This window comes from Oncorhynchus clarkii, chromosome 16 (assembly GCF_045791955.1).
Source record: "Oncorhynchus clarkii lewisi isolate Uvic-CL-2024 chromosome 16, UVic_Ocla_1.0, whole genome shotgun sequence".
Lineage (NCBI taxonomy): Eukaryota > Metazoa > Chordata > Actinopteri > Salmoniformes > Salmonidae > Oncorhynchus > Oncorhynchus clarkii.
Genome location: NC_092162.1, coordinates 69,127,276 through 69,385,145, shown reverse-complemented (window position 1 = coordinate 69,385,145; position 257,870 = coordinate 69,127,276). Strand labels below are relative to the sequence as shown.

General features: G+C 43.5%; 6 protein-coding genes, 6 non-coding genes and 1 pseudogene across 14 annotated transcripts; 9 read left to right on the top strand and 4 right to left on the bottom strand.

The window, feature by feature from the left end:
* Nucleotides 1–14,686: 14,686 nt before the first annotated feature.
* LOC139368982 (matrix metalloproteinase-9-like) lies at nt 14,687–21,841 on the top strand. The gene is made up of 13 exons (XM_071108516.1): nt 14,687–14,980; nt 15,254–15,492; nt 15,760–15,908; nt 16,248–16,376; nt 16,640–16,813; nt 17,141–17,314; nt 17,536–17,709; nt 18,578–18,733; nt 19,010–19,217; nt 19,879–20,018; nt 20,172–20,322; nt 20,782–20,885; nt 21,105–21,841. Exons 1-13 carry the CDS (start codon nt 14,837–14,839, stop codon nt 21,227–21,229), a joined length of 2,067 nt encoding a protein of 688 aa, XP_070964617.1. The 5' UTR covers nt 14,687–14,836; the 3' UTR covers nt 21,230–21,841.
* A 112-nt stretch (nt 21,842–21,953) lies between these two features.
* LOC139368981 (zinc finger protein 335-like) lies at nt 21,954–52,977 on the top strand. Of its 2 annotated transcripts, XM_071108514.1 has the most exons (31): nt 21,954–22,024; nt 22,380–22,496; nt 23,758–23,970; nt 24,452–24,592; nt 24,864–24,978; nt 25,148–25,231; nt 29,704–29,805; nt 29,922–30,061; nt 30,267–31,416; nt 32,033–32,176; nt 32,621–32,782; nt 32,995–33,250; nt 33,493–33,667; nt 33,890–34,002; nt 34,258–34,276; nt 34,581–34,721; nt 34,840–34,916; nt 35,146–35,306; nt 38,048–38,268; nt 38,452–38,551; nt 38,738–38,826; nt 38,981–39,067; nt 39,905–40,083; nt 40,308–40,434; nt 41,206–41,415; nt 41,863–42,005; nt 42,163–42,308; nt 42,501–42,673; nt 44,405–44,548; nt 44,744–44,849; nt 50,717–52,977. In XM_071108514.1, exons 3-31 carry the CDS (start codon nt 23,758–23,760, stop codon nt 50,842–50,844), a joined length of 5,046 nt encoding a protein of 1,681 aa, XP_070964615.1. In that variant the 5' UTR covers nt 21,954–22,024; nt 22,380–22,496; the 3' UTR covers nt 50,845–52,977. The 2 variants fall into 2 exon arrangements, with proteins under 2 accessions (XP_070964615.1, XP_070964616.1); XM_071108515.1 differs by lacking the exons at nt 21,954–22,024; nt 22,380–22,496 and adding an exon at nt 23,206–23,321.
* A 13,377-nt stretch (nt 52,978–66,354) lies between these two features.
* Nucleotides 66,355–89,156, bottom strand: LOC139367772 (pepsin A-like). The gene is made up of 9 exons (XM_071106103.1): nt 89,110–89,156; nt 77,134–77,278; nt 73,564–73,681; nt 73,035–73,153; nt 71,895–72,091; nt 71,556–71,672; nt 70,263–70,407; nt 69,876–69,974; nt 66,355–66,823 (listed from the first exon to the last, which is right to left on the bottom strand). Exons 2-9 carry the CDS (start codon nt 77,236–77,238, stop codon nt 66,686–66,688), a joined length of 1,038 nt encoding a protein of 345 aa, XP_070962204.1. The 5' UTR covers nt 77,239–77,278; nt 89,110–89,156; the 3' UTR covers nt 66,355–66,685.
* A 12,596-nt stretch (nt 89,157–101,752) lies between these two features.
* Nucleotides 101,753–107,007, top strand: LOC139367771 (ragulator complex protein LAMTOR5-like). The gene is made up of 4 exons (XM_071106102.1): nt 101,753–102,040; nt 102,131–102,192; nt 102,998–103,115; nt 105,771–107,007. The coding sequence occupies exons 1-4, from the start codon at nt 101,967–101,969 to the stop codon at nt 105,829–105,831; spliced, it is 315 nt and encodes a 104-aa protein (XP_070962203.1). The 5' UTR covers nt 101,753–101,966; the 3' UTR covers nt 105,832–107,007.
* Nucleotides 107,008–107,743: 736 nt separating this feature from the next.
* LOC139367768 (monocarboxylate transporter 5-like) lies at nt 107,744–167,589 on the top strand. The gene is made up of 10 exons (XM_071106101.1): nt 107,744–108,113; nt 111,631–111,770; nt 118,953–119,103; nt 119,439–119,571; nt 123,535–123,678; nt 125,474–125,635; nt 125,764–126,459; nt 150,438–150,649; nt 159,264–159,357; nt 165,410–167,589. Exons 2-10 carry the CDS (start codon nt 111,748–111,750, stop codon nt 165,634–165,636), a joined length of 1,842 nt encoding a protein of 613 aa, XP_070962202.1. The 5' UTR covers nt 107,744–108,113; nt 111,631–111,747; the 3' UTR covers nt 165,637–167,589.
* Nucleotides 135,278–135,332, bottom strand: LOC139369029 (U7 small nuclear RNA). Its single transcript, XR_011627032.1, has one exon. It is a non-coding gene; the product is annotated as a U7 small nuclear RNA (small nuclear RNA).
* Nucleotides 167,590–184,987: 17,398 nt separating the features above from the next.
* LOC139368979 (RNA-binding protein 15 pseudogene) lies at nt 184,988–188,377 on the bottom strand (annotated as a pseudogene).
* A 9,872-nt stretch (nt 188,378–198,249) lies between these two features.
* LOC139367767 (homeobox protein aristaless-like 3) lies at nt 198,250–214,720 on the bottom strand. Of its 2 annotated transcripts, none has more exons than XM_071106099.1 (4): nt 214,296–214,720; nt 200,467–200,744; nt 199,558–199,665; nt 198,250–199,228 (listed from the first exon to the last, which is right to left on the bottom strand). In XM_071106099.1, exons 1-4 carry the CDS (start codon nt 214,657–214,659, stop codon nt 198,866–198,868), a joined length of 1,113 nt encoding a protein of 370 aa, XP_070962200.1. In that variant the 5' UTR covers nt 214,660–214,720; the 3' UTR covers nt 198,250–198,865. The 2 variants fall into 2 exon arrangements, with proteins under 2 accessions (XP_070962200.1, XP_070962201.1); XM_071106100.1 differs by having other exon boundaries at nt 199,603–199,665; nt 214,296–214,719.
* Nucleotides 214,721–254,615: 39,895 nt separating this feature from the next.
* trnat-agu (transfer RNA threonine (anticodon AGU)) lies at nt 254,616–254,689 on the top strand. The gene has a single exon. It is a non-coding gene; the product is annotated as a tRNA-Thr (tRNA).
* A 1,041-nt stretch (nt 254,690–255,730) lies between these two features.
* Nucleotides 255,731–255,804, top strand: trnat-agu (transfer RNA threonine (anticodon AGU)). Its single transcript has one exon. It is a non-coding gene; the product is annotated as a tRNA-Thr (tRNA).
* A 284-nt stretch (nt 255,805–256,088) lies between these two features.
* Nucleotides 256,089–256,160, top strand: trnah-gug (transfer RNA histidin (anticodon GUG)). Its single transcript has one exon. It is a non-coding gene; the product is annotated as a tRNA-His (tRNA).
* Nucleotides 256,161–257,106: 946 nt separating this feature from the next.
* On the top strand, nt 257,107–257,180 carry trnat-agu (transfer RNA threonine (anticodon AGU)). Its single transcript has one exon. It is a non-coding gene; the product is annotated as a tRNA-Thr (tRNA).
* A 284-nt stretch (nt 257,181–257,464) lies between these two features.
* Nucleotides 257,465–257,536, top strand: trnah-gug (transfer RNA histidin (anticodon GUG)). Its single transcript has one exon. It is a non-coding gene; the product is annotated as a tRNA-His (tRNA).
* The last annotated feature ends 334 nt before the right edge of the window (nt 257,537–257,870 follow it).

The window sequence follows — 257,870 nt, the reverse complement described above, 5'->3', positions numbered from 1 at the left end:
GTTTTATATCTTTATGTTTGAAGCCTGAAATGTGGCAAAAGGTCGCAAAGTTCAAGGGGGCCGAATACTTTCGCAAGGCACTGTACATAGACATGGAATCACTAGCCACTTTAATAATGGAACACTTGTCATTTTAATATTGATTAAATACTGCTTTACTCATCTCATGTGTATATACTGTATTCTATTCTACTGTATATTAGTCAATGCCACTCCGACATTGCTCGTCCTAATACGTATATTTTTCTCAAATCTTTTAGATTTGCAATGTATTGTTGTGAATTGTTAGATATCACTGCACTGTTGGAGCTAGGAACACAAGCATTTCGCTACACCCTCAATAACATCTGCTAAATATATTTATGTGACCAATAAAATGTTATTTGATTTGATATGAATCGTTCTTTCACAAATGTTGTCATTTACCAACACCTGGTCAGAATCAATGACTAAAACTAGAAAATCCTGAATATAGTATTCAAAGTATAAACACTCCCAATGAACACATACTCTGTTCGTGTGAGAGAACCATGTCACATCCTGTATCCTGTGTTGTCATGGAAACATTCTGGTAAGCCTACAGCGCGTGGTGATATGGCCAATTGAGCAACTGCCACAAACTGTGCTTGTGGTTGCCAGACACTGGAGGCTCACCACAGGAATTAACATTCAAAAAGTGGACTATAGCTCACTTCTTAGATCTGCATGTGGCCAACTTGTAAGATTTGTATTTGCCAAGGCAGCAGCTACTCTTCCTGGCAGTTATATACAATTAAAAACATTACCACACGTTTCACAACATATTAAGTGTGTGCCCTCAGGCCACTTCTCTACTACCACATATCTTTAACACAAAATCCATGTCTACCTGTGTATACAGTACGTATGTTATCGTGTGTGTGTGTGTGTGTGTGTGTGTGTGTGTGTGTGTGTGTGTGTGTGTGTGTGTGTGTTTGTGTGTGTGTTTGTGTGTTTGTGTGTTTGTGTGTGTGTGTGTGTCTCTTCAAAGTCCCCACTGTTCCATAAATTGTTTTTTAAATCTGATTTTAGTGCTGGCATGAGTTAGTTGGAATAGAGTTCCATGTAATCATGGCTCTATGTAGTACTGTGCACCTCCTATAGTCTGTTCTGGACTTGGGGACTGTGAAGAGACCTCTGGTGGCATGTCTTGTGGGGCATGCTGGGTGTCTGAACTCTGTGCTAGTAGTTTAAACAGACAGCTTGTGCATTCAACATGTCAATATTTCTCACAAATACAAGTAGTGATGTAGTCAACCATTCCTCTACTTTGAGCCAGGAGAGATTGACATTATTAATGTTAGCTATCCACGTACATTTAAGGGACAGCCGTGCTGCCTTGTTCTGGGCCAATTGTAAAGTCCCTCTTTGTGGCACCGGACCACACGACTGGACAGTAGTCTAGGTACAGCAAAACCAGTGCCCATCTCAGCTACTGTTGTATCAACAGTTTACAATCCAGGGTTACTCTAATCAGTTTAGTCTCCTCAACTTGCTCAAATTCCACAGTATTCATTGCAAGATTTATTTAAGGTTTAGCGATTTGACCCAAATACAATGCATTAAGTTTTCGAAATGTTTAGGAGTAACTTATTTCTTGCCACCCATTCTGAAACGGACTGCAGCTCTTTGTTAAGTGTTGCAGTGATTTCACTAGCTGTGGTAGCTGAAGTGTATAGTGTTGAGTCATCAGCATACATACTGTAGACACACAGGCTTTATTCAGAGCCAGAGACAGCTCATTAGTAAAGATTTTTAAAAGTAAGGGGCCTAGACAGCTTCTCTGGGGAATGCCTGACTCTACCTGGATTCCATTAAAGAACACCCTCTGTGTTCTGTTTGACAGGTAACTCTTGAGCCACAATATAGCAGAGGATGTAAAGCCATAAGACATACACATTTATTGTCAAGTTCTCTCAGCCAATCATTAGTCATTTGTGTAAGTCCTGTACATGTTGAATGTCCTTCTCTCTAAGCGTGTTGAAAATCTGTTGTTCATTTGTTTACTGTGAAATACATTGTATCTGGTCAAACACAATTGTTTCTAAAAGTTTACTATGGGTTGGTAACAGGCTGATTGGTCAGTTGTTTGAGCCAGTAAAGGGTGCTTTGCTATTCTTGGATAGCGGAATTACTTTTGCTTCCCTCCAGGCCTGAGGGCATACACTTTCCTGCATGTTTAGATTAAGATTGCTTAGATGGCAAATAGGAGTGGCAATATCATTTTCCATCCAAGTTGTCAGACCCAAGTGGCTTGTCATTGTTGATAGAAAACATTAATGTTTTCACGCCTTCCACACTCATTTTACGGAATTCTAAATTTCAATGCTTGTCTTTAATAATTTGGTCAGTTATGTATGGATGTGTAGGTTCAGAATTTGTTGTTGGCATGTCATACCTACGATTGCTTATCTTACCAATAAAACATGTATTCAAGTAGTTGTCAATATCAGTGGGTTTTCTGATAAATGAGCCATCTGATTCAATGAATGATGGAGCTGACCTCACCTTTTTTTTCATAGTACAGTTTCTTCTTCTTTTTGTTAAGTTTAGTCACATGATTTCTCAATTTACAGTACGTTTGCCAATCGGTTGTACAGCCAGAATTATTTGCCATTCCATTTGCCTCATCCCTGTCAACCATACAATGTTTCAAATCCTCATTAATCCACAGGGATTTAACCTTTTTTTTTTACAGTCATTTTCTTAGTGGGTGCATGCTTTTTAGTAACTGGAATAAGCAATGTCATAAATGTGTCAAGTCCAGCGTCTGCTTGCTCCTCATTAGAGACCAGCAAATATTATTCAACACAGTAATCACTACAAAATGTATTGTATGACCTCTTATACACTATATTAGTCCCAGCCTTTGGAACTTTGGTTTTTCCTAGATATAGCTACTGTATTATGATCACTACATCCTATGGATCTGGATACTGCTTTAGAGCACATTTCAGCAGCATCAATACATGCGAAGGATTTCATTCCTTTGACTGATGAAAGCCAGTAAATATTTAGGCATCCAGAAAATATACCTCTGTTGATTTCACATACAAGATCAAGCATTTCACACATATTATCCAGATACTGACTGTTAGTACTTGGTGATCTATAGCAGCTTCCCACCAGAATGGGCTTTAGGTGAGACAGATGAACCTGTAGCCATATTACTTAAACAGCTTTTGACATGAGATCCTCTCTAAGCTTTACATGAATAAGACTCTGAACATAAAAAGGCAACACCTCCTCCATTGGCATTCCTGTCTCTTCTGAAGATGTTGAAGATAGTACAGTATACAACTCCTATAGAAACAATAGTGGTTATCGTGGTTTTAGTTTCGCTGCTACAGCATTTCTTTTTACCCATCCTTTTCCTTCAACCTAAATGGGAAACTACTGAGAATGGTAGCAGACTGTATTGCCACCCCTATTTGCCATGTCTTTAACCAAAGCCTAAAGGAGAGTGTGTGTCCACAGGCGTGGAAGGAAGCTAAAGTAATTCCACTACCTATTAATAGTAAAGCACCCTTAGCTGGCCCTAACAGCCACCCACCCTGTTCTTAATAAACTGGTGGTGAACATTTTTTCAAAGAACAAGTGAACTACTGACTTTCGGCATGCATATAGAGAAGTGCACTCAACTTGTATGGCACTGACTCAGATGACTGATGATTGGCTAAAATACATGGATAATAAGATGGTAGTTGGAGCTGTTATTAGATTTCTGCTCAGCCTTTAATGTTATTGATCATCTTTTGTTATTGTTATGGCTTTACATCACCTGCCATCAAATGGTTGGAGAGTAACTTATCCAATATAACCCAGAGAGTATCCTTCAATGGAAGCTTCTCTAACATCAGATATGTACTTTGTGGTATCCCTCAGTTGCCTAGGGCCGTTACTCTTCTCTATATTTACAAAAAAAATTGCCGCTTGTCTTGCAAGAAGCTAAAATGACAGAGTATGCTGATGATTGCACACTCTACACATCAGCACCTACAGCCATTGATCTCACTGAGACTCTTGGCAAGGAGTTACAGTCAGTGTCAGAATGGGTAATTAAAAATAAACAGGTCTTAAATACATATAAAACCAAAAGTATTGTATTTTGCGTCAAAGCGTTCTCTTTAGACCTGAAGCTCAGCTGGAGTTGTGCATTAATAAGGGTGTGACCATTGAGAAAGTTGAAGAATCGTAGTAACGTTGGATGGTCAGTTATCACGGTTTAAAGACAAATTTTGTTGTGACGATGTGGACCGGTCTGTTCTAAGACTTGCCCCTCAACTGCACACACAGAATTAACATCAACCACATGCGTGATAGTATTTCATGGTTGAGGGATGAGGAGAAATGGACTACTTCTCTTCTCATCTTTTTAAGAAACATTTGTGTGTTGAAAATAACTAACCCCTTGTATAATCTATTTGCATACACTTCAAACAGACGTACATACCCCATCAGACAATGGGTTTCTTCACAGTACCCAAACCAAAAACAGATTTAATGCGTCGCTCGGTTATGTATAGAGCCATGTCATCATGGAATGATCTGTTACCAGAGGTTACTCAGTTATGTATAGAGCCATGTCATCGTGGAATGCTCTGCCACCAGAGGTTACTCAGGCAAAAAGCAAGTTTTAGCTCTTTCTGTAGATCTAATTTAACTGTACTGTACTGTATATGAATATGTATACAGTATAAGTTAATTTGTCGTTATACATTTGGTCCCTTAAAATGGGGAGACTATGTTCAAAATTAAAGCTGACAGTCTACACCCTCCTAGTCATTGTGTCCTTTCAAATCCAGATTGCTGGAGTGCAGTGCTTTAGAAAAACAACAGCACATGTGTCACTGTCCCAATACCTTTGGAGCTCAACTTAATAATGTACATAAAGTTTCAATCTTTCGTTGGAAAACCTTCACCCTCCCATCTTCATATACTGTATGCATTTGAGGCTCCTTTAAGAAGTAGGTATAAAATAAACATTTTGTCACACAAAAACACACAATAAAATGGAACTCATCACCCCCCCCCCCCCCCCCCCCTCCCCCCTCCCCCCTCCCCCTCTCCCCCCCGAGCTAAACAGCAGACAGATACACCTCGTTGCTGTACATGCATTGTCCATGGATTCGTTAAATATAAAACAGACCTTTGAAATAGTGCTGTTTTTGGTGCTGTTTCCAAGGATTGGATTGGCGAAGTTTCTCAATGAACAGGTCACATAAACAGCCTGTTATACTGTCCATGTGTATTACCAAACCACACTCAGAGAGACCTTGGATTGCACACACTGGTTTTTGCAGCAAGAGCTCTGTTTTTCTTCAAACGACACAGTCTGTCAACATCAAACCCCTGTCTGGTTTGATGCAGGCTTTACGCTCATTCAGACACAATCATATGGTTATTTCTGTTTATGTGTGGCCCCTCAGACAATCCACAGACCTTCATTTGAAAACACCTGCCACTGATTTCACATGCCTCTGTGGATGTTAGCTAAGAAAGGCCAACGTTTTATTTATTTAGCCGTTTCTCTCTCTCTCTCTATCTTTTTCTGTTCTCTGCTCTCTCTCTCTCTCTCTCTCTTTCTATGCTCTTTCTTTCTTTCTTTCTTTCTCTCTCTCTCTCTTTCTGCTCTCTGCTCTCTCACTCTCTCTGTCTTTCTGCTCTCTCTCTCTCTCTCTCTCTCTCTCTCTCTCTCTCTCTCTCTCTCTCTCTCTCGCTCCCTCTTTCTGCTCTTTCAATTCAATTCAATTTCAATTTAAGGGCTTTATTGCATGAAAACATATGGAAACATATGTCTACATTGCCAAACCCAAGTGAAATAGAAAATAAACAAAAGTGAAAGAAACAATGAAAAATGAAGAGTAAACATTACATCAGTCACCTAGTAGTATCCTGTCACAGGCCATACTGTATGTTGTCATATGAAGCGGTGAAATAGATATAACAACTACGGTCATCAGGGTTGTGGGTTTGATTCCCGCATGGGACAGATATAGAGTAGATGATATCATGGTGCTCGTCCATCAACAAGCCCTTTATTGATGGATGAACACCATGTGGGCCAAATCTTAGCAGAGCGAGAGAGCGAGAGAGCGAGAGAGCGGGCTACTTTCAGAACTACTGGCTAAAAAGTATACAAAAGTACTGGATAATCTCTTTAAAGATAAGCCTCACAAAATGATCTGTGACCAGTCTCTGTTACTGTGAGCCAAGAAAGAGAGAACACAAAATAATGCATGCAGAGCAGAATTAGACTGACACCGGCTAATTATCAAAATCCAGAAAAGAGATGTTAAATTCCACAACCACCTAAAAGGAAGCGATTCCCAAACCTTCCATAACAAAGCAGTCACCTACAGAGAGATGAACCTGGAGAAGAGTCTCCTAAGCAAGCTGGTCCTGGGGCTCTGTTCACAAACACAAACAGACCCCACAGCGCCCCAGGACAGCAGCACAATTAGACCTAACCAAATCATGAGAAAACAAAAAGATAATTACTTGACACATTGGAAACAAATCTACAAAAAAACTGAGCAAACTAGAATGCTATTTGGCCCTAAACAGATAGTACACAATGGCAGAATACCTGACCACTGTGACCGACCCAACATTAAGGAAAGCTTTGACGATGTACAGACTCAGTGAGCATAGCCTTGCTATTGAGAGGCCGCCTTAGGCAGGCCTGGCTCTCAAGAGAAGACAGGCTATGTGCTCACTGCCCACAAAATGAGGTGGGAACTGAGCTACCAAACCTCCTGCCAAATGTATGACCATATTAGAGACACATATTTCCCACAAATTACACAGATCCACAAAAAAATTGAAAACAAATCCAATTTTATTAAACTCCCATATTTATTGGGTGAAATACCACAGTGTGCCATCACAGCAGCAAAATGTGTGACCTGTTGCCACAAGAAAAGGGCAACCAGTGAAGAACAAACACCACTGTAAATACAACTCATGTCTATGTTTATTTATTTTCCCTTTTGTACTTGAACTATTTGCACATCGTTACAACACTGTATATTGACATAATATGACATTTGAAACATCTCTATTCCTTTGGAACTTTTGAGAGTGTAATGTTTACTGTTCATTTTTAATTGTTTATTTCACATTGGTTTATTATCTCACTTGCTTATTTCACTTGCTTTGGCAATGTAGACATATGTTTCCCATGCCAATAAAGACTTTTGAATTGTATTGATTTGAGAGAGAGAGAGAGCGAGAGAGAGAAAGAGAGAGCGAGAGAGAGAGAGACAGAGAGAGCGAGAGAGAGAGAGACAGAGAGAGAGAGAGAGAGAGAGAGAGAGAGAAAGAGAGAGAGAGAGAGAGAGAGAGAGAGAGAGAGAGAGAGAGAGAGAGAGAGAGAGAGACAGAGAACACAAAAGCCTTACAAAATTGTACAATATTGTCTCTTGTATTTTTACATTTTATATTCAACCACAGCTGTGGGCCAAAACAATCTCATGTAGCTTTAATCCACATTGGAGTTGGAGCCCACTGTTCAGCATGTACCCTGCATGCATAGGGCCTGATGTGATTCAGGATAACTCCGTCTGGTGCCTTGGACTAGCCTAGCCTGGGTACTAGTCTGCTTGTGCTGACACTTAACTTCTTGTACTCTGTGTCATATGCAGTTTGGCATGACATGGAGTGGCAAGGAGAGGAATGATAGCACAAAGATCTGGGACCAGGCTATGGCCAAGCTTTCTTCCTTCTCAAATGTTTACAACTCACCACTTTTGTTTAACAACAAGTCATCAGTCTTTGGGCTTAATTATGACATGGCCTGTTTGGTTTCAGACCGGCTTGTTAAATGTAAGCAAACTGTTTGTGTCTTGTACATTGTTTATAGAAGGTGGGAGTGGTGGTTAAATACACCAAACTCACTTCCTGTTTTTTTTGTTCTCTCTCTCTCTCTCTCTCTCTCTCTCTCTCTCTCTCTCTCTCTCTCTCTCTCTCTCTCTCTCTCTCTCTCTCTCTCTCTCTCTCTCTCTCTCTCTCTCTCTCTCTCTCTCTCTCTCTCGCTCTCTCTCTCTCTCTCTCTGTCTCTCTCTCTCTCTCTCTCTCTCTCTCTCTCTAAGAGTGTAGAATGATGCAGTTGCATTGCCGTGGCTCTCCGCTTCAAAAAGCCTTCAGCTGAACTGTACTTTGTTACCATTGATTTGTTGATCTAGTGGTCCGCACAGCAGTTCATCTACTTTTTGATGTGGAGAATGTGTACTTTACCCAGGCCTTGCTGAACAGGCTGTGTTGTGGAGCTTTTCTGGGAAAAGTTGTTGTTTTTACACTAGGTTAGGGTTGGTGTCCTGACATCATTTTTCTCCTCACTGACAAAACATTTCTTGTTTTTCTTTTATGCTTCCTCTTTCGGGATTAAAACTATTTTTTATTGTTCCTATTATTACTACCGTGACAATTATCCAAAATGATTTTTTTTTAGAAACAGTAAAAAAAACAAAAGCAGTGATTTCACATTTGTATTGTTACAAAAAAAAATGATACATCTGGTAACTTTAGTACAGTTGAGGGAAAATAATGAGGGTTCGAGGTCAATTCAAACTCCCACACGCCAAGCAACAGTTGGCTGACTGGCCTCTGAAACAGCCATTGTTCTGTTCTACTCAAAACTAAAAACAAATCTGAAATGATTTACATTGTTTGGAACCCACCTGAAACGGTTCTGTGTGCTTTTCTCCTCTTACCAGGGGTGTGTGGACAGCCCTTCAAATTAGTGTATTCAGCTATTTCAGCCACACCCGTTGCTGACAGGTTATAAAATTGAGCACACAGCCATGGAATCACTACAGACAAACATTGGTAGTAGGCCGCCCAACCTCACATAACAGGATCTCCGAGTGCTGAAACGCGTAGCGAGTAAAAATCGTCTGTCCTCGGTTGCAACACTCACTACCGTGTTCCAACCTGCCTCTGGAAGCAACGTCAGCACAAACAAGAACTGTTTGTCGGGAGCTTCAAGAAATGGGTTTCCATGGCTGAGCAGCTGCACACAAGCCTAAGATCACCATGCACAATGCCAAGCGTCAGCTTGAGTGGTGTAAAACTCGCCACCATTGGAAACACGTTCTCTGGAGGGATGAGTCATGCTTTACAATCTGGCAGTCTGACGGACAAATCTGGGTTTGGCAGATGCCAGGAGAACGCTACCTGCCCCTATCCATAGTGCCAACTGTAATGTTTGGTGGAGGAGGAATAATGGTCTGGGGCTGTTTTTCATAGTTCAGGTTAGGCCCCTTAGTTCCAGTGAAGGGAAATCTTAACGCTACGTGGAAGGTCCTTCCCTGTTTCAGCATGACAATGCCCCCATGCACAAAGCGAGGTCCATACAGGTTTGTCAAGGTTTGTTGAGGTTGGTGTGGAAGAACTTGATTGACCTGCACAGAGCCCTGACCTCAACCCCATCAAACACCTTGGGGATGAATTGGAACGCTGACTGCGAGCCAGGCCTAATCGGGCCAACATCTGTTTCTGACCTCACTAATGCTCTTGTGGCTGAATGGGAGCGAGTCCCCGCAGCAATGTTCCAGCATCTAGTGGAAAGCCTTCCCAGAAGAGTGGAGTCTGTTATAGCAGCAAAGGGGGGGGGACCAACTCTGTATTAATGCCCATTATTTTGGAATGAGATGTTTGACGAGCAGGTGTCCACATACTTTTGGCCATGTAGTGTAACAGTATGTCAAGTACACACACATACAGAAAAACATACCTGCTGAAGGTGAGTCATGTGTATTGTATAAGACCGTCCTGCAGGCAGGTGGAAACACTTCCCTTAACAGAGGAATGGAGCCAGACTGATTTGACTCATCAGTCCCAAGGACCACAGCCAATCAGAAGTAGTTATTTCTGGTCCATTAGACCCGTCTTCATCAAAACAGTCTATTTATCTGATATTTGATCTCTGTCAGTCTCAACTGTGCTGAGTCTGACAAACAACTTTTGAGGAGCAAGTTAGTATGATTGACTGGGTTTGAACAATTTAAAAGACTGTGTAATTACGCTGAGCTAAAGGCTATGGCATTAGCTTCGAGAGCCAACACAAGTCTTCAGGTTTTCTCTAACGCATCAAGCGAACAAGGTTCTGACAAACTATAGCAGAGCAGATCTGTTCTACACATTTTCCCTTAACTCTGCTGGTATAATTAAGAAATAGGTCCCCGGGGAGTGTGGTATGTGACCAATATAACACGGCTAAGGGCTGTTCTTTAAGCACGACGCAACGCGGAGTGCCTGGACACAGCCCTTAGCCGTGGTATATTTTGACCATATATCACAAACCCACGAGGCCTTATTGCTATTATAAACTGGTTACCAACATAATTAGAGCAGTAAAAAAATAAATGATTTGTTGTACCCGAAGTATAGGATTGATATACCATGGCTGTTAGCCAATCAGCATTCAGGGCTCGAACCACCCAGTTTATATATGCAGACAATGACTCCTGTTGTGGTTTTACAGTAAGAGATTTTCAAGAGATGTTTCTATGGTTTTTTAATTTCCTTTGTTTTATGGTACTTGTTACCTTTTCCTGACCTCCATTTTACACAGACATTCTTTTACTCAACCGGCTCTTCTTAACTGGACCTTTATGGCATCAGGCCTACAGTGAGCATTGGCCAATGTATGTTCCTGGACTGGAGCAGTATATTGACTGGAGCAGTATGTTGACTGGAGCAGTATGTTGACTGGAGCAGTATATTGACTGGAGCAGTATGTTGACTGGAGCAGTATATTGACTGGAGCAGTATATTGACTGGAGCAGTATATTGACTGGAGCAGTATGTTGACTGGAGCAGTATATTGACTGGAGCAGTATGTTGACTGGAGCAGTATATTGACTGGAGCAGTATGTTGACTGGAGCAGTATATTGACTGGAGCAGTATGTTGACTGGAGCAGTATGTTGACTGGAGCAGTATATTGACTGGATCAGTATGTTGACTTGAGCAGTATGTTGACTGGAGCAGTATATTGACTGGAGCAGTATGTTGACTGGAGCAGTATGTTGACTGGAGCAGTATATTGACTGGAGCAGTATGTTGACTGGAGCAGTATATTGACTGGAGCAGTATGTTGACTGGAGCAGTATGTTGACTGGATCAGTATATTGACTGGAGCAGTATATTGACTGGAGCAGTATGTTGACTGGAGCAGTATATTGACTGGAGCAGTATGTTGACTGGAGCAGTATGTTGACTGGATCAGTATATTGACTGGAGCAGTATATTGACTGGAGCAGTATATTGACTGGAGCAGTATGTTGACTGGAGCAGTATATTGACTGGAGCAGTATGTTGACTGGAGCAGTATATTGACTGGAGCAGTATGTTGACTGGAGCAGTACTGGAGCAGTATGTTGACTGGAGCAGTATGTTGACTGGAGCAGTATATTGACTGGAGCAGTATATTGACTGGAGCAGTATGTTGACTGGAGCAGTATATTGACTGGAGCAGTATATTGACTGGAGCAGTATGTTGACTGGAGCAGTATGTTGACTGGAGCAGTATGTTGACTGGAGCAGTATGTTGACTGGAGCAGTATATTGACTGGAGCAGTATATTGACTGGAGCAGTATGTTGACTGGAGCAGTATGTTGACTGGAGCAGTATATTGACTGGAGCAGTATAATTTTTTTAGGCTGTTACTGTATGTGTATACCAGATGCATCAAAGCTACTGTATATACTGTAGACTGAAGTGAATTGTGTATGTTGATCAAGTAAATATATTTTTTCATCTTGGACAGCTATCATGATAAGACACAAGATATGCTCATACAATATCCTAACGGATATGGCAAATTTTCTTTGGTGTTGTTTGTCATATCCCTTTACCAATAATTCTGAGAAAAACCAACCAGCCTGAAACCAACCACTGGCAGAAAATAGGACGCTTCCCATCAGTCCCTTGCCTCACGTCCTGCCTACAGAACTAGAACGAATGTGATTCAATGTCTATAGTTGTATCCTCACCTGGATCATTCCCAGCTGTAGACCGCTTCTCATCACATCTGGTCTAGTGTATATGGGGACAGAGGGGGAGGGGAGGGGGGAGGGGGTTGTCAGCCGTGTACTCATAGAAAAAAAAGCCCCTCATGCAGGTTTGAGTCATTCTTCCTGCTTCACTGAAATGCTGCTATATACAGAAGTAATTAACCACATAACCACATCATAATAATAGATTACGTTGTATCTGGTCTTTCGGGGGTCATTGTCTCCATTTTGTTTTGGAAAGCAGAAGACCAAACCAATACTCTACTCTGTATGTGTAAAGCTGTTGCACTGAGACTACATAGGCCTATGTAAGATGCTTGGACTGGAAATAAAAACCACTCTTGAATGATGAAAGATCTCCTTAGTTGGGAAACACACACTACTGATACTCCTATGACCTAATATGGGGCAGTTTGATCACAATGATTTAGGTGATGATCTGTCACCTGTTATGGTGACATTAATGTAGCTCGTTACATAAAAAAAATTGACCACAGACCGTATTGCAACGTCGTTATTACATGTTCAGTAAGCCTTGTTGTGAAATGAATTGTGTTGTTAGAAGCATTTTATTTGTGTATTATATATATATATATATATAAAAATATATGTAAATATATATAAAAACATGACTTTCTGTAACAATTCATTTAGTTTGTATCATTTGTATATAGTTCAATGTCAACTTTCAGTCACATCATGATGACCCTTACCTCATCTACTACATGTATTCAGTCATTGATCTGTGGGGAAAGACAGAGAATGTTATTTCTTACCTTTATTTCACTAGACATGTCAGCTACGAACAAATTCTTATTTTCAATGATGGCCTAGGAACAGTGAGTTAACTGCCTTGTTCAGGGGACCAGTGAGTTAACTGCCTTGCTCAGGGGAACAGTGGGTTAACTGCCTTGCTCAGGGGAACAGTGGGTTAACTGCCTTGTTCAGGGTAACAGTGGGTTAACTGCCTTGTTCAGGGGAACAGTGGGTTAACTGCCTTGTTCAGGGGAACAGTGGGTTAACTGCCTTGTTCAGGGGAACAGTGGGTTAACTGCCTTGTTCAGGGGAACAGTGGGTTAACTGCCTTGTTCAGGGGCAGAACAGCAGATATTTTTAACTTGTCAGCTCAGAGATTCGAACTTGCAACCTTTCGGTTACTAGTCTAACGCTCTAACCACTAGGCTACACCTGTATATCTTAAGACAGTTGTCAGTGCAGTAGTTATAGCTTGACCCAGTCAGTCACAGTTTTCCAAATCTGAAAATAGAAAAGTGGAAGCAATCTTTATTTAAAGCCAATTTTTTTTTTTTTTTTTGAGGCTACAATGTATTATTTTAGATAACAGAAGTGTGTGTATTATTTTACATTTTACATTTATCTTCCACTGTGTCACAGTTACACAACCTCTGGTTAAACCTCATAGATGAATATGACCATTGAATAAACATGTCAGCAGGTGTTTTTCCCATAAACCTCGTACAGGAAATGAAAACAATGGATTTCTGGGACATTACAGCATACCCCGTTCAAATCAAATCAAATCAAATCAAAGTTTACTTGTCACGGGCGCTGAATACAACAGGTGTACAGTCTTACAGTGAAATGCTTACTTACAGGCTCTAACCAATAGTGCAAAAAAATGTGTTAGGTGAACAATAGGTAAGTAAATAAATAAAACAACAGTAAAAAGACAGGCTATATACAGTAGCGAGGCTATAAATGTAGCGAGGCTACATACAGACACAGGTTAGTCAGGCTGATTGAGGTAGTATGTACATGTAGATATGGTTAAAGTGACTATGCGTATATGATGAACAGAGTGTAGCAGCAGCGTAAAGGAGGGGTTGGTGGGTGGTGGGACACAATACAGATAGCCCGGTTAGCCAATGTGAGGGAGCACTGGTTGGTCGGCCCAATTCAGGTAGTATGCACATGAATGTATAGTTAAAGTGACTATGCATATATGATAAACAGAGAGTAGCAGCGTAAACGAGGGGTTGGGGGGGCACACAATGCAAATAGTCCGGGTAGCCATTTGATTACCTGTTCAGGAGTCTTATGGCTTGTGGGGTAAAAACTGTTGAGAAGCCTTTTTGTCCTAGACTTGGCTTTGACAAGAATAAAAGCCAAAACATAATTATTCAACTGTGTATGTTCCCAACTGTGTATGTTATCCTCGTCAGTGGAGGCTGGTGACGGGAGGACAGCTCGTAATAATGGCTGGAACAGAGCGAATGCAACGGCATCGAACTCATGGAAACCATGTGTTTGATGTATTTTGATATAATGTCACTTATTTCCACTCCAGTCATTACCACGAGCCCCCGTCCCTCCCTAATTAAGGTTCCACCTGTGATCCTTGTACATGTCAAAACGGAACAAAAAATATTGGGATACATTTGTAGATTACTACATTTTGGAAACCCCCTGAACAATAACATAATGCTCACTCCCATAGGGAGGGGTAATGACTGGGAGAGAGAGAGAGAGAGAGACAGAGAGAGAGAGACACAGAGAGAGAGAGAGAGAGAGAGAGAGAGAGAGAGAGAGAGAGAGAGAGAGAGAGAGAGAGAGAGAGAAAGGGGGTGGAGGTTAAGAGGGTGACTAAGACTGAGAGCATAAATACTGAACCCAAAGCACAAAGCACCAAAGGAGAACATCCTATCCACTAAACTTCAAGGAACAGTGATCCACTGCAAGCTTTGTTACTGTCACTGAGAGTCTCTTCATTGGCTGTCTGGCACATCACACATCTTCTCTATTACTTTAGGCAACTTTCATCTTACTTTGGTCTCACCATGAGATCTCACCATAGGGTTCTGGTTTTCCTAGTGTTGGCAATGTGCACGGTAGGTGGATGGTGCTTCCCCCTGGAGAAAACCGTGTCTGTCACCTTCCCTGGAGATGTCCTCAAGAACATGACGGATATGGAGCTGGCAGAAGTGAGTAGCAGATGCATAGAGACGCATGAAATATTCTAGCTTTTTAAATCTATAAATAGATTTAATTTGTCCTGTGTGGAGGATTGCTAAAATTACATTTGGCGAATTGTCCATCGTGTCTCAATGTCATGACATAATATAAACCTAAAGTCAATCAATCTAAATGGAGTAATTTCTAATTATATGCAATAATCTCAATAGTTGCGATCTCATTATTTGCAATGATCGAATTATCTATTAAATCTCATTGCATTCATTATTTCCTACCTTCAGAGCTACCTGAAGAGGTTTGGCTACATGAATGTTCAGCACCGCAGTGGTTTCCAGTCTATGGTGTCCACCTCCAAGGCTCTGATGAGAATGCAGAGGCAGATGGGGTTGGAGGAGACAGGGACGCTGGACAAGTCTACGGTAGCAGCAATGAAGGCACCTCGCTGTGGGGTCCCTGATATACGCTCCTACCAGACCTTTGACGGGGACCTGAAATGGGATCATCATGATGTTACATACAGGTACTGTGAAGGGGATTATGTGGGACTGGTTTAGGGTTCTAAGCATTAGGGTTGAGGCTAATCTCATCCACCCAGTCGGTAGCAATTGAGCGTGTGGACGAGGTTAGGTTTACAAGTATAGTGTGTGGAGAAGTTAAAGCCAGGTGTGCACAGTGTAACAATGGCCTGGAAATACTACATGATTTATAGCAAACAGAGCAAGTAGCTAAACATGTGGCCGTTCAAGCCTCAGTGGCCTTCACAGAGGTGATTTGCTTTTCTCTCTAGGATCCTGAACTACTCTCCAGACATGGAGGCCTCTCTGATAGATGACGCCTTCGCCAGAGCCTTCAAGGTGTGGAGTGATGTCACCCCTCTCACCTTCACGCGACTCTTCGACGGCACCGCAGACATCATGGTGTCATTTGGAAAAGCAGGTAAGAAGGGCTGCAGTAACTGTACGCAGCCTGAGATCCGAACGGACGCGCTGTTTTTCACCCATCGTTTCACTTCAGTGAAACGGCGCATGTCAGTTTTGGATTTCAAGGCTATGCAATATGTGTCATACAATCTCTGAAAGCATCAATTAAACCGCCTCGGCCTCCCAGAACGTTTACATTTTTAATACGTATCTCTAAGTTGAAGAATACACATCCAAATGAATCTTTATTGAAGAAACATGAAAGGAAGGAACTGAACTGACCAAATTGAAGTACGATTAACCCTAACCCTGCATGAAATGAATGGCATTAATTCCTTGCCTTGTTATTTTCCAGATCATGGAGACGGCTACCCCTTCGATGGTAAGGACGGCCTTCTGGCCCACGCCTTCCCCCCTGGTGAGGGCATACAGGGAGACGCCCACTTTGACGACGACGAAAACTGGACCCTCGGCAAAGGAGCAGGTCAGCATGGAGGTGTATAGTCAATCCTGGCTGTTTCAGTCAGTCAGTACTTTATGGTGCTAGGTCACCCCGTAGTGCCCATTTTAAGCGTCTTATTGACTGAGATTGAACTGAACTATGTGCCTCTGCCAAAATCTCCACGTCATCTGTAGGATTGAAATCTTGAGCTCCAGTGAACCATCTTATTATATGTATTTAATCATGTTTGACATAGCTATTGTTCACAATTACTCCCAATAAAAACATAACTTTTTTTGTTCCAGCTGTGAAGACTAGCTTTGGCAATGCAGAGGGTGCTCTGTGCCACTTCCCTTTTTCCTTCGAGGGCAAAGAGTACTCCACCTGCACCACAGAGGGGCGCTCTGACAACCTGCCCTGGTGTGCCACCACAGCCGACTACGGCAGAGACAAGAAATTTGGCTTCTGTCCAAGTGAACGTAAGATTGACAGTTAATACTTGAGAGGAATGATTGGTCAGACAGTATTTTAGACCGAGTTTTCTTTGACATGCCTCTAATCATATGCCCCTCTCTCTCTCTACCTCTTTCTCTCCCTCTTTCTCTCTCTCGCTCCATCTCTCTCTCTCTCTCCCTCTCTCTCTCTACCTCTTTCTCTCCCTCTCTCTCTCTCTCTCTCGCTCCATCTCTCTACCTCTTTCTCTCCCTCTTTCTCTCTCTCGCTCCATCTCTCTCTCTCTCTCTCTCTCTCCCTCTTTCTCTCCCTCTTTCTCTCTCTCGCTCCCTCTCTCCTTTTCTCACACACAGTTCTGTACACATTCGACGGAAACAGCAATGGCAAAGAATGTGTGTTCCCCTTCGTGTTCCTGGGGGAGACATATGAAGGTTGCACGACAGAGGGTCGCAGTGATGGATACCGCTGGTGTTCCACCACAGACAACTTTGACAAGGATAAGAAGTATGGCTTCTGTCCCAACAGAGGTGAGGGAGTATCACTGTCACCACTACCAGACCTGGGTTCAAATAGTATTATTTTTCTTTCAAATACTTTGAATGTTTTATTGATCCTGTCTGGAGAGTCAGATGGGCGGGGTTTGCATTTTTGGGACTATTCCAATGTTTCCATTGCTTCAGGAAACCACAATCAAGTACAGCTAGAGTGACACATGTTCCCTAATAGTGTTGTGTCTGTGTTATGACAGATACGGCTGTGATTGGTGGAAACTCTGAGGGAGAGCCGTGCCAGTTCCCCTTTGTCTTCCTGGGGAAGAAGTATGACTCATGCACCAGCGAGGGACGGGGAGACGGCAGGCTGTGGTGCGCTACCACCGGCGACTTTGACGCAGACACGAAATGGGGCTTCTGCCCAGATAGGGGTGAGTAAGTGCACCTACCATGCTGACTCAAACTGCTGGCTGACAGTCAGAGACAACGTCAGGGCACCTACCATGCTGACTCAAACTGCTGGCTGACAGTCAGAGACAACGTCAGGGCACCTACCATGCTGACTCAAACTGCTGGCTGACAGTCAGAGGCAACGTCAGGGCACCTACCATGCTGACTCAAACTGCTGGCTGACAGTCAGAGACAACGTCAGGGCACCTACCATGCTGACTCAAACTGCTGGCTCAGATCATTTACTTTGAAATTGCCCTTTCAAGCACGATTCTAGGTATATACATAACCAGGCTAGTGCAGTGTAGCTCATCTTGGTTCAATAGTGTGGAAAATGTATATTACTGTAGGTGCACTAGCCTGGTCCCAGATCTGTTGTCTCCTTCTATAGCCTGGTCCCAGATCTGTTGTCCCATTCTATAGCCTGGTCTCAGATCTGTTGTCTCGTTCTATAGCCTGGTCTCAGATCTGTTGTCTCGTTCTATAGCCTGGTCCTAGATCTGTTGTCTCCTTTTATAGCCTGTCCCCAGATCTGATGTCTCTGTCTATAGCCTGGTCCCATATCTGTTGTCTCCTTCTATAGCCTGGTCCCAGATCTGTTGTCTCCTTCTATACCCTGGTCCCAGATCTGTTGTCTCCTTCTATAGCCTGGTCCCAGATCTGTTGTCTCCTTCTATAGCCTAATCCCAGATCTGTTTGTGCTCGAGCCAACTCCATTACTGTAATTTTACAGCCAAATGTGACAATGATTGATGGGTAGTTGGCATGATAGCAGACTGACACTCAGGTCATAGGTGCACACCACAACTGACTTAATGATGTGTTTCTACTCACCCTCTCCTCTCTCAGGCTACAGTCTGTTCCTGGTTGCGGCTCACGAGTTCGGTCATGCCCTGGGTCTGGACCACTCCAACATCAGAGACGCCCTCATGTATCCCATGTACAGCTACGTGGAAGACTTCTCCCTGCATGAAGATGATGTTGAGGGCATTCAGTATCTCTATGGTATGATATTATCACAATATGACATGATTACACAATATCCCTAGTCTGGTCCTAGATCTGTTTGCGCTTTCTTGACTGACAACTACCATAGGAGTTGGCGAAACAAACAGACCTTGCACCAGGCTGCAATATCATGTGATCCCACAGAATTCACAACATACATACAACTCAGTATTTCCCCCTATCACAACAGAGATCCGTTGGTAATGGAACAACAATGACAATAGTGTTATTCATTTAATTCATTGCATTCCTTCCCACTATCTTCCCACCCAGGATCCAAGACAGGCCCTGACCCCACACCCCCTGGGCCCACCATCCCTACACCTGGTCCCAGCGACGAGCCTGAGCCCAACACCCCCACTACCACCACTACCAGCCCCACCACTACACACCCTGTGGACCCATCCCAGGACGCCTGCCAGATCAACAAGTTCGACGCCATCACAGAGATCGATGGAGACCTGCACTTCTTCAAGGATGGGTGAGCAACCTTTTAAAAAAGAAGGTTGCTTTGCGGTCCGACAGTAGAACCTTTTTGAGGGCTTTGATGTTAAATGGGTGTTATGCCCCTCACAACAAGAGTTGTGAGATAAGGGAGAGATAACTGTAGAGAGATACAGGACAGAGTTATGGGCTAAGGGAGAGATAACTTGGAGAGAGATACAGGATAGAGTTATGGGCTAAGGGAGAGATAACTTGGAGAGAGATACAGGATAGAGTTATGGGCTAAGGGAGAGAAAACTTGGAGAGAGATACAGGACAGAGTTATGGGCTAAGGGAGAGATAACTTGGAGAGAGACACAGGATAGAGTTATGGGCTAAGGGAGAGACAACTTGGAGAGAGATACAGGATAGAGTTATGGGCTAAGGGAGAGATAACCTGAGAGAAAAACAGGATATACAATGTATGAGTACAGGACAGAATGTAAATAAACAAGCCAAGGATTCACATATTCCTTACACTGGATTACACTACTAAGAACAGCTACACCACAAGGACCATAAGCGCTCATGAACACTTTTTGAATCATTATAGCACAATTTCTTATGAAATTGTAGCCCATTATCTTACAATGTAAAAAAAATAATTATACATTTTTTGCTAAATTCATAATTGTGATGTATTTTTGCTGATTCAACAGGCAATATTGGAGGTTGTCAAGCAAGACTGAGGGTGGACTGAAGGGTCCGTTCTCCATGTCTGAGAGGTGGCCAGCTCTGCCGGCCGTCATTGACACGGCCTTTGAGGACCTTGCGACAAAGAAAATCTACTTCTTCTCAGGTAAACAGAATTCTGATTTTTACACACACACACACACACACACACACACACACACACACACACACACACACACACACACACACACACACACACACACACACACACACACACACAAACACACAGACTCTAAGCTTTGTCTCTGTTATCCCACAGGCACCAGGTTCTGGGTGTATACAGGACAGAGTCTCCTGGGACCCCGCAGCATTGACAAACTGGGTCTGCCCTCTACTGTAGAGAAGGTGGAGGGAGCACTGCAGAGAGGGAAAGGCAAGGTGCTGCTCTTCAGTGGAGAGAACTACTGGAGGTGAGTCAAGTTTCAATGTCCCGTATACAAGTACAGTGAAACACCTTTCTTGCACGCTCTAAAACACAAACAAATGCAGTAATCAATATCAATGTGGTACTAAAAACGAACACAAGGTAGAACAAAAACACATGAGAAATAAAAGCCTGAGTTTAGGAAGTAGGGGGTGTTGAGATAAGGTTGTGGGTTCAAGTTCTGAAGGGATCATCATCGCATCCACATACTAGAAACGCATGCACTCACTGTATTGTAAATTGCTTTGGATAAAAATGACTGCTAAGCAGCAGAATATTGTTATAAGCTATATTATCGTAACCTAGAGAATGCTGACCTAAAAAGTAACTAGAAGATGAAGAGGATCAGAAGAGCTCAAGGATCAAGGTTCAACTTATAACTATTTTCTGTATCTGTAGGTCTATGTTTTGTAATAACCAAACCAAATGTATCTGATCCTTACAGGCTGGATGTGAAGGGCCAGAATATCGACAAGGGATATCCCCGCTTCACAGACATCGTCTTCGGGGGTGTTCCCAATGATGCTCATGATGTCTTCCACTTCAAGGGTAAATATTAAATTATTAATTTACTCTTGTGTGTAGACCTTTAAAAAGGGCCTTATTTTATTCTACACGAAGCAAAAAATATTACAGCAAACTGTCAGTTTAGTATGTACTTTCTTATCAAAGTTAGACAAATTACAATCATGTAGTAACTCACAATCATGTTATAACTCACAATCATGTTTAACTCCTCATAACCTATTGTGATTGTTCCTACTCTAGGCCACATCTACTTCTGTCGGGATCGTTTCTACTGGCGAATGAACTCTAGGAGACAGGTAGACCGTGTGGGATACGTGAAGTACGACATCCTGAAGTGTACCGACTCCTCCAACTTCCGCTACTGAGCTACTTTACCCATAGAAATTGACATACTAGAATGAGTATCCCCATTCAAGTCAGTATTTCGTGACGGTCTAAGGGGCCATCTTGGTTCTAGTATGAATATAAAAACGGGTGCCGTTTGTAAAGTTGAAACGACGCCCCACTTTGTGTGCTTTTTAAGACGGTGAAATATTGCCCCCCCGTCCAGTTGATTCAGGTCAAACCAAATGATACACATGTACGGGCAATTTCCTTCTAACTGTGTGAGTAAATGGATGTATTGTCCTCTAGTGTAGGGTCTAGAGACAGATAACCACTGCCCTGAAATAATAACGATTTCAGCACCAGCAGATCCGATTCACAATCTGTTGGTGCTTAAGCCTATCTGCCTGGCGCAGATATTCTTTGATGAGCCATGAATTTGTATGTATTATTACCCTCTAGTTTTATTTTTGTGTTCAACAATGCAATGTTGGTTTATTTGGTGTTGTTTTATATTTCTGAACTGGCCCAAAAAGCCATGTATTTTTGCACTGGATGTCACGCAATGGTGTCTCCATCACGTTTAAGTTATTTCGTAAGTAAATCAATGTTTTGTATTAGAACTGGAAATTCAATAAACAAATAGCATTTCATTATTAGTTGTTGTCATTTTAACTATATAGCTAACTAATCATATTGTGCAGCGGTCACCAAGCCTCTTCCTCTCTGCTGTCAACACAATGAGGTTCCGCATAATAGTTGGGAGCTATGCCTGTTTTTTTTTTTTTGTTGAATGTCCACACAGTTGACAGAGCCAAACATCCAGCGTTATTAAGGTGCCACTGCCACATTATAAGAAATCTAAGTAAATAGATACATTGTAACATCTAACCATGGTTATACAATCATCAAGATGCTATTTTACATTGTAAGGAGCTCGATATTACACTTGAAAATTAACTGCGCTGCTCGTAGTCAAATTCTGTAATACGTATACCTCTGGAAACAATAATCCTATACTTTACCAAACATCTAAATATACTCTTCATTCTCTTTATTGAATATAATCGTTTAATACGATTAATTGGGGAGGAAAGCTGCCCTTAACATAATAAAAATGCAAGGAGCACCTTCTAAAGCGGCTTCCACTTTAGCAAAACAGAGAAATAAGATCCGTTTTTTGTCGAACAGGAAGCGAGGAGATACTGATGGCGCCCGACTAGAATGGAGTAGCAATTATCGCGTACAACTTCTTATACTGTTTGTCGTGTCTACTAAGTCATACACGAATTCAACTCGCAATACACGGTAAGTGAAAAAATATCCCACAGGATCTCGTGTTTATATAGATCAATTAAATACATTTTCTTCAGGAACGAGCGTTGGACAATCTGTTTTTGCTGAGGCCCTTGAGGCCCCACGCTTTGGTAGGTACTATAATGCCTGAATGCAAAACCAAGGCTGGTCGGGAAAATGTCGGAGCAGGCAAGAGGGAGGGCAGCTAGGCTTGTTTAAATCATAAAGAGTGGGGTCGTTATTAGCTACACGCTCGACTCCAGTTGTGTTTAGCTATAGCCGTCCAAAAATAAAAACGATAATAATGGCTATATTTGACCTGTTATGCCACCCGACCTTGTTGCATGTGTTGTGCAACCTCGTGTCAGCAGTATTATTTTATCAGGATCTGACTGGCTTAACGAATAACTAACGTTAGCTGGCTAACTAACCTTGCTGTCTTCCTAGCAAAGCTACTATTATTAGCTAGTTTAGCTACTTGCTAGTAAACTTGGCTTTCACTTTAGCTATCTAAGCACAAAGAAGAAGAAACCACGTCCAATGTGGTTAAGTTATAGTTAGCCATGTAGCTAGCTAACTAGCTAGATAGCTACTGTATGTTCATCAGTGGTATTGTTTACCTTCACACTCAAAGACCCACAGAAAGGAGTCCGTTCAACAAAGCACCCTCACGAATGCTACTCTAGAGAAACACCTCTAAACTGATATGCAATAAACTGCCATTTCTTTTTTTAAGGCCATTTCACACAATCAATATCCAATTAAAAGTACACTCCCTGTGAAAGAATAGGCTAATGCCAGAAGATGGATGGATATTCGAATGATAGTTGAAAACTGGTATAGATCAATATAGATATCTCTAGTGTAGTGTGTGACCATGACTGTCCTAAGCATGGAAATGGGTCAGATGCCCCGAGAGTTACAGCATTATATTGACAATTTATTTTATTTAACTAGGCAAGTCAGTTAAGAACAAATTCTTATTTTCAATGATGGCCTAGGAACAGTGGGTTAACTGCCTGTTCAGGGGTAGAACGACAGATTTGTACCTTGTCAGCTCAGGGATTTGAACTTTCAACCTTTCGGCTGCTAGTCCAACACGCTAACCACTAGGCTACCCTGCCGCCCCTCAACACCTGCCAAGGTTGTGGGTTTGATTCCCTCACACACTGAACATGTCACCCAGTCTCTTTGGATACTGAAGTTCCCTCTGGGGAAAATGAACATTCTATTCTAAAAGCTCTGTTATGGACCATATTATTTTCTATGCTAGATGGAAGGGGAGATAGAGGTGGAGAGCAGCAGTGATGTGGGTCCGTCGGGGTCCGGAATGGAGGAGCCGTCGGAGAGCGGTATGGGCATGGAGTCCTCAGAGGCCATGTCGGCAGACAGCAGTGATGCAGCATCCCACCATCACAGCCAGCACCACCACCGCATTGCCCCAGAGTCAGACTGCCACGTGGGACAGAGCTCAGAGGGGGTCCCGGTATTAACAAAACAACACTATCTGAACTGTTCAGGATCATCAAACTTTAATGCTATGTAACATACAAGAGATACTTAATGGTACAGTGTAATAAAGTCAAAAGTAATACACTCAAAGCCTGTGTGTTTGTAATGATAAGCATAATACATTTTATAAAGCACTTTTTCAAGGACCCAAAGACGTCTATGTTTGATTGTCCTGGTAGGGGCTCTAGTGTTTTGGTAACACTTTTATTTTTGGACAGTTCCAAATAGATGGTTTATAGATGTTCAATAAATGTCAACAACATTTCAACACTTATCCTAACCCTTATTCTCAACCTAACCCTAACTGTAGCCATAACAAGCAGTTGCTTATCAACAGATAGTTTGTTGACAGTATGACCATCTGTAGAGCATCTATATGGGACTATCCACAGAGTGACCTTAATGTTTTAGTTAGTCTCCATGTCCATGCCTCTCACCCGTGTTACTGTTTCCAGGTGTTCCTACCAGAGACTAGTTCCAGTACGGATGTCACCCACCACAGGGCCACCGTCCACCTCCCAGACTCCTCCTCTGTGGCCCAGTCCACCAGCGTCTCCACTGTAACACAGTCCATCCTGGTGTCTGGGTCAGCCCAGGTGAGCATCTCTAATATTCAAGCACACCTTGGTTCACCCCATAGTACCCCCCCCCCCCCCCACTGACTGTACAACACTCTTTTCTACTAGCATTGATTTAGCTAATAGTTGTGTTTCTTTTAGGTTTGACTTGGATTGATTGATATATGGTTATTTTACCTACTTTAGTTGAATGTCACTGTCACTGTTTTTTTCTTAACTGACTTGCCTAGTTAAATTAAGGTTAAAAAAATACATTTTTAAAAACGTCATATCGTATATTGTATAGCAGGTGACGGTTCACTCCAGCGCGGCGGTATCTGACTCGACAGCCTCCACCTCCTCAGATCTGGGATCAGCCATAGACAAGATCATAGAGTCTACCATCGGACCCGACATCATGAATGGTGAGGGGAATGAAAACATTTTCCCCAAAGGAAATTTGATTCCTGTCAATCGTGAAAATATATAAAACATTAGACACAAACGTAACAATCAATGTCAGTACCAACACACTCCATTTGGGTAATGTAATATGTCCATCACAGTCAATATCTATGTATCCTTGTTCTCCAGGTTGTATAGCAGTGACCAGTGCAGAGGACGGAGCTGCAGAGACCAGTGAGGGTCAGTATTTGATACTACAAGGATCAGATGATGGTGAGCTTTTCTCTCACAGGCTACAGTAACTAATTCCGCTTGTGTACAGTAGTTGCAAAAACTCTCCGCTCATTGCTAGACAATTAAAATGCTATTACTAAAGTATTATGTAACAGCACGCTAAGAAAATGTTGCTTCAAAGGTAAATACGTTTTTTTTACAGACACAATAGTGTTTTAATGTTAAGTGTTAGCGAGAATGCAGCTAATACAGCTGTTAGGGTCTAAATGTCAGAGTAAGAACTGGGCGGACTCTATGAAAGCATAAATCAAGTTTATTCACCCCAAAGGGTCGAACAGCTGAACAGACAAAAAACATATTCACACAAGCACTGATATTTAACCCTTTCTCCTATGCTGAGTCTCCTCCTTACACGTCTGAACAGCCAATGCATCTCTGTTGCTAGACAGAACCTTTCGTGATATCTGTTCTTCCTCACTTCATCTGACCTGACCTCTGCCCCAAAGTGCAACACTCCTCCCCAACTCACGGCTGATATGGTGACTGGTACCAGACTGTGTCTGTTCTCCTCCCAGAGGATCCCTGATGGCTAACAATAACATATCCTGACATAATGTAAACGTTATACATTCCCCATCTTTCCCTCAGCGAAAGGAATAAGTATATTTCATAAGTCAAGAATTCAGAAGCAAACGCAGCCAAGGCAGGTTGAACATCATGTTTGTATTCTGAATAAACTATCCCTTTAATGATGGTATAGTGTGGTTTTGGATCAAGAACACTTACAGTGCCTTGCGAAAGTATTCGGCCCCCTTGAACTTTGCGACCTTTTGCCACATTTCAGGCTTCAAACATAAAGATATAAAACTGTATTTGTTTGTGAAGAATCAACAACAAGTGGGACACAATCATGAAGTGGAACAACATTTATTGGATATTTCAAACTTTTTTAACAAATCAAAAACTGAAAAATTGGGCGTGCAAAATTATTCAGCCCCTTTACTTTCAGTGCAGCAAACTCTCTCCAGAAGTTCAGTGAGGATCTCTGAATGATCCAATGTTGACCTAAATGACTAATGATGATAAATACAATCCACCTGTGTGTAATCAAGTATCCGTATAAATGCACCTGCACTGTGATAGTCTCAGAGGTCCGTTAAAAGCGCAGAGAGCATCATGAAGAACAAGGAACACACCAGGCAGGTCCGAGATACTGTTGTGAAGAAGTTTAAAGCCGGATTTGGATACAAAAAGATTTCCCAAGCTTTTAACATCCCAAGGAGCACTGTGCAAGCGATAATATTGAAATGGAAGGAGTATCAGACCACTGCAAATCTACCAAGACCTGGCCGTCCCTCTAAACTTTCAGCTCATACAAGGAGAAGACTGATCAGAGATGCAGCCAAGAGGCCCATGATCACTCTGGATGAACTGCAGAGATCTACAGCTGAGGTGGGAGACTCTGTCCATAGGACAACAATCAGTCGTATATTGCACAAATCTGGCCTTTATGGAAGAGTGGCAAGAAGAAAGACATTTCTTAAAGATATCCATAAAAAGTGTTGTTTAAAGTTTGCCACAAGCCACCTGGGAGACACACCAAACATGTGGAAGAAGGTGCTCTGGTCAGATGAAACCAAAATTGAACTTTTTGGCAACAATGCAAAACGTTATGTTTGGCGTAAAAGCAACACAGCTCATCACACTGAACACAGCATCATGGTTTGGGCCTGCTTTTCTTCAGCAGGGACAGGGAAGATGGTTAAAATTGATGGGGAGATGGATGGAGCCAAATACAGGACCATTCTGGAAGAAAACCTGATGGAGTCTGCAAAAGACCTGAGACTGGGACGGAGATTTGTCTTCCAACAAGACAATGATCCAAAACATAAAGCAAAATCTATAATGGAATGGTTCAAAAATAAACATATCCAGGTGTTACAATGGCCAAGTCAAAGTCCAGACCTGAATCCAATCGAGAATCTGTGGAAAGAACTGAAAACTGCTGTTCACAAATGCTCTCCATCCAACCTCACTGAGCTCGAGCTGTTTTGCAAGGAGGAATGGGAAAAAATTTCAGTCTCTCGATGTGCAAAACTGATAGAGACATACCCCAAGCGACTTACAGCTGTAATCGCAGCAAAAGGTGGCGCTACAAAGTATTAACTTAAGGGGGCTGAATAATTTTGCACGCCCAATTTTTCAGTTTTTGATTTGTTAAAAAGGTTTGAAATATCCAATAAATGTCGTTCCACTTCATGATTGTGTCCCACTTGTTGTTGATTCTTCACAAAAAAAATACAGTTTTATATCTTTATGTTTGAAGCCTGAAATGTGGCAAAAGGTCGCAAAGTTCAAGGGGGCCGAATACTTTCGCAAGGCACTGTATCTGTACAAAATATCATTGGGTCATTGGTTTGACTTGATTAGGTACACCTGGAGCGATGGACATTTACAGAATGTAAAGATAGAAATGTATTGTGTAGATCAAATTAAGTTTAATTTCAAAAAGCTATATATATTAGGAAATGTTGGTAAATTAGCTTTTGTTGTTTAAAGAACTTATGAAAGATATGTTTTTTCACCATCTTATCGTGGAATGGTGTTGTTCAATGACAGACCTATATTAGTTGGAAATCTGTCGCTTGATGGTTTTATTTCAGAGACAAATAATCATGTTTTGTTGCAAAACGTTATATATCCACCTCATTCGCAGAGAAATGGGTTGATTTTACAGTCAAATGTGACAAATAACTACACTTTTAATAAAGAACTGTACAAATGATACATTTTGTGACATCAATATACACTAAGTATACAAAACATTAAGGACACCTGCTCTTTCCATGACATAGACTGACCAGGCAAATCCAAGTAAAAGCCATGATCCCTTATTGATGTCAATTGTTAAATCCACGTCAATCAGTGTAGATGAAGGGGAGGAGACAGGATAAAGAAGGATTTATAAGCCTTGAGACAATTGAGACATGGATTGTGTCTGTGTGCTATTCAGAGGGTGATTGGGCAAGAACGATTTAAGTGGCTTTGAACGGGGTATGGTAGTAGGGGCCAGGCGCACCGGTTTGTGTCAAGAACTGCAACGCTGCTGGGTTTTTCACGCTCAACGGTGTGTATCAAGAATGGTCCACCACCCAAAGAACATCCAGCCAACTTGACACAACTGTGGGAAGCATTGGAGTCAACATGGGACAGCATCTCTGTGGAACGTTTTCAACACCTTGTAGAGTCCATGCCCTGACGGATTGAGTCTGTTCTGAGTGGAAAAGAGGAGATACAACTCAATATTAGGAAGGCGTCCTTAATGTTTTGTACACTCGGTGTATATATGAGATTTTTTTTAAATAAAACATTTATCAATACAGTAATATGAGATTATTTATGTCAAGGATTTACGTTTGACATGTTAGTCATTTAGTAGATGCTCTTATCTAGAGCGACTTAGTTAGTGCATTTATCTTAAGATAGCTAGGTGAAACAACCACAATTCAAAGGTTCCATATATAAACTTATGAGAATGGTTCTTTATTGAACCTTCAAAAGGGTTCCGCTATAGTTACAAGCCGAAGAACCCCTATCTGATACTATTTAGAACCATTGTTTTGTGTGTGTACAGGACACGAACATTCCGTTTCAGCACACAATTGATATATAGCGTTTTGCAACCAAACCCCATTTTTATATCTAAAATCTATCAAATGAAGAATCTGAGAACAGTAGTATTTTGCACATACACACATGAAGGTACGCATAAGCAATTCTTTCTGATCAAAAAACATAAATGGGAAGAATGTGTGTATGTCGCGCTTTGGACAGAAGCTCTAAAGAAATGACTGTCAGATTGGAATAGTTGAGCGTCACAACTTATTTATACTTCTCTGTACAAAAATATCATTAGTTAATTGGTTTGACTTGATAATGTACACATGGGGCAATGGACATTCAAGAGAATTGACATTTACACAATGTTCAGATATACATTTATTGCGTAGATCAACTATAACTGTCAAGATGGGAGATTGTAGGTGCTCTATTCATTCTATTTCTATATCCAACATGCAGTTCCAGATACATCCCTGCAATTAGTGAAGGCAGCCAATCCAACATGCAGTTCCAGGCACAGCCCTGCCATTGGTTGAAGACAGCCATTCCAACATGCAGTTCCAGATACAGCCCTGCCATTAGGCAGCCAATCCAATAGTTTCAGAAAAGGAGTCACTTCCTGACATCTGTATTCAGATAGTTGTAGTCACCGCCGAAGTTACTATTTGTCCCCTGGAAAGATAATTACTTTCCACAAAGCAGCGTTAAAACTAGGGTTATCCAGGTTTGTACCAGACCCAGACAGAAAGTTACTTTCCACAAAGCAGAGTTAAAACTAGAGTTATCCAGGTTTGTACCAGACCCAGACAGAGAGTTACTTTCCACAAAGCAGAGTTAAAACTAGAGTTATCCAGGTCTGACCAGTGTGGTTTCTCCCTTTCCTATGGTAGCCCACACGTCGTCCTCGGCCCTGTCCAGCCATCACCGCATCACCATCGAGGCTCTGGGAGATGGTCCTACCTCCACCTGCCACGACCAGGGAGACATGCAGGGTATGAAATATACAACCTATGCCAGTGGGTTGCCATGAAAGAACATTGAAACATAGAGATTTCAAGTGAATGCTGTCCCTTTTTTTTTTTTCATCAAATGTTTTATGACATGCTAGACAACCTGGACCCTGACCAGCCAGACCAGCCCTCTGGCAGCCATTACCCAGACCATGAGGACCAGGAGAACCAGCCCCAGCACTCCCACGCATCTCAGTACATGGACTGTAGCGGTGGAGATGCAGACGGACCTGACCAGGTAAGGGGCAGACACAATTTAGGTTTTTTTTTTAGTCACGTTTGAAAACACACCTTTTAAGTCAAGGATTTAATTGTTATTTTAGAAATCGTTCTTGTTTTATCTCCTTTATGGCTTTTCAGTTTCTTTTATTCCATTGTTCTACGGTAAAGTGTGTTTTTAAATGCAGTTTTAAATAAAGTTTGACTATTTTTGATTTGACCAGACTGGAGAGTCGTCCTCCTCGTATGTAGACGACGAGGAATCTGACCAGACTAGGATCTCGTCCCGGTCTCTGTCCCGCTTCCCGGAGTACGGTGTAGTCGACAACTCTGACCAGGACCTGCGGGGGTACGTGGAGGGTAGCGGAGCCGCCGACTCAAACCCCTCGTCCCCCGGCATTCGACGACGCCACACTCACTATGTTGTGGACTGCAGTGCGGGGACGGAGGTGTACCTGGAGTGTGAAGAGGATTTGAGGCCGCAGCACTCTCAGAGCTACATCGACAGCAGCAGCAGAGCTAACCACTCCCAGGGTCACTTAACCCTGCCTAACCACTCCCAGGGTCACCGAACCCTACAGCAGTATGTGGAGTTTGTTGCTGCAGATTCAGAGCAGCCCGGTTGTTCCAACTACCAGGATCAGGAAGGGCAAAGGGAGGACCCAAACAAGAGCCCAGACCAGAACCAGGACCCAGACCAGCCACAGCACTCTGACCAGCAGCAGCCCCAGCACTCCCACTACATGGAGACCACCAGCAGCAGCACTGGCCCAGAGGCCTCCCCGGGGTGGTACACTGGGATAGGGGAGGGAGGCGAGGGCTCCTCCACAGACCACCACCACCCCCAGGCAGACACTGTGGGATCAGTCCACCACCACCCCCAGGCAGACACTGTGGGATCAGGCACAGACCACCACCCCCAGGCAGACACTGTGGGATCAGTCCACCACCACCACCCCCAGGCAGACACTGTGGGATCAGTCCACCACCACCCCCAGGCAGACACAGCGGGCTCAGCAGAGGCTATGGAGTGCACAGAGAGCCAGCCTGGCCCTTACATCAGCAGCAGTGGGACCTACTCCTCCCGCCCGGAGCCTGAGGTTGAGGGGGCCCCTGAGCCTCAGTGGTCCCCCAGTCTGGGGAGGCATTTCAGGGGAGAGGAGGGTGGCGTGGTGGGGGGGTCTAGAACTTCAGCTGTGGAGGCGGGGGCTGGAAGAGGACCAGGGGTCACCGTCCCCCACACCATGGCTGAACTGGAGGAGATGATGGAGGTGGTGATCGTTCAGCAGTTCAAATGCAAGATGTGTCCCTACAAAAGCGTCTCCAAAGACACCCTCATCAACCACATGAGAGACAGGCACTTCAAACCCGCAGGTACAGTAGCCCCATCCCATCTAGAGAGAACTGAGAGACATGCACTTCAAACCCACAGGTACAGTAGCCCCATCCCATCTAGAGAGAACTGAGAGACAGGCACTTCAAACCCGCAGGTACAGTAGCCCCATCCCATCTAGAGAGAACTGAGGGAAGAAAGACACATAAACATACAGTACAGGAGGCAGCCATCTAAATCTAAATGAATCACTAGTATTGATCCTCAGTTTAGACCTAGACACATCTGAGGGCAGAAACTGAATTCAAATGGAATCAAACTTTATTCATCCTCAATTGAAACAATTAGATGAAAACTATTTATCCTCAGCTGAATTAATTAGGTTACAACTTTTATCCCCCTGGGGAAAATAGACTAATACAACCCTTTTATCATTTACCGAACGTGCGCTCTGCCAACGAGGCCTGTATGGAATATGATCAAATAAAACGAGAGTGCTTTATTAACTCCTAAACTGAGGTTCTGTGCTCCAATAGAAACTAAAAGGAATATTCCTAAATCAATCCCCAAAGGTAACAATTGGATTTGATTGAGCTGATTTGATAGTCCTGTATGGAATACAATGATCTGATTGGTGGTGTGCTGTGTGACTTCCAGGTGGCCCCCCTCCTAAGAAGCGTGGTCGGCCCAGGCGTAGTGATACGTTGGCCCGTCAGCAGGCTGAGGTGAAACCAGAGCCACAGCCTGAGGAGCCAGAGGACGAAGACATCGTAGATGCTGGGGCCATCCATGACTCTGAGGGTACGTTGAGATCCATGTCAAGTTTTTAAAAAATATATATAAGCACTTGTCACATGAAGCCGATAGTCGGTCGGTCAGCTGGGCAGTCGGTCGGTCAGCTGGGCGGTCGGTCGGTCAGCTGGGCGGTCGGTCGGTCAGCTGGGCGGTCGGTCGGTCAGCTGGGCGGTCGGTCGGTCAGCTGGGCGGTCGGTCGGTCAGCTGGGCGGTCGGTCGGTCAGCTGGGCGGTCAGTCGGTCAGCTGGGCGGTCGGTCGGTCAGCTGGGCGGTCGGTCGGTCAGCTGGGCGGTTGGACGGTCGGTCAGTTAGCCCATTAGCCAGGCGGTTAGCCGGTCAATCGGCCGGTCAGCTGGGCAGTCGGTCAGTCAGTCGGTTGGTTACTTGGGTGTAGCGGCTAGTGGTCGATTTGGGATTCACACACTCACTCTCTCCCTCTTTTCTCTCCAGAGGACAGTGACTATAACCCAGCAGATGAGGATTGTAGGGGCAGACAGCCTGCCCTGCTGAGACAACCTGCCCCTCCTCCCTGCTCCTCCACAGACCGCCCCCGACGCAGGGTGGGTCGCCCCAGGAAGTTCACCTACACAGAGGGCAGCTACAACTGCAAGGGTGGGTACTACTGTAGGAACAATACACTCACCATGCTCACATTCACTGAACAAATACTCAGCTGTTTCTGCCCGTCTTCTCAATTTTTAAATGAAGGCCTTTTCCAAAGATCACCGCAAGAAGACAATTGTGTGCTGTTTTCATTCACTAAGCTGTTATTGAATAGGTTTCTTATCCCTGCTCTGCATTTTCCTTGTTTCGGCTGAGTGCAGAAGCTGAGGGTGCATTCAAGCAGCGTATCGAGAGTGTGGACCCTCAAGGCTCCGAGGAAGCCAGTTCCTCAGGCCTGGGAAACGGACCAGATTCCTTGGCCAATGGAAAAGCAGTGGAAGCCGGCATCAGCCAGTCAGACTCTGAGAACAAAGACCCGTCACCCAATGGGAGGCCGGAGGAGGCAGAGTTTTTCCCCAGGAAACGAGGTCGACCCTCCAAGAGGTTTCTCCGCAAGAAATGCAAGAAGTACATGAAGTAAGTCTCATTGTTACTGACACCTGAAACGAGCTACTGTATCTCTGAATACCTGTATCGTACTGTCCTGAACTGTACTGGGATAGCCTGGATTTTAACATTTTACATTGTCCCTTCCAGCAACTATGGTGGTTGCGTACGGCACAGATCTGTACTGTTGGAAAGGATATTACATGATGTAGCCGCATACCGAGATCTTCTAACTAAATACCTTCACTCCCCCTGCCGGTGTGTATCGCCAGATATTACACATCTCTGAAGCCCCTCCTGAGGCCTCACAACTGTTGGATTTGTGGCTCTCGCTTCCTGTCCCAGGATGACTTGAGGTTCCATGTAGACTCTCACCAAGGAAACGACCCAGAGTGCTTCAAGTGCCTGCAGTGTAACTACCGTTGCAAACGCTGGTCCTCGCTCAAGGTGAGTGGGGCCCGGGGGCATACAGTCCAATCAGTCAGTCAAATGTATATAGCCTTCATTACAGCATCATCTTTATTGCAAGTGAATTACACTGCTTTTTTTTAAATCATTGAGTCAGTCTTCAGTTTTTCTCTTGTATCTCAGGCCTGGTCTGTTCCATGTACTGTCTGTAATAACCACAGTGGAATGGTAAGTGCCTGTTTTCTCTGCTGTGTTAAACAGGAACACATGTTTAACCACCAGGGGAACAAGCCCTTTAAGTGTGAGGAGTGTGACTACAGCAGTGTGTATAAGAAGGACGTCATTAGACACTCTGCAATACACAACAAGGACAAGTATGTACACACACACACACAGGACGTTATCATACACTCAGCAGTATGTAACCAGGAGCAGTATGTTCTCTCCTGACACCATGTGTGGGACATTCACATGTGAGCGTCATACAACTTACATCACCAGACCAAAATGGCACATTAACCTTTATTGTTTGGGTTTTTTTTAAGCTGGAGACCGATCAAAGCTTAATCGATTTGAATTAATCAATCAAATAATTTGATCCAGTAACTTATTTTTTCCTCCTTTCACAGGAAAACAAAGTCTGAGTCTGTAAGTATTTTCACCTTTATTAAATCTATAAAATGTTGAGTTACTATAGTTGACTACCCTAGATAGACTTTTTCTATCCAGGTCATGCCATGTAAAAACATGTTATAAACCTAGTGCCATATCTTGTTTTTATGCCACAGCAGGTTTATGAAATATGTATTAAAGGTTTTAAACCCAGTAAGATATCTTGTTTTTTTTTTATCCCATAGCAGTCGTATGGTCTGCCTGTACAAGCCAGATGTATTTGCACAGGTCTGTCTGACTCTCAGCAGGTACCTAAAGGTGTTGTCGTTCCCGTGTCCAGTGTGGTCTGTCTGACTCTCAGCAGGTATCTAAGGTGTTGTCGTTCCCGTGTCCAGTGTGCCATAGAGTCTACCCCATGCAGAAGAGACTCACTCAGCACATGAAGACACACAGTGCTGAGAAACCACACATGTGTGACAAGGTAACATCTGACCTTGATTAACAATTCCAATAATCCACTCAAGTCAATCAGGGTTCTAGTTTTTAATCTTCTGATTTTATTTGAAATCTTTATAAATATCTTTGTTTTGACTTCCCAGTGTGGGAAGTCCTTCAAGAAGAGATATACGTTCAAGATGCATCTCCTCACACACATCCAGAGTGTTGACAACAGCCGGTCAGTACAGGAAGTAGCGCAATTTTCATTGGGCCTCTCAGCAGAACAGAGCATCTCAGCAGAACATACACATAGTCAGTCCTGTGACACCAGGGTGGTATTCATTACACACTGTAGCAATTTGCACTGTGAAGTTCAGTTAGTACCTCCCTGTTTTCAAAATGTTTTCTCCTTATCATACGCTGCAGTGTTAATACCCTCTAACTTGTCTAATGTGTCTGTCTACCAGGTTCAAGTGTGAGTTCTGTGACTATGACTGTGACAACAAGAAGCTCCTGCTCAACCACCAGCTGTCCCACGCCAACGACCGGCCCTTTAAATGTGACTACTGTAAATACTCAACCTCTAAAGAGGACTTCCTGGTCTCTCACCTGGCCATCAAACACACAGGTGAGTTCTACACCTAATCCCGACTCTTAAAAACCCTGTCAGTCCCGAGACCCCAAGTCATTTATGACTTCCATTGATCTGCATGTCCAGCCCTTAATATATATCCTCACAATGACGTGTTTTATCAGGACAACCAGAGCTAGCTACAAAACAATTTGACATAAACAGTAGGGCTGACCCCAATTAGTCCACTGGTCGATTGTTTGATCGATACGTTATTTTGTCGACCATCATTTTGTATATATTATTATTATTATTATTATTATTATTTTTTTTTTTACGGCACACAAGATTGTTTTATTCGCGCCCATGTCAGTGAACTAATCCATGGTGGAGGCTTCGGGGACGGCACAATCCAAGAAGAAGAGGATTGTGGATTCACAATGTACTTCACTCTCCAGAATGGGCTCTCTCCCGACCAATTTGTGCACGTTCATTGTTTCATAACTTAATGTGTGAATTGTTTGCTTTTGATTGTTCGTGTCTATCAATTCTCCATTACATATATCACCAGTAGTATATTTACTGTTAATTCCTATAAATTCTAATCTACAATGTTTGTTTGATTACGTTAATGTCTTGTTAATGCATTCAAGGTATTATTATTCCAGTCTTTTATCGTTCTCATTGTCGGAGATGACACGTTTTTCACAGAGCCCACAACTTATGCTACACTTGTTGAGTAAGGACGCACACCTGATTACGCATAGCAGTAGGCCTATAGGCTAACCTAGCCTGCGTGCAAATCTTGGCATATAAATGTGCCCTGATAGTATTTCTGATTGGTCTAACGTATCTCCACTAATGAGCTGTGGAGCTTCTCAAAAGTCATGTTTTCTTCATCTCAAACAGCAAGCAAACAAAGTCTGTTTTTACATCACATTGAGAATGACAATACTTCCTCAATGTATTAGAAAAATCTTTCCATCTCTCTCTCCCCCTGTCGATAACCACTCAGCGTGAAAAGGGGGGTAAATGTTGTGCTCTGAGGCAGTGGAAACGTCATAAAATAGACCTACCTGATTACTTCTTATCTTTTGCTCAAATAGTCTACAGCTGTGTCTGTCCTGAGCTCACTGGCACAGGAAATGCTGAAGGCCCAGAATATTTTATACAATGTTGTACGTTTGCTAGTGAGAGCTTTGAGCCAGACCCAAGTTAAGAGTTGATACAATGTTTTAAGTTCGTTGCAGACAGGCCATACGCAGCCAATGTAATTTATAGGATATTTATTTTCATCAGGATGTTTTCTACCTGTAGGCTGCACTGTTTTACATTATTTCTTTTGGGGGGGGGGCTTTATAAGGCTATTTTTTTACATAGTTGGCAATGCAATAAAAGTTACTTTTCTAGGTTATACATTTTGATTGACCACCCAACAATGATTTTCAGATACGAAGATGTTATTATAAATTAAATGAAACTGTTCCAGGACAATGTGCATATGTAAACCATAAATGGTCATTCCACATGAGAAAGGTTGCAGACTCCTCATGTAGCCTATTACCTGCAACTTCAGGAGAGAGTAACGGCCGAATCTGCCAAAGCCAGTAGGAGCAGGAGGGTGACAACCGGGTCGGGTTAAATTGTTTTTCTTCTGATTATCTTGCTCTCTGGCTCCCTCTTGAGTCATTTGTCTTATTTCATCGAACAGTGCATTTAAACCCTCAGACAAGCTCAATGCATACATGGTTTATTTTCTTAACACATAGACATACCCTATGTATGGAAAAATACACGTTTTAAATTTCTACCAATCGGTTGGATCGAAAGAACAGACGACTTTTGATCGACCAAGTCATTTTTAGTCATGGACAGCCCTAATAAACAGTTGCTTTCAAATGTCAATTTTTTTTATTTTTTTTTTTTACTCTAAAGGGAAAAACCTATTTATATGAATGCTGTAAGTACATAAATTGTTTGCTCAGTAGGAAATTAAATCTTAACTAGTCAGTGACAACAACTGTGTGGAGTTTGTGACAGCAACTATGTGAGTTTATTATAGACACTATGTCCATGAGATTTCTTATGATCTTCTTTGTAGAAGAGCCCCTTTACCGTCTAACAGCTCGGTAGCTTGTGAGCGTCATATAACATGTTACATGTGCGTGTTTGACTCTCAGCCATTTTTGTATAAAAAAAAAAAAGACAGCGCCGGGCCCCTTCGGGTTCCGCCCTTGGCTCTCACAAACACCTCTCTAGCTCATCCTCCGTTTAATCACACAGATTAATGGTACAAACGGATGCGGAAGAATTATACAAATCCTATGGTACAAGCCACACTGTTTAAAAGGGGTTAGAAGTCCAAATTGCACCTGCGTTGCAGTGGGACTCATTTGGGTTTAAACCCTTTTTAAATGTGAGTACTGTAAATACTCCACTTCTAAAGAGAACTTCCATGTCTCTCACCTGGCCATCAAACACATACGTGAGTTACTGTAATGTCACTATGATCTTCTCCATCCCAATCAGTTTAGTTCACTAGCTATTACAAGGGTTTACCACTCAACCTCTGGAGACAAACACACCCTTGAGGGGTTGGTAGCACAAGGCCAGGTTCACTCTCCACCAGTCCACCTACCCCCCCCCCCAAAAAAAACCCAGGGATATGAACCAGTGACCCTTCATTCAATGGCTCTCTAACCTCTCTAGGATATCTGCCGCCCCTATTCAGCTCTTCGAGGTGTTGAGTAACTAGGAGCAGAAGCATTTAGGATCACTGCCTTCCTTTCACCCTCTAGGAGAAAAGCCGTTCTCCTGTGAGATGTGCCACTTCATGACGAAGCACCGTAAGAACCTGGGTCTGCACGTCCAGTGTCGCCACCCGGAGGCGTTTGAGGAGTGGAGCGCTACGCACCCTGAGGAGCCCGTCAGGCGGAGAAGGAGACCCTTCTTCACCCAGAAACAGATAGAGGAACTCAAACAGCAACACGACGACACAGCGAGCCTACAGAACACTATAGTACGCCTGGGGAAGAGATATATTGTACTTTAAATATCTAAATGCCTCTAAATACAGAGATGAACAGGAGTTTGTGGGTCTTCTAAGGGAAGAAGAGTAGAAGCTAGTAACTTGGAATGAATAATATCTAATGGATAGTTTTTGGATAGGGAATGTTTGACTGTTTTTCCCCCCACGTGTTAGGTAGCAGTGGATTCTGACACACTACAAGCCATGCAGACAATGCAGAACGCCTCAGTCTCCCAAGATGCAATGGGAAACACCACCATCACTTACGAACAGGGTCAGTTATTTTTCGTCTTCATTCCTCCAATATTCTTTCTTCCTCCTTCAGTGACCAACTTCCCCACCAAGGACAGATTAACAGACTCTTTCGTATGGCCTAAGATCTCTACCAAGCCCAATAGTAATGTTTTATAATGCATTTGAAAGCATGACACAATATCTTAATCTCTTTCCATCTTGACAGCCGGGAATTCGTACCTGTCAGCCCAGAATGCTCTGGATCTGCTGTTGAATATGAGCAACGCCAGACAGTTGGTGGAAAACTCACTACAGGTACTGGCTGGTTCACACATTGGCTCTTTGAGTAGACCTCTGGCGTTTTACTGACCTACGTAATGATTCCTACAGGACTGCTACACAGCTCTGCGTGATTGGGACAGACTAGGTTGTGTATTGGATGAGCAGTCTGCCTGTGTGTACTCCTCAGGTACAGATGTTGAAATCATCGGACTCAGAGGCTCTAAAAGCGGGCTCCTGGACAGCGGTTACCTCGGCGACCGGGGGAGCCCAAAAGGTTTATTTGATTTAAATTTATTTGAGGCTGGTGTAGTGTAATGTTTCTTTTTAAAGGATAATTTTTTGGCTTATTTACAACCAGATCTCAATCTGTATGTAAATTGCATGTTATAGAAGGGTCCAGACACAATTTCGTACGCACACTTAGGAGGTTAGTACTGTATATATGTGCTTTAGGAAGCGTCATTACCCGGTAGAGCAGAATTTCTTAATCCTGGTCCTGGGTAACCAAAGGGATGCAAGTTTTTAGTCGTTGCCTTAGCACTCACACACCTGATTGGAATCAAAGGCTTGGCGATGAGTTGATTATTTGAATCAAGTGTCTGAGTAGAAGGGCAAAAGCAACAAAGATGGCCGCTTTGGGTCTCCAGGATTAAAGGAGAAATGTGTTTTTTCTTTTTTTTAACCAAATTTCACTTTGCATTTGAAGAGTCCAGACACTTATTTTTTCTTTTTTCGATTTCAATTTTTTTTTTTTAAATCAATTTACCCCAGCCAGCGATTAAATTCCCTCATCCTTGTTGTGCAGTATGGGGTCTCTGAAAAAAACACTATCGAGAGCTTTTCCTTTTCTAAAAGGATGTGTTTCAGAGTCGCCCCCCCCCCCCCCCCCCCCCCCGTACTGCACAACGAGGATAATAACGCACCTAAAGCACATACAGTACCAGCCCCCCTAGTGTGAGCACTAATCCCAATCACACCACTGTCCTGCATTTATTTTTCTCTCCGTCTCCCCGCTTATTTTTAATGATATCCCTGGCTAAATAAAAATTTTAAAGTATTTTTTTTTAAGTAAAAAGTATAGTCCTTTTCATTTCTGCTGTGGTCCTTTTAGGTTGTGACGTTCCACATGTCTGAGAATGGGGAGACCCTGGTGCAAGAGGTCCAGGAGGTCTATGAGGCTGGGACCAATGAGAATGGAGAGATTACTCAGCTAGCCATCCAGGCCTATGAGGGGGCAGAGGGCTTCAGTGTGGTGGAACAGATGGAACAAAGCACTGGACCTGGATACAGGTACTGTAGAACCTGGCCTCACCTGGCCAACACGGCACTGGCCATTAGCTAATGAGCGACATTCTGTCTGATCTGCTATACGATTTGCATTTCTTGACGATATTTTAACATGATTTTCGAAGCCCTGTAATAAGCTTCTTCTCCCATTACAAAAAAGTATCAAACATTTTTGGAGATAAATCAACTTAGTTGACTTCCACTTCAGTGTTCCAATGTGTTTTCAGTAGTGACGTGGGCAGTCCCCAGCCCATGGAGGAAGAGCAGGAGGGAACAAAAACACTCAAAGAGAACAGAGACACCCAGTACTACCTGACCTCTGGTGTGGAGGATGGAGTTCTACAGCAGGTAGAGGTAAGCCAGCCACAGGAATACCACATATCGTAGCAGGGGGTGTTACAGAACAATTTTTACAGGAATACCACATACTGTAGCAGGGGGTGTTACAGAACAGTTTCTACAGGAATACCACATACTGTAGCAGGGGGTGTTACAGAACAGTTCCTACAGGAATACCACATACTGTAGCAGGGGGTGTTACAGAACAGTTTCTACAGGAATACCACATACTGTAGCAGGGGGTGTTACAGAACAGTTTCTACAGGAATACCACATACTGTAGCAGGGGGTGTTGGAGAACAGTTTCTACAGGAATACCACATACTGTAGCAGGGGGTGTTACAGAACAGTTCCTACAGGAATACCACATACTGTAGCAGGGGGTGTTACAGAACAGTTTCTACACGAATACCACATACTGTAGCAGGGGGTGTTGGAGAACAGTTTCTACAGGAATACCACATACTGTAACAGGGGGTGTTACAGAACAGTTTCTACAGGAATACCACATACTGTAGCAGGGGGTGTTACAGAACAGTTTCTACAGGAATACCACATACTGTAGCAGGGGGTGTTACAGAACAGTTTCTACAGGAATACCACATACTGTAGCAGGGGGTGTTACAGAACAGTTTCTACAGGAATACAGTTCCTGTATCTAAGATGATGTTAATGCTCTGAAACTCTCGGGAAACTCATCCCTGTTCTGTTGAACTGTAGATGTCTGAGAAGGTGATCTGCTGTCTCTTCCTCCATCTCTCTCTCTCTCTCTCTCCCTCTCTTCAGCTAAGCAGTGAAGTCCCCGGTTCCCCCTCCATGGTGGCATCCCCCCAGGACCAGAACCAGCTCAACCCAAAGAGGTTCTCCTGTCGTATCTGCTCAGAGTCGTTCCAGGGCCGCAGTGACATGGAGAACCACAAGAGGGCCCATATTGACCCCTCCACCTTCAAGTGTCCTGACTGTGACTTCACTGCCTCCTCCTGGCCAGACGTCAAGGTGGGTCTTTTATCATTTCTCAGCCAGGGTGTAAATCTCAAAACAATATTTCCTTGATTCCTTGTGCCCTCTCTAGAGGAGGGCTTTGGAAGCGTAGAGGACCCTCCCCTCAGATCTCTGGTCTTCTACACCTGCATTGCTTGCTGATTGGGTTTCTGTACAGCCCTTTGCGACATCAGCTGATGTAAGAAGGACTTTATAAATCAATTTGATTGATGTGATTCTCTACCGTCTGACGTTTTCAGAAGGTGGTGAGGAGAGCACACCCAATAAATTGAGGAAAGAGTTTGAGATGAACCCTTTTAATAAATATGAAGGGACTTTTTTCTTTGCCCCCAAAAAATGTTTTTGGTATTGAAAGGCATCATTGACCCCTAGTAGCGAATTAGTTTGTCTCTATCCTAAGCATGCTATCATTTGGTTATCAATGTACCATTCCTTTCCCAGACGCACATGGGCATGCATACCTACCTGCGGCCTCACAAGTGCCCCAGCTGCAGCTTTGCCTCCAAAAACAGGAAGGACCTGAGGAGACACATGATGACGCATACCAACGAGAAGCCCTTCACCTGCAAGATCTGTGGACAGAGGTAATTCAACCAATTAGGGCGTCTTGAGGCTGTGAGAATAAACTTTGTTATGAAGTGTTTGGGATTGGTGACGCCAGCTTAGAATGTTTTTTGTTGTTGTACAGAATATGTTTTGAAAGCACCTTAGGTAACCATTCTGGTCTGTCCCACCGATCAGGTTTAATCGTAACGGCCACCTCAAGTTCCATTTGGAGCGACTCCACAGCCAGGACCCTCCGGCAAAGAAGATCCATTCTGGAGGAGGCTCCCAGCAACAGGCCTTTATAGTCAGCGATGACGAGGAGGCTCTCGCCATGCTACAGTGTAAGGAACACACACACGTTTACACCAACTTGTAGGTAATTTCGCTGGGTGAATAAATCACTGATGTCCTCTATTTCCATCCATACCATTTGGAGGACATTTTTGTTTCAGCTACAGTTTGTTTGAAATGTTAACCACTTGTGTTGTTATTGGCCATTGTCTGAGATGCTGTTGTTTCTCTCTTTGTTACAGCCCTGCAGGCAGGACAGACCATCAGTCCGGAGCAGCTACAGAAGGCCCTGGGTCAGGACCACATTATAGTGTCCCAGGAACAGGGCCTGGAAGACAAGGAGGAGGCCACGTACATCCAGCAGATCACCACAGCGGACGGACAGACGTTACAGTACATAACAGGAGACAACCAGGTGACGTTACAGGAGACAACCAGGTGACGTTACGGTACATGACAGGAGACAACCAGGTGACTTTACAGGAGATAACCAGGTGACGTTACAGGAGATAACCAGGTGACGTTACAGGAGACAACCAGGTGACGTTACAGGAGATAACCAGGTGACGTTGCGGTACATGACAGGAGACAACCAGGTGACGTTACAGGAGATAACCAGGTGACGTTGCGGTACATGACAGGAGACAACCAGGCGACTGAGGTACATGACAGGAGACAACCAGGCGACGTTGCGGTACATGACAGGAGACAACCAGGTGATGTTGCGGTACATGACAGGAGACAACCAGGCGACTGAGGTACATGACAGGAGACAACCAGGCGACGTTGCGGTACATGACAGGAGACAACCAGGTGATGTTGCGGTACATGACAGGAGACAACCAGGCGACTGAGGTACATGACAGGAGACAACCAGGCAACGTTGCGGTACATGACAGGAGATAACCAGGCGACGTTGCGGTACATGACCGGAGATAACCAGGCGACTGAGGTACATGACAGGGGACAACCAGGCGACTGAGGTACATGACAGGGGACAACCAGGCGACTGAGGTACATGACAGGGGACAACCAGGCGACTGAGGTACATGACAGGAGATAACCAGGTGACGTTGCGGTACATGACAGGGGACAACCAGGTGACGTTGCGGTACATGACAGGGGACAACCAGGCGACGTTGCGGTACATGACAGGGGACAACCAGGCGACTGAGGTACATGACAGGGGACAGACAACCAGGCGACTGAGGTACATGACAGGGGACAGACAACCAGGCGACTGAGGTACACGGGGAGCCAGAGATGTACAGCTACTTATAAACTTTTTATATGGATCCATGTAGGTAAACAATGAAGATCTCATCCCCGTCCTCTACCCCGTCAATCCCCCTCACATTTCCAATTAGCAACATAAAGATACTTATAGATAAAATTACTTTCAAGTAGATTTTTTATTTTTATTAAAATTTCAATAAGTTTTACTTTGACTATAAAGAAGTGGGACAGACTGAAGATATTGTGGTAATTCTCCTCCTTCACCCTCCTGGGGGCTAATTCTCCTCCTTCACCCTTCCGGGGTCTAATTCTTCTCCTTCACCCTCCCGGGGTCTAATTCTCCTCCTTCGCCCTCCTGGGGTCTAATTCTCCTCCTTCGCCCTCCTGGGGTCTAATTCTCCTCCTTCGCCCTCCTGGGGTCTAATTCTCCTCCTTCGCCCTCCTGGGGTCTAATTCTCCCCCTTCGCCCTCCTGGGGTCTAATTCTCCCCCTTCGCCCTCCTGGGGTCTAATTCTCCTCCTTCGCCCTCCTGGGGTCTAATTCTCCCCCTTCGCCCTCCTGGGGTCTAATTCTCCTCCTTCGCCCTCCTGGGGTCTAATTCTCCTCCTTCGCCCTCCTGGGGTCTAATTCTCCTCCTTCGCCCTCCTGGGGTCTAGTTCTCCTCCTTTGCCCTCCTGGGGTCTAGTTCTCCTCCTTCGCCCTCCTGGGGTCTAATTCTCCTCCTTCGCCCTCCTGGGGTCTAATTCTCCTCCTTTGCCCTCCTGGGGTCTAATTCTCCTCCTTCGCCCTCCCGGGGTCTAATTCTCCTCCTTCGCCCTTCCGGGGTCTAATTCTCCTCCTTCGCCCTTCCGGGGTCTAATTCTCCTCCTTCACCCTTCCGGGGTCTAATTCTCCTCCTTCACCCTCCCAGGTCCAGTATGTCATCTCTCAGGATGGAGTCCAACACTTCCTACCCCAGGAGTACGTGGTGCTAGCAGACGGGAACCACATCCAGATGTCAGATGGACAGATCATCCAATATGAGAATGATGGGGCCTTCCTACAGGAGCAACAGGTGAGCGAGAGGATCCCAAAAACACTCCCATCACAAAACAATCAAGCTCCAAAAGAATCACTCCTAGAAATATTCAACCCCCAAAACAGTCGAACCAGAATACTGCTGTGTTTTGGGATAAGGAATTGAAATGTTCCCTGTGACATAGAGTAAGATGGGACGTTAAGTGTTTAACTTCCTTGGCTCTCTTTTCAGATTTCCCTGAGTCATGACAGCCAGATCCAGTATCTTCCCGTCAGTTCAGAACAACAGATAGTCAGTCCTGAACACTTGGAGGTTGCTGAACACACTGCTGTCACCGGTATGATAACACACCGTCTGCTTCAGTCCAGGGCCTGGAGGACAGTAGCATAAAGTATTCCCTGGGAGGTTCAGGAGGGTGTAGGTATTAACAGCGGCAGCAGATAGTCAGTCCTGCACATTTGGAAAATTGGAGGTTGCTGAACACTGCTGTGACTGTTATGTTAACCCACTTTCTGCTTCATAATTTACAGCAGTGTTCCCCAAAGCTCTACTCTACTGTCTTCAACCATTCCACTTACACTGTGTGATCTATGACAGCTGTAGGACACGTGATCAGAGGCAGAATGTGATCTATGACAGTGGTAGGACACCTGATCAGAGGCAGTATGTGATCTATGACAGTGGTAGGACACCTGATCAGAGGCAGTATGTGATGTAGGACACCTGATCAGAGGGAGTATGTGATGTAGGACACCTGATCAGAGGCAGTATGTGATGTAGGACACCTGATCAGAGGCAGTATGTGATCTATGACAGTGGTAGGACACCTGATCAGAGGCAGTATGTGATCTATGACAGTGGTAGGACACCTGATCAGAGGCAGTATGTGATCTATGACAGTGGTAGGACACCTGATCAGAGGCAGTATGTGATCTATGACAGTGGTAGGACACCTGATCAGAGGCAGTGTGATCTATGACAGTGGTAGGACACCTGATCAGAGGCAGTATGTGATCTATGACAGTGGTAGGACACCTGATCAGAGGCAGTGTGATCTATGACAGTGGTAGGACACCTGATCAGAGGCAGTATGTGATGTAAGACACCTGATCAGAGGCAGTATGTGATCTATGACAGTGGTAGGACACCTGATCAGAGGCAGTATGTGATCTATGACAGTGGTAGGACACCTGATCAGAGGCAGTGTGATCTATGACAGTGGTAGGACACCTGATCAGAGGGAGTATGTGATCTATGACAGTGGTAGGACACCTGATCAGAGGCAGTGTGTGATATGACAGTGGTAGGACACCTGATCAGAGGCAGTATGTGATCTATGACAGTGGTAGGACACCTGATCAGAGGCAGTATGTGATCTATGACAGTGGTAGGACACCTGATCAGAGGCAGTATGTGATCTATGACAGTGGTAGGACACCATCAGAGGCAGTGTGATCTATGACAGAGGCAGTATGTGATCTATGACAGTGGTAGGACACCTGATCAGAGGCAGTGTGTGATATGACAGTGGTAGGACACCTGATCAGAGGCAGTATGTGATCTATGACAGTGGTAGGACACCTGATCAGAGGCAGTATGTGATCTATGACAGTGGTAGGACACCTGATCAGAGGCAGTATGTGATCTATGACAGTGGTAGGACACCTGATCAGAGGCAGTATGTGATGTAGGACACCTGATCAGAGGCAGTATGTGATCTATGACAGTGGTAGGACACCTGATCGGAGGCAGTATGTGATCTTTGACAGTGGTAGGACACCTGGCTCACCTTATCAGGGGACTGCAGATGGAAATTAGCTGTTACATTAAACCAGATTTAGCTGTCATTTCTCAATTGTACTGAGACTTGTGTTTTTGTTGTACACTGAGTATACAAAACATTATGAACACCTTCTCTTTCCATGACATAGACTGACCAGGTGAATCCAGGTGAAAGCCATGATCCCTTATTGATGTCACTTGTTAGATCCACTTCAATCAGTGTAGATGAAGGGGAGGAGACGGGTTAAAGAAGGATTTTTTTAAGCCTTGAAACAATTGAGACATGGATTGTGTATGTGTGCTATTCAGAGAGTGAATGGGCAAGACAAATGATTTTAAGTGGCTTTGAACGGGGTATGGTAGTAGGTGACCGGCGCACCGGTTTAAGTGCGTCAAGAACTGCAACGCTGCTGGGTTTTTCACGCACAACAGTTTCCCGTGTGTATCAAGAATGGTCCACCACCCAAAGGACATCCAGCTAATTTAACACAACTGTGGGAAGCATTGGGAGTCAACATGGGCCAGCATCCCTGTGGAACGCTTTCAACACCTTTATAAACAATGTTCCCTACAATTTTTTTTAAGTCACTGAGCAAATTTCAAGTCTGCTGAGCGCTAACTTGAATGGTGTGAAAATGCTGTGCCACTTCCAGTATGCGTTTGCTTTGAACACTGAGGCTGTACCCGCTTTACATTAGTAAAGTAGGCTACTGTGGCTATTTGATCATAATGTAGGGCCTACTAGAATGGCCTACCATCAAAAACAATGGAGAAAATGCATCCCATAACATTTTAACATGGAAATAGCTGTTCTATCATTCAGCCTACAGTAGCAGCCCATGTGTGGTGTTCAATGTCGGACTACATTCCATGAGACGTTTGAAAAAAACATGCAGGACTTGACATTAACCTGTCGATCCACTTGTCCTTCAGACAAGGAAGTGACTGAAAGTGTTGTTGTTTGACGTAAGAAACCGCATTGTTATTCCCATACCATAATTACAGAGAATCAGATAAAGGATGCCTCCCTCTGCCTATTGGCTACTTGGCTTATTCAAGCCTGGGAATTAACGGAAATATATGCATATTAAAACCATTTAAATGTAGACGCTTTTTGACATTGGATATATTTACCATATCATATGGAGACCGAAACATAAACCTTATCATAAGTAGACATAATTGATTAAATCCTTCCAATAGAAAAAATTAAATTTGTTACGAATGTAACTTCAATTAAATGATTTGACTCTTCACATGGGATGATTTCACTGAACAACAAAAGAAAGGGAATATTGAATGAACCCCAATGATCCATCGCATCTCCCAAAAACATGCTCAACATACATCTGTAAAATGATAGTCTAGAAACTAAAGCTTTGGTTGACTTCCTCTCAGGCTTCCATGTCTTCTCCCTGGACCTCCTCAATGTCCACCTCTTGAATATCAGACTCTGAGGCCCCATCTTCACTGTCACTTTCCAACCTTGTTGAGGATGGCTCGTTGAGGATGGCTCGTTGTCAGGCTCAAAAAGCCCCAATTCAACTCTCCTATTGCATAGCCTGTTGTGTGTGTTCCCAAACAAGGACCAAGGAGGCGGCTGATGTTGGTGGGATTTGGCAACAGAGGAAAGAGCCTCAGATCCACAAAGTCCCTTCCACCAGGTTGCTGATGAGATATGTTGACACGACTGCCATATTGCATCTCCATCCCAAGGCACTTACTTGGAACTGTACTTCGCCAGACAGCCAATAACCTTGCCCTGATCCAGGCCAATGTGGCGAGACATGGTAGTGATGACACCATAGGCCTTGTTGATATCTGCACCAGACAGGATGCTCTTGCCAGCATACTGGGGGTCCAACATGTACACTGCAGCGTGTATGGGCTTCAGGCAGAAGTCTTCACGCTTTTTGATGTATTTCAGAACTGTAGTTTCCTCAGCATGGCGCAACAGTGAAGTGGGCAGGGCAGTACGGATTTCTTATCTTACATCTGCAAGCAGAGTGAACATCAGACAGGATGGCATTGTCTCCCTCAATCCGTGCAATGGCTACTGCTATAGGTTTCAGGCTGGTTACCACTCTCTCCCAAAATGCATCACCCAGGAACATCCTCTTGATGGGGCTGTCCATATTGGCAGACTGTGTGATATGGCCATTTCTTGGAGAGACTCCTTCCCCTCCAGGAGACTGTCAAACATGATGACAACACCACCCCAATGGGTGTTGCTGGGCAGCTTCAATGTGGTGCTCTTATTCTTCTCACTTTCCTTGGTGAGGTAGATTGCTGCTATAACTTTATAACCCTTCACATACCTAACCATTTCCTTGGCTCTCTTGTAGAGTGTATCCATTGTTTTCAGTGCCATGCTGTCCTTGAGAAGCAGATTCCATGCATTAGCAGCACAGACAATGGGATGTAATGTTAGGGTAGGAGGACTCCGCTTTAGACCAAGCAGCCTTCATGTTCACAGCATTGTCTGTCACTAGTGCAAATACCTTCTGTGGTCTAAGGTCAATGATGACTGCCTTCAGCTCGTCTGCAATGTAGAGACCGGTGTCTCTGTTGTCCCTTGTGTCTGTCCTCTTGTAGAATACTGGTTGAGGGGTGGAGTCTGCAGTCTGCTTTCTCTATGATTTGCTTGACCTTCAATTGAACTCTGTTGAACTCTGCATCCAGCAAATGAGTAGATAAAGCATCTCTTGTTGGCTGTGAGCATCAGCGGTGAACCAGTTGCATACACAGCTCGAGCAAGACATTCATCAGCATTTCTCTGACTACGTTCCTCCATTGAGTCAAAAAAACTTCTGATTCCAGAAGGGCCATGAGCTGTTGGTATCGATAAGGTGTCTGATTCATCTTTTCACCTCGAATAGAAGTAGAGGTACTTTGGTCAGAGGTTGCTTGTTGTAAGCGCTGAGGGAACTTTATGCACTTGCACAGATGATTCTGCATCTTTGTTGCATTGTTCACATATGATTTGGCACAGTATTTTCAAAAGTACACCGCTTTTCCTTCTACATTAGCTGCAGTGAAATGTGTCCATACGTCAGATAGTGCCCGTTTCCTGTAAAGATTTGAGAAAAATTATTTTTAAAAAAACAAATACAATTCCATGTACAGATAAATAGTTAAGCAGTTAAATTAAACAACTTCTTTGTAAGATAATTGTTTTAAAATGAAACGTATGGAAACAGGTGAATTAACATCAAACCCACATTGTAGCAAAAACTAACTAGCAGAAATTGTTAAGTTAGAAATTATTTAAACACATTTTGCTATAGGCTACTATTTACCAACAAAAAATAATGTATGTCACATAAAATATATTCACCCCTCACAGTATTGTAATCAAAACTTCCCAGAAAACCTGTAGTTCTTTGCTCAGACAGTGTAGTAGTGTCGGTTCAATAGCATCTCATTAGTGTGCAAGATCTTGAGAATCAGATGTACATGTGATGGAAGAATGCACTGTGCATGCAGAGGGTTGCAATTCCATTGAATTGGGGATAGTTTAACCAAAATATGCCACAAAACCTAGAATTACCTTATGTGTAATCCCAAAAAAAGGTTCACTGTTAAAAGCTAACTTTTTTTTAAAAATGAATTTAAGCAAAATTCCCACAATTCCCGGGCTTAACGCCCCATGGAATATTTCCAGAAATTTACCGGAATGTTAGCCACCCTAGTTGCAGTTCCAAATGAGAACTTGTTCTCAACTTTAACCTGGTTAAATAAAGGTTAAATAAAAAAGTTCTGCCACAAAAAAATCTCTTGTAAACTAATAAGTCTTGCATAGTTTTTTTTTGCATTAAAAGAGACTAATTGCGTTGAATCGATCACAATTCCCACAGTAAAGGGAAACGTTCATAGTTTTAACGAAGGGAGAAAACTATAGAAAGTTGAGTGTTCAATCTCGTGTTTCTCTGCGCAGGCTGATATTTCTTCTTCGCTGCAGTCCCGGGGGGAGCCTCGCGCGTGCACAGCTTAGAGGGAACTTTGCTTGTAATGTCCATTTCCCCCAAGGAAACGAGGCTGTTCTGTGGGCGATCATCCAAACACACACAACTCAATATTAGGAAGGTGTTCCTAATGTTCTGTACACTCGCTGTACATCGTTCAAATAAACATTTAATAAATAAATTAATCAAGGATTAGATCATGGGTGGGCAACTCCAGTCCTCGGGGCATTATTGGTGTCACACTGCTTATCCACCCCTCTCATCTCATCCATCCAAACACACCTGATTAATCACATTGCATTCTAAAATGAAGATCATGATTAGGTGATAATTGGAGTCGGGTGTGTTTGCTGGGGCAAAACTGTGACACCAATCAGGCCCTCGAGGACAGGAGTTGTCCACTCCTGGACTAGATGATAAGTTGAATCAGTACTTACTCTCTCTATCTGTGTTCTAGTCATAGCAGATGCCGCCACGCAGCAGACACAGACCGTCTACACTGAGGCCACACAAGAACAACTGGAGCTGCTACAACAGCAGGGCATCCAGTATGATGTCGTCACCTTCACCGACGAGCAGAGATGACGTCATCACCTTCAGACACTGATGTTGGATGTGATGCCACTGCTTTAAAGGACAGAGAGACAGCCTGCAGTGCAGGACCCTGTGTGATGGAACCATATGAGCTGACAGAGGGGCCAGTGACATACATAGTTTTTTAAAATTTGATTGATTTAACCTTTAACTAGGCAAGTCAGTTAAGAACAAATTCTTATTTACGATGTTGACCTAGGAACGGTGGGTTAACTACTATTTTTCCCCCGTGTCAGCTCTTGGATTCGATCTAGCAACCTTTTGGTTACTGGCCCAACGCTCTAACAACTAGGCTAACTGCCGCCCACCCTAGTAGCCATCGTTTAGGAAGATCAGCCAAAGCAAGGCTCTGCACCCAAGCTACAAATCATCTTGTATCCCAAACAATTACATTACATGATCAGGATTAGCGATTCTGGGCAGTGCCTTGCTCAAGCTGATCCCCCCCGAACACGGTGCTCTACTCTGATATCTGTGATACACTATATATACAAAAGTATGTGGCCACCCCTTCGAATTAGTGGATTCGGCTATTTCAGCCACACCCGTTGCTGACAGGTGTATAAAATCAAGCACACCGCCATGCAATCTCCATAGACAAACATTGGCAGTCGAATGGCCTTACTAAAGAGCTCAGTGACTTTCAACGTGGCACCATCACAGGATGCCACCTTTCCAACAAGTCAGTTCATCAAATTTCTGCCCTGCTGGAGCTGCCCCAGTCAACTGTAAGTGGTGTTATTGTGAAGTGGAAATGTCTAGGAGCAACAACGGCTAAGCTGCGAAGTGGTAGGCTACTTAAGCTCACAGAACGGGACCGCCGAGTTCTGAAGTGCGTAAAAGTCGTCTGTCCTCAGTTGCAACACTCACTACCGAGTTCCAAACTGCCTCTGGAAGCAACGTCAGCACAAGAACTGTTCGTTGGGAGCTTCCTGAAATGGGTTTTCATGGCTGTGCAGCCGCACACAAGCCTAAGATCCAGCGTCGGCTGGAGTGGTGTAAAACTTGCGCTGCAGCATACAATTACATTCTAGATGATTCTGTTCTTCCAACTTTGTGAAAATTGTTTGGGGGAAGGCCCTTTCCTGTTTCAGCATGACTGTGCTCAGAGCGAGGTCGATACAGAAATGGTTTGGGGAGAGAGAGACCCATGATTTTTGGAATGAGATGTTTGACTAGCAGGTGTCCACATACTTTTTTGTCATGTGGTGTATCTTCAGATATGAGTTGATAGGAACCGTAGTAGGGAGGATTTTTAAGTGGCTGCTAGCTATCTCATCTTTTCAGTGTTCAAATAGATGAACTCTCACTGTTAAATACATACCGGTATACAAAAAAGCTTCTGTAAATTCTAAAATGTTGCAAATTCTAAGTTGATCATAGGGGCTGCTGTACATTTTAAGGAACAAAGTTACATGAGAGGTTGGTTGATCTAGGGTGAGTCCCAAAAGACACCCTATTCCCCACATAGGGCACTACTTTTGACCAGAGCCCTGGTCAAAAGTAGTGCCCTACATCAGTTATTGGTTGCCATTTGGTACGTAACCCCACTCTGTAATTATTTAAAATGATCTTTCTGCGTGTGCCTCAATACCTGCTTTGACTTGCAAGACGAAGAAGAAGAAATGGGAATTAAAGCAATAAGGCCCGAGGAGGTGTGGTATTATGGCCAATATACAAAGGCTAAGGACTGTTCTTAGGCACGACACAACACGCTAATGGTATATTGGCTATATATCACAAACTCCCGAGGTGCATTATTGCTAACATAAATTGGTTACCAATGTAATTAGAGCACAAAAAATACATGTTTTGTCATACGAGTGGTATACGGTCTGATATACCACGGCTGTCAGCCAATCAGAATTCAGGGGGCTCGACCCACCCAGTTTATAATTCAGAATAGAGCACAGCATCCAATCGATGCCTATGGAGGATCGAATGACTGACTGTGTGACTACAGGATTGATTCGTGGATAAAGAGTGGTTAATCATTTGGGTATTTGTACATATATATTTTGCATATAAAGCATTTTGTCCCATGATCAAGGATATGCTTGAAGGAAAATGTCTGAATAACTAAAAGCTGATACCAAATAAATCACTGATATATTGTGTAAGATCTTTCACTTCTCATTTTGTGATTTTAGTTTTTTCATGTTTTTATTTTGGTCCAGGTCATTTGTTTTTCTATGACCAAAACAGAGGTATTGTGATACTACGACCATGATGGCCGAGCTGGTACCGTGACAACCTGTCATCTTCATACTCTAAGCCGATAATGAGCGTGTCCTAAAACCTGTAAAAATCACATTTTATTTGTCACATACACATGGTTAGCAGATGTTAAAGCGAGTGTAGCGAAATGCTTATAATTGCAAGTTAGAGAGATTCCCTCCCCCAAATGAAGGAAGTTAATCACAAGGCTGGTGTCAGAACAGTGCAGTCAAACCGCTATCAACTTGGGGGGGGGGGGGGGGGGGGGGGAGTAAGATGTATGGGGACAGCTGCCCAGCCTCCGTGAGTATCTCACTGAGGATGAAAATGACTATCTTTCTCTTGCTTCTTCTATTAGGTGAGATTTTATACAGGTTTGTCTGAGATAAAAATAAAAAAAAATGTAGCAATAGATTTATTTGTGCCATATTTGGTAATTTCTAAGTGTGTGTGTGTGTGTCCCCGCTTGTTTGTTTGATAGATGACCCTGAGATAGAAGCACAACAGTGGACGGAGGTGAATGGACAAGTATACGGACACGTTCTGCTGAGATTTATCTTTCCTCCCTTCTACAATGGTTATGAGAAGTTATGTTCTAAACTATATCCTGGGCCATTTCCTGTTGTGAATACCAGAGGATATGTCAACAACTACTACAAGGGAAGAATATCGAGAACGGAATACAACGGTGAGATGTACGTTATGATATGGAATTTAAAACCTGTGGACGCTGGCGACTACAGGTGTGTTGTCAGCGGTGTGAATCATATCTACTCTGACTTTCACCTCCAGATTGGTAAGAACCCTCGTAGATAAATCAAACCATCTTTTTAAAATGAAGTAAAGAATATTTTGTTCTATTCTAGGAACTGATATTAGAAACTGGAATGCATACTGTAGGTAAACCAATGTGTTAAGGCCAAGGAAATATGTAAGCATGTACAGTAGGAGGAAGATTACATGTATTTAGTTTATTTAACCTTTATTTAACTAGGCAAGTCAGTTAAGAACAAATTCTTATTTACAATGACGGCCTACACTAAGTCAACTTGTAAAATAACAGATCGCTGTGTTGAAATGAGTGCTTATTAAATTCGGTCTCTGTTTAGATAGTGGTCGACGTAGCGATCCTGTACCACCTCGACCTCGTGTCAGATCAACCATCAGACCCTCCATCTCCTCATCCTCCTCCGACACCTCTGTGCCTTTTTTCCCCAGGTGCAATCTCTCTCTCTCACACACACACACACGGGTTAATTATTCCTTCTAGTTGATAATAGTTGTGGGAGTGGTGTAATGCTTGTGTCAATATTTTGTCATCTTTGTCCTATTCACCTGTTAGTATTTCCCGGAGTGTTGGTGTACCACTGGCTGCAGGTCTCTGCATCTCGATGGGGATCGTTATCTGTTCAATCACAGTTGCTGTGGTTCATCGCAAAGTCAGGGCAAAAAGTAAGAGGTCCCGCTTTTCAGTCACAGCTTTCAGTGTTTCATACATGACTTGCTGTTCGTGTTAAATCGTCTTTCAAATACACAGGCTACGACCTTTTAGCCAGTAGACGTTCGATGATTTCTGACATTGTTGCACAGTGTCTGTTCTTTAAGTGGATGTCATTTTCACGTTCTTCACAGAGAAATGTGGAGCAACTTCCAGTGACTCAGCAGCCCACGTCCTCTCAGTAAGTGCTAAACTTGGACGTTGTCTCCGTGACTCAGTGTCAAATGTCCTGGTTTGTCCCAGAAACAACAACAGAGAGTAATACTAGTGTTTGAGTTTGACGTCCCTGTGATGTCTGATATGTCTTATGCAGTGGGCCCCGTAATAAACAGTTTATAAAAAAACTTATACATATGTATAAATACAAATTATAATAGTTATATACCTTAATATAAAGTGTTACCAAATAATATTTAATATGTATGTCTCCTGCAGCACGTCCCTCAAAAGGAGAGCAGTATTGTCTACGCCACAGTGGACTTCAAACCTCATGAGAACCATACCACAGAGCTGTATGCTAACCTACAGACACTCAGCAGCCCCAGAGGTCATGACCCTGACACACACAGAGAGCCTGTTGGGACGGTGGTGTACTCCACGCTGGCTAGCAACCAACGCTGAACCGGATTGTTACGTATCTGTATCTTTCTTAGCCTGGTGGTCACAGATCTGTTTGTGCTGTCTTGATATGCTGTCATGACCAGGCTATCTGTATAATCCTTAGTTGCTACATATTTTTTTTTAAATTAATGATATATACTTATAAATGCCTCATGAGCTTAGTTCATCTGTCGTACCCCCATCAGAACCCAAAATATAAGCTTGTTTTAATCCAATGTTTTGTAAACAAAGTAAATGTAATCAAACACATTATAGCCTCAACACATGGTTAAAACTATAGTGTTGATATCATGGATGGTCAGTTCTTTTATCCATAGTTCTGTCTAGGATAGAGACACGCCCATCCTTCCGCTTCTTACTAAAACAGCGGCGGGGTGCCACTTTGTTTCAACTTTGGAGTCTAGCTTTAAGATGATTGATTTGTCTTTTATTCTTTTGACTTATGAACTATACAAATAAAATAACTCAACTACACCATGATTTACTCTGACTGTCTTTCAACAAGCTGGCTCTATTGACGGGCTGAGAGACACTATCTGGCATCCAATCACCATGTCCTTATCAGTTTCCTCTGGATAAAACCTTACAGACACAGAGTCCCCTACCCATTCATATATGAGATGGTTGTCTCTGGGCCTACCTGCCTCCACCATGTTTGGGTCTATGTCTCTGGGTTCTACCTGCCTCCACCATGTTTGGGTCTATGTCTCTGGGTTCTACCTGCCTCCACCATGTTTGGGTCTATGTCTCTGGGCCTACCTGCCTCCACTATGTTTGGGTCTATGTCTCTGGGCCTACCTGCCTCCACTATGTTTGGGTCTATGTCTCTGGGTTCTACCTGCCTCCACCATGTTTGGGTCTATGTCTCTGGGCCTACCTGCCTCCACTATGTTTGGGTCTATGTCTCTGGGCCTACCTGCCTCCACTATGTTTGGGTCTATGTCTCTGGCCTACCTGCCTACCTATGTCTCTGGGCCTACTATGTTTGGGTCTATGTCTCTGGTTCTACCTGCCTCCCTACCTGCCTCCACTATGTTTGGGTCTATGTCTCTGGGTTCTACCTGCCTCCACTATGTTTGGGTCTATGTCTCTGGGTTCTACCTGCCTCCACCATGTTTGGGTCTATGTCTCTGGGCCTACCTGCCTCCCATGTTTGGGTCTATGTCTCTGGGTTCTACCTGCCTCCACTATGTTTGGGTCTATGTCTCTGGGTTCTACCTGCCTCCACTATGTTTGGGTCTATGTCTCTGGGTTCTACCTGCCTCCACTATGTTTGGGTCTATGTCTCTGGGCCTACCTGCCTCCACCATGTTTGGGTCTATGTCTCTGGGCCTACCTGCCTCCACTATGTTTGGGTCTATGTCTCTGGGCCTACCTGCCTCCACTATGTTTGGGTCTATGTCTCTGGGTTCTACCTGCCTCCACCATGTTTGGGTCTATGTCTCTGGGCCTACCTGCCTCCACCATGTTTGGGTCTATGTCTCTGGGTTCTACCTGCCTCCACCATGTTTGGGTCTATGTCTCTGGGCCTACATGCCTCCACTATGTTTGGGTCTATGTCTCTGGGCCTACCTGCCTCCACTATGTTTGGGTCTATGTCTCTGGGTTCTACCTGCCTCCACCATGTTTGGGTCTGTCTCTGGGTTCTACCTGCCTCCCATGTTTGGGTCTATGTCTCTGGGTTCTACCTGCCTCCACTATGTTTGGGTCTATGTCTCTGGGCCTACCTGCCTCCACCATGTTTGGGTCTGTCTCTGGGTTCTACCTGCCTCCACTATGTTTGGGCCTGTCTCTGGGCCTACCTGCCTCCACTATGTTTGGGTCTATGTCTCTGGGCCTACCTGCCTCCACTATGTTTGGGTCTATGTCTCTGGGCCTACCTGCCTCCACCATGTTTGGGTCTATGTCTCTGGGCCTACCTGCCTCCACTATGTTTGGGTCTATGTCTCTGGGCCTACCTGCCTCCACCATGTTTGGGTCTATGTCTCTGGGTTCTACCTGCTTCCACTATGTTTGGGTCTATGTCTCTGGGCCTACCTGCCTCCACTATGTTTGGGTCTATGTCTCTGGGTTCTGCCTGCCTCCACCATGTTTGGGTCTATGTCTCTGGGTTCTGCCTGCCTCCACCATGTTTGGGTCTATGTCTCTGGGCCTACCTGCCTCCACTATGTTTGGGTCTATGTCTCTGGGTTCTACCTGCCTCCACTATGTTTGGGTCTATGTCTCTGGGTTCTACCTGCCTCCACTATGTTTGGGTCTATGTCTCTGGGCCTACCTGCCTCCACCATGTTTGGGTCTATGTCTCTGGGCCTACCTGCCTCCACTATGTTTGGGTCTATGTCTCTGGGTTCTACCTGCCTCCACTATGTTTGGGTCTATGTCTCTGGGCCTACCTGCCTCCACTATGTTTGGGTCTATGTCTCTGGGCCTACCTGCCTCCACCATGTTTGGGTCTATGTCTCTGGGCCTACCTGCCTCCACTATGTTTGGGTCTATGTCTCTGGGTTCTACCTGCCTCCACCATGTTTGGGTCTATGTCTCTGGGTTCTGCCTGCCTCCACCATGTTTGGGTCCATGTCTCTGGGCCTACCTGCCTCCACTATGTTTGGGTCTATGTCTCTGGGTTCTACCTGCCTCCACTATGTTTGGGTCTATGTCTCTGGGTTCTGCCTGCCTCCACCATGTTTGGGTCTATGTCTCTGGGTTCTGCCTGCCTCCACCATGTTTGGGTCTATGTCTCTGGGTTCTGCCTGCCTCCACCATGTTTGGGTCTATGTCTCTGGGTTCTACCTGCCTCCACTATGTTTGGGTCTATGTCTCTGGGTTCTACCTGCCTCCACTATGTTTGGGTCTATGTCTCTGGGCCTACCTGCCTCCACTATGTTTGGGTCTATGTCTCTGGGCCTACCTGCCTCCACTATGTTTGGGTCTATGTCTCTGGGCCTACCTGCCTCCACTATGTTTGGGTCTATGTCTCTGGGCCTACCTGCCTCCACTATGTTTGGGTCTATGTCTCTGGGCCTACCTGCCTCCCATGTTTGGGTCTATGTCTCTGGGTTCTACCTGCCTCCACTATGTTTGGGTCTATGTCTCTGGGCCTACCTGCCTCCACCATGTTTGGGTCTATGTCTCTGGGCCTACCTGCCTCCACTATGTTTGGGTCTATGTCTCTGGGTTCTACCTGCCTCCACTATGTTTGGGTCTATGTCTCTGGGCCTACCTGCCTCCACCATGTTTGGGTCTATGTCTCTGGGCCTACCTGCCTCCCATGTTTGGGTCTATGTCTCTGGGCCTACCTGCCTCCACTATGTTTGGGTCTATGTCTCTGGGTTCTACCTGCCTCCACTATGTTTGGGTCTATGTCTCTGGGTTCTACCTGCCTCCACTATGTTTGGGTCTATGTCTCTGGGTTCTACCTGCCTCCACTATGTTTGGGTCTATGTCTCTGGGCCTACCTGCCTCCACCATGTTTGGGTCTGTCTCTGGGTTATACCTGCCTCCACTATGTTTGGGCCTGTCTCTGGGCCTACCTGCCTCCACCATGTTTGGGTCTATGTCTCTGGGCCTACCTGCCTCCCATGTTTGGGTCTATGTCTCTGGGTTCTACCTGCCTCCACCATGTTTGGGTCTATGTCTCTGGGTTCTACCTGCCTCCACCATGTTTGGGTCTATGTCTCTGGGCCTACCTGCCTCCACTATGTTTGGGTCTATGTCTCTGGGCCTACCTGCCTCCACTATGTTTGGGTCTATGTCTCTGGGCCTACCTGCCTCCACCATGTTTGGGTCTATGTCTCTGGGTTCTACCTGCCTCCACTATGTTTGGGTCTGTCTCTGGGCCTACCTGCTTCCACTATGTTTGGGTCTATGTCTCTGGGCCTACCTGCCTCCACTATGTTTGGGTCTATGTCTCTGGGTTCTGCCTGCCTCCACCATGTTTGGGTCTATGTCTCTGGGTTCTGCCTGCCTCCACCATGTTTGGGTCTATGTCTCTGGGCCTACCTGCCTCCACTATGTTTGGGTCTATGTCTCTGGGTTCTACCTGCCTCCACTATGTTTGGGTCTATGTCTCTGGGTTCTACCTGCCTCCACTATGTTTGGGTCTATGTCTCTGGGCCTACCTGCCTCCACCATGTTTGGGTCTATGTCTCTGGGCCTACCTGCCTCCACTATGTTTGGGTCTATGTCTCTGGGTTCTACCTGCCTCCACTATGTTTGGGTCTATGTCTCTGGGCCTACCTGCCTCCACTATGTTTGGGTCTATGTCTCTGGGCCTACCTGCCTCCACCATGTTTGGGTCTATGTCTCTGGGCCTACCTGCCTCCACTATGTTTGGGTCTATGTCTCTGGGTTCTACCTGCCTCCACCATGTTTGGGTCTATGTCTCTGGGTTCTGCCTGCCTCCACCATGTTTGGGTCTATGTCTCTGGGCCTACCTGCCTCCACTATGTTTGGGTCTATGTCTCTGGGTTCTACCTGCCTCCACTATGTTTGGGTCTATGTCTCTGGGTTCTACCTGCCTCCACCATGTTTGGGTCTATGTCTCTGGGTTCTGCCTGCCTCCACCATGTTTGGGTCTATGTCTCTGGGTTCTGCCTGCCTCCACCATGTTTGGGTCTATGTCTCTGGGTTCTACCTGCCTCCACTATGTTTGGGTCTATGTCTCTGGGTTCTACCTGCCTCCACTATGTTTGGGTCTATGTCTCTGGGCCTACCTGCCTCCACTATGTTTGGGTCTATGTCTCTGGGCCTACCTGCCTCCACTATGTTTGGGTCTATGTCTCTGGGCCTACCTGCCTCCACTATGTTTGGGTCTATGTCTCTGGGCCTACCTGCCTCCACTATGTTTGGGTCTATGTCTCTGGGCCTACCTGCCTCCCATGTTTGGGTCTATGTCTCTGGGTTCTACCTGCCTCCACTATGTTTGGGTCTATGTCTCTGGGCCTACCTGCCTCCACCATGTTTGGGTCTATGTCTCTGGGCCTACCTGCCTCCACTATGTTTGGGTCTATGTCTCTGGGTTCTACCTGCCTCCACTATGTTTGGGTCTATGTCTCTGGGCCTACCTGCCTCCACCATGTTTGGGTCTATGTCTCTGGGCCTACCTGCCTCCCATGTTTGGGTCTATGTCTCTGGGCCTACCTGCCTCCACTATGTTTGGGTCTATGTCTCTGGGTTCTACCTGCCTCCACTATGTTTGGGTCTATGTCTCTGGGTTCTACCTGCCTCCACTATGTTTGGGTCTATGTCTCTGGGTTCTACCTGCCTCCACTATGTTTGGGTCTATGTCTCTGGGCCTACCTGCCTCCACCATGTTTGGGTCTCTGTCTCTGGGTTATGTCTCTGGGTTCTACCTGCCTCCACTATGTTTGGGCCTGTCTCTGGGCCTACCTGCCTCCACCATGTTTGGGTCTATGTCTCTGGGCCTACCTGCCTCCCATGTTTGGGGCTATGTCTCTGGGTTCTACCTGCCTCCACCATGTTTGGGTCTATGTCTCTGGGTTCTACCTGCCTCCACCATGTTTGGGTCTATGTCTCTGGGCCTACCTGCCTCCACTATGTTTGGGTCTATGTCTCTGGGCCTACCTGCCTCCACTATGTTTGGGTCTATGTCTCTGGGCCTACCTGCCTCCACCATGTTTGGGTCTATGTCTCTGGGTTCTACCTGCCTCCACTATGTTTGGGTCTATGTCTCTGGGCCTACCTGCCTCCACCATGTTTGGGTCTATGTCTCTGGGTTCTACCTGCCTCCACTATGTTTGGGTCTATGTCTCTGGGTTCTACCTGCCTCCACCATGTTTGGGTCTATGTCTCTGGGTTCTACCTGCCTCCACTATGTCTCTGGGTTCTCTGTCTCTGGGCCTACCTGCCTCCACCATGTTTGGGTCTATGTCTCTGGGTTCTACCTGCCTCCACCATGTTTGGGTCTATGTCTCTGGGTTCTACCTGCCTCCACTATGTTTGGGTCTATGTCTCTGGGTTCTACCTGCCTCCACTATGTTTGGGTCTATGTCTCTGGGCCTACCTGCCTCCACTATGTTTGGGTCTATGTCTCTGGGCCTACCTGCCTCCACTATGTTTGGGTCTATGTCTCTGGGCCTACCTGCCTCCACTATGTTTGGGTCTATGTCTCTGGGCCTACCTGCCTCCACTATGTTTGGGTCTATGTCTCTGGGCCTACCTGCCTCCCATGTTTGGGTCTATGTCTCTGGGTTCTACCTGCCTCCACTATGTTTGGGTCTATGTCTCTGGGCCTACCTGCCTCCACCATGTTTGGGTCTATGTCTCTGGGCCTACCTGCCTCCACTATGTTTGGGTCTATGTCTCTGGGTTCTACCTGCCTCCACTATGTTTGGGTCTATGTCTCTGGGCCTACCTGCCTCCACCATGTTTGGGTCTATGTCTCTGGGCCTACCTGCCTCCCATGTTTGGGTCTATGTCTCTGGGCCTACCTGCCTCCACTATGTTTGGGTCTATGTCTCTGGGTTCTACCTGCCTCCACTATGTTTGGGTCTATGTCTCTGGGTTCTACCTGCCTCCACTATGTTTGGGTCTATGTCTCTGGGTTCTACCTGCCTCCACTATGTTTGGGTCTATGTCTCTGGGCCTACCTGCCTCCACCATGTTTGGGTCTGTCTCTGGGTTCTACCTGCCTCCACTATGTTTGGGCCTGTCTCTGGGCCTACCTGCCTCCACCATGTTTGGGTCTATGTCTCTGGGCCTACCTGCCTCCCATGTTTGGGTCTATGTCTCTGGGTTCTACCTGCCTCCACCATGTTTGGGTCTATGTCTCTGGGTTCTACCTGCCTCCACCATGTTTGGGTCTATGTCTCTGGGCCTACCTGCCTCCACTATGTTTGGGTCTATGTCTCTGGGCCTACCTGCCTCCACTATGTTTGGGTCTATGTCTCTGGGCCTACCTGCCTCCACCATGTTTGGGTCTATGTCTCTGGGTTCTACCTGCCTCCACTATGTTTGGGTCTGTCTCTGGGCCTACCTGCCTCCACCATGTTTGGGTCTATGTCTCTGGGTTCTACCTGCCTCCACTATGTTTGGGTCTATGTCTCTGGGCCTACCTGCCTCCACTATGTTTGGGTCTATGTCTCTGGGCCTCCACCTGCCTCCACTATGTTTGGGTCTATGTCTCTGGGTTCTACCTGCCTCCACTATGTTTGGGTCTATGTCTCTGGGCCTACCTGCCTCCACTATGTTTGGGTCTATGTCTCTGGGCCTACCTGCCTCCACTATGTTTGGGTCTATGTCTCTGGGCCTACCTGCCTCCACTATGTTTGGGTCTATGTCTCTGGGCCTACCTGCCTACCTGCCTCCACCTGCCTATGTTTGGGTCTATGTCTCTGGGTTCTACCTGCCTCCACTATGTTTGGGTCTATGTCTCTGGGCCTACCTGCCTCCACTATGTTTGGGTCTATGTCTCTGGGTTCTACCTGCCTCCACTATGTTTGGGTCTATGTCTCTGGGCCTACCTGCCTCCACCTGTCTCTCCACTATGTTTGGGTCTATGTCTCTGGGCCTACCTGCCTCCACTATGTTTGGGTCTATGTCTCTGGGTCTCCTACCTGCCTCCACCTATGTTTGGGGCCTCCACTATGTTTGGGCCTATGTCTCTGGGCCTACCTGCCTCCACCATGTTTGGGTCTATGTCTCTGGGTTCTACCTGCCTCCACTATGTTTGGGTCTATGTCTCTGGGCCTACCTGCCTCCACTATGTTTGGGTCTATGTCTCTGGGTTCTACCTGCCTCCACTATGTTTGGGTCTATGTCTCTGGGCCTACCTGCCTCCACTATGTTTGGGTCTATGTCTCTGGGCCTACCTGCCTCCACTATGTTTGGGTCTATGTCTCTGGGTTCTACCTGCCTCCACCATGTTTGGGTCTATGTCTCTGGGCCTACCTGCCTCCACTATGTTTGGGTCTATGTCTCTGGGTTCTACCTGCCTCCACCATGTTTGGGTCTATGTCTCTGGGTTCTACCTGCCTCCCATGTTTGGGTCTATGTCTCTGGGCCTACCTGCCTCCACCATGTTTGGGTCTATGTCTCTGGGCCTACCTGCCTCCACCATGTTTGGGTCTATGTCTCTGGGTTCTACCTGCCTCCCATGTTTGGGTCTATGTCTCTGGGCCTACCTGCCTCCACTATGTTTGGGTCTATGTCTCTGGGCCTACCTGCCTCCACTATGTTTGGGTCTATGTCTCTGGGTTCTACCTGCCTCCACTATGTTTGGGTCTATGTCTCTGGGCCTACCTGCCTCCACTATGTTTGGGTCTATGTCTCTGGGTTCTACCTGCCTCCACTATGTTTGGGTCTATGTCTCTGGGCCTACCTGCCTCCACTATGTTTGGGTCTATGTCTCTGGGCCTACCTGCCTCCACTATGTTTGGGTCTATGTCTCTGGGCCTACCTGCCTCCACTATGTTTGGGTCTATGTCTCTGGGTTCTACCTGCCTCCACTATGTTTGGGTCTATGTCTCTGGGTTCTACCTGCCTCCACTATGTTTGGGTCTATGTCTCTGGGTTCTACCTGCCTCCACTATGTTTGGGTCTATGTCTCTGGGTTCTACCTGCCTCCACTATGTTTGGGTCTATGTCTCTGGGCCTACCTGCCTCCACTATGTTTGGGTCTATGTCTCTGGGTTCTACCTGCCTCCACCATGTTTGGGTCTATGTCTCTATGTTTGGGTCTATGTCTCTGGGCCTACCTGCCTCCACCATGTTTGGGTCTACCTGCCTCCACTATGTTTGGGTCTATGTCTCTGGGCCTACCTGCCTCCACTATGTTTGGGTCTATGTCTCTGGGCCTACCTGCTCTCCTACCTGCCTCCCATGTTTGGGTCTATGTCTCTGGGTTCTACCTGCCTCCACCATGTTTGGGTCTATGTCTCTGGGTTCTACCTGCCTCCACCATGTTTGGGTCTATGTCTCTGGGCCTACCTGCCTCCACTATGTTTGGGTCTATGTCTCTGGGTTCTACCTGCCTCCACCATGTTTGGGTCTATGTCTCTGGGTTCTACCTGCCTCCACCATGTTTGGGTCTATGTCTCTGGGCCTACCTGCTTCCACTATGTTTGGGTCTATGTCTCTGGGTTCTACCTGCCTCCACTATGTTTGGGTCTATGTCTCTGGGTTCTACCTGCCTCCACTATGTTTGGGTCTATGTCTCTGGGTTCTACCTGCCTCCACTATGTTTGGGTCTATGTCTCTGGGCCTACCTGCCTCCACTATGTTTGGGTCTATGTCTCTGGGTTCTACCTGCCTCCACCATGTTTGGGTCTATGTCTCTGGGCCTACCTGCTTCCACTATGTTTGGGTCTATGTCTCTGGGCCTACCTGCCTCCACTATGTTTGGGTCTATGTCTCTGGGTTCTACCTGCCTCCACCATGTTTGGGTCTATGTCTCTGGGTTCTACCTGCCTCCACTATGTTTGGGTCTACGTCTCTGGGCCTACCTGCCTCCACTATGTTTGGGTCTATGTCTCTGGGTTCTACCTGCCTCCACCATGTTTGGGTCTATGTCTCTGGGTTCTACCTGCCTCCACTATGTTTGGGTCTATGTCTCTGGGCCTACCTGCCTCCACTATGTTTGGGTCTATGTCTCTGGGTTCTACCTGCCTCCACTATGTTTGGGTCTATGTCTCTGGGTTCTACCTGCCTCCACTATGTTTGGGTCTATGTCTCTGGGTTCTACCTGCCTCCACTATGTTTGGGGTCTCTACCTGCCTCCACTATGTTTGGGTCTGTCTCTGGGTTCTACCTGCCTCCACCATGTTTGGGTCTATGTCTCTGGGCCTACCTGCCTCCACCATGTTTGGGTCTATGTCTCTGGGCCTACCTGCCTCCACTATGTTTGGGTCTGTCTCTGGGTTCTACCTGCCTCCACCATGTTTGGGTGTATGTCTCTGGGTTCTACCTGCCTCCACCATGTTTGGGTCTATGTCTCTGGGTTCTACCTGCCTCCACCATGTTTGGGTCTATGTCTCTGGGTTCTACCTGCCTCCACCATGTTTGGGTCTATGTCTCTGGGTTCTACCTGCCTCCACCATGTTTGGGTCTATGTCTCTGGGTTCTACCTGCCTCCACTATGTTTGGGTGTATGTCTCTGGGCCTACCTGCCTCCACTATGTTTGGGTCTATGTCTCTGGGTTCTACCTGCCTCCACTATGTTTGGGTCTATGTCTCTGGGCCTACCTGCCTCCACTATGTTTGGGTCTATGTCTCTGGGTTCTACCTGCCTCCACTATGTTTGGGTGTATGTCTCTGGGCCTACCTGCCTCCACTATGTTTGGGTCTATGTCTCTGGGTTCTACCTGCCTCCACCATGTTTGGGTCTATGTCTCTGGGTTCTACCTGCCTCCACTATGTTTGGGTCTATGTCTCTGGGCCTACCTGCCTCCACTATGTTTGGGTCTATGTCTCTGGGTTCTACCTGCCTCCCATGTTTGGGTCTATGTCTCTGGGCCTACCTGCCTCCACTATGTTTGGGTCTATGTCTCTGGGCCTACCTGCCTCCACTATGTTTGGGTCTATGTCTCTGGGCCTACCTGCCTCCACTATGTTTGGGTCTATGTCTCTGGGTTCTACCTGCCTCCACTATGTTTGGGTCTATGTCTCTGGGCCTACCTGCCTCCACTATGTTTGGGTCTATGTCTTTGGGTTCTACCTGCCTCCACTATGTTTGGGTCTATGTCTCTGGGTTCTACCTGCCTCCACCATGTTTGGGTGTATGTCTCTGGGTTCTACCTGCCTCCACCATGTTTGGGTGTATGTCTCTGGGTTCTACCTGCCTCCACCATGTTTGGGTGTATGTCTCTGGGTTCTACCTGCCTCCACCATGTTTGGGCCTGTCTCTGGGTTCTACCTGCCTCCACCATGTTTGGGTCTATGTCTCTGGGTTCTACCTGCCTCCACTATGTTTGGGTCTATGTCTCTGGGCCTACCTGCCTCCACTATGTTTGGGTCTATGTCTCTGGGCCTACCTGCCTCCCATGTTTGGGTCTATGTCTCTGGGTTCTACCTGCCTCCACTATGTTTGGGTCTATGTCTCTGGGTTCTACCTGCCTCCACTATGTTTGGGTCAATATTCTATCCCTATTATTTTCTTACATGAAGAGGCTCCACAAGAGGATAGTTTCACTTCAGGGAAGAAAAGCTACTGACAACGAAACAGCGGCTTTATTTGCAATGCTAAAATACATTAGAACTTGGATTACATTTAACAATCTGCAACATTTCCCCAACCAGTTAAGAGCATAAATCACATATACAACATATTAGTCATTACCTGGAAAACTAGGGTCTCAATTCAATCCAGACTGTGGAAAACCACGCTATAAATTTAAAAGGTGATGTTCCCGCATTTGCCAGACTTCATTCATGGTATACGCTGCATATGTCGGCTCAATCGCACTATTGCACTTATGACGCAGATTTTCCCGCTGTCAGGATTTCAAGGATCTTTTAAGATCTCTGGGAGAAGTGGATCTCTTACACAGCATTAGCCAGACCAACCCTGTTGTTGTCCCTGTCGAAGATTGTATAGTACTGCCTGATGAAGACATCTCCAAGAATCCAAAGCTGCTGAAATCCACCGTTACTAAAACCAGTCCTGCAGCCGTAGGAGTCCTAGAGAGAGAGAAGAGGGGGGGGGGCATAAAACACATAACACCACTACATATCTGTTTAGTGAGTTTGCCAGATCAGAGGCAGTAGGGATGTCCAGGAATATTCTCTTGATAAGTGTAAATGGGACCATTTCCCTGTCCTGCTAAGCATTCAAAATGTAGGGAGTACTTTTGGGTGTCAGGGAAGATGTATGGAGTAAAAAGTACAGTGAAGTCAAAGTTGGTGGTTGAAGATATCACTCTAGTTGTGTGGGGGCTTTGGCAAAGTGGATGGGGTTATATCCTGCCTGGTTGGCCCTGTCCGGGGGTATAGTCGGACGGGGCCACAGTGTCTCCCAACCCCTCCTGTCTCAGCCTACAGTATTTATGCTGCAATAGTTTGTCAGGGGGCTAGGGTCAGTCTGTTATATCTGGAGTATTTCTCCTGTCTTATCCGGTGTCCTGTGTGAATTTAAGTATGCTTAATCTAATTCTCTTTCTTTCTCTCATTCTTTCTCTCGGAGGACCTGAGCCATAGGACCATGCCCCAGGACTACCTGGCCTCATGACTCCTTGCTCTCCCCAGTCCACCTGGTCGTGCTGCTGCTCCAGTTTCAACTGTTCTGCCTGTGGCTATGGAACCCTGACCTGTTCACCGGACGTGCTACCTTGTCCCAGACCTGCTGTTTTCAACTCTCTCCTCTCTACCGCACCTGCTGTCTCTAACTCTGAATGATCGGCTATGAAAAGCCAACTGACATTTGCTCCTGAGGTGCTGACCTGTTGCACCCTCTACAAACCACTGTGACTATTATTACAGTGCCTTGCGAAAGTATTCGGCCCCCTTGAACTTTGCGACCTTTTGCCACATTTCAGGCTTCAAACATAAAGATATAAAACTGTATTTTTTGTGAAGAATCAACAACAAGTGGGACACAATCATGAAGTGGAACGACATTTATTGGATATTTCAAACTTTTTTAACAAATCAAAAACTGAAAAATTGGGCGTGCAAAATTATTCAGCCCCCTTAAGTTAATACTTTGTAGCGCCACCTTTTGCTGCGATTACAGCTGTAAGTCGCTTGGGGTATGTCTCTATCAGTTTTGCACATCGAGAGACTGACATTTTTTCCCATTCCTCCTTGCAAAACAGCTCGAGCTCAGTGAGGTTGGATGGAGAGCATTTGTGAACAGCAGTTTTCAGTTCTTTCCACAGATTCTCGATTGGATTCAGGTCTGGACTTTGACTTGGCCATTCTAACACCTGGATATGTTTATTTTTGAACCATTCCATTGTAGATTTTGCTTTATGTTTTGGATCATTGTCTTGTTGGAAGACAAATCTCCGTCCCAGTCTCAGGTCTTTTGCAGACTCCATCAGGTTTTCTTCCAGAATGGTCCTGTATTTGGCTCCATCTATCTTCCCATCAATTTTAACCATCTTCCCTGTCCCTGCTGAAGAAAAGCAGGCCCAAACCATGATGCTGCCACCACCATGTTTGACAGTGGGGATGGTGTGTTCAGCTGTGTTGCTTTTACGCCAAACATAACGTTTTGCATTGTTGCCAAAAAGTTCAATTTTGGTTTCATCTGACCAGAGCACCTTCTTCCACATGTTTGGTGTGTCTCCCAGGTGGCTTGTGGCAAACTTTAAACAACACTTTTTATGGATATCTTTAAGAAATGGCTTTCTTCTTGCCACTCTTCCATAAAGGCCAGATTTGTGCAATATACGACTGACTGTTGTCCTATGGACAGAGTCTCCCACCTCAGCTGTAGATCTCTGCAGTTCATCCAGAGTGATCATGGGCCTCTTGGCTGCATCTCTGATCAGTCTTCTCCTTGTATGAGCTGAAAGTTTAGAGGGACGGCCAGGTCTTGGTAGATTTGCAGTGGTCTGATACTCCTTCCATTTCAATATTATTGCACAGTGCTCCTTGGGATGTTTAAAGCTTGGGAAATCTTTTTGTATCCAAATCCGGCTTTAAACTTCTTCACAACAGTATCTCGGACCTGCCTGGTGTGTTCCTTGTTCTTCATGATGCTCTCTGCGCTTTTAACGGACCTCTGAGACTATCATAGTGCAGGTGCATTTATACGGAGACTTGATTACACACAGGTGGATTGTATTTATCATCATTAGTCATTTAGGTCAACATTGGATCATTCAGAGATCCTCACTGAACTTCTGGAGAGAGTTTGCTGCACTGAAAGTAAAGGGGTTGAATAATTTTGCACGCCCAATTTTTCAGTTTTTGATTTGTTAAAAAAGGTTGAAATATCCAATAAATGTCGTTCCACTTCATGATTGTGTCCCACTTGTTGTTGATTCTTCACAAAAAAATACAGTTTTATATCTTTATGTATGAAGCCTGAAATGTGGCAAAAGGTCGCAAAGTTCAAGGGGGCCGAATACTTTCGCAAGGCACTGTATTTGACCTGCAGGTCATCTATGAACGTTTGAACATCTTGGCCATGTACTGTTATAATCTCCGGCCGGCACAGCCAGAAGAGGACTGGCCACCCCTCAGAGCCTGGTTCCTCTCTAGGTTTCTTTCTAGGTTTCTGCCTTTCTAGGGAGTTTTGCCTAGCCACTGTGCTTCTATATCTGCATTGCTTGCTGTTTGGGGTTTTAGGCTGGGTTTCTGTACAGCACTTTGTGACATCGGCTGATGTAAAAAGGGCTTTATAAATACATTTGATTGAATTTGATTGATGTAGCAACATGTCTTTCAGTAGACTCTACCTGAGAGGTGATAGGTTGTCTGCAACATGTCTTTCAGTAGACTATCTGGGAGGTGATAGGTTGTCTGCAACATGTCTTTCAGTAGACTCTACCTGAGAGGTGATAGGTTGTCTGCAACATGTCTTTCAGTAGACTATCTGGGAGGTGATAGGTTGTCTGCAACATGTCTTTCTGTAGACTCTACCTGAGAGGTGATAGTCTACTGAAAGACATGTTGCAGACAACCTATCTGGGAGGTGATAGGTTGTATGTAACATGTATTTCAGTAGACTCTACCTGGGATGTAATAGATTGTATGTAACAACATGTCTTTCAGTAGACTCTACCTGGATGGTATAGGCAGAGGCAGGGATGGTGAAGGTGTTTCCGTTGAGGGTGAAGGTCACCTCGGGCATGTTGGGGATGTTCTTGCAGTTCACGGTAGTCTAGGAGAGAAATAATAACGTTACCCTTTATACTTTATTCTGTGGTTAATGAAAGGGGAGCCGGTGATTTGAGAAAAACAACAACAAACACTTATACCATGCCGGCTCCAACCTAAATATGCTTGAGCAGATATTTTCTGTTCACACTTGTTCAACACGTTCCAACAACACAATTAGTTCCAACAGTTAACAAGGCCAGGCAGCTTGGCTCGGCTTGGCTCAGTAGTTTGAAAAGCCCTATAATTGGACTCACATCTCTGTACCGGTCGGTGTGTGCGTGTCACTCACATATCCGTACTGGTTGATGGTGGCTCCGGCCCAGTAGTTCATGTTTTTGATGTCATCGGTTGGACCGACGATCATGGAGGTGCCAGTATCTATGATCGCCTGACAACCACCATTGCAAGCCACGGTGTTGCCGTTGATGGTAACACTGGAAGGACAAATATTAGCTGGATTTAACTGTTGTTGTGTGCATTTCTTGCTGTTATTGTGTTTTTTAAATGAGCAAATAAACTTGAACTTGGTAAGTAAGATTCATTTAGTATGATATTTTACGTTTCGTATGGTATGTATTAATTTGTGTCCATCACCCATTTCGTATGATATGTTACGAATTACAATTTGTATTATATGTTACGAATTTGCCGATTGTACTATATGTAAAAAAAATAATTGCTAAACGTACTATATGTTACAAATGTGCAAACGTATTATATGTTATGAATTCTAGCTAGGTGGCTAATCTTAGCTAGCTGGCTAATGTTAGCTAGGTGGCTAATGTTAGCTAGGTGGCTAATGTTAGCTAGGTGGCTAATGTTAGCTAGGTGGCTAATGTTAGCTAGGTGGCTAATGCTAGGGGTTAGGGGTTTAGGTTAAGTTTACGAGTTAGGTCAAATGGTTGAGGTTAGGGAAAGGGTTAGCTAATAAGTTTAAGGTTAGGGGAAGGGTTAGCTAACATGCTAAGTAGTAGCAAAGTAGTAAGTAGTTGAAAAGTTAATAATTAGCTAAAATGATAAAGTTGTCCATGATAAGATTCCAACTCATTATACGCCAACCGATCCACCCCAACCAACCATTCTAATTTGTTGTTTTTTTCGTTAAGTAACCATCTGTCTTATGTACCATATCATACTAATTTTATTGTCCTGGATTTATATCTAGTTTATGAGACCAGGCTGGGATGTAGGAATGTTCATTTTATGTACTGCTACACACAATGTGTATGTGGTTGAGGATTCTATGGCAAGCGTCCAACTCATTCCACGGAGGGCCGAGTGTCGGCGGGTTTTCGATCTTCCCTTGTACTTGATTGATGAATTAAGGTCACTAATTAGTAAAGAACTCCCCTCACTCTGGTTGTCTAGGTCGTAATTGAAAGGGGGAAAAAAAAAAAACACCCGCAGACACTAGGCCCTCCATGGAATGAGTTTGACACCCCTGGTCTATAGGTTATGGGAGGTGGCATGAAGGGATGATCCAAAAGTTGATAACATTGAACAGGGACTTAATGCTCTGTGTAGAGACTAAAGGCGATGTATAGGACATGGATATAGGCTCTGTGTGGACTAGTGTACCTACCTGTCCATGGTAATCTGCCAAAAGGTCATAACGGACAGGGGGATCCAGGTGATCTGTCCAGTGTAGTAGGAAGGCTCGATGACACCGAAGGACACCACGCTACCCTCTGCGGAGTTTCTATTGGTCGAGGAGAAATGGTCAAAAAAGTTTGTTTAATCATCAACACATTTTTTAAACGGAGGTCACCTCTCCTTCAAAGGCATTAAAGTAATTGTTTAATTGTATTTACTATCAATGCACTGGTACTTAGATATTTATATCACAACTAAGACAAAATGCCACTCTCGCCATCCAAATGCCACCTCCCGTCCAGTTGTATTTGTACAGTAACTATGTTACCTGCTCAGGTAGACAGAGAAGAGGGACTGGGACAGGAGACCCTGGGTCATCATGCTGTCAAAGATGGGTGTGGCCCCAGAGGCCGCCAGGTTGGGGAAAGCCAGGCCCAGGATACCGTCGGCAACCATGTAGTACATGAAGGGAGACTCGGTCTCACTGGCACCAAAGATCTGCTGGGTGACAGAGATACCTCCCACCTGGAAACACACAACAGCAGACGTCAGTCACTTGGCACCGTAGAAATAGAATTACACTAGAATGGTTATCCCCATTTAAGTCAAATGTACTGTGATGGGCCAAATTGAATCTGCCATATTGAGTGCACCTGAGGAACATGGATATAGAACGGAAATTCAAATTCAATTGTTTTGTGATGTGTGGTCCTGCGGCCACATTTGTGTGTGTGTGGGGGGGGTGGTCCCCGTCTGTAAATTGGATAATTTAGCTGTAAATTTTTTTAACTGAAACAGCTTTTTTTCCAGCAAACTAGAGCCATAATAATTACATGTAAAAATATATATATATATCTAAGCTGTCTAACTGGTGTAATTTATGCTTCACTGCATCTCTGTTCAAATCTGGGTAAAAGATTGAATGGAATGTGAGTCTTATTCAGTACATTTAGTTATTGCTAGCTTTTCTAAAGTCTGCCAACCTTGCCATTAGGCATGCCAGCTAAGATAGCTAGCTAGCTACTCTAACTTGATTAATTACCTGAAATGGCTTCTTATTAGTTAGTTTTGAGGTTGGGAACCTGTCTGGGCTAACTAAAGCCAACTTCATAACATGTGTGGCTAAAATGTGTGGCTAGTAGTATTACAGAGGAGAAGGAATATGTTATTATTAACAATTTAGTCATTTAGCAGACACTCTTATCCACAGTGACTTGCAGTTTGTGCATTCAGCTTCAGATAGTTAAATGGAACAACCACTTCTCATTCATGGGAAGTAATTTTTTCCTCAATAAAGTACCTATCAGCAAAGTCAGTGCTAGTACGAGGGGGAAAAAGTCTAGTGCGATTATTTAAAAGAACATTTAAAAAATATATTGAAGCAGGACAAATCTGAGAGGGCACGTGCCCCCTATGGGCATGACGTTTCTGACAATAATAGGTAGCTAGCTTCATTCACAATACTTACCGAAATAGTGTCGTATGCCAGCTTTCCAGTCATGCTGCCAGATCCATACTGAATGGAAACAGTCTTGCTACCCAACTTGAAGGTGCTGGACAATCCAGGATTGAATTTGTCATGGTTCTCTATTCAAATTATGAACATGTTTATTACAGATCAAGCACATACCATACCATTGCAAAACTGAACATTCATTAATTGATTCGTTGGTATTTCAAACATTGAGTTATTCTCTGCAATACACACTATAAAAGGGGAAAAAAATGTAAATACCTTTGTCCAATTTCATGTTTTATTGTGTCGAGCCAACCCCCTTATGCAGTAAACCTCAAGGTACTCCCTCCCCTCAGACACAAACCTCAACCCATAACCAAGTCTCCCATTCTCTGGCTAGGTACTTAATATGAAACTGTTTGTGCAACACTGTCACAAGAGACGACTCAGAGAGAGAACTCAGAGACTACACTGTGAGACTACCTAGAGACTATCCAGAGAGACTACCCAGAGACTACTCAAACCCCTGGAGTATACTCACGGCAGGCCTGACTGGAGCAGTAGACAGAGGGAACCCACAGGTTGGAGGAGCCAGTGTCAAAGATGACCTTGAAGGACTGGGGAGGTGTTCCAATGGAAATCACTCCATAGTAGGACAACTGCAGGGAGACGGTGAAACAGAGATGTACTGTAAGTCAAGAGTACTGCAGTATGAACTGAACAGTCGTTTGTCTGGTATGTTGATATACTGAACAGTCTTCTATACAGATGTGAGCCGATGTGAGCGAGACGTTTACAGGTCAACATTCACAAGGCCGCGGGGCGGATTACCAGGATGTGTACTCAGACACGGGGTGACCAACTGGCAAGCGTCTTCACTGACATTTTCAACCTCTCCCTGACCGAGTCTGTAATACCTACATGTTTCAATCAGACCCCCCCCCCCCCCTTCTGTTTTTACACTGCTGCTGCTCGCTGTTTATTATCTATGCACAGTCACTTTACCCCTACCTACATGTGTCAAGGCTCAGGAGAAGACCCAGAGGCAGACAGTTTCAATGTAAAAGTTTATTACAAAAAAATGGAGGGAGGCAAACAACAGGTCAAAGGCAAACAGAGGTCAGTAAGTCCAGAACAGAGTCCGAAAGACACAGAACGAAAGGCTCAGGGTCAAGGCAGGCGGAATAGTCGAAAACCAGGAAAGCTAGAACACAGGAACTAGAGAGAGACAGGAGCACGGGGGGAAAACGCTGGCAGGCTTGATGAAACAAAATGAACTGGCAACAGGGGGGTGGAGACGAGTACAAAGACAGGTGAAACAGATCAGGGTGTGACAACATGTACAAATTACCTCGACGAACCTGTACCCCCTCACATTGACTCGGTACCGGTACCCACTGTATATTGCATCGTTATTGTTATTTCATTGTTACTAAATAAAATAAATATAGAACATTTTAAAAAGTAAATATTTTCTCATCTCTATTTTCTTTAAACTGCATTGTTGGTTAAGGGCTTGTAAGTGAGCACTTCACATAAAGGTCTACACCTGTTGTATTCGGCGCATTCAAATTTGATTTGAAAATATAAACGCAACATGTAAAGTGTTGGTCCCATGTTTCATGAGCTGAAATAACAGATCCCTGAAATGTTCCAAATGCACAAAAAAGCTTATTTCTCTCACATTCTGGGCACAAATTTGTTTACATCCCTGTTAGTGAGCGTTTCTCTTTTGCCAAGATAATCCATCCATCTGACAGGTGAGGCATATCAAGAAGCTGATTAAACAGCATGGTCATTACACAGGTATACCTTGTGCTGGGGACAACAAAAGGCCACTCTAAAATGTGCAGTTTTGTCACACAATACAATGCCACAGATATCCCAAGTTTTGAGGGAGCATCAAATCATATCAATTGTTATTTGTCACATGCACCAAATACAACAGGTAGACCTTACAGTGAAATTCTTACTTACAACCCCTTAACCAACAATACAGTTTTAAGAAAACACCTAAAAAAGTCAGAAATAAGAATAACAAATCATTAAAGAGCAGCAGTAAATAACAATAACGGGGCTATATACAGGGGGTACCGGTACAGAGTTAATGTGGAGGCTATATACAGGGGGTACCGGTACAGAGTCAATGTGGAGGCTATATACAGGGGGTACCGGTACAGAGTCAATGTGTGGGGGGCATCGGTGTTGAGGTAATTATGTACAAGTAGGTAGAGTTATTAAAGTGGCTATGCATAGATAATAACAGAGTAGTAGCAGCAGCGCGCGGGGTGGGCAATGCAACGGTCTGGGTAGCCATTTGATTAGCTGTTCAGGAGTCTTATGGCTTAGGGGTAGAAGCTGTTGAGAAACCTCTTGGACCTAGACTTGGCGTTCCGGTACCGCTTGCCGTGCGGTAGCAGAGAGAACAGTCTATGCCTCGGGTGGCTAGAGTCTTTGACAATTTTTAGGGCCTTCCTCTGACACCACCTGGTATAGAGGTCCTGGATGGCAGGAAGCTTGGCCCCGCGGTGATGTACTGGGCCGTACTAACTACCCTCTGTAGCGCCTTGCGGTCAGAGGCCGAGCAGTTGTCATACCAGGCAGTGGTGCAACCCATCAGGATGCTCTCGATGGTGCAGCTGTAAAACCTTTTGAGGATCTGAGGACCCATGCCGAATCTTTTCAGTCTCCTGAGGGGGAATAGGTTTTGTTGTGCCCTCTTCACAACTGTCTTGATGTGCTTGGACCATGTTAGTTTGTTGGTGAAGTGGACGCCAAGGAACTTGAAGCTCTCAACCTGCTCCACTACAGCCCAGTCGCTGAGAATGGGGGCGTGCTCGGTCCTCCTTTTCCTGTAGTCAACAATCATCTCCTTTGTCTTTATCACGTTGAGGGAGAGGTTGTTGTCCTTGCACCACACTGTCAGGTCTCTGACCTCCTCCCTGTAGGCTCTCATCATTTTCGGTGATCAGGCCTACCACTGTTGTGTCATCAGCAAACTTAATGGTGGTGTTGGAGTTGTACCTGGCCGTGCAGTCATGAGTGAACAGGGAGTACATGAGGGGACTGAGCAGGCACCCCTGAGGGGCCCCTTTGTTGAGGATCAGCATGCAATTGGCATGCTGATTGCATGAATGTCAACCAGAGCTGTTGCAAGAGAATTTAATGTTAATTTCTCTACCATAAGTCTCCTTCAACATCGTTTTAGAGAATTTGGCAGTACATCCAACCGGCCTCACAACTATAGACCACCTGTATTGCGTCATATGAGTGAGCGGTTTGCTGATGCCAACGTTGTGAACAGACTGCCCCATGGTGGCAGTGGAGTTATGGTATGGGCAGGCATAAGCTACGAACACAATTGCATTTTATGGATGGCAATTTGAATGCACAGAGATACCGTGAAGAGATTCTAAGGCCCATTGTTGTGCCATTCATCCGCCGCCATAACCTCATGTTTCAGCATGATAATGCACAGCCCCATGTCACAAGGATCTGCACACAATTCCTGGAAGCTGAAAATGTCCCTGTTCTTCAATGGCCTGCATACTCACCGGACATGTCATCAATTGAGCATGTTTGGGATGCTCTGGATCGATGTGTACGACAGCGCGTTCCAGTTCCCATCAATATCCAGCAACTTCACACAGCCAATGAATAGGAGTGGGACAACAACCTTCCACAGGCCACAATCAACAGCCTGATCAACAGCATTAGGAAAATGGTGGTCACACCAGATACTAACTGGTTTCCTGATACACGCACATACCTTTTTAAAAAAAAGATATATGTGACTAACATACGCTTATTTGTATCCCCAGTCATGTGAAATTCATAGATTAAAGCCTAATTCATTTATTTCAATTGACAGATTTCCTTATATGAACTGTAACTCAGGAAAATCTTTGAAGTTGTTGCATGTTGAGTTTATATTTTTTGTTCAGTATGAATCAGAAGAATCCTACAATTATAGCCTTTGTGATTAGCCTGGTACCACATCTGTTTGTATATAATGGCATATAACTCCCATGGCCATTGGCTATATAGCACAAACACATCAGTCACCTGGCTAATGCAGAATATGACCATACTGCTCCTGACTCTGCCTTACATCAGCATCGTTGGTCATTGCCTCATCTGCACCAGTCTGGATGAACTTCGCCATAGGGTTGTAGGGGTACTTCTGCCTAGTCTCCTCCCATATACCTTTCTCCATCAGGGTCTCTCTGGCAGTCTTCCCCTTGATCAGAGAAATCCTGAAAACACACAATAAAAATCTGAATCACGGTTATTCTACAATTACATGTACTAGGAATTTGACCTGGACTTACCTGGTATGACACTCGGAGAGGAACAGGACTTACTTGGTATGACACTCCGAGAGGAACAGGACTTACCTGGTATGACACTCGGAGAGGAACAGGACTTACTTGGTATGACACTCGGAGAGGAACAGGACTTACTTGGTATGACACTCGGAAAGGAACAGGACTTACTTGGTATGACACTCGGAGAGGAACAGGACTTACCTGGTATGACACTTGGAGAGGAACAGGACTTACTTGGTATGACAGTCGGAGAGGAACAGGACTTACCTGGTATGACACTTGGAGAGGAACAGGACTTACCTGGTATGACACTCGGAGAGGAACAGGACTTACCTGGTATGACACTCGGAGAGGAACAGGACTTACCTGGTATGACACTCGGAGAGGAACAGGACTTACCTGGTATGACACTCGGAGAGGGACACTATGGCACACAGGACGATAGCCCACTTCATCATGGGTGGTTCTAGTTCTTCTTGGATTCAGGGAGCGAAGTTAGAGTAGGAGAACCAAGGCCTTATATACAGTTATCCTGTACACCAGGACCCAATCCACAGCCAGTAAAGACTCAAATCCACAGCCAATTGACCATGCCATTACTTCCCTTAGCAAACAATATCACGCAATGGATACGTCCCAAAATGGCACGCTATCACCAACTTACTCCACTACTTTTGAACAGGACCCATATGCCTCTGGTCAAAAGTTGTGCACTATATAGGGAATAGGGTGCCATAGGACTCTGGTCTAAAGTAGTGCACTATATACTCCTGCATTGCTTGCTGTTTGGGGCTATATAAATACATTTTATTTGATATAGGGAATAGGGTGCCATAGGGCTCTGGTCTAAAGTGGTGCACTATATAGGGAATAGGGTTCTATAGGGCTCTGGTCTAAAGTGGTGCACTATATAGGGAATAGGGTTCCATAGGGCTCTGGTCTAAAGCGGTGCACTATATAGGGAATAGGGTGCCATTTGGAACACAGAAGATAACAGAACTTCAGATAAGAAAAGTGTACAATGGTTACAAACATAAAACGCCTTAGTAGCAAAAAGTAAATATACTTTGGAACACTGTTAATGAACAGTCATTGTCATTATCTAATCTTGGGAAATAGCTGATACAAGTCTGACTCACCATCACCCTTGTTTCGTAATTGAACAAAAAATAACATTTGTATATCATCAAATAGTCTTAGGAACAAATTAACAAAAACATAAACAGTGGAATAATATTCCAAAGTGTGTTCCATGTTTGGGTTTTTTTCACGTCAATATAACTTCATTTTCTATACATACTGTATATGTAGGGGAGAGTAAGGTAAGTTGTGCCAATGGGTTAACAAGTCACAGAATACGTTGCATGGATTCACTCTGTGTGCAATAATAGTGGTTAACATGATTTGTGAATGACTACTCCATCTCTGTACCGCACATATACGGTAAGGTCCGTCAGTCGAGGTCTGTAAGGACCCTCAGTCGAGTGATAAATTTCAAGCACAGTCAAAGACCAGAGAGGTTTCTCAATGCCTCACGAAGAAGGGCACCTATTGGTAGATGGGTAAAAAAAAAAAGAAGCAGATACTGAATATCCCTTTGAGCATGGTGAAGTTATTAATTACACTTTGGATGGTAAATCAATACATCCAGTTACTACAAAGATACAGGCTTCCTTCCTAACTCAGTTGCCGGAGAGGAAGGAAACCACTTAAGAATTTCACCATAGAGCCAATGATGATCTTACAACAGTTACAGAGTTTAATGGCTGTGATAGGAGAAAACTGAGGCCGGATCAACAACATTGTAGTTACTCCACAATACTAACCTGCATGACAGTGTGAAATAAGGAAGCCTGTACAGAATAAACATATTCCAAAACATGTATCCTGTTTGCAATTAGGCACTAAAGTAATGCAGAAAATGTGGCAAAGAAATGCATGTTCTGTCCTGAATACAAAGCGGTACTTTTGGGGCAAATCCAACAGAACACATCACTGAGAACCACTCTTCAAATTGTCAAGCATGGTGGTGGCTGTATCATGTTATGGGTATGCTTGTCATTGGCAAGGACTAGGAAGTTTTTTAGGATAAAAAGGAAAATAGAGCTAAGCACAGGCAAAATCGTAGAGGAAAACCTGGTTCAGCTTTCCAACAGACACTGGGAGAGGAATTCACCTTTCAGCAGGACAATAACCTAAAACACGAGGCCAAATATACACTGGCGTTACTTACCAAGAAGACATTGAATGTTCCTGAGTGGCCTAGTTACCGTTTCGACTTAAATCAGCTTGAAAATAGATGGCAAGACTTGAAAATGGCTGTCTAGCAATGATCAACAATCAACTTGACAGAGCTTGAAGTATTTTAAAAAAGAATAATGGGCAAATATTGTACAATCCAGTTGTGCAAAGCTCTTAGAGACTTACCCAGGAAGACTCACAGCTGTAATCGCTGCCAAAGGTGATTCTAACATGTATTGACTCAGGGGGTTGAATACTTATCTTGTCAAGATATAGTAGTGTTTTAATTTCCATACAAAAACATTAAAATATTCACATTTTTCTTAGACTTTGACATTAGATTATTTTGTGTAGATCTTTGACAACAAAAAAAAGATAATTAAATACATTTTAATCCCACTTTGTAACACAACAAAATGTGGAAAAAGTCAACAGGTGTGAATACTTTATGAAGGCATTGTAGTTTTAAGATGGTTTTATACATCAGTTGGGGTCTCTATAAGATACAATATGAGGTCCTAAACCTAGCATGAAAGTGCATCCTTGTAGCTGTCTGGCAAGTTGAGCCAATGGCTAATCAATATACCGCATACAAATGATGATCACATTTTGACAATTTTATATATAATATGCATACTATTTTGAAGACACCTCCCATTCGTGTGATTAGCCAGGTTCAAATTATGAAAAGCCAAGTGTTTTCTTCCAGGCGTAATGCAAGGCATTTTTCGCTGGGATTTGAGGTAACAACAGGGCCTGAGCCGATGTTGTGTTTTAAAAAAGTACTAAGTGTTAGAAATGTGGCCCTATGCTCAGTGATGCTGAATGTTAAGAATAGCTCAACATACCCCACTCACCCATAGTACTCAACGAATGACATCGCTTGTCAGAGCAACACGTTATTATATGATGTATATGACTAGCTTGCCATCGCCAAAGTTATTTCATAACAGCATTCCACAAGAACATGGCAATCAACACAATAAAAAATAAAATAAGTTAGGGCTCTATTCAAATCAGATCCGCTGTAGCTGACATCCGCATAGTGGTTGTGTCGGTGGTGTCGGAGGTGGAACTGCATTAGAGCCGTCAAATCCACAACCGGCTCCTGACACTATACCTAAAGCGGACATTGCCATTGGCTGCACGGAACATTAAGCTAAACCCCCTTGCAGAATGTGAGATGTAATCTACATCTTGATTAGGCTGACAGAAATCTTCATTATTTTGTTTAATGATTTTCAATCTTAGTGTCAATATTTCTATAGGTCTAAAGCCCTCAAATTCAACTCTGGACATTGAAGTCAGTTCCACTGCTTTTTTCTTTCATTGTTCCCCTCTAATCAGGGAATGATTCAGACCTAGAACAACAGGTGTATGCAAAGCAAGTAGAACAAAAAACCAGCATAGAAAGAGTTGTATACCCCTGGCCTATAGCCCACACTTGCTCATTCTAAACTTATGTGAGTTGGACGGGTGTGGCTTCCTGACAATGATCAAGCACAGCTGCTTAACGATTTGCCAGATCCAAGCAGATACACCTCCAAAACATTAGCTACGTGAACTGAGGTCAAATTTGTTTTATGTTGGATATTTGATGGATATTCAGTTCTCTTGTCAATAGCTATTGAATCCAGCCAGACTTGACTCTGAAAATGCAATATTCTGAATCAGGGGAGGATGGACAAAAATCCTCTTAATTTGTTTAAATGTCTTTTATGAAAATGTTTAAAAGCTTTCATTCTTCAAAAGCTCCTACACAAAGCGTGCTGTCTATGAAAATAATACATTTTATAAAAATAAGTGGATTTTGTCCAGCCTTATCCTTCATTTTCATAGTCATGGCAAGATTATAAGATTGTATGCCGAAAAAATGTTGTTCTTCGATATAAAAGTGGATTTCTGTCATTTTCATTGTCATGGCACGCTTGTCAAAGAGCTATTGAAGAATGAAAGCCCCCCCCCCCCCAAAAAAAAAGCTGTGGATTTTTGTCCATCCTCCCCTGATTCACAGTATATCATTATTATAGTCATGGTGCGCTTTGTGCAAGAGATATTGAAGTTTAAAATCTGAAATCTTATTTCAAAAATTGGGTGGATTTTTCTCCTTCCACACGATTCAGAATATACCATCTTCTTAGTCATGGCAGGCTTGGTTCAATAGCTATTGACGAGAGAAAACCGAATAGCCACCGAATATCCAATATAAAACTAATTTTACCTTGGTGCTATGCCAGTGTCTGCTATTGCCTTAGCGCTAGGCCTAAATGTCCCAGACAATATATAGTATTGTTACGTTCCCCAGTTTCTGTGTTTTGGTTTTGTTATGTGTGTGTTTCAGGATGGATTCCTGAAATTCCCCCAAGCAGCTGATTGCTAATTGGAGCTGACCCCGCACTCTCGTCAAAGGATACAGCTGTCTGTAATTACAGACTCCTTCAGAAGCTAGAAAAGCCAGTGTTCCTTTGTTAGGAGAGAGCTGAGGCATTGGTTGTTTCTCAGATAGAGCTGAGGGTGGTAGCCTGTGTTGGTTGTTTCTCAGAAAGAGATTTGGTATGTACTATGCTAGTTATTGCTGAGGAGAGCTGATGGTTATGTTCTTTGTTAGTTTGCTGCTCAGTCAGATAGAGCTTATTTCATGACCTGTGTTGTTTCTCAGAGTTTTTTTGTTAAATTGTTTGGAAAATTCTGTTTCATTTGTTCCTGTGCGTGAAGGCACCTAGGGAGTGCTTAGGCAAGAGGCCCGCGGGCATACATAACCTGTAGTAGTCACTGTCTATGCACACTAGGTAAGACCTGGGCGAACCACCCCCTGTATTTTGGTTAGCGCACCAGGTGCTAAGTTAGGTTACGTGGTGGGTAGGCAGGTAAAGTAGGAGAGGGGGGGCTTTGATATTTACTTTCTTTGCTTGTTCCGTTCAGCCCCCTTTCCACAAATTTACCATGTGAAGGAATAAATTCCCAGTAAATGGTAATTCTCTGCTTTTGTCATCCTTACTCTCACCTACAATCCCACACCTCTTTCACTCCACGGGGAGTTGAGTTGTAGCAGGGTGTTGCGTTCCCTCTTCCTAGAGGCGTGCGTAACAAGTATATTGACCGATCAAATATAACACAAAGTTATCTACAAGTCATTAATGAACAATTGGTCTGTAATCAGGCATTGGTTATCAGTTCATTAAAACATAATGTCTGGCAGTGTAGAGGTAGTCCCTGACAATATGTTTTAAAGATACCATTTAAAGACACACACATTCTTAAGTATGTTGTGCATTTGGTATCATTTAAAGTGAAGGCTGTTATTATAAATTCATGAACTTCTTTGAGGAAAATATCATGATTATTAGAAAGCAAATTACGGACTCCTCTTTAAATCTGCGTATTCCTGTCCTGAGTCTGCACAACTCTGCCAGGACCTAGGATCAAGAGAGACGCTCAAGTGTTTTAGTACTATATCTCTTGACACAATGATGAAAATAATCATGGCCTCTAAACCTTCAAGCTGCATACTGGACCCTATTCCAACTAAACTACTGAAAGAGCTGCTTCCTATGCTTGGCCCTCCTATGTTGAACATAATAAACGGCTGTCTATTCACCGGATGTGTACCAAACTCACTAAAAGTGGCAGTAATAAAGCCTCTCTTGAAAAAGCCAAACCTTGAGCCAGAAAATATAAAAAACTATCGGCCTATATCGAATCTTCCATTCCTCTCAAAATTTTTAGAAAAGGCTGTTGCGCAGCAACTCACTGCGTTCCTGAAGACAAACAATGTAGACGAAATGCTTCAGTCTGGTTTTACACCCCATCATAGCACTGAGACTGCACTTGTGAAGGTGGTAAATGACCTTTTAATGGCATCAGACCGAGGCTCTGCATCTGTCCTCGTGCTCCTAGACCTTAGTGCTGCTTTTGATACCATCGATCACCACATTCTTCTGGAGAGATTGGAAACCCAAATTGGTCTACACGGACAAGTTCTGGCCTGGTTTAGATCTTATCTGTCGGAAAGATATCAGTTTGTCTCTGTGAATGGTTTGTCCTCTGACAAATCAACTGTACATTTCGGTGTTCCTCAAGGTTCCGTTTTAGGACCACTATTGTTTTCACTATATATTTGACCTTTTAGGGATGTCATTCGAAAACATAATGTTAACTTTCACTGCTATGCGGATGACACACAGCTGTACATTTCAATGAAACATGGTGAAGCCCCAAAATTGACCTCGCTAGAAGCATGTGTTTCAGACATAAGGAAGTGAATGGCTGCAAACTTTCTACTTTTAAACTTGGACAAAACAGAAATGCTTGAACCCAGCCTTTACTATGAATCATTCATACATCAATGGTCTTAATCATTTATTTACTAACTAAATAATCACAGAAATGCATAAACAAACAGTAGATATGGTTACAAGGAAATGATAGGGGAGGTTCCCTAGTGGGCTAAGCCGATCTCTGTTTGAAATCGTCTGTCCTTCTGTTGGAGAGTCAGTTCATCGTCTCTCTCTTTGACTCCCTGAAGATCAAAAGTATTTCCGTGGTTAGAATGGATACTCCAGAGTACCATTCAGAAATGTTCTCATAGAATAACTGTTTTGGCGGTTGTCGGTCTTCGCATCCCAGGTTGACATCATTTCTAGCTGCAGACTTTTAATTAGTAGTATAATTAGTATCTAAGATTTGCTCTTATTCTGTCGGGATTGATAGTTTCAGAGTTTAACAATGTCCATGTGTGTAGCCAATGCTCCACGTGGTATGGTTAGGAATTCAACTACCATTGTACCCTTAGCGGACATAGATTTTTTTGGTGGTCTGAACTCAACCTGCGCCCCATCGGTGTCCATCGAGGTACGCGTGGTCTAAACTCAACCTGCGCCCCATCGGTGTCCATCGAGGTACGCGTGGTCTAAACTCAACCTGTTCCCCCTCGGTGTCCATCGAGGTACGCATGGTCTAAACTCAACCTGTTCCCCCTCGGTGTCCATCGAGGTACGCGTGGTCTGAACTCAACCTGTTCCCCCTCGGTGTCCATCGAGGTACGCGTGGTCTAAACTCAACCTGCGCCCCATCGGTGTCCATCGAGGTACGCGTGGTCTGAACTCAACCTGCGCCCCATCGGTGTCCATCGAGGTATGCGTGGTCTAAACTCAACCTGTTCCCCCTCGGTGTCCATCGAGGTACGCGTGGTCTGAACTCAACCTGTTCCCCCTCGGTGTCCATCGAGGTACGCGTGGTCTGAACTCAACCTGTTCCCCCTCGGTGTCCATCGAGGTACGCGTGGTCTGAACTCAACCTGCGCCCCATCGGTGTCCATCGAGGTACGCGTGGTCTAAACTCAACCTGTTCCCCCTCGGTGTCCATCGAGGTACGCGTGGTCTGAACTCAACCTGCGCCCCATCGGTGTCCATCGAGGTACGCGTGGTCTAAACTCAACCTGTTCCCCCTCGGTGTCCATCGAGGTACGCGTGGTCTGAAGAGGATTTCTTCAGGAGGGTTTTTTATTAGTAACAGTAGAAAAGGGCTGTTCCTTGACACCAGATCATGTCTGTGCTCTCGGGGGCGGGCCAATGACTAGGTTCAACTTTAAAGGGAATACAATTCTCTTTCATCAAAGGTTTAACATCACCTTACATCATTTCACAAATAGTTTAATCATTACTCATTCATTTTATACAAAAATGAGATGCAAACCTCATAACGGAGGCTCCTGTATAAACAGAGTCATGGTAATGTGGCTGTATTGTCTTTCATGAGGTCACAAACATGAAACAAAATGGACCGGGTCGTAGCTGGCTTCTCCACCGACTGTTTACACATTCTCCAAAACATGGATATTGTTCAGTTCTCAAGTTCTGTGATGTAGAAGAAGTTCCTTTGTTCTACTGTGAAACTCTCTCTCTCTATATACTGCATGGCCAGGAGGAGAGAGTTTCCTCCAGGAATGTACGACCTGAGATAACAGAACCTGGGTGTAGGAGAGAGAGAGGGGGATGCCACGATCTATACCCAGAAAGGGCTACGTCATGACAGTTGGTATACTGTATTGTAATCCGTCACAAAATCCTCTTCCCTATTGCAGGAGACTGACAGGTTTTGAGTTTCATTATATTAGTGACGGTCAGTGCCGTTTATGATGAGGGAGGACAACAACAAAAAAATTCACAAGCCTTATTTCTTATTACAGCATATTGGACGACTGTCAATTCATATTCCATTCACCCAGTTCAATGTAACATTGATAGGTTTAGGCTACTACATGATACTCATGTAAATAGTATTTTCCCAATACCAATCATGAGGTTGCTTCAACCTAGCCTATGAATGAAAGTTCATAACGTACACACAAGTCAAGAGAAAAATGTGAGATGACAGACAGTGACACATGGACAGAAAGTGACACATTCAATACCGCCTTGCACACTCTGTAAGTGTATTGTTTACATACTCATCTCATGTATATACTGTACCCGATACCATCTACTGCATCTTGCCTATGCCGTTCTGTACCATCACTCATTCATATATCTTTATGTACATATTCTTTATCCCTTTACACTTGTGTGTATAATTAAGGTAGTAGTTGTGGAATTGTTAGGTTAGATTACTCATTGGTTATTACTGCATTGTCGGAACTAGAAGCATAAGCATTTCGCTACACTCGCATTCACATCTGCTTACCATGTGTTTGTGACAAATAAAATGTGATTTGATTTGAGTGATTGCTTCCCCCATAAGAGCACAAAACGTGTACATTTCTCAACATCTTTGAAAAGCGAGTAAGGCAAAGAGCTTTTTTTTTTGTCTTAAAGGAACACTGTTGTATTTTGAGACAGCTTATTCAAGCCTAAGTAGCCAATAGGCAGAGGGTAGCATCATTTGTCTGATTCTTTGTTATAATGGTATGGGAATCATAATGCACTTTATTTTGTAGTAGTTTTTTGTATCAAACAACACAATATTTAAAACCTTCTCCTTGTCTGAAGGACACATGGATAAACAGATTAATGCCAAGTCTCATGGAATGTAGACCTACATTGAACACCACACATTGGTTGCTACTGTAGGCTGAATGATAGAACAGCTATTTCCATGTTAAAATGTTATGGGATGCATTTTCTCCATTGTTTTTGATGGTAGGCCACTCTGGTAAGCCTACATTATGATCAAATAGCCACAGTAGCCTACTTGGCCACTGTTAAAACTGTAACTTAAAGCAGGTACAGCCTCAGTGTTCCCAGTAAAACTGTAACTTAAACTTTGTGCTCAGCAGACCTGACATTTGATCAGTGCTGAAAAAAAAGGAGGGGGAACTTCGCTTGTAACTGCGTATGCATGTCGCACGTGGCTAGTCGAACGCCAAACTTTTCATTGAGACAATGCTGAAACATCAATCCCTGGGTAAGTCAGTGCCACATTTTCATTGGTAGGAGAAATCAAAATGAAAGAAAAGTTATCTGGCTAGTTCAGCAGGCTTTATTTGACGACTTATCGTTAATTCCGTCTCTGGTATGCTTGTCAAAGCATGAGCACCTTCCTGTGCATGAAGTTTCAAATGCATTCTGTCATTATTAAATAATGTAATAGGTATGTTAACATTTTAGAATTTTTTTAACACACAAAAAAACATTTGATTAATACAAATTGTAAAGTCCCAATGGAGTCAAAAACCAAATTTTCCTGTGTTTTATATACACTGAGTGTACAAAACATTAGGAACACCTGCTCTTTCCATGACATAGACTGACCAGCTGAATCCAGATGAAAGCTATGATCCCTTATTGATGTCACTTGTTAAATCCACTTCAAAACAGTGTTGATGAAGGGGAGGAGACGGGTTAAAGAAGGATTTTTAAGACTTTTGAAACATGCATTGTGTATGTGTGCCATTCAGAGGGTGAATGGGCAAGACAAAATATGTAAGTGCCTTTGAACAGGGGTAATGGTAGTAGGTGCCAGACGCACCGGTTTGAGTGTGTCAGGAACTGCAACACTGCTGGGTTTTTCACACAATGGTTTCCTGTGTGTATCAAGAATGGTCCATAAAGCCAACTTGATACAACTGTGGGAAGCATTGGAGTCAACATGGGCCAGCATCCCTGTGGAATGCTTTCAACTGCTTGTATTTATTTTATATTTATTTAACATTTACCTAACTAGGCAAGTCAGTTATGAACAAATTCTTATTTACAATGACGGCCTACCATGCCCCGACAAATTGAGGCTGTTCTGAGGCCAAAGGGGGGTGTAACTGAATATTAGGACGGTGTTCCTAATGTTTTGTACACTCAATGAATATTTCCACTACGAGGATGGACTAATCCTGTGATATTGTGAAAATAATGACGATGATAACGGCCTTTTAGTGTATGCTGTTCGAGGAGACGGCTGACATTTCAGTATGTTGTGGTGGGATGGAGTTTTGGCCTGCCTGGTGACGTCACCAGGTGGTAAATTGTTTAATAGACAAAAAAGAAACAGTTCCAAACCTCTCTGCCAACAGCTAGTTTTCAGTTTCCCCCTCCCTACTCAGACATTCCTTGTTTGAGAAATTGTTCTTTGCTAAGAAGATATGTTTCTTTTGACAATTTTAATTGAAAACAATCAACAGCAAAGTACTTAACCTGTTATGGCTGCAATCCCGATACCGGGATCGATATGACAACTGCCAGTGAAAATAGAGGGCGCTCAGTGGTTAAGGGCGCTGTACTGCAGCGCCAGCTGTGCCATCAGAGTCCTGGGTTCGCGCCCAGGCTCTGTCGTAACCGGCCGCGACCGGGAGGTCCGTGGGGCGACGCACAATTGGCCTAGCGTCGCCCGGGTTAGGGAGGGCTTGGTCGGTAGGGGTGTCCTTGTCTCATCGCGCACCAGCGACTCCTGTGGCGGGCTGGGCGCAGTGTACGCTAGCCAAGGTGGCCAGGTGCACGGTGTTTCCTCCGGCGCATTGGTGCGGCTGGCTTCCGGGTTGGATGTGCGCTGTGTTAAAGAAGCAGCGGCTTGGTTGGTTGTGTATCGGAGGACGCGTGACTTTCAACCTTCGTCTCTCCCGAGCCCGTACGGGAGTTGTAGCGATGAGACAAGATAGTAGCTACTACAACAATTGGATACTACGAAATTGGGGAGAAAAAGGGGTAAAATTCAAAAAAAAAAAAAAAAAAAAAAAAGAAAATAGAGGGCGCCAAAATTCAAACCACAGAAATCGCATAATTACAATTCCTAAAACATACATGTGTCTTATCATTTTAAAGCTATTCTCGTTGTTAATCCCACCAAAGAGTCCGATTTCAAATGGGCTTTTCAGCGAAAGCACTACAAACGATTATGTTAGGTCTCCACCAAAACCACAATAAGCACAGCCATTTTCAAGCAAAATGTAGCATTCACAAAAACCAGAAAGAAAGATAAAATTAATCACTAACCTTGAACTATCTTCATCAGATGACACTCATAGGACTTCACCACAGCCGCAAAGATGGCGTCAACATAAACAAGAAATTACATGATAAATATTCCCTTACCTTTGATGATCTACATCAGAAAGCACTCCAGAAATCCCAGGTCCACAATAAATGTTTGTTTTGTTCGAAAATGTTTTGTTAGCGCGTTTGGTATACATATCCAAACACTAACTCTGGTCAGCGTTATATCGGACAAAAACGTCAAAAAATGATATTACCGGTAGAAGAAACATTTCAAACTAAGTACAGAATCATTCATTAGGATGTTTTTAACATATAGCTTCAATAAAGTTCCAACCGGAGTATTCCTTCTTGTCTTCGTGAGCCATGAGGAAAAAGTGCAATCACAAAATGGCTGCTTGATGGACATCTGATATATTCTGCTCTCATTCACTCCCACAACAACATAGAAGCCTCATTATAATTTCTATTGATGGTTGACCCCTAGGCAGTTCAACATCATTCATATCTCAAGGGGATTTCATTGGCGACTCTGGTGAATACATACAAGCTCAGATTTCTGACTTCCTGTTTTGATTTAAACTCAGGATTTTGCCTGCCAATATGAGTTCTGTTATATTCACAGACATAATTCAAACAGTTTTAGAAACGTCAGAGTGTTTTCTACCCAATACTAATAATAATATGCATATATTGGCAACTGAGACTGAGGAGCAAGCCGTTTGATATGGGCACCTTTCATCCAAGCTACTCAATACTGCCCCTGCAGCCATAAAAAGTTAATCAAAACTGATTCGTAGGATACCCCTCTGACTTCTAGGTAAAAGGATACTCTCTCTGTCTATCTTTAGGAAAAACGCAGCAATAACAGAAATCATCCAGAGAAGTGAACCCTGTCGTCCTGGTTACTGGGTAAAGGTAAACACATGCAATATGAGCAGAGGTCGAATAACAGGAAGGATAGGGATCACCATAACAAATCATTGCCTAAAGGCTAATGGCTACCTCGATAGCAAAAACACAGTGATATGATTAGACAAAAACAAAATGCTTTACACACTGCGTCATGAGGCATAGACTGCTGTAGGCTATACACCAGTGGCGGTTGGTGCCATTTAAGACGAGGGAGGAAGATGTTACTTACATTTGTTTTTTAAATTATGACCCTGGCTTTATTTCTATTACAACATATTGGATGACTGTAATTCATATTCCATTCACCCAGTTCAATGTAACAACAATAGATTTAGGCTACTACGTGACACTCAAATGTTCCCTAAACCCATAATAATGAGGTTGTTACAACCAAGCCTACGAATGAAAGTCTACAACGTACAGTAGGTGCACAGGTCGAGAGAAAATGGAGTAATCAAGGTGCCTGTGCATGTATTGAATTTGATCTTGGTTGTAATCATTAGTCCAACAGTTGCAAACTACAGTTTCTATTGGACAAATGCAGGTATGTTTATCAAATCTAATTTGATTTGTCACGTGCGCCGAATACAACAGGTTTAGGTGGACCTTACCATGAAATGCTTACTAACAAGCCCTGAACCAACAATGCAGTTTTAAGAAAATAACAATAATGAGGGAGTATACAGGGGGTCAATGTGCAGTGGTTAAGGTTAGTTGAGGTAATATGTATATGTAGGTATGGGTAGAGTGACTATGCATAGATAATAAACAGCGAGGGACAACAGTGTAAATACAAAGGAGGGGGGGGGGGGGGGGGGGGGGGGGGTGTTAGATTAATTTAGTTCTTATGTGTTCATTAACCAATTCAATTAAAACACTCTGTCCGTTTCTAAGAATTTGTAAGGTTCTTATTTGCATAAAATGGACAGAGACCAGCCACCAAAAATTTGCCAATAGCGTTTATTCTTGAGAGCTCTGGTCATAATACCATGTACATTGGTTTATATACCTCACATTTCATCATAAATGTCCCTCCTCCTCTCAGATACAATGGCAATATAGTTCACAAGCCTTCTCACATTGTCTGCCACGTGTTAAACAATCTACTACATGTCCAAGGTCTCTCCCCTCTCTGGGTGGGGACAGAATAAGGAACACAGTGCAGCTGGTTGGGTTGTGTATCGGAGGACGCATGACTTTCAACCTTCGTCTCTACCGAGCCCGTACGGGAGTTGTAGCGATGAGACAAGATAGTACCTACTACAACAATTGGATACCACGAAAAAGGGGTAAAATATTTTAAAAAATAATTAGAATACTGTGTTCCACTGGCAACCTTGGTTAGCACGCACTGCGCCCGGCCCGCCACTGGAGTGCATGATGAGACAAGGACATCCCTACCGGCCAAGCCCTCCCTAACCCGGACGACGCTAGGCCAATTGTGCATCGCCCCACAGACCTCCCGGTCGCGGCCGGTTACAACAGAGCCTGGGCGCGAACCCAGGGACTCTGATGGCACAGCTGGCGCTGCAGTACAGCGCCCTTAACCACTGCACCACCCAGGAGGCCCATGTTCTAATTCTTGACTAAAACTACACACATTATATTCATACATTATATTCAGTGTTTGGCATTTGTTCTTAACTGGCCTGCTTAGTTAAATATTTTTTTTTAAACTTTGCTTTCTTGGCCACATGGACAATGGTGGTCTGCTTGAAACATGTAGGTATTACAGATTTCCTCGGGGAGAGGTTCAAAATGTCAGTGAAGACCCTTGCCAGTTGGTCGGCGCATGCGCTGTCTACATGTCCTGGTAATCTATCTGGCCCCGCGGCCTTGTGAATGTTGACCTGTTTAAAGGTCTTGCTCACATCAGCTAACGGAGAGTGTGATCACACAGTTACACCAGCTCTGTCAGGAGGAATGGGACAAAATTCCCCCAATTTATTGTGGGAAGATTGTGGAAGGCTACCCGAAATGTTTGTCCCAAGTTAAACAATTTAAAGGCAATGCTACCAAATACAAATTGAGTGTATGTAAACTTCTGTCCCACTGGGAATGTGATGAAAGAAATAAAATATGAAATAAATCATTCTCTCTACAATTATTCTGACATTTCACATTCTTAAAATAAAGTGGTGATCCTAACTGACTTAAGACAGGGAATTTTTACTCTGATTAAATGTCAGGAATTGTGAAAAACTGAGTTTAAATGTATTTGGCTAAGGTGTATGTAAACTTCCGACTTCAACTGTATATATACAGTACTACAAAATATAGCTAGTTCTCCCTCTCACCCTCTCTTCTCCTTAATTTTGGAAGAAATTAATTTGTTATAAACTGTTCGACTAATTGTCATTCTCTCTCTTGAGTCAACTACTCACCACATTTTAATTACTACAGTAGGATGTCATTTTAAATAAGAATTTGTTCTTAACTGACTTGCCTAGTTAAATAAAAATCTATATAAAAAATAAATATATTGTACGTGTGACATGTATGCACTGCTAGCTTGCTGTAGCTTATGCTTTCAGTACTAGATTAATTATCTGATCCTTTGATTGGGTGGACAACATGTCAGTTCATGCTGCAAGAGCTCTGATAGGTTGGAGGACTTCCTCCAACCTATCATAACTACTATGTAAGTATATGGAAGGGTGTGAGAACCATGAGCCTCCTGGGTTTTGTACAGAAGTCAATGTACCCAGAGGAGGACAGAAGCTAGCTGTCCTCCAGCTACACAATGGTGCTACCCTACAGACTGCTGTTGAAGCTACTGTAGACCTTCATTGCAAAACAGTGTGTTTTAATAAATTATTTGGTGATGTGTAAATATTAAGCATAGTTTTATCTAAAAAGGATAACTTTAATGTTTCACTATTTTTATTTTTATGAAATTCACGGAGGTGGATGGTCCTCCCCCTCTTCCTCTGAAGAGCCTTCACTGCTATACACTATAGACTGCTGCAGCCTACATAGTATAGACTGCTGTAGGCTATACACTATAGACTGCTGTAGGCTATACACTATAGGCCAAACACAAGCATTTGGGAGATAGGGAATAGTTAGATAAAACTTGTAGATAGGAAAATGTTCATCATTGTTATGAGACTTTATGTGCGGAGTCGGGATATACTCATGTCCTGACTGAACTCCAGTGACTCATCCCATGTTATAAGTGTTTTAGCTTCAAGTCCTACATTTTTTTTCAATCTTGAGTGGATGGACACACCAGCTATCTGACCATCCAACATAACTGATATCTGATGGGGGAGCGTGTGACATATCTGCTGGAGGTCAAAGTGTATTATCATGTGTTGTACTTTTTTTCAATCACCATTCACTCCAGCCGCTAATCATCAGTCTCTGTTTCCCTGCATGTTGACATCTGTCTGCCTGAAAGCATCTGGTTCAACTTGGGTAACGGTGACTTTTCTCAGAATGTGTCTGTCTACGTGACATAATGGGTGATCTCTAACAAACAAGGTGAAGAACCAACCAACCAACCATGCATGAACAAAGACTTGGTGATGAATTTATCATTTTCAAAGATGAGGCTTCTACGGGTTAATGTTTAGTAGTACTCTCACAGGACACAGGAGAAAAAGATATTATCATTGCTTATTGAAGTTATACATCAATCGGAAGGAGATGTGTACACTATACGGGTCAACTGAATGAAGTGACATTAAATCACGTGTGTCACATGAGCCGAATACAACAAGTGTAGACGTTAAAGTAAAATGCTTGATTACGCTCCCTACCCAGAGTTTTAAAAAATTATAATAAAAATAAAAACGGTAAACACAAGAGGAATAAAATAAAATACACATAAATGGAGCTACGTACACAGAGTACCATTTCCAGATCAAGGTATTTTTTACCTTTATTTAACTAAGCAAGTCAGTTAAGAACAAATTCTTATTTTCAATGACGGCCTAGGAACAGTGGGTTCAGGAGCAGAGAGACAGATTTGTACCTTGTCAGCTCGGGGGTTTGAACTTGCAACCTGCCGGTTACTAGTCCAACACTCCAACAGTCTAACCACTAGGCTACCCTGCCGTCCCATATTAGGTCATTGAGGTAGATATGTAAATGAAGACATGTTAAAGTGACTAGGTATCAGGATACGGTGCCTTCAGAAAGTTCACACCCCTTTATTTTTTCCACATTTTGTTGTGTTACCGCCTGAATTTAAAATGGATTAAATGTATATTTTGTGTCACTGACCTACACACAATACCCCATGATGTCAAAGTGGAATTATGTTTTTTTAAATGTTTTGAAATTAATTCTAAATGAAAAGCTGAAATGTCTTGAGTCAATACGCTTTCAACCCCTTTGTTATGGCAAGTCTAAATAAGAATTTTAAACACAGATCCAACTACAAGGACCATGGAGGTTTTCCAATGTCTCGCAAAGAAGGGCACCTATTGGTAGATGTATAATAAAAATAATACAGACATTGAATATCGCTTTGAGCACGGTGAAGTTATTAATTACACTTTGGATGGTGAACTCTATGTCCTCAATACAAAGCTTTATGTTTGGGGCAAATCTAACATAACACATTACTTAGTACCACTCTTCATATTTTCAAGCATGATGTGGCTGCATCATGGTGTGGGTATGCTTGCCAATGATAAGGAGTTTTTTTTATATTTTTTTATCATCTGAATAGAGTTAAGCACATGCAAAATCCTAGAGGAGAACCAGGTTCAGTATGCGTTCAAACAGATACTGGGAGACAAATTCACCTTTCAGCAGGACAATAACCTAAATCACAAGGCCAAATATACACTGGAGATGATTACCAAGATGACATTCAAATGTTCCTGAGGGGCCTAGTTACAGTTTTGACTCAAATCTGCTTGAAAATCAATGGAAAGACATGAAAATGGCTGTGTAGCGATGATCAACATCTAACTTGACAGCGTTCTAAAAATAATAATAGGTCAAATATTTTACAATACAGGTGTGCAAAGAGCTTAGAGACTTACCCAAAAACACAGCCGTAAACGCTGCCAAAGATGATCAATGTATTACATGTATTAACTCAGGAGGTTAAATATGTAATCAATATATATCAGTGTTTATTTTTGTAAAAAAAATGTTAGAATTTTTCTTACACTTTGACAGAGCATTTTGTGTATATTGTTTACAGAAAATGACAATTAAATACATTTTAATCCCACCTTTTTACACATCAAAATGTGGTCAAAGTCAAGTGGTGTGAAAACTTCTGAAGGCACTGTAAATACAGATGATGAGTGTAAAAGTGTGTGTGTGTGTGTGTTTGTTTTGTATGTGTGTTTGTTTTGTGTCGGTATGCATGTGTGTGTGTGCAAATGTAGTGTTTTGTGTGAGAGTGTATTGTGTGTGTGAGTGACTGTGAATATAGTGTTTATATATAGTCTTGTGAGCGTGCATAGAGTCTTTGCAAAGATAGGGTCAGTGCAGATAGTCCGGTTAATCATTTATTTAACTATTTAGCAGTCTTATTGCTATTTAGAAGTCTTATTGCTTGGGGGCAGAAGCTTTCTCGGAGCCTGTTGGTCTGAGAGCCGATGCTCCGGTACTTGCCGGACTGTAGCAGAGTGAACAGTCTATGGTTTGGGTGGCTGGAGTCTTTGTCAATTTTTCGGCATGCGTGATATAAAGGTCCTGGATGGCAGCGAGGTCGGCCCCAGTGATGTACTGGGCTGCCACATCACCCTCTAACTCTTTGTGGTGCCTTTTCCATACCAAGCGGTGATGCAGCCAGTCAAGATGCTCTTGATGGTGCAGCTGTATAATTATTTTTTTTGGGGGGGAGAATCCAAGGACCCATGCCCAATCTTGTCAGCCTTCTGAGGGTGAAGAGGCGCTGTCATGCCCTCTTCACGGGTGTGTGGACCATGTTAAGTCCTTAGTGATGTGGATGCCAAAGAACTTGAAGCTCTCGGCCCGCTACACTAAAGCCCTGTCTATGTGGATGGGGGCGTGCTATCCCCTCTTTCTCCTGTAGTCCACAATCAGCTCCTTGATCTTGCTGACATTGAGGGAGAGGTTGTTGTCCTGGCACCACACTACTAAGTCTATGCTTTCCTCTCTGTAGGTCTCATCATTGTCGGAGATCAAGCCTACCACAGTTGTGGTGTCAGCAAACTAGATGATGTGCGTGGCCACACAGTCGTGGCTGAACAGGTAGTATAGGAGGGGACTGAAAATACATTCGATGGGCCCTCGTGTTAATATTGCAGCTTTTCAATTCTTTCAATTAAATTCTGTCTGATAGATGAGATTTGTTCAAAAGTCTCCTATCTTTCTGGACATTTTCCAATAGAACATTGGGGAGTGCCGGTCGGTTTTCTCTTCCTCTCAATTTCACCAGGATATGCTGTCACTTCTTCCACGTCTACTCTTGCAGCACTTTTGGTAGCCCATGAAAGAAAGGAATGGGGTCCGGGCGTGAACAAGGAACAGAGTCCGAGTCGAAGTCAGATTTGAAGTCGAATTGGACATTAGTAACTGTCGATCTGATGTACCGAAGTGCTTGGCGGTCATATGTGATAATGATATGAACTTTCTGTAAAAAAAAGTAAAGATAAACACGAAGAAAAAAAAGGTAACTAACTAGCCCAAGCCTGGTTGAAATGTTGCTTTTCTCCGTCGACGCAATCTTTACAGGAAGAATGATATGATTTGAAACCTTGCATAGCAGTACTGTCGCGTATTTATAGGCTACTCATGAATATGCATGAATCAATTTGCAAAGCTTATGTGGATATTGACTTCATAAATAGCAATATATTTATATTATTTAATGTAGATCCCCATTATCTGAGGGAGGCTGAATCCTGAATCCTGAGATGAGAGTTCTTCAGTGTGAGCTTATACTGTGAGTGAACACAAAGAGAGACACATTGTTGACGTAGCAGGCTGTGTCACAGCAGTTGGCTAGCTTGGCCAGCCGGCTTTGTCCAGATTGCAGATAAGAATCAACATCCCTTTTCAAATATTTATCAGACACTTCTGTTGAGTTGAATAGAATATGTGTTTTTATAGCACCATGATAAGGACACAGATTGGTGGTGGCTCAGATATGATCCTATCATAGAAGATAACTGCCAAAATAAAGGAAACACCGACATAACGTGTCTTAATTAACTCAGGAACAACACCTGTGTGGAAGCATCTACTTTCAATATACTTTGTATTCCCCATTTACTCAAGTGTTTCCATTATTTTGGCAGTTACCTGTACTTAAAAGCCCTGTCGAGCATCAGTTGAAGATAATTCCTCCCTCACCAAACATAGATGATATTTTTCCTCCCTCGCCTATCATAGGTGATATTTTTCCTCCCTCACCAAACACAGGTGATATTTTTCCTCCCTCACCAAACACAGGTGATATTTCTTCTACCTCACCAAACACAGGTGATATTTTTACTCCCTCGCCAAACACAGGTGATAATTTTACTCCCTCACCAAACACAGGTGATATTTTTACCCCCTCACCAAACACAGGTGATATTTTTACTCCCTCACCAAACACAGGTGATATTTTTACTCCCTCGCCAAACACAGGTGATATTTCTTCTACCTCACCAAACACAGATGATATTTTTACACCCTCACCAAACATAGGCTAAATAATCATGCACATGTCATGTTGAAAGATTATTTTGTTGAGAGAAGACTTTAAAACATTAAATAAGTGTAAATGAAATATGTTATGTAGGGGAGAGTGGGGTAAGTTGAGCCAAAGGGCATATGTTGAGCCACCCTTGTTTGATTTGACCAAATATTCACGAAGAGGCCATCATTTCATGCAGTCTGTGAAGGAAGAAAACACACGGAAAAAGTGGTAAGCAAGTTAAGTCCCCAAAAAGTATTTTTGCCAAATCAAATGTATTTGTGTTCGAGGTTTCATGATTGTATCTAAACCAAAGTAGATATTTTTAAGATTGTTCTATACATCAGTTGGGGTCTCTATAAGCTTCATTATGAGGTCATAAACCTAGCATGAAAGTGCATCCTTGTAGCTGTGTGGGCTAATATAGTAAAAATGTTTGCCTTGGGTTAAGTTGAGCCAATGGTTGAGCAAACGGCAAGTTGAGCAAATTGAAGTGTTTTCTTCCCAGGCGTAATGCAATGCATTATCGCTGGGATATGGGTTAGCAATAGGGCCTATGTTAAACATATTTTTTTTTAAGTACAAAGTGTTTGTTAGGTGTTATACAACGGGTGGGTCTAGTCCTGAATGCTGATTGGTTAAAACCGCATTCCAGCCGTTGTCTATTCCACAAGTTACCACCGACTAAATCTATTTAACGTATTATTATCTATTACGTTAAAATACATATTTGCTCTGTTCCATTTGACTGCGCAATACGCTGTCTCATCAGCCGCAATTTATAAACATGATCTCCACTATAAAAACATTTGGACATTATCTCATATTTATTTTAGACTAACATTTCGTTTTCAACAGCAGAGATTTGTATAAACCTTGCTGTCTGTTGCTCCAACATTTGCAACATTGTTTCAATTTTCAAATTCGATCTCTAGCTGTCCCATAGTAACGAGCGTGTCGGGAGTCTGGACGAGACAGACAGGCAGGCAGCTTTTCTCAGCCGGCTGAAATCATGAATCAGCAGGCATTATTTTTATGGATACATACAAAGAAATGTCTATTGGAATAAAGGTCAAATGAAAAAAGGTCAAATTGAATAAAGGTCAAGTGAAACGAAGTGCAGCTAGTTTGCAGTCTTTCCAGCTTCAGTTTGAAGTGATTGTGTTAGCTGTGTTGTTGGCTAGCTCCTCTGAACAACAGTGTCCTGACGAGAGAGCACATTTTCTATGCCAGGCCAAAATCGCACCTCATTAGCTCATTGTTATGGACGTATCCAAATAAATGTCACTAGAAAACAGCTTAAACAAATGAAGCTACTGTTGTTATTGTCTGCACTGTTTGATGTGACTGTAAGTTAGCCGTAATTGGCTAGCTAGCAAGGGATAAAAATGTTGCCAGGCAATGGAACATTTTGTCCATAGATACAGAACAAAAAGACTGAGCGACTGGGTCACTTCTCTGGCAACCGAACCGATAGAACGAACAACCAGCCGGCTTGGGTAGCAAACCTAGATTTGTATCGGGATTATATCTTGTGTAAATGTAGCCGATGTGAAATGGCTAGCTAGTTAGCGCTAGTGGCGTTTCAATCGGTGACGTCACTTGCTCTGAGACCTTGAGGTAGTGGTTCCCCTTTGCTCTGCAAGGGCCGCGGCTTTTGTGGAGCGATGGGTAACGATGCTTCGAGGGTGACTGAGGGTGACTGTTGACGTGTGCAGAGCGTCCCTGGTTCGCGCCCAGATCGGGGTGAATATATTAATCAAAATAAAATTTTTAATGAAGATATGTCAATCATTATTTGAATATGTTGGTAAACCATTGTATAAAAGTTGTATAAAAGTGATAACGCCCTCGAAGCCGGTGTTTGGAGTATATATTGACACAGTTTGCCGACCCTCGACTTCGTCTCTGGCCCAATAACACCCGTGCCAATATATCCTACAAACACCGGCTTCTCGGGCGTTATCACCTAATTAAACCTGTGTTAAAAGATGCTTACGATGATTAACCGTTTTTAAAAAGCCATTGTTATTGTGTTGAATTGTGTTAGGGAAATAAAGATAAACATGGCTTTGAAAAGGTAGTGGTAATATTCCCTTCCGTGCAGAAAATTGTAGTTGGCATAACTTACCCTGTCCCGTGGCTCAACTTTCCCCATTTCCCCATAAGTTGTGCCAAGAGAGAACTTTTTTTGGACAAGCTATATTTTCGAAACTGTAATGTTTACATGAATTCTGATTATTTCCAGGGATACACAACATCCTGAAATATTTATAAATATATATTTTTTGAGAGAATACTATATTTCCCTTGACGGTGTGATGCTGAAAATTTTGCTCATCTTACCCCACTCTCCCCTAGGCTAAAGTCGATAAATCAGGGTGGTTGATGGCACTGCAGTCCCAGAGTGCTCTTCTCGTTTTGCTTACTGTAGCTAAATGCACAGTGTCAGCGAGGCTGTAACTCAGCGTGGGATATACACAGTATGCTTATCTATTTGAATAAAAAGGGTCAAATTTGAGTTTGGAATCATTTTCACTGGGTGAATCACTCTGGGATGTATGCAAATGTTGTTTATTTATCAATCACTTAAGGCCTAGTTGGTAAAGGATATCAATCTTCACTGGTTCTCAAACCTCTCCTCGAGGAGCCTCAGACTTTTCACAATTTTGTTGTAGCCCTGAACAAGCTCAGTCGATTCACCAATTCAAGGGCTTGATGATTAGGTAACAAGTTGAATCAGGTGTGCTAGCTCTGGAATAGATCAAATACATGGAACGGCTGGGGGATCCTGACTTAGGAGAGTGAGACTGAAAAAGATGACGGAAGCGGATGTTGATGTGGAGCGTGAATATAATGGTGGGGTAATCAAGGAGAATTGGAATATTGTCCAAAAGAATAGAAAACTGAGCAATTAGCATACAGTGATGAGAATGTCCCTTCTTATCCCTTAGGAATCCATTTTCTTAATGAGGAGCAGCTGATTGGATTACCAATTTTGAAGAATCTATTTGATATACCCAAACTGGTGGAGAGTTTTGGGTAAAGTGAAGGCTGTGAGGATCACGAGAGGCAGGCTTATTTAGATTTTTTTTGTTCATCTGAGGAGCAGAAGATGCGTGTGCGTCTCATCAGATTTGAAATGTTTGTGTCCTGTGTGTCTCTTCGGAACAGGGCACGTCTACAGGGGGTAATATCTGGTGTCTTTTGGGAAGTCGACGTTACAGAGATGGAAAATATTCCTGGAGTGATTGATGTTTGTCAGATGAATCGTATGGTCAATGAGGAGAAAGTGAAGAGTATCTGTTCTTCTGTTGTCTCTCCCTACTCAAGAGTCTCTCCCTACTCAAGTGCAGTTTGCCTATATAAACTATAGAGTCAGAGCATGTATCCCAAGACCAATGCAGTGTGATCGCTGTAAAGCTTTTGGACATGTTTTAAGTGTTTGCAGAAGGGAGAAGCCAAGAAGTGGAAAATATAACATCCTGTGTTTTAAAAGTAATGAAAACGTGACATGTTGCCACTGTGGTGGGAACCATGAAGCCACATCTTTGGAACAAGCCACATCTTTGGAATGACAAACAAGGGTGAAAGAGAATGAGATGGCCAAAGACAGGGCTGTCCAGAGCATTTCATATGCAGCTCCTGTTAAAAGGGTTGAGGTTTTGAATGGTGCTCCTGAAGAATCCGTGATGGTGGACAGACCTTCACTGAAGGCTGCAGGCGTTGTCGTTCAGCAGCAGGACCCAGATATGTTCAAGGTTAAGTAGATGGCCTTTTTATAGCTATGGGGATTAATGGCACTGCCATGGTGGAGAGGGAGTTCAGGAAAATGCATATCATTGTGGATGCGACGGAACGGTTCCCAAGGACTGAAAGAACTTCTCAGTGGAGGAGTTGCATGGAGTATTGTCACGAGCCGTACCACCCTGTCAGGTCATAGAGCCTGAAAAGGGAGATTTTGAGGAATACGTGGGGGTTTTGGTTTTGTTAATGTGTTTTTTTATTTTTTTTATTTTGGGTGGATTAAGTTTTCCCTATCACGTGTGGGTTTTATTTTTTGCCTTGGTTTTCTCAACCCTGTCCAGTTGGTGGCGGTAAACGCACCTTTTGGGGTTGTAGTCTGCCATAAAACCTACAGAAGAAGGGTCCTGAGGAGAGGTTTGAGAACCACTAATGTAAAGTGGGGGTAGCTTACCAACAAGAGTATATTGTTGTATGTCTATTGCTTTTGGGAGAGAAGCAACTGTTCTTATTTTGTAAAGTTGTGTTCTCTCTCCACCCTCCTTTCCATTCCAGAAAAAAATCAAAAGGAATCGCGTTTGGTGTAATTTAGCCTTCGATAGTTTCCGTAGGAATGCGCATCAGCTGACTGACTCGAGAAAAGTCAGAAAGCAGACAATCACAAACAAATTATCGGCAAATGTCCCAGTTATTAATTGCAACTAACGCTATCATAACCATGGAGTCGACTCTCGAGCAACATCTGGATGATACGTAAGTGATTATTTGATCGAAAGTTATTTGATTGTACCAAATCGTTAAATTATGTGAAAATATTCCTCAAATGTTGTTTTGATATGATAGCATGAAGAATCCAGCCATTGTCGGAGTTCTCTGCACGGACCAACAAGGACATATTCTAGGCTGTAAGTAAAGTCCTAATTTCTTGTTGCTGTCTTTTTATGTATCTGATTATTCAGCAGACAAAATGTTTAACTGACGACCACACGCAGTCGTCGTCAAATCAATAACATTTATTTCACAATGCCCTGTATCAGCAGTTGTCACTGTGCTTGTACAGAGATACCCAGAGAACCATAGCGACTATGGACAAACCCCCTATTAAGGCAGGAACCTAGGAAGCAACCTAGAGGAACCAGGCCCCGAGGAGTGGCCAATCGTTTTCAGGCTATGGCGATAGAGTATATGGCCATTAAGGACAGATCGTTCTTCAAGATGTTCATAGGTGACCAGCAGGATCAAATAATAATCAGTGGTTATAGAGGGTGCAACACATCAGCACCTCAGGAGTAACTGTCAGTCGGCTTCCAGGACAAGGTACTAAGTAGCACATCCGGTGAACAGGTCAGGGTTCCATAGCTAGTAGTCCATCATTCGTCATTGGGGGAAATGCTGCTAGCTAGCTAAACTGTTTTGCAGCCTGTGTCTGGTAACTGCCTCTAACGTTTAACACTTCAACAAAAGACTAACTGAATGTTTGAAAACTATGAAAATATATCCTTGAAATGGCAACAGTAACAAATATTAGACAATGCAATACATCAAATAATAGTAGCCTAGCTAGAGCTAAATCCTGTTATCTCTGGTGATGCCTAGCAATTGTGTCAGGTCCACTTTTGATACTAGGTAACTTATCACAAGATCAGCCTACATTTTGACATTCCATATGACTGAATCAGAGTCTACTTTGTCTCCTTGTGTTTATTTCAGGTCGTGGCTCTCTGTCTGATGAGCATGGGGGAGTGGTGTCTGTACTGGCCAGACAGGCAGCCACTCTCACCAGAGACCCTACAGACAGTCCCACAGTGTGCCTGGAGTCAGATTCAGGGTGAGGATTCACATCCAGTTAATATTAGGGCGAGTTTGTTTTGCATCACTTGGTGCCCCGGGTGGGTGGGATTTCACTTTAGGATCATCATGGGATTTGTAGTTCAGGATGACAGCCACATTTGCTTCAAATCAAGTTTTTATACAGCACATTTCAGACATGGAATGCAATGTGCTTCACAGAAAGATAGAAACAAAATACACAACAAACATGAGGATTTAAAAACAAAATAATAACAGTACAAACAATGGCTAAAAAGCAAAGCTGAAAAAGGTGTTTTAAAATAGATATTTAAAGATGTCCACAGTTTCGGACCATGTTCTCTAGCAGGCTATTCAAGAGGCTGGGGGCGTAATAATTAAAGGCTGCCTTTCCATACCTCTTGGGCATGGGCTTTGGGATAGTTAATAGGCCAGTGCCAGAGGACCTGAGGGACTTACTGGGTACATAACTTAAAAGCATGTCTTGACATGTATTTGGATGCGCAATCTGGGATTGATTTTAAAAACCAATAGTTTTGAATTTAAGATTCTTCTAACAGGCAGCCAGTCCAGAGACCTTAAAACCGGTGTAATGTGTGCTTTCCCTGTCTGGTCTTTGTCAGTACCCGTGCTGCAGCATTCTGTGTTTTGCGGTTGACCAATGGCTTTCTTGGTAGACCAGACAGGAGAGCATTACAGTAGTTTAATGCTGCACCTTGGCAATGTTCCTCAGGGAGTAAAAAGCTATTTTGGTCACATTCCTAATGTGGTGTTTGAAATTTGAGTTCAGAATATAAAATGACACCTAGGTTGTTTTTTTTTTAGCTGGTGTTTTATCTTTATTGCCCGTGAATGTGCGGCCAGATTCTCTGTGCTTTGGCTCAGACTTTTTTTATTTATATTTTTATCGTTTATTTTTTTGCTGTGGTGGTTACGAGAAACAGACTGTTTGAACCAATTTCTCCAGAATTTTTGCTAAATAGTGGAAGGTTGGAGATTGACCGACCAATTGCTAAGAGCTGAAGAACAATGGCTTGCGCTTCTTCTGATATGCAAATAAAAACTGTTTTGAATATGGTGGTGGGGATCGATAGAGAAGGCAGTTGAAGGCTTAACTTTCCTGAGCATGTCTGTGTCAACCATGGGCGGGAAATCCATAGTGCCTTTGCGTGGTAGGCTAGGACACATCATTAAACTTCTCATCAGGTCTTGTTTGACTGATAAAAAAATCTGTCGTTCTGTCCCTGAACCAGGCAGTTAACCCACTGTTCCCCGGTTGGCTGTCAATGTAATTAAGAATTTTTTTCTTAACGGACTTGCCTAGTTAAATTTAAGTCTACACTTGTTTGCAAAGCATGTGACAAATACAATTTAGATTTGTCCAGTTCATTGACTGTGCTGCCACCTTGTGGATATCATAAGTATGTGCACCGCTTCATATTTATTTAACTAGGCAAGTCAGTTAAGAACAAATTATTATTTACAATGGCGGCTTAGGAAAAGTGGGTTAACTGCCTTGTCGGGGGGGGGGGACCTCGCCCAAATGTATACTCCCACTGGAAAATATAAATGTACTGTTTGAAAATGTGAAGAAAGAAAATACGACATTGCACGTACCCCCAGTTTGGGAATACCTGCTCAACATGTAAAGAATTTATGGAAATATATTCATAGTTTTATCATTGTTAATATTCTTGACTGTTCTACATTCTTCTAATAAGAAAGCTGTTAAAACCAATCAGTGTTTGCATCTTTTAAGGTCTTTTGTTTATAATCAGTCATTTGTACCTCCCCCCTAGCGTTTGTATACTTCTTGTATGTATACTTTGTTTTCTGCAATTAAAAAAAGAGCTAAAAATAAAGGAATCTAGTGGAAACCTGACGCGATGCAAAGGAAAACCAAGTGAAGCAGTTTTTGGTGACAGTCAGGTTTGAAATCAGCGTATTATATAAGTTATGGTTTGCATATTATCACAAAGTATTACTAGGTAGTGAATTCAACTGTAAGCTAGCAAGGAAAGTTAGCCTACAACTTTAAAGCTGGAAACTTAGCTACCGGTATTGTCTTGCATTTATATAAGTGTTCTAGCCTGTATGGACATTTTGTGTTTTCGAACAGTTTCAACATTTCATGTTGCTTTATTCGAGTGTGTTAGATGCTGTGCAGCAGGAGTGGACTGGAGAGCTAATGCAGCGCCGACAACTCTAGCAATAAATTAGTACTTGGAGCAAGCTCTTCACGCTATAAAGAGGCTGTTTCTGACAGACTAACCTCTCAATCACGTGAGAGACATTTTAACAGCAATACCGAACGTAAAACAAATTCTCGTTTTTTTTTAAAGTACCTACGTTTCGGTATTCCGTGCAACGCTAATGGACAGGTGGGAGCTGCTATCCTACTTAGACTCTTCATTAATATGGGCCCTGGTGACCTGCCTATGGTATTGAAAGACATTTCCTCATCTCTAAAACAATGCGAACAGTAGTAATAATATACTGCTTTTAATAGTGATGTTTATTTGCATACTTGAGTATTTTTGTTGTTGGTTAAGTGATTTTGAATATTGCATTATTTTATTTAGTCATGTCTTGATTTGAAATGCAATTGATTGGCCACAGGCTTTTTACTATGGTAAACATTTTCATTGATTGTTTATCTCCCCCCCCCCCACAGGAATATTCTAGTGAGAACACATGGAGCCATCACCGTAGCTGTTCACAAGATGGCGTCATGAGGTCACCTAATGAAGATAGACGAGGCTGTTTTGTAAATCTGTTTGTTCACTAATGCGAAATAATCATACCCAATATAAAGTCTGGATCTGGGAGGTCACATTGAAGTTGCAGAAGATTGTTTTTTTTGGGGGGGGGGGTTCACTGTGTTTGGCCAAGAGTCATATTTAAAAGTCAAGTACATACATACTATGTTGTATATGTTAAATAGGGTCTGATCTGTTTTTGGGGGCGACTTATTTCTTATTCAATAACTGGCTAATCCTGTTTTTTTTGGACATTCATCTGAAATCAGGTCTGATTTGTATTTATTTTTTTCAAATCCATGTTGAAATATTGTATTTGTTCATATTAAAAGCAATGTAACAATTTGTCACAGTTTGTAATGGTGTCTATGATTTCTGCAAAGTCAGGGGGACTTGGTTGTGTTTGTACTGTGTGTGTGTCTGGACTTACACTCTCTTTAGTGTGGTATGTTTTCAAGTATAATGAAAAATGTCACTCTCGTGGGATACTGCAGTAAACTTGACCTAGAGGAGCTGAATGTGGTAGTTGGTACTCTGTACTTCTATATTGTACTGCAGTATTTGGTTATTAAATGTGGCATGTCAAATGGGGGGGACTTGTGCCGTACGGTATGTCTGAACTGAGTCTTCTAGGATTTTAACTGTAGGGATAAGTTGCCCCCCCCCCCAGGCACCTAATGCCTGGGGCAAGTGAGCTGAGTGTGCATACAAGTTGAACCTGCTCTGTGATTGGCCCATTAGGCAGGTGATCTACCAAAATGCAAAGAATTCCAGTAAGTAAATATGACCTACAAACCTACAGGAGTTGAACATTGATTCCGGGCCAAGCATCACAGTCCCCATTACAGCCAGAAGACTTACCCCCCCCCCCCCCCCCCCAATCTAAAGGCCACCCCAGACTCGGAACACACTGACCTTTTTTAATGCAGCTAATGTCAGAGGTCATTGTCAGTGATTCATTGTCTCTGTACCAAATTAGCACTCTAGTCCCCATATAATGGGCCCTGGTCAAAAGTTGTTCACTATATAGTGACTGGGGCGCTATTTGGAACACGTGTTCTTGACTAGCACACTGCTCACTGAATTAATTTAGGTGTGTGTGATGCATCACATTCCCCGTAGTTTTATATATTCATATACTGGAAAAATAAAGACAATATTTATCCAGAGTTAATTAACAGATGGCATTTGGTCACAAGTGCTCCCTCCATAAAATGAGTTGCATGATGCCTCTTGGTGTGTGAGATGTTTATAGATAGTCTGCTTTCTCATTTAGCTCTCTCGCATTAGCCCTTTTTATCTCCCTCGTTTTAATTCGATCTATGTTTTACTACAGTGAGCAGACATGTGAACTGTGTATCTCTTCACTGTCCCAGCAGGTGCACATGCTTTCAGTGAACGCATTTCCAGTTCAATGCATTTCTAGGGCATCTCAGGTCGATAAACTTTAACTGGGATCCGGTCAGTTTAATCTTCTGACCTTCGTGTCATGGGTCCATTATTTTCTCCTTTAGATGGTTCAGCATTTCTCGTGGCATCCTGCTGAGGTAATTCTGTGCAAATAATAGGCCTAAGTGTGGATGGAACGTATTAGTTTCAAAACCTAGTTATATGGTTTTATACCATTTTAATAATCTCATTATTACGCAATTGGAGTTCAGGTCATACAGACCTTGCGCTAAAGTTCCCCTGCAGTGGATGGGATGTCCCGTTACATGCGGCGAGAACACTGCAGTCAGCGATAACGCCTAGGCTGGCTGTCAACCTGTAGAAAGACCCTCTATCTCCGATCATCTCTATAATCTCTAACTCTTAACATTGTTCGTGCTCATCCTCAATTTTTAGCCTTTATTAACATGCTGTTTTGACAGAGCAGTGAGACGTTTTTATATCCTTTTGGGAGGTTTTCAGAGCGATCGTTACGTGCCAGTCACGTGTCAGCCCCTGTGAGAGCGACTTTGGTTCACGCGACCCTTCTCAATAAATCGCAAATGTTCTGTTGAACTCTGAGGGGGGAATACACACAGTTAAATAAAGTTATGGCTCATTCATCCTCAAAGGAACGGGTCCTGCTATGTCGAAGTATATGTCAAGGAAACTTCAAGTAGAAGCAGCCTATTAAGTGCACTATCAAAAGGACAGTGTGCACCTAAAATGTAGGAATCTCCCATCTAGCTCTTCGAGCGCAGAACACCATCGATATTTCTTACTATTGGAGATCAAGAGGAAAATACTTCAAAATCTGATGGAAGATTAAGGTATGTATATAAGTATGTTAAATACTGTAATTTCAGTTTTCATGAATCAATAGCTAAGTGTTCTATACTGAAGTGTTTTTGCATTTCTGTATTTATTTTTATAGGGCTTTGGGGATATGGTTTATTGTTTAAAAAAAAGTCACAAATACATAATCATTTATATTAGCCTATTTTGTTTTATTGTTGGCTGTAGCCTACCACTAATGATTGCTGCTACACACTACGTAATTTCAATCTTGTGCCATTTGGAGTGCACGGGCACTGACTGCACCGATGTAGTTTGACCGAATCTATTAACCCATAAGTACTTTATTAAATTCATTAGCGGTGACAATTAGTCGTGATTATCCATCTTGTGTGAAATACTTTGGGGGGGGGAAATATATGTTCATATGGTCTTACATAGTAAATTAATGAATCAATCTGGAATCTGGCTAAATGTCATTAATTTAAAAGTCCCAAAAGTGATGTGCCAATCCCAGATTGCCCATTTAATGTTCAGTTAATTTCTGTGTTCTTGACCTGGTCACCTGGTTGTTATAAGGTTACTGTAACTGAATTCAAACATATGTTTATGACCTGTGTGTTTCTCTAACTGAATTCAAACAGCTAGTGGGTAGTGATTTATCAATTTCCCCAAACAGAGTTGTGACTGTAGGTAGGGTGAGTGAGGGACTCCAATGCAACAATACAACTCTGATCTAAAAGAGAGCAACTGGTCCAGCAGATTTGTATATGGTAAGAGACCCCTCTATGAGTTTATATTTACAATACTGCGGTGGTGTATGGTCCAGACTTCGGTTCAAATAGTATTTTAACATTTTTTGAAACTCTCCCAGTTCAAGTTTATTACATTATTTTACCAGGGAAGTCAGTTAGGAACAAATTCTTATTTTCAATGACAGACTTTTTAAAAATACTAACTGCCTTGTTCAGGGGCAGAAGGACAGTTTTTTTTTTTTTACCTTGTTAGCTCGGGGATTTGATCTTGCTAGTCCAACGCTCTAACCACTAGGCTACCTGCCGCCAAAAGTGGAACCAATATAAAACCCTGACCACCTGGCACTCCCGGTGAGGACATGCAAACATAACGTATTTTAAAGATTTCAAATAGTACTTGTGAACTCATATGCCAAAGTATTCAAGACTGTGGTGTGTTCCATTCTCCTTTTCAGGGATAATAAACTAAGCCAAAATCTTTTTCACCTAATCACCAAGCAGCTTCTTAGCAACTTAATCTCACCATTCCTCATGACTAATGCGGATTCAAGAATGTGAGAGTTTGCTATTAGCATTGTGTTGTATTACTATAATATGGAGTCATATGGGGAGGCAAAGCTACAGTAGTTGTGGCTACAGATCTGTGGTCACAGAGCTTGTTCGTACAGTAAATCCTTAAAAAGGAAACTGATACATTATCTCAAGCTATTGTATTCAAAACATACAATGATCAAATATCATAATTTGAGTTGTTTGCTCTCAAATATTGGAAAAACCTTGAGATGAGAACAATTACTCTGAAATGAGAGAATCTTTCATTTTCCAACGAAACAATGAGTTCAACCGGTTTTGTTCTTTTAATTTAACTTTTCTGGTCGCCCGACCAATATCCTGTTTCAACCTGATCTACTCCAGGACAAAGCAATCAACATGCCTAGTTTATTGTAATTAATTGCCTGTTAAGCCATTGTTGACGCAACACTCCAAAGGGAGTTGGATGCTGTAACTGAACCCACTGGGCATAGCCAATGTCAATTCGACGTCTATGTGATTACAAATTGAAGGCAATAAAAATGTCAATCATATCATTGATGGGTGATTTAAAAATGGGTGATTTAAAAAAAAATATATGTTTTAACAATTCTTGAAATGAGTTTACTTTGATGACTTTTTGGTATATCCAATTTATTTTTCAGGAAAAAAACATAGAATTTTAGTTGAAACAACAACGTGGAAACAACAGCGATTCATCCAGTTTCTGCCCAGCGAGAAAGCTTCTAACTAACATTTTTGCTGACCTGAAGGTTTCCATCATAGGGTTCTTATATAGATAGACAGATGAGACCAGAGCCCCTTGGTCTTAATATAGGAAATGAATATGCTAACTTAGCTATCCAGACATGCTAGCTCTTCACACAGAAGATGGATATGGTAGCTGTCCAGACATAGCACACAGCTAGCTATGTGGCGTATAATGTGACATACTATAGTATGTGTCAATAACTTGCACGCCTCCACCGCAGGGGCCCTAGCACTGCTCAGAGACAGAGATACTATCAGCCTCAACCTCAAAGCCCTTAGTACTGCTCAGAGACAGAGATACTAGCAGTCTCAACCTCAGGGCCCTTAGCACTGCTCAGGGCCAGAGATACTAGCAGCCTCCACATCAGGGCCCTTAGCACTGCTCAGGGCCAGAGATACTAGCAGCCTCCACATCAGGGCCCTTAGCACTGCTCGGGGCCAGAGATACTAGCAGCCTCCACATCAGGGCCCTTAGCACTGCATATAAACTACAGAGATAATGATAAGGGCTGGAAACCCCTGACACACACCCTACAGTCCCACCCCCACAATAGCTCATCCTCCTGCTTTTGAGCTCCTCCCTGGTATAACCCGACAGACAGCTCCTCCCTGGTATAACCCGACAGACTGAGCACCAGGTCTGTGGTGGTTCAATACATGTCATGCATGCCAGAGGTGACATTTAGCTTACTTCAGCCCTGGCTTGCAGGAAGGAAATCCAATCCGGCATGATCTAGTTTGAACCTGCTCGCACTCTTAAAGCAAAATGTAGAGTAATATTAAGATGCACTTTAATGACATGACAGTTTTTGTAGGACAGCTTCAACTGACTCTCCAATTTGATTTGAATAATATAACAAAACACAATCTATAGATTATCATCATTTAATCTATAGATAATCATAATTTTTCAACCTTTTTGGCTGATGAAAGAGTGCTAAGGTCAGACTATTGCTTTAGATCTGTCTGTCCCCCTCGCCTACCTTATGTCTGTCTCTCTCTCTGATTGTCCAGAGATGTCTCTGCTTTTTCAGAGTTTCTCAAAGAAAGATGGTCATTGTGCTAGTGGTCATCGTTGACATCCAGCCGAGTGTTTTTGAAAACGGGGTTCTTGCCCCGTTCATTATCTCAAGACTAGTTTGTCCTGATCCCCTTCTCCTCCTTCGTGATCTGTTAGATCTATTTGATCCCCCTGAAAGGAATCTGGAAAGGCAAGAAGAAAGTTGCATCATTCTGCAAAGGTGGTCATTGTGAGAACTCAATCAAATGGATCTCATTTAAATACTGTGTCTTCATGCTTACGCTTTGATGGATGGTTATCTGTGTACAACCCTTGCTAACTTCAACTTCAGAAAGTTTTTCTCTCAAGACAAGTCACACGGTTGCCATGAATTTCATTTCATTTAGCTTTTATCGAACCATAAAAGACCTTGAGGTTAAACATTTTCTGGGGTGATTTTCAAGTTATTTCTAACTTGTTTGTATGTTGTTACAGGTGCAAGGCTAACCTTGACACAGCTGTAGATGTATCTCCCTATCCAGACACACCAGAGGATGACGCTACAGTAGACAACGGATCTTTTGAATTCTCTCTGCTGCTGCTGCTTTCACCATGCTACCTAAAGAACACAACAGGTAAATGACACCTCCGCCTGTATCTGTACCTGTAACCACTAATGACTGTAGAGATCCTATGGCTGCTTTTAATTAATCACCAATAATAATAATATGTATAAAACAGTATAAATCAGGTCCGTATTTTTGTTGTTGTTGTTGTATTATTTCTTACATTGTTAGCCCAGAAAATCTCAAATGTTTTTACATACAGCCGGGAAGAACTATTGGATATAAAAGTGATGTCAACTTACCAACCAGGAACTGGTCTTCCCCGAAGCAGATCCTTTTTTTTTTTTTTTTAACCTTTATTTAACTAGGCAGGTCAGTTAAGATCAAATTCTTATTTTCAATTACGGCCTAGGAACAGTGGGTTAACTGGTCTAGGAACAGTGGGTTAACTGGTCTAGGAACAGGGGGTTAACTGGTCTAGGAACAGGGGGTTAACTGGTCTAGGAACAGTGGGTTAACTGGTCTAGGAACAGTGGGTTAACTGGTCTAGGAACAGTGGGTTAACTGGTCTAGGAACAGGGGGTTAACTGGTCTAGGAACAGTGGGTTAACTGGTCTAGGAACAGTGGGTTAACTGGTCTAGGAACAGTGGGTTAACTGGTCTAGGAACAGTGAACTGCCTGTTCAGGGGCAGAACGAAAGATTTTGTCAGCTCGGGGATTTGAACTTGCAACCTTTCAATTGCTAGTCCAACTCTCTAACCACTAGGCTACCCTACCGCTCCATCTGACCTTCACCCTGGACATGGGATCTTATCTCAGAGGCTGACCCAAAACAACGTGGTCGCCGCAGGAGAGGCAGACGGAGCGGGCTACTGGTCAGACTCAGAAGGCGAGCACACCACCCACCGCTTCCGAGCATATTACTCGCCAATGTCCAATCTCTAGATAACAAGGTGGATGAAATTAGAGCACGAGTTGCCTTCCAGAGAGACATCAGAGATTGTAACATTCTCTGTTTCACGGAAACATGGCTCACTCGGGATATGTTGTCAGAGTCGGTACAGCCGTCCGGATTCTTCATGCATCGCGCCGACAGAAACCAACACCTTCCTGGTAAGAAGAAGGGCGGGGGTGTATGCCTTATGATTAACGACTCATGGTGTAATCACAACAACATACAGGAACTCAAGTCCCTTTGTTCACTTGACCTAGAATTCCTTACAATCAAATGCCGACCGCATTATCTTCCAAGAGAATTCTCTTTGATTAGTCACAGCCGTGTATACCCCCCCTAAGCAGATACCCAGTCGGCCCTGAAAGGACTTCACTGGACTCTATGTAAACTGGAAACCATACATCCTGATGCTGCATTTATTGAAGCTGGGGATTTTAACAAAGCTAACCTGAGAACAATACTTCCTAAATTCTATCAGCATATCGAATGCGTGACACAAGCCTCTAGCATTCTGGATCATTGCTACTCTAACTTCTGTGATGCATACAAAGCCCTCCCCCGCACTGCCTTCGGGAAATTTGAACATGACTCCATTTTGTTGCTCCCAGCCTATAGACAGAAACTAAAACAGGAAACGCCCGTGCTCAACCAGCGTCATGTTCTGATCAGCTTGATCGACCTGTTTGCGCTCTCTTTTTCTCTATCTTTCTCCTCTGTTTCTCTCCCTCTCTCTCTCTCTCTCTCTCTCTTTTTTTCTCTGTTTCTCTCTCTCTCTCTCTCTCTCCCTCTCTCTCACTAAAGGGTTCTATTTTCAGCTGGTGCTCAGGCGCTAGTGTCAAACGTACATTAGTTTTCAGTTCCGTCATGTAAAAACTGACACACCCTGGATAGTTTTGTTCATTTACATCAGCTCGCTTGTACTGAGATGGGAGGGGCGGTAATATTTGAGGTTTGTCGTTATTATAAACAAAAAGTGACAATTTTAAGACTCACAAAAAGCAGGTTTTAACGGTAACACAGTTGTGAGCGGAAGTGCAGCCAATCCAGCAGTGACACACAGGGCCCATGGAAGTGGATGTTGTATTTCAAAAACATCAAAAATAGGCAAGTAGCCGATGAATAAAGGGGTTTTAAATGGTCTACTGAAAGTGCTTTGAGTTTTTTTTGCCTTCATGCCTTTTCATGATTCACAATTCACCTGCATACTTCATTTTGCTTGTTCAAGTAGGTTATCCATCCCCATTTTCAAAGAGCACCCCTCGTCCGATTACCAAAAATACGCTCCTTAAAACTATTCAGTCCTCCTATAATGCCACATTAATGGGGGAAAAAAAATAGGCAACGATACAGGAGCCTAGTATTTTGTATACAGTGCATTCGGAAAGTATTCAAACCCCTTGACTTTTTCCACATTTTGTTACGTTACAGCATTATTCTAAAATGTATTCAATTGTTTTTTTCCTCATCAATATACACACAATACCCCATAATGACAAAGCAAAAACAGGTTATTGTACATTTATAAAAATAAGGAAATATGACATTTATTGAAGTACCCTTTACTCAGTAAAGGCACACACTGTGTTGCAGAGATGGTTGTGGAGATGGGAGAACCTTCCAGAAGGACAACCATCTCTGCTGCACTCTATCAGAGGGACCATCGGGTTCTTGGTCACCTCCCTGACCAAGGCCCTTCTCTCCCGATTGCTCAGTTTAGCGGGGCGGCCAGTTCTAGGAACAGTCTTGGTAGTTTCAACCTTCTTTAATTTAAGAAGCGAAAGGGGATATCTAGTCAGTTGTACAGCTGAATGCATTCAACTGAAATGTGTCTTCTGCATTTAACCCAACCCTGCTGAATCAGAGAGGTGTGGAGGGCTGCCTTAATCAACATCCACAGCGACCAGGGAACAGTGGGTTAGCTGCCTTGCTCAGGGGCAGAATGACAGATTTTTACCTCGTCACCTCTGGGATTTGTTCCAGCAACCTTTCGGTTACTGGCCCAACACTCCTACCCGCCAGGCCACTTGTCGCCCCCTTCCCCAGACCTGTGCCTCGACACAATCCTGTCTCGAAGCTCTACGGACAATTCCTTCGACCTCATGACTTAGTTTTTTTGCTGACATGCACTGTCAACTGTGGGACCTTATATGGACAGGTGGGTGCCTTTCCAAATCATGTCCAATCAAGTTGTAGAAACATCTCAAGGATGATCAATGGAAACAGGATGCACCTGAGATCAATTTCGAGTCTCATAGCAAAAGGGTCTGAATACTTGTGTAAGTAAATAAGGCATGTTTATATATATATATATATATATATATATATATATTTAAATGTGTCTTCTGCATTTAACAGAACCCTGCTGAATCAACATCCAAATTATTTTACACCATAATTTGCAAATAAATTCATTAAAAATGAAAATGTCATTTTCTGGATTTTTTTTCTCATTTTGTCTGTCATAGTTGATGAAAATTAGAGGCCTAGCTCATCTTTTTAAGTGCACAATTGGTGGCTGACTTTTTTGCCCTGTGTGCTGATTTGAATAGTTGAATCTCTGTAGCCCAGATACTTTGACCTCTGCCTTACAGTATGTATTTCACTTGACTCAGTATATGGCTGTTGATTGCACATTACATCTGAGTCATTTAGCAGACACTCTTATCAACCTACAGTTAATTATTTTATTTAACTAGTCAGTTAAGAACAAATTTTTATTTTCAATGACGGCCTAGGAACAGTGGGTTAACTGCCTGTTCAGGGGCAGAACGACAGATTGGTAGCGTGTCAGCTCGGGGGTTTGAACTTGCAACCTTCCGGTTACTAGTCCAACGTTATTAGTCCAACGCACTAACCACTAGGCTACCCTGTCACTGGTCATAGTAAGTAAATGTTTTCCTTAATAAAGCAGCAGTCAGTGCTAGTGCTACGCACTGAATTTATTCGATATGTATATACTGTACTCTATACCTTCTACTGCATCTTTGCCTATGCCGCACGGCCATCGCTCATCCATATATTTATATATATATTCTTATTCATCCCTTTACATTTGTGTGTATAAGGTAGTTGTGAATTTATTCGATTATTTGTTAGATATTACTGCATTGTCGGAACTCAAAGCACAAGCATTTTGATACACTTGCATTAACATCTGCTAACCATGTGTATGTGACCAATAACATTTTATTTGATTTAGTGAGAAAATACAAGTGCAAACTGCTAGGTGCTATTGGGGACTTGTTGTCTAACTGGGATATATGTTCCTGAGGAAGGAAGTTGTTAGCAGCTGGGTTGGGCTGGAAGGAATCTTGGAAATGTGGTGTTTCTTGGAATGCTTTTGTGATTAATCTACAGAGCTTCACCAACACAACCAACCATTGGCCAGGCTGTCCTACATTGCAGACTGACATACCAGCTAACCACATCATATGATATACATATGTAGGATCTGAATTTGAGCCAGGTTGCTACAGCAAGAAAATTATCATGCAGCAACAGAAAATGTGGATTATAATTTAATTAAGCAACATTTTTGTAGGGGTTGATATGTTCTTCGTACGGGAAAATCAAGTCTGAAATTTCATAGGTAAAATGTCATAGTTCAGAAGCCTTTTTAAACCTCAGGTAAGCTCCCCTGAAACAGGGTGATCAAATTAAGATCCTACAATCTGTAGCGATCGGATGTCCAACAATGCAGCGTCTGCAAAGTAGTTGGAAGGTACTGGTTTCAGGTCAAGTTTGTTCGCATGTTAAACTGTTTTTGTCTGGTTTATGGAGCGACCAAGTCCCGGCTTGGGCGTTTGTCCCAAATGTCAGCCTATTCTCTTTATAGTACACTGGTCTAAAGGGAATAGGGCTCCATTTGAGACGCACAGCTAGTCATTATCACCACACAGTTGGCTGGCAGTCATTATCACCCCACAGCTGGCTTAGACAGATTTAAAGAGTCATGAACAAGTCAATCTCCTCAACCACTCCTAATTCCAGGGAGAACCTCACGACACAAGGCTACGGATTCATGTTAGCAAAGCTGGGGTTTTACACACACACACACACACACACACACACACACACACACACACACACACACACACACACACACACACACACACACACACACACACACACACACACACACACACACACACACACACACACAGAGACTCATGTTCACAAAGCTGGGACCTTGTCCTTGCTGGTGATCCATGACACACACACAAAATCATGTGTAGCTAGATGGGTGATAAATGATAATTTACAGTCTCTAAGAAGAAGTCCCAACCTCTCAGTATCCTTAACTCTCTATCTATAGAGTCCCTTGAGTAAAGCGCTGTCAGTAGCATTGCACTTGGCCAGTGTCTATAGGAAATGCACAATATCCTGGGACAAGTATAGTGTTGCTGACAGCGCTTTTACTCAAGGGACTCTATAGATGGTGCGTGTTGAAATATTAACGTGTGCTGCGACATACAGGCCGAGTTCCCTGGGTGGGAGGAGTTTACACATTTTAATTTAGACCATTCCAGAGGTCCGAGTGTGAAATCTTCAAATTTACCCACAGACAGTCGGACCAAGGAGATCTACTGTACTTCAGACACGTGTTGTCAACACACCTAAAACACTAAAGTTTTAACCTTGTTAACTAGGGCCGGGACGATACCAGTATCGCGATACTCGTTAGTATCTTAGCAAAGAAATAAAACACGAAGAGGACTTAACTTCTTAAAGAAACATCCCTATTGTTGGCAAACAAACATCATTATGATGTCATCCAGACATTATGACATTATGATGTCATCCAGAGTCACCTGCATTTATTTTCCAGGTTATAGAACACAATATGTTGCATACAGAAGTTTTTTTTTAAAAGGACCAAAGAGTTTGGTCTGCTTCGTGTTTTTCCATTTTTGGCATGGAAAAAAAAATAATATGGTACTGGTATCGTCACAGGCCTTAATGTTAAAAACCCTGAAATAATCTGCCCAGGGACTCTGTCTGCACTAACCAATAGGAGTTAGTAACCTGTCCTTATCCATCACTATTACCAACCGGAGTGGGGGGAAAAAATGAAATAGTAGCCACGGTTGATTACTTTAAACCTATTCTTTAACCTATGACGACACTGCAGTGTCTCTGGTAGCTACTGTACAACTAAAGCTTTGTCAGTAGAGGTCAAATTAGATCAAATGAGCCACTACTTTGAGGTTTTTGTATGGATTACATACAGTACATTTGAAGTATGACTTATTTCATAAAATAAATAAAGTACTTTTCTGACCACAGCTTTTCATGTACAATATACACCAGTACAGTATACAGTAGATTATATAATTCTATACCGAACATTTTTCTTACGTTCTCATCAAGCGTTTAGCTGAGATTTACTGTATGGCTCATGATTAGGATTATTATCAGAATGCGCTGTGGCTGAGTAACTAAGCCCATAGATGTGGTGGTTTACAGTCCTTTGAAAGTGTTCCATTATGGGGTTTTTGTTAAGCATTACATTGTAACAGTTTACTTTGAAAGTGTTCCATAGCTATTGTTTACTTTGAAAGTGTTCCATAGCTATTGTTTACTTTAAAAAGTGTTCCATAGCTATTGTTTACTTTGAAAGTGTTCCATAGCTATTGTTTACTTTGAAAGTGTTCCATAGCTATTGTTTACTTTGAAAAGTGTTCCATAGCTATTGTTTACTTTGAAAAGTGTTCCATAGCTATTGTTTACTTTGAAAAGTGTTCCATAGCTATTGTTTACTTTGAAAGTGTTCCATAGCTATTGTTTACTTTGAAAGTGTTCCATAGCTATTGTTTACTTTGAAAAGTGTTCCATAGCTATTGTTTACTTTGAAAGTGTTCCATAGCTATTGTTTACTTTGAAAAGTGTTCCATAGCTATTGTTTACTTTGAAAAGTGTTCCATAGCTATTGTTTACTTTGAAAAGTGTTCCATAGCTATTGTTTACTTTGAAAAGTGTTCCATAGCTATTGTTTACTTTGAAAGTGTTCCATAGCTATTGTTTACTTTGAAAGTGTTCCATAGCTATTGTTTACTTTGAAAGTGTTCCATAGCTATTGTTTACTTTGAAAGTGTTCCATCGCTATTGTTTACTTTGAAAAGTGTTCCATAGCTATTGTTTACTTTGAAAGTGTTCCATAGCTATTGTTTACTTTGAAAGTGTTCCATAGCTATTGTTTACTTTGAAAGTGTTCCATAGCTATTGTTTACTTTGAAAGTGTTCCATAGCTATTGTTTACTTTGAAAAGTGTTGCATTGTTGTGGTATGTTTGCAGCGAGCCCAAGGCTGCCAAGCTCAGCCTGTTCAACAGAAATAACGCCCTGAATGCCTGTATGAAGAAAGAGGAGAAGAAAGAGAAGGAGATTCATTATGAGGATTCCCCAGATGGTGGCTGGGGCTGGATGGTCGTACTTCACTGCTTCCTGGTACGACTTCTTCTTTCCTCATCTTTGAGTGTTTGGAGGTTCACCAAATGTTTATCTATTGGACATGTTTCTAGATTAAAAAATATATATAATTGTTCATATGTTATTAAATTATGCAGAGTTAGGGTCAATTTAATTTAGATTCCAGTCGATTCGTAAAAGTAAACCGAATTCCAATTTGGAATTTCAGTGTACTTCCTGAATTGACTGCAATAGAAAGGGAATTGACCCGAACCCTGACCCCCCCAACCCTGCATTTTGTAGTGTGGCAGATCATGTGTGTGTGTGTGTACAAGTCTGCCTACCTGCCTCCCTCTTTCTGTCTCTGACTCCAGGTGAATGTGCTGGTGATGGGGACCCTGAAGACGTTTGGGATCTTCTTTGTGACATTCCAGGATGAGTTCGGAGGGTCGGCAGAGAGTATCAGCTGGATCGGCTCGATCATGTCTAGCCTGCGGCTCTCTGGAGGTCAGAGTTCACATGACATGAAAACACTCAGACTACTACTGTATCACAGGAGGTTGGTGGCACCTTAATCTACTTCCGGCGCCGACAGAGATGGCCGCCTCGCTTCGCGTTCCTAGGAAACTATGCAGTTTTTTGTTTTTTTACGTGTTATTTCTTACATTAGTACCCCAGGTCATCTTAGGTTTCATTACATACAGTCGAGAAGAACTACTGAATATAAGATCAGCATCAACTCACCATCAGTACGACCAAGAATATGTTTTTCGCGACGCGGATGTGTTCTGCCTTACAAACAGGACAACGGAGTGGATCCTATGCAGCGACCCAAAAAAACGACTCCGAAAGAGAGGGAAACGAGGCGGTCTTCTGGTCAGACTCCGGAGACGGGCACAGCGCGCACCACTCCCTAGCATTCTTCTTGCCAATGTCCAGTCTCTTGACAACAAGGTTGATGAAATCCGAGCAAGGGTAGCATTCCAGAGGGACATCAGAGACTGTAACGTTCTTTGCTTCACGGAAACGTGGCTTACTGGAGAGACGCAATCCGAAGCGGTGCAGCCAACAGGTTTCTCCACGCATCGCGCAGACAGGAAAAAACATCTTTCTGGTAAAAAGAGGGGCGGGGGCGTATGCCTTATGACTAACGTGACATGGTGCGATGAAAGAAACATACAGGAACTCAAATCCTTCTGTTCACCTGATTTAGAATTCCTCACAATCAAATGTAGACCGCATTATCTACCAAGAGAATTCTCTTCGATTATAATCACAGCCGTATATATCCCCCCCCAAGCAGACACATCGATGGCTCTGAACGAACTTTATTTAACTCTCTGCAAACTGGAAACAATTTATCCGGAGGCTGCATTCATTGTAGCTGGGGATTTTAACAAGGCTAATCTGAAAACAAGACTCCCCAAATTTTATCAGCATATCGATTGCGCAACCAGGGGAGGAAAGACCTTGGACCATTGTTACTCTAACTTCCGCGACGCATATAAGGCCCTGCCCCGCCCCCCTTTCGGAAAAGCTGACCACGACTCCATTTTGTTGATCCCTGCCTACAGACAGAAACTAAAACAAGAGGCTCCCACGCTGAGGTCTGTCCAACGCTGGTCCGACCAAGCTGACTCCACACTCCAAGACTGCTTCCATCACGTGGACTGGGAGATGTTTCGTATTGCGTCAGATAACAACATTGACGAATACGCTGATTCGGTGTGCGAGTTCATTAGAACGTGCGTTGAAGATGTCGTTCCCATAGCAACGATTAAAACATTCCCTAACCAGAAACCGTGGATTGATGGCAGCATTCGTGTGAAACTGAAAGCGCGAACCACTGCTTTTAATCAGGGCAAGGTGTCTGGTAACATGACCGAATACAAACAGTGCAGCTATTCCCTCCGCAAGGCTATCAAACAAGCTAAGCGCCAGTACAGAGACAAAGTAGAATCTCAATTCAACGGCTCAGACACAAGAGGCATGTGGCAGGGTCTACAGTCAATCACGGACTACAGGAAGAAACCCAGCCCAGTCACGGACCAGGATGTCTTGCTCCCAGGCAGACTAAATAACTTTTTTGCCCGCTTTGAGGACAATACAGTGCCACTGACACGGCCTGCAACGAAAACATGCGGTCTCTCCTTCACTGCAGCCGAGGTGAGTAAGACATTTAAACGTGTTAACCCTCGCAAGGCTGCAGGCCCAGATGGCATCCCCAGCCGCGCCCTCAGAGCATGCGCAGACCAGCTGGCCGGTGTGTTTACGGACATATTCAATCAATCCCTATACCAGTCTGCTGTTCCCACATGCTTCAAGAGGGCCACCATTGTTCCTGTTCCCAAGAAAGCTAAGGTAACTGAGCTAAATGACTACCGCCCCGTAGCACTCACATCCGTCATCATGAAGTGCTTTGAGAGACTAGTCAAGGACCATATCACCTCCACCCTACCTGACACCCTAGACCCACTCCAATTTGCTTACCGCCCAAATAGGTCCACAGACGATGCAATCTCAACCACACTGCACACTGCCCTAACCCATCTGGACAAGAGGAATACCTATGTGAGAATGCTGTTCATCGACTACAGCTCGGCATTCAACACCATAGTACCCTCCAAGCTCGTCATCAAGCTCGAGACCCTGGGTCTCGACCCCGCCCTGTGCAACTGGGTACTGGACTTCCTGACGGGCCGCCCCCAGGTGGTGAGGGTAGGCAACAACATCTCCTCCCCGCTGATCCTCAACACTGGGGCCCCACAAGGTTGCGTTCTGAGCCCTCTCCTGTACTCCCTGTTCACCCACGACTGCGTGGCCACGCACGCCTCCAACTCAATCATCAAGTTTGCGGACGACACAACAGTGGTAGGCTTGATTACCAACAACGATGAGACGGCCTACAGGGAGGAGGTGAGGGCCCTCGGAGTGTGGTGTCAGGAAAACAACCTCACACTCAACGTCAACAAAACTAAGGAGATGATTGTGGACTTCAGGAAACAGCAGAGGGAACACCCCCCTATCCACATCGATGGAACAGTAGTGGAGAGGGTAGCAAGTTTTAAGTTCCTCGGCATACACATCACAGACAAACTGAATTGGTCCACTCACACAGACAGCATCGTGAAGAAGGCGCAGCAGCGCCTCTTCAACCTCAGGAGGCTGAAGAAATTCGGCTTGTCACCAAAAGCACTCACAAACTTCTACAGATGCACAATCGAGAGCATCCTGGCGGGCTGTATCACCGCCTGGTATGGCAACTGCACCGCCCTCAACCGTAAGGCTCTCCAGAGGGTAGTGAGGTCTGCACAACGCATCACCGGGGGCAAACTACCTGCCCTCCAGGACACCTACACCACCCGATGTCACAGGAAGGCCATAAAGATCATCAAGGACATCAACCACCCGAGCCACTGCCTGTTCACCCCGCTATCATCCAGAAGGCGAGGTCAGTACAGGTGCATCAAAGCTGGGACCGAGAGACTGAAAAACAGCTTCTATCTCAAGGCCATCAGACTGTTAAACAGCCACCACTAACACTGAGTGGCTGCTGCCAACACACTGACACTGACTCAACTCCAGCCACTTTAATAATGGGAATTGATGGGAAATGATGTAAATATATCACTAGCCACTTTAAACAATGCTACCTTATATAAATGTTACTTACCCTACATTATTCATCTCATACGCATACGTATATACTGTACTCTATATCATCGACGGTATCCTTATGTAATACATGTATCACTAGCCACTTTATACTATACTATGCCACTTTGTTTACATACTCATCTCATTTGTACATACTGTACCCGATACCATCTACTGTATCTTGCCTATGCTGCTCTGTACCATCACTCATTCATATATCCTTATGTACATATTCTTTATCCCCTTACACTGTGTACAAGACAGTAGTTTTGGAATTGTTAGTTAGATTACTTGTTATTACTGCATTGTCGGAACTAGAAGCACAAGCATTTCGCTACACTCGCATTAACATCTGCTAACCATGTGTATGTGACAAATAAAATTTGATTTGATTTGATTTGATTTGAATTGGGGAGGACGGGCTCGTGATAACGGCTGGAGAGGAATGATTGGAACGGTATCAAATACATCAAACGCATGGTGTCCAGGTGTTTGATGCCATTCCATTTACTCCATTCCAGACGTTATTATGAGCCGTCCTCCCCTCAGCAGCCCCCACTGTACTGTATCTGTGTGTGTGCGCGTGTTTAATTCAATTAATGTGTGCAGTGTGTGTGTGAGGTCAGAGTTCACATAAAACCAAAGTCTGACCACATCACTCGTCCCTCTGGGTCTGGGGTCTGGGGTCTGGGGGGTCTGGCTCTTGTGTTGCATCACTGACAACATCTGACACCTGTCTGTCCTACTAAGAGCTTTGTGAATGGATGAATTATGGGATACATTTTCATGTTTTTCTGTTTGTTCCTGTGTTAGGTCCCCTGGCCGCTGTATCGTGTGCGAAGCTGGGGAACAGAGTGACCTCTATAGCTGGGGCTGTGCTGGTCAGTGTTGGCTTCCTCATGAGTGTCTTTGCCACCAGTGTGGTATTCCTATACATCAGCATGGGGCTGATTGTGGGTAAGTTATCAGAGGTTAAAAGAGGTTAAAAGAGCTACAGAGCAGACTAGGCTGGAGTCCAATATATGTGTAAAATACTTGAAAGTACTTGTCTTTAGGTATCTGATATACTTGAACTGTCATACAGTGTATTTTTTTCTGTCTTGCATTTTTATTTTGGTATTTGGTGACAAATCACGTTTTTAATGAAAAAAAATAGGAATCTGTGTCTGAATCTGTGATGATCATAAAATACATTATCATAAATACACTGTATGACCAAAAGTATAAAACATCTAATTCCAAAATCATAAGCATTAATACGGAGTTGGTCTCTCCTTTGCTGCAATGCTGCAATAACAGCCTGCACTCTTCTGGGAAGGCTTTCCACTAGATGTTGGAACATTGCTGCGGGGACTTGATTCCATTCAGCCACAAGAGCATTAGTGAGGTCGGGCACTGATGTTGGGGGTGATTAGGCCTGGCTCATAGTCGGTGTTCCAATTCATCCCAAAGGTGTTTGATGAGGTTGAGGTCAAGGCTCTGTGCAGACCAGTCAAGTTCTTCCACACCGATCTCGACTAATCATTTCTATATGGACCTCACTTTGAGCACAGTGGCATTGTAATGCTGAAACAGGAAAGGGCCTTCCCCAAACTGTTGCCACAAAGTTGGAAGCACAGAATCATCTAGCATGTAATTGTATGCTGTAGCGTTAAGATTTCCCTGCACTGGAACTAAGGGTCCTAGCCCGGACCATGAAAAACAGCCCCAAACCATTATTCCTCCTCCACCAAACTTTACAGTTTGGACTATGCATTCAAGCAGGTAGTGTTCTGCTGGCATCCGCCAAACCCAGATTTGTCCGTCGGACTGCCAGATGGTGAAGTTGAGTGGCTGCTGCCAACATACTGACTCAAATCTTGGATGTAATAAATGTATCACTAGTCACTTTAAACAATGCCACTTTATATCATGTTTACATACCCTACATTACTCATCTCATATGTATATACTGTACTCTATACCATCTACTGCATCTTGCCTTTGCCATTCGGCCATTGCTCATCCATTTATTTATATGTACATATTCATTCCTTTACACTTGTGTGTAAAAGGTGGTTGTGAAATTGTTAGATCACTTGTTAGATATTACTGCATGGTCAGAACTAGAAGCACAAGCATTTCGCTACACTCGCACTAACATCTGCTAACCATGTGTATGTGACCAATAAAATTTGATTTGAAGTGTGAATTGTGACTCCAGAGAATGCGTTTCCACTGCTCCAGAGTCCGATGGCGTTGAGCTTTACACCAATGCAGCCGACGCTTGGCATGGTGATCTTAGGCTTGTGCGCAGCTGCTCGGCCAAGGAAACCCATTTCAGGAAGCTCCCGACGAACAGTTCTTGTGCTGACATTGCTTCCAGAGGCAGTTTGGAACTCTGTAGTGTGTTGCAACTGAGGACCGACGATTTGTACTCGCTACAGGACTTGTCATTCTAGTTCTATGAGCTTGTGTGGCCTACCACTTTGTGGCTGAGCTCCTCGACGTTTCCACTTCACAATAACAGCACTTACAGCACTTACAGTTGACTGGGGCAGCTCTAGCAGGGCAGAAATTTGACAATCTGACTTGTTGGAAACTATGACAGTGCCCAAGTCACTGAGCTCTTCAGTACCGGCCATTCTACTGCCAATATTTGTCTATGGAGATTGCATGGCTGTGTGCTCAGTTTTATACTCCTCCTCCACTCATTTGAAGGGGTGTCAACATACTGCTGTCTATATACTGTATGTCATGTAACCCCTCTCAGGCCTGGGTTTTGCACTCCTGTACCAAGCCACCTCTGTTGTCACGGCAACATATTTCCGTAAGAGGTTAGCGACGGCATACTCCATCGGGCGGTCTGGGATGGGCTTGACCTTCGCCCTCGCCCCTTTCACTCAGCTGCTGCTGGATCAGTATGCCTGGCAAGGTACTGACACACACACAGATATACACACACACATCTGTTATTGGGATGTGGAAATTATTTAATTATTATGGGAATATCATAATGCTCGTCTAGAATGACCCCGTAACACCCCTATGCTCCTCCCATAGGAGCTCTGCTGATCCTAGGAGGCCTGATGTTAAACCTGGTGGCCTCTGGGATGCTGCTAAGACCCATCTACATTAAGCCTGCACCACCCCCTTCCTCATCCTCATCTTCATCTATCCAAAAAAGCCTTCTGATAGATCCAGAGAAGGAGAAGGACCGCCCTCAGAATGGATGCTGCTTTAACAGATCCACAATGTTAACCAATGGCATCACCAAATCAGACTCTTCTCCTTCCACTCCACAACCCCTGCATTGGGACACTGAGACCTCAGAGAAGGTCTCCACACATGGGTTGGGTCAGAGCAACTACATCCCCCCACCTCCACCAAACCCTGAACTGACCAAGCTGGTACAAAACAGCGTGAACAGGCACATTCAGGAGGCATCCCCTCCCACAGCCACCATAGACAGCCCCAGCCTCATGGAACAGAACGGTACCATTAGCCTAAACGGTTCCTCTGTGTTTGGGTTCTTCTCACCTAATGGTTCTACCACTGTGGATGATCACATCCCACCGGCTGTGAAAAATAACAGAGTCCTAGACTTCTCCCTGTTGAAGAACCCCTTCTTCTGCATCTACACTTGGTCCGTGGTATTCAGCCAGCTGGCTTACTTCATCCCCTACTTCCACTTGTCTGCCCGGGCCAGGAACCTGGGTATAGATGCCATGGATGCTTCCTTCATCATCTCTGTGGCAGGTGAGTCTCAGACAGTCGATCAACCTTCCCCTGAGACAAGGCTGTAGACATTTGGTCACCTTACAGGGCAAGTAGGCTGTGGGCATTAGGACACCATACCGGGCAAGTAGGTTGTAGGCATTAGGACACCATGCCGGGCAAGTAGGCTGTAGGGTCTACAGACATGTCTCAGGGCTTTATCAACCCACAGAATCTCTCTTTTTCACGACATTTCCACAGTGCAAACAAGCAAGGATGGTGACCAAAGACAATAATACTCATCCTTGTACCCTTGATGATTAAACAGTTGAATTTGAATATACCTTGTTGAATATAGGGTAGTAATAACACCTTCCCTAGTAAAGGGAAAGACCTAGTCAGATGAAAATTACAGGCCTCTCTCATCTTTTTAAGTGGGAGAACTTGTACAATTGGTGGCTGACTAAATACTTTTTTGTCCCACTGTATATGGAGGTGTATATATGGAGGTGTATATATGGAGGTGTATATGGAGGTGTATATGGAGGTGTATATATGGAGGTGTGTATATGGAGGTGTGTATATGGAGGTGTATATGGAGGGGTGTATGTGGAGGTGTAAATATGGAGGTGTATATGGAGGTGTATACATGGAGGTGTATATATATATATATGGAGGTGTTTACACGGAGGTGTATATATGAAGGTGTATATATGAAGGTGTATATATGGAGGTGTGTATATGGAGGTGTATATGGAGGGGTGTATGTGGAGGTGTATATATGGAGGTGTATATGGAGGTGTATATGGATGTGTATATATGGAGGTGTATATGGAGGTGTATATGGAGGTGTATATATGGAGGTGTGTATATGGAGGTGTGTATATGGAGGTGTATATGGAGGGGTGTATGTGGAGGTGTAAATATGGAGGTGTATATGGAGGTGTATATGGAGGTGTATATGGAGGGGTATATGGAGGGGTATATGGAGGTGTATATGGAGGTGTATATATGGAGGTGTATATATGGAGGTGTATATATGGAGGTGTATATATGGAGGTGTCTATATGGAGGTGTATATGAAGGTGTATATATGGAGGGGTATATGGAAGTGTGTATATGGAGGTGTATATATGGAGGTGTATATATGGAGGTGTATATATGGAGGGGTATATGGAGGTGTGTATATGGAGGTGTATATGGAGGTGTATATGGAGGGGTATATATGGAGGTGTATATATGGAGGGGTATATGGAGGGGTATATATGGAGGTGTATATATGGAGGGGTATACAGTGCTTTATTCAGACTCCTTTTCTTTTTCCACATTGTTTCTATACAGCCTTCCTCTAAAATGGATTTAAAAAACAACAATTTCCTCATCAATCTACACACAATACCTCGTAGTGAAAAAAGCAAAAACATGCTTTTAGAAAATCTTTGGTATTCAGACCCTTCACTATGAAATTTGAAATTGAGCTCACGTGCATCATATTTCCATTGATCATCCTTGAGATGTTTCTCCAACTTGACTGGAGTCCACCTATGGTACATTCATTTGATTGGACATGATTTGGAAAGCCACACCTGTCTATATAAGGTCCCACAGTTGACAGTGCATGTCAGAGCAAACACCAAGCCATGAGGTCAAAGGAATTGTCCGTAGAGCTCCGAGACAGGATTGTGTCGAGGCACAGGTCTGGGGAAGGGTATCAAAAAATGCCTGCAGCATTGATGGTCCCCAAGAACACAGTGGCCTCCATCATTCTTAAATGGAAGAAGTTTGGAACCACCAAGACTCTTCCTAGAGCTGGCCGTGCGGCCAAACTGAGCAATTGGGGGAGAAGGGCCTTGGTCAGGGAGGTAACCAAGAACCTGATGGTCACTGTGACAGAGCTTCAGAGTTCCTCTGTGGAGATGGGAGAACCTTCCAGAAGGACAACCATCTTTGCAGCACTCCACCAATTAGGCCTTTATGGTCAAGTGGTCAGATGGAAACCACTCCTCAGTAAAAGGCACATGACAGACCGCTTGAAGTTTTCCAAAAGGCACCTAAAGTACTTTCAGACCATGAGAAACAAGATTCTCTGGTCTGATGAAACCAAGATTGAACTATTTGGCCTGAATGCCAAGCGTCACTTCCGGAAGAAACTTGGCACCATCCCTACGGTGAAGCATCGTGGTGGCACCATCCCTACGGTGAAGCATGGAGGTGGCAGCATCATGCTGTGGGAATGTTTTTCAGCGGCAGGGACTAGGAGACTAGTCAGGATTGAGGGAAAGATTAACAGAGCAAATTACAGAGAGATCCTTGATGAAAACCTGCTCCAGAGTGCGCAGGACCTCAGACCGGGGCGAAGGTTCACCTTCCACCAGGATAACAACCCTAAGCATACATTCAAGACAATGCAAGAGTGGCATTGGGACAAGTCTCTGAATGGCCCTGTGTGGCCCAGCCAGAGACGGACTTGAACCAAATCAAACATCTCTGGAGACACTTGAGAATAGCTGTGCAGCAACACTCCCCGTCCAATTTGACAGAGCTTGAGAGAAGAATGGTAGAAACTCCCCAAATACAGGTGTGCCAAGCTTGTAGCGTCATGTCCAAGAAGACTCAAGGCTGTAATCACTGTCAAAGGAGCTTCAACAAAGTACTGAGTAAAGGGTCTGAATACTCATGTAAATGTGATATTTCTCAAATAAATATACAGTGCCTTGCGAAAGTATTCGGCCCCCTTGAACTTTGCGACCTTTTGCCACATTTCAGGCTTCAAACATAAAGATATAAAACTGTATTTTTTTGTGAAGAATCAACAACAAGTGGGACACAATCATGAAGTGGAACGACATTTATTGGATATTTCAAACTTTTTTAACAAATCAAAATCTGAAAAATTGGGCGTGCAAAATTATTCAGCCCCTTTACTTTCAGTGCAGCAAACTCTCTCCAGAAGTTCAGTGAGGATCTCTGAATGATCCAATGTTGACCTAAATGACTAATGATGATAAATACAATCCACCTGTGTGTAATCAAGTCTCCGTATAAATGCACCTGCACTGTGATAGTCTCAGAGGTCCGTTAAAAGCGCAGAGAGCATCATGAAGAACAAGGAACACACCAGGCAGGTCCGAGATACTGTTGTGAAGAAGTTTAAAGCTGGATTTGGATACAAAAAGATTTCCCAAGCTTTAAACATCCCAAGGAGCACTGTGCAAGCGATAATATTGAAATGGAAGGAGTATCAGACCACTGCAAATCTACCAAGACCTGGCCGTCCCTCTAAACTTTCAGCTCATACAAGGAGAAGACTGATCAGAGATGCAGCCAAGAGGCCCATGATCACTCTGGATGAACTGCAGAGATCTACAGCTGAGGTGGGAGACTCTGTCCATAGGACAACAATCAGTCGTATATTGCACAAATCTGGCCTTTATGGAAGAGTGGCAAATAGAAAGCCATTTCTTAAAGATATCCATAAAAAGTGTTGTTTAAAGTTTGCCACAAGCCACCTGGGAGACACACCAAACATGTGGAAGAAGGTGCTCTGGTCAGATGAAACCAAAATTGAACTTTTTGGCAACAATGCAAAACGTTATGTTTGGCGTAAAAGCAACACAGCTGAACACACCATCCCCACTGTCAAACATGGTGGTGGCAGCATCATGGTTTGGGCCTGCTTTTCTTCAGCAGGGACAGGGAAGATGGTTAAAATTGATGGGAAGATGGATGGAGCCAAATACAGGACCATTCTGGAAGAAAACCTGATGGAGTCTGCAAAAGACCTGAGACTGGGACGGAGATTTGTCTTCCAACAAGACAATGATCCAAGACATAAAGCAAAATCTACAATGGAATGGTTCAAAAATAAACATATCCAGGTGTTAGAATGGCCAAGTCAAAGTCCAGACCTGAATCCAATCGAGAATCTGTGGAAAGAACTGAAAACTTCTGTTCACAAATGCTCTCAATCCAACCTCACTGAGCTCGAGCTGTTTTGCAAGGAGGAATGGGAAAGAAATTCAGTCTCTCGATGTGCAAAACTGATAGAGACAAACCCCAAGCGACTTACAGCTGTAATCGCAGCAAAAGGTGGCGCTACAAAGTATTAACTTAAGGGGGCTGAATAATTTTGCACGCCCAATTTTTCAGTTTTTGATTTGTTAAAAAAGTTTGAAATATCCAATAAATGTCGTTCCACTTCATGATTGTGTCCCACTTGTTATTGATTCTTCACAAAAAAATACAGTTTTATATCTTTATGTTTGAAGCCTGAAATGTGGCAAAAGGTCGCAAAGTTCAAGGGGGCCGAATACTTTCGCAAGGCACTGTGTATATATATATTTTTCTAAAAACCTGTTTTTGCTTTGTCATTATGGGGTATTTTGTTTAGGTTGATGAGATTATTATTATTTTTTTTAATTTTTTTACATTTTGGAATAAGGCTGTAAAGTATCAAAATGTGGAAAAAGTGAAGGGGTCTGAAAACTTCCCAAATGGATTGTATGGATGGGGTATTTTGAGGCCTACATGAAAGGGTATTTTGTAAACCCAGTGCAAATGGAAGGATAAGTCGCCATCATCATTAATGTATTTGGTATTTGAAGGCAAATATAACAAATTCACAAAATATGAACACTGAGTTGCATAATAATGATGCACACAAACATATTTATTTACATTATGAAGACACAAAAGATGAAGACTGAGTTTTATTATAGTTTTATTATAGGTGGAGTTCTCCTTACCTTATGCCCATTCCATGTTTCTTTTTAAATATAATAATTGACTGTGAACATACCATGGACAAAAACTGACATTTGTGTCGTTGAATGTTGATCCCGACTCCCTAGTCTGTCTCCCGACCGTATTCTGTCAATATCCATTAGGTCATTCAGGAAACTTTTCCTTCTAATGACAGAAGCGCAGAAGACGATGCGGTACTGTTTTGGTTCGTTCGTTTTAGCCTGCCAGAGGTGCCGGGTCAGTGCCAGAAGACGACGCGGTACTGATTTGGTGCGTTCGTTTTAGCCTGCCAGAGGTGCCGGGTCAGCGCCAGAAGACGACATGGTACTGTTTTGGTGCGTTCGTTTTAGCCTGCCAGAGGTGCCGTGTCAGTTTTCATCTCGTACAAAGGGAAAACCAGAACGAGCTTTCCGTCTTTGTCCTCTTCAAGTCTGCCGAGTTTGACTGCGCTCTGACCCAATGAGAATGGGGGGGTGGGGGGGGGGGGGAATCACCAAGGGTGACCAATCATATTTCAGGGGAGGCTGGTGCCACCTCGGGCCCTCCCCCTCGTCTCGCCCCTGACTGAAATGAGTGAGGGAGAAGTGCTAATCAATATAGACCGCATCGCTGTGCAGAGAACATGCAGTGCGTCCGAGCAGGGCCGGATTAACGCATTTGGGTCTCCGGGGGACCTACTCCCCAACCCCCCCAAAAAATAACAACAATATTGTTTTGGGGGAAAGCAGATTGTTTTTGTAAAACAGCTAGATTCCTGCATTTCAACACATTTTGCCATGTCCCCCGTGGCAATTTTGCCTATGTGACCAATAGAGCATGACTGGCAAAGTAATTGATCCAAACGACCTCAAGCTGTTGGCAATCAATCTGGAAAGCCAGTACAGTAATTGAATGAGCTGAGTGTTCCACAAATCTTTCTATGAACATATGCAAGATTCAAAATGTCCAATTTTCCGTATGCCTAGTCATGTAGAACGAGCCCAGCCGACTACCTAGTTTTCTTTGCAGTGGTTATGAGATGAGATTCTATTTTAGAAAAGGATGCAAACATACTATATCTTCAAATGTGTAGTTTTCAGGGCACTGTGTTTAGAGGTAGAACCAGCTTTATGTGAAGTTGTGGTTGGATAGATTATTAGAAATAGTTTTTTAGAAGTGAGGCAAAAAAAAAATAGACCTCAGCTATAGTTATCTTGTTCCTCTTACACTATTTATGAATTATTTGTGAGTACTGTAGCAGCGCAGACTCAGACCCTAGCTGCAGTAGTCTTATGTAAAACGTTCTTATATAAAACCTGAACTTTGGCCCAATAGCCCGAGCCGTCGAGTTCAGCTCAGTAGTATCCCCATTGATGAGGCTGAGGCCACTCTGTATGAAAACCAGGCTAAATGGTTCTCCATTATCTATATAGGACCCTGGTGAAATGCAGTGCAGTATATAGGGGCACACCCCAGTATAAACGTCTTTCTCCTCTGACCAGACCGCTAGCCTAGCTGTACACACCACGTGCATACTGCAGCTAAAGCCAGATAGCTGAATGTGCTTTTTTAACAAGTACACACACACACACACACTTACATTTGCATTAGAATAATTTAGCAGACGCTCTTGGAGTACCATGTTAGTAGTTGGTATGGATCTGTGCAACACCGCTTGGTATGGCAACTGCACCGCCCTCGACCGCATGGCGCTACAGAGGGGTGGGGGGGGTATGGACTCCCCAGTACAATCACTGGCGCCGAGACCCCCATGCCATCCAAGACCACTATATCAGGCAGCGTGAAAGGAAGGCAGGGAAAATTGTTAGACTCCAGCTACCCATGTCATAGACTCTTCTCGCTGCTTCCGCATGGCAAGCGGTACCGGAGCCACATCTCTGACACCAACAGGCTCTTGAACAAGTTCTCTTAATCATAAGACTGATACATAGCTAACAAAATGGCCACACGGACTATCTGACTTGATGCTTACTTACAAACCCTTAACCAACAATGCAGTTTTAAGAAAATAAGTATTAAGAAAATATTTACTAAATAAACTAAAGCACAAAATAAAAAGTAACAGCAAAATAACAATAACGAGGCTACATACAGGTGGTACCGGTACTGAGTGAATGCTGGGGTACAGGTTAGTCGAGGTAATTTGTACATGTAGGTCAGGGGGTAAAGTGACTATGCATAGATAGTTAGACTCAATGTAGAACTGAATATAACATAAGGTCGAACAAAAACACACTCCAACACACACACACACACACACACACACACAAACACACACACACACACACACACACACACACACACATACACACACACACACACACACACACACACACCCTCACATACAATCATCATATAAGCTGCTGCTACTCTGTTTACTCATGTATCCTGATGCCTAGTCACCTTACCCCTATACATACTGCATCTGCCTCTATCACTCCAGTATAAAATATATATATCCATATATACGAACTTGCTGTGAATTCAGATAAAAAATAAAATAAAACCTATTAAAAAAACGTAGTAGGTATTAGTCGTATTGTAATATGGTGTTGGCACTGACCCCGGAACTGTCCCTGTATATAGATTACCAGTATTGCATTGGGGTGAAAGATACTATTAAAAGGGAATATGGTTCCTTTTTGGGTCTAAACCCCATGTGTCTTCAGTTGGCGTGATGAATGTGCTATATTGGTGAGTTATGATTGATGGGTAACTAGTTCAGCCAAACGTTTTCCCAAGAGAACGTCTGTTACAACAGTCCTTTGCTCTGTGTGTTGTAATGACTGGAGATGTATCTTGTGACAGACTGTCATATTGAGTAGATAGCTAGCTAGTGCACACAATTTGGTTCTGGCTTCTGAGAGGGAATGGGAGTGGTATGTGAATGAATGTAGGTCTAACACAGAGGTTCGTCCATGTGGGCCGGGATCCAGTCAGTGAATGCCGACCCCAGACAAAATCAACAGTGGGTATGGATGTCTCTATTTCCGTCTTGAACCCAAAGTACCTCTAAACGAGCAGAGGGTGCCCTGGAGAACGTAAATGGATGGCCTATGCTCCTCACGGACTTTGTGTATTAAAGTAAGTGAGTGAGCCTGTCTGTGAGAGGAGCAGGGATGATAGCATTGAGTTATTCTCAGCACACATGCTTTCTGTCTCACATTCTGCTGCCATGTCATGTTCCATGCTCCCAGAAAGCACACACACAGACAGAGAGAGAGAGACCCACACACGCCACAACAAACCCAATATGTCCCCCAGCCTCCCTCCCCACCTCCATAGAAAGAGGTCCTTTCAGCTAGCTGAGCTCAGACAGAGAGGAGGGTCACCATAGTCCAGACCATAGAAATATAATTAATGGACTGCACATTCCCATACCAGTCCATGTTTATGCGTTCTATTATTTACATTTCTATGCTCCAGACCAGGCCTCATGTCAGGCCACCATCGGCCAATCCACTGGGGTCGCTAGGCAACGGCTTAGTGTGTAAAATCGGTTGCCGTGGCGACAGGAGGGCATTACGATTTATAAATTTTTTTTGTCCAATGTTGAAGTGCCTGGTTGATATTGTTCCCTCATAATCATTGAGGTGGTTATGTTTATAAAAATAGATGGGGAGATGAGCCAACAGAGATTGTTTAGTAATGAGAAAGACTGGGGGGGGGGAAGAGGACTGACTAACGTGGTTTAAAACCCTCCAACATTTAAAAAATACTACAGTATACTATGGTATAAAAACTAGACTATTCACTGTAGTGTTTTTGCGGACTTTACTGTAGTATTCACTGTAGTGTTTTTGTGGACTAAAGACCTCACTGTGTTTAACTCAGAGCATAGGCCATCCACTAAGGTTCTCCATGCCTGGATACAGCCCTTAGCCGTGGTATATTGGCAATATACCACAAACCCCTGAGGTGCCTTGTTGCTATTATAAACTGGCTAGCAACGTAATTAGAGCAGTAAAAATATGTCATCCCAATCAGCATTCGGGGCTTGAACCACCCAGTTTATAATGTAGTATTTGCAGACTTGAGTATACTGTAGTATTTACTGTAGTGTTTTTATGGATATTACTGTAGTATTTACTATATATTTTTTTTTGACATAGAAGTGGAGGGTTTCTCTTTTCAGGAAACCTACTGGAGAAACTCTCAAAGAGCTAATTTTCCAGAATCTGTAGGTATGTATGACTGGGGTCTGAACAGATAGTTCAGTGCTTCTGCTTTTTTTTAAATAACCTGTAGGGAACACAATACTTGGCACGCAGGTTTCTCACCTCTGGGTGCCACAAATTGCGACATGGGGGAAGGAAATGAGCAGGGTACATGCACATTAAATGCTGTAGCGTTTACTATAGTTAAAAAAAAGGGAAATGTTTTTGTGGACATTACTGTAGTATTTACTGTAGTATTTACTGTAGTATTTACTGTAGTATTTACTACAGTGTTTTTTGTTGCAGATAACACTGTAGTATTTACTGTAGTATTCTACAGGATACTACAACATTCTATAGTAAGTACTACACATGATTGAGGGATACAGTTTACTATAGAATTCTATAGTAAGTACTGTAGTATTTTATAGAAAACTGTAGTATTTTTTTCATGTGGGCTGCTTTAACAGGGAAACCTCACCAGCACTTTGTGACACCTGCCGATATAAAACAGGCTTTATAAAATACATTTTATTTGATTAAATGTCTGTTTGAAGTGAGAGGAATTGAAAAGCAATCCTTCTGCCTTGTAGTTGGACCTTTAGCTTGTTAAGGGTTATCGCTGGGAGGCGTGTAGCACTATAACACATGCCTGTCTTTTCTGGCTGGATGACTGACAGAAGTGAGAGCCTCACAAACATCTGTGACTTCCCATTCCCAAGCCGTTTGGCTTCCAGGAAGTGGAGAGAGAGAGAGAGAGAGAGAGAGAGAGAGAGATCCTGGTTCCAAATCTGTTTGTGCTGTCCCACATGAAAACATACTATAGTATACTATGATATACTGTAAATACTATAGTATTCACTGTAGTTTTTTACGGACCAAAGTCATTAACAACACTGCAGTGAATACTGTAGTATTTACAGGTAACTGTAGTATAAATACTGTAGTAATGAAAACTGTAGTATGCAGTGCCTTCAGAAAGTATTCACACCCCTTGATGTTTTTGCAGATGTTGTGTCACTGATCTACACACCCCATAATGTCAAACTTGAATTATGTTTTTAGAATATATTTTTTTAATTAATTAGTAAACAAAAGCTGAAAAGCTGAAAAGTCTTAAGTCAATAAGTATTCAACCCCTTTGTTATGGCATGCCTAAATAACTTCAGGATTAACAATTTGCTGAACAAGTCACATAATAAGTGGCATGAACTCACTCCGTGTGCAATAATGATGTTTTCGAATGAAAACCCAGTCTCTGTACCCCACACATTATATGTAATGTCCCTTAGTCGAGCAGTGAATTTCAAGTACAGATTCAACGACAAAGACCAGGGAGGTTTTCCAATGCCTTGCAAAGAAGGGCAGCTATTAGTAGAGGGGTAAAAATATATATATATATATATAAATATATATATATATATATATATATATATATATATATATATATATATATACATACACTGCTCAAAAAAATAAAGGGAACACTAAAATAACACATCCTAGATCTGAATGAATACAATATTCTTATTAAATACTTTTTTTCTTTACATAGTTGAATGTGCTGACAACAAAATCACACAAAAATTATCAATGAAAATCTAATTTATCAACCCATGGAGGTCTGGATTTGGAGTCACACTCAAAATTAAAGTGGAAAAACACACTACAGGCTGATCCAACTTTGATGTAATGTCCTTAAAACAAGTCAAAATGAGGCTCAGTAGTGTGTGTGGCCTCCACGTGCCTGTAAATCAAATAAAATGTTATTTGTCACATACACATGGTTAGCAGATGTTAATGCGAGTGTAGCGAAATGCTTGTATGACCTCCCTACAACGCCTGGGCATGCTCCTGATGAGGTGGCGGATGGTCTCCTGAGGGATCTCCTCCCAGACCTGGACTAAAGCATCTGCCAACTCCTGGACAGTCTGTGGTGCAACGTGGCGTTGGTGGATGGAGAGAGACATGATGTCCCAGATGTGCTCAATTGGATTCAAGTCTGGGGAATGGGCGGGCCAGTCCATAGCATCAATGCCTTCCTCTTGCAGGAACTGCTGACACACTCCAGCCACATGAGGTCTAGCATTGTCTTGCATTAGGAGGAACCCAGGGCCAACCGCACCAGCATATGGTCTCACAAGGGGTCTAAGGATCTCATCTCTGTACCTAATGGCAGTCAGGCTACCTCTGGCCCCCCAAAGAAATGCCACCCCACACCAGGACTGACCCACCGCCTGACCCACCACCAAACCGGTCATGCTGGAGGATGTTGCAGGCAGCAGAACATTCTCCACGGCGTCTCCAGACTGTCACGTCTGTCACATGTGCTCAGTGTGAACCTGCTTTCATCTATGAAGAGCACAGGGCGCCAGATTGGTGAATTTGCCAACCTTGGTGTTCTCTGGCAAATGCCAAGTCCTGCACGGTGTTGGGCTGTAAGCACAACCCCCACCTGTGGATGTCGGGCCCTCATACCACCCTCATGGAGTCTGTTTCTGACCATTTGAGCAGACACATGCACATTTGTCCAGGTCCTGAGGCAGCAAAGCAACCCCAAACCATCACACTACCACCATGCTGACCCCAAACCATCACACTACCACCATGCTGACCCCAAACCATCACACTACCACCATGCTGACCCCAAACCATCACACTACCACCATGCTGACCCCAAACCATCACACTACCACCAACCCCAAACCATCACACTACCACCATGCTGACCCCAAACCATCACACTACCACCATGCTGACCCCAAACCATCACACTACCACCATGCTGACCCCAAACCATCACACTACCACCATGCTGACCCCAAACCATCACACTACCACCATGCTGACCCCAAACCATCACACTACCACCATGCTGACCCCAAACCATCACACTACCACCATGCTGACCCCAAACCATCACACTACCACCATGCTTGACCCCAAACCATCACACTACCACCATGCTGACCCCAAACCATCACACTACCACCATGCTGACCCCAAACCATCACACTACCACCATGCTGACCCCAAACCATCACACTACCACCATGCTGACCCCAAACCATCACACTACCACCATGCTGACCCCAAACCATCACACTACCACCATGCTGACCCCAAACCATCACACTACCACCATGCTGACCCCAAACCATCACACTACCACCATGCTGACCCCAAACCATCACACTACCACCATGCTGACCCCAAACCATCACACTACCACCATGCTGACCCCAAACCATCACACTACCACCATGCTGACCCCAAACCATCACACTACCACCATGCTGACCCCAAACCATCACACTACCACCATGCTGACCCCAAACCATCACACTACCACCATGCTGACCCCAAACCATCACACTACCACCATGCTGACCCCAAACCATCACACTACCACCATGCTGACCCCAAACCATCACACTACCACCATGCTGACCCCAAACCATCACACTACCACCATGCTGACCCCAAACCATCACACTACCACCATGCTGACCCCAAACCATCACACTACCACCATGCTGACCCCAAACCATCACACTACCACCATGCTGACCCCAAACCATCACACTACCACCATGCTGACCCCAAACCATCACACTACCACCATGCTGACCCCAAACCATCACACTACCACCATGCTGACCCCAAACCATCACACTACCACCATGCTGACCCCAAACCATCACACTACCACCATGCTGACCCCAAACCATCACACTACCACCATGCTGACCCCAAACCATCACACTACCACCATGCTGACCCCAAACCATCACACTACCACCATGCTGACCCCAAACCATCACACTACCACCATGCTGACCCCAAACCATCACACTACCACCATGCTGACCCCAAACCATCACACTACCACCATGCTGACCCCAAACCATCACACTACCACCATGCTGACCCCAAACCATCACACTACCACCATGCTGACCCCAAACCATCACACTACCACCATGCTGACCCCAAACCATCACACTACCACCATGCTGACCCCAAACCATCACACTACCACCATGCTGACCCCAAACCATCACACTACCACCATGCTGACCCCAAACCATCACACTACCACCATGCTGACCCCAAACCATCACACTACCACCATGCTGACCCCAAACCATCACACTACCACCATGCTGACCCCAAACCATCACACTACCACCATGCTGACCCCAAACCATCACACTACCACCATGCTGACCCCAAACCATCACACTACCACCATGCTGACCCCAAACCATCACACTACCACCATGCTGACCCCAAACCATCACACTACCACCATGCTGACCCCAAACCATCACACTACCACCATGCTGACCCCAAACCATCACACTACCACCATGCTGACCCCAAACCATCACACTACCACCATGCTGACCCCAAACCATCACACTACCACCATGCTGACCCCAAACCATCACACTACCACCATGCTGACCCCAAACCATCACACTACCACCATGCTGACCCCAAACCATCACACTACCACCATGCTGACCCCAAACCATCACACTACCACCATGCTGACCCCAAACCATCACACTACCACCATGCTGACCCCAAACCATCACACTACCACCATGCTGACCCCAAACCATCACACTACCACCATGCTGACCCCAAACCATCACACTACCACCATGCTGACCCCAAACCATCACACTACCACCATGCTGACCCCAAACCATCACACTACCACCATGCTGACCCCAAACCATCACACTACCACCATGCTGACCCCAAACCATCACACTACCACCATGCTGACCCCAAACCATCACACTACCACCATGCTGACCCCAAACCATCACACTACCACCATGCTGACCCCAAACCATCACACTACCACCATGCTGACCCCAAACCATCACACTACCACCATGCTGACCCCAAACCATCACACTACCACCATGCTGACCCCAAACCATCACACTACCACCATGCTGACCCCAAACCATCACACTACCACCATGCTGACCCCAAACCATCACACTACCACCATGCTGACCCCAAACCATCACACTACCACCATGCTGACCCCAAACCATCACACTACCACCATGCTGACCCCAAACCATCACACTACCACCATGCTGACCCCAAACCATCACACTACCACCATGCTGACCCCAAACCATCACACTACCACCATGCTGACCCCAAACCATCACACTACCACCATGCTGACCCCAAACCATCACACTACCACCATGACCCCAAACCATCACACTACCACCATGCTGACCCCAAACCATCACACTACCACCATGCTGACCCCAAACCATCACACTACCACCATGCTGACCCCAAACCATCACACTACCACCATGCTGACCCCAAACCATCACACTACCACCATGCTGACCCCAAACCATCACACTACCACCATGCTGACCCCAAACCATCACACTACCACCATGCTGACCCCAAACCATCACACTACCACCATGCTGACCCCAAACCATCACACTACCACCATGCTGACCCCAAACCATCACACTACCACCATGCTGACCCCAAACCATCACACTACCACCATGCTGACCCCAAACCATCACACTACCACCATGCTGACCCCAAACCATCACACTACCACCATGCTGACCCCAAACCATCACACTACCACCATGCTGACCCCAAACCATCACACTACCACCATGCTGACCCCAAACCATCACACTACCACCATGCTGACCCCAAACCATCACACTACCACCATGCTGACCCCAAACCATCACACTACCACCATGCTGACCCCAAACCATCACACTACCACCATGCTGACCCCAAACCATCACACTACCACCATGCTGACCCCAAACCATCACACTACCACCATGCTGACCCCAAACCATCACACTACCACCATGCTGACCCCAAACCATCACACTACCACCATGCTGACCCCAAACCATCACACTACCACCATGCTGACCCCAAACCATCACACTACCACCATGCTGACCCCAAACCATCACACTACCACCATGCTGACCCCAAACCATCACACTACCACCATGCTGACCCCAAACCATCACACTACCACCATGCTGACCCCAAACCATCACACTACCACCATGCTGACCCCAAACCATCACACTACCACCATGCTGACCCCAAACCATCACACTACCACCATGCTGACCCCAAACCATCACACTACCACCATGCTGACCCCAAACCATCACACTACCACCATGCTGACCCCAAACCATCACACTACCACCATGCTGACCCCAAACCATCACACTACCACCATGCCGACCCCAAACCATCACACTACCACCATGCTGACCCCAAACCATCACACTACCACCATGCTGACCCCAAACCATCACACTACCACCATGCTGACCCCAAACCATCACACTACCACCATGCTGACCCCAAACCATCACACTACCACCATGCTGACCCCAAACCATCACACTACCACCATGCTGACCCCAAACCATCACACTACCACCATGCTGACCCCAAACCATCACACTACCACCATGCTGACCCCAAACCATCACACTACCACCATGCTGACCCCAAACCATCACACTACCACCATGCTGACCCCAAACCATCACACTACCACCATGCTGACCCCAAACCATCACACTACCACCATGCTGACCCCAAACCATCACACTACCACCATGCTGACCCCAAACCATCACACTACCACCATGCTGACCCCAAACCATCACACTACCACCATGCTGACCCCAAACCATCACACTACCACCATGCTGACCCCAAACCATCACACTACCACCATGCTGACCCCAAACCATCACACTACCACCATGCTGACCCCAAACCATCACACTACCACCATGCTGACCCCAAACCATCACACTACCACCATGCTGACCCCAAACCATCACACTACCACCATGCTGACCCCAAACCATCACACTACCACCATGCTGACCCCAAACCATCACACTACCACCATGCTGACCCCAAACCATCACACTACCACCATGCTGACCCCAAACCATCACACTACCACCATGCTGACCCCAAACCATCACACTACCACCATGCTGACCCCAAACCATCACACTACCACCATGCTAACCCCAAACCATCACACTACCACCATGCTGACCCCAAACCATCACACTACCACCATGCTGACCCCAAACCATCACGTATGATGCTCTTACTATGGAATGCCGTGTTTGGTTTTTGCCAGACATAACGGGACCCATGTCTTCTAAAAAGTTATACTGTCCATAGAACATTCTTCCAAGAGTTTTGATCATCATCCGGGTGCTTCCAGGTGCTTTTTTTGGCTAAATTCATTGAACTTTTTGGATGACATGTGAGAGACTGATCAACAACTACAGGAAGCGTTTGGTTGCAGTCATTTCAGCTAAAGGTGGCACGACATTGAGTGTAAGTGGGCAATTACTTTTTCCACACAGGGGACATTGGGTGTTTCTTAACTCTGTTTAATTAATTAAATAAATAAACTTTTTTTTTGTTTTGTTGTTATTTGTAAACTCAGGATCCCTGGATTTAATACCAAGTTTTGGTTGAAGATCTAATAACAGTCCGTGTAGTATTTACTATAGTATTCTACAGTATACTACCACATACTATAGTAAGTACTACACGTGATTGAGGGATACTACAGTAATGTAGTATTCTACAGTATAATACAGTTTAGTATAGAATTCTATAGTAAGTAGTGTAGTATTCTATAGTAAACTGTAGCATTTTTTTTCATGTGGGGTCTTGAGTTGTCATAAGTTGGCAAGATGGCACAAACTGATCTGGGACCAGGCTAGAGAGAGAGAGGCAGCTCTATTGAAACCCATTGTCCTGCGTTTCTTCCGAAACAGCTGTAAAAAAAATAAAAATAATCCACCAACCTGCTGTGAGTAAAACAGACAAAAAACACCAGGGCTAGTCTGTTCTCCGGAGGGGGAACAACGTCAGGGTTGGTCTGTTCTCCGGAGGGGGAACAACCTCAGGGCTGGTCTGTTCTCCGGAGGGGGAACAACCTCAAGGCTAGTCTGTTCTCCGGAGGGGGAAGAACCTCGGGGCTAGTCTGTTCTCCGGAGGGGGAAGAACCTCAGGGCTAGTCTGTTCTCCGGAGGGGGAAGAACCTCGGGGCTAGTCTGTTCTCCGGAGGGGGAAGAACCTCAGGGCTAGTCTGTTCTCCGGAGGGGGAAGAACGTCAGGGCTAGTCTGTTCTCCGGAGGGGGAAGAACCTCAGGGCTAGTCTGTTCTCCGGAGGGGGAAGAACCTCAGGGCTAGTCTGTTCTCCGGAGGGGGAAGAACCTCAGGGCTAGTCTGTTCTCCGGAGGGGGAAGAACCTCAGGGCTAGTCTGTTCTCCGGAGGGGGAAGAACGTCAGGGCTAGTCTGTTCTCCGGAGGGGGAAGAACGTCAGGGCTAGTCTGTTCTCCGGAGGGGGAAGAACCTCGGGGCTAGTCTGTTCTCCGGAGGGGGAACAACCTCAAGGCTAGTCTGTTCTCCGGAGGGGGAACAACCTCGGGGCTAGTCTGTTCTCCGGAGGGGGAAGAACCTCAGGGCTAGTCTGTTCTCCGGAGGGGGAACAACCTCGGGGCTAGTCTGTTCTCCGAAGGGGGAACAACCTCAGGGCTGGTCTGTTCTCCGGATGGGGAAGAACCTCAAGGCTAGTCTGTTCTCCGGAGGGGGAAGAACCTCAAGGCTAGTCTGTTCTCCGGAGGGGGAACAACCTCAGGGCTGGTCTGTTCTCCGGAGGGGGAAGAACCTCAAGGCTAGTCTGTTCTCCGGAGGGGGAACAACCTCAGGGCTGGTCTGTTCTCCGAAGGGGGAAGAACCTCAAGGCTAGTCTGTTCTCCGGAGGGGGAACAACCTCAGGGCTGGTCTGTTCTCCGGAGGGGGAACAGCCTCGGGGCTAGTCTGTTCTCCGGAGGGGGAAGAACCTCAAGGCTAGTCTGTTCTCCGGAGGGGGAAGAACCTCAAGGCTAGTCTGTTCTCCGGAGGGGGAACAACCTCAGGGCTGGTCTGTTCTCCGAAGGGGGAAGAACCTCAAGGCTAGTCTGTTCTCCGGAGGGGGAAACACCTCAGGGCTGGTCTGTTCTCCGGAGGGGGAAGAACCTCAAGGCTAGTCTGTTCTCCGGAGGGGGAAGAACCTCAGGGCTGGTCTGTTCTCCGGAGGGGGAACAACGTCAGGGTTGGTCTGTTCTCCGGAGGGGGAACAACGTCAGGGCTAGTCTGTTCTCCGGAGGGGGAAGAACCTCGGGGCTAGTCTGTTCTCCGGAGGGGGAACAACCTCAGGGCTGGTCTGTTCTCCGGAGGGGGAAGAACCTCAAGGCTAGTCTGTTCTCCGGAGGGGGAACAACCTCAGGGCTGGTCTGTTCTCCGGAGGGGGAACAACGTCAGGGTTGGTCTGTTCTCCGGAGGGGGAACAACGTCAGGGCTAGTCTGTTCTCCGGAGGGGGAACAACCTCGGGGCTAGTCTGTTCTCCGGAGGGGGAAGAACCTCAAGGCTAGTCTGTTCTCCGGAGGGGGAACAACACCAGGGCTAGTCTGTTCTCCGGAGGGGGAAGAACCTCAGGGCTAGTCTGTTCTCCGGAGGGGGAAGAACCTCAAGGCTAGTCTGTTCTCCGGAGGGGGAACAACCTCAGGGCTGGTCTGTTCTCCGGAGGGGGAAGAACCTCAAGGCTAGTCTGTTCTCCGGAGGGGGAAGAACCTCAAGGCTAGTCTGTTCTCCGGAGGGGGAACAACCTCAGGGCTGGTCTGTTCTCCGGAGGGGGAAGAACCTCAAGGCTAGTCTGTTCTCCGGAGGGGGAAGAACCTCAGGGCTGGCCTGTTCTCCGGAGGGGGAACAACGTCAGGGTTGGTCTGTTCTCCGGAGGGGGAACAACGTCAGGGCTAGTCTGTTCTCCGGAGGGGGAAGAACCTCGGGGCTAGTCTGTTCTCCGGAGGGGGAACAACCTCAGGGCTGGTCTGTTCTCCGGAGGGGGAAGAACCTCAAGGCTAGTCTGTTCTCCGGAGGGGGAACAACCTCAGGGCTGGTCTGTTCTCCGGAGGGGGAACAACGTCAGGGTTGGTCTGTTCTCCGGAGGGGGAACAACGTCAGGGCTAGTCTGTTCTCCGGAGGGGGAACAACCTCGGGGCTAGTCTGTTCTCCGGAGGGGGAAGAACCTCAGGGCTAGTCTGTTCTCCGGAGGGGGAACAACACCAGGGCTAGTCTGTTCTCCGGAGGGGGAAGAACCTCAGGGCTGGTCTGTTCTCCGGAGGGGGAACAACGTCAGGGTTGGTCTGTTCTCCGGAGGGGGAACAACGTCAGGGCTAGTCTGTTCTCCGGAGGGGGAACAACCTCGGGGCTAGTCTGTTCTCCGGAGGGGGAAGAACCTCAGGGCTAGTCTGTTCTCCGGAGGGGGAAGAACCTCAGGGCTAGTCTGTTCTCCGGAGGGGGAAGAACCTCAGGGCTGGTCTGTTCTCCGGAGGGGGAAGAACCTCAGGGCTAGTCTGTTCTCCGGAGGGGGAAGAACCTCAAGGCTAGTCTGTTCTCCGGAGGGGGAAGAACCTCAAGGCTAGTCTGTTCTCCGGAGGGGGAAGAACCTCAAGGCTAGTCTGTTCTCCGGAGGGGGAAGAACCTCAAGGCTAGTCTGTTCTCCGGAGGGGGAAGAACCTCAAGGCTAGTCTGTTCTCCGGAGGGGGAAGAACCTCAAGGCTAGTCTGTTCTCCGGAGGGGGAAGAACCTCAGGGCTGGTCTGTTCTCCGGAGGGGGAAGAACCTCAAGGCTAGTCTGTTCTCCGGAGGGGGAAGAACCTCAGGGCTGGTCTGTTCTCCGGAGGGGGAAGAACCTCAAGGCTAGTCTGTTCTCCGGAGGGGGAAGAACCTCAGGGCTGGTCTGTTCTCCGGAGGGGGAACAACGTCAGGGTTGGTCTGTTCTCCGGAGGGGGAACAACGTCAGGGCTAGTCTGTTCTCCGGAGGGGGAACAACCTCGGGGCTAGTCTGTTCTCCGGAGGGGGAAGAACCTCAGGGCTGGTCTGTTCTCCGGAGGGGGAAGAACCTCAGGGCTAGTCTGTTCTCCGGAGGGGGAACAACCTCGGGGCTAGTCTGTTCTCTGGAGGGGGAACAACGTCAGGGCTAGTCTGTTCTCCGGAGGGGGAACAACCTCGGGGCTAGTCTGTTCTCCGGAGGGGGAACAACCTCGGGGCTAGTCTGTTCTCCGGAGGGGAGGAAAAATGAAATTAGTTACCCATGGCTCATTGGTCAAAGCCTATGGGGAAATGAATGGGGTCTTAGGAGGGTTGTGGGATAAATGCTGAAAATGAAGTCTGAGGTTAACATAGAAGAAAACATATCAGATCTAGTAAGCCTATGTGATACTATTAGTCAGTTAACATGACCTTTATGAATTATGAAGCCGTCATGTTTTGTTCTATGATATACTAAACTCTCACTGTCAACTGCGTTTATTTTCAGCAAACAAAATGTGTAAATATTTGTAGGAATATAACAAGATTCAACAACTGAAAAATCAAAAGTACAGTCAGTATCTGGTGTGGCCACCAGCTGCATTAAGTATTGCAGTGCACCTCCTCCTCATGGACTGCACCAGATTTGCAGGTTCTTGATGTGAGATGTTACCCCACACTTATCCACCAAGGCACCTGCAAGTTCCTGGACATTTCTGGGGGGGAATGGCTCTAGCCCACACCCTCCGATCCAACAGGTCCCAGATGTGCTCAATGGGATTGAGATCCGGGCTCTTTGCTGGCCATGGCAGAACACTGACATTCCTGCCTTGCAGGAAATCACGCACAGAACGAACAGTATAGCTGGTGGCATTGTCATGCTGGAGGGTCATGTCAGGATGAGCCTGCAGGAAGGGTAGCACACGAGGGAGGAGGATGTCTTCCCTGTAACGCACAGCATTGAGATTGCCTGCAATGACAACAAGCTCAGTCCGATGATGCTGTGACACACTGCCCCAGACCATGATGGACCCTCCACCTCCAAATCGATCCCGCTCCACAGTACTGGCCTCGGTGTAACGCTCATTCCTTCGACGATACACTGGAATCTGACCATCACCCCTGGTGAGACAAAACCGCGACTCGTCAGTGAAGAGCACTTTTTGCCAGTCCTGTCTGGTCCAGCGACGGTGGGTTTGTGCCCATAGGCGACGTTGTTGCCAGTAATGTCTGGTGAGGACCTGCCTTACACCAGGCCTTCAAGCCCTCAGTCCAGACTCTCTCAGCCTATTGAGGACATTCTGAGCACTGATGGAGGGATTGTGCGTTTTTGGTGTAACTCGGGCAGTTGTTGTTGCCATCCTGTACCTGTCCCACAGGTGTGATGTTCGGATGTACCGATCCTGTGAAGATGTTGTGCCACTTCGATGATGATCAGCTGTCTGTCCTGTCTCCCTGTAGCGCTGCCTTAAGGGTCTCACAGTACGGACATTGCAATTTATTGCCATGGCCACATCTGCCGTCCTCATGCCTCCTTGCAGCATGCCTAAGGCACGTTCAGGAACCCTGGGCATCTTTCTTTTGGTGTTTTTTCTGAGTCAGTAGAAATACCTCTTTAGTGTCCTAAGTTTTCATAACTGTGACCTTAATTGCCTACCGTCTGTAAGCTGTTAGTGTCTTAACGACCGTTCCACAAGTGCATGTTCATTAATAGTTTATGGTTATTGAACAAGCATGGGAACCAGTGTTTAAACCTTATGCAATGAAGATCTGTGAAGTTATTTAGATTTTTACGAATTATCTTTGAAAGACAGGGTCTTTTTTTTGCTGAGTTTATTAGTCAGTTAACATGACCTTTATGAATTATGAAGCCGTCATGTGCTTCAAAACTCACAAAAAGTGACTTTAGCTGATGAAGAATATCTCATAGAACAAAATGTTTAAGATCTCCTAAGCCTGTGTTTACCTCAGACATTATTTTTTGTCATTTATCTATAAAACCCTTAATTTCCACATAGGCTTTGACCAACGAGCTATGGCGAAGTGAACCTCTGTTGGCGCCTCTCTATTAAGTCATGTTTTTGATGGCCTTTCTTGAGACCATGAGCCAACTACACTCTCATTCTGATAAAGGCTGTTGACGTTGTCAATCAATAAGACTAGAAAAGATTACCAGCTTAAAAAAAACCTATCGCTCAACTTTTTTTTCCTAGAACCTCACACTGTGATAACCCTATAACGCTGCAGAGTATCTGAGCTGGGTAGCCTAGTGGTTCAAGCGTTGGGCTAGTAACCGGAAGGTTGCAAGTTCAAATCCCAGAGCTGACAAGGTACAAATCTGTCGTTCTGAACAGGCAGTTAACCCACTGTTCCTAAGCCGTCATTGAAAATAAGAACTTGTTCTTAACTGACTTGCCTAGTTAAATAAAAAAAATAAGTCCACTCACTGCAGTACTCCATCAATAGTGGAAATCACTGTGGTTTGTGTCCCAAATGGCATCCCAATCCCTACAACAGTAGTGCACCGAATAGGCAATAGGCTGCCATTTGGGCCGTAGACTAGCACTGATCTGACTGCATGGGATGGGGGACCTGTTTACTTCATTTAATTGATCAATGGGATGATGCTGCCCGCCTGTCCAGAGCTATTTCTGAACCCAGGGACAATACAGCCACTGCAGCAGCTATCACATTCACATTGACGACAGGAGAGAGAGGCCACAATCCCGAATGGCACCCTTTTTCATATATATATAAATATTGCACTATTTTTAACAAAGGCACCATAGATCTGTGTTCACAAAGTTCTGTACTTTATAGGGAATAGGCTGCCATTTGGGATTAACCCATTCTAGATGCACAGTTATTATCAGCCACTAGAACTAATGAATTCAAAACATAATCAATAGCTGCGATGTGACAGATGATCACGAATACAGTAGTTGATGCAGATCTTATCTACTCATTAGATATTTGTTTTGCTGTTATCTATTGATTTGTCTACCACATTCAGCCGTTGGCGTAAGCTGTTGTCAGCTGTTGTTGTCGTAAATTGTTGTTGTTGTCGTCAGCGGTTGCCGTCGGCGGTTGCCGTCAGCGGTTGGAGTAAGTGGTTGTAAGGGCATTATGAAGGAACACTCGGTTGCTTGTGATAAGCCACTGCACTAATTAACCTCTGTATCTTGCTTTACCTTGAGTAGGAAAACTGTGTAGAACCCTGCAGATAAAAACATCACAAATAGAAATTATGTGACTGTCATTCTGTATTCTACATGTAAGAGAAGTTTGTTTACTCCATTGCTGTCATAGTCAAGCCAAACATCACAATGAGTGACAAGGAGTTGTAATAATAGCACAAACAGACTGGCACTCAGGCTAGATATCTCTCTGTCGGAGTGTTCCACTACGTGGTGTCCTGCTAAATGGAACGTGTTCCTGGACATTCTCTCCAACACGAGACGGAACACGGGACTCCAGATGGGAACTCTGTGGGAGACTGAGTGGGAGGAGACTGAGATGGAGGATGTCACAGATGTCACACATCATGTTTGAAGACTGCTGCTGCACTCTCTCGCTCTCTATCTCTCTCTCTGTCACTCTGTCACTCTCCCTCTCTCTAATAGAGGTTGGTCTCTCTCTTTCTTTCTCTCAAAAAGCTGATTGATTTACTGATTGATTGAAACCTGGACAAAGGCACTACTCACTCAACAGCCCACCCACCTTTAAATAGGACAGGTACATGAGTAATGAAAGTATCCGTTGACGAGAAAGAACATAATATAAAATCATCATTAAAGTCATCAATAGTCTTGATACAGACTAATACAGATGTTTCTCCTCTCCCTCTCTTTCTCCTTCCCCCTCTCATTCTCTGTCCCCTCTCCTTCTCCCTCCCTCCCCTTCTTCTCTTTCTCTGTCCCCTCTCCTTCCCCCCCTCCCCCCCCCACTCCTTCCCCCTACCCCCTCTCCCCCACTCCTTCCCCCTACCCCCTCTCCCTCCCCTTCCTCCCCCCCTCCCTCCCCCCACTCCTTCCCCCTCTCCATCCCCAACTCCTTCCCCCTACCCCCTCTCCCCCCCTTCCCCCTACCCCCTCTCCCTCCCCTTCCTCTCCCACCCTCCCCTTCACCCTCACTCTCCTTCCCCCTTCTCCTTCTCCCTCCAGGTATCACAGAGACTATAGCCCAGCTAGGCTCTGGTTGGCTAGCGGATAAGAACCCGTTCCATAAGTACCACTACCACAAGGCCTACCTGATCCTGTGTGGAGTGGTCAACCTGTTTGCCCCGCTGGCTAACACCTACATCCTGCTCATGGTTTACGCTGTCTTCTTTGCCATCTTCTGTGGCGGTTACATGGCACTGCTACTGCCTGTCCTGGTAAGAAAACAACACACACACACACACACAAGCCTAATCATACAATATATCAATATCAGTGTTTGGGTCCATGTTCTGCGGGAGCTACATGGTACTGCCCGTCCTGGTAAGAAAACAACACACACACACACACACACAAGCCTAATCATACAATATATCAATATCAGTGTTTGGGTCCATGTTCTGCGGGAGCTACATGGTACTGCCTGTCCTGGTAAGAAGGGTTGGTGTCGATTTGAAGAACTTAAGTCAATTCACGGAAATTCCAATTTAATAATATTAAAAAAATTGCATATTTTCTATGACTTCTCACTGGATAATTAGATTGTATAATTTAAGAAAATAACTTGCACACTGCTGTGAACTTACTTATGCAGTGTCTCAGCTGAGAGACAATTCAAGGTCAATACTTAATAATCTACTGTTGATACTGGAAAAGCGTGCAAGTTCTTATTTTCTTTCAAGGTGACCTAGATACCATCCACCAATCAATGAAGATAAAGAAAGTAACCATTACAGGGGAGATGAGCGATTTCTTGAGAAATTGCTAGTACCATTTGTTCCATAGCGATAATGTTTTCTGATTCGGATTTAGAATGCATCCCTAGTGATATCTATTGAGAGAGAGAACAGTTTTTTTTTTTAAGTGCTGACCAACCATTCTTAACAGGATCTTTGAAGGATCTGTTCACTGTTTGCTGATCTATGCCTTCCCAGTCTGAGAATGTAATGTCATGAATATAACTATTGTTTCCTGAAGGATGGAAATGAGGTACAAAATACTATGGGAAGACTTGCTGGAAGCCCCGCCTTCCACAGGCGTGAAGCTCGGATTCATTCCCTCAATTTAATACCTCCTCACTGAGCCCAGGAACTGTCGGTGCGGGGCCAAACACAAACATTGTGTTTTACCTTGTTTCAGAGAAACGTAACCTCTTGAACCTCTGGGGGCAGTATTTCATTTTTGGATGAAAAACGTTCCCGTTTTAAGCGCAATATTTTGTCACGAAAAGATGCTCGACTATGCATATAATTGACAGCTTTGGAAAGCAAACACTCTGGCGTTTCCAAATCTGCAAAGATATTGTCTGTGAGTGCCCCAGAACTGATGCTACAGGCGAAACCAAGATGAAACTTCAAACAGGAAGTGGGCAACATTTTTGAGGCGCTGTTTTCCATTGTCTCCTTATATGGCTGTGAATGTGCAAGGAATGAGCCTACACTTTCTGTCGTTTCCCCAAGGTGTTTGCAGCATTGTGACGTATTTGTAGGCATATCATTGGAAGATTGACCATAAGAGACTACATTTACCAGGTGTCCGCCTGGTGTCCTTTGTCGAAATTGGTGCGTAATCTTCAGCTGCAAGCATTCTTCCATGTGATTCAGAGGTGAAACCAGACTTCCACGAACGATATATCATCGAAGAGATATGTGAAAAACACCTTGAGGATTGATTCTAAACAACGTTTGCCATGTTTCAGTCGATATTATGGAATTAATTTGGAAAAAAGTTAGGCGTTTTGATGACTGAATTTTCGGGTTTTTTTGGTAGCCAAATGTGATGAACAAAATGGAGCGATTTCTCCTACACAAAGAATCTTTTTGGAAAAACTGAACATTTGCTATCTAACTGAGAGTCTCCTCATTGAAAACATCCGAAGTTCTTCAAAGGTAAATTATTTTATTTGAATGCGTCTCTTGTTTTTGTGAAAATGTTGCCCGCTGAATGCTACGCTAAATGCTACGCTAAATACTACGCTAGCTATCAATACTGTTACACAAATGCTTGTTTTGCTATGGTTGAAAAGCATATTTTGAAAATCTGAGATGACAGTGTTGTTAACAAAAGGCTAAGCTTGAGAGCTAGCATATTTATTTCATTTCATTTGCGATTTTCATGAATAGTTAACGTTGCGTTATGGTAATGAGCTTGAGGCTGTATTCACGATCCCGGATCCAGGATGGCTAGTATCAAGAGGTTTTAAGAAACAACGTTCTTCCTTCGAGGGAATTTTACATTTTATACTGGACCATGACCTCAGCGTGCATAAATTAGAATAATTTGCTGATGTCAAACTTTATATGAAAACATGATACATATTTTAAAAGCTAAGAAACAGCTCTTTCAAATGATATGACATACAATCACATTGTAATCAGTCAAGAAAAAAAAACTGTGAAAATGTGTAACTTAAACAAAAATCAATGTTTTTCTCCCAAACAACTTGCCATTTACAAAACTTTCTCATGACAATAGAGAAAAACTTGTAACATATTGAGTCTTCTTTATTTTGTAAGAATTGATAATCTGAAATCAGAACATAAATACCTTTTACTGTGAATGAGTTACAGATGTTTCAGTGACCGGTGGTATTTTTCTGGAATCCTATCCTATCCTAATGTTCTGTGAACTTCTGGGTCTTCTGCAAAACATTGTAGGAGTTGATCACCTGGATCAGACTTGTCAACCCCACCCATCTGGGGCGGCAGGGTAGCCTAGTGGTTAGACTTGTCAACCCCACCCATCTGGGGCGGCAGGGTAGCCTAGTGGTTAGACTTGTCAACCCCACCCATCTGGGGCGGCAGGGTAGCCTAGTGATCAGACTTGTCAACCCCACCCATCTGTCGATTGTAATTGTGGATTCCAGCAGACTGGTGGACCATTTCCCTATTCCGGACACCATCTTGTTGGACTAGCCTTGTTACTGGAGTGGAATCATTTGCATTGTGAAAATTGGAATGGCAAGCAACAGTACGTGTGTCTCTCCACTGTATGGCCGATACATTGCCCACTATCCTACACAAACACATATCTCCACCACTCGGTTTGACGCTCCCACTTTTAAAAGTACTTAAATGCATCAAGGCAACTGTTTCCAGTTTACCCTACAAGTCCCAAATGCATTGAACCCATGTTCTCTGACTACTTACGATGCATAAAATTTGTCGAACCAAACTTTTTAACCTTGGTTTTCACATGTCTAATTCCTCAACCACACGACCATCCTGACTGCTGGTGTAAACTTTGACGTCTAAGTGTAGCCTGTGTCAGATGAAGCAAAACATAATTTAAATCCCCACCTAGTTCCGTTTCATATACTGCTTGAATCATGATTGCCCCTTTGGATTTGACCATGTGTTCATCAATGGCTATTTGTTGGTTTGTCTGATACAGCTTTTTACAAGTCTGTTATCAGGTGGTGCAGTAAGTACTGCAGTTTTCAAACCCTATCTGTATTATCCTCAGTGGCAGGATCCACGACGTGTAAAGCAGCCAACAGAGCTTTGAAGTGATTAAGCAACATGAAAGATCTAGCCCAAGAACCCCGAGAAGACTTTGTACCCCAGTATCAATGAAGGTCAGGCAGTTCGGTAAATCCTGTGTAAATGAGTAGTCCAAGAAACAGGTCGAATTCTGTAGGTGTAACCTCTAGCCACGCTCAGAGGGAATCACCATAGGACGGGCACTCCAAAACAATACCCCAACCTGGACTATTTGTGAACCCACAAACCTCTCCCTCCAATGCCTGCGTGACAAACAAGAAGAAGTCTATCTCCCTTAAGTCTTTCCTGAGTGGTCGACAGGATTGCCTGACGTACACTGCCAAGATCTAAACCAACTGGACGTTCAGGCCTGAAAGGGATGGATTCCGGTGCCGGTGTAATCAACATCATACGACTGAAACATGCTATCAGGCAAGACAGAGCGTTTACACTTACAGGGACGTGGAGCACGAACAGAAAGACTTAGATTCAAGGCGAGAGATATCTAAGTACACAGTACCAGTAAAGAGTTTGGACACACCTACTCATTCAAGGGGTTTTCTTAATTTTTACTATTTTCTACATTGTAGAATAATAGTGAAGACATCAAAACTATGAAATAACTCATATGGAATCATGTAGTAACCAAAAAAGTGTTAATCAAATCAAAATAGATTTTAGAGTCTTCAAAGTAGCCACCCTTTGCCTGGATGACAGCACACTCTTGGTATTTTCTCAACCAGCTTCATGAGGAATTCTTTAAAACTTTAAAACTCCAGGTAAAAATATACTTGGCTTATATCTTAATCTGACTTTGGTACAGTTCATGTTGCTCTTCACATTACTGTGTTTGTTTATTTGTCACATGCACAGGATACAGAAGGTGTAAATGGTACTGTGAAATGGTTACTTCCAAAGTAGCAATATCAAAAACAGAAAGTGTCCAGATAAAAATTATTAGATGACGCTTACCTTACACACTTGTCTAAATTGAAGGGTCATGTGAAGGAAATGCTATAACCACCCCATAGCCACATCTAGCTAAGTAGATGGGTCACTATTGTCTAGGCATGTGAAAATACACCTGGCTAACTCACACCTGGCTAATTCAACTCGCAAAGTGAAGTTTTTTGTTTACATATGTAGCTAGCTAGATATCTAAACAACGAACCGGCATAATCCCAACTCATACTACTACCAATACAAACATTGTCATAGCTGTAGTATGAATCTCCAGGTAGCTAAAAAGCTAACCAACTAGGTCTAATGTTAGCTAGCTAACATTAGGCTATAACTAGCAATTCAAATGGATTTCTGATTCTAATAATATTACTTCACAGATTGTACACGTAACGTTTGCTAGCAAGCCAGCAAGCTAAAGTTCGCTAGCTAGTGAACTTTAGCTTGCAATGAAAATTACTTTCTGACAAAAAAATTTAACGTATAATATCTGAAAATGTAACTAGACGGTTACCGGTATACATGGATGAATGCTTCATGGCAGACTGGGACCATTTAACTCATTTGGTTTTGGCCAGCGTTGTGTCAAGTCACGCCGGTTCACACTGACCGTGGAATGGAGCTCACGTTATAGACAGAAGCATGCTACATGACAGACCAATCCAAACTCATCTCCCGGCATGTCCAGCCTATCCATTATCACAGCCAATCATGGCTAGCTGGAAGGTTCCTGGCTTTCTTTCATGGCTAAACCAACTAGGCTCGTAATTTAACAATTTAATAAGTATTTACGGATGGAATACACATTTGTTATTAAAGCACATGAAAGTTCACATGTTCCAGAAGGCATTTCTGCCAAAAAAACACATTTTGATAAAAACATGTATTTTACGTTCAAGTGCCTCTCCTGTGAAGTAGTGACTTGCGACATACACCTAGTTTTCTGAAATGAGTCACATTTGAGAAATGCAATTATATGTTATCTGATAGTCCATAACTGAAATATTATGACCAATTTATGCCTTTAAGTAGCAAACCAGCTAGACCAGGAACATTTAGTTACCAAGCTGACCACCACAATGTCATTATTTATAAGCTATTATCATAAGGTTTAATATATAAAATATAGCCATTCAATTTTCCTTCACAGCAACCCTCTCTCTTTTGGCTGGCTAGCCAGGGACAAAATATAACCATTAGCCAGTCACTTTTTTTTAGCTCTAATATCTAATGACAAATACATTTTATTTTGTACAGTTATCAAAGAAAACATTAACACCCAAAAGACAAGACGAGTTAAATGAAGTAGGCTACCTTGCTCCGTCTTGGGTGATTGACTTGACCAACACAGGCTAACTAGCCATCCTGGTTAGCAAGCAATCTTGCTAGATAGCTAACACTACATTTCCGATTCAAAGCTTTTCATGTACTTTAAAAAATATCGATATCATTGATCAGATAATATTAATTTTTACTTTAGAAATGGTCAACTCACTTTCAAGCTGATTCTACTTTTCAAGTTTACTCAGTGTGATAGCTAGTTAGGTCACCAGGCGTCAAAATTTCATTCCACAGAGTCATCTTGTCTTTCAGAACAAATACTCTAAGATGTAAATATTATCATTACCAACATAAAAATGTATTATACACAGTTTATTTACCTTATTGTTGTCCAAATCTGAATGATGGCCTTGCCACATTTTGTCACAACCTGTCAGATTGAGAAAGGGAGAGGTGCCTCCCTCTGGCAGCAGTATCAAATGAGCCATTTTCGTGTTGAGTTTTTCCTTTTGAGAGAGAGCCTAATTCCTGCCCCTTAACCCATAAACCAATCATATATTATTAATATAGATATCGTAACCTATCAAAAGGAGATTTTGTGAGAAGTTATTTTAGCACAGATATTTTGACGTGACAACCATCAGAAACATATTTCCTATTATTTTATGGACGGCTGGAAAGGGTTAAAGTCAGGTTCACAGAAGATTAAGAAAACTTTCCATTAAAACAACCTCTTGCCTCCCGGGTGGCGCAGTGGTTAAGGACGCTGTACTGCAGCGCCAGCTGTGCCATCAGAGTCCTGGGTTCGCGCCCAGGCTCTGTCGTAACCGGCCGCGACCGGGAGGTCCGTGGGGCGACGCACAATTGGCCTAGCGTCGCCCGGGTTAGGGAGGGCTTGGTCGGTAGGGGTGTCCTTGTCTCATCGCGCACCAGCGACTCCTGTGGCGGGCTGGGCGCAGTGTACGCTAGCCAAGAAGGCCAGGTGCACGGTGTTTCCTCCGGCGCATTGGTGCGGCTGGCTTCCGGGTTGGATGTGCGCTGTGTTAAAGAAGCAACGGCTTGGTTGGTTGTGTATCGGAGGACGCATGACTTTCAACCTTCGTCTCTCCCGAGCCCGTACGGGAGTTGTAGCGATGAGACAAGATAGTAGCTACTACAACAATTGGATACTACGAAATTGGGGAGACAATTGGGGAAACAACCTCTTGATACACCCCATCCCGGATCCGGGAGCGTAATCATTGACTGACACTAATTAGCATAACGCAACGGACATAAATATTACTAGAAAATATTCCTATTCATGAAAATCACAAGTGAAATATATTGAGACACAGCTTAGCCTTTTGTTAATCACCTTATCATCTCAGATGTTCAAAATATGCTTTACAGCCAAAGTAAGACAAGCATTTGTGTAAGTTTATCGATAGCCTAGCATAGCATTATGTCCAGCTAGCAGCAGGTAACTTGGTCATGGAAATCAGAAAAGCAATCAAATTAAATCGTTTACCTTTGATGAGCTTCGGATGTTTTCACTCACGAGACTCCCATGCCAATGTTCCTTTTTTCCCAAAATATTATTTTTGTAGGCGAAATAGCTCCGTTTGTTCTTCACGTTTGGCTGAGAAATCGACCGGAAATTGCAGTCACGAAAATGCCAAAAAATATTCCAAATTAGCTCCATAATATCGACAGAAACATGGCAAACGTTGTTTATAATCAATCCTCAAGGTGTTTTTCAAATATCTATTCAATAATATATCCAGACAATTGGTTTTTCAGTAGGACCGATTGGAAAAATGGCTACCTCTGTATTTTACGCGAGAATCACTCTGAGAGCCATCAGGTGACCACTTACACAATGTAGCCGCTTACGGGTATTCTTCAACATAAATGCGTAAAACTACGTCACAATTAAAAAATAAATAAAGAGGATATTACATGTCCATTTAAACCCACTCCACAGTGGCCTATCAACTTGACACTTGCTGTCACTATCATGGATGTCCCAAATATGACCCACACTGCATTTCGTTAAGATATCTCAAAAAACAAGGAAACTATTAACAACATTCGTGTTGTTATTAACAACATTTGTGTAACGCTAACGCTCAAAATCATCTACAATCATCTCCTCCTCATGAACCATGTGTCAGATTCACTCCAAGTTTAGCATTTAGACTATAATGGGAAAAATGGTTGCTGCATTAAAAAAAATGGCTGTTATTGTACATTTTAGATGCAAGTTAGCACATGTGCTAATGCTAAAAATACTTTCAAAATGTTGTTCTCATGAACTATAAAGCAGATTGATTTCAGATTTGTTATATAGACTCAATGGATTAGCCTCTAATGAATTTGAGAATGATTAGTCGCTGCACTCAAAGTCAGACAAACTACACCACTAGGCATCACCATAACACACCAGGGCAATATGAACTGAACCCATGGACCTGGGGCCATGAAATTTGCTTGTGTGAATTTCGAATTTACAGTCAATACATAGAGTCAATACATGTTAGAATCACCTTTTGGTAGTGATTACAGCTTTCTGGGTAAGTCTCTACGAACTTTGCACACCTGGATTGTACAATATTTGCCCATTGTCCTTTTTAAAATACTTCAAGCTCTGTCAAGTTGATTGTTGATCATTGCTAGACAACCATTTTCAAGTCTTGCCATAGATTTTCAAGCTGATTTAAGTCACAATTGTAACTAGGCCACTCAGTAACACTATTATTGCATACAGAGTGAGTCCATGCCACTTATTATGTGACTTGTTTTTACAATTTTTTAACCTGCTGAACTTATTTAGATCATAACAAAGGGGCTGAATACTTATTGACTCAAGACATTTCAGCTTTTCATTAAAAAAAAAAAAAAAATCTAAAAATGTCTACAACAATAATTCCACTTACACAATTTCAAATGAATCCATTTTAAATTCAGTCTGTAACACAACTAAATGTGGATGATGTCAAGGAGTGTGAATACCTTCTGAAGGCACTGTACTAAACCTGGGTTTGTGTTCCTACCTAGATAGTTTGGTAACAAACGCTAGTTCGTTTTTGACTGGTGTGTAATGTTTCTTTGTTAATTCTTTCCTCAGGTGGATCTGGTAGGGCAAGAGAAACTCAACAACTCCATGGGATTTTCTATGTTCTTCGTAGGCCTCGGCTGTCTGACAGGACCTCCTCTCGCAGGTGAGGGAGTGTTACACACAAGAAAGACGTGTGCACGTGACAATAAAAACGTGTAACTTGAAACACACGCATTGCATGCATGCACACACACACATACCTACGAGTGAGTTAAAAAATAAATCACTCATCTGTCATTGTGTGTGTGTGTGTGTGTGTGTGTGTGTGTGTGTGTGTGTGTGTGTGTGTGTGTGTGTGTGTGTGTGTGTGTGTGTGTGTGTGTGTGTGTGTGTGTGTGTGTGTGTGTGTGTGTGTGTACGTGCGTGCGTGCGTGCGTGTGACCACAGCTGTTCTTAACTAACTGGTGAAGTTTGAGTACATTATCTAACATGTGTGTTCATGTTTCGAAAACAGAAACAGCCAGGTGAAAATCAACCTATAGTTAGCCGTTTGTGGGTTGATTGACAGAAATGCATAGCGATGCATTTCATCAGCCCTTCTAGGCAAGCTAAGCCATAGAAAAACATTGTCGGGCCTCCCGAGTGGCGCAGTGGTCTAAGGCACTGCATCGCAGTTGCTAGCTGTGTCACTAGAAATCCTGGTTCGAGTCCAGGTTCTGTCGCATCCGGCCATGACCGGGAGACCCATGAGGGCGGCGCACAATTGGCCCACCATTGTCCGGGTTAAGGGAGTGTTTGGCCGGCAGGAATGTCTTTGTCCCATCGCGCTCTAGCGACTCCTGTGGCGGACCACACGGTCGCTGGGTGTAGTGTTTACTCCGACACATTGGTCTTGTTGTCCTCTCCCGGGTTAAGCAGGGTTTGTGTCAAGAAGCAGTGCGGCTTGGTTGGGTCGTGTTTCAGAGACTGTAATTACAAATTGGGGAGAATTAGGGGTAAAAAGTTAAAAAACAAAGTTGTGTTCATTTCATTTTTCACACATGACTAAAGTCATATTTACTGTAGCATACTTTTTTATTTTTTATTTGTATTTTACCCCTTTTTCTCCCCAATTTCGTGGTATCCAATTGTTGTAGTAGCTACTATCTTGTCTCATCACTACAACTCCCATACGGGATCAGGAGAGACGAAGGTTGAAAGTCATGCGTCCTCCGATACACAACCCAACCTAGCCGCACTGCTTCTTAACACAGCGCGCATCCAACCCGGAAGCACCTGGCAACCTTAGCGCGCACTGCGCCCGGCCCGCCACAGGAGTCGCTGGTGCGCGATGAGACAAGGACATCCCTACCGAGCCAAGCCCTCCCTAACCCGGACGACGCTAGGCCAATTGTGCGTCGCCCCATGGACCTCCCGGTCGCGGCCGGTTACGACAGAGCCTGGGCGCGAACCCAGAGTCTCTGATGGCACAGCTGACGCAACACAGAGTGCCTGGACCCAGCCCTTAGCCGTGGTATGTTGTGCATATACCACACCCCCTCTTAGAAATTAGAAAGACGGGGGGGGGGGGGGGGAAAGAAGACTGACTAACGTGGTTTAAAACCCTCCCACATTAAAAAAGAAGACCCAGACCCAGAGAAGACCCCTGTAGTATATTTCCATGTGGGTTGTAGGCCAGCTAAGCCTTACTTGATTTCAGTCCAGACTGTTTTAACTGTTGACATTGGCCATTTGTTTGGGTTTACAATCTGTTTTCAATCGCCAGAACGAGTTTGTGCTTCAAACGTTATAAAAAAAAGGTCACGCTTACACCTAAGTATTCGTGAGTAGGAGTGTTGATCTAGGATCAGGTCCCCTCTATCCATGTAATGTTATTGATTATGATCTAAATAAACTCAACTAGATCAGCACTCTTACTCTGAGATGCTTTGTGAATATGAGCCCAGGTTAGTAGGTTGTTCTGGGTTACACAATGCCCACACCAGCCAAGACATTATCTAAGAAGGGCTTTCCTCTCTTTCGCTGCCATTGATAAACTGGTATTTCATAATCTAAACTAGTCTAAATGTACAATAGCAAAAGTCAAAAGTTATTTTATTTTTACTATTTTCTACATTGTAGAATAATAGTGAAGACGTCAGAACGATGAAATAACACATGGAATCATGTAGTAAGCAAATAAGTATTAAACAAATCATTATATTTGAGATTCTTCAAAGTAGCCACCCTTTGCCTTGATGACAGCTTTGCACACTCTTGGCATTCTCTCAACCGGCTTCATGTTTACAATTAATTTAGTCTACTAGATATATATGGCAAACTAAAATAAGTTCAAAACACCTTCACATCTTTGAACTGTGATCTACAAACACTGGTGTTCCTATTTCCAGAAAAAAAAAACACTGCATTCCCCTAACTGCTGACTTTTGACTTCAATCTGTAGGAGAGGGGTATAAGGGGCTTGTAAGCAAGCATTTCACGGTAAGGTCTACACTTGTTATATACACGGCGCATGTGACAAATAATATTTGATTTGATTTGAGGTACTCTTTGAACTTCCAAGTTTCAAAATATATTCGCCACGTACACAGGATACAACTTGTGTAAAACAGTACAGTGAATTTCTTAACTCCAGAGCATTTTCCCCAACAATGCAGTGTTAATAATATAGATAGTAATAGAAAGTATAATAAAACATTAAAGTAATAATAAAAACTACACAGGAAGTTACGACGACATGATTGACACAGAGAGAAGGGTGGGGGGGGGTTGGTTTGGGGCGAGGGGGGTGGGAGGGTCTCCCACTTTGTCAGGCTGTCCTGAGAACTGAGAGGGGATCTGTATTCCAGGGTCTGAGAGGAGATCTGCATTCCAGGGTCATTGGGGTCCGGAAATAGCATGCTGCTGTGTTTGCCATTCATGCTGCTAGTCCTGCAGGATGAACTCAACTCACCATGACCTGGCACCATGACCTGGCACCCCCCCCCCCTCCTTCCCTCCCCACGACCAGCTAGCTATACATGCTGTGTTAGCGTTCCCCCTCGCCCTCCAGCTTTATATGATGTGGCGCAGCGGTCTAAGGCACTGTATCTCAATGCTAGATGTGTCACTACAGACCATGGTTCGATCCTGGGATGTATCACAACCGGCCGTGATCGGAAGTCCCATAGGGCGGCGCACAATTGGCCTAGCGTCGTCCGGATTAGGGGAGGGTTTGGCCAGGGTAGGCTGTCATTGTAAATAATAATTTGTTCTTAACTGACTTGCTTAGTTAAATAAAGGTAAACAAACATCTATATAGACTGTGTGTTAGCTATCCAATTCCTGCTGGAATGGGCTAGCCCTAGCTGTTCTCTTCCCTTCAGGCCGGTAACCTAAAGAGCCATAACGATGAACTAAAGATCTAACATGACCAAAAATAGAGCTTACTTATTCAGGACGTGATGTACCATGTCTCCATCTGTTCCATTCAGATATTACCACCACTTTTAAATTATATCGTGGGTCCTTAAATTTAGAGCAGCCTCGTGTAGAATGTATTTCAGTTCTAAACCAGGAAATGGTTTTAGATACCCACATGTATTGTTCAGTTGGCATTATGATTAAAAGAGTGCCGTTAACTCTGACATATATCGTCATGTGAGACGTATGCTGTTATTGAATGACGTCACTAACGGTCTCCCTTTGCTGTGGTGTCTTCTTTCATTATAACGTGTGGTGTCTGTCGGGGGATGTCAATTTCTCTCTGGTATTGCTGACGTTATTAATGTGTTTGTAAAAATAGAATCTAAAATGAGGAGCAGGCTGTGCGATTTATATTGAGGAGCAGGCCACAGTATGTGTTGTATATTGAGGAGCAGGCCACAGTATGTGTTGTATATTGAGGAGCAGGCCACAGTATGTGTTGTATATTGAGGAGCAGGCAACAGTATGTGTTGTATATTGGGGAGCAGGCCACAGTATGTGTTGTATATTGAGGAGCAGGCCACAGTATGTGTTGTATATTGAGGAGCAGGCCACAGTATGTGTTGTATATTGAGGAGCAGGCAACAGTATGTGTTGTATGTTGAGGAGCAGGCCACAGTATGTGTTGTATATTGAGGAGCAGGCCACACACAGTATGTTGTATATTGGGGAGCAGGCCACAGTATGTGTTGTATATTGAGGAGCAGGCCACAGTATGTGTTGTATGTTGAGGAGCAGGCCACAGTATGTGTTGTATATTGAGGAGCAGGCCACAGTATGTGTTGTATATTGAGGAGCAGGCCACAGTATGTGTTGTATATTGAGGAGCAGGCCACAGTATGTGTTGTATATTGAGGAGCAGGCCACAGTATGTGTTGTATATTGAGGAGCAGGCCACAGTATGTGTTGTATATTGAGGAGCAGGCCACAGTATGTGTTGTATATTGAGGAGCAGGCCACAGTATGTGTTGTATATTGAGGAGCAGGCCACAGTATGTGTTCTATATTGAGGAGCAGGCCATAGTATGTGTTGTATATTGAGGAGCAGGCCACAGTATGTGTTCTATATTGAGGAGCAGGCTGTTGTATGTTGAGGAGCAGGCCACAGTATGTGTTGTATATTGAGGAGCAGGCCACAGTATGTGTTGTATATTGAGGAGCAGGCCACAGTATGTGTTCTATATTGAGGAGCAGGCTGTTGTATGTTGAGGAGCAGGCCACAGTATGTGTTCTATATTGAGGAGCAGGCTGTTGTATGTTGAGGAGCAGGCCACAGTATGTTGTATATTGAGGAGCAGGCCACAGTATGTGTTATATATTGAGGAGCAGGCTGTTGTATATTGAGGAGCAGGCCGCAGTATGTGTTGTTTGTTGAGGAGCAGGCCACAGTATGTGTTGTATATTGAGGAGCAGGCCACAGTATGTGTTGTATATTGAGGAGCAGGCCACAGTATGTGTTGTATATTGAGGAGCAGGCCACAGTATGTGTTGTATGTTGAGGAGCAGGCCACAGTATGTGTTATATATTGAGGAGCAGGCTGTTGTATATTGAGGAGCAGGCCACAGTATGTGTTGTATATTGAGGTGCAGGCCACAGTATGTATTGTATATTGAGGAGCAGGCCACAGTATGTTGTATATTGAGTAGCAGGCCACAGTATGTTGTATATTGAGGAGCAGGCCACAATGTGTGTTGTATATTGAGGAGCAGGCCACAGTATGTGTTGTATATTGAGGTGCAGGCCACAGTATGTATTGTATATTGAGGAGCAGGCCACAGTATGTGTTGTATATTGAGAAGAAGGCCACAGTGTGTGTTTTATATTGAGGAGCAGGCCACAGCATGTGTTGTATATTGAGGAGCAGGCTGTTGTATATTGAGGAGCAGGCCACAGTATGTGTTGTATATTGAGGAACAGGCTGTTGTATATTGAGGAGCAGGCCACAGTATGTGTTGTAAATTGAGGAGCAGGCCAAAGGCTGTTGAATATTGAGGAGCAGGCCACAGTATGTGTTGTATATTGGGAAGCAGGCCACAGGCTGTTGTATATTGAGGAGCAGGCCACAGTATGTGTTGTATATTGAGGAGCAGGCCACAGTATGTTGTATATTGAGGAGCAGGCCACAGTATGTTGTATATTGAGGAGCAGGCCACAGTATGTTGTATATTGAGGAGCAGGCCAAAGGCTGTTGTATATTGAGGAGCAGGCCACAGTATGTGTTGTATATTGGGAAGCAGGCCACAGTATGTTGTATATTGAGGAGCAGGCCACAGTATGTTGTATATTGAGGAGCAGGCCACAGTATGTTGTATATTGAGGAGCAGGCCACAGTATGTTGTATATTGAGGAGCAGGCCACAGTATGTGTTGTATATTGGGAAGCAGGCCACAGTATGTTGTATATTGAGGAGCAGGCCACAGTATGTGTTGTATATTGAGGAGCAGGCCACAGTATGTGTTGTATATTGAGGAGCAGGCCACAGTATGTGTTGTATATTGAGGAGCAGGCCGCAGTATGTGTTGTTTGTTGAGGAGCAGGCCACAGTATGTGTTGTATATTGGGAAGCAGGCCACAGTATGTTGTATATTGAGGAGTAATTATTTTTCTAAGTATCCAATGTTTCTCTCATTGAGGAGTGATGTTATTGGCCTCCTCCCTTCGCGGTGGTGTCTTCTGTCCTTTTAATGTGGATGTCCATTTCTCTCTTTTCATTGAATGACTTGTCTTCCATTTGTCTTCCATCCTCTAGGTTTCCTGTATGACTACACCCAGACCTACGACTGCTCCTTCTACCTAGCGGGGGTGTGTTACCTGCTCTCCTCTGTCTCTCTCTTCCTGGAGCCCGTGGCGAGGAGGTGGCAGAGCAGAAAGACGAGACGCGAGGCCCGCGATGTAGACACCAGCTGGAAGACTAACGGCTGCTTCTGCCCTGAGCTTCCTATCCTAAAGAACAGCAACAACAATGGCGTCGTCTAGAGGGTAGTTTCACCCCAGCTAGCACATTTGGTTCCTTGGAAGTTTGTATGCAAAATAACCATAGGGCAATCACCATGCCTTAACAATCACTACGGGAGCAGTATGCTAGCTGAGGGACATTACCATACTCTCCTTCATTAAGCCTGGAATCATGTAGATGGAGGGAGGACAGGGTTGGCTTCCTGTTCCTAATATATGTCATTTAGCAGACACTTGATAATTATTCAAAGCGACTTACAGTAAAGTGAGTACAGACATTTTGGGGATTTGTGATCCCAGCGGGAATCAAACTTGCGACCTTGGCACTACTAGCACCATTGCTCTTACTGAGACACACGTAACCATGTAGAAGGAGGGAGAGCAGAGTTGGCTGCTTCCCCTTTCTCTCTCCTTCCTTAAAACAAGCATGTGCCAACTGTGCCAGTTACCCAGCTTTTGGGTGGACTGAAATGACCCTGCTGCTTTGGCGAAAGCCAAGGAATACCCAACTGACTGACTGTCTGACTGAGGAGAAAGCCAAGGAATACCCAACTGACTGACTGTCTGACTGAGGAGAAAGCCAAGGAATACCCAACTGACTGACTGTCTGACTGAGGAGAAAGCCAAGGAATACCCAACTGACTGACTGTCTGACTGAGGAGAAAGCCAAGGAATACCCAACTGACTGTCTGACTGAGGAGAAAGCCAAGAAATACCCAACTGACTGTCTGACTGACTGTCTGACTGAGGAGAAAGCCAAGGAATACCCAACTGACTGACTGACTGTCTGACTGAGGAGAAAGCCAAGGAATACCCAACTGACTGACTGACTGTCTAACTGAGGAGAAAGCCAAGGAATACCCAACTGACTGTCTGACTGACTGAGGAGAAAGCCAAGGAATACCCAACTGACTGTCTGACTGAGGAGAAAGCCAAGGAATACCCAACTGACTGTCTGACTGACTGTCTGACTGAGGAGAAAGCCAAGGAATACCCAACTGACTGACTGACTGTCTGACTGAGGAGAAAGCCAAGGAATACCCAACTGACTGACTGACTGTCTGACTGAGGAGAAAGCCAAGGAATACCCAACTGACTGACTGACTGTCTAACTGAGGAGAAAGCCAAGGAATACCCAACTGACTGACTGTCTGAGGAGAAATTATTATGACCACAGCAATGTTACTGTAATAGCTTAAAAATGGTTGTAGATATAACAAAGACTTTTCCTTCAGTCCATAAAGAGAGGCAGCAAACGTAGAATCCTGTTTTGTAACTTTTTGAATACGAGACAAATGTACACTTATTCTGCTAGGCCACATGTTATCCCTCATGTTCTCATGGCATCGCCTGACGCCTGCTACACAAATCTCATTGTAGTGTGGACTAATGTGGCTGGAACACTTGACGTAATTTATTTTGAGGAATTGAACAACACAACAAACTTCTGACACGACACAACCACCATTGTCTACACAATCACATCCTATATTCATCAGAAACGGTACACCTCTGTGTTAAATACAGTAGAACGTACAGTACAACGTACAGTACACCCACGAATGAGTCTTGGGTTCCGTCCCAAATGGAACCCTATTCCCTATATAGTGCACTACTTTAGACCAGAGCCCTATGGCACCCTATTCCCTATATAGTGCACTACTTTTAACCAGGGCCCACAGGGGTCCCATAGGGGCTGGTCAAAAGTAGTGCACTATATAGGGAATATAGGGTGTATTTGTTTTGCCACGCAGGGCCCTGTACACAGAAAAATGTTGAGATCATGTTATATATGATATGGGTTACTGTATGTACCATATAGATGATGCACCATATAGATGCTGCACCAGTATTCACACCCCTTTGACTTTTTACACATTTTGTGGAATTAAAATTAATTTTATTTGTCCCTTTTTTTTTGTCAATGATCAAATGTGAAAGTGGAAGAAAAAATAAATAAATAGATAAATATTCAACCCCCCTTGAGTCAACATGTTAGAATCACCTTTGGCAACTATTACAGCTGTGGGTGATTTCGGGTAAGTCTCTAAGAGCCTTTTTGCAAAACTTCAAGCTCTGGTTGTTGATCATTGCTAGACAGCCATTTTCAAGTCTTGCCATAGATTTTCAAGCTGATTTAAGTCAAAACTGTAACTTGGCCACTCAGATTTAACTCAAAGTATATTTGGCCTGTTATTGCCCTTGAAAGGTAAGTCAAAACTGTACCGCTGCACTTGGCCACTCACCGCTGCACCAAATACACTTCAATGTGAACCGCTGTCTTGGCTGCAAGCAATACACTAACTATGCGATATAAAGTATATTTGGCCTTGTGTTTACTACCGCTGGGTTATTGCCCTGCTGCACCACGAACAGGTGAATTTGTCTCCCACTGTCTGGTGGAAAGCAGACTGACCGCTGCACCAGGTTTGAACCGCTGCACCACGCAATACACTGAACCGCTGCACGATATACCTGCTGCACCAATATACTGAACCGCTGCACCACGCGATATACTGAACCGCTGCACCACGCAATACACTGAACCGCTGCACCACGCAATACACTGAACCGCTGCACCACGCGATATACTGAACCGCTGCACCACGCAATACACTGAACCGCTGCACCATGCGATATACTGAACCGCTGCACCACGCGATACACTGAACCGCTGCACCATGCGATATACTGAACCGCTGCACCACGCAATACACTGAACTGCTGCACCATGCGATATACTGAACCGCTGCACCATGCGATATACTGAACCGCTGCACCATGCGATATACTGAACCGCTGCATTCAGACCTCTTCACTTTTTCCACATTTTGTTAGTTACAGCCTTATTATACAATTTATTAAATTGTTTTCCCCCTCATAAATCTACACACACTACCCCATATTGACATAACAAAAACAGATTGAATTTACCACAGAATGCACCGGAGCTCAATTTTGATATCTCATGGCTAAGGGTCTGAATACTTATGTCAATATACAGTGCCTTGCGAAAGTATTCGGCCCCCTTGAACTTTGCAACCTTTTGCCACATTTCAGGCTTCAAACATAAAGATATAAAACTGTATTTTTTTGTGAAGAATCAACAACAAGTGGGACACAATCATGAAGTGGAACGACATTTATTGGATATTTCAAACTTTTTTAACAAATCAAAAACTGAAAAATTGGGCGTGCAAAATTATTCAGCCCCCTTAAGTTAATACTTTGTAGCGCCACCTTTTGCTGCGATTACAGCTGTAAGTCGCTTGGGGTATGTCTCTATCAGTTTTGCACATCGAGAGACTGACATTTTTTCCCATTCCTCCTTGCAAAACAGCTCGAGCTCAGTGAGGTTGGATGGAGAGCATTTGTGAACAGCAGTTTTCAGTTCTTTCCACAGATTCTCGATTGGATTCAGGTCTGGACTTTGACTTGGCCATTCTAACACCTGGATATGTTTATTTTTGAACCATTCCATTGTAGATTTTGCTTTATGTTTTGGATCATTGTCTTGTTGGAAGACAAATCTCCGTCCCAGTCTCAGGTCTTTTGCAGACTCCATCAGGTTTTCTTCCAGAATGGTCCTGTATTTGGCTCCATCCATCTTCCCATCAATTTTAACCATCTTCCCTGTCCCTGCTGAAGAAAAGCAGGCCCAAACCATGATGCTGCCACCACCATGTTTGACAGTGGGGATGGTGTGTTCAGCTGTGTTGCTTTTACGCCAAACATAACGTTTTGCATTGTTGCCAAAAAGTTCAATTTTGGTTTCATCTGACCAGAGCACCTTCTTCCACATGTTTGGTGTGTCTCTTGTGGCAAACTTTAAACAACACTTTTTATGGATATCTTTAAGAAATGGCTTTCTTCTTGCCACTCTTCCATAAAGGCCAGATTTGTGCAATACACGACTGATTGTTGTCCTATGGACAGAGTCTCCCACCTCAGCTGTAGATCTCTGCAGTTCATCCAGAGTGATCATGGGCCTCTTGGCTGCATCTCTGATCAGTCTTCTCCTTGTATGAGCTGAAAGTTTAGAGGGACGGCCAGGTCTTGGTAGATTTGCAGTGGTCTGATACTCCTTCCATTTCAATATTATCGCTTGCACAGTGCTCCTTGGGATGTTTAAAGCTTGGGAAATATTTTTGTATCTAAATCCGGCTTTAAACTTCTTCACAACAGTATCTCGGACCTGCCTGGTGTGTTCCTTGTTCTTCATGATGCTCTCTGCGCTTTTGACGGACCTCTGAGACTATCACAGTGCAGGTGCATTTATACGGAGACTTGATTACACACAGGTGGATTGTATTTATCATCATTAGTCATTTAGGTCAACATTGGATCATTCAGAGATCCTCACAGAACTTCTGGAGAGAGTTTGCTGCACTGAAAGTAAAGGGGCTGAATAATTTTGCACGCCCAATTTTTCAGTTTTTGATTTGTTAAAAAAGTTTGAAATATCCAATAAATGTCGTTCCACTTCATGATTGTGTCCCACTTGTTGTTGATTCTTCACAAAAAAATACAGTTTTATAATTTTATGTTTGAAGCCTGAAATGTGGCAAAAGGTCGCAAAGTTAAAGGGGGCCGAATACTTTCGCAAGGCACTGTATATATATATATATATATATATATATATATATATATATATATATATATATATTTGCAAAAATGTCTAAACCTGTTTTCGCTTTGTCATTATTGGGTATTGTGTGTAGATTGATGAGGGAAGAAATGTAATTGAATCCATTTTAAAATACGGGTGTTTACGTAACAAAATGTGGAGAAAGTCAAGGGGTCTGAATACGTTCTGAAGACACGGTAGTTACCACAAAGCTGTTTCTAGATCTGGGTTAGCGTTAGCATCTCTGATTCACAGGTGCTCAAACAACAGTAATAATGTACAGTAGTATTTTCCAATACTACACACATTCAACATCGTAAAGGTATCATATTACCATTCAACTGGATCTGGAGTTAGTTCAAAATAGTTCACTATTAGTGTAATCATGAGAGACCTATTTCGGTATGTATGGTATACCATTGAGGGGAGATTACTTTGTACACAGACCCTAATTTAGGTTAGCCTGGTCCCAGATCGGTTACTTTGTGCAGTCTTGCTAATGTTTGGCATGCCACATGACAATCACACATAGATGTTGTCAAGGACCAAGCTGGGTGGAAGAGTATATCACATAGGGTGAAATACCTGGGTTTACTTGGTATGTACACGGTGGACAGCCATGTTGGTTGGTGCTGTTTTACTGTGTAAACTACTGACCAAGTACTTTTAAAAGACAGACAATTTATTTGCTTAGCCTGAGTACCCGTCTGTTTTTGTTGTATTGCCAATGAAGGGATAGGAAAGGGGGGGATACCTAGTCAGTTGTACAAATTAATGCCTTCAACTGAAATGTGTCTTCAACTGAAATGTCTTCCCCATTTAACCCAACCCCTCTGAATCAGAGAGGTGCGGGGGGCTGCCTTAATCGACATCCACATCTTTGGTGCCCAGGGTTAACCCGAGTGACAAGGAGTTGGCAGATTGGCACTCAGGTTTTATTATTTGCTTATTATTGCCCAGATAATATATCTTCTTTAGATGGTACTACCCATATACCTTAGTAAAGGCTGGTACAATGAGGAAATGAAATGCTGTTGAAGGCTACTTCAGGCAGACACAATGCAATTTATCATGATATTATATGGGAGAGCTATGACATGGGAGATCTATGACATGGGAGAGCTATGACATGGGAGAGCTATGACATGGGAGAGCTATGACATGGGAGAGCTATGACATGGGAGAGCTATGACATGGGAGAGCTCTGATATGGGAGAGCTCTGATATGGGAGAGCTATTCTGCCCTACCAAGCAAAAAGGCAGTAACTGCTCATAATGTGGAACTGAGAAACATGTGTTTTATTTACCTTGACTTTACCTGTTTTTATTTACTTTCTGCAGTTACTGCTAACATGACCCCCATTTTCTCCAAAACACAATACGAGGCAGGATACTTGTCCACATGATTAAGCATGTATTTAATGACATTAACTCATTTTCGACCAAATGAGCAGTCACTGTCTTTTTGCTCTTTAGGGCAGTGTTCTATGGGAGTTTAGTCTGTCGTTTAAATTCTGTTATCTACAAGGTTTTATATGTTGTTCTTTTGTTACCATAGTGATTCCCCCATTCTTCACTAAATGTTCCTAAGTATATATTGTGTACTGTATGTACCTAGTTCAGTGTTTTTCCAACGAACAACAATGATACCACGAAACAGAATGTAAGCTCGTGAGATCAGGTGGTTCATATGAGGCTATGTTCCTGAGAAACACTAACCTGGTCCTTTGAAAATTGAGTGATAAACATTTTTTGTTTTCTACTGCCCTCTAGTGGCGCTAAAAAGCTTGAACTCAAAGAACACTTCATCAGTACCAAATCGCTCTTCCCCCTCAACTCACTCTCACAAAGCTCATCAGCCTGCCTGCACAACTCTGTGTGTATTGTCTCAGCACATTCTTCCATTTACCATTATTCACATGCAGCAGCTCTGCTCGCTCCTAAAATGGATGCCAAGAGAGCCATGTGGGTTCTGGTCAAACATAGTTTTCTATATAAGGAATTGGGTTCCATTTGGGATGTGCAATCAGTGTGTTCACTTCCTGTGTGTTCACTTCCTGTGTGATTGAGGGCCACTGAATGTTATGTTAAAATGTATATTTTGATGATTTAAAAGTAGATCTTTTTATTTTGTTATTCTATTCTTTACTGTTTGAACCCAGTGTTTTTTAGGAAGGAACTGTGGTTTAAAGCAATATCCTGAAAAAGCTATTTTGTCCAACAATTGTTTTCAAGAAAACAGGAACAAATCCAACCCTTAAACTCAACAAGTGCTTAAATGTAATTTTGTAACACCTAGAAATATATTTGATATTGTATTCTGATTACAATAATTTCATGTTGGACAAGACATTACATTTTATATATATATATTGGTTTCAGGTGTCATTTGATTAAGGCTTACTACATGCTTAACCAATCATATTCCTAATAGTTACTACGACTATCATCTAAACGTGTTGTTCTTTTAACTGACTGTACAATCGGCTGCAATAAAGAGGCACGTGACATGAATGGTGAGGTTGGTTAAGATTCTTTTCTGCTTCTATTCAGGACACCTGGAGAAAAATAATTCTCACACACAAAGAAATTGCATAAAAATGTACTTTTTATTAAGAATGAATGAATAATACAAAAAACAAATGTATATCGGACCAATATGATAAGTAACATTTACATTCTCTTTCATTCTCGTATGATATCAAATTCAATTGCTTTAAAATACAATAAATACTCTTTGGGAAATTTAAAGAGAGGTAAACAGGATTTGGATTGTTCAAAGTTTGGAAAGATTACATTATATAGGGAGTGGTCTGAATTGCAGTATAAAAATAAAAACGACATGTTTTACTGTCACATACACCGGATCGGCGCAGTGAAATGTGTTGTTTTACAGGGTTAGTCATAGTATCATGGCACCCCTGGAGCAAATTAGTGTTAAGTGCCTCGGTCAAGGGCACATCGACAGATTTTTCACCTCGTCAGCTCAGGTATTCAAACCAGCAATCTTTCGGTCATTGGCCCAACACTCTTAACCACTAGGCTAACTGCCGCCCCACTTTAAAGTATTTCATTAAGCCCAGTACTTACAGTCCGAGGTGTCTTGGATGGTCCAGCGGCAAGATACTCTATAGGGAACAAGCAGAGAATATAATACAACAGAATAGATGCTTTATTGTCCAATCACATCCCTGCCAGACACACATGTAGAGAGGCACAGGGTCAGCCAGAATGCAGCGCCTTGCACATGGGCACAACGGCAGATGGTCTCGGGTCTTTACCTGCAGCCATTTTGTTTCCAGTTCAGCTCCTTTTTTTTTTTTTTTTACAATCCTGCCACAGGATTTGAACCCGCAACCCCTCCATCTGCCTTTATTACACAATATATTTTCATCTGGAACTTACCATCTCAGCCTTGGGGCAATCTGTTGTCACATCTGTTTTGATCTAAAACAGGAAGCACTGTCAGACATTAGTGTCATAAAACATGGTGGTTATCTCTGCAAGTGTAATGTTCAATCTGAGTAGTTTGAATGAGACTGCCTGGAGAGTCAGATGGGTGGGTGACTATTCCATAGGTTCCAATGCACCAGGCTACATAAAGTATTACATAATAGGATGTCCTTTCAGCCACAGAGTACTACAACTACTACTGTTAGCAGGTGCTACTACAACTACTACTGTTAGCAGGTGCTACTACAACTACTACTGTTAGCAGGTGCTACTACAACTACTACTGTTAGCAGGTGCTACTACAACTACTACTGTTAGCAGGTGCTACTACAACTACTACTGTTAGCAGGTGCTACTACAACTACTACTGTTAGCAGGTGCTACTACAACACAGTTACTGTTAACAGGTGCTACTACAGCACAGTTACTGTTAACAGGTGCTACTACAACTACTACTGTTAGCAGGTGCTACTACAACTACTACTGTTAGCAGGTGCTACTACAACTACTACTGTTAGCAGGTGCTACTACAACTACTACTGTTAGCAGGTGCTACTACAACTACTACTGTTAGCAGGTGCTACTACAACTACTACTGTTAGCAGGTGCTACTACAACTACTACTGTTAGCAGGTGCTACTACAACACAGTTACTGTTAACAGGTGCTACTACAGCACAGTTACTGTTAACAGGTGCTACTACAACTACTACTGTTAGCAGGTGCTACTACAACTACTACTGTTAGCAGGTGCTACTACAACTACTACTGTTAGCAGGCGCTACTACAACTACTACTGTTAGCAGGTGCTACTACAACTACTACTGTTAGCAGGTGCTACTACAACTACTACTGTTAGCAGGTGCTACTACAACTACTACTGTTAGCAGGTGCTACTACAACTACTACTGTTAGCAGGTGCTACTACAACTACTACTGTTAGCAGGTGCTACTACAACTACTACTGTTAGCAGGTGCTACTACAACTACTACTGTTAGCAGGTGCTACTACAACACAGTTACTGTTAACAGGTGGTATTAGAACACAGTTACTGTTAACAGGTGGTATTACAACACAGTTACTGTTAACAGGTGGTATTAGAACACAGTTACTGTTAACAGGTGGTATTAGAACACAGTTACTGTTAACAGGTGGTATTACAACACAGTTACTGTTAACAGGTGGTATTACAACACAGTTACTGTTAACAGGTGGTATTACAACACAGTTACTGTTAACAGGTAGTGGATTTACATGGGCCAGGAGAGAGAAGGTCCCAGAACTAGGATGTTTGAAGTGAATTTCTCCAGATTAAGGTTGTATGGTTAATTCAACATTTTCACCACCGCCTCTGTTTACAACGGTAGTGTAGGTGGTATATAGGAGGGGACACCTTCTCTCACAATACCCAGGAGCGTAAGGGTCTACAAAAAGTGTGGAGAATAATAGTGCCGGAGATAGGTCACATGGTGCTGCTTGGATACGGTGGACATGTTTTGTTTTGGGAGTTTAAATTCAATACATACCTTTTTATTTAGTCTTACAGAGACTGTAACCACTTAGTTGCTTCATAAGTGTTTATATTCATGATAGTGTGGAATTGGTGAATAGACCCAGTGCTTCCTGACACTACTGTAGACCCATGGCTGTAATGTAACAAGTAGTAATATAATAAGTTGCTAGTGAATCGATTACAGCCAATGGAGGTGGAAAATCATGTTTGGTTTTATTTTAAGTTGCCTACCAGGCTAGACTGAAGGTAAAAAGAGAGGAACCACCATATATGGTATCCTACTTACTGTAATATAATATTGGCATCACCAGGGTCTCCTATTCCTGTCATTTGTGGGGGGCGAGTTAGAGGAATCTTAGCTGGGGCTGAGGGCTCCGGCTCGAAATGGACAACAGCCATCAACCATTATTTTGGGGACGCTCCATGGTTAGATTTGGCGGAAATCCAAAATACCTGTACACTCTGTTTTCCTGGAGCTAAGGGATTTTTTTTATTTTACTTAACTAGGCAAGTCAGTTAAGAACAAATTCTTATTTTCAATGACGGCCTAGGAACAGTGGGTTAACTGCCTGTTCAGGAGCAGAACGACACATTTGTACCTTGTCAGTTCAGGGGTTTGAACTTGCAACCTTCCCGGTTACTAGTCCAACGCTCTAACCACTAGGCTACCCTGCCGCCCCGAATAGGATTTATCAGAAGTCATCAAGAAACAGATTCCTGCTCTGAAAACAGTTGTGGGGCATATTGGATCTAATGATATTATGCGTGTGAACTCCGTAAAGCTAAGATACTATTTTCTTTACAGCTCAGAAATGAGCAAAACATATCATTGTCTCGGGCTCAATTTCATGTTTTAGTCGTCTTTTGGTCTCGTCGCCAGTGGTTAATGCGTCTGACGTCGGACTTGGGCATGTCCTTCGTCGTCAATTAATGACTCCTTCTGGAATAGGCCTGGCTACTTTGTGGAAGACTGAATTCATCCGGGTGAAAATGGCTCCCGGCTGTTGTCATCAAACATTGGAAAGGTTGTTGGTCAACTAAATTGATGTGAGGACAATATTAGCATTGTATGTCAGTATGTTTTTACCATCTCCTCTTTGGTCATTGTGAGAGTTCCACATGTTGTATCTGAAAGTGGTGACATGTCGAATGGTGCTTAGCGGGGAAATGTCATTGCTATTTTCCTAATAGGTATAATCCAATCTTTGAGTCTCCTGTTGTTCTGAAATCTCAAAGTAAATCTGACTTGTATTGAAACTACGTGTGATTTTAAATACGGAAAAGGTATGACATTTTTACATATTAACATTTGTAGTTTATTACCTAAAAATGGATCATGTCAATTGATCTGGGTCTCTCAGGCAGACCCTGACATTTTTATTTTATATGAAACCTGGTTAACTGATAAAACCCTGGACTCTGAGGTTGCTATGGATGGTTACAATGTGTTTAGGGCTGATAGGAAAGGCAAAGGGAGTGGTGTTGCTATTTACACAAATACTCTTCTTTCTGTGTCTCTGTTAAAGGCGACCTCCAGTCCTAAACAATTTGAATTGTTGGCTTTAAGTCTTCAGTTGGGTTCAAACTCAAAAATAACAGTTATAGGAATCTATCGTCAGCCCTTCGCCAAGAAGTGTGTACTAAACGAACTCACTGATTTAATTGCCATTTTTATTACCACAGAGGTGTTGATTGCTGGAGATTTTAATCTTGCATGGGGGAACGCAAGATGCTGACTGTTTAAAGGATTTTTGTACTAATCAAAATTTGACCCAGCTGATTACAAAGACTATTCGTCCAAATTTAAAAGGACCCTACGAAATCGACTTTGACTGACTTCATATTCACAAATACTCCAGAGAAATATAATGGGAGTGGGGTATTTGCTTTGGATATTAGTGACCGCTGTCCCATTGTATGTGTCAGGGATATACGGATGCATAGATCCAAACCTTGTTTTATCAACAAGAGGAATTTTAAACATTTTAATGAAGGCCTTTTATTGTGACCTTTATTTTGGTGACTTTGATTGTATTGCATCTGTACCTGACCCAGAGTTGGCTCTGAACCACTTCTCAAATGTATTGTAGATAAACATGCTCCCTTTAAAAAACGGATCATTAAAAATAGGTATTGCCCTTGGTTCAGTCCAGAGCTATCTGAAGTCATACAGAACCGAGATGCTGCCTGGGCCAGAGTCAGGCCCAGACCGGCAGTTAACAAATCAGATAAATACCTAATTTCTCTTTCACAGTCTTTCAGGCGATTGAGAAATCTGTGTGTAAAACTAGTTTAAAAAGCTAAATCAGATTATTATGTTAATACAATATCTGATGTACAGGGAACCCAGCTAAATTCCAGAAAGCTGTTAAATCACTGAAGGGTTGTGTGTCCTCTTCTCTCCCCCAATAAACTACCTCAGATTATGTCCCTATTACTGAAAAATTGATATCATTAATGTATTTAATCACCCTTTTATCTCTGCAGGCTTTTTATTTGAATGTATTTCAAAGCCAGCTCTTTAAAAGTGTAGTTTGGATGTTGAGTTTGGTGTAGTGTCGTTTGGAATGATACTGAAAATGCTGGTCAGGAGTTCTATTGGAAATTCACTGTTAAGTCCTGGATAACATTAGACAACAACAACAAAAATCCACAGGTGCTAATCATTTGGAGCCTGGTCTGCTTAATTGTGCAGCACCCATTAATGCTGGCTCAGTAGCCCACATTTTTTACTTCACATTGTTATCAGGAAGTATTCCAAAAGCCTGGAAATCTGCGTATGTGCTGCCACTCCATAAGGGTGAGGATACAAATGATCTTGACAACTATCGCCCCATAAGGGTGAGGATACAAATGATCTTGACAACTATCGCCCCATAAGGGTGAGGATACAAATGATCTTGACAACTATCGCCCCATAAGGGTGAGGATACAAATGATCTTGACAACTATCGCCCCATAAGGGTGAGGATACAAATGATCTTGACAACTATCGCCCCATAAGGGTGAGGATACAAATTATCTTGACAACTATCGCCACATAAGGGTGAGGATACAAATGATCTTGACAACTATCGCCCCATAAGGGTGAGGATACAAATGATCTTGACAACTATCGCCCCATAAGGGTGAGGATACAAATGATCTTGACAACTATCGCCCCATAAGGGTGAGGATACAAATGACCTTGACAACTATCGCCCCATAAGGGTGAGGATACAAATGATCTTGACAACTATCGCCCCATAAGGGTGAGGATACAAATGACCTTGACAACTATCGCCCCATAAGGGTGAGGATACAAATGATCTTGACAACTATCGCCCCATAAGGGTGAGGATACAAATGATCTTGACAAATATCGCCCCATAAGGGTGAGGGTACAAATGATCTTGACAAATATCGCCCCATAAGGGTGAGGATACAAATGATCTTGACAAATATCGCCCCATAAGGGTGAGGATACAAATGATCTTGACAACTATCGCCCCATAAGGGTGAGGATACAAATGACCTTGACAACTATCGCCCCATAAGGGTGAGGATACAAATGATCTTGACAACTATCGCCCCATAAGGGTGAGGATACAAATGATCTTGACAAATATCGCCCCATAAGGGTGAGGGTACAAATGATCTTGACAAATATCGCCCCATAAGGGTGAGGATACAAATGATCTTGACAAATATCGCCCCATAAGGGTGAGGGTACAAATGATCTTGACAACTATCGCCCCATTTCAAGACTAGTATTGTTTAGCTAAGATTCATGAATCCTTGTTTAATGTACAACTTAGTTATTTTTATCTGATAACTGTATTTTCATTATAAACCAATCGGGGTTTAGGCCTGGGCATAGTACTACCACAGAAACTCTGCTAGTTGTTAATGATCTTGTCAATGCCTTGGATGCTAAAAATCGCTGTGCTGCCTTGTTTATTGATCTGTCAAAGGCGTTCGACACTGTTGATCATTCTGTTTTGCTGAGGAAATTATCAAGAGTCGGCCTGAGCTATACAGCCTGTTTATGGTTTCAGAATTATCTTAGCGACAGAACTCAGCCCATCTTGATAGATGGGGTTAAATCTGAATTATCTTAGCGACAGAACTCAGCCCATCTTGATAGATGGGGTTAAATCTGAATTATCTTAGCGACAGAACTCAGCCCATCTTGATAGATGGGGTTAAATCTGAATTATCTTAGCGACAGAACTCAGCCCATCTTGATAGATGGGGTTAAATCTGAATTATCTTGAGATTCAAAAAGGTGTTCCTCAGGGTTTGATTTTGGGTCCATTATTGTTCACTTTTGTATATTAATGACATAGGAAACACTTAACACTTGTAACATTCATCTCTATGCAGATGACACCGTGCTGTATTCCTGTGCCACCTCGGTGCTGCAGGCCATTCGTGAACTTCAACATAACTTTGATTAAATTCAGAATTCACCATACAGATCTTAAATTGGTGTTAAAATAAAAAAAAGTAAAACCAAGCTCATGTTCTCTATGTCACAAAATGTTGACCCTGAGGACCTGCATATGTGCGCTACAAATGGAGCCCAAATTGAGCTTGTTTCTCAATATAAGTATCTGGATGTCTGGATTGATGACAAGTTGTCCTTCGTTACGCATATAGAAAATCTGACTAAGCTAAGATCCATGATAGTTTTTATTTTATATCGAAAAAAAATTATGCCTTAGTATTGAATATAGGAGAAAGATTGCTCAAACAACACTTCTCCCTGTATTGGATTTTGGTGATATTGTTTACATGCACGCGGCACAACCTCTGTTTTAAAAGCCTTGGACACAGTCTACCATTCAGCAATACGTTTTATAACAGAGGACAATTTTAGGACTCATCATTGTAGTCTGTATAAAAAATGTGGGATGGACCTCTCTGTCTGTAAGAAGAGAGCTGCATTCTCTTTTATTTATTTACAAAGCGATCTGACAGAAACGTCCTCTATATGTAACATCATTAATTAAGATAGGAATCAGAAGTTACCAAACCCGTTCTCAGGAATGGATAACACTAGAGATCCCTCCAGTCTCCACAGATTTGTGAAAATCTGCATTTTGTTGCACTTAATTTGTGGAACAATCTGCAGAGTTCACTGCAGTTAGTTGTGCTGTGGCCACTCAGTTTAAATTATTGATGTAGAACCTCTATGTAGTTGAATGTGATTGCTTGTATTAAATATGTTTATTTTGTTATTGTGTACTGAATTAGGTTTTTATATATATATATGTGTATGTTGTGTTATCATTCTGTTATTATTGTAATGTATACAGGGCTCTCTTGTAAAATAGATTTTTAATCTGTGTCTTCCTGTTTAAATAAAGGTGGAAAAAATCAAATATACATACCTCTGCTTCTTCCAGACTTATAATAAAGGCCAGGCAGCAGACTCCCCTCTCCTTATTCCCCAACAGGGAGTGACAGCAACAAGCTGTCTCTCTCCATGCCATCAGTGTAGTGTAGTGGCTACCTATGGCTCTTACAGTAGTTACAGCAGCCTCCTCTGGTCCTGCAGTTCCTCCATGATCCTCTAGAGGTCATTTCTCCAGTGGCAATGTATTTTTTTCTCAGCAACAACGGCAGGTGGGATTTAATGTCTGCTATTATTGCACTTGTACTGAGGGGAGGCCGTGATGCACTCGTACTGGGTAGGAGCTATAGGGGATAAATATGAAATATTTCTTCATTGGATAAGAGGCCTTTTGGTTGAACTGTCACAAAATAAAAACAAATTAAAAATATATATATATGGATCCTTTCACGACGTGGAAATGTTGAGTCAAACTACTCACTTGATTTTTTTTCTGCTTAAATTCCCCTTGTTCACGTGAAATGTGAAGTAGATGATGTCGGATGTTATTCTGCGGTCGTCGTGGGAAACCGTAGCAAAACAAACATACTCCTGATCCTCTTTCAGGAAAAAGATTCAATCAATAAAACCACAGCGACAATAAACAATATTCCTATTCATGACAAGGGGGCGATCTTCCATCCATTCACTGCATACATGGGAGTCAAATCATAAACTGAAGAAATCTAAATTATGATGGTAACAAATAATCATTCTTCTGGGAGATGTTGACAGGTCACTTGGAAAAAGGTCACAGGTCAAGGTGACTCCCTCAGCAGTGCAACAGCTTGCAGTGGTACTGTAGAGCTGCTGTGCGAGTTAAGAAACTGCACCCAAAGAGGTGCATTATGTGTGGCAGCCGGTGGGTGACAGGACCTCTGCTTGTGTAGGGAACCGTGGACAAGGCGGAGCCACAGACACACCCCAGGCTGTGGTCAACTCAAACCAGACCAGCATTGTAGAGGACAACAGTGAAAGACATGGGGGCATGCTGCAAATCCAGCCTGTGAAGACTCAAACCTTGTAGAGGACAATGAAATGAAAAGGAGCTGCTACTGTATTCCAGCTCCATTCTCCCACATACTGCACTAGCGTGTCAGCCTGCCACTGTTCCACACAGCTGAGCAGCAGGACATGGGCTGGTGGATGAAAACCAGCAGGACACGGACACAGTGGGCACAGTGGGAGGCTCCTCCATTGATCCTGTGATTCCTGCCCCACTGTGTACTGGGTTCACCTGCTAGGGCAGTAGGACTAACACGAGGAGCCCGGCACTGGAGGAGTAAAAAAAAAAAAGGTACTGGGTTCAAAAGGTATGCTATTAATTAGCAACAACTTCTGAACAGCTCCTGTTAGCTAAACAGATTACCAACAGCTCCTAAAAAGGTGTGTATAAGAGAACACACACAGGCGATCATCAGTCTCTAACAATCAGCAAAGAGGTGTTTGGTTCCCTTCTCTTGTGCAACAATTCAAAGTGATAAACCATTTCCTGTTTGGAAACGCAATAGACGTGGTAGTCAGAGCAGTTCCCTCTGTTCAATTCATTTCCAGGGCAGAAACAGGTTTCCCTCAAATGAAACAATTTATTGATATTTAGAGGACTAATAAGTGCGTAGATGCACTTTCTCTTTGAGTGTTTAAACAACTTGGCAGTAAGACGAGTGTGGGGAGAGGATTTTCCATTTGTCTTCCCAATGAAATCAGGTAGGCAAGCACAAAGCGAGAGGGTCCTAATTATTCCACTTTAAACAACACAAAATGACACCACAACTTAAAAGCTGCCTTCTCAGTGAAAATGTAACAAATACTAAGTAGTTTCCTTCTCTTCAGAGTTTCCTGTAAAGGTTTTAAAGCCATAAAAAAAAAGTCCACATTTGAGGCAGTGAACTTGGGAGACAAATACATCCTTTTTTTTTCTCAGACAATTTTGTCAACAGATAAAACTAAACCAACCTCATCTTAAAACCTTCTTTTAAGAAACAGTCATATAATGGTACCAACAGTAGGCTATAAATATAGGTCTTAAAAATATAACTGTTGGCTGACAAAGGGGAAATAATAGCACTACAACTTATAAAAACGTACAATCCCCCCCCCCAAAAAAACTAAATGATCAGTTTATATATCGAATACCTTTTTACTGATTGATTATTAGGTTTACTGTATATCATTTGTTAGCAAATAGCATTAAGATATTGTCATATTCAGACAAACTTGGCGACAAAGCATATTGATTGAATGAAACCGGACCAACAAATAAAAGTCTGTTTTTTCTCTAGCGTAATCTTATCACACATTATAGGTCAAAGGTTATAGGTCACAAAGTACTACCAAGAGTCAAGTGGTGCTAAAGACAATGTACACAATAAAATCTACCCTTAGCATCTCTCTTAGTAGGCTATATGTTTGTCGCGTCATTGCATTGATGGACCCATCTATATTAGCTGGGCAAAAAAATCACTTCTAAATTCCTCATTCAGCCTCTCAATATGCCCAAATATTACTGGAGAGTCGCTTAAACATTGAAACACATCTGAAAACCGATTGAACACACTGTATTTAAGCTACACCACAGCCAAGTTAAGAATTTACACTTAGCAACTAAAACCCATGTATAGGTGTTTCAACCTCCGTTACACATTGTCGTCACAATCCACTTTGTAGTGTTCCCGTTAACCATTCCATGAACACACAGGATTTTCAGGAGTAACCGAACCAATTACACAGGGTAAAACACCAGGTGTAACCAAACCAGTGACACAGGGTAAAACACCAGGTGTAACCAAACCAATTACACCAGGTGTAACCAAACCAGTGACACAGGGTAAAACACCAGGTGTAACCAAACCAATTACACCAGGTGTAACCAAACCAGTGACACAGGGTAAAACACCAGGTGTAACCAAACCAATTACACCAGGTGTAACCGAACCAGTTACACAGGGTAAAACACCAGGTGTAACCGAACCAATTACACCAGGTGTAACCGAACCAGTTACACAGGGTAAAACACCAGGTGTAACCAAACCAGTGACACAGGGTAAAACACCAGGTGTAACCGAACCAGTGACACAGGGTAAAACACCAGGTGTAACCAAACCAGTGACACAGGCTAAAACACCAGGTGTAACCGAACCAGTGACACAGGGTAAAACACCAGGTGTAACCGAACCAGTTACACAGGGTAAAACACCAGGTGTAACCGAACCAGTTACACAGGGTAAAACACCAGGTGTAACCGAACCAGTGACACAGGGTAAAACACCAGGTGTAACCGAACCAATTACACAGGGTAAAACATCAGGTGTAACCAAACCAGTTACACAGGGTAAAACACCAGGTGTAACCGAACCAGTGACACAGGGTAAAACACCAGGTGTAACCAAACCAGTTACACAGGGTGAAACACCAGGTGTAACCGAACCAGTTACACAGGGTAAAACACCAGGTGTAACCGAACCAGTTTACACAGGGTAAAACACCAGGTGTAACCGAACCAGTTTACACAGGGTAAAACACCAGGTGTAACCGAACCAGTTTACACAGGGTAAAACTCCAGGTGTAACCAAACCAGTTACACAGGCTAAAACACCAGGTGTAACCGAACCAGTGACACAGGGTAAAACACCAGGTGTAACCGAACCAGTTACACAGGGTAAAACACCAGGTGTATCCGAACCAGTGACACAGGGTAAAACACCAGGTGTAACCAAACCAATTACACAGGGTAAAACATCAGGTGTAACCGAACCAGTGACACAGGGTAAAACACCAGGTGTAACCGAACCAGGTACACAGGGTAAAACACCAGGTGTAACCGAACCAATTACACAGGGTAAAACACCAGGTGTAACCGAACCAGTGACACAGGGTAAAACACCAGGTGTAACCAAACCAGTTTACACAGGGTAAAACACCAGGTGTAACCGAACCAGTTTACACAGGGTAAAACACCAGGTGTAACCGAACCAGTTTACACAGGGTAAAACACCAGGTGTAACCGAACCAGTTTACACAGGGTAAAACACCAGGTGTAACCGAACCAGTTACACAGGGTAAAACACCAGGTGTAATCGAACCAGTGACACAGGGTAAAACACCAGGTGTAACCAAACCAGTTTACACAGGGTGAAACACCAGGTGTAATCGAACCAGTTACACAGGGTGAAACACCAGGTGTAACCGAACCAGTGACACAGGGTAAAACACCAGGTGTAACCGAACCAGGTACATAGGTTAAAACACCAGGTGTAACCGAACCAGTTACACAGGGTAAAACACCAGGTGTAACCGAACACCAGATAGCCTACCGTGCATATAGGTACATTCAGATTTCTAGGTTTAGAACATGTTATTGTATTAGAGAAAGCCAGTAAGGACATATCCCAACATTAATGTCCCCAATCATTTTTTTTATGAGAAATCCAAACAGAATGATTTATAGCCTCACCATACCAGTCAAAACAGGGCCTGATGGTATCTCTCTCAAAATGTGACATTTAGAATAAAGAAATGGTTATTTAACAAAGGGTTTTGAGGTGACTATTTTGCTAAAAATATATAATGAACTTTAAATGACGCCAACTGATTGTAATAAGCATAAAGTAGTATAACGTTTACATAATACAACCAAACACTAACAGCAGAGCAAATCTTAAGAGAGAAGTTTCAACTTTTACAAACAGCGGTTGGTTCAAGTTTTCCTAAATGAAAACAAAAAAAAAGGGGCCATTATACCTCATTTTAAATTACAGTAGATTTTTCATTTTATTCATAGAATGTCCCCCTTTTATAATATTCCTGCAGAATTGTTTCTGCATATACTGGCTAGAAATGATCACACCCTTTATAAAACAGGGTTCCAAAATTACACATTTGTTGACTTTCAGGGGGACATTTTATACTTATTTTGGTGGGAAAAATAGTGACATAGCCTATCCTCCCCATAACCCTACTCTCTAGTAGCACCCCATGAGGCAGAACTCAACACACAGCATGCAATAGTAGTTTTTTTTTCCTTTTTTTACAATATCATTGATGTTTTCCTTCCTCTATCTGATTGTAGTTATGATGGACCTCGCACCACGACCATCACCAGATAGTCCTCGTCGGTTTTGGCCAGAGCTTTAGCCGAGGCATCAATGAACTGCTGTGAGAACTCACAGGGAGGGAACGCATGGAGAACACCCTGGTGGTCCTTATCCCGGCTGCCTCCAACGGGCAGGCTGATGACTCCGGCTGCCTGCTTCTGTTTCAGGTAGGACACCAGATTTCGGAGAGGACGCTGGGTGGAAGCTGCAGGGTCCGTCGACGACACCTCCTCGCCGCCGGAACCGGGAACCGCCAGGAGGACGGCGTAGCCGCCGGGGCCGGCCGCTTTAATGCGTCTGGAGACCTCATCCAGCTTGGGCTGGTCGAGGCGGAGACGCTGGGTGATCTTGAGCTCCCCAACCTGTCTCCCCGTGGGGCCGTCGACGAGGAGGTCCTTGGCCACGCCCTGGTGACCCTCCAGGAGGTGCATGTTGGCGGGGAAGTTGCTGTTCTTCAGGAGGAGCATGCCGTGCCAGGCCAGGCTCAGCTTGGATGACTGACTGCCTTTAGAGCCGCCCTGGTCTGAGGAGCGATCCCTCTTAGCTCCGGGTCCTTTGCTGCTGCTGTCGCCGGCTTTACGTTTCCGTTCCCCTGCTGAGGATGAGAGGCCACTGCTGGAGGCCCCTCTTTCGGCAAGACTCCCCTGGCTCTTTAGTCTCCTGTCTCCCCCGCCAGGATGCTCCAGACTGAGGCGACGGTCTCGTCCAGGGGAGGGTCTGTCGTCGCCGCCACGAGGGGTACGCTCTGAGTCACTGAAGCGGCCCCCGTTGGGGCTACCATCTGGGGTTGGACCCCCTCGGTGTCGGCGTGCCGTGCGGTCAGTGCTGTCAGGAGAGACGTCAAGATGGCGACCGTCATCCATAAGGTGTCGTTTCCGTCTTGGGTCGCAGCCGCGCCCCGCCAGCTCTCGCTCCAGAGACCAGGGCTCCCTCCCTCCCGGCCGCCGGTCCCGCTCCAGCGGCTCAAAGGTCCCGGGACGTACCCGCTCACGCATAGCCGGGATGGGGGGCCACTCGGCCCCGGGGAAACCCAGTTCTCTCTCTCTGAAGTGAAGCAGCGGGGGAGTCCTTTCCCTGTCCCTTGGGGGCTCAGCTATGGCACGGTGGATGAAAGCCTCTGCCACCATGTCGAAGGAGGGTAGAGGAAGAGGCTGAAGGAACTGCTGCTGGTAGTGGTGCTCTGTGTCTGCAAAGTCCACCCTGAGTCTCCTCTCGGGCCCACCCAGAGGGAAGCCACGCATGTGCGTGCACGCAGCCTGAGCAGCGTCAAGGCTCTCGTACTGTATATAAGCCCAGGTGTCCCCCTTTCTGTAGTCAATGGTCCTTATTGTACCAAAGCGGTCAAACTCTCTGGCCAATGCTGCTAGGGGGACCCAGGGTCCGAGCCCACCCACCCATAGGCGTGTGGTAGGGGTGGCCTTACCATAGCCAATCTTTATGGGGTTACGGCCCACTATCTTCCCAGACATGGTGAGTTTGGCGCGGTGGGCCATGTCGAGATTCTCAAACTTGAGGAACCCGTATGTGCTGGTCTGTCCCCGTGTGGGCTTAATATCCACCTCTGTTATCAACCCAAACCTGTCGAAGGCCCGTCTCAGGTCTGTCTCTGTGACAGTGATGTCCAAGTTGCCCAGAAACAGCGTTCTGTTAGCTCTTTGGTCATCCTCTGGGGAGATAAAATCCTCATCGCGGAAAGCAGAAGCTCTCTCTGCAATGAAAGCTGGACCTGGGCGCACCCTGGCTTCAAACAGGGCAAACTCCCTCTCCCGCTCTAGGTCTCTGGGCAAAGGAGGGGGTGGGGGAGGAGGGAGGCGCCCAAGGGCCAGCTGCTGTAGTCTGTAGTCTCTGTATCCAAGCACAGATGGGGAGAGGGGTCTCTGGGTGTGTAAGTGTCTGTGGCCTAGGGCTCCAACATATGGGTCTCTGTCAACTCGCTCAACTGGAGAACGGCTTCTCCTCCTGTTAATGTACACTGCATCGATTTTCAGAGGTCGGTCATAAAGTACTAACCTGCCCCGTGCGTGTTTAGCAGCTCTGGCATCCTCGGGCTTTCTGAAGTTGACAAACGCAATTCTCTCGTCGTTGCTGCGGCTTATTTTGACACTCACGTCCCCGAATTTTTTGAATTCGTGGAAAAGTCCATCTTCTATGTCTTCATCGCTCAACTGGGTGCCCAGTTCACTGATTTTGAGAGTTTTGTACTCACTCTCGTTGTTGTTAGGTGGAAGCGGAACACGCTCGCCGCGAGCATTAGTCCTTGCCGCGGCTAAATCGAGTGTCAAGCCCAGGTTGTGGTTCTTACCGGTAGAGGTTGCAGCAGCAACGGGATAGCTATGGTTACTCCCACCGGTTCGACTCGATACATGTCCATCAAAATCCCGGCCTCTCTTGTCACCCAACAAACTCCTTCTCGTAGATCCTCCGTCACTTTTAGTCGAGCTATTTCCATTATTACTCCCACTGGAAACCGAGATAGCCCTCATTTTCTTGCTGGGCGGGTGGCCTCCTCCCCTGTCTCGGATATCATCCAAAGCCCGAGAACGCTTTTTAATCGGTGACCTTTCTTTGCCTTTCATTGCAGCTCACCATACAACGATTATGACTTGTCTTATATTATTTCTGTATAATGTCTTGCAGTAAATCAGTGAAAAGGTGAACTCCGATTATCACTGACCCTGCCGCAAATCAACAACATCCGCCATTTTGTCTAGAATTCTGTCAGAGCCCGCCCCTTCGAGCTGATTGGACTGAAAACTGTGTGGAAAACAACCACCATGTTTACAGTGGATGTCAGTCAAATCAGAAATAACAGAAACTCGAACAATATTTGTTTTGGTTAAAAGTTGTTTAGCATACGCCATGCGTTCTATATTTAGTTATCTATGTTTTAAAATAACTAGTATTATTGATCATAATAAAGTGTACTACACATTTTTTGTAAAACACTGCACAAATGAGGAATACAACACCATTCTATTTTGCGCTAGGTTTTTAAAAGGCATGCATTGTGAGAGTTTTTTTTAAATTAATTGTATAAAACTATTTCAGTGGGGTTAGAAAATTGACAATATTTTTTAAATTTCCAATTTTCTCTGTCTAAAGCGGTACTTTTTCAATCTCTCCACATGATGGTGCCATCTGAGTAGCATACTAAAACTTACTTGTAACCATGCAGTGGTTAGTGTCTTGTAACCATGCAGTAGCGGCTTAAGCAAATACATTAACTACTGTACGTGTTGTGTTTTTCAGAATATACTTAAAGTGCATTTGGTCAAAATGTTTATAAGACAGCCAATAGTCAGTCTCAGTAGGCCTATATCGGCCTGTATGTGACAGGGTATGAACCTTAGTTTTGGTCAGTGTTTCCCCTGGGGATGGGGTCGATTGTACTAAGTAGGCAGGCCTATGTGTTAACTGGTTATCATTGTTAGTTTTTTCAAGATTGACATACACTACAGGACCAAAAGTATGTGGACACACCTTAAAATTAGTGGATTCAGCTATTTTAGCCACACCCGTTGCTGACCGGTGTATAAAATCGAGCGGACGGTCATGCAATCTCCATAGACAAATAATGGCAGTAGAATTTCCCGTACTTTGCTACCAAGTGGCGCAGCGGTCTAAGGCACTGCATCTCAGTGCTAGAGGTGTCACTACAGAAACTGGTTAGATCCCGAGCTGTATCACAACCGGCCGTGATCAGGAGTCCCATAGGGCGGCGCACAATTGGCCCAGCGTCATCCGGGTTAGGGGAGGGTTTGGCCAGGGTAGGACGTCATTGTAAATAAGAATTTGTTCTTAACTGACTTGCCTAGTTAAATAAAGGTTCAATCAAAATAAGAGCTCAGTGACTTTCAACGTGGCACCATCATAGGATGCCACCTTTTCAATGAGTCAGTTTTTCAATGAGTCAAATTCCTGCCCTGCTAGAGCTGCCCCAGTCAACTGTAAGTGCTGTTATTGTGAAGTGGAAACGTCTAGGAGCAACAACGGCTCAGTGGTAGGCCACACAAGCTCACAGAATGGGGCCGCTGAAGTACATAGCGCGTAAAAATCGTCTTTCCTCGGGTGCAACACTCACTACCAAGCTCCAAACTTCCTCTTGAAGCAATGTCAGCACAATAATAATAATTGTTCATTGCGAGCTGCAGGAAATGGGTTTCCATGGCCGAGCAGCCACACACAAGCCTAAAATCACCATGTGCAATGCCAAGCGTCGGCTGGAGTGGTGTAAAGCTCGCAGCCATTGGACTCTGGAAACATGTTCTCTGTAGTGATGAATCACGCTTCATCATCTGGCAGTTCAACGGATGGATCTGGGTTTAGCTGATGGCAGGAGAACACTACCTGCCCGAATGCATAGTACCAACTGTAAAGTTTGGTGGAGGAGTAATGGTCTAGGGCTGTTTTTAATGGTTTGGGCTAGGCGTCTTAGTTCAATACAATGACATTCTAGACGACTCTGTGCTTCCAACTTTGTGGAAACAGTTTGGGGAAAGCCCTTTCCTGTTTATGCATGACAATGTCCCCGTGCACAGAAATGGTTTGTTGAGATTGGTGTGGAAGAACTTGCCTGACCTGCACAGAACCCTGACCTCAACCCCATCACACACCTTTGGGATGAATTGGAACGCCGACTGCGAGCCAGGCCTAATCGCCTTACTACATTAGTGCCCAACCTCCCTAATGCTTTTGTGGCTGAATGGAAGCAAGTCCACACAGCAATGTTCCAACATCTAGTGGAAAGCCTACCCAGAAGAGTGTGGGGGGGGGTTCGATGTAATGAGATGTTCGATGTTTTGATAGCAGTGTTTTTTGATACCTAGTCAGTCTTAACTAGGTATTAACTTCACCCCCCCCCCCTTCAGATCAGCTGCTAAAATCCACTCTACCCTTTCTTCTCTCTCCTTTGAACTAAAACCCAAAGCAACCTGACACTTATAGCTGAGCTCTCTCTCTCTCTCACCTTAATTCTATTACCTCTCATGTTGACAGTTACAGTAGGGCCCTTTAGGCCTACACCGCATGCTGGCAATTATGAGCTTATAGGCACAAAACTGTTAATGCCGATTAATCACAACAAGCTTCTCAGAGTACGATTGCTGTTATAGGATCAGTTTCCCCCTGCCCTTATATTTTATGATTTTATTCATTTTTTTTTAAAATCTCAAATTATAATAATGCTAAACTGATCCTAGATCTGCACTCCTAATCTGAGATACTTAATGATTACTGGCCTAGATCACAGCAGTTAATTGGGGTTGGGGGAGGACGTGCTTGAATGGAATGGTATTGAACACATTAAACACATGGTTTCTGTATGTTTGATGCTATTCCATTCACTCCATCCCAGCCATTACTATGAGCTTTCCTCCCCTCAGCAGCCTCCTGTGGCTTAGATGCCTGATCATGAGCATGATGTGAGAGTTCAGAATAGCAGCACAGACACGGCATCACTAGTTTATGATTCAGGGCAGTCAAGGTACGTCTGTGGCATAGATCAAAAGCTTGGTGTACTTCTTGAAACTACGGTCGGAACGACAGCTTTGCAGATTTAATGACACGTTCAGAGGTATTTCTTTGGGTAATGAGGTTAATATATGTATGTACAGGCGCCAGTGACAGCCCTCACCCAATGACCCCGAATAAAGAGCCTGTGTGTGTGTGTGTGTGTGTGTGTGTGTGTGTGTGTGTGTGTGTGTCGGACATGGATGAGGAACGTTTGTCGCACACCTAGGACCTAAGCCATTTTCCGCTCTATGGTGTTTTTGATGGATGACTCTGTTGCACTAATGATAAACAGCAACGCAGGGTAGGCCTGCATATTTTAGCCTGGTTTACTGAGTTAAGATACACTAGCTCCTGTACTCCTGTACTCCTGAGTTTACTTGGAATGCAACTTAAGTAGCTAATTCAATGAGCTCTACACACTATTTTCCGGTTAAAATAGTTAATTTTCACTCTGACTGACCAGGCTTTAGAGAAATGTTGAGTCATCTTGTTGTCTCCAGAGTATTTTGCAATGAATAGGGACAGATGATGAACTACTGTCATTTTAATACAAAACGTTTATAGTACTCACTGTACTGACTGGCGTTTTTTACAATCGCCTGAAGTAAAGCAAATGTAATGACACATTTTACATGTCAATTTCACTGCATCATCCTATGTAATGTGTAATGTTGTCTGTTTTTTATAGTTTAACACCTCTATTTTGAGAGTCTGATACCTCACCTTTAAACATAACAGTAAATGTTACTTTGAGAGACCACATGACTCATTCATTGTGAGTCGGAGGCCTATACGCTATTACACTATTTCCTCTGCTTGGTTTCCACAGGCCATTCATCCGTCTCCTTAATTTCTGCTCTGTTCTGAAGGCTCCTCTTATCTCTTCCACTTCATCTGAGGTTTAATCAGTGCTGGGACTGTGCAGCTGGAGAGTGAATGCCGGGGTGTATTCATTGGGACTCACAAGGGAAAACGTTTTAAAACAGTCTGAAACAGAAAATGAAAATGTGCATTTCTTATTGCACAAGTCCAAGTAGTCGTCCCTCCCTGTTTCCGTCTGCTTTCTTCCATTTGGTGCCTAATGAATATGGCGCTGCTGCTGTCTCCTAGGGTCTGGCTGGAATTTGAAAGCTGTATGTGGGTGTGGAAAGTGTCTCTGACGGGTTTGCTTTTCACTCCCTCTACTATGCTCAGCTCCTCTATTGAAACCACATGTCGGCTTACACAAAACAAGGCACGGATCAGGGGAGGCCGGGAGGGGGCTGGCTGGCATCTAATCTGTTCCAGCATTGCTGTCATAGTACTGAAGTAATGAGAGGGAAGGGAGGATGGGAGTAAGAGAGAGAGCACCAAATATTTGCCCATAGCAATCTAACCACTTGGGGAAGCAAAGTAGCTTGGAAGGATCTGTCTTTCACTGTAAATCATTTTAACCCAGAAAAGATGCATTATCAAAAAAAATCTCCCAGATTGTCCGGTATGGCTAGCTGACACGTATTGGGCATCTTGTCATGTTCATCATCTTGTCATGTTCATCATCTTGTCATGTTTACCATCTTGTCATGTTTACCAGATGGGGTGGTGCCACGCAACTCTACAGTTCAGAGCACCACCAGCCATTGATGAGAAGACATTACGCACAGAAAGAGCATGTAGTTATCTTCATCTTCCTCCAATCAATAGTAGCCAGCAACCACACCATCCTGCTGCATCCTACTGCTGGCTTGTTTGCCTCTGAAGCTAAACTGCCCTGCAGGGTTGGGCATGTTCGACCCTTGGATGGGAGACCAGATGCTGCTGGAAGTGTTGTTGGAGGGCCAGTAGGGGCCACTCTTCCCTCTGGTCTAAGGAGACCCCAATAACGGTGGTGTATAAAAAGGACAAGGCCATGCGTTTACCACCAATCCCTTCTTATACATTGCTCTCCGTTACATTTATGTTTGTATGGGTCATTATCACAGTATACATGATCCCAATATTAGTGCCAAGACATCGCTAATTTAAAAAAGAAAATGTCAAGTGGATTGTGAGGATTTATTAAGGCGCATTGAACCATGCCTTAGTTTGAAAACCATTTGGATATGTTTAAAACAATGACGTCATGTCTGAACTCCAACATCTTTGTGCACGTTCGGCCATTGTCTCCATGAGTTACAATAACTCATGAAGGCTTTCCCTGGGTCATTGAAACCCATGTGTAATGTGGAAAATCAATCAAAATTATCATTTAGAAACGACCAGGGAATTATAACCCCAATTTCTTCATAGCTCATCATTCATTTGAGTTTTTGGGTTGACCCTCTCTGTTGCCAGATGTGAACTAGGTAGACCCTGCATTCTCAATACGGAGCGGGGACTCTTGAGGGATGCCTGATAGCCGGCCTACACTTCATCATCAATGACATAGTGCAGTCGCTCAGTTAGTTTTTCATTAATAGGCCTACCACTTTAAACTGATGCATAGGGTGCCATCCGAAGGCCTCTTGATGTGAGGCCAGTTATACTGCTACATACACACCACACACATACACAGTATTGTTTATTCTGTACTTCCTTATTTTCACTCTGTCAATTAGGTTATCATTGTGGAGTAACTACAATGTTGTTGATTAATCTACAGTTTTCTCCTATTAAAGCCATTAAACTCTTAACTGTTTTAAAGTCACCATTGGCCTCATGGTGAAATCCCTGAGCGGTTTTCTTCCTCTCCGGCAACTGAGTTAGGAAGGACGCCTATATCTTTCTAGTGACTGGGTGAATTGATACACCATCCAAAGTGTTATTAACAACTTCACCATGCTCAAAGGGATATTCAATGTCTGCTTTTTATTTCGACCCATCTACCAATAGGTGACCTACTTTGCGAGGAAATGGAAAACCTCCCTGGTCTTTGTGGTTGAATCTGTGTTTGAAGTTCACTGCTCAACTGAGGGACCTTACATATATTTGTATTTGTGGGATACAGAGATGAGGTAGTCATTTAAAAAAAAAAATCATGTTAAACACTATTATTGCACACAGAGTAAACTTATTATGTGACCTGTTAACCAAATATTTCCTCCTGAACTTATTCAGTGTTGAAAGTGTTGAATACTTATTGACCCAAGACATTTCAGCTTTTCATTTTTTTTAAATAAATGTGTAAAATGTTCTACAAACATACCGTACATTAGCAAAAGTACAGTACTGCAGATGTTTTGGTACCATTCCCCAGATCTGTGCCTCGACACAATCCTGTCTCGGAGCTCTACGGACAATTCCTTCGACCTCATGGCTTGGTTTTTGCTCTGGCGTGCCCTGTCAACTGTGGGAGCTTATGTAGACAGTGGTGTGCCTTTCCAAATCATGTCCAATTAATTGAATTTACCACAGGTGGCCTCCAATCAAGTTGTAGAAACTGCTCAAGGATGATCAATGGAAACAGGATGCACATGAGCTTAATTTCGAGTCTCATAGAAAAGGGTCAGAATACTTATGTAAATTAGGTATTTCTGTTTTTTATGTTTAATACATTTGCTAAAATGTCTAACAACCTGTTTTCACATGGTCATTATGGGGTACTGTGTATAGATTTATGAAGAAAACAATGTTTTCGCCTCTTCACTTTTGACGTTGAGACTGGTATTTTGCGGGTACTATTTAATGAAGCTGCCAGTTGAAGACTTGTGAGGCATCTGTTTGTCAAACTAGACACTCTAATGTAATTCTCCTCTTGCTCAGTTGTGCACCGGAGCCTCCCACTCCTCTTTCTATTCTGGTTAGAACCAGTTTGCGCTGTTCTGTGAAGGGAGTAGTACACAGCGTTGTACGAGATCTTCAGTTTCTTGACAATTTCTCACATGGAAAAGCCTTAATTTCTCAAAACAAGAATAGATTAACGAGTTTCGGAAGAAAGTTCTTTGTTTCTGGTAATTTTTTTAGCCTGTAATCGAACCTACAATGCTGATGCTCCAGACACTCAACTAGTCTAAAGAAGGCCAGTTGTATTGCTTCTTTAATCAGCACAATAGTTTTCAGCTGTGCTAACATAATTGCAAAAGGGTGTTCTAATGATCAATTAGCCTTTTAAAATGATAAACTTGGATTAGCTAACACAACGTGCCATTGGAACACAGGAGTGATAGTTGCTGATAATGGGCCTCTGTACGCCTATGTAGATATTCCATTAAAAAATCAGCCGTTTCCAGCTACAATAGTCATTTACAACATTAACAATGTCGACACTGTATTTCTGATCAATTTGATGTCATTTTAATGGACAAAAATGTGCAAAAAACAAGGACATTTCTAAGTGACTCAACTTTTGAACGGTAGTGTATATATACTGTATATTTATTTTCTGGAGTCTGACATTGCTCGTTCGCATATTTCTTAATTTCTTAATTTTTATTTTTGGAATTTGTGTGTATTGTTTGTATTGTTAGGCATTACTGCACCTGCAATAACATGTGTAAATGACCAAAACTATTAACAGTACAGTAGAGTTCACTACAGTAAAGTAGAGTTTAGTTCAGTACAACTCACTGTACTGCACTGTACTCAACTGTACTGCACTGTACTGCACTCCACTGTACTGCACTGTAGTCCACTGTACTGTACTGCACTCCACTGTACTGCACTGTACTCCACTGTACTGTACTGCACTCCACTGTACTGCACTGTACTCCACTGTACTGCACTGTACTCCACTGTACTGCACTGTACTCCACTGTACTGCACTGTATTCCACTGTACTGTACTGCACTGTAGTCCACTGTACTGTACTGCACTCCACTGTACTGCACTGTAGTCCACTGTACTGTACTGCACTCCACTGTACTGCACTGTACTCCACTGAACTGCACTGTAGTCCACTGTACTGTACTGCACTCCACTGTACTGCACTGTACTCCACTGTACTGTACTCCACTGTACTGCACTGTACTCCACTGTACTGTACTGCACTCCACTGTACTCCACTGTACTGTACTCCACTGTACTGCACTGTACTCCACTGTACTCCACTGTACTGCACTGTACTCCACTGTACTCCACTGTACTGCACTGTACTCCACTGTACTCCACTGTACTGCACTGTACTCCACTGTACTGTACTGCACTCCACTGTACTCCACTGTACTGTACTCCACTGTACTGCACTGTACTCCACTGTACTCCACTGTACTCCACTGTACTCTACTCCACTGTACTCCACTGTACTGCACTGTACTCCACTGTACTACATGGACATCCTGTGTTGGTCGGTGCTCAGTGGATTAGAATGCTTGTTACAGTAAATGGAAAGAGAGGAGGCTCATGGGTAGGTGTCAGTAAGAGGTGGGAGAAGTAACATTAACTGGAGAGTGAGAGAGACAGACAGACAGACAGACAGACAGACAGACAGAAAGAGAGGAGGCTCATGGGTAGGTGTCAGTAAGAGGTGGGAGAAGTAACATTAACTGGAGAGTGAGAGAGACAGACAGACAGACAGACAGACAGACAGACAGACAGACAGACAGACAGACAGAAAGAGAGGAGGCTCATGGGTAGGTGTCAGTAAGAGGTGGGAGAAGTAACATTAACTGGAGAGTGAGAGAGACAGACAGACAGACAGACAGACAGACAGAAAGAGAGAGTGAGACAGACAGAGGGAAAGGGAGAGGGAGAGAAAGAGAGAGAGACAGAAAGAGAGAGGGTGGGTGGGGGGGGGGGGGGGGGGGGGGGGTTGTCCGGACAGACTGTTTTAGCACTCTTGCTTTGACCACCAGATGATGAGCTGAACATAACAGCCAGTGGAAGGGAGGACAGTAACAGGAGACACTATGAGCTAAACATAACAGTCAGTGGAAGGGAGGACAGTAACAGGAGACACTATGAGCTAAACATAACAGAATGTCAGTAGAAGGGAGGACAGTAGCAGGAGACACTATGAGCTGAACATAACAGTCAGTGGAAGGGAGGACAGTAACAGGAGACACTATGAGCTAAACATAACAGAATGTCAGTAGAAGGGAGGACAGTAGCAGGAGACACTATGAGCTGAACAAAACAGAATGTCAGTAGAAGGGAGGACAGTAACAGGAGACACTATGAGCTAAACATAACAGAATGTCAGTAGAAGGGAGGACAGTAACAGGAGACACTATGAGCTGAACATAACAGTCAGTGGAAGAGAGGACAGTAACAGGAGACACTATGAGCTGAACATAACAGTCAGTGGAAGGGAGGACAGTAACAGGAGACACTATGAGCTAAACATAACAGAATGTCAGTAGAAGGGAGGACAGTAGCAGGAGACACTATGAGCTGAACAAAACAGAATGTCAGTAGAAGGGAGGACAGTAACAGGAGACACTATGAGCTAAACATAACAGAATGTCAGTAGAAGGGAGGACAGTAACACGAGACACTATGAGCTGAACATAACAGTCAGTGGAAGAGAGGACAGTAACAGGAGACACTATGAGCTGAACATAACAGTCAGTAGAAGGGAGGACAGTAACAGGAGACACTATGAGCTGAACATAACAGTCAGTGGAAGAGAGGACAGTAACAGGAGACACTATGAGCTGAACATAACAGTCAGTGGAAGAGAGGACAGTAACAGGAGACACTATGAGCTGAACATAACAGTCAGTGGAAGAGAGGACAGTAGCAGGAGACACTATGAGCTGAACATAACAGTCAGTGGAAGAGAGGACAGTAGCAGGAGACACTCTGAGCTGAACATAACAGTCAGTGGAAGAGAGGACAGTAGCAGGAGACACTATGAGCTGAACATAACAGCCAGTGGAAGAGAGGACAGTAACAGGAGACACTATGAGCTGAACATAACAGAATGTCAGTGGAAGGGAGGACAGTAACAGGTGATCCAACTGTGGTTTGTGACTACTACGATTTCCTATCGTAGCCAATTCAGTTGCAGTCATTACGTTACAGATTGCTTGGTATTTCGAATTACAAATTTTAATCACTTAATACGTCAAAAACAAAATTTGATATCAGTAAAATCACTATAACTAATTGGTATGTATCATGAAGGAGATATGTGGCTGTTTGGTAACGGAATTACAAATCACAATTACAAAGGAAATATTTATTATACTTACAGATGGTACATTTAACCAAAACTAAAAGTAAGTGTTTATATTAGTTGGCAGGGGTCTTTATACTACAATATTATTGTGTTTTGATGTATTTCTGATACCTTTAAAACTTTTTTCTGGTAGAAGTTTTCTAAGACCCCCTTTGTCCATCTCTTTGACCAGAAATCAAAGCCTTTTACTTTCTGACAAATGTTCAAGATGGAAAATGGTTTCTATGCATTCATTTCCCACAAAATATAGAATCTTAGTTTTCATTTGACACCCAGTTTTACCTGTTCGTTTTAACTTTATATGTTCGTCCTTTTTACATGGAAATGCCCAGGGATAAAATACCTAACAAACTCAAAGGTTGATCATGTCATGTTTTGAAATCTGTGGGTTTACATTTTCGGGAGAAAAATAGCAGAGTGTGTGTATACATATTATAGTGAACCACAGGAGAGAGTTTTGACTTCTGCTGTTATCAACATGCAGCAACACAAACACATGGCCATAACTATCCATGGGGTAGCTAGTATACAAGATTGAGTTTGAATGTGTGTGTGTACATTGGCTCAGTCAGTACATAGTAAGGCCCTGACACTGTGGTGATCATGTAGGCCAGGATAGAAGACTGCCAGGGTCCTTAGCCTTCATCCGCAGGGCCAACAGGCTGGATGGCTTATACTCTGTCTCGGGCCCCGGCTCAAAGGAGTGGCCCCCGAGGGCCCCAGGGAAGCTGTGGAGAGAGTAGAGGCTATTGATGCCAGGGTGGTGTGGGGGGTGATGGTGAGGGTGGTGGGGGTGGCTGGAGGAAGGGGGCATGCCCATGAAGCCCATGGAGGAGAGGTTGCTGTGGGGATGGGGGTAGGGGCTCATACAAGAGGAAGACATGGTGTCAGGGCTCAGGACACAGCCCCCGCCGGACCCCCCGCCCCCTGCTGCACCAGCTCCTGGCCACAGGTTGCTCTGCATCTAGAGAGGAAGAGAGTACGTCAGATTAGATTGAGGGATGAGCGTGCGTAGGAGTGATGCCACCTGTCGGAAGACAGTACCTGGTAGGTGGAGATATCATATGTAGTAGCAAAGTGAACTGTGTGTGTCAGTAAGTGTCAGTGTGTACCTGGTAGGTGGAGATATCATATGTAGTAGCAAAGTGAACTGTGTGTGTCAGTGTGTACCTGGTAGGTGGAGATATCTTTAGTAGCAAAGTGAACTGCGTGTGTCAGTAAGTGTCAGTGTGTACCTGGTAGGTGGAGATATTGTATGTAATAGCAAAGTGAACTATGTGTGTCAGTGTGTACCTGGTAGGTGGAGATATTGTATGTAGCAGCAAAGTGGTTTCGCACCTCCTGGATCTTCCCATAGCGTTCCCTCTTCCTCCACTTGGCCCGGCGGTTTTGGAACCACACCTGAATGGAGAGAGAGAGAAAGGGATCAGAGGACATCTGCCACTTACCGTAATTCACTTTCAAATGCCAAAGTTTGTTGTAAGGCAACAAACAAAAATCTTAATTTGAAAGGACTGAGCAGCAGTTCTACTTTGCATTTCTGCACATAAATATTGTAGCCTATAATCTGGATGTATTAACTGTTTTCAGGATGGTACTGCAAACTATTACAGTTGCAAACTGAGACAGTTACTGTAGCAGCCAGGATAGGGTACTGAGATAGTTACTGTAGCAGCCAGGATAGGGGACTGAGATAGTTACTGTAGCAGCCAGGATAGGGGACTGAGACAGTTACTGTAGCAGCCAGGATAGGGTACTGAGACAGTTACTGTAGCAGCCAGGATAGGGTACTGAGATAGTTACTGTAGCAGCCAGGATAGGGGACTGAGACAGTTACTGTAGCAGCCAGGATAGGGTACTGAGATAGTTACTGTAGCAGCCAGGATAGGGGACTGGGATAGTTACTGTAGCAGCCAGGATAGGGGACTGAGACAGTTACTGTAGCAGCCAGGATAGGGTACTGAGACAGTTACTGTAGCAGCCAGGATAGGGTACTGAGATAGTTACTGTAGCAGCCAGGATAGGGGACTGAGATAGTTACTGTAGCAGCCAGGATAGGGGACTGAGATAGTTACTGTAGCAGCCATTGTAGGGGACTGAGATAGTTACTGTAGCAGCCAGGATAGGGGACTGAGATAGTTACTGTAGAAGCCAGGATAGGGGACTGTAGGATGTGTAGGATGTGATGAAGAGGGGGATTACCTGTACACGGGCCTCTGTCAGTTCGGTCCTAAGAGCCAGCTGTTCCCGGGCATAAACGTCAGGGTAGTGAGTCTTCTGAAACACTTTCTCCAGCTCCTCCAACTGGAAGGTACTGAACGTGGTACGGTTACGACGCTTCTTGTTCTTGCCCGATAGGTCGATGGAGTCTGCGATTGAGTCCCCTGTTTGGAGACCATTGGTTGGCTCCTTCAGCTTGATGCAGAAGTCTGAGCCAATCACTGGGTAGCCCATGGGCTTGGGACCCACCTTCTCTCTGGCTGAGGGCGGGTAGAGAGAGAGAAAGGAGGAAGATAGGGCTTACTATAAGAAAATGTGTGTGTGTGTGTGCGTGAAAAAAGTAAATTGCTGTGTTTAAGCGAGGCTCTGATGTCTACCAGTGGTAACATTGTCACACAGAGATATTCAGATTAAACAGCCAACCTAACATTAATGTCCACTGAGGCAGCAACAAAATATTCTCCATGATAACAAACAGGATTCATTAACGTCCACTGTAAGAGTATCACGATGTTCTTAATAATGATGGTCGGACCAAGGCGCAGCGTGAGTATAGTTCCACATCTTTTAATGAATAAGTGAAACTGAAAACAAAATAACCAAACTTACAAAGACACGTGACTACGTAGTGCTCAAACACACTATACATAAACAACAAAAAAAATGCTACTTATAAGTATGATCCCCAATTAGAGACAACGATAACCAGCTGCCTCTAATTGGGAATCATACAAATCACCAACATAGAAAATCAAACCTAGAACCCCACATAGAAAATATAAACTAGAACAAAAACCCCTAGTCACGCCCTGACCTACTCTACCATAGAAAATACAGGTTTTCTATGGTCAGAACGTGACAAAGAGGCATCAACGTAATTATTCTGCATTAATAATAAAAAGGATTCAGCCACGCAGACTTGTCTTTTCTCAGGAGATTTGACTAAGATCTGAAGGAGGACGTTGGTTTGGCAAGGAGTGAACGTTCCTATGTTGTCTCAGGGGTCCAACTGGTCTCTTACAGACCTCTGATAAGAGGTGAGAAAAACAGGCCAGATGAGCCACGAATAGAAGACAAAAAACACTAAGTGAGCTGCTGACGGAATGGTTTTACAGTTATGCACAAATTTGTATGAGATAGAGTTGGAAATAAACACGTGTTGCTTTTAAAACTTGCTCTTTTTTTTCTCTTAATTTAGTATTTTAGTTTGAAGTCTCCTTGTTATGGTTTTGATCAGATCTGACCAGACACAACATTCCAGACCACTGCAACACTGTTTGTTTTGACCAGCATTATAAATGAAGGTCAAGACCCCCTGAGCAGAACTCAAACTGATGTGTTTTGGGTTTGAGGAGGTTTCACATGGACCTAGTGTTTTGGGATCATGTTATGGACAGAATATACTACAGATTCTTCCAACAAGTTCAAAGTTTATTTTTGAAGACTGAAAATATCGTTATCGTCTCATTTTTGACATTGTGAGTCCCAAATCATTTGAGTTTTTAATTCAATTTAGAAAGTTAGACATTTGACCAAATTTGATACAAAGTATAATTGTGTGTATAAAATAACAAGGCATGATCAAATATATGCATTTCATTACTATGATAGATATGACACACAGACCATCTATTCATTTATGTGATACAAGTCACTTCCTTGTAACTGTACTGGACAGTACCATTATGGACTCCGGGAGTGTTTGGATGACTTGACAGTACCATTATGGACTGGATGTGTTTGGATGACTGGACAGTACCATTATGGACTCCGGGAGTGTTTGGATGACTGGACAGTACCATTATGGACTCCGGGAGTGTTTGGATGACTTGACAGTACCATTATGGACTGGATGTGTTTGGATGACTGGACAGTACCATTATGGACTCCGGGAGTGTTTGGATGACTGGACAGTACCATTATGGACTGGATGTGTTTGGATGACTGGACAGTACCATTATGGACTCCGGGAGTGTTTGGATGACTGGACAGTACCATTATGGTCTCCGGGAGTGTTTGGATGACTTGACAGTACCATTATGGACTGGATGTGTTTGGATGACTGGACAGTACCATTATGGACTCCGGGAGTGTTTGGATGACTGGACAGTACCATTATGGACTCCGGGAGTGTTTGGATGACTGGACAGTACCATTATGGACTGGATGTGTTTGGATGACTGGACAGTACCATTATGGACTGGATGTGTTTGGATGACTGGACAGTACCATTATGGACTCCGGGAGTGTTTGGATGACTGGACAGTACCATTATGAATGTCACTGGACTAAAACATTATGGATGTTTCACTCGGGCTGTGTTTGGATGTTGTTCTTCATGTTAATGATGGGGTCCCAGAAGATAATTATTCTCTCTCGGTCCCCTTTGTCTTATCTAGACTTTCCCCATGTCCTATCATTAGGCTCACTCAGAAGACAGTTGAGAGCAGTCATTCAGCATAGTCCTAATTAACTTCCTGTCCCAAACAGAGAAGTATTTTTCTTTGAAAAACCCTATTCCCTACAGAGTGCACTACTTTTGACGAGGGCCAATAGGTCTTTGCTCAAAAGTAGTGCACTATTTATGGAATAAGGAGTCATTTTGGGACGCACCCCTGATGTTGGTTTAGAATAGATCCAACCTCACACCATAGTTCACCTGTGGTATTGTGTGACAAAACGGCACATTTTGAAAATGGCCTTTTATTGTCCCCCCAGCACAAGGTGCACCTGTGTAATGATCATGAGGTTTAATCAGCTTCTTGATATGCCACACCTCTCAGGTGGATAGATTATCTTGGCAAAGGATAAATGCTCACTAACAGGGATATAAACAAATTTGAGAGAAATAAGCTTTTTGCTGCATTATGCTTTTGCTGCATTGTCAGAGATATTTTGGGTAAAATGTCAAATTTCGGGAGCATTTAATTGGGTTTAACGGTTTCTTAGAATTTAAAATATATATATATTTTAAAATTTTGTATTATTCATTTTTGGACTGTGCAGTTAAAAAAAATGTAAACATGGATGAGATCTGGGGGTTAGGAATATATAGTCAATTCATCATCCCTCTAGCTCACTATACTGAGATCTGGGGGTTAGGAATATCTAGTCAATTCTTTATCCCTCTAACTCACTATACTGAGATCTGGGGGTTAGGAATATCTAGTCAATTCATCATCCATCTAACTCAATATACTTATATACTTCTTTATATAACGTTTTAGGCTATGTGCTATACCATCCCCCCTGCTTTTCAATCTCTAAACCCTAACCCTCTCCCCTTCCAAGCACCAATAGACAAAACAGGAAGACTAGTCTGCCTTTGAAGGTGTGTGAGTCTGACTGTGTCCCAGAATGTTGGACAGCAATCAAGTGTCATGTGGACACAACATATCTCTACTCAAATCTGAGTCAGAAAAACAACACTCAGGTTAAATTCACAGACAGACTGACGCCAAATGGATGATCTTGTCCAAAAAAACCTATTCTAATCGTACCAATATTTGGGGCTTTCTGTATCTCATTCTTATATGGTCCACAACCCCATATTTAAAAAAAAAGTTGAATGAAAACCCTTTCATTAAGGGTTTTAAAAAAAAAAGGGCAAATCCATTGTAACAGAATTGCGATTTGACACCAATTTTTCACTTTAACATGTATGCCATACAAAAAACATTTGATTTTAAAGTTTAACAAACTGTGCACTATGCACAAGGACTACTTTGGACAATTTACATTGAAAAATCTGAACCAATCATAAATGTCTATGTTTCACAAGTTTGGACGTCACAGTACAGCACAGCAGAGTACAGTACAACACAGCACAGTAGAGTTCAGTACAGTACAGTAAATATGTCCAATACTGTACATTGTCCAGTACATGTACATGTCCAGTACTCTACTCAATTGTGCTCTACTCTACTGAACTCTACTCTACTGTACTGAACTCTAATGTACAGTACTGGACTCTACTGTACTGGACTCTACTATACTGTACTGAACTGTACAGTACTATACTCTACTGAACTGTACTGAACTCTACTGTACAGTACTGAACTGTACTGTACTGTACTGTACTGTACTCAACTCTACTGTACAGTACTCTACTTTTTGGTAATTCCGTTACCAATTTGGTAACAGAATTACAAGTTTGAATCACTTAATTATTCATAAACAAACTTGATATCAGTAAAATCACTATAACTAATTGGTAGGTCTACCTTTACTTGTTACTCCTGTGAACTTTCATTATCCTCCCTCCTCATGAGCGAGAGAAACTAGAATATATCTTAAAGATCAGTGGGTGTTTGGTAACAGAATTACAAGGCACAAGGCAATATGTGTTGATATTAGTTGGCAGGGGTCTTTATACTACAATATTATTGTGTTTTGATGTATTTCTGATACTTTTAAAACTTGTTTTCTGGTAGATGTTTTCTAAGAACCCCTTTTTCCATCTGTTTGACCAGAAATCAAAGCCTTTTACTTTATGACAAATGTTCAAGATGGAAAATGGTTTCTATGCATTTCCACAAAAATATGGACTCTTAGTTTTCATTTGACACCCAATTTGACATGCTCCTATGAACTTCACATGTTGGTGCTGATTGATCCATTTGGATGGAAATGGCTGAAAGGGGGACAACAGAAAGGGGGGATACCTAGTCAGTTGTACAACAGAAAGGGAAAGGGGGGATACCTAGTCAGTTGTACAACAGAAAGGGGGATACCTAGTCAGTTGTACAACAGAAAGGGGGGATATCTAGTCAGTTGTACAACAGAAAGGGGGATACCTAGTCAGTTATACAACAGAAAGGGGGATACCTAGTCAGTTGTACAACAGAAAGGGGGATACCTAGTCAGTTATACAACAGAAAGGGGGATACCTAGTCAGTTGTACAACAGAAAGGGGACGGGGGATACCTAGTCAGTTGTACAACAGAAAGGGGGGATACCTAGTCAGTTGTACAACAGAAAGGGGGGATATCTAGTCAGTTGTACAACAGAAAGGGGGATACCTAGTCAGTTATACAACAGAAAGGGGGATACCTAGTCAGTTGTACAACAGAAAGGGGGATACCTAGTCAGTTGGACAACAGAAAGGGGGGATATCTAGTCAGTTGTACAACAGAAAGGGGGGATATCTAGTCAGTTGTACAACAGAAAGGGGGATACCTAGTCAGTTATACAACAGAAAGGGGGATACCTAGTCAGTTGTACAACAGAAAGGGGACGGGGGATACCTAGTCAGTTGTACAACAGAAAGGGGGGATACCTAGTCAGTTGTACAACAGAAAGGGGGATACCTAGTCAGTTGTACAACAGAAAGGGGGGTACCTAGTCAGTTGTACAACAGAAAGGGGGATACCTAGTCAGTTATACAACAGAAAGGGGGATACCTAGTCAGTTATACAACAGAAAGGGGGATACCTAGTCAGTTGTACAACAGAAAGGGGGATACCTAGTCAGTTGTACAACAGAAAGGGGGATACCTAGTCAGTTGTACAACAGAAAGGGGGATACCTAGTCAGTTGTACAACAGAAAGGGAGATACCTAGTCAGTTGTACAACAGAAAGGGAAAGGGGGATACCTAGTCAGTTATACAACAGAAAGGGGGATACCTAGTCAGTTGTACAACAGAAAGGGGGATATCTAGTCAGTTGTACAACAGAAAGGGGGGATACCTAGTCAGTTGTACAACAGAAAGGGGGATATCTAGTCAGTTGTACAACAGAAAGGGGGGATACCTAGTCAGTTGTACAACAGAAAGGGGGATACCTAGTCAGTTGTACAACAGAAAGGGAAGGGGGGATACCTAGTCAGTTGTACAACAGAAAGGGAAAGGGGGATACCTAGTCAGTTGTACAACAGAAAGGGAAAGGGGGATACCTAGTCAGTTGTACAACAGAAAGGGGGATACCTAGTCAGTTGTACAACAGAAAGGGAAAGGGGGGATACCTAGTCAGTTGTACAACAGAAAGGGGGATACCTAGTCAGTTGTACAACAGAAAGGGGGATACCTAGTCAGTTGTACAACAGAAAGGGGGGATATCTAGTCAGTTGTACAACAGAAAGGGGGATACCTAGTCAGTTGTACAACAGAAAGGGGGATACCTAGTCAGTTGTACAACAGAAAGGGAAAGGGGGGATACCTAGTCAGTTGTACAACAGAAAGGGGGATACCTAGTCAGTTGTACAACAGAAAGGGGGGATACCTAGTCAGTTGTACAACAGAAAGGGGGGATACCTAGTCAGTTGTACAACAGAAAGGGGGGATACCTAGTCAGTTATACAACAGAAAGGGGGATACCTAGTCAGTTATACAACAGAAAGGGGGGATACCTAGTCAGTTGTACAACAGAAAGGGGGGATACCTAGTCAGTTGTACAACAGAAAGGGGGGATACCTAGTCAGTTGTACAACAGAAAGGGGGATACCTAGTCAGTTGTACAACAGAAAGGGGGGATACCTAGTCAGTTGGACAACAGAAAGGGGGGATACCTAGTCAGTTGGACAACAGAAAGGGGGATACCTAGTCAGTTGGACAACAGAAAGGGGGATACCTAGTCAGTTGTACAACAGAAAGGGGGATACCTAGTCAGTTATACAACAGAAAGGGGGATACCTAGTCAGTTATACAACAGAAAGGGGGATACCTAGTCAGTTGTACAACAGAAAGGGGGATACCTAGTCAGTTGTACAACAGAAAGGGGGATACCTAGTCAGTTGTACAACAGAAAGGGGGATACCTAGTCAGTTGTACAACAGAAAGGGGGATACCTAGTCAGTTGTACAACAGAAAGGGAAAGGGGGATACCTAGTCAGTTGTACAACAGAAAGGGGGATACCTAGTCAGTTGTACAACAGAAAGGGGGATACCTAGTCAGTTGTACAACAGAAAGGGGGGATACCTAGTCAGTTGTACAACAGAAAGGGGGATACCTAGTCAGTTGTACAACAGAAAGGGGGGTACCTAGTCAGTTGTACAACAGAAAGGGGGATACCTAGTCAGTTGTACAACAGAAAAAGGGGGGATACCTAGTCAGTTGTACAACAGAAAGGGAAAGGGGGATACCTAGTCAGTTGTACAACAGAAAGGGAAAGGGGGATACCTAGTCAGTTGTACAACAGAAAGGGGGATACCTAGTCAGTTGTACAACAGAAAGGGAAAGGGGGATACCTAGTCAGTTGTACAACAGAAAGGGGGATACCTAGTCAGTTGTACAACAGAAAGGGGGGATACCTAGTCAGTTGTACAACAGAAAGGGGGGATACCTAGTCAGTTGTACAACAGAAAGGGGGGATACCTAGTCAGTTATACAACAGAAAGGGGGATACCTAGTCAGTTATACAACAGAAAGTTGTACAACAGAAAGGGGGGATACCTAGTCAGTTGTACAACAGAAAGGGGGGATACCTAGTCAGTTGTACAACAGAAAGGGGGATACCTAGTCAGTTGTACAACAGAAAGGGGGGATACCTAGTCAGTTGGACAACAGAAAGGGGGGATACCTAGTCAGTTGGACAACAGAAAGGGGGATACCTAGTCAGTTGGACAACAGAAAGGGGGGATACCTAGTCAGTTGGACAACAGAAAGGGGGATACCTAGTCAGTTGGACAACAGAAAGGGGGGATACCTAGTCAGTTGTACAACAGAAAGGGGGGTACCTAGTCAGTTGGACAACAGAAAGGGGACGGGGGATACCTAGTCAGTTGTACAACAGAAAGGGGGGTACCTAGTCAGTTGTACAACAGAAAGGGGACGGGGGATACCTAGTCAGTTGTACAACAGAAAGGGGGGTACCTAGTCAGTTGTACAACAGAAAGGGGACGGGGGATACCTAGTCAGTTGTACAACAGAAAGGGGGGTACCTAGTCAGTTGTACAACAGAAAGGGGGGTACCTAGTCAGTTGTACAACAGAAAGGGAGATACCTAGTCAGTTGTACAACAGAAAGGGGGGTACCTAGTCAGTTGTACAACAGAAAGGGAGATACCTAGTCAGTTGTACAACAGAAAGGGAAAGGGGGATACCTAGTCAGTTATACAACAGAAAGGGGGGATACCTAGTCAGTTGTACAACAGAAAGGGAAAGGGGGATACCTAGTCAGTTATACAACAGAAAGGGGGGATACCTAGTCAGTTGTACAACAGAAAGGGAAAGGGGGATACCTAGTCAGTTGTACAACAGAAAGGGGGGATATCTAGTCAGTTGTACAACAGAAAGGGGGATACCTAGTCAGTTGTACAACAGAAAGGGGGATACCTAGTCAGTTGTACAACAGAAAGGGGGATACCTAGTCAGTTGTACAACAGAAAGGGAAAGGGGGATACCTAGTCAGTTATACAACAGAAAGGGGGGATACCTAGTCAGTTGTACAACTTAAATGTGTCTTCTGCATTTAACCCAACCCCTCTGAAACAGAGAGGTGTCGGGGGGCTGCCTTAACCCTTGTGTTGTCGTAAGGGTAAAAAAATGACCTGCCACTATGTTCAACAGCAGAGAAAACCCCCTAATATTATATTTTTTCAGCTTGAAATTTGATGACTTTTCCTAGAGTGAGCCCAACATTAGAAAAAGTGAAACATCGCTCTCATTTCCATGAGAGCTGGACACCACCAGGGTACAAAGATTGTCTTAGGGTCATTTTTGACCCGGCAGTTATTAAATAATTTACACACCACAAAAAAAAACACAAAGACACACACACACACACAATGATAAATGTAGATTGTGTGCTGCTGATTGAACTGAAACTTTCTTGTGCATGTGCAGCATCTCCCCTCCACGACCCCTCCACAACCCCACACATGACTCAAGTTCACTACTACTCAAAACTATTTCAGGCAAAATAAAAAACTATTTCAGACAAAATAAAAACAATTTCAGACAACTAATTGGGAATGCAGTCAGAGGCAATAAAGGTGCTGCAGATGACAGTACCCCCACTGTTCTCTCTTTGCTGAAGCCATGAGTGCACGTTTCAGTGCCCAACAGGTCGTAGATCTGATTTTTTCAGATGTCCGGAGGAACAAGAGAACAATGATTTAGAAGAGGAGGATGTATCTGAAGAAGATCACCATGGTTGGCACAGTTAGAAAGAACAAGCCTGAGCTCCCCCCTGCACTCCTCGCAACAAGGGGGAGAGAGGCCTTCTCATCAAAGTTTGCCATCACCACCACTCTAGTTTCTTACCTCCCAAAGAGGAACCAAGAATGTGGTCCTTCTGAGCACACTGCACAAAACGGCTGAGATCAGTGATCGTGAGGACATGAAGCCAGCCATCATCCTGGACTACTACCACAACAATGGAGGCATGGACAACCTGAACAAGGTGATTGGAACTTACAGCTGCAGGAGAATGACTGCCCGCTGGCCCTTGGTCATCTTCCATAACATCATTGATGTGTCCTCATACAATGCCTTCGTGATATGGAACAAGATCAACCCTACCTGGATACCTGATAAGCAGAACAAGAGCAAGGTGTTCCTGGAGCAGTTGGGACAGGCACTTGTAATTCCTCATTGGACAGTATATAACAATATATCACTATGTTGCCAAAAAAAAGTTCAAGACTGTTATTGTTTCCCTTCAATAAAAATGCATTCAAAACTACTTTCTGCACATTTCTGCTACTTTCTTTGGCTATACAAGTGCTCTCATGCTAAAACAAAACGTCTGTTTACACCTATGCAGTACCTTTAGCAATACTAATAATAATAATAAACCTCTACTTTATTAAAGAAAACAATTATGACAGGTGTGTTGTAATAAAAACAAGGGTCCACTGATTAAGTGCAGTCTTTCTGCATTGTGAAGAGGGAAAACCCCAGATATTCACAAAGTTTCTTCATGCAAAATAGATTTGGGGTTTAACATTCAATTAAGCTGCTTTATTTTAGTGAAGGCGGGTGAATTTTTTTTTACCCTTAGGACAAGGGGAGTATACGTAATGTTAAGACTACACAAGGGTAAATCGACAGCCACGCCGCCTGGGTAACAGTGGGTTAACTGCCTTGCTCAGGGTAACAGTGGGTTAACTGCCTTGCTCAGGGTAACAGTGGGTTAACTGCCTTGCTCAGGGGAACAGTGGGTTAACTGCCTTGCTCAGGGGCAGAATTACATGTTTTTTTTTACCATGTCATCTCAGGGATTCGATTCAGCAAACTTTCGGTTATTGGCCCATTGCTCTAATCACTGTGTGTGTGTGTGTGTGTGTGTGTGTGTGTGTGTGTGTGTGTGTGTGTGTGTGTGTGTGTGTGTGTGTGTGTGTGTGTGTGTGTGTGTGTGTGTGTGTGTGTGTGTGTGTGTGTGTGTGTGTGTGTGTGTGTGTAAGCGTCTAAGTGTGTTTGCATGTGTATAAAAAAAGTATTAATTCAAGACCAAAGAAATAGAAAAGTATTCATTTTAAATCAGACCATGGTATTATCTAAGATGAAGATTAACTGTAGAGATAGAGTATCTCTATCCACGGTTGTCTTTGGCAATAACATGAATCAGACTGCTGTATGTTATTCTGCACACACAGATATATCACTGTCCTTAACAGAACTCACATCCCTTAATAAAGGCAACTTTAGAGGATGGATTACAAACGTCAATAAATAATACTGAAGAACCACGTCATTTCCTAAGACTCGAGTTCACGGGATATTACGTTTACTAAACTGTTTCAAACTTGGAACGCTGTGTTGGTGCATGTCTCAGGCCGAAGAAAATCATCTTTATCTTTAAGTTAATCTAGTTCTTTCAGTTTATTATTATTTAGAGAATGTTCTGAATGTGCTTAAATATAATAGATAATATTGCACCTGAAAAATATTATGATGTAAAAAATTTTAAAAAAAAGGGACAGGGTCTTCCAGAGTCAATATTTTTTGCGCTTCAGAAACAAAACATAACTTTTTGATTAAGAAACCTTCTCAATTTAAAATGAACTCAAGTTGTATTTGTTTTTTGTTTGTTTCGTTTATTACTGTATTTTGTGCAGAATACATATGATTGGTGTGTTTATAAGATGTTTATGGCACGGTGGAAGCTCCCTCCACCGACGCCGTAATCACGCACCTAGACGGCTCAGGCTAAAATAATGACGTTTTTTTGATGTCGTTGCACATTCATTTGAGTCGGCCTAGCCAATTTCGGTGGGCTGGCTATATTATTTTGTAGTCGTCGTCTAGGCCTATAATATTCCATGACTTTAAAATCGTGTTTTAACATCTGATTCACATTTTATTTTCGAATAATTCGAAAGGGCAACATTGGGGATATTAGGTTCACCAAAACAACTAAATTCTGAAAAGGAGCTCGCAAGGAACAAAATAACAGGCCTAATTCAAGATGTTCGGCCTACAAAGGCATAGCAGCATTCAGGGCCTCGTTTCCCAGAGCCTTCGTAGCGTTAAGATGGATCATAATTAGAACCATTTTAAGATGTATCTTTAGTAGCCGAGCTGTTTCCCAGAACCTTCGTTAGTAACGTTGCTGTTAAAAATCTTCACACGTCTACGAGTGATCCAGACCACTCACAGAGCAGCCAAAGTGCACCATTAGATGTTTTTGGCCCTTCCGCGTCACTTTAGTCACAGACATCTCAGCTAGTAACGCGAGCGGAGTGGTCAGTATGTTAGAGTTAAATTTAGGCAATATTCCGAAATCTTAATTTAGGCATTAACTCTGAGTTCAGGTAAATTCAGGTAAGGGCTAAGGTTTGGGATAGGCTTTAAAAAAAACATCCCAAAAACAACTTTCTATCGCCTGATTCAAAAGTGTAACCTTTGGAATCAAAGACAGATGCTTGAAGGTAACAGCGCTCATTGTTGCCTCCCGATGTCCCCAGACATGGATGACCGTTGAATACTGACTTGCATCACGGGTGACCTGTCCTGCCTGTGTTTAGGCTGGGTATCTGTCTGACTTTGACGGCTGATAACTTCAGAGCGAAGTGGACTACAAATACAAAGTTGCCAAAGTATTTGCAATTGTTACAAACAAGTGAAAGATAAAACAAATCTTCAAACGAAAACCGTGATGACAGCATTAAAATGTAAATAGGCTAAGCCTAAATGGGTCGATATATTTCAATCATATTGAGCTTTATTTTGCCTCTAGGCTACTGTCTGTATTATTATTTTTGCCTCAATATGTTTCATGTGTGACAACATGTGCCAATCTGTGATTTAGTGCATTATTATCGGGTAAACATACTTACGCCACCTCAATAGTTGCAGCCATAGATGGTAATATCTCTCTAGGAGCTAATCCGTCGTCAGTATTGTGGAATAATCCGAATGTTAAAGTAAGATTTGAATGGAGAAAGCTGATCCGACAGCAGCGCGGCTTATTCTTTCGATCCAATCAATAGGCCTACTAACCACACGACACATGGTCTAACGATGCACTTAGCGAAGGTACTCTCTACTTGTTTGTTTGGGACACACTTAAAAAGTTGGCTCGTAAATAATGATGCAACTGGTACGATCATCGTCATGCTTAAATTACATCGCAAGGCCCAGATCTACTTATTTTTGAGGGATTTCTTCAGCCGGGGCCTGCTGTGTGGACTAATAAACATCCGTCCTTTGATGGTCCTTTGGAACGTTATCCTAAATGATAGAAAACAAGCTAAATAATTAGGTGAACAATTAAAAACAGACATTTGGTGAAAAGGAATCACGACCATTAGATTGTACATAATGATTCAGAGCCCCCAACCCCCCCCCCCCCCAAAAAAAGTAGGATTTTCACATAAAAACGCAGGTTCCTGGTTTTACTTCAATATTTGAATGTGTTAATTCAATTTAATGTATTGTTTAATTTACCATTTTTGTCTTGACATTTACTCTCAATTTAAGAATTTGAGAGTACTTGCCGTGTAGCTCAATTTTGTGGGCAATACATTTTTGTTGTTGTTACTTTTATTATACTCTTAAACATTATATGCAAATTTACGTTAAAAAATGAGATGACCCATTCCCACTTTAAACAAGGTCATGCGCATAACTGCGCATAATACTTCATGCTGGAGGCACATTAAGCATCTTACTATGCTTGCAGTTCCACCTCGACTTCCGTGTTCAGCAATGCGTGATAAAGTGTGTTAAAATGGCAACAACAACAAATCAACATTAAGATATGATCACTGAAAGTAACTGATCAAAAAGAGGAAGTAGATCTAACGAATAATAACAGTTTGGGAATTAATACACTTCTGTTGGAACTACGCCCTTTTTTTTAGACGCTGGACTTAATTTATTGGTGTTTGTGAAACAGCAAAAGTTAAGTATATTATACATCAGAATACCTCATGTTGGAAATACTAAAAAAAAGCTGATGTAAATAGTTACGTAATTTTAAAAAAAAGGTAGAACTAGCACAATATTGTTTACAGTGTTAACAAAGTTTTTATCCAAGCCCTTGACACATATGCATAGGCTATGTGCAGCGCCAAAGAAACCCTGAAAATATATTTATCCACTGGTCTACAAATTTGAAGTAGTAATTTGAAGTAACAATTTGAAGTAGCTGACAACAAATGTTGGTTGCAATTATCTTATCACGGGTATGTATCTTCTTCAGAATGGATATTGCATAATGTTTGACAAGTCAAACGGTTTCCACACGCAATAGAACATTATTCAGTTAGGCCTATAGCATTTAGGTAAATACATTATTATTATAATTATTGTGAGTATTATTATTGCATTTCCCCCTATTTTCGTAGAGAGGCTATATCTTTTTCACAGTTAGCCTCACACTGATGGCCGTGATTTTTTTATTAAAAAAAAATAAAAATCTCCACTTACCTTCGGAGTTGTTTTCATAAAACGAGCCCTTCCCGCTTATTGATAAACCATTTTGATCCTGATTAATATTTTCCATATATTTGCTATGTTTGTTGGGCGAGGCGCGAGGGTTCGTGTGAGCTGCCCCGTGCGTAAAGTCCGCGGGTGCGCCGTCATTAAATCGTCCCATGGAGCTCGAGCTGTAGAAGTCACCCTGACCCCGGAGACTCAGACCGTGCGCGAGAGGAAGGTGTGCGTTTTTCTGAAGTTCGTCACAGGGAAGAAACGAACCCGAGGAACTATGCTGCTCCAAACCCGGTGAGTTCTCTGGTGGTGTCCGGTTTGGCTGCGAAGAGAAAGACAAACAACTATCCGTCTCCATCATGAGGTTGGTCCGGAACGCACTTTAACGACTACCGGTTACAGTGAAAGCAAGGCGCCTGTGCGAGCCCGAGAGAGTGGGTTTTTTCTTCTTCTCTTCATTTCAAAAGGGTGGGATTTAGGAGATCAGGAACAAAGACCCGTGAAACAGGGAGGACCAGGCGGGACAGCGGGCAGATAGGCCTATGATCCGCCAATAATTCAATCACGTGTGGTTCCTGTCGCTACAATTAACAATCGAACTCCTCTTTCATTTAGTTGTAAAAGCAAACATATTACAAATCGGGGCAGGGATAGAGAGAGCATTTTACGCAAGGCAAATTACGCACAGATCCAGGCCTTTTGTTATGTTCAGTGCCAAATGGCCAAATACGCACAAGGAAAATAATGTTGCCAATGATGCCCTAATTTTTTCCACTGGGTTTACAGGTAACATTCTTGTTACATTACCTGGGTTTATTAATGTCAATGTAACAGTAAATGGTAGTGATTGAGGTCAGGGAATGTAGGGGATATCTATGAATATCTCTTGTATTAGTTTGGATCATAATCTATTGGCTAATGCATGCACAACGCTTGATTTATAAGCAACCTCAAAATTCGATGTTGTTTTTTTGTACGCATTTCTAATCTAAATTGCATTAGATACATAATTTCATGATAACACTGCCCAAACAGATTGAGCGATTTGAAGAACAATAATGGTGTACCATTTGTTAGGCAAAAAAAAGAACATTGAAACGACATGGCTACATTTTCAACAAAATTGAACTAAAGCATTTTGGTTGAAGATAAATATGACCGAAAATCGACTAAAAAATCGACTAAATCGACCAGATAACAGTAAGGCGCTAGCTTTTTGTTTGTTTGTTTTTTGCCCATCATTGAATAAAACGCAGGCCATCGTAGAACCAACCGTTCAAGCATTATCAACAGGATTTGACCATCTACTTCTGGGGAAGTTTAATAATGCATATAGTACAAATAAAACGGACACTCAATGAATTATTTTGACCACTTCTATGTGCCAATCAAAGTCTCTGGACCATCTGAGCGTGTTGACAGCGTCGGTCATGTGCAACCTCTGTTTTCTAAGGCCTACAAGAAACTTGTTTTCATAATGATAAGAACAATAATAGCTATGTAATGAACAAAATATTTTAAGACCAGTGTGAATATTCTTTCCCTAGTCTATATTGTCAAACATATCGATATGATGAGACCAACATTTAATTTTGTCAGTGTGAAATTGTTGATCTTATTACATGTTTTAGTTGGGTAATGGTAATACTATTTGTGGGGATTATTTTTTTTTGTTGCTATTTCTTGTATTCTTGTGGCGTTTGCTTGTATTCATTTATATATATTTTTTATAAAGGAAATAGCACGGAATCAAATCGGGCACTAAATAAAAGGACATTTAACAAATGTTATGCACTAACTCAGTTGCAATTGGAGAATTGCAAATCAGAAAGGTCAAAACAAACAGGCAGTTGATTATTTCAAAGGTCCGAGGTAAATAGAAACGGAAGATATTCAGAATACCTGTTCAAAATATCGAATTAAATTAACCAGATACATTAGAAAGACCCTACACGTGTTAGAAATGTCCGTGGAACACGATCAAACATATAAAATACAAATACTCTGATTCATTAGGCCTACTGAAACAGTATTTACACCAAAACGTCGTAAATCACTAGCCATAATAGGCTAAATTGAAAATAAAAACTTTATTTAAAAAAGGTTCGTTAAATAGTTGTCAGATCACTAGGGCCTAGGCTATATAGGATACTTTATAATAAGCACATCACTCAATTTTTGTTGCCTATTTTCGAGGCTAAATAGTGCAGGTGGGCATCGCCATTACCTGAAACTTTAGTTAATAATTGGAGTGTAAAATCACCGAAGTTTTGATTTCATTGAACATATATTATTAGATTGTAAGGGAATAATTTTTAGGCCTATACAACTGAACGAGAAGAGATTAACCAATTTAGGACACTGTCAAAATTAAATGCTTCCCAGTTAGCTTTCAAATTCAATTAATTCAATCAATTCACTTTTCACTACTCATAAATATATTTCAATGTGAATGGAAGGAACCTTGAATAACGTCAGCTTCTAGTGAAATTGTGCTTGGAACTTGAGGTTTTGACAACAACCATAAAGTTACTGGAAATACTGAAAAAGTTACCTCTTTACTGTGACAAACAAAATGTCACTATACAAATAGACCTATAAACACGCTCTTAAAATTAAAACGTTTTTATGGCAGTCCAGGGTAAACTATTATTTATTGTTTCTAAAATAAATAATAGCTACAGGATTTACAAAAATAAAGTTGACGCATGATGTCATGTACTGTCATGTTGTCTTGTCTCTGTCCTTTCCCTTCACCCTGTCTCCCTCTGCTGGTCGTGTTAGGTTACCTTTTCTCCCCCGCTTTCCCCCAGCTGTCCCTTGTCTCCTCTAACTACCCATTCACCCCGTTCCCCACCTGTTCCCTTTTTTCCCTCTGATTAGGTCCCTATATCTCTCTCTGTTTCTGCTCCTGTCCTTGTCGGATTCTTGTTTGTTTGTGTCATTCATGCCTGAACCAGACTGTCGTCATGTTTGCTGTAACCTTGTCCTGTCCTGTCGGAATCTGCCGGTCCATCTGAGCCTACCTATGTTTGGTAATTAAAGAAGCTCTGTTTTAGTTGATTCGCTTTTGGGTCCTCATTCACGCACCGTAACAGAAGAATCCGACCAAGAATGGACCCAGCGACTTCGGATCCTCTCCACTCAGCCGTCGAGATCCAGGGAGCGATGCTAGGCAGACACAAGCAGGAATTGTCTGCTGCTCGACATGCCGTTGAGACCCTGGCCACCCAAGTCTCCAACCTCACAGAACAGGTTCACCATCTCCGCCTCGATCCACCGGCCACTTCCAGGGCTTTCGAATCTCCGGAGCCCAGAATCAATAACCCGCCGTGTTACTCTGGGGAGCCCACTGAATGCCGCTCGTTCCTCACCCAGTGTGATATTGTGTTTTCTCTCCAGCCCAACACTTACTCCAGGAGCACTGCTCGTGTCGCCTACGTCATATCTCTCCTTATTGGACGGGCTCGTGAGTGGGGCACGGCAATCTGGGAGGCAAGGGCTGAGTGTACTAACCAGTATCAAGACTTTAAGGAGGAGATGATACGGGTTTTTGATCGATCTGTTTTTGGGGAGGAGGCTTCCAGGGCCCTGTCTTCCCTATGTCAAGGCAATCGATCCATAACAGACTACTCTATTGAGTTTCGCACTCTTGCTGTCTCCAGTGGCTGGAACGAGCCGGCCTTGCTCGCTCGTCTTCTGGAGGGTTTCCGCGCAGAGGTAAAGGATGAGATTCTCTCCCGGGAGGTTCCTTCCAGCGTGGATTCCTTGATTGAACTCGCTATTCGCATTGAGCGACGGGTTGATCTTCGTCACCGAGCTCGTGGAAAGGAGCTCGCGCTCTCCGTCGCCTCCCTCTCCGCATCACTACCATCTTCCTCTGCCGGCTCGGGTGCTGAGCCCATGCAGCTGGGAGGTATCCGCATCTCGACTGAGGAGAGGGAACGGAGAATCACCAACCGCCTCTGTCTCTATTGCGGTTCCGCTGGTCATTTTGTCACTTCATGTCCAGTAAAAGGCCAGAGCTCGTCAGTAAGCGGAGGGCTACTGGTGAGCGCTACTACTCCTGTCTCTCCTTCAAGATCCTGCACTACCTTGTCGGTCCATCTACGCTGGACCGGTTCGTCAGCTTCCTGCAGTGCCTTAATAGACTCTGGGGCGGAGGGCTGTTTTATGGACGAGACCTGGGCTCGGGAACATGACATTCCTCTCAGACAGTTAAAGGAGCCCACGGCCTTGTTCGCCCTGGATGGTAGTCCTCTCCCCAGGATTCAGCGTGAGACGCTACCTTTAACCCTCACTGTTTCTGGTAATCATAGTGAAACCATTTCTTTTTTAATTTTTCGTTCACCTTTTACACCTGTTGTTTTGGGCCATCCCTGGCTAGTTTGTCATAATCCTTCCATTAATTGGTCTAGTAATTCTATCCTCTCCTGGAACGTCTCTTGTCATGTGAAATGTTTAATGTCTGCTATCCCTCCTGTTTCCTCTGTCTCTTCTTCACAGGAGGAGCCTGGTGATTTGACAGGGGTGCCGGAGGAATATCACGATCTGCGCACGGTGTTCAGTCGGTCCAGGGCCACCTCTCTTCCTCCACACCGGTCGTATGATTGTAGTATTGATCTCCTTCCGGGAACCACCCCCCCCCGGGGTAGACTATACTCTCTGTCGGCTCCCGAACGTAAGGCTCTCGAAGATTATTTGTCTGTAGCTCTTGACGCCGGTACTATAGTCCCCTCCTCCTCTCCCGCCGGAGCGGGGTTTTTTTTTGTCAAGAAGAAGGACGGGTCTCTGCGCCCCTGCATAGATTATCGAGGGCTGAATGACATAACAGTGAAGAATCGTTATCCGCTTCCTCTTATGTCTTCAGCCTTCGAGATCCTGCAGGGAGCCAGGTTTTTCACTAAGTTGGACCTTCGTAACGCTTACCATCTCGTGCGCATCAGGGAGGGGGACGAGTGGAAGACGGCGTTTAACACTCCGTTAGGGCACTTTGAATACCGGGTTCTTCCTTTCGGCCTCGCTAACGCTCCAGCTGTCTTTCAGGCATTAGTCAATGATGTCCTGAGAGACATGCTGAACATCTTTGTTTTCGTTTACCTTGACGATATCCTGATTTTTTCACCGTCACTCCAGATTCATGTTCAGCACGTTCGACGTGTCCTCCAGCGCCTTTTAGAGAATTGTCTTTTTGTGAAGGCTGAGAAGTGCACTTTTCATGCCTCCTCCGTCACATTTCTCGGTTCTGTTATTTCCGCTGAAGGCATTAAGATGGATCCCGCTAAGGTCCAAGCTGTCATTGATTGGCCCGTCCCTAAGTCACGCGTCGAGCTGCAGCGCTTTCTCGGCTTCGCGAACTTCTATCGTCGTTTCATCCGTAATTTCGGTCAGGTGGCAGCTCCTCTCACAGCCCTTACTTCTGTCAAGACGTGCTTTAAGTGGTCCGTTTCCGCCCAGGGAGCTTTTGATCTCCTCAAGAATCGTTTTACATCCGCTCCTATCCTTGTTACACCTGACGTCTCTAGACAGTTCGTTGTCGAGGTTGACGCGTCAGAGGTGGGAGTGGGAGCCATCCTTTCTCAGCGCTCCCTCTCTGACGACAAGGTCCACCCATGCGCGTATTTTTCTCATCGCCTGTCGCCGTCGGAACGTAACTATGATGTGGGTAACCGCGAACTGCTCGCCATCCGGTTAGCCCTAGGCGAATGGCGACAGTGGTTGGAGGGGGCGACCGTTCCTTTTGTCGTTTGGACTGACCATAGGAACCTTGAGTACATCCGTTCTGCCAAACGACTTAATGCGCGTCAGGCGCGTTGGGCGCTGTTTTTCGCTCGTTTCGAGTTCGTGATTTCTTATCGTCCGGGCTCTAAGAACACCAAGCCTGATGCTTTGTCTCGTCTCTTCAGTTCTTCAGTAGCCTCCACTGACCCCGAGGGGATTCTCCCTGAGGGGCGTGTTGTCGGGTTGACTGTCTGGGGAATTGAGAGGCAGGTAAAGCAAGCACTCACTCAAACTCCGTCGCCGCGCGCTTGTCCTAGGAACCTTCTTTTCGTTCCCGTTCCTACTCGTCTGGCCGTTCTTCAGTGGGCTCACTCTGCCAAGTTAGCCGGCCACCCTGGCGTTCGGGGTACGCTTGCTTCCATTCGCCAGCGTTTCTGGTGGCCCACCCGGGAGCATGACACGCGTCGTTTCGTGGCTGCTTGTTCGGTCTGCGCGCAGACTAAGTCCGGTAACTCTCCTCCTGCCGGCCGTCTCAGGCCGCTTCCTATTCCCTCTCGACCGTGGTCTCACATCGCCTTAGATTTTGTCACCGGACTGCCTTCGTCAGCGGGGAAGACTGTTATTCTTACGGTTGTCGATAGGTTCTCTAAGGCGGCTCATTTCATTCCCCTTGCTAAGCTTCCTTCTGCTAAAGAGACGGCACAAATCATCATCGAGAATGTTTTCAGAATTCATGGCCTTCCGTCAGACGTCGTTTCGGACAGAGGTCCGCAATTCACGTCTCAATTTTGGAGGGAGTTTTGCCGTTTGATTGGGGCTTCCGTCAGTCTCTCTTCCGGCTTTCACCCCCAGTCTAACGGTCAAGCAGAACGGGCCAATCAGACTATTGGTCGCATCTTACGCAGTCTTTCTTTTCGCAACCCTGCGTCTTGGTCAGAACAGCTCCCCTGGGCAGAATACGCCCACAACTCGCTTCCTTCGTCTGCGACCGGGCTATCTCCTTTTCAGAGTAGCCTCGGGTACCAGCCTCCGTTGTTCTCATCTCAGTTCGCCGAGTCCAGCGTCCCCTCCGCTCAGGCTTTTGTCCAACGTTGCGAGCGCACCTGGAAGAGGGTCAGGTCTGCACTTTGCCGTTATAGGGCGCAGACTGTGAGAGCTGCTAATAAGCGTAGAACTAAGAGCCCTAGATATTGTCGCGGTCAGAGAGTTTGGCTCTCCACTCAGAACCTTCCCCTTAAGACGGCTTCTCGCAAGTTGACCCCGCGGTTCATTGGTCCATTCCGTATCTCTCAGGTCATTAATCCTGTCGCAGTGCGACTTCTTCTTCCGCGATATCTTCGTCGCGTCCACCCGGTCTTCCATGTCTCCTGTGTTAAGCCCGTTCTTCGCGCCCCCGCTCGTCTTCCCCCCCCCCCCCCCCCATCCTTGTCGAGGGCGCACCTATCTACAGGGTCCGTAAAATCTTGGACATGCGTCCTCGGGGCCGTGGTCATCAGTACCTAGTTGACTGGGAGGGGTACGGTCCTGAGGAGAGGAGTTGGGTTCCCTCTCGGGACGTGCTGGACCGTGCGCTGATTGATGATTTCCTCCGTTGCCGCCAGGTTTCCTCCTCGAGTGCGCCAGGAGGCGCTCGGTGAGTGGGGGGGTACTGTCATGTACTGTCATGTTGTCTTGTCTCTGTCCTTTCCCTTCACCCTGTCTCCCTCTGCTGGTCGTGTTAGGTTACCTTTTCTCCCCCGCTTTCCCCCAGCTGTCCCTTGTCTCCTCTAACTACCCATTCACCCCGTTCCCCACCTGTTCCCTTTTTTCCCTCTGATTAGGTCCCTATATCTCTCTCTGTTTCTGCTCCTGTCCTTGTCGGATTCTTGTTTGTTTGTGTCATTCATGCCTGAACCAGACTGTCGTCATGTTTGCTGTAACCTTGTCCTGTCCTGTCGGAATCTGCCGGTCCATCTGAGCCTACCTATGTTTGGTAATTAAAGAAGCTCTGTTTTAGTTGATTCGCTTTTGGGTCCTCATTCACGCACCGTAACACATGAGCAAACAAGACATACATGCACTCATTTTCTGATTAAAATGTTCACTCTAAAATATAAAACACAGTTTGACTACTTTGTAGAGACTTGTAGCCTGTAAGATTAAAGCAATCTGACTATTGAGGTTGACATGGGATCTCTAATCTGCGCCTCCATCTCTAAACACGGTGCATTTACGGAGCTCAGAAATGGCAACTTTGGTTTTGAAGACGTCTCATAATCTTTCTGAATACCTATGGAGGCCGCATGGAGCCTGAACTGATGGACAAGCGTGTAAACACCCGGTCCATTTGGCTATACAGGGGACATAAGCGTCGTTTTATTTAGTGTGGAGGCCAAAAAAGTCAAACTGTCGACAGAGAAGGGGAGCGTATCACTTCACTATAACAGACCAACATTGCATGACGTGTGCAGTTATAGGAAAAAAATGTCTACCATTGAATAACTCGTTTTCTAGTTTCTAGTCTAGTTTATACTGTATTACTAACATCTATGCCTAAATTCACTTTTCTGTGCAGACTACAGCCTCCACCAACCTATTTGATGATCCACAACCAGCCACACTCCCAAGTTGGTCATTTGATAACACAATTAAATGTCAATGCAACACTCACAAACAAACATCTGCATTTTTAGCTTTTACCCTATGGACCCAAAAGGAGCAGTCATGATATGATGCAAAGCCAGAGTGCGAGCTGGTTCTAAAAGTTGCTCACACAAATTACAAAGACATGACTATTTAACAAGTGAACAAGACTGGCTGCTTTAAATGTCCAATGCGGCCGTTTTTTTATTTATTTTTATCTCAATATGAAATTATTTCTGGGCAATAATGAAGTACTATATTGTAAAAAAAATAAATAAAATAGCTTCTTAGCAAAGAGAAATTTCTCAAGCAAGAATTTAGCTAGGACTGTCTGGGATTGGTCTGAGTGGGGAGGGGAAAATTGGAAACAAACTGTTATTGGCAGAGAGGTTTGGAGCGCTTTCTTATTGGTCTATTAACTAATTTACCACTAGTCATGTCACCAGGAAGGCCAAAACTCCATCGCACCAAAACAGGCTGAAATTTCAGGTGGTCTTTTCAAACATCTATTACACTAAAATGTCATTATCGTCATTTTCACAGTATTATTCCAACATCAGTGTGAAAATATCTAGAAAACACAGGAAAATCACGTTTTTGACAGCACTGCGCCTTTAAGATTGTTATAGAGAAATGAGAAGAAAAAAACCCGTTTTAAGATAGAAACAGGAGGACACGGTTAAAATGTTGTTTCTTAAATCTCATGACAACCATGTCCACTCAGCCTGAGGCGACAGAGAGCTCTGGAACTCAAAAACCCAGCTGAGTAAATGCATTCCAGATATGCAGAGTAAGAGGAGGGACATCTCTGTGCTGCTATGGTCTCTGGAGTATTTCCTCAGGTAACAACAGGGTTTTCACAAATCTTGCCTAAAGAGAGAGGAGGAGAGAGGATAATGTTGGAAGAGAGAGGACGTTGTTGAGGGTTATGGGAAATATGAGTCTTTGTGTACCTCTGTGCACTGTGTTGTTGGCCTAGGCTAGGGGTTTCTTAAGCCAGGTCTCTATTTGTATATGCTGCAGGGAATCCTAACCAGGTCTCTATTTGTATATGCTGCAGGGAATCCTAACCAGGTCTCTATTTGTATATGCTGCAGGGAATCCTAGCCAGGTCTCTATTTGTATATGCTGCAGGGAATCCTAACCAGGTCTCTGTTTGTATATGCTGCAGGGAATCCTAGCCAGGTCTCTATTTGTATATGCTGCAGGGAATCCTAACCAGGTCTCTATTTGTATATGCTGCAGGGAATCCTAGCCAGGTCTCTGTTTGTATATGCTGCAGGGAATCCTAACCAGGTCTCTATTTGTATATGCTGCAGGGTATCCTAGCCAGGTCTCTATTTGTATATGCTGCAGGGAGTCCTAACCAGGTCTCTATTTGTATATGCTGCAGGGAATCCTAACCAGGTCTCTATTTGTATATGCTGCAGGGTATCCTAGCCAGGTCTCTATTTGTATATGCTGCAGGGAATCCTAGCCAGGTCTCTGTTTGTATATGCTGCAGGGAATCCTAACCAGGTCTCTATTTGTATATGCTGCAGGGAATCCTAGCCAGGTCTCTGTTTGTATATGCTGCAGGGAATCCTAGCCAGGTCTCTATTTGTATATGCTGCAGGGAATCCTAGCCAGGTCTCTATTTGTATATGCTGCAGGGAATCCTAGCCAGGTCTCTATTTGTATATGCTGCAGGGAATCCTAGCCAGGTCTCTGTTTGTATATGCTGCAGGGAATCCTAGCCAGGTCTCTATTTGTATATGCTGCAGGGAATCCTAACCAGGTCTCTGTTTGTATATGCTGCAGGGAATCCTAGCCAGGTCTCTATTTGTATATGCTGCAGGGAATCCTAACCAGGTCTCTATTTGTATATGCTTCAGGGAATCCTAGCCAGGTCTCTGTTTGTATATGCTGCAGGGAATCCTAGCCAGGTCTCTATTTGTATATGCTGCAGGGAATCCTAACCAGGTCTCTATTTGTATATGCTGCAGGGAATCCTAGCCAGGTCTCTATTTGTATATGCTGCAGGGAGTCCTAACCAGGGGCCTGTTGCACAAAAGTAGAATTAAGACATCCGGGATAAATGACTCAGCTGAGCTCAATGAAGCCAAAACATGTGCGTCCAGGCTTAATTGGTTGCACAAAGACCAAGCCAGGATGAGCAGACACGGATTCATTAAGCCAGGTGAAACCAATCCTGGATAGGTGCGCGCTCACGGCTCACTCAAATAGACCCCGCCACAGATCACAGATTAACTGATTTACCATGGCAACTAGAGCCGCGTACTTTTCCCCGTCGGAAGCACAAATCCTCATGGAGGCATACGAGGAGGTAAAAGATATAATTAAGAAGAAAGGCAACACCGCCACAGTGATAAAGCAAAGAGAAAAAGCGTGGCAAAGTATTGCAGACCGCCTGAATGCGTAAGTAGTGCACAATTACACACTCACCGCTCCGCTGAAACATCACAATTACAATTCAAATATTTAATTCACATCTCCAAAAATGCAGTTGTACTGTAATTATGAAACGGTTAATTTTTTTTATTGAAATGCACTGCAGATATGAGTGAAATTGTGTAAAGTAACTCCATCACACTGTATAAAGCTATGATAAAATTTTTGATATTTTTACTGAAAACAAGACAAAAATACCAAGTAATTTTTTGCAGTGTGACTCCATTAAGTGTGTGTGTGTGTGTGTGTGTGTGTGTGTAGATTAAACATGAACGGGCCAAAACGGACATGGCAGCAGGTCAAAATCAAATACAAGAACATTCTGCAGAATGGTATGGTCCCTGACTAATATTTAACAAAGCACAAGCATATATTGTACCCAGAAGGTGCCTGCTCACACATTGTCTGTACTGTTTTAGCAGTGAAAAAGAATACCCACAGACAAGGCACGGGTGGTGGGTCACCAAAGGCTGACCTTACCCCAGCAGAGGACATGGCCTTGGAGCTAAATAAAGGCAGGCCCGTCTTAGAGGGGATCCCTGGGGGGAAAGAGACGAGCATAGGTTCCTCCCAAGATGCCACCCGCTTCATTCAAGGTATGTCCTTCCATCTCTACATGGGATACAACCACATTCATATTGAATCAATTTGGACTGTCTGACTTTGGTTTACCTATTGCCTTGCAGTGTCTGGCAGCACTGTGTTCCTGTTAGAGCCACCAGCACAAGCACCAGACGATGCTGATCCAGTGAGTACTCCATCAAAGGCATACTGTAGGCCTGGCATGTCTTGTCTACTAGCTTCAATATGAATCCGATTAAATGTGATAGGGTGAAGGCCCCAGTGCAGCAGCAACAGCACATGATGGAGACGATGATGAGGAGGAGACCATCTCTCTGGATTCCAGAAGGCATGAGGTATCATGTTAAGACTGTGAAAGTACTATTTACTCTACAATGGTGAGGAGTCCTCATCAAAATCAAAAAATCTAATTTCTTTTACAGGACCCAGATGCTATACAGTGGGAAAACCAGCCTGGCAACATAGTGCGTATTAATAAAAGGACACCACATCCTGCCAAATTCCAGCTGCGCTAATTGTATTGTGTTCACAGAGCTCACAAGCTATCAGAAAGTTGTATGGCAACCACCTCCGGTGCCAAATAGAACTGGCAGACATAGACATTCAGTACAAGAAGAAAAAGATGGAAAATCTTGCACTGGAGTTCGAAATAAAAAAGAGGACAATTAGGAAACTGGACCTTGAAATAAAAAAACTTGAGAGGGAGGTGAGATATGCCTTCAATGTACACTGTATGCTAACTGTAACACAAATGTATTAATCATTATTTTTCTTTCCTCCCCCAGCTCCAAGAAGATGACACAGCTCAAAATAAAAATTAGGTATATTCTCGTAAAGTCAAGTGAGCCATGACATATGAGCTCTTATTGTGAGCACACAGGACGGTGGCATCTTTCTAAGGTTTTTTTTATTTTCCCAGCAATCAGTACAACCAAGTCATCGTTATAAGGCATCGCCCTCTTTTGCCCACCCCCCCCAGCACCAGGTGTGGCCACTAGCCTATATGAAGGCCCAAAATTGTGTGTTCCTTTCTGCTCTGACAATGGCATGCCCATTCGTGCGAGATGTGGTGGATGAAGAAGCACTTGTGCTGAGGAGAGCCTTCAGGTGAGAAAGGGTCTTCAGGGACCGGTTGGACCCACTGGCCTTCCCTGATGACCATCTATATGAAAGATACAGGTTTTCTGCAGATGGCATCAGGTATCTATGCAGACTACTGGGTCCCAGGATTAAGCACCGCACTGCACGGAGCCATGCACTGAGTGTGGAGCAAATGGTTTGTGTGGCCTTGCGCTTTTTTGCTAGTGGAGCCTTCCTGTACTCAGTGGGGGATGCAGAACAGCTGAACAAGGCCACAATTTGCCGCACAATAAGGAGTGTGTGTCTGGCTATCAAAGCATTAGCAGATGTCTTCATCTCCTTCCCTGGCCACAGAAGACTCTGTGACATCAAAGAGGAGTTCTATAGGATTGCAGGTAAGAGGATCTACAAATTACAGGACAACTGTTAACACATAGTAGGATACTCATTACTTTGTGTGACAGGTTTCCCCAATGTCATTGGTGCAGTGGACTGCACACACATAAGGATAAAAGCCCCCTCAGGTGCCCATGAGGCCGATTTTGTGAATAGGAAATCCTTTCACAGCATTAATGTTCAGGTGAACATAACTTTTTGATATTGTCCATTGACGAACACTCTGCATTGCCAGTGATGTGCATTGATTGGTGTAATATTCCTCATCTTATGATTTCAGATGGTCTGCAATGCTGACTGTGTGATCAGCAATGTTGTGGCAAAATGGCCTGGCTCAGTCCATGACTCCAGAATCTTTCGGGCCTCTGAAATCTATCAGTGCCTATCACAAGGTAAGCCACACAACCCCTATTTATAACCATCATGGCTGTGTCAAGAATATCACTGTGTTTATGAGGTAGTAATGATGAGATTTTGTGTTGACAGGTGAATTCTCTGGTGTGTTGCTGGGAGACAGGGGGTATGGCTGCCAGCCTTTTCTCCTGACACCTTTCACAGACCCCCAGGAAGCACAGCAGGCCTACAACCATGCCCATGCCAGGACCAGGGCCAGAGTTGAAATGACCTTTGGCCTCCTGAAGGCACGCTTTCACTGCCTTCACAAATTAAGGGTCAGCCCTGTTAGGGCATGTGATATTACTGTGGCTTGTGCTGTCCTTCACAATGTGGCCTGCCTGAGGAAGGAGAGGGCCCCCAGAGTGCCACCAGCCATGGACTGGGACAATCCGGCAATCTTCCCTGATGACGACAGTGGTCGGCTGCTGAGGGACCAATATGTGTTGAATTATTTTAGTTAGTATGTGTGCTTTCAATTTTGGTTAAATATGTCCTGCGGTGGCAGAGGAATTTGGGTTTTTTTGGGTTCGTTTTTTGACGAATTTGGCCTCTTATGATGTTTGTGCGGTATACTGTGTGTAATACAAGGCTGCAGGGAGGCTACTGCATCCATTCATTTGTCTGTTCAGTTGATGTGTATGGATTTGTCCTGCATTTATTTTAGTGTGCAGACATGCAGGGTGTGTTATACACATTCAAAGGTCTGTATATGTATCATTTTGTATAATATGCTTAGATTCTGTGCTTTCCATCTTGTAGAGTCACTGTGACTTCAGTTTTGAAAGGAGCTGATGGTTTACCTGCTTTGTTTTGTCCTTATTCAATAAAGGAACATAATGTTACACATTGTGTTTTTATATTCATATGGAATGTGTATTTGTTTATATGACAGAGTACTAGGGCCACACTGAAGAAAAAGGATAAAGTCATAAATTTATGAGGCTGGTTCTTTCTGCAGAAAAGCTACATATTGTTTTTACAGTTTTGATACTTATGACAATGTGATACTTAATATTCTGGCACATCAGCATGTCTTTGTTTATGAAACCATACTGAAGTACAATTTCACGAAATGCCCCACATCTGTCATTTTAACAACTGTCCTCCTTTAAAACAACTGGTTACAATATTATGACTTGTGTTTTTTTCCCCTCTGTGGCCCTAATATTCTAGCATTTTATATATAGCCTTATAGTCTATGGGAAACTGTAAATTATCTAATGATAGCAACATCATCTAAAAATCATTTTTTATCCAAAATCATTGAAATTAATGATCACAAACGTTTAAATAACAGTGGGTCTAGTTATATGTGATAACAATGTATAGTGAGCAGTGAAATAACTATTGGTTTCCATTTGTGGTGACTGCTGACTGACATTAGGGATGAGATTAAATAGATCCTGGAATTTAGCCTGGTCTGGAGCAGGCTAGCTCCACAGAATAAATCTCCATGGTAATTTATACCATAACATATCCTCCTGCCCCCTATCCATCTTTAGTGCAACCGGATTACGGATCAATTGAGCCAGGATCACCAAGATATCCTGGCTTAATCCCTTATCCTAGTTTTGTGCAACAGGCCCCTGGTCTCTATTTGTATATGCTGCAGGGAATCCTAGCCAGGTCTCTATTTGTATATGCTGCAGGGAATCCTAACCAGGTCTCTATTTGTATATGCTGCAGGGAATCCTAGCCAGGTCTCTGTTTGTATATGCTGCAGGGAGTCCTACCTGACCCAGAGGTATATACACTCTTAGAAAAAAGGGTTTCTAAAGGGTTCTTTGGCTGTCCTCGTAGGAGAACCCTTTTTGGTTCCACATAGAACCCTCTGTAGAAAATGGATTTACCTGCAACCAAAAAGGGTTCTTCAAATGGTTCTCCTATGGGGACAGCCAAATAGCACCTTTTTTTCTAAGAGTGTACTATACATCCAAATGCCCCCTTTACCCACCATGATCCACCTTGACCCTCCTTGACCCACCTTGACCCACCTTGACCCTCCTTTACCCACATTGACCCTCCTTGACCTTGATTCATCTTGACCCACCTTGACCCTCCTTTACCCACCAATCTATATAAGCATGTGCATAGTGTTTTAGGGCTTCATGTGAGCTCTTCCTGAGTCCGACATAATTATATTACTCTGGGCTCCGGCTTATGATACTCGGGCCCAAATTTGCTTAACAGATCGCATAATAAGTTAAATTGACTCATTCCGTGTTCAATAATAGTTCTTAACATGATTTTTGAATTAATACCCCATCTCTGTACATCACACATACAATTCTCTGTAAGGTCCCTCAATCAAGTAGTGAATTTCAATCAAAGATTCAACTACAAAGATCAGGGAGGTTATTCAATGCCTCGTAAAGAAGGGCACCGATTGGTAAATGTGTTAAAAAAACGCAGGGTGAATCAATTAATTACACTTTGGATGGTGTATTAATACACCCAGTCACTACAAAGATACAGGCGTCCTTCCTAACTCAGTTGCCGGAGAGGAACGAAACTGCTCAGGGATTTCACAATGAGGCTCATGGTGATTTTAAAACAGTTACAGAGTTTAGTAGTTGTGATATGAGAACAATGAGGATGGATCAACAACATTGTAGTTACTCCACAAACCAAAATGACAGAGTGAAAATAACGAAACCTGTACGTAATTAAAATATTCCAAAACATGCATCCTGCTGATGAGTACTTTTGTCCGCTCACAGGAGTAATAAAGGCCTAGTTCACAAATTCTATGATTAAAATATTTGTAAACTTTTTATTATTATTTGTATTATTATTTTGATTTATCAGGGGCTGCAACACCCTCAGCACCCCTAATTCCCTGGGGCTATATTCGGGCTGAGTCCACTTCATCTTACCCCCCCCGATTAATATTTTCAGGAGTAGGGCCATTTGAGCTTTTTATTCAGCAGGTGATGGAATGCCAGTTGAAAAAAACTAATAAATATGACATATTTCACATCAAAGTCATCGAATTTGCTAGGTCATTAGAAAGTAACTATTTGTGACGGTCTCTGCAGTCCTATAGCTATCAGAGATGGTCCCTAATTTAGAGAATCCTGATGTCGTAAACACTTTTTATTTACTACAGGCTATGGCAATGTTTATTGTAGTTGCAGTCCACCCAATTGAAAGGTGCACATTCACTTCCATGACATTTGTTCTGGGCTACCAACACATAGCCTAAGATAAACATGCTCAATAATACAGGATACCCTTACAAAAATTCCCTGCTGTTAAAATACATTAAAACTGCAGTACAATAAAAAAAATGGTTGTTTAATTAATGATATCTGGTAGCTTCATTTAGTGATTTTAGCATGTAAATGTTGATGGGGCAAACTCATGAAAAAAAAACACGTATTAACTCAATTATGTAATCTTTTTTTTTACTTGTTGCAAACTTGTTGCAAACTGATATGTGACATGCAGTTGAAGTCGGAAGTTTACATACATTTAGGTTGGAGTCATTAAAACTTGTTTTTCAACCACTCCACACATTTCTTTTTAACGAACTATAGTTTTGGCAAGTCAGTTAGGACATCTACTTTCTGCATGACACAAGTCATTTTTCCAACAATTGTTTACAGACAGATTATTTCACTTATAATTCACTGTATAGCAATTCCAGTGGGTCAGAAGTTTACATACACTAAATTGACTGTGCCTTTAAACAGCTTGGAAAATTCCAGAAAATGATGTCATGGCTTTAGAAGCTTCTGATAGGCTAATTGACATAATTTGAGTCAATTGGAGGTGTACCTGTGGATGTATTTCGAGGCCTGCCTTCAAACTCAGTGCCTCTTTGCTAGACATCATGGGAAAATCAAAAGAAATCAGCCAAGACCTCAGAATTTGTTTTACAGACCTCCACAAGTCTGGTTCATCCTTGGGAGCAATTTTCAAACGCCTGAAGGTACCACGTTCATCTGTGTAAACAGTAGTACTCACGTATAAACACCATGGGACCAAGGAGCCGTCATACCGCTCAGGAAGGAGACGCGTTCTGTCTCGTGGAGATGAACGTACTTTGGTGCAAAAAGTGCAAATGAATCCCAGAAGAATAGCAAAGGACCTTGTGAAGATGCTGGAGGAAACAGGTACAAAAGTATATATATCCACAGTAAAACGAGTCCTATATCAACATAACCTGAAAGGCCGCTCAGCAAGGAAAAAGCCACTGCTCCAAAACCACCATTAAAAAAGCCAGACTACGGTCAAATATCATACTTTTTGGAGAAATGTCCACTGGTTTGATGAATCAAAAATAGTACTGTTTGGCCATAATGACCATCATTATGTCTGGAAGAAAAAGGGGGAGGCTTGCTAGCCGAAGAACACCATCCCAACCGTGAAGCACGGGGGTGGCAGCATCATGTTGTGGGGGTGCTTTGCTGCAGGAGGGACTGGTGTACTTCACAAAATAGATGGCATCATGACACAGGAAAATTATGTGGATATATTGAAGCAACATCTCAGGACATCAGTCATGAAGCTAAAGCTTGGCCACAAATGGGTCTTCCAAATGGACAATGACCCTGAGCATACTTCCAAAGTTGTGGCAAAATGGCTTAAGGACAACAAAGTCAAGGTATTGAAGTGGCCATCACAAATCCCTGACCTCAATCCCATAGAAAATGTGTGGGCAGAACTGAAAAGGCGTGTGCGAGAGAGGAGGCCTACAAATCTGACTCAGTTACACCAGCTCTGTCAGGAGGAATGGGCCAAAATTCACCCAACTTATTGTGGGAAGCTTGTGGAAGGCTACCCAAAATGTTTGACCCAAGTTCAACAATTTAAAGGCAATGCTACCAAATAATGATGGAGTGTATGTGTAACGCTCGTCCTCTTCTTCTGACGAGGAGTAAGAGATATCGGACCAATTTGCAGCGTGGTAAGTGTCAATTTTAATATGTAAAACTGAACACTACAAAATACTAAATAACAACGTGAAAGAACGAAACAAACGAAACCCGTGTGGCACAAACACAGACACGGAAAATAAGCACCCATAACTCAAAAGTGAAACCAGGCTACCTAAGTATGGTTCTCAATCAGGGACAACGATTGACAGCTGCCTCTAATTGAGAACCATACCAGGCCAAACACAGAAATCCCAAATCATAGAAAAAAGAACATAGACAACCCACCCAACTCACGCCCTGACCATACTAAAGCAAAGACATAACAGAAGAACTAAGGTCAGAACGTGACAGTGTGTAAACTTATGCCACACTGGGAATGTGATGAAAGAAATAAAAGCTGAAATATATAATTATCTGTCCTATTATTCTGACATTTCACATTCTAGAAACAAAGTGGTGATCCTAACTGAGCTAAGGCAAAGATTTTTTTACTCTGATTAAATGTCAGGAATTGTGAAAAACTGAGTTTAAATGTATTTGGCTAAGGTGTATGTAAACTTCCGACTTCAACTGTATTAATGCCAAAATAACATGCAAAACAGGCAACAACAAAAAACAGGTGAGGGCTCCTAGCCCCACCTGCCCTGAATGACGGTTCGCCACTGGGTAGCTTGCTGTGTGTGTTGGCTTCTAATTATAATACTTTGTTGACGTTAATTGCACTGTTTATTGTGCTGCACATGTTCTTCTGTTCCACTGAATGCAATTTTGATGTTCTATTTTGACTCTACATTTGTTTTCAGAATATAACACAGAACACATAGGCCTATTTTTTAAAATGTCAATATCCAACAATCCACCAGGATTAACAAAACCCTATTGTTATCCCATTAATTTCCATCAATAATTAGTCAAAAATAATTGCACCTGAATTTATCCCTGAAAATATGACAATTATATTGTCCCTTAAAGCTTTTAAGCAATTAACATAATGCATTAACATAATGTGTGCTGCAATTTTTAATTTTAATATCAGTAGCTAAATAATGAGGTAGGCATATAATTTCCAGCTTAATCTTGGTTTGGGAATCTATGCCTCGCTTAGCAATAGATCTCTGTTGTAGCCTATTTGCTCGAGCACATCTGTCAACATTCCATACTGCCTATTGGGACAAAAGGCATAGTAGGCTATACAACAACGCAGCTGGAAAACAACCACAGATTCTTGAAATAAACTCAGCAAAAAAAGAAACTGTATTTATTTTCAGCAAACTTAACGTGTAAATATTTGCATGAACATAACAAGATTCAACAACTGAGACATAAACTGAACAAATTCTACAGCCATGTGACTAACAGAAATTGAATAATGTGTCCCTGAACAAAGGGGGGGGGGGGGGGGGTCAAAATCAAAAGTAACAGTCAGTATCTGGTGTGGTCACCAGCTGCATTAAGTACTGCAGTTCATCTCCTCCTCATGGACTGCACCAGATTTGACAGTTCTTGCTGTGAGATGTTACACAACTCTTCCAAAAAGGCCCCTGCAAGTTCCCGGACATTTATTGGGGGAATGGCTCTAGCCCTCACCCTCCGATCCAACAGGTCCCAGACATGCTCAATGGGATTGAGATCCGGGCTCTTCGCTGGCAATGGCAGAACAATGACATTCTTGTCTTGCAGGAAATCACACACAGAACGAGCAGTATGGCTGGTGGCATTGTCATGCTGGAGTGTCATGTCAGGATGAGCCTGCAGGAAGGGTACCACATGAGGGAGGACGATGTCTTCCCTGTAACGCACAGTGTTGAGATTGCCTGCAATGACAACAAGCTCAGTCCGATGATGCTGTGACACACTGACCCAGACCATGACTGACCCTGCACCTCCAAATCGATCCAGAGTACAACCCTCGGTGTAACGCTCATTCCTTCGACGATAAACGTGAATCCGACCATCACCCCTGGTGAGACAAAAAGCCAGTCCTGGCTGGTCCAGCGACAGTGGGCTTGTGCCATAAGGCGACGTTGTTGCCTTATGACCTGACATACAACAGACCTACAAGCCCTCAGTCCAGACTCTCTCAGCCTATTGCGGACAGTCTGAGCACTGATGGAGGGATTGTGCGTTCCTCGTGTAACTCGGGCAGTTGTTTTTGCCATCCTGTACCTGTCCCACAGGTGTGATGTTCGAATGTACCAATCCTGTGCAGGTGTTGTTACACATGGTCTGCCACTGCGAGGATGATCAGCTGTCCGCCCTGTCTCCCTGTAGCGATGTCTTAGGCGTCTCACAGTACGGACATTGCAATTTATTGCCCTGGCCACATCTGCAGCCCTCATGCCTCCTTGCAGCATGCCTAAGGCAAGTTCACGCAGATGAGCAGGGACCCTGGGCATCTTTCTTTTGGTGTTTTTCAGAGCCAGTAGAAAGGCCTCTTTAGTGTCCTAAGTTTTCATAACTGTGACCTTAATTGCCGACCGTCAGTAAGCAGTTAGTGTCTTAATGACTGTTCCACAGGTGCATGTTCATTAATTGTTTATGGTTCATTGAACAAGCATGGGAAACAGTGTTTAAACCCTTTACAATGAAGATCTGTGAAGTTATTTAGATTTTTACGAATTATCTTTGAAAGACAGGGTCCTGAAATAGGGACGTTACTTTTTTCACTGAGTTTAAAAACAAAAAATATTTGACTGCTAAGTGGTAGTTCCTGTTCTCCTGCATTCTGGTTTTATTTTTGTAAGTAAAGCGACGGTTTGTTGGCGAGAAGAACGTCAAGAAAAGTTTTGTTAGCTAGTTAGCTGGCTAATTTTATCTAGCTAACATTAGCGCTCTGGCTAATGCCCTGTACACATCGCAACATATTTCATTACACTGTATGTCATCTTCACACACCGAACGCCATCTTCACAGAGTTGCCCCGCTACTGAATGGAGATGCGTAGTGTTTGCAACTCAAGATGGAGATCTCTCGTCAGAGATCGCACTCTGAACAAAAATATAAATGCAACATGTAATGTGCTGGTCCCATGTGTCATGAGCTGAAATAAAAGATACCAGAAATGTTCCATATGCACAAAAAACTTGTTTCCCTCCAATGTTGTGCACACATTTGTTTACATCCCTATTAGTGAGCATTTCTCCTTTGCCAAGATAATCCATCCACCTGACAGTTGTGGCATATCAAGAAGTTTATTGAACAGCATGAATATTACACAGGTGCACCTTGTTCTAGGGACAATAAAAGGCCACTCTAAAATGTGAAGTTTTGTCACACAACACAATGCCACAGGTGTCTTAAGTTTTGAGGGAGCGTGCAATTGGCATGCTGGCTGCAGGAATGTCCACTAGAGCAAAATAATTTAATGCTAATTTCTCTACCATAAGCCGCCTCCAACGTTATTTTAGACAATTCGGCAGTACGTCCAACCGGCCTCACAACTGCAGACCACGTGTATGGCATTGTGTGGGCGAGCAATTTGCTGATGTCAATGTTGGGAACAGAGTGCCCCATGGTGGTGGTTGAGTTATGTTATGGGCAGGAAGAAGCTATGGACAATGAACACAATTGCATTTCATCGATGGCATCCGTCACCATCAACTCATGTTTCAGCATGATAATGCACGGCCCCATGTCCTAGAAGCTGAAAAAGTCCCAGTTCTTCCATGGCCTGCATACTCACCAGACATGTCACCCATTGAGCATGTTTGGGATGCCCTGGTTCGACGTATACGACAGCGTGTTCCAGTTTCAGCCAATATCCAGCAACTTCACACAGCTATTGAAGAGGAGTGGGACAACAATCCACAGGCCACAATCAACAGCCTGATCAACTCTATGCAAAGGAGATGCATGATGCAAATGGTGGTCATGCCAGATACTCAATGGTTTTCTGATCTACGCCCCTACCGTTAAAAAAAAATATATCTGTGACCAACAGATGCATATCTGTGTTCCCAGTCATGTGAAATCCATCGATTAGGGCCTAATGAATTTATTTCAGTTGACTGATTTCCTCATATGAACTGTAACTGTAAAATATTTGAAATTGTTGCATGTTGTGTTTATATTTTTGTTCAGTATATTTTGACAGATATTACTTTTTTTTTCTTTTTTCTAGGGAGTTTTTCGTAGTCACCGTGCTTCTACATCGGCACTGCATCCTGTTTGGGGTTATAGGCTGGGTTTCTGTACTTTGTTACTACATCTGCTGATGTAAAAAAGGCTTTATAAATACATTTGATTTGATTTGATTCAAGACAGGATAACTGTATTGTTTCAGGTGATAAAACATGTTTTCTTCAGTTACTTTTTTCTAAACTTGTTTCTCTAACTTTATAACAAATGACATTACCATCACAATAAAGTTAAACGGGAGGCAACAGTCATAATATAATTGGCTTAAAACTGCTTCAGGATTGGTGCGTCCCCTGCGGGACAGTTGAGCTAACGTAGGCTAATGCGATTAGCATGAGGTTGTAAGTAACAAGAACATTTTCCCAGGACATAGACATATCTGATATTGGCAGAAAGATAAATTATTGTTAATCCAACTGCACTGTCCAATTTACAGTAGCTGTTACAGTGAAAGAATAACATGCTATTGTTTGAGGAGAGTGCACAGTTAGAACATGAAAAGTTATTAATAAACAGATTAGGCACATTTGGGCAGTCTTGATACATTTTGAACAGAAATGCAATGGTTCCTTAGATCAGTCTAAAGCTTTGCACATACACTGCTGTCATCTAGTGGACAAAATATAAATTGCACTTGGGCTGGCATAATACATTATGGCCTTTCTCTTGCATTTCAAAGACGATGGTACAATTTTTCTTTTTTTAAACAGTTGTTTTTTTCTTTGTATTATCTTTTACCAGATTAATGTGTTATATTCTCCTACATTCCTTTAACATTTCCACAAGCTTCAAAGTGTTTCCTTTTAAATGGTATCAAGAATATGCATATCCTTGCTTTAGCGCCTGAGCTACAGGCAGTTAGATTTGGGTATGTCATTTTAGGCAACAAAAAAAAAGGGGCCAATCCTTAAGAGGTTTTTAACAGCCAATGTGTATTATTTAAAATTACTATTAAAATAGTACTCACTTGTATAAATGGGTAATTGTTTACAAGTTGCTAGCTATCCCATAAAGCCTTCACCTGTAACAAGTGAGCTGAGAGTCGGGAAGCAAGTTCAGGGAGTGTGTTTTAATAAATAAATGTAACATAATACAAAACAAGAAACCACGAACAACGCACAGACATGACACAGAAACAGAAACAATGATGCCTGGGGAAGGAACCAAAGGGAGTGACAGATATAGGGAAGGTAATCAAGGAAGTGATGGGAGTCCAGGTGAGTCTGACGACGCACAGGTGCACGTAACGATGGTGACAGGTGTGCAGCATAACGAGCAGCCTGGTGACCTTGAGGCCGGAGCACACGTGACATCACCGAAAACCACATATTTTAATATTCTTCTGTGGTTTGCTGTCTATCTCTCTCCATCTGTCTGCCTGGCTGCCAGATTGATGAGGGAAAAAATAATCAATGTACTTGCTGGGCTAAGTCTAACTTAGTAAAGACAGTTTTTTGTAGTAGCTAGGTTAATGAACTTAATGGTTATTCATGATTTGTCTCTGTCTTAATAGTTCCTGAAACATGTCAATGGCCTGATGCATGGCCTCTACAGCAGTGCTTGGCCACCCACTCAGTTACCGGTGACCTATTCTGCCACATCCCTGGGGAAGGAGAGAGCAGAACTACCCCTTCTTTAAATCCATTGACAGTTTTGTGTGTTAGTAGTTATTTTTTTGTGTCTTTGATACTTTGATATTTTCAATGTTTTATTGATTCGTACTGACCAACTCGGTAAGAGCAAGGTTGGTAAGAGCTAGTTCGGTAAGAGCTAGGTCGGTAAAGAGCTAGGTCGGTAAGAGCTAGGTCGGTAAGAGCTAGGTTTGGATGATCATTCACGTTTTTTTTTCTCTGCATCAGGTCTCACTGAGACTAGATTCCCCAAAAGGACATGCTATTCAGCTGCCCATAATTGCCTGATCTTTGTGTACATAGATTAAGGTTGGTGGCGGTGGTGTAATGGTGTGGGGAATGTTTTCACCTTAGTGTTACCCTTGATACCGCCTCTCCTTCCAGTTCTCTGCTGCCAATGACTGGAACGAATACAAAAATCTCTGAAACTGAATCTCTGAAGGCCGGCTCATAGCCTGTGGCAAAAATGAGGGGACACGGACAACAGGTATAGGCCAATCAAAAAGGTTCTTTATTGTAAACCAAACTATTAACTTTAAACAAAGAAAAATGAATGAGGTGTGAAAGTATCATAATGTGAGGTGTATGTAAAGTGCAGGGATGTGTGAATCTGTGTGTGTGAATGACTGAGTGAAAACTATGCAAAACTACAAAGGAACAAACCAAACAGGATCATACCTGGAGGAGCAGAGAGAGAGAGAGGAGTGATTAGTGAAGCCGTTTAAATACCCTGAGCCCAGGTGACTGCCCTAACCCATCTGGACAAGAGGAATACCTATGTGAGAATGCTGTTCATTGACTACAGCTCAGCATTCAACACCATAGTACCCTCCAAGCTCGTCATCAAGCTCGAGACACTGGGTCTCGACCCCGCCCTGTGCAACTGGGTACTGGACTTCCTGACGGGCCGCCCCCAGGTGGTGAGGGTAGGCAACAACATCTCCTCCCCGCTGATCCTCAACACTGGGGCCCCACAAGGGTGCGTTCTGAGCCCTCTCCTGTACTCCCTGTTCACCCACGACTGCGTGGCCACGCACGCCTCCAACTCAATCATCAAGTTTGCGGACGACACAACAGTGGTAGGCTTGATTACCAACAACGACGAGACGGCCTACAGGGAGGAGGTGAGGGCCCTCGGAATGTGGTGTCAGGAAAATAACCTCACACTCAACGTCAACAAAACTAAGGAGATGATTGTGGACTTCAGGAAACAGCAGAGGGAACACCCTCCTATCCACATCGATGGAACAGTAGTGGAGAGGGTAGCAAGTTTTAAGTTCCTCGGCATACACATCACAGACAAACTGAATTGGTCCACTCACACAGACAGCATTGTGAAGAAGGCGCGGCAGCGCCTCTTCAACCTCAGGAGGCTGAAGAAATTCGGCTTGTCACCAAAAGCACTCACAAACTTCTACAGATGCACAATCGAGAGCATCCTGGCGGGCCTGGTACGGTAACTGCTCCGCCCTCAACCGTAAGGCTCTCCAGAGGGTAGTGAGGTCTGCACAACGCATCACCGGGGGCAAACTACCTGCCCTCCAGGACACCTACACCACCCGATGTCACAGGAAGGCCATAAAGATCATCAAGGACATCAACCACCCGAGCCACTGCCTGTTCACCCCGCTATCATCCAGAAGGCGAGGTCAGTACAGGTGCATCAAAGCTGGGACCGAGAGACTGAAAAACAGCTTCTATCTCAAGGCCATCAGACTGTTAAACAGCCACCACTAACATTGAGTGGCTGCTGCCAACACACTGACACTGACTCAACTCCAGCCACTTTAATAATGGGAATTGATGGGAAATGATGTAAATATATCACTAGCCACTTTAAACAATGCTACCTTATATAATGTTACTTACCCTACATTATTCATCTCATATGCATACGTATATACTGTACTCTATATCATCGACTGTATCCTTATGTAATACATGTATCACTAGCCACTTTAACTATGCCACTTTGTTTACATACTCATCTCATATGTATATACTGTACTCGATACCATCTACTGTATCTTGACTATGCTGCTCTGTACCATCACTCATTCATATATCCTTATGTACATATTCTTTATCCCCTCACACTGTGTACAAGACAGTAGTTTTGGAATTGTTAGTTAGATTACTTGTTGGTTATTACTGCATTGTCGGAACTAGAAGCACAAGCATTTCGCTACACTCGCATTAACATCTGCTAACCATGTGTATGTGACAAATAAAATTTGATTTGATTTCCGATCACTAACGACCCTCCTCTGCCTGCAGGAGGAACCGCCTCCTGCACTTCAGAGGCGGAGCCATGACAGTTGTCAGACTCCTCCCATCACTAACGACCCTCCTCTGCCTGCAGGAGGAACCGCCCCTGCACTGCAGAGGAGGGGCCGTGACAGGAAACACTTACCTCCCTCACTAGCTTTAGGCACCAGCTGTCAGAGCAGCTCACAGATTACTGCACCTGTACATAGCCCATCTATAATTTAGCCCAAACAACTACCTCTCCCCCTACTGTATGTATTTATTTATTTAGCTCCTTTGCACAACATTATTTCTATCTCTACCTTGCACATTCTTCCACTGCAAATCTACCATTCCAGTGTTTTACTTGCTATATTGTATTTCCTTCGCCACCATGGCCTTTTTTTGCCTTTACCTCCCTTATCTCACCTCATTTGCTCACATTGTATATAGACTTATTTTTCTACTGTATTATTGACTGTATGTTTGTTTTACTCCATGTGTAACTCTGTGTTGTTGTATGTGTCGAACTGCTTTGCTTTATCTTGACTAAGGTCGCATTGTAAATGAGAACTTGTTCTCAACTTGCCTACCTGGATAAATAAAGGTGTTCTCAACTTGCCTACCTGGTTAAATAAAGGTGTTCTCAACTTGCCTACCTGGTTAAATAAAGGTGTTCTCAACTTGCCTACCTGGATAAATAAAGGTGTTCTCAACTAGCCTACCTGGTTAAATAAAGGTGTTCTCAACTAGCCTACCTGGTTAAATAAAGGTGTTCTCAACTTGCCTACCTGGTTAAATAAAGGTAAAATAAAAAAATACCAATGGAGCAACGTTTCCATGCCCTGAAGAATTCAGGCTGTTCTGAAGGCAAAGGAGGGTCTGACCCGGTACTAGATGTGTGTACCTAATAAACTGGCCACTAAGTGCGTAGCACAATCAGTAGGGGTGACTACTAGGCGCTGTCTACAAGTAGTCCTACTCACTGGCATTTGGGTCGTTGTCTACAAGTAGTCCTACTCACTGGCATTTGGGTCGCTGTCTACAAGTAGTCCTACTCACTGGCATTTGGGTCGTTGTCTATAAGTAGTCCTACTCACTGGCATTTGGGTCGTTGTCTATAAGTAGTCCTACTCACTGGCATTTGGGTCGTTGTCTATAAGTAGTCCTACTCACTGGCATTTGGGTCGTTGTCTATAAGTAGTCCTACTCACTGGCAGTAGTCTTACTCACTGGCATTTGGGTCGTTGTCTATAAGTAGTCCTACTCACTGGCATTTGGGTCGTTGTCTATAAGTAGTCCTACTCACTGGCATTTGGGTCGTTGTCTATAAGTAGTCCTACTCACTGGCATTTGGGTCACTGTCTACAACTAGGCCAACTCACTGGCATTTGGGTTGCTGTCTGTGGTGCTGAAAGTCGCCTGTTTGTGTAGGGCACAAGCTATGTGAATGTTTGTGTAATGGTTACACCACCTACCTGCTGCTGTATGGTGGTTGGTTGTGGTTGTTTGATGATTATCTTTGTGGTCGTGTCATAGCAATAAACACATCAGCAGAAATCTGCTTTATGAGCCTTTAAGAAGCTCAATAGAAAGTGCCAAAACGGCCTCAGACCTCACCACACGTCACTGGGTCCTAAAGCCTAAAGCCCCGGTCGGTTCTCTGATCTGAACCTACCCTTGGCATGACACCACAAGGAAATCAGTTCAGCCTGTTGGGAGTTTCAGGGCTCCCTTCTCCTGCCCCTTCCCCCTTCTCTGCCCGATACTGGATAAGGGCTCCCTTGCACTCTCCTCCCCCTGCCTTGTCCTGACCCTCTCCACTTCCTTGCTGCCCTCCATGGTTGTGGTCTTAGTCCTGGCTTTAAGGCACAGACAGACAAACAGACAGCCAAGTAGGGTGACCCCAACCTTCTGAGACCTTCCCCTCTCACCCTAGTAGCCCCAGGCCATAGGCTGCTTCCTGTCTCTCTCTTTTGCATTCACTTTCTTGTTATTGTTGTGGTTCTCTCTCTCTCTATTTCTCTCTCTCTCAATTTCTCCCTCTCTCTCTATTTTTCTCTCTCCCCTCCTCTCTCTCTACCCCCTCTATCTCCCCCCTCTATCTCGCCCCCCTCTCTTTCTCTCTGTCTGTCTTACTCTCTACACACACTCACACATCTCAAGGCACTAGTTTTTTTCAGACAATTGCTCAAATAATGTGACACAGTCAAAGCACAAAGAGAGGAGGTCAAAGGGTCACATATCCTCTGGTTATGAATGAGTAGTACAGCAGGTTATGGATGAGTAGTATAGCAGGCGGGACTTTAACAGGCCTATTGTATCATGTTGAATTGCAAAGAAAGAAAAGCAACAGAGCTGACCTCTTCCTTCCATGGACACGGTGGGTGATCCCCCTGATCCTCCAACAGCATGTAGATGGAGAGTTGACAAGCTGCTCGTCAGTCGATCCTCATACAAGACTCCCACTATTAACCCAAACTCTGTCAGGGCCTGAGTATACACATTGTCAACATGTGTCTGTCTTTGTCTGGCTGTCAGCCCCTGAAGCCCTTCCTCTCACTATAGACCAGGGTGACGGTCGGTCCAAACCTGGGGTTTGCATTAGGATAGGAGAAGGAAACAAGAGAAAGAGGAGGGAAGGGGTAATTAAATTACACACCATGAATGCACAGAGATGATCCCATATGACCGGCCTGGGCCTTTCCTTCAGAGGTCCCCTCACAGAGCCCAGTCTGTGGTCAGCGGTTCGTGAGAGGAGAGGCTCGGAGGCCAGCTGAGGGACGTGACTGGCAGCTACCGACCCCTGGGTCAGCACTCAGACAGGAAGAGAGGTGCAGGCTGGGAAATAGGAGTTGTAGTTGGGTTTGTGTGGAGAATAGTGAATGAAGGGAGAAGGGAGACATGGGGTGTTCTGTCCTCTCTCTGACCTTTTATTCAAATGAGGCCAAATACACTGAGGCACTGAGGTCCAGTGAATCAGTGAATGTGATTCATTCACAGATGACTACATCATAGATAAGGGCTACAGTGTGTTATTTTCTAAGCAGATTCTGCCAGCAACACATCCGTCTGCCAGTAACACATCCGTCTGCCAGTAAAACATCAATGCTGCGTTGTGTCCAAAATGGCACCGTCTCAGGCCAAACATAATGCTACTTAGGAAATAGGATGACATTTCAGATTTGCCCCTGGTAAAAACCCACCAAAGTCCATTCTGAGCTATGGAGGAAGCTGCGTTAGGTAACTGATACTCTGACTACATTTTCTTGTTCCATGTAAACGAAGTAAAACCTTTTTTTTTTTGTCGGCATCATTGAACAGTAGCATAGTGCTGTGTGTGGAGGACCAGAAGGGTTAAGCTCCGTTAGTCAGTCCGACTGTGATAAATACCTCTCTCCTAATGAAGGACAGGCCAAAAGAGAGAAACCCTCTCTTCACCCACAATCTGCAGGAATCCATAAACAGCCACCTTAGCAGAACCATCTGGGGTAGCTGCGGTTAGCTAGGCCCGAACACAGGAGAGTACTGAGTGGACCCGGCGCTAAAGCTGAAAATAAGTCATCCCTAAATGTGTTTATAGTGGATGGGACCTCTGGCGATGCGTCCCCATGGCCCGAGGGACATGATTGAATTAGAGGTGGTCGGAGGAACAAACCAACAATGACCGTGAAGCTGCAGTAGAGCCAGAGCAGTGTGTGTGTGTGTGTGTGTGTGTGTGTGTGTGTGTGTGTGTGTGTGTGTGTGCGTGCGTGCGTGCGCGTGTGTGTGTGTGTGTGTGTGTGTGTGTGTGCGCGTGTGTGTGTGTGTGTGTGTGTGTGTGTGTGTGTGTGTGTGTGTGTGTGTGGGAGAGAGAGAGAGCAAGAGAGTGAGGATGCAAGGCCATGGGATTTTGATTAGGCGTCCTAGGCCGGAGGACAGGAACCTCCTCTCGGGTCCTCCTATTCTAACCTCCAACCTGTTGTCACGCTTCACCTCTTCCCCCGGATACAAGGCACTGGTAGGACATCTTAAGCCGTTACACATGGGGAAAGAGTACTGAGAGCAGCACCTGTGGAAGGAGAAGATTAAATCACCTTTCAGGACTTGTTAAGAGAATAGCCTAAAACAGAAAGAGAGGAAGCATCATCCACATGTAGAAGTGCATTAAAATTACATTAATAATTGTTACAACCAAATACAGGCCTAAAATACAGAGGGAAGTGTCTTCTAAAATAAATAAACCAACAAAAAATGAACAAAAATGATTAACTAATATTATAATAAATATATAGCCATACATTGAAAATATGTGTTGGCTATCAAAAACATCACTGTGATCAAATAAACTCTGAAGAAAAAAATGTCATCTAAATAATGAAGTGGCGTATCCGTTTCTGGCTCCAATGTCACAAGCTTTTCAGACTAGACATTTCACAACACAATCGAACATTATTTTCGGGAGCCATATTTGTCTGATTCATCCAGTCATGAATGAGAGGAAAAGAGAGTCTCTTTATATTGACGCGGCAGAACGGATGAGCTGTAGGCTTTAGTGTCTTCAGAGCGCTACACGACATTCACGGCAGTTTTCTGCCATCATTACCACACCAATTATTTATCACAGAGTGGCTGAACATAATTTATGATGAAAATGATTAAACCTTTGAAAAATATAGCGAGCAAACGAAGTTCAACTGGGGACACTATTGAGAGAGATTTCATTTTTGTTGAGTTGCTTTTTTTTTGTTGCAGTGTCCTATTGTAAATGTAAGCCCACATGGATTTGAATACACTCAAATGTGCTTACAGTAATTTCAGAAATAATTAATTAGAAGATTATTCAGTATAGACTATAGATAATTATATTCGAAGCGCATACATGTTTCCAAATCATTTTCAAATTTGATCTAAATATCGAAACAGCATAATTTCATTATAAACATGGACGTTGCTGTTAGAGAGAATATAAAATAGTCATAGAAACCAAAATAGCATAAAATAGACTATTACAATAATTTGTTGAATAGGCTGCAAGTCAAGAGTTAAAATATGTTTTAACAGGACTTATTACTGTGTAATTATCCAGCAGTGTGACAATATTGCAACACCCATTGCAATGTACTCAGTTAGGCCAACTATATTAGGCCTTTCAATAGTCTAATCGTGTTGTAATTATTTTATAAGAAAGTTTGTCAAATTGGTTAAATCATCTGAAACTGGGCAAATGTCTCATCTAAACATTAAAATGTTATGCCTTTACTAGTGTTGTGGAATGTGTCTTCAATATTTAGGGGTGATATTTTCATAACAGGCCATCGAAATGCAGAGATGGTGAACAGCCAAACGTGCTTAAAGCTTCACCCGCGGTCTCGGGACGGACATCACTTGAGAACACTCCTGACGCGAACGAGTTCCCGGGGACCATTGTTATATTGCTTATATATTTGAGAATAAAGCATTGAAACAGGGCTTAACACTGTCAGCAAAATTCAGGATAAATCGTTACGAAGTCTACAGAGTTAACACTGATAATTACTCACGTTTTTTTTCTTCTCAACTCCAGGCTGAGCGTCAAGGACTCGTGCTGACAACAACAGGAACACTTTGCTGCACAACAAGTGACGTTTTTAAGAACGTTTTTCTCTGGATAATTTGTAATGCCCCAGACTCATTTTGGCCCCTAAAAGCTATGATACAATTTAAACATTTGAGGAAAATTATCAATTTTACACAGGAATCTCCTTGCAATTATTTAGCCACAAATAGCAATCAAAAGTCAGGCTGGTGGAGGACAGTCAACAAAGTCGGGGTGGGATACAGAGCGGAGGCAGGCCTAATCAATGTGACAATTACAATTTGATTTCAATCTGGGGAATGATAGGCCTACCCTGAAGACGAACTGTGGGTTGCTTTTAGCACCCTGCTTTCCTTACAGCAAGATTAAGTATAAAAAGGAAAATGTGATAAAAGAAAATGGCTTATTTAAAGTTGTGCCCTATAGAAGTCAGTCTCAAATGACACCCTATTCCCTATGTAATGCACTACTTCCCTATGTAGTACACTATTTTTGACTAGGACCCATAAGCCCCTGGTCAAAAGTAGTGCCCTATGGAAAGGGAAAGGAGAATACCTAGTCAGTTGTCCAACTGAATGTATTCAACTGAAATGTGTCTTCCACATTTAACCCAACCCCTCTGAATCAGAGAGGTGTGTCTTCCACATTTAACCCAACCCCTCTGAATCAGAGAGGTGTGTCTTCCACATTTAACCCAACCCCTCTGAATCAGAGAGGTGTGTCTTCCACATTTAACCCAACCCCTCTGAATCAGAGAGGTGTGTCTTCCACATTTAACCCAACCCCTCTGAATCAGAGAGGTGTGTCTTCCACATTTAAACCAACCCCTCTGAATCAGAGAGGTGTGTCTTCCACATTTAACCCAACCCCTCTGAATCAGAGAGGTGTGTCTTCCACATTTAACCCAACCCCTCTGAATCAGAGAGGTGTGTCTTCCACATTTAAACCAACCCCTCTGAATCAGAGAGGTGTGTCTTCCACATTTAACCCAACCCCTCTGAATCAGAGAGGTGTGTCTTCCACATTTAACCCAACCCCTCTGAATCAGAGAGGTGCGAGGGGGCTGCCTTAATTAAAATCCACGTCTTCAGTGCCCGGAGAACAGTGAGTTAACTGCCTTGCTCAGGGGCAGAACGACAGATTTTTACCTTGTCAGCTCAGGGGATTCGATCTTGCAACCTTTCAGTTACTAGTCCAACGCTCTAACCACTATGGGGGTGGACTCTTGTGCTTCGCTCTCTGTCTGCAGAGCTGAAACGTAATACAGGAAGATAGTACAGTTCAGTATATGAGTCTAAACAAGGCCTAAAAGAAAGAGATTACTTCTTCTTTCTCCTTTTACAGACTGATAGAGATTGCTGTCAGATGCTCGGATCATGTAGGAGTCTTGATGATACATTATTATAACAGTGTTATAACAATTCTTCATTCTGAAACCTGACACTGTTATAACGACGCCTTATTCCGTATCTTCACATTCTGTCTACATGAAATGATTGGGAGGTGCTCAGCCTACAGAGCCAAGAATATAACGAAAGCAAGTTCTCTCTTTGACAGAACGATTCCATCTGGGCTTGGGTTTGGGTTGACTGTAGCTCTGTGTAGCTACGTACTTGCCAAACGCGGGTGCAGCCATCACAGGCCTTTGTTCCTAGCCAATCAGAGGCAGCTGTGTAAGCCCAGCGCTGCAGGATAGCTGAGGTCATCTCTTCGGATGCTGCTACAGCCTCCAGCACAGAGCCATTTACACTGAGTATACAAAACATTAAGAAAACCTTCTCTTTCCATGAAATAGACTGACCAGGTGAATCCAGGTGAAAGATATGATCCTTTATTGATGTTGCCTGTTAAATCCACTTCAATCAGTGTAGATGAAGGGGAGGAGACAGGTTAAAGAAGGGTTTTTAAGCCTTGAGTCAATTGAGACATGCGTTGTGTATGTATGCCATTCAGAGGGGGAATGGGCAAAACAAATGATTTAAGTGCCTTTGAAGGGGTTATGGTAGTAGGTGACCGGTTTGTGTCAAGAACTGCAGCGCTGCTGGGTTTTTTTTACGCACAACAGTTTCCCGTGTGTATCAAGAATGGCCCACCACCCAAAGCCAATTTCACACAACTGTGGGAAGAATTGGAGTCAACATGGGCCAGCTTCCCTGTGGAACTTTCTACAAATTGTAGAGTCCATGCATAGAATATTTTAAGTTGTTCTCAGGGCCAAAGGTCGGGTGCAATTCAATATTAGGTGTTAGGCAAATGCAGTTGAACGTTCTGAGAATGACACTTTCTCATCCATAGCCGTTGATAAGTGATAATTCGTTTTCAAAACCTATGTAGATGTCCAATGAAACCAGATATGCAATTTGTTAACACTACAACACAGTAAAGACTTGGATACATTATCCCAGATGTTAATCAATAAAAATGTCTGTTAAATTTGCTGCTCTGTTCTGCTTGTTTACAGTGGGTCATTTCATCGGGAACATCAATACATTACATATTGTTACATCACCAACATGACATATTGTTACATCACCAACATGATGTATTGTTACATCACCAACATGACATATTGTTACATCACCAACATGACATATTGTTACATCACCAACATGACATATTGTTACATCACCAACATGATGTATTGTTACATCACCAACATGACATATTGTTACATCACCAACATGACGTATTGTTAATTCACCAACATGACATATTGTTACATCACCAACATGACATATTGTTAATTCACCAACATGACATATTGTTACATCACCAACATGACATATTGTTACATCACCAACATGACATATTGTTAATTCACCAACATGACATATTGTTACATCACCAACATGATGTATTGTTACATCACCAACATGACATATTGTTACATCACCAACATGACATATTGTTACATCACCAACATGACATATTGTTACATCACCAACATGACATATTTTTACATAACCAACATTTCACGAACAAAGATCAAATCTAAGGTGTCCATATAAATTAGGATTTTTTTTTTCTTCTAAAAATAAATTCTGGAAAGAGATATAGGTTAAATAAATAAGATTCTGCTTCGATTCAAAATATGTGTGGTTTTTCCCACTCACAAAATATAATGTACCTACACTGTGAGCGCTGTGGCTTAGCTGGTTGAAGTGCCTGTCTTGAAAACAGGAGCTCCTGAGTTTGAATCTCATTGGGGGAGAAGGTTAGAGGGGTGGGATCTCTGGCTTTCTCATCCAATGGGTTTTGAGAAGGAGGCGAGGCGGACTCCTTTTAAGTGAGCTAGCTAACAAGCTAACTTTGACATTTAGCCAGAGTGTTCCCCTGTGGCTTGTCCACATCACTGTATTATTGAGTACCCCAATATCTCCCCCTAATGCTCAAGTTCAGGTAGCTCGCTGTGATAGTATAGAGGTTAGTACTCTGTCTTGTGGCTGCAGCAGATTCGAGTCCTGATCATGGCATTGCATTACACAATGTCATGGCCAAAGGGCTAAATTCTGAACTAGTTAAAACTTACTGTGCAAGCTAAATAACTAGGCAACCCTGCCAAATTCCCCCAGATCATGGTAGCTGCCCCTGACCTCCCCCTCATGGGTGCACGATTTAGTTTTTACCCTTGCACTACACAGCTGATTCAAATAATCAAAGCTTGATAATTTGTCGGTTATTTTAATCAAATGTTTAGTGCTAGGGCAAACATCTAAATGTGTGCCTCCTGAGGGGTGCAGTGATCCAAGGCACTGCGTAGCAGTGTTGTGGTGTCACTACAGCCTGTGGTTCGATCCCAGTCGTGACCGGGAGCCCCATAGGGTGTCGCACAATTGGCCCAGGGGAGTGTTTGGCTGGTTGGGCCTTACGTGGCTCATTGCACTCTAGAGACTCCTTGTGGCGGGTCGGGTGCCTGCAGGCTGTTGTCAGTTGAATGTTGTTTCTTGTGACACATTGGTGCAGCTGGCCTCTAGGTTGAGTGGTTGGTTAGAAGCGTGGCTTGGTGGGTCATGTTTCGGGACCTTTGCCTCTCCTGAGCCTGTTGGGGAGTTGCAGCAATGAGACGAGATCATAATCATGAAATTTGGGAGAAAAAGGGGTTAAAATATATAATATGTTCACCTGGGGAGAAGAAGGAGTTTTGAGAAGGAGGGAAGGAGAGAGGAAAGTGAACGTGAGGAGTAATGCAATTGAGATTCTCCCAATGTCACGACAAAAGGGCTCTTTTCGAATGAATTAAAATGCACTAACTGTGTAAATCTAAACTGTAAATCTAACTACAAACTGTGACATTAGCTGAACTGGCTAACAACTCAAGCATTTAGCCAGCTTGTACATGTCACAGTGCCAGTTTGAGTAGCCCAGTATCTCATCTCTACAATCAAGCTCTGGTAGCTCGCCGTGATCGTATAGTGGTTAGTACTCTGCAACCCCGGATTTAAATCCGAGTCACAGCATTGCGATGTCCTGGCAAATGGGCGGTATTTTGAAGTTAAAACATTGTTTAATCTAACTGGTAAGGCTAACATGCTGACTTGACCAGGCGTTTGCATGCGTCATCGCGCGCATGTTGATTTTGCCCATCCAGATCAGACGCGATCAGGACATCCGATTTAGCTAGCTAAATTGCCACAAATGTTTAATCTCTTTTCAACCTCTCCCCAAATTAATATTGTTGGTTCGGAGTTTGTTTTGATATTTCAACCTCCGTGTCCTGATTGGATGGACAAAATCAACATGCGGGCGATGGCGTACACGGACACACGCATGTTCTAGTAACTGTAAGTTAACTAACTAAGGAGACAATCCTGCTATTGGACACAGTCCTTCAGCTCATAGTAGGTTAATACATTTGATTAATTTGCTAGTCCAGAGGTTCTTAAACTTTCAGGATATTTTTTTATTCTATATTGATAGTACATGTAGCATTAATATGACAATTGAACAACATTCCCAACTCTTTCATTTTCAATAATACAATTCTCTTGAGGAAGAACTTTTATAAACTCACTGTTTTGAGAGCACAAAAACGACCTAATAGCCCTACACTGAGTATACCGAACAATTTCTTAATATTTACTTACACCCAGGGGCGATCCGTCGTTTTGGGGGGGGGGGGGGGGGTGGAGGGGGCTTGTCTGTTTTGCATGTTAGTTTGGAATTAATACGTGTCACATATCAGTTTGCAAACAATGTAAAAAATATGAGTTAATAAAGCCTGCATAAAAACATGGTATCTTTTTTTGTTTTCATGATTAAGGCAGCTCCAAAATGTAGGTTTTTCAGCCTAGCTCAGTGCTTCCTGTGGTGGTGGAGCAAGCCATCAGAAAATACGGAGCGTTGCGCCGTCATTGGCACAGTGTTCTGTCACTCATGGGAACACAACGTCACCATCAAGTCTAAGGGTAGAGCTAGAAAGTTCTAGCCCCTTTGGTGCTGCTATAGAGTTACATTAGAAGTGCCCATCCCCGAAGGCTCAAGGTCATTGACCACTAATTAAATTATGTCAAATCACATTATATGTACAGTAGCTTTGATTGGAGTGATCATGTCAACATCATACATTCAAAATCTTAGCTAGCAAGCTAGCAGTCATCATCATGAATCAAGTTGGCAATCTACTGGCAAATCCTTTTTAATCCTGAAGATAAATTATAGATGAAACGCATTGGTTCTCATCGGCCATTGTACATAAACATTACACAACAAGTTGGAAATCGTAAATTCAACAATGAGTGGTATGGAAGGAATCAGTGACAGTGGCTAACTGCAAGCATTGCAAAGCAATGAGTAGCCTGCTATTCAGTGGTGTGGCTGTGTGGTCACAAATCTGGGATTACAGTTTTTTCCAACTGCTTAAACAAGTTTTCAAAACTATGTCCTTTTTTTCAAAACTCTACACACAATTCCCAAAACTGCACACACAAAATGCAAAATGCCTCACATCTCATTCAAAATGCAGGGGGGGCGGCAGTCACCAGTGCTCCGGCCTGGGTCTGGCCACAATACTTCGTCCACATCACAAGATACGTTTTCTCTTGCCAAACACAGAGGGAAGTATCTCCTAGCATGGCGTATCCAACCTTGGACAGAGGCAACCTCTATGTCCCCACATGCGTCCTCCATTGCCTGGAGAAGCGGCATGCGGGCATAGGGTTGGCGATCATACACTTTCCAGTGCCAGGCTGAGAAGAATTCCTCTATGGGATTTGGAAAAGGTGAATATGGGGGTAGGTACAAAACTATACAAAATTGTGGATGGGTGGCAAACCAGTTTTGGACCAGAACAGCCCGGTGAAAACTAACATTGACCCATAAAACCACAAATCTAGCAGGCTCCTGATCTGGATCAGGGACAAGCATTGTGTAAATTGTATCCAGAAAAGTGAGCATATGGCCGGTGTTGTACGGAACCAGTGTGGCATTGTGATGGAGGACCCCGTTTTGAGTGATGGCAGCACACATAGTTATATTACCCCCACGCTGTCCAGTGACATTGGTAATTGCCCTCTGTCCTATTACATTTCTTCCGCGGCGCCTGGTTTTGGTGAGGTTGAAGCCAACCTCATCCACATAAATAAATTAATGGCGAATTACATGGGCATCCAGCTCCAATACTCTCTGTAACAGACAAAAGGATATACAGATGAGTAAATATGGTATGTCTGAAGTACTGGAATTAGTCTTGCATACATGCCTCTACAAAGTCATGTCGCATATTCTTGACTCTGTCAGAGTTTCTCTCAAATGGCACCTTGTAAAGTTGTTTCATCGTCACTCGGTGCCGTTGGAGGATGCGTTGTATGGTGGACAGGCTTACAGCATTGATGTTGTTAAATATGGTGTCATTATTCAAGATATGCTCTCTTATCCCTCGAATCCTAATTGCATTGTTGGCCAAAACCATATTTATAATTGCAGTCTCTTGTACATCTGTAAACAAGCGTCCTCGTCCTCCATGATGTCTTTGCCTTTCCACTCTGGACAGAATTGAAACACAGTATGTGTTCAGCATAGGAACTGTAAACAATGTACAAAAAAATTTAGTACAGCATGATAACCAACCTCATTCATTCAATGCAGTGCTGTAAATGGGTGGCTTAGAGTTACAAATGTTTATGCAATACCATGCAGTCATTCGTATTTTACAGTACATTACTGTAATACTAAAATAGTCATTAGATAGTTGCATACCTGTTCTCATTTCTGAAGGTTCGAATTATGGACGCCACTGTAAATCGACTCAAGTTGGCCAGCCTCTCTCATGGTCAAACCGTGGTTGATCACATGATCAACAAGTGTTGCCCTAATCTCATCAGAGATGGCTCTCCTTCCTTCTCTTCTTTGCCCTCGTCCTCTTCTTCCTCTTCCTCTCCCTCCTACTCCTTTTGCTCTCTGTCCATTGTTGGCATCCATTGTTCAAAACAGGTAATCTGACCTTTGACCTATTTATAGGCCTATACTACAGTAAAGCAGTGATTGGTTAGTGATCAGTTAAGCTATTAGTGTTTGCGCATGTGAGGCGTGTGTGTGTGACCCGGTGAATAAGTGTAGCATTCTGATTGGTTGTGTTTGGAAAAGGAAAGCAAGTCACTTCCTGTTAGATTTTTGTGTTTTAGGTAGAGAATTGTGTGTAGTGTTTTGAAAAAAGTGTTTTATGCAATTGACAACTGAGTCAAAGGCTGAGAAATAGCTTATGGTTTTGGATATTTGGTGTGTAGTTTTGCACTTTGAGTGAGAGGTTTAAAAAATCGTGTGACATGAAAAGATTTTGTGTGTAAGCAGTTGGAAAAAACTGTAATTTCCAATTTTAAAATGATAAACATTCAGCATTGGCCATGCTGTCAATGAAGCATGATTTGTGCCCCGCTCAAAACAACTGTTAACTTGGAACTGTGAAAACTTGACTTCAGTGAGTTCCATACAACTGGGATGTCGGGAATAAACAGTCTCCGACTAGGAAAATACATTATGAACGATCATCCAACTTGGAATTGTAAATCCGGCCTGTTTCTAAAGCTACGACCTGAAGATCAATGACGTCATTATGATTCAACCTTGTTTTTTCCCAAGTTCCCAGTTGTTTTGAAAGCACCATAAATCCAGAGAATGCCAGACTGATGACAAAATTACGAATTAATGATCATAGTTACGAAGAAATAGTATGTGATTACCATTGATTACTGATATCTCGCTACCCACCTCTCACCAGTGTTGCCAACTTAGCGACTTTGTCGCTATATTTAGTGAGTATTCAGAAAAAAGACAAGAATCGACAGAAGAAAGTTCAATTGTAGTTCTAAACATACTTAGGGTGTTTTTTACTCACTTTAGTGACTTCTAGCTACTTTTAGGACCAGCAATAGCTACTTTCCTTCCTGAGGATTTGGCAACACTGCCTCTCACATGCTCAGGCCCACTTTGCGTCCCAAAACGTAGCTTAAGAAACCCTGTTGCTAGACAATTGAAGGTGTCTGTATCGTTTCCAATATTAGTAAAAGACATCTCTTTTGTGATGTGATTTTGCTAGACAGAGATGTGGGTTAAATTAACGAGACTGGTTTGATTCAAATAGGTGTGGGTGTTCACATCTGCAACATATATGACTTTTATTGGTGCTGTGGCTTAGTTGGTTAAAGTGCCTGTGTAGTAAACAGGAGATCCTGAGTTCAAATCTCAGCATTACCTTTTGGTGGAGAATTGTTCACATTGGTGGAGAAGGTCAATGTCACGGAAAAAGGGCACTTTTTGGGAGGGCACTCAGGTTTTGCACATCACTTTCACAGCCTATGGGTTGAATGAGTTAAGACTTACGGCTGAATGAAAGACTTACTATAAGCTAAGAAACTCAGCAACTCTGCCGTTTGACAAAGTTCCCCACCATATTGTAGGTTAATTACTTACACGAAATGATTCATCTGCTGTTTCAGACGTTTTTACCATTTTTAAGCTCCAGAGCCAAATGAGAAATGCAGTGTCCTCGAACGACCAACATTATGAAGAAATAGTGTATGATTCTGAATGTTCACTCATATCTCGCGACCCACCTATGACATGTTAATAACCGCTTTGGGTCCCAAATCATAGTTTAAGAATTCATGTCAGAGGTTCTTGAGGTTATTCATCTCGAGACCCAAATGAAAAATGTACTGTCCTCGAATGATCATAGTTACGAAGAAATAGTATGTGATTACCATTGATTACTGATATCTCGCTACCCACCTCTCACCAGTGTTGCCAACTTAGCGACTTTGTCGCTATATTTAGTGAGTATTCAGAAAAAAGACAAGAATCGACAGAAGAAAGTTACATTTTAGTTCAAAACATACCTAGGGTGTTTTTTTACTCACTTTTTGTCTCTCCCGCGACGTTATTCCTCTCTCCTACAGCGTCAATCACAATTACATCCACTTGGCCAATTATGAAAATGATGTGATGACGTCATTTAGCGACTTCTAGCTACTTTTAGGACCAGCAATAGCTACTTTCCTTCCTGAGGATTTGGCAACACTGCCTCTCACATGCTCAGGCCCACTTTGCGTCCCAAAACGTAGCTTAAGAAACCCTGTTGCTAGACAATTGAAGGTGTCTGTATCGTTTCCGATATTAGTAAAAGACATCTCTTTTGTGATGTGATTTTGCTATACAGAGATGTGGGTTAAATTAATGAGACTGGTTTGATTCAAATAGGTGTGGGTGTTCACATCTGCAACATATATGACTTTTATGGGTGCTGTGGCTTAGTTGGTTAAAGTGCCTGTCTAGTAAACAGGAGATCCTGAGTTCAAATCTCAGCAGTACCTTTTTATTGTTCACATTGGTGGAGAAGGTCAGAGGGGAGGGCACTCAGGTTTTCTCACCAATGGGTTTAGAGAATTAGAGATGACGTGAGGAGGATGCAATTGAGATATTCCAATGTCACGGAAAAAGGGCACTTTTTGAATGAGAAAAAACCTACCGACTGTGTAAAGCTCCACTGTTTCTTCAGTTTATTCATTATCGAGACCAAAATGAAAAGAGTTTAGTCAGCTTGTGCACATCACTTTCACAGCCTATGTAGGCTTTACAAAGCCAGCTCTTGTAGCCGGCCGTGATCGTATAGTGGTTAGTACTCTGCGTTGTGGTCGCAGCAACCCCGGTTCGAATCCGGGTCACGGCACTGCAATGTAATTTTAGAAGGGTTGTTTTTTGAATGAGTTAAGACTTACTATGCAAGCTAAGAAACTCAGCAACTCTGCCGTTTGACAAAGTTCCCCACCATATTGTAGGTTAATTACTTACACGAAATGATTCATCTGCTGTTTCAAACGTTTTTACAATTTTTAAGCTCCAGAGCCAAATGAGAAATGCAGTGTCCTCGAACGACCAACATTATGAAGAAATAGTATATGATTCTGAATGTTCACTCATATCTCGCGACCCACCTATGACATGTTAATAACCGCTTTGGGTCCCAAATCATAGTTTAAGAATTCATGTCAGAGGTTCTTGAGTTTATTCATCTCGAGACCCAAATGAAAAATGTACTGTTCTCGAATGATCATAGTTACGAAGAAATAGTATGTGATTACCATTGATTACTGATATCTCGCTACCCACCTCTCACCAGTGTTGCCAACTTAGCGACTTTGTCGCTATATTTAGTGAGTATTCAGAAAAAAGACAAGAATCGACAGAAGAAAGTTCAATTGTAGTTCTAAACATACTTCGGGTGTTTTTTACTCACTTTTTGTCTCTCCCGAGACGTTATTCCTCTCTCCTACAGCGTCAATCACAATTACATCCACTTGGCCAATTATGAAAATTATGTGATGACGTCATTTAGCGACTTCTAGCTACTTTTAGGACCAGCAATAGCTACTTTCCTTCCTGAGGATTTGGCAACACTGCCTCTCACATGCTCAGGCCCACTTTGCGTCCCAAAACGTAGCTTAAGAAACCCTGTTGCTAGACAATTGAAGGTGTCTGTATCGTTTCCGATATTAGTAAAAGACATCTCTTTTGTGATGTGATTTTGCTATACAGAGATGTGGGTTAAATTAATGAGACTGGTTTGATTCAAATAGGTGTGGGTGTTCACATCTGCAACATATATGACTTTTATGGGTGCTGTGGCTTAGTTGGTTAAAGTGCCTGTCTAGTAAACAGGAGATCCTGAGTTCAAATCTCAGCAGTACCTTTTTATTGTTCACATTGGTGGAGAAGGTCAGAGGGGAGGGCACTCAGGTTTTCTCACCAATGGGTTTAGAGAATTAGAGATGACGTGAGGAGGATGCAATTGAGATATTCCAATGTCACGGAAAAAGGGCACTTTTTGAATGAGAAAAAACCTACCGACTGTGTAAAGCTCCACTGTTTCTTCAGTTTATTCATTATCGAGACCAAAATGAAAAGAGTTTAGTCAGCTTGTGCACATCACTTTCACAGCCTATGTAGGCTTTACAAAGCCAGCTCTTGTAGCCGGCCGTGATCGTATAGTGGTTAGTACTCTGCGTTGTGGTCGCAGCAACCCCGGTTCGAATCCGGGTCACGGCACTGCAATGTAATTTTAGAAGGGTTGTTTTTTGAATGAGTTAAGACTTACTATGCAAGCTAAGAAACTCAGCAACTCTGCCGTTTGACAAAGTTCCCCACCATATTGTAGGTTAATTACTTACACGAAATGATTCATCTGCTGTTTCAAAAGTTTTTAAAATTTTTAAGCTCCAGAGCCAAATGAGAAATGCAGTGTCCTCGAACGACCAACATTATGAAGAAATAGTATATGATTCTGAATGTTCACTCATATCTCGCGACCCACCTATGACATGTTAATAACCGCTTTGGGTCCCAAATCATAGTTTAAGAATTCATGTCAGAGGTTCTTGAG

Excerpts from the sequence above, each read along its gene's own strand:
- LOC139368981 (XM_071108514.1), top strand. The coding sequence starts at position 23,758 with ATGGAAGGGGAGATAGAGGTGGAGAGCAGCAGTGATGTGGGTCCGTCG. Across the intron at positions 31,417-32,032 it reads CAGGCACTTCAAACCCGCAG|GTGGCCCCCCTCCTAAGAAG; the intron begins GTACAGTAGCCC and ends TGTGACTTCCAG. Across the intron at positions 38,552-38,737 it reads CACCATCACTTACGAACAGG|CCGGGAATTCGTACCTGTCA; the intron begins GTCAGTTATTTT and ends CCATCTTGACAG.
- LOC139367772 (XM_071106103.1), bottom strand. The coding sequence starts at position 77,238 with ATGGAGAAAGGTATATGGGAGGAGACTAGGCAGAAGTACCCCTACAAC. Across the intron at positions 73,154-73,563 it reads CTGCTCCAGTCAGGCCTGCC|AGAACCATGACAAATTCAAT; the intron begins GTGAGTATACTC and ends TAATTTGAATAG. Across the intron at positions 71,673-71,894 it reads TTCTCTGTCTACCTGAGCAG|AAACTCCGCAGAGGGTAGCG; the intron begins GTAACATAGTTA and ends CTCGACCAATAG.
- LOC139367768 (XM_071106101.1), top strand. The coding sequence starts at position 111,748 with ATGCTACCTAAAGAACACAACAG. Across the intron at positions 111,771-118,952 it reads CTACCTAAAGAACACAACAG|CGAGCCCAAGGCTGCCAAGC; the intron begins GTAAATGACACC and ends GTATGTTTGCAG. Across the intron at positions 150,650-159,263 it reads CACTGCTACTGCCTGTCCTG|GTGGATCTGGTAGGGCAAGA; the intron begins GTAAGAAAACAA and ends TTCTTTCCTCAG.
- LOC139368982 (XM_071108516.1), top strand. The coding sequence starts at position 14,837 with ATGAGATCTCACCATAGGGTTCTGGTTTTCCTAGTGTTGGCAATGTGC. Across the intron at positions 19,218-19,878 it reads CTGCACTTCTTCAAGGATGG|GCAATATTGGAGGTTGTCAA; the intron begins GTGAGCAACCTT and ends CTGATTCAACAG. Across the intron at positions 20,886-21,104 it reads TGATGTCTTCCACTTCAAGG|GCCACATCTACTTCTGTCGG; the intron begins GTAAATATTAAA and ends TTCCTACTCTAG.
- LOC139367771 (XM_071106102.1), top strand. The coding sequence starts at position 101,967 with ATGTCCCAGTTATTAATTGCAACTAACGCTATCATAACCATGGAGTCG. Across the intron at positions 102,041-102,130 it reads GAGCAACATCTGGATGATAC|CATGAAGAATCCAGCCATTG; the intron begins GTAAGTGATTAT and ends TTGATATGATAG. Across the intron at positions 102,193-102,997 it reads ACAAGGACATATTCTAGGCT|GTCGTGGCTCTCTGTCTGAT; the intron begins GTAAGTAAAGTC and ends TGTTTATTTCAG.
- LOC139367767 (XM_071106099.1), bottom strand. The coding sequence starts at position 214,659 with ATGATGGAGACGGATAGTTGTTTGTCTTTCTCTTCGCAGCCAAACCGG. Across the intron at positions 200,745-214,295 it reads TTATGAAAACAACTCCGAAG|CCAGAGAGAAGGTGGGTCCC; the intron begins GTAAGTGGAGAT and ends ACCCGCCCTCAG. Across the intron at positions 199,229-199,557 it reads ACAATATCTCCACCTACCAG|ATGCAGAGCAACCTGTGGCC; the intron begins GTACACACTGAC and ends CTTCCTCTCTAG.